Source organism: Lepus europaeus, chromosome 16 (assembly GCF_033115175.1).
Source record: "Lepus europaeus isolate LE1 chromosome 16, mLepTim1.pri, whole genome shotgun sequence".
In the NCBI taxonomy this organism is placed as follows: Eukaryota; Metazoa; Chordata; class Mammalia; order Lagomorpha; family Leporidae; genus Lepus; species Lepus europaeus.
The window spans coordinates 55403801-55692158 of NC_084842.1; the positions used below are offsets into that span (position 1 = coordinate 55403801).

The following is a 288358-nucleotide window of genomic DNA, read 5'->3' on the forward strand; positions in this document are numbered from 1 at the left end:
CCATTTGTTAACTGAATTGTTTGTTTTGTTTTTACTCAGCTCTTGTGCTCCTTATAGATTCTGGATATTAATCATTTATTAGATGCATAGTTTACAAACATTTCTCCCATTCTGTTGGTTGCCTCTTCACTTCATTAATGATTTCTTTTGTGTGCAGATGTTTCTAAGCATAATGTAATCCCACTTGTCTATTTTTTTCTTTAATTGGCTGTGTTTCTTTGTCTTATCCAAGAAATCTTTACCTAGATCAATGTCTTACAGTATTTCCTCTATGTTTTCCTTTAATATTTTGATGGTTCCAAGGCATTTATTTAAATCTTTGATCCATAGTGAGTTGATTTTGTATAGACTATAAAGTAGGGATCTTTTATCCAACTTCTGCATATGGAAATCTAATTTTTCCTACACCATTTGTTGAAGAGACTGTCCTTTCTCCTGGGATTGATTTTAGCTCTTTTTTTTTCAAAGATTAGTTGGTTGTAAATGCATGGATTGACTTATGGAGTTTCTGTTCTGTTCCACTGGTCTATATTTCTATTTTTGTGTTTTTGTGCCAGTTCTAGGCTCTTTTGATTCTAACTGCCCTGTAGTATTTCTTGAAATCTGGTATTGTGATTCTTCAAGATTTTTTGTGTCACTTAAGATTGTTTTAGCTATTCAGAATTGCTTGTCATTTCACATAAATTGTAACACCTTATTTTTCTACATCTGAGAAGAATGTTGCTGGTATTTGATTGGAATTACATTAAATTTATAAATTGCTTTCAGTAGTGTGGGCATTTGATGATATTAATTCTTTCAATCAACAAACATGGAAAATTTTTGCATTATTTATGCCTTCTTCAATGTCTTTTTTTAATGTTTTGTAATTATTATTGCAGATATCTTTCACCTCCTTGGTTAAATCTATTCCTAGGCATTTGAATTTTGTGAAGTATAATGAAAGGGACTGATCTTAAAAGTTCTTTCTCAGCCATGGCATTGTTTCTCTATACAAAGGCTATTGGTTTTTATCTGTTGATTTTGTATCCTGAAGCTTTACCACACTCATTCTTATGAGTTCTAGTAGTCTCTCAGTGGTGTCTTCTGGTTCTACTACATATAGAATCATGTCATTTGCAAAGAGGGATAATTTGACTTCTTCCTTTCCAAAATGTATCTCTTCAATTTGTTTTACTTGCCTAATGGCTCTGGATAAACCTTCCAGAACTATACTGAATAGCAATGGTGAAAGTGGGCTCCAGATCATAATGGAAATTCCTCCAAATTCTCCCATTCAATATGATGTTGATTGTGGCTGTGGGTTTGTCATATATTGCCTTGACTGTCTTGAGGAATATTCCTTATGTACCAAATTTGGCTAAGGCTTTTATCATGAAAGAATGTTGCATTTTATCAAATGATTTCTCTGCATCTACTGAGATAATCTTGTAGTTTTTATTCTTTAGTTTGTTAATGTTATATATCATGTTTATTGATTTGTGTATATTGAACCATCCCTGTGTCCCTGGGACAAATCCCACTTGATCCGGGTGAATAATCTTTCTGATATGTTGTTGGATTTGATTAGCTAAAATTTTTGTTGAGGATTTTTGCATCTATATTCATCAGGAATATTGTTCTATAATTCTCTTTCTTTGTTGCATCTTTTTCTAGTTTTGGAATTAATGTGACACTGGCATGATGGCAAGAGTTTGAGAGGATTCCCTCACAATTGTTTTGAATAGCTTGAGATGAATTATAATCAGTTATTCTTTAAAAGTCTGGTAGAATTCAGCATAAAGCCATCCAATCATGGGCTTTTCTTTGTTGGGAGGATCTTTATTAAGGATTCAGTCACCAGCTTGGTTATTGATCTGTTTAGGTTTTCCATGTCTTCATGAATCAATTGTATTAGATTATATTTATCCAGAAATCTATCTATTTCTTCTAGCTGTTTGTAATAATTCCTGATGATTCTTTTTTATTAATTAATGTAATCATAATCTCACCTCCTCTCTTCCAGGGTGATACAGCCTCCACCCACACAGGCACATGAACCGCACAAAGAATCTGTGTGACCCTCAGTAAGCACAGAACCCTCTATAATGACCCACCCCAAGTTGTCAGTGTGCTCTGAGCCTCTGACACCAGACATAGTGATTTCCCAGTGACCACCTCATAACTGCAATGACATCTCAGAGGGAAAAAGATGACTCTTTATATTTTCAGACTTATAAAAATCTAAATAACATCAATACCAATTCCCAGTTCCATATCCAAAGATTGTGCCAACCAAGGAGTCTGAGCTCAAAACAACATAATTTGAACTGTATTCTCAATGGTCCTCACATTCATATTAACAGAACACATAATTGGGACTTTAAAAACCATGTTATGTTTAATCTGGAGTTAACGGTAGTGCCAAAAGCAAAGCCAGATGCTGGTACATTAGTAAGATATCCCTGAAAAAGGAATATACTGATAATCTCTAAGCACATCCATATGTGCATTGTAAATCTTACACCTTTTCTAATATTCTGAACAGTCGGTGAAGTCAAATGGAAAGTTAGAGCTTGGACTTTATGTTTCTATGTGATATTGTGAATGCATTGCTCCAGGTTTCTGATTAGTAGCAAAAAAAGAAGAGCCTGGTCTCTTCACAAGGCTAGTGTGGCAGTCAGAAGGCTGCAGTCATTAGTAATGGATGGTCTTCCTGAGCAGAGGGGTGACACAACAGCAGACAGCCTCTGCAAAACTAGCACCGAGACATCACATCTGGGCTCTGTGGCAGAGGAATGTGGGAGGCTTATTTCTGAGCGCTCATGTGACAGCTATCTAGGGGACTTACAAATAGCTGGAAGACATGTTGATATGCTGATTTCTGTCACTCAAGCACATAGGGATGATGCTTTGGTAATTTGGATATTTAGAGTTACTTGTGATGATGTGTGGCAATCATAAACTGGTCAGGCCAGACAACATTTGGGTTACATAAGCCTCATTTGTTATGCAACACAAGCCATATGAACTTATTTTCTATTTTTATAATCCAGCACAGAGAGATGAAAACTCTGTTTTCACGATTTGTTTCTCCCTAAAGGGATCTTAGTTTTGGAAGAGGTTATAGAAACTGCCATTTAACAAAAAAATTTTCTTTTCCTAAAGAAGTTATTTGTACCCTAAATAAATTAGTTTAGCATGTGTATTGCCTATTCCTGTTTTATGAGCAATATCTCAGCTTGTGGATGTGCCAATCAATGCAGTGAAACATCAATTTAAAAAGAAAATAAAAGAAGAAATTGTTAGTCAATTCAGTGAGGAAATAAATTGATGTTTCTTCTTGAAATTTCCATAGAGAATAGTATAGTTGAATTATACCAGCCACGATATTGCTGATCTTACAAGCAAAGACACAGGATATCTTGATTCCATGAATATTATTATTCTACTGGGACACAAAGTTATTTATAACATAGCGTTGAATGTGGGGGATAAAGAGTAGGAATTGTAATGATAATTCTATTAATTGATAAGGCATCCACAAAAAAATGTTTGTAATAGACAGGAAGCTTAAATGAAATCATGGGGCATGCTGTCACTGAGACCCAGTCACCACGATGTCTTGGACATCATTATCACGCATTTGGTTCTCTTGGTATTATTTCAGTCAAAGTAAGTTATTTTTCCAATATGCATTTACAAAGTCAAGGTAGTTGTGAAATGCTGTGAATCAAGTTCAGACATATTCCATCTGTTATTTATTTTTTTTTAATTTTTACTTATATAAGGTGAACAAATTTCATGTATTTCATATATACAGACTTAAGAGAATAATGATACTCCCCATCTTACATTCCCTCCCACCCTTGCTCTCCTAATACACTTGCTGGTGGGATTGTAAACTAGCACATCCATCTCTTATTTCAACTCCTGCTGAGTCATGGCCTGAGTCAAGCTGGTCATTGAAAAAAGAGTTGAAGCAGCCTGGAATTTAAGGCACCTTATTCTTTACCCCAGAGAATATGTTCAACATAGAAAGAGCAAGAGATGCAGGTTTTTATTGGTATTAAGTACCTGAAAATATTCATTAACATCCATATTCACTGTTAGAAATAAAACAAGTGAGGAATAGCAGGGAAGGAAGGCAGGAAGGCAGGAAGGCAGGAAGGAAGGCAGGAAGGAAGGAAGGAGAGAATGATCAAGGAAGGAGGGAAAAAAGAATAATAGAAAATAAAAGGAGCAAAATAGAGAAGGGGAGGAGAGAGGGAAGACAAGATGTTGGTTAGGAAATCAAGCCCGAGCCCTGGCTATGTCTCCGTTCTAAATGTTTCATTTACATTATCTGTACCAAGAGAACCTGGGATGAGATGTTTCTTGGAGCCATATCAATTCAGATCACCCTAAAAGTCAGTCTGAAGGTGAGTTTGCAGCAGTTCTACTCCCTGATTTACCTCTGCCTACACAGTACTGCACTGCACAGTAATCATCACCATCTTAATAACAAAATCATCTCCCTCAGCTCCTCTTCACACCATCCCTTCTGTGATACCAGTTCCATTAGAAATACGTGACCATATAAACTCAGGTCTCTTCACGGATGTTCCAACTCCCTCTTTTCCCTACAAGAAACAGCCTAGCCTTGAGAACCCATTCCTTGGAATTTTCTATGAAATTGGTCACTCTCCTCTGTATCTTTCATGGCACAGATTTGGGAGCCATGGTCAGAATGTTTTGATTCCCAATTCCCAGTTCCATATCCAAACCACTACCTTACCTTCCTTAGCAAAATCCTGAATTCTATTCTATTTTATTTTATATTTAATTGACAAAAGAATTTGTTTAAATTAAAGGTTTATGATACAACAAATCAATACATGTATACAATAGGTATTGATCAAATAAGCATAATTAGCATATCTATCTCCTCAAACATTCATCAAGTCTGTCTGTTGGAAAAACTTCATCTCTTCTTTTCCAATTATTTTTAAATACATTATAAATTATTGTAGACTGTAGTCACCCTATAGTGCTATAGAACATCAGAAGTAATTCCTCCTAACTAACTGTATTTTGGTCCCCATCATCTAACCTCTGTCTCCTCATCCTACTCTGTCTGTCTCTACTAAGCACTGTTTTGTCTTCTTCTATGAATTGACTTTTTATCTTCTACAAATGAATCAGAACATGTGACATTTTAATTTTCCTGTGCCTGACTTATGTCACTTCACATGAGTCCTCTATTTCCATCCACATAGCTGCAAATGACAGGAATCATTCTTTTAATAACGGAATATTTTATTGTGTATATATGCCATACTTTCTTTATCCATTTATCTGTCAATATACACATAGGTTGTGGATATTTAGCCAAAACAAAGAAAGCAGTAGAGTGAGGAGACAACTTGCAGAATGGGGGAAACTGCTGCCTTTTAGTTTTACATCATTGTCCTTCTCACAGCCAGTGTCTGCAATCCTTCAGCCACTCTTCCTGATCATCTCCACCAAATGTCTTTAGGCCCTGCTCAGTGTGCTTAGGCTCAATCATCTCTGTAATTAAAAAAATTGTTTTTTGAATGTATAGCCTCATTGGCCCTTGTTATTCATCGTCTTTCCTCAGTCAACATTTTTCAGCAAATTGAGTATTCTAATGCTACTTGTTTTCACTCTTTAGACTCAACCACTTGCCAACTACAGGGGATTCCATATAGTCAGCATCCAAGATCCACCTTCTTCTCCCTATGACCCTGTGCTCTTTCAGGTCCCTGTTGTCTCATCCTTGAATTTCCTTATTATTAGCCTTCTAGTCTTTCCCTTACTAGTCCAGAATCTGAACTGCCAAAAAAGGCAGTATTTTGGCAAAGTAAGTATGTATTTTTTACTAAAGGCAATAAGCCCTAATTCAATAATGTCTCATTTTAAAGTAATTATGGCAGCATACAAGGCTTTTTTAATTTCATGTCCCCTGCCTATCTTCATAGTGTCTTTTGCCAATCTCACTTCTGAATTTATATCTAGTAATAATAACTGTTCAATATATTACCTACATATATTGCTGTCTCATGTTCTTATGTACATCCTGTTCCTTCTGTTGGACAATGCCTTAATTCTCATTCACTTGGATTCCATCCATCTTTCATATCCTAAATCATTAGTCCTATAGTGTCCAATGTCTATAATCTGAGAAAAATTCATATATGTTAGAGTCAAGAGACAGGAAAGGATACAATTAAAATCTGATTTTTGACAGCCCTTGTCTCTACTGTTGAGGAACAGTGTTTTTTTGTTTTTTTTTTTTCTTCTTACTATTTGTTGAACACATTACTTAATGTAGGGTTAATCTTATGTACAACATGAATTGAAGGTAGATCTTTGTAAAAATTAAGAAAGCAAATAAGAGTGGAATGAGGCGGAAGGGTGGGAGTGTGGACAGGAGGGAGATTAGGGTGGGAAGTATCACTCTGTTCCTAAATCTGTTTATATGAAACAGATGAAATTTGTTTACCCTACAAAATTAAAAATAAAATAAAGTTGAGCATGACAAAAAACAAAGCAAAAAAATAAAATCTGAGCTTGACATCTTTGTAGCTACATGATCTTAGTTAAGGCACTTAGCATTACTGTCATTTTCCCAACCTGCAAATGGGGAGAGCAGGTACAAGGATTAGCAGGTATGAATATCTGACCAAGAATAAATTGTCAGTAAACTGGTTTTTCAGATATGCACATAATTACCTAATTTCTATTAGGCAGGATATTATCATCTTTTTTTGTTATACCAACTATCTTTCTTACTGAATTATGAGATATTTGAAGAAAGAAACTGTACTATTTTAAATCTCTGTATAACAAGAATCTAATGGTATGCCTAGCATTTATTAGCTACCTACCAAATATTTGTTGAAGCAATGTATAAGATAATGAATACCATTATCATAATAGAAATATTGGTGTGTGGCTAGTTATGAAAATTCAGCAGGCTCCTCACTACAAAGAATCCTTCATTTAAGGCCATTGGCTGATTCCCAGTTGCCATAGAACATATTTCCAAGTTAACATTTTTGAGCATTACAAAATAACTGTGAAGGTCAGAGAGTAGAGTTTAATACAGACATATTTGTAAGTCTGTGACCAAATATACAAAGGTAAGGAAGTTTCCATTTTTGACCTCTTGATCGTCTCACCTCATAACACCTGTCTCCCATTTCTATTTTCAGTGGTTTATGATTAGACTCTGAAGAAAAGACTTTCTCTTCCTTACTGAACTGTGTACTGTTGTTTTCTGATAGTTGATTCTCCTGAGAGTCATTGATAACTTATGTTTGATATATCCCAGCTCTAAGTTCTAATTCATTATTATTCTTGGTAGTTGCTTGCACACATCTTCATGAAAGCAATACTTTAATATTATAGAGCTATTGGCTATTACATTAGGTGAACAAGAAATAAATAATAGGAACAAATATTTTGGGTTTTTTTTTTTGTTTTCTTTTTGTTTTTAAATTTTATCTAGAGTATAAAAACTTCATACATTTCATATATACAAGTTTAGGAACATAGTGATTCTTCTCACCCTATAATCACTCCTGTCTGCACTCCCACCCTTCTTCCACCCCCCCCATTCCCATTCTTGTTTTTTACAAAGATTTATTTCTAGTTAACTTTATACTCATAATATTAACACTACACTGAATAAAGAGTTCAACAAATAGTATGAAAAAAAGAGAAAACAACGCTGTTTCTCAACAGTCGAGACAAGAGCTATTCAAAATCATTGCATCTCAATGTGTCAATTTCAATCCTACAGATTACATATTAGGTACTCTATTAGTTACCAAAGAAATTATGATATATATGTATATATATAGCACACATATATATATAAAGCAAATATATGGTATATATAAATGGATCCAGTTTTCCCAGCACCATTTTATGCTCCAGAAACTTATTTTAGCTCCTCTGTCAAAGATAAGTTGGTTGGAAATGCATGCATTGCTTTCTGGAGTTTCTATTCTGTTCCAGTGGTCCACATGTCTATTTTTTTTTTTTTGCCATACAAGGGTGTTTTGATTGTAACTGCTCTGTTTCTACTCCTGCTAGTCTCTGGGTGCCTCAACATCCTTTTCTGATTCCACTAACCATGCTCACAACTCTTCTTGTTCCTTTGCTTAATTTTTTTAGAATAAGTTATTTGGAGATAATTCTGTTCTCTTCTAAACTCTGCTACAGTGAGGTCATGTTATGTGTATATATGTACATGTATAATTTATATTCATTAAACATTCAAATGTCTACTTTCATGAGTTAGGAAAGAGAGAGAAAAGATAGGGAGAGAGAGACAGAGAGAGAAAGAGAATTCAAACAATGTAAGCCAGTGATTTCTAACCAGAGACATCCCTGTTAGCAATGGCATACTAAATTCAACATTTCAACAACAAAAAAATTTGAAACTACTTTTAATTTAAACCCTACATGTTGTGCAAAACAGAAGGTTTTGGTTTTGCTCTATTTGTTCTGTTTGGTTAAAAGGATGACAACTCAACATGGTATCGCTAGTCAGCTTAGAGTAATCAGAAGTTTTTCTTGGTGATTTTCTACACCTGACTAATAAACATGTGACAATTATTTACATGTGATTAGTACAATGTGGTGAAAAACATCTGATCCTAGAGTCCATAGGAAAAAAAATCATGGAAAAGAAGTTCTTGGACTTGGAAGTGTGGAAAGTTAATCTTGTGACATCAGTAAAAGAGTTCTCAACTCTGGAGACTCGGCCACATGATCTCAAGGATACTTTGCAATACAGAACAGTTACCCACACACAAATATTCAGTCTTCAAAGGCCCCAAGAAATATACCACTACACCCTCCCATATTAAATACACATCACTGTTTGTTTCAGTCCCATGAATTAGAGAGACAAAAGGAATAGGACTAAAAGAGCATTCCTACCAATCCTAAATTTGAGGTGTAGGTTTACAGACCAGCTCTGCTGAGTGGCCCAGTGCATCTAATTCTTTCTTCTTTTCTCCCTACGTGAACAATCTGCCATCCAGACCTGAATGTCATTAAATTCTCTATGAAGGTGCTACACTGTGCACTTTAGCTACGAAATTAGCTTCACCCTCCTAATAATTCTAAACTTCCATTGTTAGCTTTTGATGAGTGACTTCTGCAGGTCAGTAGTGTTACAGGTGGCATTTTACTCACAGCTTCCTTGAGAACAATACTTGCTGTTGTTGATGTCAATAGAAGATACAGTTTCTAAAAACTACGTTTTTTTTTTTTATTTCTTTTTTTAAGATTCTCAAAACTACGTTATTATTTTGATCACTTTTTTCCAAGGTTATTTTCCATTCAGTTCTTATTTTAGGTGTTTTGGCACAGCCTGTGATTTCTAATTTGAGTATACTCTATATTCTGGTTTCTCTTCAGATCGTATAAATCTTTCGCCTTTTACTAATTTGAGTATACTCCTAATATCAGGCAGAACTTTAATAACAGTCTCTCATTAGACATTCTTAGGCGTTAAAAATTAACAGAAAAGTGATCTATGTTAAACATAAGAGTGGGAATAAGAGAGGGAAGATATATATAGGTTGGCTTTAATTTTATGTAACTAAGGTCTATTTATTGATCTAACTAGATAGATATATTTATAGAAAGTTGTATGAATATATTCAAAAAGTTTGTAGAAAAATAAAATGAAAATTTTCTTTGGGTGCACAGATTGTTGAAATCCACGCAAAAATATGTTCATATATAATTACAAAAGAAATCACAATTTAGTACAGCATATTTTACTTATTTGCTATGCCTTTTCATGAGGGAAAAATTCCCATCTTTTAATACATATATTACCAGTGCTACAAATATCTGAGAAAAATATTTGCTCAATTTTAAAACCTACTAGCTCACTCAAAAACACGAACTTACAAGAAAGCAGCAATTATAAAGCCTGGTCTTGGAGGGAGGAGACATAGGTTCTAGTGTTGGCCCATCCACCATCTGCCTAAGCAGTTTTCACCATGCTTTATCATGAGAGCCCTTCTTTGACCATCTTTTACCCCCAATTCACCAACTGTACCCACAGCCTGCTGCTCCCTTCACTGACTTTTATAATTTTAACAATTTGCAATTAGCTGCTTACTCCTATGCATCTATCTGTACTTCTGCCCCATGCCCTTACTTCACATAGTAGGTACTCAAAAAATATGTGTTGAATGAATGAGTCAGATTATGTAGCATGTAATAGGTAAGGGTTGAGGTCCAAGCTGAACTATTATTCAACTTAATTGGTTTGCATTTATGAAGGCAATGGCAAAAATCATTGCATCCCAAACCCATAGACTGTTTAGAAAGAAAGTGTTGGTTTCCTGATGCACATACTTGTCAAACGAAATATAGATATTGTATGCCTTTAGTATACTTCAGTACCACAGAATCTTAATTCTTACTCACAGAGCTGAACTCAGCAGCCTCCTTCAGCAAACTCCCAGATCTCATTGTTAAAGCCAAACACTCTCCATGGCTTTGAAAAGAGTACTAGATTTGGAATAATGGAACCTGGATTTGAAATCCCTCTATCACTTGTAAGTTGAGTGATTGTGGGAAAAGAGCTGAATTAATAGTTTAAATATAATTCCTCATCTGTGAAAACCCAGTGAATTCTGCCTATCTACCTCACACTATTTCTGTGAACCTTAAAGAAGATAACTCTACCAAAGCACACAGCATGTATGAAATGCAATTGCATTTGAATAGTTAGGCTCGCCTTTCAGAGAATTCATCTTGAGAAAATTTCAGCTTGCATTTTTTCAAAGGTTTATATGACACATACAAAGATATGGTTATTGTATTTAATTTTTTAAAAGATTGAAATTATTAATAATAGGAATTAAAATATTATGAAGATTTACAGCTACCTGAAGAGTTATAATAATTAATCAGTTAACATGATTTCATGTCAAGAAAGGATTATAACTTTGTCAAAAATTAAAATAGTATAGGAATTACATAATTTTAAAATAAGGCTGAAAAAGTGAAATTACACCAACAGCTCTTATTCAAAAATTGAATTCTAAGTATCAATGTAATCCCAGTGTAACAACAATCTAAGAATCCAGAGAATGAGCTAGAACTTACATCTTCAAGACACCAGAACTAACCATGACCATCATAGCAATTGCAATACCAGCAGCAAACATTCATTCATTTATTCGTTTATGGCCTACCATTCACCAGAACTGTATGGCCTTCTATTGTATCTCATTTAATTTCCTAAAGTTAGATTCTGCTAATAATCATATTTCATAGATGAAGAAACTAAGGCTCAGAGAAGTTGAGCAATTTGTCCAACTAACAATTATTAAATTCTGGAGCTGGAGTAGGGTACTAGGCAGTAATACTCTGCCAAAGTAGCACTAAAAGAACACTCAAATGAGTTAGCAATTAAATGCAGCACTTCTGTATGGAAGCCTGTGTATGCTGCTTCAATTTGCCTGCACATCTGAGAAGCCATTTATCGGAACTACCTGGTTGGTCAACATTCAGGCATTAATTATGAAGGTAACAAATGCCCAACCCAATAAAACTGCTGTTAGTTGGCGTTCCACTGCAGAGACACATATGGACAAACTGTATGTCGTGGGAAACTTTAACTTGGGTCAAACAGAACCTGGAATCAAAGGAGCAGCCAGACCTGATTTATGAGGAAGGGCCTTTGTCAGTCCCATCCAGCTCTACCCTCCCACCTTGCCCGACACACACAGGCAGTCAGCCAGGTGCTTTTAGTTGATTTCCATATCCCCACTGGGATATTAACTTATTAGGAAAGTCACATAATTAAATGATTCACAATTGTTTTCAAGCAGTTATTTTAAAATCATAATGACCTAATTATATGATTCGAAATTGCAGTCTCATTCTTTCTTTCATTAAAGTACTTCTACCTAGTAATTAGATTTGCTGTCAATACTTTTATTCAGGAAACTTATTTTTTATTCACTCAAGTTTTATGGACCTCTTTGTTGTTAAGACAGTCCAAAAAATAAAATATGAAGTAAGTAAATTTTCACATTTAGTCAATAATTCTATTTTTATATGTCAACCAGTCTAAGATGTCCAAGATAATGTGCTCACCTTAATATTTGAATACATATTTTTATTTGATGATAATTTAGAACTTTAAAGTATCTTAGGATGGTTGCTGTAAACATATAAACATATAAGATAAACTTTATTTTTCTTTTTATTTCATTATTAGAGAATTAAAGAGATGAAATGACATTACCAAAGTCACATAGCTATGTAAAGATTAGCAAAGCTAGAAGGTAAGCTTTATATTAATTAATCGAAAACATAGCTTCTGAAAATGTAAAACAAAGACTTCCAAATTGACATCATCAGAGAACCTGACAGAAGGGCACAATCTCGGGCCACATACAGAAATATTGAATCAAAATCCATATTGCAAGAGATCCTTAGAAACTCACATCACATTGCAATTTGAGAAGCACTGTTCTAGAGTACGCAGCAAAGTTTCTTTCATTTTTGCTGTTTCTAACATTTTTATGAAAGTTGTTAAAATATACAGAAAAGTTGAAAGAATTGTGCAATAAACAAAAATCCACCACCTGGATTTCATATTAACATTTTACTCTACTTACTTTTCCACATATCCATTGCTAGATTCTTATTTTTGATGCATTCCAAAGTGCAGGTTTAAGTACAGTTTACCCCAAACATCTCAGCATAAATATTTTTAAGTATACCTTTCTTCTCAAAATGTTATAACTTATTTATGTAAATGCTCAAAATATTTCCTTCTAACTTCTTTTAAACTACAACTCATTTCCCATATTCACTCTACCATGCACTAAAATACCAAAAAGTCCTTCACCTATGTAACTGTAATTTAGCACCCATTAATCAACCTTTCTCCATTCCTCATCTCTTTTTATTTTTAGCTTCTTCTTTGTAATTTATTATTTTTCTTTTTTATTTATTTATATAAAGGGACAGATTTCATGTATTTACTACACAGTTTTAATAGCATAAGGATGTTTCACACATTCCCTCCCTCCTCCGTCCTTTCTTATTTTTCTTATAAATTTCGCAAATACATATTTCAATTTACTTTATAATCACAAGCTTAACCTTCCACTAAATAAAGAATGCAACAAGTATTAAGCAAAAAGATCACTTTTCCTCCAGAGTACAGACTCATATACACTACATATTTTGTACTCTATGTACTAGTTGCCACAAATCACAGAAAACATATGATCTTTATCTTTTTAGGACCGGCTTATTTCACTAAGAATAACAGCCTCCAGTTAGTACATTTGTTGTAAAAGACAGAATTCAATTCCTTTTCATGGCTGAGTAATATTCCAATGTGTATATAAATCACAATTTCCTTATCTAGTCATCAGTTGATAGATATTTGGGTTGATTCCATATCTTAGTTATTGTTAGTTGAGCTGCTATAAACATGGAATACAAATAACTGTTTCATATATTGATTTAGTGGCATTTGAGTAAATTCCAAGGAGCAGAATGGCTGGGTCATATGCTAGATCTATTTTCACATTTCTGAGGAATCTCCATACTGTTTTCCATAATGATTGTACTAGCTTGCATTCCCACCAACAGTGTATTGGGGTACCATTTTCCATATCTGCTTGCTAACACTGATTATTTTTTATTTTTAGATGATACCCATTCTAACTGGGTGGGGTGAAACCTCATTGTGGTTTTTACTTGCATTTCCCTCATGGCTGGTGATCTTGAGAATCTTTTCATATGTCTACTAGATATTTGTATCTCATCCTTTGAAAATGCCTGTTCAAATCCTTAGCCTATGCCTTAATGGGATTGTTTGTTTTGTTGTCATTGGGTTTCTTGAGCTCCTTATATATTGTAAATATTAATTCCTTATCATATGTTTGGTTTGTAAATATTTTCTCCTGTTCTGTCAGCTGCCTCTTCACTTTGTTGAGTGTTTCCTTGGCTGTGCAGAAGCTTATAATGTCTATTTTTATTGCCTGTGTTTCTGGGGTCTTCTCCAGAAGTCTTTCCCTAGGTCAAGGTCTTGCACACACTGACAGTTCTCTTAATTATCCACCTACAAAGTAATGTAGCCATTATTAAGTGAATTAGTCTAAAACTTAAAAAGAAATATATTAAAACTGAGAAGTAAACATTTTTTAAAACTTATGTTGATTAATTTCAAATGCATCTTGGTATTTGCCACTATTGTTTAGAAATAACTCATGACTATGTTTGTTAATTACAAATAAAAATTTTCATCCATATTTTCATGTGTTTAATAAATAAAAGCATATATATATATAAGAAGTACATATCTCAGATCTTTAATGTACTGAACATCTCTTCATCCTTACAACTCTAGAGAGAACAGTACATCTGTATAACCAATCAAATTTCAATTTCTGCAATGCACTTCATTACCTATTAGAAGCATACCAGCGCCACCTGCTGAAACTGCCATGAAAAGCTTGCAAAGACTTTTTTTTTTAATGTGGTAGAATCAATCTTTATTTCTGAAGTGTGGCGTATGTATACACTGGAATCTTATTCAGCCTTATAAAAGAAGGAAATCCTACCATATGAGACAACATAGAGGAACCCAGAGGACATCATGCTAAGTGATGTAAGCCAAGCACAAAAGGATAAATACTGCATGAGTCTACCTATATGAAGTAGGTAAAATAATCAAATTATTTTTTAAAAATGTTTAGTTATTTATGTGAAAGGCAGAGTTACACAGAGAGAGAGAGAGAAAGAGGGAGAGAGAGAGAAAGAATCTTCCATCTGCAGGTTGACTTACCAAATGGCAGCAACGGCCTGAACTGGAGCTGGCCAAAGCCAGGAATCGGGAGGTTCTTCCAGGTCTCCTACAAGGGTGGCAGTGGCCTAAGGACTTGGGCCATTTTATGTTGTTTTCCCAGGATCATTAGCAGGGAGCTGGATGAGAAGTGAAGCAGCCAGGATGTGAAACAGTACCCATATAAGATGGCAGCATCACAGGCGGTAGCTTTACCCACCATGCCTAAATGCAAGCCCCAATAATCAAACTCCTAAGCAAAGCATAGAATAATGTTGATAAATGGATAATGGTAGGAAAAATAGGAATTTACTGATCAATGGATATAATCCAATTATGCAATAAGAATAAATTCTAGAAATCTGCTTACAACATGGTACCCATAGTGAACAATGCTGTTCATTTAAAAATTTAGGGTGTAGATCTTACCACAAACAATTAAACAAAACAAAGGGAGCTGAGGAAATCTTTGAAGGCAATGATATGATTACTCTTATGGTGATAGTTTATGTATATGAACAAATTCATCAGAGTGAATATTAAATTAATTAAATAGATGGTATTGCTACTTTTAAAATAACAATTATGCCCCAATAAAGCCATTTAAAAAACTGGAAAAATTTTTAAAACAGTCTTGAGAAAAGGACAGTAATCAGATAGGCCGAAGAACACTGCTCAACTTTCCCTATTTTTTGTTTGCATCACCAAGCAAGTGTCAAATGTCTTTTGACTTATTTTACACTCAAAATAAAATTAAAATTACTTTACACATAAAATAAAATTATGACCACAAAATCATAGCCTAAAATTCATGACACTTCCATGGCATACAACAAGGAATGTTCATTTCTCTTGCTTTGAGGGTTCAGTTGATCTGTGCTGACCTTGCTAGCATGACTCAACATTTTTCCACGCTGTTTTCCTGAGGTAGGCAGTTAAACCTAGGCATAACCTTCTCAGAAGAATGGTTGAAACCAGGGGACAAGCAGATAAATGTAAATTCTTTCTTGAGAAATAGGCATTTCATTGCTTCTACCTAATGTTGAGCAGAGAAAGTCACAAGGATGAGTCCCACCTTGGAGTGGAAAGGCATGACAAATTACATGCCAGTGGGTGTGGATATAAAAGGGATGGAAAATCTAAGACATTAATTCAATTACTACAGATTTTGTCATTAAATACTTACTGAAACTTGCTGTATCCAATTATCTTCCTTTTTGTCTCAAGGAATCTGCAGTCTAAAAGAAGTCTGAGTAAGTGTAAAGGCTTCTTAAGGAAAAATTTGCACTGAATATTAAAGAGCAGACACTATTTTTTAAAATTGATTTATTTATTTGTAAATTAGAGTTACACAGAGATAAGAGAAGGTGAGGCAGAGATAGAGAGGTCTTCCATCTGCTGGTTCACTCCCCAGTTGGCCACAACAAGCAGGAGCTGTGCTGATCCGGAGCCAGGAGCCAGGAGCCTCTTTCAAGTCTCCCACATGGGTTCAGGGGCCCAAGGACTTGGGCCATCTTCCACTACTTTCCCAGGCCATAGCAGAGAGCTGGATTGGAAGAAGAGCAGCTGGGACTCAAACAAACGGCCATATGGGATGCCAGCACTTCAGGCAACAGCTTTACCCGCTACACCACAGCGCCAGCCCCAAGAACAGACATTATTTAATGGGGTGGAAACTAGTGGGGGGAAGCATTTTTAGTAGAAAGAGCATTGTAAACAGAAGTGTGTGATCAATAAAACATAGGAAATACTCAGAAAGGTTTAGTCTGAATGGAATAAGGAGTACATGGAAAGGAATAATTTAAAATATTGTTGAGAGAAAATACAGACGCAATATCATTTCTAAGTCACCACTCTCACCCACTCCTTCAGTGTTGACGGCCTTCAGGATTTAGTCTTTCCTTCCTGTCCTCTCTATTCTGCTGATGTGATTTCAACATCCAAACTTAAGGAAATGGCTCATAAGGCTGACTCCCCAGTCATAACCATTCTCCTTACCTCTATCAGAAGTTTTCTTTCCAGCTGGTTTCTAAATATTTCTAATAATATAGCCTAGAAATAGATACAATGTCTGTACAAAAGTTTCCCCAACTTTACCACCTTTATATCCCCCTTTGCAGTATGTATCTCAGTAATCAGCACCACTGGGTCCCCTGAGTTAAACACGTAGCAGATTTCCTAACTTCATCCCTTTCCCTAAATGGGCTACATCAAGACATTCATCAAGCCACATTAACCCTGCTTCATAAGCATACCATAAATCTGCTCCCACCTTTCAATTTATATGTTGTTACCTTAGCTAAGACCATCAACATTTCCTGCCTGAGGCACTAAAATTTTAAATCTGCCTCCCACCTGCAATCCTTTTATTGTCAGAATAACCCATCAAAACTGAATCATTTGATCATATCATTACTCTCTTCGAAACAATTTAAATTTTTTTTCTTTTTGTCATAAATATCTTACTTGTTTCTAGTTACTTGCTCATTTCAAAGTTGCATCTTGGATGCTCACCATGTGTCAGGCCCTGTTACTGACAACAAGGGGACAACAGTGAACAACACAGACAAGGTGCTGATCTTATGGAGCTGAAACTGTAATGAAACAAAAATAATAAACTAGAGAAAGTACACATACTGATATATTTAAGAGCATGACCAGCACTATAAAGAATGTAATAAAGGGTAATGGGCAATAGGATAGAGAGTAAACAGTGTGAAGTGTCTAGTTGACAGCCTAATGAGGAAAACAGTACTGCTAACCGTTTATGATGACTGGGATTTATGCTCAGTAGTGAAGAGATGATCAAAAATAGAGTGCAATCCCAGGTTTGTTTAGAGGTAGAAATCACAGGTTAAATTACCAATTTATCACCATTGAGAGGTGAAGGACAAAGGAATCAAGAACAGTATCTTCCGTGAACAGAAAAACTGGGTGGATGGTGGTGGCCTTTAGCATAGCTGCAAAATATTCGGAAAGTAGCAGATTTCTAATTTCATCATGTTTTGCTTGAAATGCCAAAATAAACATGAAGTACCTTCTTTAAATGTAGAAAGTAAAATAGTTAATTGATAAATAACTCATATATAATTATGGAAACCTTTGAAAAATATGTTACTGTGCTTGCCTCTTGCATTTCCATACACAGGACTTCCTGCTAGTGAGTCAGGTGGAAAACACTATTTTGTCATGACATAACTGAAAGTCCATTTATATTTTTGACTAACAGAGCTTGAATCTTTAATTTAATCAGTAGTATTTTTTTAAAGATTTATTTGAAGGCAGAGCCACAGAGAGGCAAAGGCAGAGAGAGAGACAGAGAGACGGAGAGAGAGAGAGAGAGAGAGAGAGAGAGAGAGAGAAAGAGAGAGAGAGGTCTTCCATTCGCTGGTTCACTCCCCAATTGGCCTCAATGGCCAGAGGTGCGCCAATCCAAAGCCAGGAGCCAGGAGCCAGGAGCTTCTTCCAGGTCTCCCAAGTGAGTGCAGGGATCCAAGGACTTGGACCATTCTCCACTGCTTTCCCAGGCCATAGCAGAGAGCTGGATTGGAAGCAGAGCAGCTGGGACTCAAACTGGCATCCACTTGGGACAGAAGCACCACAGGCAGTGGATTTACCAGCTGCATCAAAGCGCTGGTCCCGAATCAGTAGTATTTAAAGCCATTATGAAAGTCCATTTATAATAAAGAATGATAAATGAGATTCTGCCTATTACTGAAATATTGAAATTAGATCATTTTTATGGATCCAAGCAATTACTTAGGAAATAGTTATTAAATACCTCATATGTCCCAGTTTCTATTGCTTTCTATAAAGTCTAGACTGTAAGTCTTGCTCCCCAAAGCCAGAAGGTGGGAAGAGGTAAGGCAGAGATAGGGAAAATATTAAATCTACTTTTTCTATCCCAGAAACTGCATGAAATACATTTCAGGCTGTACATTAAAGAATGTTCTTCATATGTGTATGGAAATGCAAAGAAAGAGCTAGAGCCTTGTCTTCACAGCACAGTAAGAGGGAAGAATGAAAAGGTAATTAGAAGAATGCCGACCTGCGCTTTGTACCACATCCAATATGGCATGAGAGTGATTGATGAATAAGAAAAAAGATAAGTGAGTCTGTTCATATCAGTTGCTTGGAGTGCTGAGTGAGAGACCTCAGAAAATCAAGCCAGTCCACAGATCAGGAGACTGCTAGTTCAGATCTGTCTCAACAGGGACTTCAAGATTGGGACCAAATGCCCAGAGCCACAATGTCCAGCAGAGGGTCCACTACATCAGTGGAGCTCAAACTATGACAGCTGTAACTCTCTTATTGACAGATTGGCTTTAAATTCGTTCTTCAAATCTTCAACTTTTATAATTTGTTTTTATAAAAGTTCATCTAGGTGGCTGGTACTGTGGTGTAGCGGGTAAAGCTGCCGCCTGCAGTGCCAGCATCCCACATGGGCACTGGTTCTAGTCGCAGCTGCTCCACTTCCTGTCCAACTCTGCTATGGCCTAGGAAAGCAGTAGAAGATGGCCCAAGTCCTTGGGCCCATGCACCTGTGTGGGAGACTGGGAAGATGCTCCTTGCCCCTGGCTTCAGATCAGTGCAGCTCCGGCCATTGTGGCAACTGAGGAGTGAACCAGTGGATGGAAGACCGACCTCTCTCTCTCTCTCTCTCTCTCTCTCTGCCTCTCCTTCTCTCTCTGTGTAACTCTTTCAAATAAATAAATAAATCTTTTAAAAAAGCTCATCTAGCCAGGAATATTCTTGCATTTACAATACTCCTTCTTCACCTTGACAAGAAAGCTATAACCCTTTCTCTTCCAAATGAATATGTAGTTCAAAATATTCATTTAAAAATCAATTTTAAAATCATTTATTAAAATTCTATAAACATTCAAAATCTTTCCTTTTTACACATATTTCAAAAAAAGAATGCATAGACTCCAGCATGCTGGCATAGCAGGTAAAGCTGCCATTTGCGACACTGACAACCCATATCAGAGTGCTGCTTTCAGTCAGAGCTACTCCACTTCCCATCCAGCTTCCTGTGCTAATGTGCCTGGACCACAGCATAAGAAGGGCCAAGCACAAGGGTCCCTGACACCCATGTGGGAGACCAGGATGGAGCTCCTGGCTTCAGCCAGGCCCACACCTGACAATTGTGGCTGTTTGGAGAGTGACCCAGCAGATGGAAGCACTCTCTCAATCTCTCGCTCTTGGTCCCTCTCCCCCTCCGTCTCCCTCCTTTCTTCTCTCTTCATCATTCTGCCTTTAAAATAAATAAATAATCTTTGAAAAAAGAAGAAAATAAAAAGGACATATAATGTTAAGTAGTGGAGTTGGAATCTTGATTTCAAATACTGTTTATGAGTGAGGCAGACTGGGCAATGGTAACTTTTGGTGACAACTGTGGCTCTTCCATTCTAGATTATTGTGAAATCAGGTATAAAGTGTTTGAAGTAAATTTCCATATAAACAATGCAAAAAGAGCATTGTGAATATATATATATATATATTGAATTCTAGAAATAAGCTTTTATCAGTAATTTGGTATATTGATTTTCAATACTCATGTCGAATTTGTCATTAGAGTAAAACAAAAAAAGTTATCTTCAAACAGATGTTATAGAAAACTCTTGCTGTTCTTCAAATGCAGCAAATAGACTACCATGGCTCTCTTTATACACTGAATAAAACCCACAGGTAACAATTCCATGTAGTGTCTTTAAGACTTGATATTTTGAATTCATTATTTTTAAAACCTGTCATATCAGGCCGGCGCTGTGGCTCAATAGGCTAATCCTCCACCTGCAGCGCTGGCACACCGGGTTCTAGTCCCGGTTGGGGCGCTGGATTCTGTCCCAGTCGCTCCTCTTCCTGTCCAGCTCTCTGCTATGGCCAGGGAGTGCAGTGGAGGATGGCCCAAGTACTTGGGCCCTGCACCCCATGGGAGACCAGGATAAGCACCTGGCTCCTGCCTTTGGATCAGCGAGGTGTACCGGCCGTGGCAGCCATTGGAGGGTGAACCAACGGCAAAGGAAGACCTTTCTCTCTGTCTCTCTCTCTCACTGTCCACTCTGCCTGTCAAAATACAAGAAAAAAAAAAACTGTCATATCAAATAAGTTATGAAGCAATTACTAATTTTATCTTTATTTCATAAATACATATCTGCTTCCCATTAAGGAAAAATTAATGTAACTTATACATACATATGTGTATTTAATAATGGCTGTCTTTATAGGTTTAGGAACTTCTTGAAATGTAATAATAGCCTCCCAAAAGCTGGAATGATCTGACTCCAAGATGTCAAGGAGTAAGGCCTAAGTATCAATGACTTTTGGCACAGGAAGAATTTAGCGGTTTGCTCCATTTGTAGAGAGACTCACCAGAAGATATGTACATGATCAGTAAGCTAAAGTGCCAGAAAAAAAGCTGAGCCATGAAATTCTCAGCTACTGCTTCAATTTGGCTGTTGTTAATTTTCTGTACTCTCCAATAAATCAATGACTTGTAGCAAGTGTATATAAGTGTAATCTCTCTTTATCAATCTGTTATTCGATAAAATGTTATAAGGTAGACAAAATAAAAGTAAAAAACACATAACCACAACACAAAGATAAGATTAGGACCCCATCCTTATTTAAACTTAATTACCCTTGTAAAGGCCCTATTTCGAAATTGCAGTTACACTGGGAATTAAAACTTCAGAATAAGAATTTTGGGAGGAGGAACAATTTAGTTCATAACACATGGGATTTTAGCAGTAAGTAAAATAATCATAAAAGACAACAACTGCAAATACTTTAAATCACTCACTATATCCCAGATATTTTGGAAGTTTAATATTTATCACCACAAGAAGTCTTTGAGACAGGCATGATAATCACCAGTATTGCACAGTAGGGATGATTTAAGCACAGACATATTAACTTGTCTAAGTAACTTTGCTACTAAGACGGGACATGTCTCCCGAGATCTGTTATTCAAACTCACACAAGGTCCATAGGCTATATTCAATAACCCTAGTAAAATCCTCACTCAGTTTAAGGATGGATTACTTATCTCAAGCTGTTTCTCAGCTTTGTGAAGAGAAAGACAGTCAATACAAGTTACTGCTTTATACTGAGGCTCATTGGCTTTTATGTAAAAGCACTTTAATTCATCTGTTTGAATTGTAAAAAGTAAGTATGTCTGGAGGAAACTGTCAGCTGCAGGGTGCTTTGCATGACTGGCATTGATTTGCTAGTGTGCATATAGCACAGACATATTGCCCTTTTGAACAACTTACTGTTATTATCACCAGCGTGGTTTGTATCAGCATTCTGTGTGCAAGACCAAGTAACTGGAATAATAGAGAAACTAGCCTTATTGGAGAACACCACTTTACTGAGCTGGCTTGGATCTTTGGTGCCTAAATAATGACTTGCTAATGAACTCATCTGAATAAACACTAAATATATTATGAACATTTTACTGAAGCATTTGAAATGTTTAAAAGTGGTCTACAAATGGAATAACATTGTATAAATGAAAATGAAAATGTTTTCCAAACCAGATGACAGCAGTCAATGAAAACTTTGCAAATCATTTTTCAGAACTTGGCCTATTCAGAAATTAAACAAATACAAAGTTGGAGCAGGATGGTCGCTTGACTGAGATGCTCTGGTAATCACCTCCCTACAATGACACTAATTTGAACAGCTGTGGTTAAACCAAGTCCCCTTTACAAGAGTTACTGAAGGCAGGTGGGGGTCAAAGTGCCTGGTTTTAGCACGATAAAAAGTTGCATTGAAGAAGGCAGAAAGGAAAGGGTTCCACCTGGGTCAGCATGAAGAAAGACACCTTCCACTTGTAAGAGGGAGAGGAAATTGTCTAGTTCTTACACTTGAATCTCAGTGTAAGAACTCTGGCCCACTGTTAAAAAAAAAAAAAAAAAGAATTCAGAATTGAACAGAGCCCCCATAGCCCCTGTTCCCAGATCCATTCCTAAAGACTGAGTATTTGGAGGGTCCATACCCAGGCAGCCTCCAACACCGCTGTCCTACCTCTGGTAGAAAGCAGAGCTAAATGCCTGTTGCTAAGTGGAGGGCAGAAGGAACTTAAGACCTTGCCTTGCAATTGACAACCAGGCCCACCATCATGAGAACCAGAACCTGAAAAAGCCCAAAGACCTCTACACCCAGCCAGTGTTCACGGACACTGCTATGGACTTGCCCTAGAATCAAGATAAGTCCTTCGTAGGGATTCAGACTCACTTCAGCATGTATCACTGTCACCTTCAAGTGGGCCCGCCATGCACCCCTGATAGCAGAGGGCCTGATGACTGTGGAACTCAAGAGTGATCCAGCTTAGCGTCAGTCTGGGTAGCCAAAGGGCTTTCTCTATCACCCTCCACCAACTTTGGGTGGATAGAAAGACATCACAGGACTGTTTGTTCTTTGGGGCTAAGTGCCAGATTGGTGGGCAGACCTTAATGACCCCCATGCATGGGCTCCTGGACTTATCCCTGTTTCAAGCAGAGACATATCCCTAGTGGGATGGGCTTGTTACAGCATGTATCACTGTTAATCCCACATAAATCTGGCATGCAGTTTAAGGTTATACAAGATCTGGTGACTGGGTGATACAGGTGTGACCCAAAAGTACCTGCCTGGGCATCTCAGGGGTTGCCTCTATCACTACACATCCAACCTTGGCCAAATAGCAAAAAAAAAAAAAATACAGGTCTACATCTGGACTGCATGCCATGCTGGAAAAATTAACATTGAGCATATCCTAACAGCCTCTGTCCCCAGGCCAGTACCTGCAGATGAAACCTCTAGACCTGCTTCCAAGCCATCTGAGATTCTGCCCCCTGATAATTGGTTTTACAACCCAGATAGCACAACCACTGATTGGTAGGAACAGCTTTAGATTATGAGACCACTTCAACAGCAGATAGACCAGAGTAGGCCTTGGTCTCAACTCCAGGAATTTGCAGGCTGGGAGTTGTGGTCTAATCTAGTATTGTGGCATTGGTGGCCACAAGGCTAAGTATATGAGTCTACTACAGACCCAGGAAGAGGCTCTTAGAGGGACATATTATCCCTTTTTAGAAGCTTCCACAGTCATTCTGAACAACACACCAACTATGTATTTGGAACAAATCTGAACATGGGGCATAGTTCAGGACCAAAACTGCAAACAAATGAACAGTGCACTTGCAGGACACCTCAATTAGAGCACCATCTAGTGCTGGAATAACAAAAGTGCCCACAGGTTCAGAGAAAATAAAAGACCACTTAGACTTTCTGGGAGAATAGCCCCATATAAAGCCATATTATTATAAATAATTCTTCAGTGTGTAGATGATGTCATGCTCTCACAAGCACCAAGAATGTCCAGGTAACCATGAACTCACCTAACAAGCAAAATAAGATACCAGAACCAACCAACTGGAAATTGCAATTTTCAAATGCTCACTTGAAAAGTTCAAAATAAGTTTATAATGAAACTCTGTGAACTTCAGGGGAACACTGGGAACTGATTTAAAATTCTTTCAAAGGGGCCGGCGCTGTGTCATAGTGGCTAAGGCCACTGCCTGCAGTGCCGGCATCCCATATGGCTGCCAGTTTGCGTCCCAGCTCAAACCGATCCAGCTCTCTGATGTGGCCTGGGAAAGCAGTACAAGATGGCCCAAATCCTTGGGCTCCTGCACCCGTGTGGGAGACCTGGAAGAAGCTCCTGGCTTCGAATTGGCACAGCTCCTGCCTCTGCCTCTCTGTAAACTCTGCCTTTCAAATAATTAAGTAAATAAATTTTTAAAAAATTCTAACAAGGAGAATTGATAGAGAAATGAAGTAATTAAAATAAATCAAACAGAAACACTTCTATTGACAAGTACACTAAGCAAGGTAAAGTAGCAGGATACAAAGTCAACGCTCAGAAATCAACAGCCTTCATATACACAGATAATGCCAGGGCCGAGGAAGAACTTCTAAGATCAATCCCACTCACAATAGCCACAAAAACAATAAAGTACCTTGGAATAAATTTAACCAAGGATGTCAAAGACCTCTATGATGACAATTACAAAACACTAAAGAAAGATATAGAAGATGACACAAAAAAATGGAAAAACCTGCCATGCTCATGGATTGGAAGAATCAATATCATCAAAATGTCCATTCTCCCAAAAGCAATTTACAAGTTCAATGCAATACCAATCAAAATACCAAAGTCATTTTTCAAAGACCTAGAAAAAATGATGCTAAAATTCATATGGAGAAAAAGGAGACCGAGAATAGCTAAAGCAATCCTTTACAATAAAAAGAAGGCCGGAGGCATCACAATTCCAGACTTCAAGACATACTGCAGGGCAGTTATAATCAAAACAGCCTGGTACTGGTACAAAAACAGATGGATAGACCAATGGAACAGAATAGAAACACCGGAGATCAATCCAAACATCTATAACCAACTCATATTCGACAAAGGACCTAAAACCAACCACTGGAACAAGGACAGCCTCTTCAACAAATGGTGCTAGGAAAACTGGATGTCCACATGTCGAAGTATGAAGCAAGACCCCTATCTTACATCTTATACAAAAATCCACTCAACATGGATCAAAGAACTAGAGATGCGCCGCGACACCATGAAACTAATTGAGAGCGTAGGGGAAACCCTTCAAGATATTGGAACAGGTGAAGAATTCCTGGAGAAGACCCCAGAGGCACAGGTAATCAGAGATAAAATAAACAAGTGGGATTACCTCAAATTGAAGAGTTTCTTGACAGCAAAGGAAACAGTCAGGAAAGTGAAGAGGCAACCAACAGAATGGGAGACGTTATTCTCAAATTACACAACAGATAAAGGATTAACAACTAGAATCTACAAAATGATCAAAAGCACCACAGAATCAAAACAAACAACCCAATAAAAAAAAAATGGGCCAAGGACCTTAACAGACATTTTTCAAAAGAGGAAATCCAAATGGCCAACAGACACATGAAAAAATGCTCAGTGTGCAGTGATGCTATAACTAGTACTGAAACAGTATTTTTACACTTTGTGTTTCTGCATGGGTGCAAACTGATGAGATCTTTACTAATTATATACTGAATTGATCTTCTGTATAGAAAGATAATTGGAAATGAAAAAAAAAACCTGGTGTTAATTGGAAATGGCATAGAAAATTAATTATTTTTTTAAAAAAATATTATGTAGGATCTCTGTCTTTAATGTGCTGTACACTCTTATTTAATGCTATAACTAATACTCCAACAGTATTTTTTTTTCACTTTGTGTTGCTATATGGGGGCAAACTGTTGAAATCGTTACCTAATATATACTAAACTAATCTTCTCTATATAAAGAGAATTGAAAATGAATCATGATGTGATTGGAAGGGGAGAGGGAGCAGGAAAGGGGAGGGTTGTGGGTGGGAGGGAAGTTTTGGGAGGGGGAAGCCTTTGTAACCCATAAGCTGTACTTTGTAAATTTATATTCATTAAATAAAATTTTAATAAAAAAAATGCTCAGGATCCCTAGCCATCAGGGAAATGCAGATCAAAACCACAATGAGGTTTCACCACATTGGCTTATATACAGAAATCAACCAACAACAGATGCTGGTGAGGATGTGGGGAAAAAGGGACACTAACCCACTGTTGGTGGGAATGCAAACTGGTAAAGCCACTATGGAAGACAGTTTGGAGAGTCCTCAGAAACCTGAATATAGCACTACTACAGGACCCAGCCATCCCACTCCTTGGAGTTTACCCAAATGAAATTAAAGGGGAGAAAAAAAGAGCCATTTGCACCTCGATATTTGTTGCAGCTCAATTCACAATAGCTAAGACATGGAATCAACCTAAATGTCCATCAACGGATGACTGGATAAAGAAACTATGGGATATGTACTCTATGGAACACTATACAGCAGTAAAAAACAATGAAATCCGGACATTTTCAACAAAATGGAGGAAGCTGGAAAACATCATGCTGAGCGAAATAAGCCAGTCCAAAAGGGACAAATATCATATGTTCTCCCTGATCGATGGCAACTAAACGAGCATCTAAAATGATACCCATTGAAGTGAAATGGACACTATGAGAGACAATGACATGATCAGCCCTTGTCTTGACTGTTGAGGAACAACTTACTATTTTATTTCTTTTATTATTTTTGTTGTTGTTGTTGTTGTTGCTAAGTGAAATGGACACTATGAGAGACAATGACAGGATCAGCCCTTGTCTAGACTGTTGAGGAATAACTTACTATTTTATTCCTTTTAGTATTTGTTGTTGTTGTTGTTGTTGTTGTTGTTGCTCTGTTTGTTCTACTTTATACCACTGGTTGAACTCTGTAATCAATGCACAATCATTCTTAAGCGTTTAAAATTAACAGAAAAGTGATCTCTGTTAAACATAGGAGTGGGAATAAGAGAGGGAGGAGATATATAGGTTGGCACATGCTCACTCGGACTTACCTCCAATGGTGGAACTAGAAATGTGCCAGGGGATTTCAAATCAATTTTACCAAGGAGGCAGGTACCAATGCCAGCGCACTTGGTAAAGTGATAAGTATAAATACACAACCGATCAAAAGAATAGGGTATGTGTTGAAGAGATTTCACAAACAAGACCAGTGTAAGCAAATAATGAAGGATAGAATTAAAAGGGAGAGAATGATCCTGCGGGGGAAGCAGGACACAGCAGACTCATAGAATGGCAAATGCACAAAACAGCACTCCTGCCTCAGAATCAACCCTTGGGACATTTGGATCTGGCTAAAAGGTCCATGAGAGTCTCACAGGCAAGGAAAGCCATGACACGATGGCAAAAAACAATCTAAATGAAAGACCCTGGTGAACAAGACCCCAGCAGAAGGAACAGGCCATCAAGGAGAGAGGGGCCTTTCTCTGAAGGGAGGAAGGAACCTCCACTGTGACATGGCCTTGACTAAACAAGTTCAGAGTCGGTGAAATCAAGGGACTCCCATAGCCTAGACAGCTCATAGCAAGAGTATCGGGTGATTGCTGACGGCACAAATAAGAGTGCCAATTGTTAAATCAACAACGGGAGTCACTGGGTACATGCTCCCCACGTAGGATCTCTGTCCTTAATGTGTTTTGCTATGAAACGTAAAAACACTACTAGTCGAACAATACCCTATACCTTGTGCGGTTGTGTGAATGCAGCCTGTTGAAATCCTTGCTTAGTATATACTAAGTTGATCTTCAGTATATGAAGGTAATTGAAAATGAAACTCGATAAAGGGCGGGATGGGAGAGGGAGAGGGGAGGGCCACGGGAGGGAGGGAGGTTGGTGGGGGAAGCCACAACAATACAAAAGTTGCACTTTGTAAATTCACATTTATGAAATAAAAAATAAAAAAAAATGCTATAGAAGAGGAAGAAAATCAGCTTAATGGTTAAGACACCTGCTCCCCATATCAGAGTGCCCAAGTGTGAGTCCCAGCTCTGCTACCAAGTTTGGCTCTCTGCTAACGCAGATGCTAGAAGGCAGCAGGTAATGGCTCAAGCAGCTGGGACCCTGCCACCTACATTGGAGACCTGGATGGAGATTCTGACTCCCAGCTTCAGACTGCCCCAGCAAGGGCTCGTACAGACATTTGGGGGTGAATCAATGGATTGGAAATTTTTCTAACTTTGTCTCTCAAATAAACAAAGTTTTAAACGTTATAGAATGCATCCATAGCAGAATAGATCAAACAAAAGAAAGAATCAGTGATTTCAATTATAGATTATTTCAAAATACATAGTTGGAAGGGGAGGAAAGGGAAAAAATTAAGAATGAAGAAATCTTATGGGAATATTGGAAGAGCATAAAAAGGAAAAATATCTGCACTCAAGAGGGACTAGAGAATGTTAAATGGCTAGAAAATCAAAGAGATAATAGCAGAAAACGTCCTAACCCTGAAGAAAGTACAATTATCCAAGCACAAGAAGGTCAACTATCATCAGTCAGGTTCAATCCAAATGAGTCTATCTCAAACTGTGCTATAATCAAGATCTCTATGACTAAAACTAAAGCAAAAGTTGGTAAAGCTGCAAGAAAAAAGAAACAATACATATGGTGTCCCAATTCTCTTAAATGCAGACTATTCAACAGAAACCTTACATTTGAGTGGGAATGAGATGAGACTTTGACAATATTGGAGGAAAAAATATGTCATCCAAGCCTAATCTACCCAACAAGACTGTTATTTGACGTGAAGGAGAGAGTCAGACATTCTCAGACAAGCTAAAGCTGAGAAAATAGCACCATCAGATTTGTCTAACTAGAGATGCTAAAGGCAGTTATTCCAGCTGAGAGAGATATTAAAGAGAAAAAAATCAGAATAACTGAAAGTAGAGAATTGGCTGCTATAAGCAACTGTACAGATACATTCAGGATGCTATAATATTGTAGACATGGTACATAAGTGATTAACACCTTTACTAGGGATAAAAATAATGATGACATTAAAATGTTGGGACAAACAATACACAAAGAGATGAAATGGGACATCAAAATTTCAAAATGTGGGGAGGAATGGAGGTCTTATTTAGTTTTTTTACTTCTTTCTTTTTTATTTTATTTTTTTCATAATCAATATCAAGTCATTAACATTTTAAAATAGCTCATTCTAATGAAAAGATGATTGTCATAAGCTTTATAGTAAAAACCACAAAGAAAAAAATCTATAATAGATGTACCAAAAATAACAGAAAGGGACCAAAACATACAGCTAAAAAAATTATTACTCACAGAGGGAGATAGTAACAAAGGAAGGAAAAAGAAATTACAATAAAAGTAGAAACAAAGAATCAAAATGGCAATAGTAAGACCTTACCTATCAACCATTACCTTAAATGCAAATGGATTAAAGTCTCCAAATTAAAGGCAGAGTGGCCATATGGATTAAAAATCAAGACCCAGCTATATGCAACTTACAAAAAACTCACTTTATCTCTACGGACATACATATTTAAAATCAAAGAATGGAATAAGACATCCATGAAAATATGATCCAAAAGAAAGGAGAATTAGCCGGCGCCGTGGCTCAACAGGCTAATCCTCCGCCTTGCGGCGCCGGCACACCGGGTTCTAGTCCCGGTCGGGGCACCAATCCTGTCCCGGTTGCCCCTCTTCCAGGCCAGCTCTCTGCTGTGGCCAGGGAGTGCAGTGGAGGATGGCCCAAGTGTTTGGGCTCTGCATCCCATGGGAGACCAGGAGAAGCACCTGGCTCCTGCCATCGGAACAGCGCGGTGCGCCGGCCGCAGCGCGCTACCGCAGCGGCCATTGGAGGGTGAACCAACGGCAAAAGGAAGACCTTTCTCTCTGTCTCTCTCACTGTCCACTCTGCCTGTCAAAAAAAAAAAGAAAAGAAAAGAAAAGAAAGGAGAATTAGCCCCATTTTTTTTTCAGATAAAATAGGTTTTTAAGACCAAAAGCAATAAAGATACAAGAAAGGTCACTACATAATGACAAAAGATTTAATCCAGCAAGAGAAAATAACAGTTGTGTATATATATATATATATATATATATATACCCAATATCAGAACACCCCAAAACATAAAGCAAATATTAACACACCTAAAGGGAGAGATAGACTTCTTTAGAGTAATAGTAGGTAAATTTAACACCTCACTTTCAGAAACCAAAAAATTATTCAGAAAGTTGAAAAAGAAATAGCAGACATGGGATGGCATTGCTGCCATTTGGGGAGTGAATCAGTAGATGGAAATTCAATTCTCTCTCTCTCTCTCTCTCTCTCTCTCTCTCTCTTTCTCATTTCTTTCTCTGTAACTCTTTCAAATTAATGCATCTCAAGGACTTAGAAAAACAAGAACAAACCCAAATTAGCAGAAGGCAAGGAATTAGAGCCAAAATAGATGAAATTGAAACCTAAAAAAAAAGAAAAAATTCAAAAAGTCAGCAAGATGAAAAGTGTTTTTTAAAGAAGATAAACAAATAGACAAATTTTTAGCTAGAGTAACAAAGAAATAAAGAAAAGCCACAAATAAATAAAATTAAAAAGGAATCATCTCAACCAATACCATAGAATACAGCATCAAATTAAACTACTATGAACCCTCTAAGTTAACAAATTAAAAAAACCTCATAGAAATGTATAAACTCCTATCTACATACAACTTACAAGATTAAATCAAAAATACAATAGAAAATCTGAACAGATAGATAAAAAGTAAGACTGAAACCGTAATTATCTCTCATCAAAGAAAAGTCCAGGACTTTTCTACTGAATTATCCAAAAATATTTTAAAAAGTAACTCCTTACTACTGAATTATGCAAAACATTTAAGGAAGAAGTAACTACAAAAATTCTAATCATTCCAAATTATTGAAAGGGATGGAACTTTGCCAACCTCTTTTCATGAGGCCAGCATCACCCTGATACCAAAACCAAAGACACAGCACAAAAAGAAAACTACAGATCAATCTCCTTGATGAATGTAGATGCAAAAATGCTCAACATAATATTATCAAACTGAATCCAACACTATATCAAAAAGATCATAAATCATGATGAATCATTATCAAGTAGGACTTATCCCAGAGATGCAAGGGTGGTTTAACATTCTCAAGTCAGTAAACATCATAAATCACATCAATAGAATGATGAGCAACAACCATATGATCATCTCAATGTACATAAGAAAGCATTTGCTAAGATTAAACATCCCTTGAAAATGAAAATCCTACAAAAACTAGGTATGGAGGGAACATTCCTCAAAATCATAAAGGTAATATATGAAAAACCAACAGCCAATATCATACTGAATAGGGTTTCCCTTCTAATCAAGATGAGGATGTCCATGTTCACCACTCTTAATTCAATACAGTTTTGGGAGTATTCATAAGAGCAATACTAGAGGAGAAGGAAAAAAGGGAAACAAAATAGGAAAGGAGAAAGTCAAAATATTCATCTTTGCAGATGACATGATGTTATACATGGATAACTCTAAACATTCTACCAAAAAGCTGTTAGAACTGACAACTCAATTCAGTAAAGAAGCAGGCTACAAAAATCAACACATATGGGGCTGATGCTGTGACATAGCAGGTAAAGCTGCCGCCTGCAATGCTGGCATCCCATTTGGGCGCCAGTTGGAGTCCCGGCTGCTCCACTTCCTATCCAGCTCTCTGCTGTGGCCTGGGAAAGCAGTAGAAGATGGCCCAAGTCCTTGGACCCCTGCACCCACGTGGGAGACCCAGAAGAAGCTCCTGGCTCCTGGCTTCGGATTGGTGCAGCTCCAGGCATTGTGGCCAAAATCTGCATATAAAAAAGAAGAATATTTATACAGCAATAATAAACTACCAGAAGAGAAATCAGGAAAAAAATCCCATTCACAATAGTAAAAAAAAAATCAAATATTTAAGAATAAATGTAGCCAAAGAACCAATAGATCTCTACAATGACAATTATAAAACATTAATGATGAAAGAAATCATTAAGGACACAAAAAATTGAAAGGTATTTTTTGCTCATGGACTGGAAGCAGTAATATAATTAAAATGTCTATACTACCTGAAGCAATTGACATATTCAATGCAATTCCTATCAAAATACCAGTCACTTGTATCATTTTCTTTGGGAATTAATTACCAATATTATATCCTGAAAGAAAACCAATTTGACATCTTTAGTTCTTTTTAACTATCTGTGCCATTTGGGCATGATTTCCATCCAAACTAAAACACAGAATAATTTGTTGTTGTTTAAAAACCTTATTTTCATTTCAAACTAATCAATCAGAACATCCTGTCATTTTAAACTGAACATAGTCTTTTTTCCCTTACTTATCAATATATTCAAGGGAAAATGTTTTGCAAAATGTGTTAAAATCAATAATACTTATATACTATAGTTATTCTCTTTAATTTTTAATTTTGTAAATTTTTATTTTATATTTTTGTTGTAATACACTTTTCACAATTTCCTTCATTAATAGTGTGATGTTTCCTTTCTAATAAATTTGAGTTAAAAAGTTAATCTTCAGAACAAATACTTAGTGAACAACAGCAGAACACGTGTGCAACAGAAACCATGCAGTAGTTCATGAATGAGGAATACAACCACTTTAGTACATGCTTTTAAAGTATATTTTTTACTCAATTGCAGAAAAAGTTATTTACAGCACTTGAAAATATAAACATATGCAATAAATCTGACAACAAGGTTTCTTTTCCAGAAAAGTTTAGATTTCCTTTAATAATCTTTCTTCTGATCACCTGCATAACTTATAACCTGCACATCAATTTTTATGTCGGCATAGTCATTTATCTATATTGCATAGTCACTCATCTGCTTCATATTTGCTTCTTCCTGTTAGATTGTGAGGTGCTGTAATCAAGGATTATGCAGTGCAGGTGCTTTGCACCTAGATTTAAGCTATTCATACAGAGTCATTCAATAAATATTTACCAGATAATTTAGCACTAGATTATGTTATTGACTGTTTCCCTTAATTAACACATGACTACACAAATTATAGACTGTAAAACAGTAAGATGAACATGTTAATGTGAATGTGTATAAAATCAGAAGAAATTAAAAATTGGGAAAGTGAAATAAGACTGAATATATATAATTGTAGTGCGTATTATTATATACTAATAAAATATACGATGTATCACAATATATATTTTAGATGGGTACATACACTTAATGAAAAGCACATTTCAAAATCAGGGCTAGAAACTGAGTTCTGAGATTCCTGACCATGAAAGTGAAAAAGAGAATATGTCTAGAACCATGGCACAAGCTTTTCATGTTTTGTAAAGAAACACTTGCAATTTCCTGGCAAAAACGAAGCTATTCCTAGAAAAAAGTTTCTAAACATTTTTTCATACTAATATCTAAATAAGGAATAGAAAGAACCTGGAGAACCCTCAGGTCTCTAGAATACAGTTTTCTTTCAGAGATCCTCAATTCAAGCTAAGGCCGTAAGTGTGGAATGCAACTAAGGGAACTTCTGATTTTAAGCGTTGTTGCTTGTGAAGTTGAATTGATTGAACAATCCATGTACCTATTCTACACAGCTATTAAGACCCATATCAAAATGATAAACTAAAACCCATACCAAAATGATAAACTTTATCTTATAGTAGCTACAATACAGTTTTCTGTTGCTAGATATTAATCTTCATTTTTTCTTCTAATTTATTGTTAAATGTATATCACAAGCATTTTCATGCTTTTTCTCTATCAGAATAAATGTATCCAAATCATAAGGATGCAATCACTTTAAAAGAAAAATATCTGGGACTTGAGATGGCTACAATTCTATGCCATTCCACATAACGATAATCTTTGAGAACATCCCTCTCTGTTTTGGCCCTCACAGTGGGACTGACGTGCTTCACTTAGCAGCCAAGAGTAGAGGTTTGCTCATGCAAATTAACTCAGATGTTTCCAGTCCATAGTTTGAAGGCTGAGAAAGTATCAGCAAAACTTACAATAATGTTATTCTTTTTTGAAATTTTATTTAAGGAATACAAACTTCATGCATTTCATAGCGGTTCTTCTTCCCACCCTACCTCCCTACTGCCTGCACCCCCACCCTGCTTCCTCCTCCCTCTCCCAGTCCCATTCTTATTTTTTATAAAGATGTATTTTCAGTTAACTTCATACTCATAAGATTAACCCTACAATGAATAGAGAGTTCAACAAATAGTATGATGCAAAAACAAAAACAAACCTTAAAAGAAATCTCAATATATTAACAGAGTGTTCAAAAACAGAATAGCTTTCCTAAAACTCATTATTTAATGCATTTGCTCGAAACCTCACATCTAGCAATACTTAAAAGAAGAAACAGACATGAGGATTAGTCTGGCTATTGCACAATCTGACCTCAAATTCAAGGGGAGAAAAGGGCCTCTCCTTTAAAAAAAAAAAGCACTTAATTCAAGGTCTATCCAGGCAGGATTCCACCTACGGAGTTGATTAAAGGAAACAGCTGGTGGGTAGTGGAGCTAAGATAGGTGAACTGTTGAATGTTCTGGCAGGAAAATGTCCTCCTTCGTGATGCGATCACAGGCAGGAACACAGGCAAATCTCCAACACTTGTATCATTTACCTGCCTGTGAACCATGCCAGATTTTGTTTACAAATACATTTAGAAAGGTTTTATTCCTGCTTAAATTAGCACACCCTTTTTCACATAAGAGACATAAGCACAAACACATCATTTCTAAACTATGGCACTAAATTCTCAAGAGAGGTTCATCTGTATGTTAGAGAGATATTTGCAGAATTCTACCCCCTGAGGCAAGAAATACTGATAGAGGCCTTATCTCAGTAAGCAGGAATGGCCTTATATACATAAACAAAGGATAATGTTTAAATAGGTGATGACATAAAACACAAGGGAGCCACATCATATCTTCTAGTGCCTAACCCTTTAACCCCTCTGGGCTTGTTGTATTTGAGATATAAAATGAGATATAAAATCTATAAGTTAACATATTAGAAAAGTTAACATATTAGAACCAACGTATGAGAGCATTCTGTCAACACAATCTTAGTCAAAATAAGAATAATAAACAGAATTGGATAAAATAGATAAGTCATCATCGTTATTGAGTTTAGCGTGAAATACAACTTTGTGGTTGACTTGACCTAGGCCTAGGTCAGGAGTTTTTAAAAACACCTTTGACCACAATCTACTTCTGAAAAAAAGCACTTAACGTGGCCCAGTGAGCGACATAAGCATGTGTATAGCAGTTTGTCAGGGTTGTCATGACAAAATAGCTCAGATGAGGTGTGTTGTACAACAGAGATTTATTCTCTATAGTTGTGGAGACTAGAAGTCAAGAACAGGTGTTCGCAGGTCTGGTTTCTCCTGAGGTCTCTCCCCTTGGCTTGGTCACTTCTTGCTGGATCTTCACATGGCCAGTTTTCTGTGTTCTCACATTCCCGGTGTCTCTTCCTCGATTTATAAGGACACCCATTCTACTGGATCAGGGCTTACACTTGTAAACTCATTTAACCTTCATTCCCCCTTTAAAGTTTCTGTCTCTTAATACAGTCACATTTGAAGGTACTTGGGATTAGAGCTAAAACATGTGAACGTGGGTGAAACAAATTCCGTCCATAAGTGTGTACTACATGGCTAAATAAATTAAATTAGTTACCCTTTCTGTTTGCTGCATTATCTGATATTTTCTTTTACATTCTACTTACATTATTTGCTTAAACAAACCTAGGCTGCAACCCACAAAGTAGATTTCATGACCCTCCAATTGATTGCTGTCATGAGCACCACTTGTCACACACTTCAACAAGGCTAATTTGACATGTCGGAGCATGGGGAAGAATCACACAGAATCGTGATAGCCTTTTCAATATAATTTATTGTTCAATAGCACTCTCTCTCTCTCTCTCTATATATATATATATATATATATTCAATGCACACATTTAAAGGTCAATACCACTCAATATGTCATTTGTTCACAGGTCATAACACATATTTAGGAGTAAGACAACTTCTAGAAATATCCAGCAATAGTAATAAGTATATCACATACTCGCTGTTGGACCATCCAGAGGCAAGAGCCCTGTTGAGACCACATCACTCCTAAGCTGCTTCCTCTGCCCTGCTCTGGTTCTCTCATTCCTCTCAGAAAAACAAATCCATGTGAATCCCTGTATGAGGCTTTGTAGTTTAGAAACCACGCATTGCACAGAAGTGAGACACTTTTTTCTATCTGTAGAAATACATACTTTTGGCAACATGACAATTTCAGAGTCTACTTTCCATAGAAAATGTCCCATCTGGGTGTTCTCTTGGCCCCTGGGTTGTAGCACAGTTTGGTGGTGGTATTGTACCTAAAGCGAGTCAGAAGTATCACACACTTGGAATGAGTCCTGTATTAGCAGGCTTATGCCTCCAGATTTCTTGACCATGCAATCGCATTTGGGGAGGAAAAAATGAGAAGAAGGTACAAGGAGGGAAGGGAGATAATTATGTTAACCAGAGAAATGAGTTAGCAGATACAGCAGCAGAAATGGCCCAATCTGTGGAAGTGGCTAAGGAACCTCACTATACGGAAACTGAGAATGAATGGGCCCAACAGTGAGGCTATACTAAAAACGCAAATGGATGGTGGATGCTAAATCATAGAATTATGCTACCAATGGCCACTCGACGGAAAATTATTAAGGAGATACACAATTCCACCCACTTGGGAAGAGATGCCTTAGCACAACTTGTCTCCCGAGCTTTTGGAGGAAAGGGATTAGATACGGTCATAAAGGAAGTGACTCGCTCTTGGCCACTATGTTTACAGAATAACCCTCACTACGTAAGGCCACCTCCCCTGTTGACTCCTGTGCAGAGGAGGGGAAAATAAACAGGTGTAGATTTGCAGGTTGATTTTATGAATATGCTCTCAACAAGGAATTATAGGTACCTTCTAGTCTTTATTGTTACTTTTACAGGATGGATAGAGGCCTTTTCGACCCAAACAGAGAAAGCACATGAGGTGCTTAAAGCCTTGTAGAAAGACATCTCGCCACGCTTTGGACTCCCATGGTCACTCCAGAGTGACAATGGACCTTCATTTATATCTAAAATAACCCAGCAGAACCCAGCAGCTTCTGAGAATAATGATGACCATGCAGGAGACACTGAGGATGGCAGTGACTGAAAGAGATCCAGCTCGTGAAGTGAACTCATTAGATGAGATAGGCAGAGACTTCCAGACCAAGAACAGGCAGGGTCCACGCCCCTAATAAGCAGGAAGTAGCTACAGAAGATGGTGACTCGATGCCCACCAACATCCCCTTAAGATTAAGGTCTGGAATCTCTGAGGGGGGAATGAAGTAGGCAGGCATGCAGGTTACAATTGATTGAATTTGTGAACTGGAAGACGCCCCTGTGTGACCTCATGCCCCTAACTGATGCCTTTGCCATGCCCCTGTGTAGCCTCATTCCCCTATCTGGCCATACCTGGGTGCCCACCAGCCAATCAGGTTAATTAACCACTCCCCTTTGGAAGTGGATTAAAAGCCGGGACATGGTGTGGCCCTGCTGGTTCTTTTTCCCTGGCCTCTTGCTAGGAAGGGGCTTGCTGTAGCCCTGCGCCTCCAGGGCGCATGGCCTTTGGGCCATGTTCTCTAGGCTTACTGGCCTAGATGCTCATCCACGTGGCTGGTTCCTGGTGCTCGGTATGAACTCCCATTCACTTCTCTCTCTTAAATAAAGCTCTCACTCTCCTATGCATCTTTCTCACTAAATAGAAGTTTAAAACGTACTGTGCTGCCTCCTTTATCTGTGCCAGTATTTAGAATTCTTCTCTAAATATTAGGCAAGATCCCTCTTGGGCTTATTGATATTGGGCATTTAGTAATAAGCCCGTGGTGAAATCGTAAGGCACCCCAAATTCCGGTAGCACACGTGGCACCCTGGATAGCATTTCTAGGGAACTTTAAGGGGCCAGTGTAAAATTTAGGGGGTCTTTCCGATTTCACAAGGAGGTAACATTTGGCCATCACTGTCTTACAAAACAATTGCACGTGCTATAAAGAACAGTTGCAGGTGCTAAATATGCTGCCAAACAGAATCCCTGGATTTCTGAAAGTCCTGGAGTGGTCACATGACTGGGGGAAGGGTGGGAGATGCGAGGTTAGGGGTGAAAATGGAGCCATCAGGCAGTATAGAATCACTTCAGTTTCTCCTGCCACTTTAGCAGTAGTTTCTAATGTTCTAAATACATCATTTCTTCCTTGGACCCCATAAATCGACTGCAATTTCTTTTTTTTTAAGATTTATTTATTTACAGAAAGAGGGAGAGAGAGAGAGAGAGAGAGAGAGAGAGAGAGAGAGAGAGAGGGAGAGAGAGAGAGAGAGAGATCTTCCATCCCTTTGTTCACTCCTCAAATGGCCACAATGGCTAGAGCCAGGCTGATCCAAATCCAGGAACCAGGAGCCTCCTCTGGGTCCTCCATGTGGGTGCAGCGGCCCAAGCACTTGGGCCATCTTCTACTGCTTTCCCAGGCCATAGCAGAGAGCTGGATCAGAAGTAAAACAGCTGGGAGACTAACCAGCACGCATATGGGATACCAGGGCTTCAGGCGGAGGCTTAACCTACTATGCCACAGCACTAGCTCTGGCCCCTACAATTTCCATAAATCACTGACAAGCCAGCATTTCCTTCCCTCAACATCTGCTCTGCAACTGTTCTCCATTCTCTTTCAGTCCAACTGTGTTTGAAATACACGTGTAGTCCTCTAATGCAGGCTTTCAGCTCTTTTTGAGAATAAGTCTTTAAAGAAAAAAAAAAAAAAACACTGGGAGATTCTAAAACTGACAGCAAGAAGCATACAATGTCGCACTCTAAATCGTCTCTATCTGGGTAAGAGTCACGGCACAGATTTCCCAGCTCTAGTTTGACCAGCATTCCATCCCACTAAGTCCTAATACAAAAAGTTAGTGTAAGTCATAAACTCTTTATATGCCCCAAAGGTAGTGGTAGTTGCTGCCTTTTTCCTTTAGATAAACATATAAACAGGTGTGTTTGTGTACTCTTTTGGTTTATATGCCAGCACACCCACATTCGTATGTATCTATACAGATATAGGTATACACACACATATATATACATATGAATACATACATAGAAACATACACTTGTGCTCATTTTGTAAAGTATTTTATATATATAAATATCAAAATTCCATGCCAGTGGAAGTCCACACTCTACTGAAATAGGAAGCTATTTCTTTCACTTTTCTAAGTAGGCATCATGTAACATAACTTCAATATCTCCTGAATTATTTGGAAAGGTTAAAAATAAATAAGAGCATGAGCCAGCCCCATGGCATAGCAGGTAAAGCCGCTTCCTTCAGGGCCAGAGTACCATATGGGCGCCAGTTTGAGTCCTGGCTGCTCTACTTCTGATCCAGCTCCCTGCTAATGTGCCTGGGAAAGCAATGGAAGATCGCCCAAGTCCCTGGGTCCTTGCACCCACATGGTAGACCTAGAAGAAGCTCCTGGCTTCGGATCTGCCCAGCTATGGCTGTTGTGGCCATTTGGGTAATGAACCAGTTAATGGAAGATCTCTCTCTCTCTCTCTCTCTCTCTCTCTCTCTCTCCCTCTTCTCTCTCTTCTCTCTCTTTCTAACTCTGCTTCTCTGTAACTCTGATTTTCAAATAGTTAAATAAATAACAAATCTAGTCCCTTTATTTCTCTTCTTGTTTCAGTAATTTAACTTCTGTGTTAACGATGAAGACCTACTTTTTTTTTTTTTTTAAAGGCAGAGCAACAGAGAAAGACAGAGAGAGAGAGAGAGAAATCAAGATCTTCAGTCTGCTGTTCCATTCCCCAAATACCTTCAATAGCTATGCTAGGCCTGGCTGAAGTCAATAGACCTGAACTCCATTTATGTCTTCCATGTGGGTAGAAAGGACCCAATCACTTGAGCCATCATCAGCTTCCTCTGAAGACGCACTTTAGCAGAAAGTTGGATTGCAGGTAGAGCCCAGATCTGAAACCCAGCAGTCTGATATGGTACGAGGATGTGCCAAACAGTAGCTTAACTCACTGCGCTATAACACACACACCCTACTCCACTTTATATTATTACATTCATTTCCCTAATGCTACAAAGACAACCTAAGTAAAGCACTCTAGCGAAATTTCTTTAGTTTCTGATGAATAAAATCAGTCATGTTATACTGTCTAGTTCATCCCTGAGGTTTCTAATGAAGCTACAGAGTTTATTGTGACATAACAGCTAAGTTCTATAATGTCTTCATTCATAACACAGGTGACTAAAACCTTTCATTGTCCCACATGAAAGTTTCAAGGCAATAACCTTGCATAATAAGAAAAGTAGCCATCATGCCATTTTCAGAAAAGTCAAACACATACAATGATGAAGCTGTTGAATGAAATATAAGTGAGTTATGGGTTGGCAAAGCAGGAAGCCATTAAAGGAAAAATGCCCTCCAAGTCATCCCTAGGGATCAGCAGATTTTATACTTGACAGCTTTTCTTTGCTTAACGGGGTTTCAATGGGAATTATAGTAGCACACTTTACATTAGATGATTCTTTATTTAGCATAATGAAATATGTCTCCCAGTTAGTGTAAGCTTTGCTGAAAGGTGTTGAATAAGGACCACAGAGGCTTTTATAGAATGGAGAACGAAATTCCCTTTAAAATTCAATAGCCAGGGTGACACTGTGGCTGTGGCATAGTGGGTAAAGCCACCACCTGCAGCGCTGGCCTCCCATATGGGCACCAGTTTGAGTTCCAGATGCTCCAGTTCTGATCCAGTTCTCAGCTACTGCCTGGGAAAGCAGTAAGAGATAGAACGAGAAGATGAGTTTGTGAGGGTCCATCATGAACCTCATCTGTCATAGAAGTTAAGTAACTTGCTAAACTACCTGCCAGTAAACACTAGAGTTGGGTGTCAGGCTTAAGTAGTCTGAAATATAGCCTGGACATGAGAAGAATTTTTCTGTTTATACATTATCTACTGAAAGGAGAAATCATGTTTTTGATAGCAGAAGCTTTTCTAAAGCAGAGTGGGTAAGCTAGTCCATGAGTGAATTCCAGCCGTCCTTGGGTTTTTTAAATAAAATTTTAATGAACATACCCATACTCATCCATTTCCATCTTTTCTGTGGCTGTGCCAACATTACAGTGGCATGATTGAGGAGTTGTCATGGAGACTGTGTGGCCAAAGAACGCTGAAATATTTAATGCTACCCTTTACATAAAATATTTGCTAAACTGTCATCTGAAGGAATCAGTTTTCCTCTCAGGTTTCTTCTTTTCTCTCTTAATTCTGTAATGAGAAGCTGTCACAGCAGCACGTAACCTCAGCAATTCCACCCATCCTAGAATTCAACACGTGATATTCTTTTTGCTGGTGTTTGCCATTTGAGTCAATCATTTTGTCTATTTCCTTTTACCTGAATTTTCAAATCTATACTTTGTTGGTATTTATTTTATTTTCATATATATATATATGTATATATATATATTGAAAAGCAATATTATTATCTCCATTTTGACTCTCACTCTCATTTCCTATTAAAGTATCTTCCATATCTTCCTTATTGACAGATGTCAATGTATTACCTTCCTTTCCTCTTGTGTTGATCCCAGATCTGACTGCTCTCAAATCCATTCCTTCCACTTCCTCTGCTTTGCGCACTGTCCCAGGGGACCTGATGCCTGCAGGTTCTTGCCAGCAGGCATCCAAATGGGTTCCACAAGGGGAGGCCTCTGGAAGATGTAGAGATGAGAGAAGCCAGAGTATTTCTTTCTGTCCCCACCTTTCCTCCACGGTGTCCTCATTGGTAAGGCTGGCGACCTGGCCTTGGCCCTCAGATTCTCTTTTTTGGCCCTCGGATTCTAATAGCATCCTTTCCTCTCTCTGGAGGTGATCCAGGTCTCTGCTAACACTCATTCCTGGACTGCCTCACCACTAAATTTGACTCTGTAGTGCTGGCATGTCATTTGAAACCATTTACCTGCCTTTAATTCCATTGGGTTCTTGAAGTTTTTTCTTTACTTCAGTTTGACAGGCTGATAGAATTCTACTTTGTATTTAATAATAGACCATACTCCATACTCTTCACATTTTCTTCACTGTCAAACATGACTTTATCCAAAACAGGTCAACCTTGGTTAATCATCCAAATCTTTAACATGTGACTTATGTTCCAAAAATATACTACTAGAAGAGCTGTGGTGTAAATTCATTCTCAAGACACACACACACACACACAAGCTAAGACATTGCATTTACTTTGGACACACACCACACACAAGCTAAGACATTACATTTACTTTGGACACACACACACACAAGCTAAGACATTACATTTACTTTGGAGACACACACACACATACACACAAGCTAAGACATTGCATTTACTTTGGACTACATACATATATAACTACTTGCCAAAATTCATAGCAAAAAAAATGAACCCATGTGCAAATTGAACAGAAATATTTAAACATTTTAGTCTTTAGATGCAAACAAGAGTTACTAGAATAAAATATTGTGAGAATTAAAAGCCTCATTTGCCATTGCCTCATGTTTAAGCTTATGATTAGTAAGAACTCAGTATGAAGACAATATGAATATTTCCCTTAAGATTCCTGATATTCCTGTGGGCAGAAACCAAAGATGGCTGGCAACACGAAGTGAAGTGAAAATGAAATGACGGTCAATGGACACTTCTAGGTTCATGGGCCAGCACATGTTGTTCTGTGTAAAAAATGCTGTAGTATTTATTTCACATTTTATACTACCACAGTTTATACAACACTGTATGAAATGTGACGTTTTTCATTAAAATTAGGAGATAAAGACATTACAGGACATAGAAATCCTCTTAAGAAATGTGTATATGAATATATGTTGCTTCATTTTTTATAAATACCATCAGTGTCAGAGAGAAAATGCTTTTTAATTTCTCATCTCACCAAAAGTTGAATGATATTAAGACTGTTTTTGGTTGGCTGAAGTTTCACTGAATCTCTCCTTCTTTCTTTCCTCTACTCTCATTTTTCCAAACTTTCTTTATCCTCTTTCCAATCACATTTTTTTAATATCTGAAAGCAGCCTGTGTTTTGGAGCCAAGAACATGCAGATTCAAATCCCAGAATCCCTGCTTCTGATGTGGTACAGTCACTTCACTGAGGGTCCGTTCCCTCACATGCAAAATGTATGTAACACTATGTCTTGCACAGACTTTGTTCAGAGAAAATGGCGATAAGATGGTAACTTCCTTCAGTTATGAGCACTCGGTGTACCTGATCCTTCACTTAACTCTGCTCCCCTTCTTCCCTGAAAAGCAGTACTTTACCTGAATCAACAACTGCCCACACACCATTACCTGGGTTAATTTGTCCTCTTTTAAGTTCAAATTGCCTCTTACTAAATACACTCAAGTGAAGAATTAGAGGCAAATATAAAATAATATGTAAAACTGCATAGCTGTTTGATTCATTTATTATATAATAACCATGTTACCTACCTCCAGTAAACCTCAAATTAAACATCTCAAAAAGGCTGAAGAATACATCCACATTTATTTCTTTCCTCCAACCCATGGTAAGCACTCTGACCCCCGCCACCATCCACACAATTTAGGAGGAAGCTATGGTCAGGCATGGGGAGAAAAAGAACCAGGAATGGATAAGGAAAGTTCTTAGCATGGCTCAGAAGAGTCATGGTTTTGCTCCCAAAGATCTGTAATAGCCAGAATGCCATTTAGCTGGAGCAAGTAATCAAACAATCTTAGCTGACTCCCTGGTAATCCAATTAGAACAAGATGCCCATTGTCAATTACAGAAAATTTCCTGGAGATACTGAAGCCTGAACATAAAAGATAGATTATACATTTTTCAACTACGAGAAGGGAGGTATTCCTCAGTAGATGAAAACCAACATTCAAAAATACATTTTCATCTTATTCAGTTTTTTCACTTGGGATAGAACGATCTACACGAGGCTCATTACTCACTTACGTCCCTGAACTTGAACAACGCCCAGGAAGCATACATTCATTTCTGTCTGCTGCAGCTGCCAAAGCTGTCAGTCTCCAAGTCAGCTCAGGAGAGAGTGGCTTAGGCCCTTTTCTGCTGATAGAATTGCCTAACTCCTCTTATTTTATTGTACAGGCATAATTTAAAATTCTTTCTCTACCACTTAGATGTAGTTGGGTGTTTTCTAATAAAAATTTTTAACTTTTGTGTTAGCAGAAAAGGAGTTCATGACTATATCCTGTGCTTTCACTTCCTGGTAACAGGCATTGTTATTTTCATAATATAAACTCTTCTTCTTGGCATATTCAGGGGTGTTGTTTGGATACAAAAGTTGGGAGTGTGTGGGGGATACAAATGTTAAGATGCAGCTTGGGACCCCTACATCTCATGTCAAAGTGTCTGTGTTTGAGTCCTGGCTCCACTCCCAGTTCTACTAGTGCAGACTCTAGGAGGCAGAAAGTAATGGCCCAAGTAATTGGATCCCCATCACCCACATGGGAGACCTAGATTGTATACCTGGCTCATGGATAGCCTAGCCCAGGCTGTTGGGAACATATTGGAGAGTGAATCAATAAATGGGAGCGCTCTCACTCTCTATCACTCTCTCTCTCTCTTTCAAATACATTAATAAATACTATTTTTTTAAAAATGTTCCTAGTGGTAGGGAACAAATTTATGCTTCAGAAAATTGAAAACAAGTTATCTTAACCCCAACAAGGTCTCAGTTTCTGCTGGTTTCACAAGGTGAGCAATTTAAATGGGCCATTATCCTTTGGGGGTGAGGATTTGAATGGAAGTACTTGCCAGGAGGGACTCTTAAGCTCTTGGCCCATGGGGGCCAAGGCCAGAACAGCCAGAAGAAATACAGGAATTTGTGATGCTTCCTTCCTGGAATATGTAGTCCAAAAAGGAAACTTTGCTTTGCTCCAGAGCACCAGTTCTGTCCAGAATAGGAAGTATTGGATTAGCAGGTTTAAGATCCAATAGTAGGCCGGCACCGTGGCTCAACAGGCTAATCCTCCACCTAGTGGCGCAGGCACACCGGGTTCTAGTCCCGGTCGGGGCACCGGATTCTGTCCCGGTTGCCCCTCTTCCAGTCCAGCTCTCTGCTATGGCCCAGAAGTGCAGTGGAGGATGGCCCAAGTGCTTGGGCCTTGCACACCATGGGAGACCAGGAGAAGCACCTGGCTCCTGCCTTCGGATCAGCGCGGTGTGCCAGCCACAGCGCACCAGCTGCAGCACGCCAGCCGCGGCGGCCATTGGAGGGTGAACGAACGGCAAAGGAAGACCTTTCTCTCTCTCTCTCTCTCTCTCACTGTGCACTCTTCCTGTCAAAAAAAAAAAAAAAAAATCCAATAGTATCAGGGACAGCACCATGGCGTAGCGCATAAGGCCACTGCCTGCAGTGCCGGCATCCCATATGGGCACCAGTTCTCTTCCTGGCTGCTCCATTTCTGATCCAACTCTCTGCTATGGCCTGGGAAAGCAGTGGAAGATGGCCCAAGTCTCCACTGGGAGACCCTGAAGAAGCTCCTGGCTCCTGGCTTCAGATCAGCGCAGCTCCGGCCGTCACGGCCAATTGGGGAGTGAACCAGTGGATGAAAGACCTCTCTCTCTCTCTGCCCTTTTCAAATTATTTCAAATAAATAAATAAATTTTTTTAAAAAAATCCAATAGTACCAAAGGTACAAATAGCAGTGGTAGACAGAGGAATGTTAGGGCTTGTCCAGCTGGAAAGACAAATCACAAGAATCTTCCTTTTGAATTATCTGTGAGATCTTAATCATGCCAGAATGAGGAACCTCAAGAATGTGATACTAGTGCCCTGTCAATCACACAGGTAAGGGAATCAAGTTGATTCTAGCTTATTGCAAAAATAAAAATGTCATTAATAATACCCCCAGTTTTGTGGGATATTGTTAACTCATTGATGTTAGTCAAACTCAAACACCATTAATTAGTTTTGTCCAGCTTTGTACTCTTTTGATCTTCATACTCTTTTGATCTATAATTTCTCTTGTGCTGTCAAACTGTGTAGTGGTATGGGAAGTACAGTACATTTTAATTACCACCCCTCCAAAATTACCCTATTTTCTTCCATGTAATATGTATCTCAGCTCTATTTTCTTCATATATCTTTGTAAAATTGCTTCAGATTTGTGACCAAACTGCCACATAATATCAGAGAAAAGCCATGTGCTGTCATCATATTCATACAGTCTGCAATTATGCTTCAGTGTAACTTATTTTCTTGCTATCCAACCAATGGGCAATCATGTTATCCAACTTGACAGAACCATTAGAGGTTAAAAAAAACAAGAGTATACATAAACCATTTTACATATTTGAATATACTTGTATATGTGTGTATACACTCTCCTGTCAAGTTTTTTTGAATTTTTTTAAGTTTTTTTGATTTTTTAAATTTCTTAAATTATTGTCAGATACAGGAAACCCAATAGGCCAGAGGGAGAGAGCAACAAGGGGAGATGGGTGGAGAGAGAGAGATCAAAAGAGAGAAAGAGAGAGAAGACTGGTAAATAAACACATTAAAAGATGCTCAATGCCATTAGTATTAAGGAAATTTAAATTAAAAGCACAAAGAGACATTAATAGATAATTATTGAAATGTCTAAAAATTAGGAAGATGGATCATGCCAGGTTTTGGAATAGTTGTGCAGTTAAAGGAACTCTCACACACTGCTGGAGGGAGTTAACATTGTTATATCATCACTTTGGAAAACAGATTAAAAAGTTAAACAAACATGATACTGCAATTGCACTCCTGGTATTCAAACAGGAGAAATGAAGCTATGTCCACAAAGCTTTTTATTACTCCCAGATGTTAAAAATTTGTCCAGCCATATTAGTCACCAAAATAGTCTGTTTTTAATAAGTGAAATGTCCATTTTCATATAGTAGCTGAAACTCCAATAACAGTCAAATGTAAACCTTTTCTCCTCAAGTTCTGCCCTGCTTAAAGTTGGCAGCCTGAGGAGGAAAAGGGCTGCATGCCTGGCTCCTTAGTTTCTCTCCTGACCAGAAATCCTTCACCCACACATCATTAGCTGAGGCTCTGTCTCTGCCAGGGGCTGACCCTGGAGAAAGAACAGATCAGGGTCTAAGGTGATAGAGTTGGAAGAATCTGGCTTCGCTGGCTAGGACGCACGTTCAAGTCTGACTTTGTCCCTTTCAAGAGGTTCTTTGTAGATTTTCTGGAGGCATTGCTCCCAAGCTGTTTCTAGCCGCTAAAATGTCTCACTGCAGAGTCCTGAGGGGTGTTGCACTCTCTGACAGGAGGGCCACCCAGCCCCGCACCAGGACTCTTGGGCCTGATAGTAAATGGCTGTAGACAAGATCTTTCTTCCATGTGGTTCACATCTGTCCACAGGAAGGGCAACTACACAGTTTCGCAGTAATAACTCTGAGAGTCCGGTCATTGCCCAAATAGCTACCTCTTCTCAGAACGATAGCCAATATCTCAAAGGATCAGATCAGAATAAATTTTCTGTAACCATTGAACTCCAATAGCACAATTCAAGGTTTCAAAAGCCTTGAGGTGAGTTGAAACCAGGACCTTTCATGCCTTTTTTAGATTTCTTGACTCTGAGTATGAAGAAATACTCCTGGTTTCCAAACACCCACAACTGCAGCAACTACAATCCTGTTAAAAACTTAAAGTGCATTGGCTGGTGCTGTGGCTCAACAGGCTAATCCTCCGCCTAGCGGCACCAGTACACCGGATTCTAGTCCTGGTCTGGGTGCCAGATTCTGTCCCGGTTGCCCCTCTTCCAGGCCAGCTCTCTGCTGTGGCCCAGAAGTGCAGTGGAGGATGGCCCAAGTGCTTGGGCCCTGCACCCCATGGGAGACCAGGAGAAGCACCTGGCTCCTGCCTTCGGATCAGCGCGGTGCGCTGGTTGCAGCACGCCAGCTGCGGTGGCCATTGGAGGGTGAACCAATGGCAAAGGAAGACCTTTCTCTCTGTCTCTCTCTCTCTCTCTCACTGTCCACTCTGCCTGTCCAAAAAAAAAAAAAAAAACTTAAAGTGCATGGAGGTCTACGCATAACAAAGCCAATTTGAGGACATGTCTTTAAAATCCTACTTCTTTGTACCCATGCCTTAATTTGGAAATTGGTATCTTAGAGAAATGTTCTTCATCCATAAATGGAAATGCATTCCTGGAGGAAGCCAGCTAGAGATACAGCTCTCAGCACAGTTACCTCTGTGCATCTGGAGCTAACTGCACTAAAGCAGTGAGGGGAACTCTTCTTGAAAGAAAAATAAAGGATAAAAGAAAGGAAGGGAGGAAGGAAGGAAGGGAGGGAAGGAGGGAGGGAGGGAGGGAGGGAGGGAGAGAGGGAGAGAGGGAGGGAGGGAGGGAGGAGAAAGAAAGAAAAGAGGGAGGCAGGAGAGAGAGAGCAAGGGAAGTATCATTATATTCTTAGAATTATATCTATGAACAACACTGAATCTGTTCAATTTTTGTAAAGCACATTAAAGTGATAATTGAAATGTGCTTCAGTATTTATCATGCATTTGCTGTGACCCTGAGAATCTAATATATTAATAAATACCTTAAAATATACAAGTAGGAAAAGTGCAAAAAACACAAATGAATACAAAAGATCCAATATTGCTGTATTAATACCAACAAAGTGAATTTTAGAGCAAAGAACACTGCCATGGGTAAAATATACTATTCTTGATAATGATAAAGTGAACAATTCATCAATTCTGTATATTTAGGTGACTAAAAAGAGTGTTCTGGATGACATGAAGAAAAAGGTAATAAAACAGAAAATATATAAAAGAAAAATCTATAATTGTAGGTGGACATGAATGCTAAAAATATGAAAAATTCAGGAGTGAAAGAGAACATTAACAAAAAATTTCTTCTAAAATGACATTTACAGAACCCAGTAACAGCAGAATCCACATAAAAATTGGAAACATTATTTTCAAATAAATTTGGAAAATTCACCAAAATAAAACATATTCTGGACCATAAAATAAGAATCAATAAATTTACAAATAATTCAAGTAATATAAAATGTCTTCTAGTGAAAGTAAGATATTAGAAGTCAAAAAACATAAAGATCCTTACATAATAACCAAAAATATTCTGAAGCTAAGTAACACTCTTCTAAGTGATTCATGGGAACAAGTGTTTCAGCTAAGCTTGGACACCTGCATCCCACACTGGAGTCCTGGATTTGACACCTGCTCTACCTCCTGATCCAGCTTCCTGACAATTCAGATGATGATGAATGAGGATGCTGGGTACCTGTCATCTACATATGAGACCTGGATTGCATCCCAGTTCCTGGCTCTGGCCCCGTGCCAGCCATGACCTATGACCTTTGTGGCTTTGTGGGCATTTAAGAGTGAACCAGCAGATATGGGCTTTCTCTCTCTCTCTCTCTCTCTCTCTCTCTCTCTCTCTCTTTCTCTCTCTCCTCACTTCTTCTCCCCTCCTCCAGTCTGTCTGCCAGCCAAATAAAAAATAAATAGAACTTTTTAAAAATACATAATCCATGAATCAAAGAATATATGAAAAGAAAAATTAGGAAGTACTTTGAAGTAGATGAAAATGAACATGCAGCATATGAAAATTTGTGGAATGCAGTTGAAGCAATATTTAGAGAGAGACTTTTAGCACTAAATATCCGTACCATATAAAAAATGTGTCTCATATCAGTGACCTCTGCTTCTTCATTAAGAAACTGAGGAGTTTGGGGGAAGGGGATTAAAATTTTTTAAAAAGTAACCTGGGAAAGAAGAACTTATGAAATGCAAAGTAGAAAAATCATAATAATATATATCAGAGTAGAAAATAATTTACCCTGTAACCACCAAATACTTAACAGCTTATTCACAAACATACTTAGTGTGAAAAAAAATTAGTTTTATTTAATGCCATGTTTTCCCACTTTTGTATTTTTTCTTGATGTTTCCTTGTTTAAAATGACCTCTAAGCACGTGCTGAAGCTCTGCTAATATTCCTAAACAGAACACTTAAAAGACCCTACAGAGAAAACGTGTGTGGCAGACAGGCGTTTTTCAGACATGAGTTATGGTACCTTTGTCTGTGCATTCACTGTTAATAAATCAATGATACATGTTAAATAAGGTGTGTTTGAGCAGAAACACACATAAAACCAGGTTGTGTATTGATTCATTGATGACAATGCTGTGACCAGAGATTCATGGAACCCTAACCTTCTATTTCATTGGTATGCAATGGTTCAGTAATTGCTAATTCAGTGTTCACAGAGCCTTTACAAAACATGATCTCTATGAATAGCAAAAACCAAATATAAATGATTAAATAAGTAAATAATAGCATATGAGAAAGGAAAGCATAAAGCTATTCTTAGCCACACAAACATTAATTCTTCTTAGAAACTCCCACAAGATATACAAAAAGCTACAGATTGGATTAGGGTTCATATGATCTCCCTGATTTGTGTTAACTAATATACGGAGTACAAAAAATGTAATGTATATGAGTGAAACTGACATTTTGAGATCTGATTTTTGTTTATAGTTTTGTCTATACTCTTGAGGAACAGTGGTTTTTCTACTTACTACTTGTTGAATTCTTTATTTAGTGAAGGGTTAAGCTTGTGATTACAAAGTAAATTAAAAGTATGTCATTGTAAAAAAAAAAAGAAAAATAAGAAGATGGGAGAGGGAGGCAGCAAGCGAGGGAGGGATGGTTGGGCAGGAAGTATCTTTAAGCACTTAAAAACTATTTTATGAAATATATATTTGTTCCCTTCATATAAATGAAATAATTCTTAATTTTTAAAATTTAAAATAGAAAACAAAAGAAATATAGTGGACAAGAAGATAAAAAAAAGTTTCCAAAATAGGTATATGTACAAAAATTAATTGCATTTCCATATGAGAGCTGCATAAGTTCAGAAGTTGATGTTTTCAAAAAACAACATTAATAATTCCAAAATGTTAATCATGCTTATGGAGAATCTAACAAAAGAGATAAAAGATCTAACTATAAAGTAGAACTGAAAGAAATTAAAGACCTAAATAAATAGACATACTTTGTCTATGAAATTCAAGAGTCACTATTATAAAGATGTTAAATATCCTCAGGCTTCTTTAAAGATTCTACAGTATCCAAAGCAAAATTCCATCAGGGTATTTTAAGGAATTGATTAGCTGACTCAAATTCACAAAGAAATTCCTAAGAATCCAAAATAATTTTTGAAAATCTGAATATCCATGCTAAGTCCTTTTATTCTCTGCATCTCCTTTTTCTTATCTACTGAATGGTACTCTGTAAGGGCTGTTAGATGAGGATACTGTGAGAGATGTTATGCAAAATCAATTTTTCACAAAAAGCACTGCTCATATGTGATTAATGTTGCAACATTATTAGTCTACAATCTACAAAGGGGCTGCTGGTCTCTGTATTGTAGAACATCTTCTTTCTTTTAGCGCCAAAACAGCCTTATCTTTTAGTTCCATTTTTTCCAAACTTCCTGAAGCATTCATATGCTCAACTTTTGTAGATAGTACTATAATTCAGTTTCCAAAAAATTGTTTAATGATTTTTTTACCAATATAAATAGAATAGATTTCATGCAGTCACTGGTAAAATTCTAATATTATAACACTATTTCCCTCCTGCCCTCCCCTTTCCATCCTTCCTTCTTACCTTCCTTCCTTCCTTTCTTTGTTTCTCTGTCTTTCTTTTTTAATTTTTGCGATAACCTATTTTAATTTACTTTATAGTCATAGGCTTAATGCTCCACAAAACAAGGAGTTCAACACTGTTCAGCAGGAATATAAGTGAAAGTTATAAACAATAATCAAATCTCAAGATGTCAATTTAATGCGTATACAATGTTTTTGATACTATATATATTTAGAACATCCTTTAAATGTAAATGAAGACCTTCCTGAGACCCAGGTGCTCATGCCATTTCCATTTTTAAGAAAACCATGAAATATTTTTTGAAGGAAAAAATTAAAAGGTGACTTTTACCTGTGCTTTGCTATGAGTAGCAAAGCATATTGTAACATTGAAACTTTAGAGTCATTTTAAGTACAGCTGGCAGAATGGACAAAAATAAGAAAAGAAATTGCTATCCTGTGAGGGAAAAGGAGCTTGAGCAAATGTCTACTGCTCTGCCACAGAGCCTCACTGATTAGGAAGAATTAACATTCACAGAGATCCCTTGAAATGGATTGAAGACTGGCTGATGCATAATCAACAAAGAGTAATGATGAATGACATTGTGCTACCTCGGGCTGATGTGATTAATAGAATCTATAGAAACCCAGGCCGCCTTTTATTTGGCTTAATATTTTCCTGTATGGATTCAAAAAGGTGATATTTTTCAAGCGCATCAATATAAATGAAAAAGTCATAGTGGAAGTGACAGATGTTTGAAACTCAGGGGAAGTCAACCAGAAGATAATGTGGCTTCTTTATGCTCTTATGGAGCTGTTTACAAAGGACTTCCACATTCTGTCAGTTAAGCATCCTCTCGATGTGATAAGGCAGATAGTGCAGGATTTAACATCCATTGTACAGCATAATTCAGAAAGTTTGGATCATCTGCCCAGGGTCATTTAGCTAGCAAATTTCACAGCTGGATCTATAGTGAACACCTGCTGTTTCTCGTGTGCTTAGCATCTCTTATGTATTCTGAAAATAATACACTAATGTTGTTGAGAAAGTCACCATTCTCTCTCTCCTTCACCATGTAGTTTTAATGCAGCCAATGGCAGTCAGTCATAGGTTCCAGCATGTGTTTGGGAACTCTTGCTAGCTTTGTTACAGAAAGGACCATTTCTTCTACTGGGGCTGCATAGAAGTTGGTTAGATGGACATAGAGACCCACTCAAAGGTCACCACTTCAACAATCAATCCAAATTAAAGAGTGATGTCAAGAAAATGGGAAAAAATGGTGATGGGGGAGAGAGACTGAGATTGATCAATGTAGGAACATTATTTGAGCCACAGAATGTAGCATCTAGCCATACACAAAACCAGATTTCCCTTCCTTTGAATGTTGTAGCAAATGTGGGTTAAAGCCATTGTTGCTATGCCAGCATCCCCTATCAGACTGCCCATTCATGCCCCAGATGCACTGCTTCCAATCCAGCTTCCTGCTAATGTGCTTAAGAAAGCACCAGTTGATGGCCCAAGTGCTTAGGTCCCTGTCACTCATCTGGGAGACCCCAGTGTAGTTATTAACCCTTGGTTCTGGCTTGATCTAACACCAGCTGTCACCAGCATTTGAGAAGTGAACCAGAAGATAGAAATCTCCCTCATTCTGTCACTCTTCCTTTCAATTATTAATAAGTAAATACATCTTTAAAAAATTTAGTTCTTCAGGCTAGTTTGCAGTATACCTCATGTACCAGAATTCTTTCATTGGTAATAATAAAGAACCATAAAGTTACAACAGCTTACATTCACTAACCATTTTTATGTCAGACACTTTTCCAAGTGTTTCACATATAATAGCTCTCTTAATCCTTACAATACCCATATGAACTTGATTCCTTTAATGTCCACATTTTACTGATGAATACCCTGAGGCACAAAGAAAACTCATGAGAAGATAGAATTTGATCCTCCAGAGTCTGGCCACAGACCCAGCACCTTTTATTGTGGGCTATACTCATTATTTTTATAAACCCCAATCATTTTAGGAGATATATGAGTTCAATGATTGCATGAGTGTTATCTGTAGCCAAAAATGATTAGGATATTTGTAAGAAGAAAGAGTGGCCTTGAGCCATTATCAAGCTGTGGGTCCAGTTCTGCTGGGTTAAAATTCTAGCTCGGGTGAAAATTATCTATTCTCTTTGCTTTCCTTTTACTGTATACTCTAACTCATTCATGAGAAGAGAGACACAGAGACTTTGATCAAGGTGGCAATCCATTTGGAACAGGCATTCACATGGCAAGGATTATCTGCAGTGTTTCACCTCTGGATTCCTTACCCCTGCCAGACAGATTACACTCTTACTTAGGGGTATTATAGCCTCAACTAACACTTTTAAATAAAAATTTACATGGAACTGAATGTGTTGCCATACATTATTTTTTATTTGGTACCCTCAGTAGGTCTGTGAAGTAGGCCAGTCAATAAAATCTCCATCTGTGAAGATGTAAAATGAGATAGAATATTGATAGATAGAATATTGTGTTGTCCAAGGTCATATGATAGTTAGTAAGAAGGTGAACAGAGACTGAAATCCAAGCCCTTGGATATTTTTCTTTAAAATTTTGAAATTAATAATAATGGCACATATATATGGGCAGCAATGTGACATTTCAATACATGTATACAATATTTACTGATCTAATCAGCTGACCACCATTTCTCTTCTTTGGTATTACTTTGTGATTGGATCCTTGGAGCTCCTTTTCTCTACTTACTCATAAAATATATAATAGATAACCTCCAACTCTTGTCACTCCACTATTCTGTGTAACATTGGAAACTCTGCTTTAGCTTCTTTATTCAACTTTCTTTCGACCACACCATTCTACTTTTTATTACTCTCCTAGGTGAATTCTGTATGCTTCTTCAATACAATCATAAAATGGACCCATTTATATCTTCTTAGATATCTTAAACCCCAAGCTCACGATCCCCATCTCTAAACAATTCCCTGGTATCCTTGTGTTATATGCAGTATTTGCCTCTCGGATAGTTCCCCATCCAGTTTAATGAACTTCTTCACTAGAACTGACCTCCATCTCTATTTTTAAAGTACTACCTTGTGGACAGATTTGAGCATCTCTAAGTCATGATCCATTTTTGGGATCTTATACTTAATTTGACTACTGCCAGTCTTCCTCTTGACACTCAATGCTACTCAGACTTCCTTCTACCTTCCTTGAAACCCTCCATCATTCACTCCTACCCTTCTCAAACTTCACACCTTAGCCCTGCAGGAAATTAATTTCATCACAGATGCTCAGAACTCCTAACCCACCTTTTTATTCAGCTGATGATCTTTTTATTCTATCATGAACAAGTAGAACATACACACATAGAAGTCTGAGGCTTCAGTTAATGTTCAATGCAGAAAATAAAGACAGAAAGATGCATGCAACCAAATCTCACCATGCTCTAACCTGATCCAAAATTCAAAATCAATTTTTATTTTTTTACTCCCCAAGGGAATATACATACCAGGTATTCCCAAGGATGGAATTCTAGAGTTGTGTAACTGAATTCTTCTAAGTTTTTCACCACCATCAAATCCTTCAACTGTGTATTAGTAGGTGAGATTTTTGTCTGTTCTAGAGTCTGATTTAGGAGAATAGATCCTACACCTTTATGCACCCTTGTGCAGGAATCATGACCATCCAAAGCCCTGAGAACCCAAATTGTAGGAAGGAATGGTGAAATGAGCAAGAAAATACATCTCTCTCTGCAGACATAGAATTGAGGGGCACCTTTTGCACCACAGTGCTGAAGTTATCAACTATTCCATGACTAAAGTCCGTAATCCTAAAATAGGCTGATTTTAGAAATAATAGCAAGGAGCAGTGAGAAATATTTGGTGTATTTTTGGAAATGAATGATTCAGAAACAGTGGGGCAATTTATTGTATTTTGACACAGCTGCTAAATCTGCTTCCTCAGAGGAGAGACTTTAGGACCATTGTATTTTTAGGGTCAATCTTCTTTCATAATCAGTAGTAAATAGCATGTTGCTTGCATATCAGAGCCTACCAAAGGTTCTTATACGCAGATGAGAGTGAAGTAGACTTGAAAAAAAAAAAAAAAAAAAAACTTTGAGAAGTCATGTGGCAAACTGATAAAGATGAAAAAAAGCGATGCTTACTTATATGCTGAGTACTCCTCTAAGTACTTTATGTGGATTCTCACATTTAATTTAATGATCGAGTATTTTAGCAAGTAACTACAAATTAAAAAAGAGAAAACTATAAACTCATCACTTTTATTTAGGAGTAACAACAAACCATTTCTAATATGTCAGCCTTATTATCTCACAAATATTTACATGATGAGTTGGTAAATATTTCAGTAATACCCTACATCAATGAAAGTAATATGAATAACATTGTATATAGTGAACCAACCCCGAATCTCAGTAAATTGTATTTAAATATTTAGAAACATTAAGCAATGCAAACAGGGACATTTATAGATGATGCTCAAAATCCAAAAGAATAAAAGCCATTTTTCTCTTTTATTCTGGCACAAAATATTTAAATACAATACTTCTTTCTTTTCTAGTTAATTATTCTCAGTGACATTTCGAGATCAGAATCAGCATATAATTATTCTTTCTCTAAAACCCCTGAAATTAAAGTTGAGCTCACAAAAGAATATTTAAGTCTAAGAACTTTTGAATAATTACCTCTAAGTGAATCACCTAGAACTAATTTTATTTTATTAAGACTTTTATACTTTAAGAAAATCTTTTATTCCTCAAGGTGAACAAGAGGTCTCTGATAGTGAAAAATGAATTATAGGATGGTACGGGAAAAACCTGTTGCTGTAACAAGGAAAGTAACGTTTTCTAGAACGGTCAAAACTAAAGGAAACTAAGGTTCAGATCCCTTCCAGATCCTTAAAAGCAAAGATGTTTGCCCCCACAGAGATTTCCCATAAGTCTGCTTAGAAAGTTAATTACAGGGGTGGGAACTGTAGCACAGCAGGTTAAGCTACCACTTGCAATGCCAGTGTCCCTTATGGGCACCAGTTTTATTCCTGGCTGTTCCACTTGTGATCCAGTTTGGAACCTAATGCACCTGGGAAAGCAGTGGAAGATAGCCCAAGTCTTTGGGCCCATGCACCCCTGTGGGAGACCCAGATGAAGCACCTGGCCCCGGTTGTTGTAGCCATTTGAGCAGTGAACCAGCTGATGGAAAGCTCTCTGTCTCTGTCTCTCACTCTCTCTCTCTAACTCTGCCTTTCAAATAAATAAATAAATCTTAAAGAAATAAATTAGAAGGAAAGAAAGAGAGAAAGAGAGAAAGAGAGGAAGAGAGGAAGGAAGGAAGGAAGGAAGGAAGGAAGGAAGGAAGGAAGGAAGGAAGGAAGGAAGGAAGGAAATTCCATTGCAGTCCATCCCCAATTCTATAACTGATGAATTTTTCTTCTGATTCTTTTTCAAATCTCAGTTTAAAAGGCACTTCCTCAGACAAACATTCCAGACCTCAAGCTGACTTACCACTCCCTGATAGATGCTCTGATACAACCATTGATTATCACCATATATAATTATATCTTAGTCATACACATTTTTGGTTGTCTCTTTTATAAAATTGTAAAATTTACTCCACAAATATAAGAGCTAAGATTCTCTTGTTTCCCATTACGTTTCCAGTGATCATTCATAATGTCTGAAATAAACATAATGTCTGATGAAAAAAAATGAGAAGGATAACAGGGATCTTTCAAGAAAAAGTCAAAAAACTTATTATTAATAAAACAACCAAAATATCTTATTTCCCATAGTATTCTATAAAAAATATCAAATGGAAATATATTAAAAGGATACCAATTCCAGATATGTATTGTTGTGTTATAAATTATGCCAAAATATAAGGGAAAGAACAATTTGTTGTGTTCTTTCTCATGTTTCTGTGGATCAGCAATCTGAACTGAGCAAAAAGGGAATGGCTGGTCTCTGCTCTCTGTGTTGCCTAAGAGCATTATCTGGATTGATTAGAGGTTCTGAGGACTAGAATATTTGGAGGTTAGCAAAAATCCTGTGTGTGTATGCATGTGTGTGCATCTTTTTCACCCTCTCCAGGTCACTAAGTTGGGCATCCTAAGAATATTGTTACTGTAGTAGGATTTCTATATGAGTTTCAGGACTTCAAGTGAAAATGTTTTAAGAGACAGGGAGAGGACATTGCCAGTCTCTTCAGACCTGGACCTTTGGTCAAAGTGGTACTAAATAGGATGCATTCTTTATTTTTTTAAATTTATTTTAAAGGTTACATATTTATTTGAAAGGCAGAGGTGACAGAGAGAGAAAGAGAAATATTGATCTTCCATCAACATCTGGGGCTGGGCCATGCTGAAGTCAGGAACCTAGAACTCCATCCAAGTCTCCCACATGGGTGCAGAGAGCAAAGCACTTGGACCAGCTTCCACTGCTTTCCAAGGCACATTAACAGGAAACCGGATCAGAAGAAGAGCAGCCAAGACCCAAACTGGCATCTATATGAGATGCCAGCATTGCAAGAGGCAGTTTAACTTGTTGCATCACCGTGCCAGCCCCAAGGTGCATATTTTAAATGCCTATCTTATATCCTGAAAGAAGTACTGTCATACATGCTCTGGCCATCATCAACACACTGTAGCATCTAACTCAGACCTTTGGTGTTAGACAGAGACTGTGGAGGGCATGAAATCTCTGCAGACACCTAAAACAAACATGATTAGGATGATGAAACAGAGGAAGAGTGGGAGAGGGCTTTCCAGCAGAGGTCACTACACACTAAGTCAAGAGATACCTAATCCTTAAGAGTATGTCTTTAAGACTCTTGGAAGTATGTCTAATATTGCATGCCAATCTCTGTAAAAAGCAACATTCATTACTATGAAAATTCATTCAGTGCTGGTCATTCAACCAGCATTGGATGACAGCTCTGTGCAAGTGCGCTCTGTGTGTGATGGTAAGATGAGTCAGGAGAGCAACCATAATCTCCACTCTCAGTTTACTCAGTATAAACTGAGCTATGGTTTCCATCAGAAGCAGGCCCTGAGGCAAGGACTGAAGCACAACTAGTTTACTTAGGAGGCAATCCAAGGAAGCACCCAACATGTGTAGTTAGCAAACCAGTGACGTGAAGGGAGCCGAAAAAAAAGCAGTATTAATCCAGTTACCTCTGAATTACTCCCCTGAGGAAGTAGACAGGCAAACTGTAACTGCAGAGTTATCCCCACCGAGAAGCAAGGAAACTAGAATATCGGTTCCTGAGTCAGTAAATTTCTAGCACTTTCAGCTTGCCTTCCTCCAGAACCAAGAGTATTCAGAAAGCTTACGCAGTGCCCTCAAACCAAATTACAAAGGTGTTCACAGTTAGCAGCGTTCTCTGTGTGTGGAGGTGGAAGTAAGACTTAGAGGCTAAGGAAAGGACCCTGGCAGTGTCTGTGATCATGGTAGATGGATTAAAAGTGAAATTTCTGGCAAAAAAAAAATGAAATCCATATGACTTAGAAGCTGGCAAATGTTCAAAGAGAGCAAGGACAAATCAAAATGTAAAATGAGACTGAATTCTCCCTGTTGAAAAAAAGAAAAAAAAATTCTCCTCCCATCCCCTTTCTCTTTAGAACACGTGTGACTCTCAGTGCTTTTGCCTCTTTGAAGCAAATATAAAGTGCTTTGAAAACTAGATAGGTCTTTTGTCAGTGTGAAGATTTGGGAAACTCTTCCTTGGAGGACCTGTGAGGTATCTTCAAAATCTAAGTGTCAGGGAGATAGCACTCCAGTCCCTGTGTGAGGGTGAGAGCCTGACTTCTCTGGGGTCCTTGCTCTGTCATAAAGAAAGGACAAGGTTGTTTTTCCTCCAGGTAAAAGCCATGCTCTAAGGGAGATGGTCACCACCATATGAACAGGCAAAGTTAGTAGGAACTATTTGTGGTATGAGCCTCTTACTATGGCATTGCCAAGTTTGCTTACTTGAGCACTAGTTACCCTGTATCTTGAAAACATGTACACAATGGGTTGTTTCGGGTGGTTCTAAGAAGGGTGAGATCTTTTTCTGTCTTAGAGTCAACTTACTGTCTTTCCTGTGATACTCATCACATTCTAGTTTACTGCTTATTCTAAATTAACAAAACTGTTTCTTTTTTCTGCTGCCCTTATGGGGAGGATTTATGGATTGGGAGTCTATTTTTTCTTTTTATCATACAATGAGTCTTCAGAAAGCTCATGGAAAACAAATTAAAAGATTACGTGCATTTTCCATGGACTTTGGGAAGTAGCTGCCTATTTCCACAATATATAACATATTCGAAAAGCATCTGTAGATGTCAAGCCATTTATTTCTCTTCACTCTTCCATTTCCCCAAATATAATCTTATCCTTGTGATGACGAAGTTGAAAATTACACATACTTCTCTTTTGCTGGGCATGCGTCATCACGGGCCACGGTGCAGTACAAACCTACCAATGAGACATGGGGAAGCTCCAGAGGTGGGAAAACTGCTGGTGGTTTCTGATAAGAATGAATACAAACAAGCTGGTCTTGTGCAGTAGCAGCCCCTCACCATCAAAGGCCTAAACAGACTGTTCGTAGGAAAATCAGAAAAGGCTGCAACTGTTTATTCACACTCAGGAAACTATGAAGGACATCTTACAGCCTAAAAAAATATTTTTTTGCCAAGAAACAATCCAAATCCCAAAAGACAGAAAAATAAATGGAAAAACAATAAGGATTTAAATAGTGTGAGAGAAACTCTTTCAGTGATAAAGTATCTTTCAATATTTCATAGTTTATTAAGGCATATTATTAAGGGGAAATGGGTTTGTGTTCTTTCCAGGTAGAAAAATATTCTGACACAATCAACAATGGAAGAATAGTGATTCCTTCCTCAGCAATAGCTTTTTGTTAAGGATTAAGCATTTCTGACTTCAAAATAATAGGCGAAACAAGTCTATGTATATGATTCTTAAACCACGCTAATAAAAGGATAATATCCAATTATAATCTCTGTCATTTGTTTTCTGCCTTTAAGAAAAACCCTTCATAGACTCCTGGTTTCAATTATTTCATCTCTTACATTAAAGAACATTTTCCTCTAGTGTTTTGCAAGAGCATCATAATTAATTCAACTTCTATTCATTTGTTGGAAAATATTTATTGAATTCTTAGAAAGCACAATGCCTATAGCTTAATTCTGAGGATTCTAAAGCTCTGGTATTGAAAAGATAGGAACCTATAGTCAATTGCTTCAATAATTAATGAGGTAATTAAAAGTAAATAAGGCATCACAGTACAGTGAAATAAGAACTTTAATATGAGGTAGTTACTGATCCAACTAAATAAACATTAATAAAGCAACTTCTATGTGCCAAGCAATGCATTAGACACTGATGGGTATATTCCATAAACTAGCAGAATTTCTGCTATATAATCTGACACCAACATAAGGCATTATTCATTTATGATTCAAAAATATGTTCAAGTTGTAGACAGATCCCCAGCAATAGCTCACAGGTAGCCACAATAACACCAATTGCTCTTCACACACTGTGCAACTAACGAAATTTTACCTTTATGTAATGTGTATATCATGAATTTCTCTTCAATTATTATTAATGCTTTCTAGGCTGTTATAGGACTTTGATTCAGTTTGGCTTAGTAACATGGCCTTAATTTGAAAAAGCTCTTGGTGTTTATAGCTATGACATTTTACTGACTTTGCAGGCTATATATAATTGGCTTGTTTTTAGAAAAGAACATGCGCATTCCTATACTTTAGAGTGGTAAATGGAAGATATAATTTGGTCCCCTATAACAGGCTTCATGAGGTAGACATAAACTTCTCTTTAAGAGTTTCTCCCAGGATATCTTCAGATCATTTCTTTAGTTTGTCATACTCTTCTAAACCTTTTTAGAAACTTTGTAGTTTAACTCTTACTTCTGCCCACAGAATAACAGAATATAGTAATTCATCCTAAAATAAAGTGTCTGTTCTTTTTACTAATCTCCAGAACATATCATCATGGATCCTTAAATGCCCAATATATGTAGTAATTAATTATAAATAATTATTTGAAATTAACTACTAATTTGATAATTGCAAGGTGAAAATATTCACCCTTGGTATTTTGGTAATAAATTCAAACAATATCAGTCAATTATTAATGGATTCTATAGCCATTGTTATATCTCCTAACATTTATGGTCAAGATATAGATTATGAGAAAAATCAATTAAATACCATAAATATATGTGATTACATATTCTGCTTCAATAAGAGTCCATTATTGATCTATTAGTATGACAGAAAGGCACAAATGAATAGATGATCGAAATCACAGACTATTGGTTTCCATATGCAGAACAGGTAAAAGTAACTCTGGCTAAGATTCAGACAGTCCACACACCAGTGGTCAAGTGAGCCACATGGCCCATAGGTGACTCCTAATTCCTCAAAAATTCACTGCACTCTGGGATTACAAAAAAATTAATATCAGACCCTTGTATCTGGCAAAAGTCAGTGAATTTTAACCATCAGAGAAACAATCATTAAAGAAAAAAAAAGTTTTGACTGAAGGAGATATGATCTAAAATTGAATCAGATACAGGTAATATCTTCTTGAATTAATAGCAACATGCTAAAAACATTGGGCTCAAAAACTGACATGAGATGGGCCGGTGCCGTGGCTTAACAAGCTAATCCTCCACCTGCGGCGCCAGCACACCGGGTTCTAGTCCTGGTCAGGGCACCGGATTCTGTCCCGGTTGCCCCTCTTCTGGGCCAGCTCTCTGCTGTGGCCCGGGAGTGCAGTGGAGGATGGCCCAAGTGCTTGGGCCCTGCACCCCATAGGAGACCAGGAGAAGCACCTGGCTCCTGCCATTGGATCAGCGCGGTGCGCTGGCCGCAGCGCACCAGCCGCAGCGGCCATTGGAGGGTGAACCAACGGCAAAAGGAAGACCTTTCTCTCTGACTCTCTCTCTCACTGTCCACTCTGCCTGTCAAGAAAAAAAAAAAAAAACCTGACATGAGGTGAATCTATGGACAAATAATTCCATTTAGTATTCTTTAATTCAATCTTGATATAATTAATTTCTCTGATGTTAAGTAAGGCATAAAAATGAATTTTACACTAAAACATTTGCTATTGGGTAGGTGCTTGTCTTAGCAGTCAAGTTACCTGCATTCCACATAACCTTAACTCCTTATTCCAGCTCCTCACCAGTACAGATGCTGGGAAGCAATAGCTAATGGCTGACGTAAGTAGCTCTCTGCCACCCAAAGTGGGAGACTTGAGTTCATGGGCCCTGACTCCAATCTGGGCCCAGGCATGGTTTTTGTGGGTATTTGAGGCATGAATAAATGATTGGGCTCTATCTATCTATCTATCATCTATTCATCTATCATCTATCTTCTATCATCTATCTCCCTCAGTTTGCAAGAAAATCAGCATTTACTACTTTCTGTACTATTGATTAGGCCCAAACCATCCATCCTGAGAACTATGCAAGAGTTTATACAATAGAATCTGCCCTTGAAGAATATGCCGAATGTTTGCTTAATGAAAGATAAACTACATTATTCTTGGACACAATACGCCTTGTACTTATGAAAATATCCAAAAGAGAAGTAATGTGAAGTATGAAGCTTAATGTATGAACTTGCCATTTCTTTTATTTCTGAAATTTCATTCTCTGATTAAGAGAGGGAAGATTAAAAAAATGTGGTAAAAATCAGGAGCTAACTGAAGGCAGATTCCAAAAGGAAGAAGACGCTAAATGTGAAGTCCAAGGATGGAGGAAGACTTGGGGGTTGGAAGGTTGATGATAGTCTGTTACCCAGTTACTTACAGAATGTGGCAGATTTCAGAGACAGATTCTGGTGAAACAATAGTCCAACACTCTTACCCTTTTCTGAGGCCCAGACACCCATGTTCTGACCATGATGTATCTGCAAAGCCTAAGACACAATCAAGACAACATTGTGTTATGGATAGAAGCCCTTGGATTATAGATGAGGGATAGTAACTATGATGGGATCTACTTGATAATAATTCTCTGTGATGCAGTCTATTTTTGGCAGTCTTCATAAAAAGGAACGCTCAGAATTTCCTCTGGAAAACAACTTTACACCTCTTTTGCTGCCACGCCATAGCATTTTGGGGGATTTGGCTTCAGCAGAAAGTTTTCCTTGGCTGCAGGCGTCAGTGGAGGGAGGGACACATGACTTACTCAGTGAATCACAAGGTAGCATGGGTAGGAATCCGAGAAATAAGGACCCCACCACTTCCTATTGGCTTCAAGTTTGACTGAATTAGCCTGTTCCTACTATAACTGATTTACCCCTCATGGAGTCGAAGAAAGATGACAACATGCTCAGAGCAGAGCTGAGCCATAAAATAGAGAAAACATATCATGGATCGAGATTTTAGTTTGATGTCATGGGTTGATCACGCCGCAGCTGAAACTGGACTATCAAATATATGAACCAAGAAATTCTCATTTAATTAAGCCAATTTGAATAATGCTAACTGATGCATGGGCTGCACTCAAAATATGGAGGCTGTCTAGCACAGCAGAAGGCAGTTAGAGTCCGGCATATGACTGATTACATAGGCTAACCTCTTTGTTGTTACTTTTCTTACTGTAATATACAAATAATAAGATCTAAATAAATCGGGACCGGCAGTAGCATAGAGGGTAAAACCACTGCCTAGAGTGCCGGCATCCCATATGGGTTCTGATTGAAGTCCCGGCTGCTCCTCTTCTGATCTTGCTCTCTACTATGGCCTGGGAAAGTAGTAGAAGATGGCCCAAGTTCTTAGGCCCCTGCACCTACATAGGAGACCCAGAAGAATCTCCTGGCTCCTGGCTCCAGGCTTTGAGTCAGCCCAGCTCCGGCCATTGCAGCCTTCTATGGAATGAACAGCAGATAGAAGACCTCTCTCTCTCTCTCTCTCTCTGCCTCTGCCTCTGCCTCTCTATAACACTGCCTTTCAAGTAAATAAATAGGTACTTAAAAAAGCAATTAAAAATAATAAAATAAAAATAAATAGTTACAGATAAGACAAGGCATTTCTTTTAGATATAATGATGGCAACCAATAAATGTAAAATATAAAACAGATTTGGAAAATTACATTTTGGCATAGTAATTTAGTCAAGACATATCAGGCGATACTAAATTTGAGCAGATAATTTGATGAGAAATGGAAAGTTACATAGTCTCAAAGTAACTCCATACCAAATATTTATTAATCACAAAAGGACATATGAGTAATTTTTCTGTGGATAGGCATAGCAGATGCCACCTTCATCAGATGATCAAAGTCAATGTCACCAGTACTGTGATAAGTTTTTTTATTATTTATTATTTATTTGATAGAGAGAGTTACAGACAGTGAGAGGGAGAAACAGAGAGAAAGGTCTTCCATCCATTAGTTCACCCCTCAAAATGGCCGCTACGGCTGGCGCACTGCGCTGATCCGAAGCCAGGAGCCAGGTGCTTCCTCCTGGTCTCCCATGTGAGTACAGGGGCCCAAGGACTTAGGCCATCTTCTACTGCTTTGCTAGGCCACAGCAGAGAGCTGGATTGGAAGAAGAGCAGCCGGGACTAGAACCTGGTGCCCATAAGGGATGCCAGTGCTGCAGGCGGATGATTAACCTACTGCGCCAAAGCACCGGCCCCAGTGATAAATTTAAATTGTGTATCACCTACTAGGATACAATGAAAAGAATACAACATCACTTTTCTGATGTTCTTGCCAAAATGCATAACTGAATATATTAAAAATAAAACTTTAGACACATTAAACTTAACAGATTTTTTTGAAAATCAAAAATATATTATTTTTAAGGAATGAAAAAAATGTTCAAGAGATTTTAATTGGATAAGGAACAATCTGTGAATCCAACAACATTTAGAACCAGAGTATATTCAGTGCCACTTTATGGTTGCCACTTTGCAGTTGGATTTCCTTTATAGACAAAAAAAGATCTAAAAAAACAAGACAGCGAGGTTGGTTTGCCTCACTGCAACATGGTTTGAAAAGCTGTCTACTGAGTCAGTTGCAGTGATTGGCTGAGACTCAGCTACTTATTCTAAGAGTAGGCTGTGGTCTGTTAACATCTCAAATTGCGTTACATTTCACTCTGTGCGCAGAAACCTTTAAGTTACACTTTACATATGCACAAAAGCAACTTTAGACCAATTTAATGAAATCTCACAAATCTAATCATGGAAAAATCAGGTAAATCTCAACCGAGGGAAAATCTGCCAGGTAATTGGTTATAATCTTCAAAAATATTAAAATCAGCAAAGGAAAGAAAATGCTGAAGAACTCTCTCTGTGCAACAAAGAGATTGCAACAGCAATTCTGGTTTGAATTCTTGGGATATCTTGAAAAATTTAAGAGAGGGATTTATAGGTTTGATAATGACAACACATCAATGTTAACTTTGATGATTGTAGTGAAAAACAAAATTAAAATTTGGTGTGGGCATTTGGCCTAGCAGTTAAAAGGGCAATTGAGATGTCCATGACATATGTCAGACTGCCTGTGATTGAGTTCTGGCTCTGCTGAGGATTCCAGATTCCTGCTAATGGACATACTGGTAGGTAACAGATAATGGTTCATGTTCTTAGGTTCTTGATACCCAAGTAGAAGACCCAGATAGAGTTTCTGGCTCCCGTCTTCAGCCTGGTCCACACTCAACAACAGTAGTCGTGCTACCTCTGTCTATCAGTCTGTCTGCCACTGATAAACAAAAGTTTCAAGGAAATTTTTTCAATTTTTGAAAAAAATTGTAAATCTATACATAGGTTTTCCACAGTATACATTTTCCATAAACATTTTGAAAACCCCTTATCTTCTTCTTTTGTATGGGAAGGTCCTTGTTTATAAGTTCTATACATCAAAGTATTTGGGCAGATGACATATAATCTTGTCAATTGATCCAAAAATAATTATGAGAAAATTCTAATCTTTTTCTTGTTCTTGTAACTTTTTCTCATCTAAGTTTGGAATTAGTTCAGAATTAAAATAACCTTATTATAAAATATCACAAAAGCTAGAAACAATGAAAACTTTCACCAAAACATGAACAGCCAAATTGTAGTGTAATCACAGAACATAATGCAACTTGGAAACTAAATGGAACAAACTAGTGATGCGTACAATCACATTGATGAATCTCAAAGGCCTTATGTTTAATGAAATAACACAGACACAAAAATAATTACTGTGTGATTTTGTGCATAAGAAATTCTAGAACAAACACAGTGTATCCATAATAAGAGAAATTAGATCTATACGTACCTGGCTTGGCAGGATAAGAGTCAAAGCAGACTGGCTGCAAAATGGTACAGCGGAAATTTTTGGGATGATGGAGATGTGCTGTATGCACTGGGTTGACTGCTAGGCAGGTGCATACTCCTGTCAATCTACCCTTTTAAAACATGTGACTTGGGGCCAGCACTGTGGTGTATAGCCTGTAAAGCCGCCTCCTGCAGTGCCAGTATCCCATATAGGCACTGGCTCATGTCCCAGCTGCTCCACTTCCAATCCAGCTCTCTGCTATAGCCTGGGAAAGCAGTAGAAGATGGCCCAAGCCCTTGGGTTTCCCAAAGGAAACTCCTGGCTCCTGGCTTCAGATCGGCGAAGCTCCAACCATTGCGGTCAATTGGAGAGTGACCCAGCAGATGGAAGACCTCTCTCTCTCTGCCTCTCCTTCTCTCTCTGTATAACTCTGACTTTCAAGTAAAATAAATAAATCTTTAAAAAAAGTGAATTTAGTTTATGTAAATTATAGCTGCTAAACTGATTTTAAAATAAAATATCGCTGGTAATAGAAAAAAGTGGGAATGAAGGAAATTCAGAGCAAGCAAAATATCACAAAAAACAATTTTTTTTAAAAAGATTGTAACTGTGGAACTGTTCTCTCTGGAAGTATTTCTAATAAGGAGTCATGAAATGGTAAAATATCAGTTTACTGAAACTTAATCAGCTCACAACTATAATAGGCTTATAAGCATTTAATTTATTTATCTCTTATTTTTAATTTTATGCATTTAATAAAATCTTATTATAAAAATATCTTAACCAAACCACTTTATTATGTAAATTTGCTGATTTAATGTGTTCTTTATCCTCATAGCTTAAACTTATTTTAATTATATTTTGTTAAAATAGTGTTATTTGTTTTCAAACCAAACAATTCAATTAGCATAACTATGCTAGCAAATATCCTCATTAGCTTGGCCAATCAGAAGAACACCATGACTTCATTACCCACATATCCACTAGAATATTTTAAATGTTTAATACCAAAAGTATTGTGATGGATAGTTTACCTACACACACTGTATCCTGTTCTTCTAAAACTGAGAGCATTTTGCATTACTCAAGGGTAGTGTGTTTTAAGAGCAATATACCTAACATTCTTGGGAACAATGGTTCATCTTTACAAAAGAAATATATGGTTCCTAAAACAGGAAAATGATTTATGCGTCCTGAGCTGTGCAGGAACAGTACAGCAAGGGTTCATTACACCTGGGCCTCATCCTGGAATATCATCTTTGCTCTTTGCAGAGCACTCATTCCAAAGAACACCGATGAGCTGCTGGAACTGATACATAATCCATTTCTTTTAAAACAATTCTTTTTCAGACTCATTATGCTGGAATAAAAGAGAAAAGTCCTCTAAGATTTAAATATCAAAGATTATGCACCATAATTTTCTTCCTCTGTTCATGGGTGGATTATTCAGTGCCCTTAAGTGCCATCTCTAAATTATTTAAGGAAACTAAGCAATCTAAATTCTTCTGCTGCCTGAATTATTTAGATCATAAATGTTTCCTATTGAATGCTTTTGTGGTCACATTTTGTATCTTGGCCTAAGTGAATAAAATTAATGCAATAATACAAAACAATAGCTAGAAATAATACATGAAGTGACTGCCATTGTTTTATACTTATGAAATTCATGGAGTAGATATTGGCAGTAATATGCATTTTTTTTAGTAAAGCGTTGCACCAATAAAAAAAAAAATCATTCTTCTGTGTGTGTGTATGTGTGTGTTTCTTGTATCTTGCTTAAAAGCCAATTTCAATAAATGTTCCTCTGCCAATTTTTAAAGTTACTTCTAAATCTACTGTTGCTAGCTCAGGTTTCCATACCTATTACAATATTTTCTGTTGGCAATAATATACTTACTGCTGTGGCTGATTACCGTGCTGAAGAAAAGGTGACAATGTGTCATTTGATGGGAAATCCAGAGGGCTCTCTCTGGGGCATAGCTGTGATTACATTGCTAAAAGATAGTATTGTGCTTCATTTCCCCCCTGGTTAGGAGCAGACTACTTTGAAGTCTTCCTAGAACCCCTTTTTGTGATTACATATATTTTCTTGTTTATTGGTGCTTTAATTCCATGACACATGATTTGAATGTCAGATTTTATTTCTCTTGGCATGTTCATGTCAGTTAGAGAAGTGGGAGATAGGAGGAGGGGGGCAGTTAAAAGTTCCAAAATCACAGGGCTAGAAGAAAAATAAGATTGTTGACTAAATAATTCAAAAAGAGAAAAATCAACAATGAGAATATTTTGTTCAAGAGACATTATATTGAATATATGGGATTACTCAGAATTGAATACTATTTTAATGTAATGAGATCCTTTTCAGAGCTTTATGGTTCCAAATAATCGAAGCTAACTCAAGAGGCAGAGTCCCTAACTTACGATGGTTTCACTTTTTGACTTTATGGTGGAGAGAAAGTGAACACATTCCCTACAAATTGTACTTTGAATTCTGAAATTGGGTCTTTTCCCTGCACTAGTAATATGCAGTGCCATCCTCACTCAGGATGCTGGGGAGCTGCTATAGCTACAGCTCCCAATCAGTGAGGTATTCCCATGGAAAGCAAAGGACACGCAACAGTGTGCTGTGTTGCTCAACGAGGCACTGTGGGAAGTTAGGTGGAGCAAATGCATTTTTGAGGTGTGTTACAATAGTTCTCACAAATCCCCTGGGGAATATGTTCAAAGACTCCCAGTGAATGCTGGAAATTGCAAATAATACCAAATTCTAGCCATGAGGGTACTTAAAAGCTTCATAGAAGATGTATATTAGTACTTTCAAAGATTTTATTTATTTATTTATAAGAGTGGCAGAGAGAGAAAGAGATGAATCTTCCATCCACTTGCTCACTCCCCATATGGCTCTCTCTCTCTCTCTCTGATTTTCAAGTAAATTAATAAATAAATATTTCTTAAAAGCTACTATCTTTCTCTTTTATCTGCCACTTTGGAGGTGACTGCAACCAGTTGTGTTCTCTAGAAGTTTCAGAAGCAAACTATTTTCCCTTTGTAATTCCTTCAAAACTCTCATTGATCCTGCTGATCGGGACTTTAGAGTCTACAATGTGACTAATCTTCTCATACTTTCCTGGAAACTACTTATTCGCTTTCATTAAAACCAATTTTGTCTTCTGGATTTGCCTTAGATATTGAATTCGTATTAGGTTCACATCAGAGCACCAGGAGAAATAGAAACAGTATAAATAAATCAAATCAAATGAATAAAGCATTAGGTGGGCTGTGCAATGGAACAGAAGTGTCTGTGTGTTTGCAGGAAACTCAATATGAGATGAATGGCTTTGGTGAGCACGTGCACAGCTAGTAGAGGTACCAAATGAGCAGACCAAAGGCAATAAGTCTTTCATACACACTCCAGTGACTCATCAGCTCAAATTTGTATGGTCTTTGCAACTCAGCTGCTGAACTCTCATTTCACTTTGAAACCAAAGGCTTTGACTGTAATTTTACCTGTTAAAATGATCCTATCTTGGAATGGGAATTTGGCCTGTCAGTTAAGATGCAGGTTAAGATCCCATCTTATATTTAAATATTTGAGTTCAATACCTGGCCCTGGCTACAGAATCCAACTTCCTGCCAATGCGGAGCCCTGAGAGATGGCGGTGGTGGTTCAAGTAATTGAGTTCCTGCCAATGGGAGACCTGGGTTGAGTTCCTGGCACCTGCTTTTTGTCTCCAGCCCAGCATTTGGAAAGGGAACCAGTGGATAGGAGATCTCTCCAACTGTCTCTCTGCCTCTCAAATAAATTAAAAACTAAAAAAGAAAATGTTGATGAATAATTTGTTATTGATTTGGATAGAGTTCATGAAAGTAATGCGATACACTTTATAGTTAACTGTAAGATGTTAGGGAGGGTAGATTCATAATTATCAAAGACTCAGTATGTGAAAGTCAGCAGAATTTTACACCCAGCAGTTGATAGTTACAGTTCTGTAATTTCAAGAGAATTTTTTTTCAGAATGGCAGTAATTTATATAACGAAAATGTGGTATATATACATAATTTGTTTTCTTTTCACAAAGCAATGTCTATATTAAAATAATGCAGACTTTCAGGATGTGACATGTTAAGCAGTGAAAAGTGGTAGCACATATTTCACCAGTAGCCACCAGAACTCTTTGAGGCCATGAAAAATGTCACTACATTTCACCCAGATCTGCTAGGTTAGCAAGAGTTTGAAAAAATGTCAGTAAGGCTGAAAAACAAAGACGGACAGTGCTATTTCAGTAACATTCAATTTTCAAAGTGTTGATTAACCTCACTGTTCACTGCTTTGAAAAATGAAGTTATGAACCTAGTTATATGTTTTTATTTTAATTACTTTTTTCCAGTAACTCCAGTAGATTATACTATAAATTCTAAGGTATTCTTACTTATCAAAGTTCAGATTTTAACTTTTTAGAAATCTTATTTATTTCTTAAATGAGTAGGGGAATATTTAAGACATTTTAAAAGTATTTTCAAACATCATCCAACTCTATTACTTGGATTTCCTTATGAAAAAAGTTTGGGAAGGTAGAAAAATTGAAGGAAAAGTCTAACAAAACAATGAGGTTGATCTCAGGAGGTTGTTATCTGTTCAGAAATAATTGAATAAAAGTGAAAATCCTTTAAAGAAGAGTTAGAATATCTTATCCCTCAGGCTTTATACAATCTCTGAACATAAGAAACAATAAGATATATTTTTTTAAAAGTCTACATTAGATCTCTGAGAAAAAGACCTTACAAAAAACTTGACATCTGTTTTGATGGTAAAATAATCTAAATCCCAAAAATTATCTATATTGCAGCACTACCACCACCACAAAACAAAAAATATGGGGATAACGCAGCTTTTGTTAAAACTCCGTATGCAAGAGAGAATTGGGTGAATTATTTGGAGAAGTTGATACAGATGCAGTCAGGGTGGAAGCAGTTGTTAATAATAATTGTTCAGGTTAATTTTACCCTTTGTTTATTAATTGGATTATTATAATCATATCCTTTTTAACCCATAAAAATTGCCTAATTCAGGAGCTGGCATTGTGGTACAGTGGGGTGAGCCACTGCTTGTGCTGCCAATATCCCATATCAGAATCCTTGTTCAAGTCACACTTGCTTTGTTTCTAATATGGCTTCTAGCTAAAGCACCAAGAAAGGCAGTGAAAGCTGGCCAAATTCTTGGGCTCATGCCACCCATGTGGGAGACCTAAACAAAGATTCTGGCTCCTAGTGTGGGCCTGTTCCAGATCTGGCTGTTGCAGGCATGTGGAGAGTGATTCAGTGGATGGAAGATTCTCTCTCTCCCTCTCTCTCTGTCTCCCTATCGATCTGCCTTTCAAATAAATACGTAAATCATTTAAAATAATTATGTAATTCAACTTTAAATCCTTTTTTAGTTGTCTAGCTTCACCAAATCAGATATTAACACTAATACCATCTACAACTAATACCTAAATCTCCTGTTGTTAGGTAGGAAGTGAGATATGAGCTTGTGTGTGTGTGACAAAGGCCTAAGAAGACATCTATGTCCAGCATATGCATTTCAAAGTCATCCTGATAACATTTCAGGGGCAGCTTAGTATTTGCATCCTGCCCTGCCCCTTCTACCCATAACCTGCCAGGTGGGAGTCCCCGCCCCTTCTGCCTGATAATCTTCCAGGTGCAGCCCTGCTCCTGATCCTGATCCTCCAGGGGGTCCTGCCCATCCTTCCTCTAACGGGGCAATGCCAGCCAGACTTCTGTCTGATAACTTCAGGGGAAAAACTCAGGAATTTTTCGTATTTACATCCAAAAAGTCCCTTGTTCCAGGAGGAGCAGAGGTGGGGAGGCAAGACCCATCCCCTTAAAAACCCCTGGCCTCAACTGGACTGCACGCTCAGCCCTCTGCCTCTATGATGAGCCGCCCACCTGGCCTGGCCAGGTATACTCTCTCCACTCAACCATGTAACCCCGCTCTTCCCCAGTCCGAGCAACTGGGCACTCTCTCTCAGGTTCTGTCTGGAGAGATGTCCATCCGTTCTTATGGATGTCCCTGTTCTAATAAACCTTGCTATTTGCTTTCCACTTACTCTCTGTCTCACACCTGAATTCTTTCTTGCACGAAGCCAAGGACCCTGCCATTCTCCGGTAACACTGTCACTTTATTAAGCATAACTAGATATTAGAAGAAATTAAAGTTCTTTATTTTTAAGACTTTTCTATTTAGTTCAAATAGTGATTAGTATATTTTATGTTATTTGCATTATCTCTCTGGATTATAGGTTAGAAGATTCCTGGTTTTAGACAACTATCAAAGGTACTAGTGAGAAAAGTGTTAGCAAACTTAGGCAATAATAAACTCCAAAAATAATTCAGATATTGTATGATTCCATTTTACTGTCAATATATATTTATAGCATGCAGATTTTGAGCCTTCCAGGAAGTTCTAGCTCTACTGAGCAGCACTGACATTCCCAGTATCAGAGGAGTGCAGGAACTGGGGTTTAATTTTTACTCCAGGCCGTTGCCACTCATGAAGAAGGGAATTCCTAACGCTGGTATATATAAACTAAACGTTTTCCAGAAGGTCAGGGAGTGAGCACACACATAGACACACACATGAGCACAGGGAGGAAATGGGCAAGAAGGGGAAAAGGGGTGAAGGAGGGAAGGTAGAGGGATGGACAGCACCTCAGTGCCTCCTCCACTCCTGGTCTCCGATGAAAGAAAAAAAGCTCTTTCATTGTCAGCCTCTTTTATGAGGTTAGATGGGGAGTGGCTATTCCCAAGGCACCTCCCCCACCAGCTCCTAGGTGAAGTAGTTTGATGGACAAATAGGAAGATAGAATTTCATGGAATGGGGGCGTTTGGGTGTGACTTCCAGCTCCATAGTCCCAACCTAGCTTCCCGCCTTACTGCATCTATTCTGGAGATAAAAATGAACACATAGAATCTTGTTCAGTAGCTGGATTCTAAAGCAGCCTCCAGTATCTGAAATTGCATGTCACAATCGCACTTATGTTGCTATTTAAAAAATACTACACAGAAGTTTTTTGTTTGTTTTTAATTTGAGAGGCTGAGAGACAGACAAGTAGACAGAAAGCTCTCACACACTGGGATAGTTAAGGGACCTCTCCTGGGTGAGGTAACATTTGGGCCAAACTTATTGATTTGAAGATTAAACAAATGTTCTGAAAATTAATTATATTTTTCTTTCCTCATAGTAAGGCATGCTATAATGTTTTCTAGCCAGAAAACAAAACAAAAAAAATGACAGAAAATATATTGATAATTTTGTCTCTAGGTAAAATCTAACCATATAGAGGAAACAAAAACTTAAAGCAAATATGTGAACTTCACAGCAATAACATGACATCTGGTCTTCCAGGAAAAACACCTTAAATTTTATACTGTGCTCCTTCTAGAATCTTTTGCCTTCATAAAATCTTTAGTCATCAGATGCACACTAATATGCAAAACATAAATCAAAACAACCAGCAATTCATAAGCAAAAAAATTTAAAATTATCTTCCAGTAGTCTTAACATCTTTCATTCATTTTGATAAATCATTGTACCATACCATAATTTATTATTATTATGCAAGCATTTTGCTTCCTAACTGATTAGCATGCCTCTATTTTGGATATGTAGATATCATTTATACTGATAATCTTCTAACAAGGTGGCTAGCTGACAAAAATATAGAGAATAAAGGTTAATGACTTAAAGGCACAGTGTGCTAAATGAGGCTTGTGCCATGCAGCCAATCCATATGCATTTTCTTCTGGATATCAATAAATATTAACACTAGACTCCAATTCTAACACCTATAAGCAATGCTTTGCAAGCATCATATATATTCTCCTGTGAAAGTTATATTCCTGTGCAAAGTCACCTTGCTACCAAATTGTGCATTTTGAACGTTCCAGTGTGTTCTCTGCTAGGTTTAATGAGAGAATTCAGAAAGTACAGAATAGGGCCAAGCCAGCCCAAACATTCTCATCAGAAGGAGTGTTCTTACTTTTCCTAGAGGAATTGCATTGTGAGACATGGATACTTTGCTACAGTCAATAAAATTTTTCTCCTGAGCGAGTAGAATTACAATAGCTTCTCAAAGAATTCCCAAGGAGGCCAGTGGTCCTCTGAAGAGCAGTGCTTCGTGATAGAAATCCATTACAATCATTTTTGCAGTAAAGCAAAAGTCTGCTGCAACAGTCTGTTCAGTGAGACCGTCTTGCTAAATGAGGAAGCTATGGGACTGTTTCACCTTTGCAAAGAGCAGCATATTTTCCAAAGTAATTTATTGCCCAGTCAAACATGGCCTGTGTGAGAAATGCTAGTACCTAAGCAACTGGCTGCTGACGAGCCTGAAGGCTGGTGAAGGTGATGACGAATAACCTTGAGCATATTAGGAACAATGCCCCCGGTGACTGTCACAGCCACAGAAGTTAGCTAATGCTTCTCAGCCAATGTTCACTTCATATGCGTTCAAGGTTGGCAGATGTGCTCTATTCCCTCTGTCATTCTTCCTGATGCCTCCTGCCTCCTGAATGCTTGCAACCCGGAGAACCACCCCTTTCCTACCTGTACACTTCTGCTACCAGCAAATAAACAGACATCCTAAGAGTGGTGCTCTTTCTTCCCCAATCCACTAACATACAACTGCATGTATAAGAACACTTATCTAAATAATGTATTCATTATAATCAAATATGATAGCTTTTAATGCCTAAATATTACGTAGATGAATTCAGTATAAAAGTAAAGGGAAAGGAAGCTATTTATTCTATGAAAACCAAGTTGAATACCTTGAAAATCATTTTATAAGTCAAGTACCATGAAAAACTTACTATCAAATTAATTGTGAACGAAGCAACTACTACTACTTGTTAGGAGAAATGACCACAAAATCTAAAACTATGTCACATTCAGATCACTTGTTGAAAGGGTCTTCAAGTTTTCACTTCACTTTGAAGAAGCTAGATTGGCTTCTCTACTATGTGTCTTTTGTACAAAACACTAGACAATACTCTAATCAATAATCCAATCATTTATCTCTTTTGAGAGACCTGAGAATGACAAAAATATTAGAAAATAGATATGAATTTATTTATATGTTTTAGGTGGGTGTCATTTTTAAATTCATCACCTTTAATTGTTAGTCAAGTTCTACAAAAAGCTGGAAGGACTTTCATTGAGATGTAAAAAATATTAGAATGTCAAGTCTTCAAAAAAAAAAAAAAGAATGTCAAGTCTTCAAATCTATAAATAATGTATATTTGTCAAGTATTTGGACCTTCTACAATTCTTTGCATTGTAGTTTTTATTTTATTTATTTATTTATTTATTTTTGACAGGCAGAGTTAGACAGTGAGAGAGACAGAGAGAAAGGTCTTCCTTTTTCCGTTGGTTCACCCCCCAAATGGCCGCCATGGCCAGCGCACTGCGCTGATCCAAAGCCAGGAGCCAAGTACTTCTCCTGGTCTCCCATGCGAGTGCAGGGCCCAAGCACTTGGGCCATCTTCCACTGCCTTCCCGGGCCATAGCAGAGAGCTGGACTGGAAGAGAAGCAACCGGGACAGAATCTGGCGCCCCAACCAGGACTAGAACCTGGGGTGCCGGCGCCACAGGTGGAGGATTAGCCTAGTGAACCGTGGTGCCAGCCTGCATTGTAGTTTTCAATATTGAAATATTACCAAATCTTGTAAAAGTGTATTACGCTTTCACATTTTCTGATATTATTGCACTTATATTACTTTATTTTCTAATTGTCACTTGCATATTACATTTATAATTCTAGTAGAATGACTTTGAATCTAACAATTTTGCTAGCTTTGTTTCCTAATTCAGTAGTTTATAGATTCCTTTAGATTTTCTACATCCTAACAACATTATTTACAAATAATGAGCTTAATTTTTTCTAATTTATTAATGGAAATTAGTAGAAATTAATAGAAATAATGAAATTGAGGGGCCAGTGCCGTGGCTCACTTGGTTAATCCTCCACCTGCAGTGCCAGCATCCCATATGGGCACCGGATTCTAGTCCCAGTTACTCCCCTTCCAGTCCAGCTCTCTGCTGTGGCCCAGGAGGGCAGTGCAGGATGGCCCAGGTGCTTGGGCTCCTGCACCCGCTTGGGAGACCAAGAGGCTCCTGGCTTCGGATCAGTGCAGCACTGGCCATGGCAGCCATTTGGGGGGTGAACCAACGGAAGGAAGACCTTTCTCTCTGTCTTTCTGTCTCACTGTCTATCTGTCAAATAAATAAATAAAAAGAAACAATGAAATTGAACATTCATTTATTGTTCTTGATAGTGTTGGAAAGTATTCAATATTTTTTCATTAACTATAATGTTTTATATTCAAAGAATGCCTTTCTATTTCTTTTTTAACCTTTTTTTTTTTTTTTTTTTTTGGATAGGCAGAGTGGATAGTGAGAGAGAGAGAGACAGAGAGAAAGGTCTTCCTTTGCCATTGGTTCACCCTCAAATGGCCGCTGCGGCTGGCGCATCTCGTTGATCCGAAGCCAGGAGCCAGGTGCTTCTCTTGGTCTCCCATGCGGGTGCAGGGCCCAAGGACTTGGGCCATCCTCCACTGCCTTCCTGGGCCATAGCAGAGAGCTGGCCTGGAAGAGGGGCAACCGGGATAGAATCTGGTGCCCCAACCGGGACAAGAACCCGGTGTGCCGGTGCCGCAAGGCGGAGGATTAGCCTGTTAAGCCACGGCGCCGGCGCCTTTCTATTTCTAATCTGAATGTTCAGTTCTGTTCTAGCAGTTCAATACTAAAAGATAGGAAACCACGGTTTGATTTTCAGCATTCTAAGGGAAAGTTTGCTTTGTTTAATTCCTCTTAGAGCTAAAATGTAGACTTTATTATTTGGTCTTACTCTAACGAAGTAAGAGATTCCTTTGAGATTCCAAGGAAATCCATTGTGTTTACCACTGGAAACTGCAAACTCTGCCTTTGCACCACGGGCATCTGCTGAAATCTCTGCTTAACTCTTTGGCCTCTTGGGCACACATTTCCTGAGCATATATAGCTTGGGAGTCAATCGCACAACTTTTCTGTGACCTCAGGCTTCTGTATATGCTATTCTTTCAGGGGTGGGGAATGTCCAGCTCACCACAAGTATAGGGTCTGTGAAATCATCTGGTTGGGCCTGACCAAGGCAATTTCAGGTGGTATTCAAATTCAAGAAATCTACAGGGGGCTAACTTTTAAGTTGATAATTTTATATGGTCCATGAATGATGTTATAAATATGCAAATGGTCCTTGGTAGAAAGAAGTTTCCCCAGCCCTGCTACTTGAAGCAATACCCCTTGCTCTTTGACTAACTGGTTTTCAAATACCCTTCATGTCTCAGGTTAAATATCAATTGCTCATCAAAGTCTTTTCTAACCATTTTCTAACTCATGTCAGTTGGTCTTCCTGATCCTCATTCCCATGGCTTACTGTGCTGCTCTTGTGCTATAGATAGGGCATATCTGCTGATATTAATTTGTTGAATGCATTGCTAGTGTTACCCACCATGTGTTCAAACTACAGAGTCCTTGTGTCCTGTTCAGGAGTATAATGAAGAGTCACTTTTTTGAAAGCACTTATAGTGACAAGGGCAAAAAGCAAATATTTAATAAATAACTCCAGGCTAGTCTTCTGGCAACATTTGTGTCATCCCCTCTCCAGGAAAAAAAAATTGATTTGATAGCATTAATGATTTATCATTAAGATCAATTTCAAGACTGTTCTGCAGCTTTAAATTAAGTCCTATGGCTTGTAAGTATAATTATGATCATTGTTTTCCCCCATAGAGTTCTCTCCATCCCTACAGCTGAACCATACATAAACATGGGTTATGCATCCAAAGACCAGCATTAATTCACTCTTGATCATGAGGTGGCACTATAAAAGGTATATTTTGTCTTTTCTTTAGAAAATCAAACACACTTAGGAAATCAGATTTTGTATATCTTTGGGTGGTATTTGGATACTCACTTCAAATTGCAAATCAGGGTCTAGCACAGGGCTTGGCACATAATAATTGTTAAGTCAACATTTATTTATTTAATACATCAGTGAAAATGGTCACAGCAAAAATTCAAAATAAAAATCATAATAATAAACAAAGTTTATTGTTTAATACATAAACATGATTTTAAAAAACATATAAACCAAGTTATTGCCTGTGGTTAATACAAACAGAGTTTTCTTGGTAAAAACTAACCAGCACAGTTCTTACAACGCTGAAGGCCGTTCTCGTTGCAAGCTGTACACTTCAGGGCTTTGAAAGAGTCCGTAAAGCAGTTTCGAAACACTGACATCTTGCTCCCATGGCACACGGAGCAGGGAAGGAAACCAAAGCCTCCGCAAGTGGGACACTCGTGTGGATGCTGCACTCTCTGTGTGGGGTGGCAGGGGAACAAGAGAGAGAGAAAAGGTGTCAGCACAAACAGCTCCATCAGTCTTGCCGTCTTTCTGTACAGTGAGTGATCATAAGGAAATACTGACATGATATGGCTACTCACTTGAAATCTCCTGCCATCGATATGCATCAGATCCAGGGGGAAAAAGAGGTAAGGTTCTCTCTCACTGCACTACTTATGGCCATCTGCAGCACCAGCTTGGTATGTAAAGCCTGGTAAATCTTAGCAAATATCTTGAAGAAAATCTTTGACATGAAAACATGTATTTTTAAAGCAAATAATTCAGGGGTTAGCTATTTACATTAAAGGGAAGCAATTTAACTTTTCCTTTAGTATCTTTTAGCAGTGTTATGTCTTGAGCCAGCAAAGCCAGAAAACTAAAAGCTGAAGTGTGGAGGAGCCACTATGAATTGAAGATCCATTGTTATATGGTGAATTTAAATAATACTTTATGTTTTCTAAGATTTTTTAAAGGCATTATCATATAGAATCTTCCACCATTTCACAGTCCCACACATACAGGCATCTTTTTCAATGAAGACATAATTCAAGTAACATTATTCTCATTTTACATTTAGGAAAACGGGCATAGAAATCTTGAGACATTTACAGAAATCCATAATCTTCCCACAGAAGCTATCATCCTTTCTGTCTTGAATAAATATAAAGTAACTCTAATAGTAGATTGAAAATAACTAGGCAGTTTCCTAAGAATCAGGTTTAGAAAATCAGTTATCCACATTTCTATTTGCTTTTTTGAGCACGTAACCTTTGCTGGAGCCCAGTAGTGCCATCTATCAGGCTAAGGGAGACCTGGAGCCATTTACAGAATGAACAAAAAGAGAAAAGGAGTGACTACACCAAGGCAGCTTAAATGGCAGCACTCTTTGGAAAGAATAATTCTAAAATAAGGTCAGGAAAAGTGCTCTATATACACATAAATTTAAATACACACATACACAGTCAAACAGTGAAATATACTCTCAAAGACACTTAATATACTTCTACATCCACTTATAAAGCTTTGCTCTGGAGATGCAAAGGTTTCCAAAAATGTATAAATGAAAAGAACTGGATTAACAGGATTTAACCCACCATTTCTCTAACACATGAGAACTTTTCTCCTGGAAATAAATATAATTCTCTAGTAACTAGAAACCTATGGAATATACTTTGGGAAACAAACATTAAGGACATGATTGCCTTAAAATGTATATATTTCCAAACCACTTTTCAGATAGGAAAAAATTAAGTGGAAACATACCCTGGATGAAAAATGTATAGTTCAACAGTACAATATAAAAATAATTCAGTAATGTTCTGATAAATTTTAGAAAACAAGATTATGATAATGTAAATATTTCCTTGACATTCACCATAGCTATGTCAGGAGGTTGTATTAACACATTTAATGACTTAGATAACAAGTACACCAACTAGTCAGAATAGATGTTGGGCTGGCCTAGAAGCTAGAGCAAAGACCTGCAGAGCCCCTGAATCCAGGACTTCACTTGTTAGTGGTGAATTGTGAGTAGGTCTGGGTACTTAGTATATTAGGTTTGTCAACTTTTTTTGCAAATAAAAATAACGGTTGATCATCTAAATTTGAATTTCAGATAGATTGCAGATATTTTCTGTGTAAATGTGTGCCAAATACTGCATGAGGCACACTTAAACTGTAAAGTTATTTGTAATTTATTTGAGATATAAATGCAAGTAGGCATCCTATATTTCATCTGGCAAACCTAGAGAGTAGAAACTGTCAGAAGAGAGGAGAGGTGTATGGTCATCTTGCGATGACAGCTATTTCCCAATCAGTATAATTTTTTCTATATCTTAAAAGCCAGAAAAACATGTACCAATATTTTCAATAATCAGTACAACTGTACCAGTGCACACTGGCTGAAAATCAATTCCTGGTTCTTAGGTTCCTTCTGTGTCTATTTCACACTAGACAGTAGGCTGTTCACACACAGAATTTAAAATGGTACTCAAACAATTGAAGAACATATTTTTCATGAAGTGCCTACAATATGACTTGTAAGATTGTTTTCCAAAGGCCAAAATACCAAACAGTAAATCCACTAATAGCCAGAGTTTACTGTTACTTCATAGTTTATTTGAAAGTCAGAAATTTATTTTCTCAAATAAAAATAATATACAAAGAACTGAGTTCTCACAATCCATGCAATGGGATGGTGAGATCTATCTTTTGTCAAAGGCTTGTTGAGAGAATGCCCAACAACAGTTAATTAGTTCTTATAAAATGAATAGGACATTACCTGGCACACAGCAGGAAGTCAATAATGTCAGTCTTTATTTCGTTAATAAATTTCTAGCTGAAGGTGTTTTTCTTAGCTGCTACCTTAAGGGAAATTGCTTGTGGTCACATGATACAATCATTTTCTAATGTTTTCAGAGTAATGTTATTTAAATACATATTCTATATTTAGTCTTCTGGTTCACATTCTTACCACTGTGAGAAAGGGAAAGTAAATACGTTTCAACTCATGTGCTAAGTTTGACATCCTGGGCCACAATGTTGGAAGAATCCTGAGGTCAGCTTCATTTTGCAGAAAAACTAGCTATTTCAATCACAGATGCTGGAAAGGAGAAGGATGACTTCTGTAGCATATTCTGTCCATTCCTTATTCACACATGGTTTACAATGAGGAAACAAAGCCTCTTAATGCTTTCTCTGCCACAATAGTAGTTTTCAACTTTCATTTGCATTCAATTTTTTTTCCTAAATGATACATTTATGGGATTCCCAAACATAGAATAATTAAAAGGATAAATTAAATAATAATTTAATTTATTTTATTAATTTAAACTATTTATTTAAATAATTAAAAGGATAAAAGCTAAAGTGAAAATCACTTCAGATGGGATGGTTCTGGAGGACATCCTGTGCCACACCAATCTCCAGGAATCCCATACCACAATTCATGACATTTGTTCTTCTAATAAAAATACATAATCCGATCATTCCTATCCACCTCCTTCAAAGATCACTTGTTACACTGTCACTATGGTTCTGGCTTATCATGTTCCTTGTAAAGAGAACAAGCTGCTGTTTAAGAAATGATCCTGAGTCCTAAGAAGTCCAGCACTTTAGTAAATGGTTTTGCCATTAGGGTATGGTGGAAAAACAGCTACAAAATTACCCAAAGAACTCACATTTCAGACGGAAGGAAGGAGGACTAAATGAAGTTGACAGTAATTCATTTCTTTCAGCAGCAAAAGACTTCTGCTTTCAGTCAAATGTCTGACTACATAAACTTTGGCTTTCAAGCAAGTAAGGGATTTGGGTAGCTTTTCAGGGACCTGGTTGCTACCAAAATAAGAACATATGCAGAACTTGTTCAAGAAAACACATAGTAGTAAATCTACAGACTGTTCATATCTGAATGGTGGCTTCCGTTGACACAAGTCCCTGAATTAGGGTGGAATTAAACAAAAAGGAAGTGAGAAATCATCCACCCTTTAAACTCTTTCTGATCATATATTCTTGGTGAGGTACTTTTTAAAAAATAGGAGGTGATACCTTTTCATTTATTCATTCTACAAATATTCATGAATGTCAATTAGCTTAGCACCATGCAAGGCACTAAAGATACAACAGGAAATTGCACTCATTCTTGTTCTTCTGATAGTAGCTGTCAGCCCCATCCTTATGTTTATGAATATGACCATTCCACACTGCAATCATCTAAATTAAAGTATACAAACAAGGACTCCTGAAGTTTCAAAATAAAGATCAACAGAACAAAGATACAAAATATTCTGAGGGCGGACTTGATAAGTGATTGTCAAATAGAATTTCTTTGTAACACAAATTACATTTAATTTGTAACACAAACTCAAATTTCAGGGATTTATAACGTTTATCCCAGATTATCTAATATAGAAACATGAGGCTAAGAGAAAGTGACTTTGTGTGTTTTACAAGATCAAGAAATGAAGCCTTTATTATTTTTAGGATCAGATAATCTAATCCTATTCTGGTACAGCTTCAAAGTCTCTTGAATAACCTACTAACAGAAGTAATCTACTGGAGTATCTGGGAATATAAACCTTATCCACACTGTCTATGATACAGATGTATCCACATTAACGAACGATCAAAGGGCATACACTTGGCATATGATCCATCTCTGAATGATTCACCTCTTCCTGTGTATTTTGTTTTAAACTAGATTCAACAGTTTAATTCAGAAAATGCTTGTCAAATGCCTGCTAACCACCTCTCTGCCTGATCAAGCTGCTATGAAAATAAACAGAATCTTTTCTGATCTTCAGAACATTTCCAGCATCATCCTCAATTTGCAGAGCTGGAAAAGAAACCACCAAACAAAATGCAGACACTGAAAAAATATGCAGTTAATAATCTTAAATTTATATGCCTGAATGCAGGAGCCTGGTGCATGACATACATGGGGTGGACTAACATAAATACTTAAATAAATGTGTATTTCTCAGAGAGGCAGATGACACCACTCGACTTGCAAGTGAGTAGGTGGTGATCAACTGTAGCAGCTTCTGAACATGTGTGTCCACTCCCACTGGAAGGCCCCATTGCCCACCACTGAGAGGTTCAGGACAGACTTGGACAGCTCTAATTCCTTGAACAGACAGCCGGTGTCATTGCCAGAACCCTCAGTGTGTTGCTGGGAATCATTCCTCTGTTCTTTAGTAATAACAAATAAGTGTTCATCAGGAGAGAATCAGACTAAATATTTCTAATGTACTTTCAAGAAAAGAGAGAGCAAATGGATACTTTATTGGCAATCTCTATAGAAATGATAACAAAACTATTTGCTCATTTTTTTTAAATGCCAGGAAAATATTATTAAACTCTCCTCTGCGATCCAAAATCTTTAATCTCCAGGGTATGGTAGGACCAGAGGAATGTTAATACCACTCAACATTTCCCTGGCTCTCTCCATGTGGACACCGACAGGGTCAACTACCTGTCTTGGCTGTCACCTTTGGGGCATCATTAGATGCCTCTTTGCTTCTATTCTCTAACTTGTTGATTAAGATAAATAAACATATAAATGTATAAATAAAGACATTTTACTAAAAAGTGTTTTTATTCATTTATTTCACTACACAAAGTAGTGATTTTTTTCTTCCTTTTCATCGCTTAACTGCTTAACTCCTCCAAAATACCTTGTTTCAAAGATGATTCATTTATCTATAAACTTAATATTCAAGGGCCTATTATATGCCAATCCATATTATATGAGCTAAAGAGATAAAGAATAAAATAGAGGAGAACCTGTCTTCACACAGAGCTTATATCTTAGGAGGATAACTTCTAACTATAATTTTTGGAACAGAAATACCATTGGTATGGCTGGCCCTTGCCACCATAATAACTAAACCCTTCATTTACTTATACAGCCTTTGGTCAGTTTCTCATGTTTGAAACCACTGAAAATATTTATCAACAAGTCAGACCCATTCATCTTCCCAAAATAATTTTTATTTGGGCAGGACATACACTATGATTTTTGAGCCAGAAAATTTGAAATTATTTGTTGAATCCATGTTTGTCAGCCTAAACACAGATATTAAGCCTCTTTCCTCATCATCACTTTGGACAACTGCTAAAAACTGGGAACTGAATTACAAAGACCAGGGCAAGTCACAGACCACCACATAGCATTCAAGGGACCACAAACTAAGCTTAATAGGATCTATCTTGTTTCTCTCAAAAGTTTTACCTGTTGCCCATCTTCTAGGATGCCCCTCTAGTAATAAAATCTTACCTAGTCCCTGAACCTAATACTCTGAATACTTTCAGTAAACTTCTCATCCAGGCCTTGAATCCTGTAGCAATACAGCTGTATTTCCCAGATACCTACATGCCATTTAATGTAACAGTCATGGCCTCATAGGTGCGTGGATAACACTGTGGCCTTTTAAGTCAAGCTGATTAGAATCATGAATTAAATACTAAATTTATGAGATCTTATTTGAGAAATATTTATTTAGTATTTGAAAGGCAGAGGCAGAGAGAGAGAGAGATGCTGGTTCAGTCCCCAAATGGCTGCAACATCCAGAGCAGGGCCGATCTGAAGCCAGGAGCCAGGAGCTTCTTCTGGGTCTCCCAAGCAGGTGCAGGGGCCCAAACACTTGAGCCATGTTCTGCTTTCCCAGGTCATAGCATATATCTGGATCGGAAGTAGAGCAGCCAGGACTTGAACCGGCACCCATATTCCCATATGCCAGCGCTGCATTGTCTTGTCTTCTATGCCACAGTGCCGGACCCCTATAAGGTCTTGAATAAACAAGCTAATCTCTTGGTGCCTCCATTCCATTGTTGGTAAAATGTGGTTGGATAACAATAGAACCTTTACCCACTTTGTTTTGTTCTTTCAGTGCTTCTCCAGAGCCAGTATGTTTACCTGGGTTAGTTACTCTGAAGCTTAACCCTTCCCAGGCAGAGGTCTGGGCTGTCTTGGATGGCTGCTGAGTCTCTGCCAGTTTATTATATGGGCAAAGCAGTACAATAGAGTTATAGCACCTTAGAGCTTCTGTAACAGTAGAAACCAATACCATACAGTGCTTTTGAACATTAGAAGTAGCTTTTATGGCATCTATACGATTGAAACAAACCTAATGAAGAGAAAAATGTCTTTCTGAGGTTTATTGAGCTGAAGAAGAAAAAGAGGTTATGTTAAGCATGGTGGTGTTAATGAAATTGCAGAATTAAAGAGTTATAAACTCAAAAGAATAAACGCCTAAAATGGCTAACTCAATCACCAATCCATCAAACGAAAAGTAAGGACAGACATTCACACTATAAGATTCTAAAAGAGGCTTTTAAACGTTAGAAATAAATGCAGCACAATATTGATGCAACAAGGAAAAACTAGATCAATGAAACTAACTGGAAAGCTTAAAGAAAGACCCAAGTATACATGAGCTTTTATTATAATATAAAATTGCCACAATAAAAATAGTAGATTAGTTATTAGATGTGCTGAAGAACTAGCTCCCTCTATTTCAGAAAGCAGAAGAACACCTACAGATTAAAGACTGGGATGTAAAAAATTACAAAGCTAAGGGCCGGCACCGTGGCTCACTCTGCCTGCGGTACTGGCATCCCATATGGGCGCTGGGTTCTAGTCCCGGCTGTTCCTCTTCCAGTCCAGCTCTCTGCTGTGACCCGGGAGGGCAGTGGAGGATGGCCCAAGTGCTTGGGCGCCTGCACCCGCATGGGAGACCAGGAGGAAGCACGTGGCTCCTGGCTTTGGATCGGCACAGCGCCAGCTGTGGCGGCCATTTGGGGAGTGAACCAATGGAAGGAAGACCTTTCTCTCTGTCTCTCTCTCACTGTCTATAACTCTACCTAATAAAAAAAAAATTACAAAGCTAAAAGAAAACATAGGATAATATCTTTAAGATCTGAAGATAGGAGGGTAGTCCATAAGTAAAAGTTCAAAAGCACAACAAAATGAAAAAAAAAAATCATGGTTTTGATTACATAATAATAGTTGGTTTCTGTTAGATGAAGTCCACTATGAAAGAAATTAAAAGTGGAAAAGTAAGTATAGAAAATAATTAAACACACTAGAAATTAACTTGAAAAATAGAATGATTGAATGGACAATTCCTAATTTCTAATGTTCAAGTTTGAGAATAACCAATTTACAGAAGACAAACAAATCTATAGCTCCTAACTAGTATAATATCAGATGGCCAAACTCAGTGGTAACCAGAAAAAAATCCAAATTAAAATAATAAAGTGGTATATTTTAATTCCTACTACCCTGGGGAAAAATTAGAAAAAATTAGAAAACAGGACAAAGTAAACTACTGTCAGGAATATGGAAGCATAAGAAACATGTTGCTTTAAGACAGTTGACTTAGAAAACTAGATATATGTATAAGCTATGATCCTGCAATTTCTAGTTTCAGAGAACTCCATTAGAGACAGCACTGATGGTTGTTCCTTGTAGCACTGAGAGAGTTATCATACACAACAGTGCCCATCAGTGGAAAAAGAGGTAGACAAGGAAGAGAGGATGAGCACTCTATAGCTGCCCTGCCCTAAACAGGAACCACCAGCCACATGTGACTATTTAAATTTAAATAAAGCTTAAAATTGGGTCCTCAACCACACTTAAAGGCATATTTAACATTCTCAATAATCATAATCAGCCAATGGCTACTATGTTGCAGAGTATATATAACACATTTCCATTATCAAAGTCTAATGGACAGTGTTGCCATAAGATGTATGCAGCAGTTAGTAGAATGGATTAAATGTTCGAAAAGCAAAACAGATGGTTCATAAAAACATATGTCAAGTGAAAACATTTCAAAACAAAATTATATTACATAACACAATTTATAAAATATTAATATGTTGGCAGAAAATAACACTAACAAGCAAGATAAATTGTTTAAATACAAGAATGTCATTCACCTAAATTAATGGTTCGTGGGGTTGTGGTAACCTATGGAAACAAAAGGAGGAGGATTCCAAGATGGCAGAATAGGGAGGGAGCTTAGTGCTCTAGGTTGTGGAAGATAGTTTAAAGAAATTGGACAGAGTGCGATCACAGGGAAGAGTTAGGGATAAAACTGCAGTGGCAATTCCACAGAAGGAAGAGGGGCACTGTGGCCTATGTGAAGAATGTTGGCTCACAGCATGAGCACAAACAACACAGGACCCTAGCAGCTAAGAACCTCAGCACCAGCTTGGGAGAGTGAGGTAAAACCAGACTGCAGTTGCCCAAGCCACTGGCAATAGAGCTGTGGGGAAAGCCTGGCATAAGTCTGGCCTGGATCCCTGTGAGGCAGGGTACCTGCCAATCAAGAGGAAAAAAGGGGCATGTTTCTCTCTCCCTGTCCTCCCAGATAAAGCACCTTGCAACTGGCTGAGAGAGGGTGGGCGCCATTTTGGAGATGTGCAACAGCTGTGCCACCTTGTCTATGCGTGTCCAGCAACCAGCTGGGAGGAGACACCTGAATCTGGCTTTGAGGACTGACAGGAGGCTGGGCACCCACATAGGACTGTGAGGTGCCCCCAGCCTTCCAACACATCATAGGCTCCAGGCCTCAGGATGTCTGGGCGAGCACCCAGAGGCAGTTGGATATGGGAGCGTCTTTGCATCTCTGGGATGGGATTGGACTTGTGGGGAAGAGTAGATCCTCTGCAACCCATGACTGTGGCAGTGTTCTATGCTGGGACTGTGGACATATTGTGGCTATGAGGGGGAGGGTGTGAAGTGTGTGGCTGGGTCTGTGAGATGTCACTGTGGGTGGCTCTGCACACTTGGGGCTCCCTTAGTGCAGAAGGATCTGTGCCCACACTGAGGACTAAATGAGTCTTTTGTGTGGTTCTTGTGGCAGCACAGATGAGTATTGCACCAATTGTGTGCTAGCATCGGAGCACTGATTGCCTTGGAAGAGAGGAAGTGAGGGTGTGACTAAGCCAACAGAGATGATCAAACCCTCCCCACTGATAAAAAGAAGAAAAGGAGATCTATCACATGCAACTTGGGTGTCACACTAGATACTTGCCCCAAACTGCAGCACTAATCTTAGCTCCCTGTCCACACCCAGCACACGCCTCAGGGCATTCACTGAAAGAGCAGACACTCTATCAAACCACAGAGCCATAGTACAAAGATAAAAACCATCAAAGGAAAAACAACAACAACAAAAAAAAACCAAGAATTTCCACAAATGCCTAAAATAAAACCAGAAATTCTAGAACAAGAGTAAGGAAGACAACATGATACCCCCAAAGGAACACAACAAAACTTGAATATTAGAATGTGAAGATGAAGAGATTGATGAAATGCTGGAAAAAGAATTCAAAAGATTACTCATAGGATTACTCAGAAGTAATCAGAAACAAATCTACAAATTAAAGAAATCCACACATTACATGAATGAAAATTCCCATGAAATTGAGATTTTAAAGAGAAATCACAATGAAAGATTAGAAATGAAGAATTCAATTGATCAAATAAAAAAAGGTGGTAGAAAGCCTTAACAACAGATTGGTGAGACAGAAGAAAGAATATCTGAGCTAGAGGACAAATCTCTGGAAATTTTACAGTCAGACCAAAAACAAGAAGAAGGAGGAGGAGAAATTAGAAAACTTAATAATAATATTGGAGTTCTACGGGAAACTATCAAACAACCCAACATATGGGTCTTAGGAGTTCCTGAAGGCATGGGAAGAGAGAATAGATTAGAAGACATTTTTAGTGAAGTAATTACAGTAAACTTCCCTAATTGGGAGAAAGAAAGGGACACTCAAGTACAAGAAGCACATAGAACTCCTAATAGATGTGACCAGAAAAGATCGTCAACATGACAGGTTGTCATCAAACTCTCCACAGTAAAACACAAGGAAAAGATTCTAAAATGTGCACAAAAGAAATATTTGATTACTTTCAGAGGATCTCCAGTTAGACTCACAGGTGATTTCTTATCAAAACCCTACAGACTAGGAGAGAATTGAGAGACATAGTCCAAGTCTGAAGAGAAAAAAAATCTGTCAACCCAGAACATTGTACTGAATGAAAATAAAACAAATGCCTTCCATAACAAACAGCAATTGAAAGACTTTGTCATCACTCATCCAGCCTTACAAAAGATGCTTGAGGATGTGCTACACACAGACACACAGAAACATAGTCATCACTATGAAAGAAGGTGGAGACAGAAAATCTCCCAGTAAAAGCACAAAAGAAATCCAAAGTAAACAATAGGAAAAATTATGGAAAAATGGCAGGGCCAAGTCATTATTTATCAATAGTCACCTTGAATTTAAATTACCTCAACTCTCCAGTTAAAAGATACAGGCTGACTGAATGGACTAAAAAACAAGACCCATGTAGTTGCTGCTGACTACAAGAAACACATCTCACCAACAAAGATACCTATAGACTGAAAGTGAAAGAATAGAAAAAGATATTCCATGCTAACAGAAACCAAAGAAGGACAGAAGTAACCATTTTAATATCAGACAAAACAGACTTTAACACAAAAACTGATAAAAGAGACAAAGAAAGGCACTATGTAATGATTAAGGATTCAATTTAATAGGAAGATGTAATTATAATAAACACATACACACTGAAATACAAACCACTTGCTATTTAAAAGAAATGTTAATGGATCTAAAGAAGTCCACTTTCGCAATGGACAGATCATCAGACAATCAGCAAATAAACAAATGGATCTAACTGATATTTACAAAACTTTACATCCCACAGTTGCAGAATACACATCCTATTCACCAATGCATGTAACTCTAGACCACATGCTTGGCCATAATGTAAGTTTCAGTAATGCAAGTCTCAGGAAATTTAAAAAAAAAAAATGAAATCATATCAAGCATATTCTTTGATCACAAAAAAAAAAAGCTGGAAATCAGCAACTCAGGAATCTCTAGAACATATGTAAATGCATAGAGACTGTTCTTATATAAGCATTGTGTCATATAAGAAATCAAAATAGAAATAAAAAATTTCTGGAGACAAATGAAGATGACAATATAACAATCAAAACTTATGTAATACAGCAAGACTAGTATTAAGTGGGAAGTTTATAGCAATTGGTGCTTACAAAAGAAATTGGAACAGTTACAAATAAATGAGCTGCTTATGCATCTAAGGACCTAGAAAAACAACAACAAACCAAAACCCAAATTAGTAGGAGGAAAGAAATAATTAAATTTACAGAAGAAATAAACAAAATTGAAGCAAAAAATACAAAACATCAGTGAAACGAAGAGATGGCTTTTTGAAAAAATTTTTTTAAATGATATACTATTGTATTAACTAACTGAAAAAAGAAGATTCAAATCAATAGAATCAGAGATGAAAAAGGAAATATAACAACAGACGCCACAGAAATAAAAAGAATCATCAGAGATTACTACAAAGAGCTGTATGCCAACAAACTAGGAAATATAGAAGAAATGGATAGATTCCTGGTTGTACGTATAATCTACCAAAACTGAGCCATGAAGAAATAGAAAACCTAAACAGACCAATAACCAAGAGAAAGATTGAATCAGTAATAAGGACTCTCCCAACAAAGAAAAGTCCAGGATCAGATGGTTTCACTGCTGAATTCTACCAGACATTTAAAGAACTAATTCCAGTTCTTCTCAAGCTAAACAAACCATTTGAAAGGGAGGGGATCCTCCCATACTCCTTCTATGAAGCCAGCATCACCATAATTCCTAAACCAGAAAACGATACAACACAGAAAGATAAGTGTAGAACAATTTCCTTGATGAACATAGATAAAATACCCCTCAACAAAATACTAAACAATCAAATCTAACAATATATCAGAAATATCATTCACATAGATGAAGTGGGATTCATCCCTGGTATGTAGGGATGGTTCAACATTCACAAATCAATAAATGTGATACATCACATTAATAAATTGAAGAACAAAAACAATTACTCAATAAAACAGAGATTAGCTCAATAGAATGATTAGCTCAATAGTACAGAGAAAGCATTTGATAAAATACAACATCCTTTATGATGAAAACCTTAAGCAAATTGGATTTAGAAGGAACATTTCTCAACACAATCAAGGAAATTTATGACAAACACATGACTAGCATCTTATTGAATGAGGAAAGGTTGAAAGCATTCCCACTAAGATCCAGAAGCAGACAAAAATGCCCACTCTCAATATTATTATTCAGTACAATCCTGGAATTTTTAGCCAGAAATATTGGGCAAGAAAAAGAAATCAAAGGGATACAAATTTAGAAGGAGGAAGTCAACCTCTCCCTATCTGCAGATGACATGATTCTATATATAGGCATCCAAAAGATTCCACTAAGGACTATTGGAATTCATGAAAGAGACTGGTAAGGTTAACATGCTAAAATCAACAGCCTTTGTATACACAGATAACACCATGGTCAAGAAAGAACTTCTAAATCAATCGCATTCACAATAGCTACAAAAAGAATTAAATGTTTTAGAATAAATTTAACCAGGACATCAAAATCTCTGATAAAAATTACAAGATATTAAAGAAAGAAATAGAAGAAGACATTAAAAAGTAGAAAAATCTTCCATGTTTATGGATTGGAAGAAAGAATATCATCAAAATGTCCATACTAACGAAAGCAATCTACAGATTTAATGTGATTCCAATCAAACTAGCAAGGACATTCTTCTAAGATCTAAAAAAATCAATCCTGAAATGCACATAAAAACACAGGAGACCCTAAATAGCTAATTCATTCATTTTTTTTTTTTTTGTATTTTTTTGACAGGCAGAGTGGACAGTGAGAGAGAGAGAGAGAGGATAGAGAGAAAGGTCTTCCTTTTAGCCGTTGGTTCACCCTCCAATGGCCGCCGCGGTAGGCGTGCTGCTGCCAGCGCATCGCGCTGATCCGATGGCAGGAGCCAGGTGCTTATCCTGGTCTCCCATGGGGTGCAGGGCCCAAGCACTTGGGCCATCCTCCACTGCACTCCCTGGCCACAGCAGAGAGCTGGCCTGGAAGAGGGGCAACAGGGACAGGATCGGTGCCCCGACCGGGACTAGAACCCGGTGTGCCGGCGCCGCTAGGCGGAGGATTAGCCTAGTGAGCCGCGGCGCCGGCCAATTCATTCATTTTTTAAAAGATTTATTTTATTTATTTGAAAGTCAGAGTTACACAGAGAGAGGAGAGGCAGAGAGAGAGAGAAGTCTTCCATCCGATGGTTCACTCCCCAATTGTCTGCAACGGCCAGAGCTGAACTGATCCAAAGCCAGGAGCCAGAAGCTTCTTCCGGGTCTCCCATGCGGGTGGAGGGGCCCAAGGACTTTGGGCCATCTTCTACTACTTTCCCAGGCCATAGCAAAAAGCTGGATCGGTAGTGGAGCAGCAGTATTGAACCGGTGCTGGTGCCCATGTGGGATGCCAGCACTTCAGGCCAGGGCATTAACCTGCTGCACCACAGCGTCGGCCCCACTAACTTATTCTCATACAATTAAAAAAAAAAAAAGCCAGAGGTATCATAATACCAGATTTCAAGACATACTACAGGGCAGTTATAATCAAAATAGCCTGGTACTCACAAAAAAACACCTGATGTCTAGAACAAGGACACAGAATAGAAACTTAAGAAATCATTCCACACATCTACCAACTTATCTTTGACAAAGGAGCTAACATTAATCCCTGGAGCAAGAACATTCTCTTCAACAAATGGTGCTGGGAAAATTGGATCTCCACATGCAGGAGTATGAAGCAAGACCCCTACATTTTTTCTTTTTTTTGGACAGGCAGAGTTAGACAGTGAGAGAGACAGCAAGAAAGGTCTTCCTTCCGTTGGTTCAACCCCAAGTGGCCACTAAGGCTGGCGTGTTGTGGCCAGCGTGCTGCGCCAATACGAAGCCAGGAGCCAGGTGCTTCCTTCAAGGACCTGGGCCATCCTTCCGGGCCACAGCAGAGAGCTGGACTGGAAGAGGAGCAACAGGGACAGAATCTGGCACCCCAAGCAGGACTAGAACCCCGGGGTGCCAGCGCCACAGGCAGAGGATTATCCTAGTGAGCCGCGGCACTGGCCAAGACCCCTACCTTTCACCTTACACAAAAATCCACTCAAAATAGATCAAGTACTTAAATCAAATTGCCTATAGAAACATGAAAAATTCTCAGTATTACTAACCATCAAGGAAATGCTAATCAAAACTCCAGAGGTTTCACCTCATCAAAGTTAGAATGGCTCTCATACAGAAATCAACAAATAATAAATGCTGCAATGATGTGGGGAGAAAGATACACCAATCCGCTGTTGGTGGGAATGTAAACTGGTATAACCACTGTGGAAGACACTATGAAGATTTTACATCAGAAATCTAAATATAGACCTACCATATGACCACTCCGGGGAATTTACCCAATGGAAATGAAATCAGCGTATGAAAATGTTATCTGTACCCCCATGTATATTGCAGCTCAATTCACAATATCTAAGATACGGAATCGACCCAGGTGTCTATCAACTGGAGATTAGATACAGAAATTATGATATATGTACATAATGGAATACTACACAGCAGTGAAAATAATCCTGTATTTTGCAACAAAATGGATACAACTGGAAACCATTATAATTAGTTAAATTAGACAGCTCCAAAAAGACAAATACCTTACTAGTGGTAACTAATAGAGCACCTAAAATATAGTATATAGAAGTAAAATTGACACTTTGAGATGCCATGATTTTTAGCAGCCCTTGTCTCAACTGTTGAATAACACTTTTTTTCACACTATTTGTAGAACTCTTTACTTAGTGTAGGGTTAATTTTATGAGTATAAAGTTAATCAAAAATAGATCTTTATAATAATTATGAATAGGAATAGAAGAGGAAGGAGAAAGAATGGTGGGAGTGTGGGCATCAAGGAGTATAGGGTGGGAAGAATCACTGTATTCCAAAATTTGTATATATGAAATGCATGAAATTTGTATAGCTTAAATAAAAAGTTTCTAGGTTAAAAAAAAAAAGAAACAAATAGAAGACAATAAATCTATCCATACCAAGTTTTTTAGGTGAGAGGAGTTTCATCCTATCAAGAACACATTCTCATTTCATAGATGTAGAAATCAAGAACCTGAGAAGTGAAAGAATAGATTCAAAATCACTGAATCATAAGTGGAGCTGAGGATAGAGCTAAAGTCCTTGGGTCTACACATCATACTTCAGAAATGATCAGTCATGGAAACCAAGAGAATGCAAACAACTCTTTCACAACAGTTGTCTCTCTCAGTATTTCCAATGGCTTTAGAATTGAGCAATCCAGTCATGGTAAGGTCATTTGCTAAAGCTCAGGAAACCCCCATCATAATCACTTTCTCTATGGGCATGGGCCTCATTGGATCACAGTGCCTAAACATAGCACTATTATTTGTATTAAGACAGAAACTAACACAAAACTTTTTGAGCTGCTCTGTGCCAGCAGTACTTTAAGAGGTTACTATTTTCTTCCTTAGCAAGATGCTAAGTAGTAGATATTCAAAAATACTGTTGAATGAATGCATTGTGTTTTCCATCTAAGCAAGATCACAACATTAATAATAAAATAAAATTTTACAATGGAGGACCATGTAGATCATTTCAGACATGAGTCAAATGCCCAAAGGAAGATAACACAAGGAATATTTTGATAAGTGCCCAAGAAAAAGAAGGCTACAGGAATTCAAATGTGAAGCAATCAGAAGTGATTTTTGAAAGAAGTGATAACAGTAGATGGGCATAGAAGCTGGTGTAGGGAAAAGAGGAATTTGAACGATGGCATTTGAAGCAGACAGAATAGCTTGCAAGAAAAAAGTAGTAAGAAAGCACAAGAAACCACATGGCTCTTTTGAGTGAAGTGAAAGGCATCATAGAGTCAGAAATAGGTTAGCAAAGAAGATAACTAGAGCAAGAGGAACTGGCTGGCACAAAGACACCAGGTGAACATATGGCTGAGTTTATCTGATAAAGTCCTGTTCCAATTTTGTTGTCCTTGAATAATTACTAATGCAGACTTTTCACTCTCAACATGTACCAGTCTGGGAAATAAGGTATTCGATCTCCGTACTTGTAGGGAGAAGCAAGATGAGACAGAAATGTAACAGAGGGGTGTTAGACTTCCTCATTACATATAATCTGATACATTATTTATTTTCAAGTGCATTTCTCTGATTCTGAAGTTACAAATATAGGAACAAAGATTAAAATGTGCTTTATTAGAGAAAGGGCCTTTTCTGTTAACTTTAGAAAAGATGAGCTGGTCCATGGAAAAATGAAGTGGTTTTAATGAAACCTTCTTAATTGGTTTCAAAACAGTTGTCAGACTTGTAACATCACAGCAACACCTCTATTACAGAGAATTAGGCCCAAATAAAGATGGCCAGAATTTTTACTTCACAGTAGGAGGTTGTTACAAGTCAATATGAGAACCATTCCAGCTGGAGCAAATCTTATAGCAGGCTATAGCCAATAAAAACCATCACATGTATACTTTTAAGAACATAGGATGGGCAGGTTCAATTAGAAAACCTTGAATACAATGTAAATGTGTTTAACATTTTCCTGAATAAAAATAACTAATAAGCACAATTACCTCAATTTTGGTTAAGAGGTCTTGCAGTTCTCCTGATTCATTCATTGACAAAATTTTCTCAGCACCCTAGGAACAAGAAAACTATATTGTTAGTATTTGAGAAAACAAAATTTTCTCCACTAAAGTTTAACTGACAAAGCACTGAACGTGATTTTTCCCTTTAGATCTAAATAAACTTACAATCAGTAGGCCAAGAAAGAGAAGTGTCTCTTTAGTGCCACATATCCTCCCATCCAATAAGACTCACCGCAGGCAAGGCCAAGGCTATCAGCAGGAGATGAGTTTTGTGAAGCCTACAGCTGTTACATTAAGCCCCGATTTGGAAGAATCCATCTCACCCTTCAGAGTTGTCCAAGGAGCCAAGTAAGAGCTCTACTGTCTGGAAAAGGAGGCTTTGAGGCAATTTACCAGTCTGCATTGTCTCTGCCCAACTCCAAGTAGTCCTGGACATGGCCCTCAATAGAGTTATGCATGGAAATATAGCAACAGCTAATAATAATAATAACAACAGTAATCATCATAACAACCAATACTAAGATCATGTTGTGTGTTAGCCACTAAACAGCATCCCATTTGATGAAGTAGATGTTATTATTAGCACAAATTGAGCTTCACTGAGATTGAATAAAAGTCCTATGACTATCCAGAGAGGAAAAAAAAAAAGAGAACATGAACACAAACATGGGATGGACTCCAGAGCTGGTGTTTTAACTTCCAAAACTTCACCATGAAAGCGAGATATGGGGCGATAAGTGCACTTTCCAGTAAACTCATCATGCTGCTTCAAACTATCCCTTCTTCCTCTGCTTTACCACCTCTTCTTACTTGTCCTGTTCTGCTTCCCAACATGTAAGCATAGACAGGGAAAAAGTAAAGATTGAAGTAATTATTTCTAATAACAGGCAGAGAATGGCATCTGCCTTGTTCATATTATGTTCCCAGTGCTTAGTCCAGGGCATAGCTCAGACTATGGATTGAATCCATTTTAATGTACAAGATAGGGAGAAATATCATCACACAATAAATATTATTTTAATTCCTTTTGTGCTAAGCAGGGTGGAAAACACAAACACTCATTTAAAAAAAAGTCTTAGTTCTTAGAAGAGTTACAACATATTTTTGTGTGAGCATACACAGAAAAAAAACGAATCCACAATGCAGCATGAAATACAAATACTAGATTAGAGATTTGGGGTGAGGGAAGACAGGATAGAAAAATTACAGCAGTAGAGAAGAAAGTTTTGTTTATGGAAATTGATACAGGCAGGCAGATAGGATAAAATTGATTAGATTTGTAAGCTAGAGACCACACTCTCTGTGTGATCTCACGTCTCTACCTGATCTCACCTGGGTGCCCACCTGCCAAACAGACTATGTAACCATTCCCCTTTGGGAGTAGAGAAAAGGCTTTTGGAAAATGCGTGGATTGGCTTCTTTTTTGCTATTTCTTACTTTGATAATGTGCTGTTAGTGCTAATGGAATTCAAGCAGAGAGCCTTGGGTGATCACGGATGTCATACATAAGAGTGTTGTTAAATTAACAACAGGAGTCACTGTGTACTAACTTCCTATGCAGGGCCCCTGTCCTCCAAGATTTACAGCAATAGAATTAATGGTAAAACTTGTTCCCAAAGATTTATTTTGTTCTAATGTGTTATATTATTATGTTTCATAAGTTCTAGTTGTGTCTAAATGTCAGACTCCATTGCCTGTATTCTTAGGTGCTTATTTAAAGTTAACTAAGTGTCTCAAACATGGACTCTCGGATCTATGTCTCCCTGCGATATTCCTATCTTGTATGGTTTAAGGTCAAATACAGAGTACGTAATGGTTCAAAGCCTCAGGGCTATTATGAGACAGTTACTTCAATAATCTGGGAAAGTGAAGATACAGAATTTTGCCAGCAAAAGCTTAGGTTCTACACAAGAGATAGATTACCTGAGGTATGTTCTAACTCCAGGAAACCATGCCCTTTCATCAGTCAAGAGAAAGGAAGCTATTCTATGTATAAGGTAACCAAAAAAACTAAAAAGCAGATAAAGACATTTCTGGGAATGGCAGGATTCTATGAAATATGGATTCCAGGATTTTGGGCCCAAGCTTTTGTATGAAGCTTTAAAAGGCACCCCCCCCCCCACACACACACACACACACTGTACTGGACAGGGTAGCTACAAAAGTTGTTCCAAAGAATTAAGAAACTTTTAACAGAAGCTCCAACATTGGGAATCCCAGATGGCAGGACCCTATGGGATATGGATTCCAGGATTTGGATTCCAACCCTTTATATGAAGTTTTAAAAGGACCTGATACAAACACACTGTGCTGGACAGGGGAGCTACAAAAGGTGTTTCAAAGAACTGAAGAGCTTTTAACAGAAGTCCCAACATTAGGAATTCCTGAGCAAGCCATTCATAGAAAGATCCTCTTCAGACCAGTTGCAGCTCAAATGGAAGTGACCTTCCCAGGTGCTACTGAGCATGACTACCTCAGTAAAATTAGGATTCAACTTCCACATCTTAAGTTTTCACAGGTAAATGCAAAAGACATGCCTGCTTACTTCTGTGAGTCAATTGAAGATCTTAGGTACCTCTTCAAAAAAAGAAGTTAAGTGTTTACTTTCATCACATCAAGACTGCTGGACCCAAGGCAGACATGCTGTACCTGCCTCCTCTTTTGATTTTCTCTGCGAGCTGTTGCTGGCAATAAACTCCTTAATGGGTTCTTCTATTATAATTCTCTATGCTCAAGCTAAATGGTCTTATACTCTATATAAGGGTAGCCTATCACCACCATCAGGGGGTCTGTAAGATAAGTTCTTTCCATCTTAAGGTTCATACAAGTTGCAATTGGTTTTGTTCTGTTTTTGCCTATGCTAATTAACAAACTTGTATGTTTCAGAACTCAATGACTTCTAAGAATAACTTACCATGCAGGGGACACAGCCATTGGTGGTGACTGAAAATTCTCTAGCTTATAAAACATATTTGTTAGATGAGATAGGCAGAGACGTCCAGACTGGACAGGCAGGGCCTGCGCTATGCCCCTAAGAAACAGGAAGCAGCTATAGAAGATATGATGATTCTATGTTCTTAAGCATCCCTTAAGATTAAGGTGGAGTTCCTGAGAAAGGAATGATGTAGGCAGGCAGATAGGATAAAATTGATTAGATTTGTAAGCTGGAGACCACACCCCTCTGTGTGATCTCATGCCCCTGACTGATCTCACCTGGATGCCCAGGGAGTAGATAAAAGGCCTGGAACATGGTGGGCCCTTCCCTTGTACAGCCTCCGCCCTGCCTGCACACTTACTCCTCATGGCTCGCTCCTGGTCTGCCCTTTGCCTGTTATGGATCCAACTTAGCTTCCGGACTTCTTTCTCCCATAATTCAAGCACTCACTTTCTTGTGCATTCCTCTCACTGAAGAAAACCCTTAAAAACTTACCATGTTGTCTGTCTATTTGAGCCAATATTCAAAATTCTTCTCTGAATAGATGGCAAGAACCCACAGGATTATTAATACCTGAAATTATTAATAAGGCTAGACAATATCAGAAACAGAGAAGACTTTCTCGGGTTGGCGACATTGGATGGGGACCTTGAGACCAGATGAATTTTCCAAGAAAAGGTAGGTATTTTGTAGAAAAGTGTAGGGGCTACTAGACCTTGGTTTCATTTTGCTTCAATATATCTTCTGTAACTCATATCATCTTAATTGCCATCAGAAATGTCAACCCGGTAAATTAAAACTCACTATGCATGAAAGCCCAGGGCTACAAAGAATATACCTCTCTCTAGGAGACAGGTTATATTACTTGATTTTTTTAAGTAGTTTTGCTGCTCTTCACACACCTAAAGTAAGAACAAAGATAATGAAAATACCATGGCAAAACATTATAACATAAAACTTGGCAACAAATGGTAATATTTTAGTTTTGCTACATCCTATTTCTTTTAAAAGTTAGCTGAGCTAACTTGGGAAAAGTCTCTGGGGAATTTGGCACATGGATAGAAAATATAAGCCTCACTTTTCCCAAATGAAATAAAATGTGCCAGAGTGACTCCAAACAAAATGAACATACCAGAAAAGCTATCACATGTCTGCTTCCCAGCTCTTTTCTTATCACAGCATTATGCTTGAATCAGTTCAGAATCCAGTGCATATGCCAAGAAAAGGACCTACCTCATTATCTTTAAATATGTAAAATGTTCTCAGCCTCAGGCAAATCATTCCAGCAGCACTACTACTACGGAAGTAGATTCTGTGATACAGGAGCAATGCAGGCTTTGATCACAGCAAGCAAAGGACCTAAAGGCATGATGCACACTGATTTTCTTGTCAATGGTGCTAGGGGTGTATCGGGTGCTTAAGGTTGGAAAAAGTTTGCTCAGAAACAGAGAACAGGCAGCTGAACAGTTCTTTCCCTCTCTGCTGTGGGTCACGGCCTCCACATTTCTACCTGGCTGGGCCTTGGATTGTTTACTTGAAGAAGCCTGCTGGTCCCTGTGCCTCCTGTGGAGCAGTAAAAGTAGTCAAAGCTTCCTGTTCCCCAGGAAGTCCCATGTCTCTGTCCTCTACCTGTCACTGCGCAATCTAAGTGTAGGATCCTGCAGGATACAAGGAAATCAAATGATCCTAATAACTGCAGCTGCAACGAAATAGGGATTTTTCAGCCCAACTGGCAAATCTTGGAAAGATTACAGCTCCCTCTGTCCTGAGGCTTGCAGCTCTCAGTCTGCCCCATCCTTCACTGTATTTGCATATCCCCAAGTCTCTTTCACTTTTTTCATCAAAGGCATTCCAAAAATTCACTTGGCTATGAAGAAACCCTACCACACAAGGAGAGTATTTCCTTAATCATTGACATTATTAGGGGACAATCTTTTTTTTTTTTCTTGTTGGCATTTGGCTAAGAACATTACCATGAGGTTTTGTTTTGTTTTGTTTACTTTTTATGTACAAATCCACAATTCTGTTCCATGCCAGTGGAGCAGCTTATCAAGATTTCTAGATTACCTTGGAAATATTCATGATATATATGTATATATTATAACTGAGTCAGAATACATTTTTTCTAAAAAATTAATGTAATCCTGAAAATAATGATAATAATGTGTTTTAGAAACATGGGATCTTTTAATCTCTGATCCAAAGTAAGCATCATTTTTTATTTTAAAATAAAAGCATGAAAGTGAGAAGGGAATAAGAATTTGCCCAACCTTTCAGTAAATCAATATAAGATTCAACCAGATCTTAAATTCAGGTGGAGTTGATTTCAAAACCCACATTCTTTTCACTGTGCCACACATGCTTTATGCCCACTTATATAAAATCACCTCATTAATGAGACAAATAGTCCAGATAACTCTCAGTATATGGTATATGATGGACTATGATCAGGACTGACTGTTGAGCAAGTACCCAAGAAATTCAAGTGAATGGAGTTTTTCATGGCACCAACTCCACAACCAGACTGAATGTGTCAGTGAAACATTAAAAGTTTCAGTTATTTTTTTTAATAATGGCACCATGTCTTATTCAGTTGTTTAGGATATGTGTGTATGCCTATATACATGTAGGCATGTATGTATATGTATGTATATATACACATATATCTACATATCTTGTTTTATTATGTTTTTACTTTTATTTATTCATATACCAACTCATCTTGCTAAGAAAGTAATTTATAGTTAAGGATCCAAGCCATGGTATAATAAAATAAAAATTGAATAGGAATTAAGAACATAAATAATGCTCATGATGATAGATATGATTGGGCTTGAAATTTCACTCTGAGCCAACTTCTCAGATGAAACACAGCTTTTCTCGGCAGTAGTCTAAACAATAATTACATAAGATTTTAGATACACTGGCTAATTTAACAAATAATATCCATGCTTCTTCATCAGCCATGAAAGTTTTGTCTCCAAGTAAATGCTATTAGAGAAATGGCTCTTGAGGGGGTGGCATTGTGGTATAGCAGAAAAAGCTACCAGCTCTGATGCGGTATTCCATATGGGTACGAGTTCAAGTCCTGGCTGCTCCACCTCCAATTCAGCTCCCTACTAATGTGGCTGGAAAGGGAGCAGATGATGGCCCAAATATGTGGGCCCCTGCATCCATGTGGGAGATGCAGAAGAAGCTTCTGGCTCCTGGCTCCTGTCTTTAGTCTGGCCCAGCCATGGCTGTTGTGGCCATCTGAAGAGTGAACCAGCTGATGGAAGATTTCTCTCTGTGTGTATCTCCTTCTTTCTCTGCAACTCTGCCTTTCAGTAAGTAAATAAATCTTAAAAACAAAAGAAATGGCTCTTGAATCTAACCAATGCAAGTTTCCCCTCTCATTTAACTACCTCTCTGCCATTTATTTCTCTATTTTTATATTGTACATTCCACCCTTCTTTGGTTTCATGTCTTCTAGCAACGAAGGTAAAACCCAAGCTCCTTAGCTTCACCTACAAATACAAATTCTTTCACTGTTGGTTGCATCAGTCTTTCCAGCCCTGTCTTTTGAAACCATAAGTTCCTGATACCCTAAATTTCTCTGTCCTCTTCCTGGACATCCCATGTCCATTCACAAGATTTTATGCTTTTGCACATGCCCTATGCTTTGCCTGAAATCCCTTGTATTCCTCTCCCCCACCATCTCTTGGGGAATTCTGATCTATCCTTCCAAACCCACCTGACATATGTTCTTGTCAGGACTGCTCCCTTGATTTTCCCAGCAAAAATCAATCATTCCTTTCACTGTTGTCTCAGACTACATTTCACCCCACTGCACAGCAAGCCCCATAGCAATTACACGGACTATGATCTCAAGTACACAGGTGTGTGTGGTACACCTTAAACAATCCACACGTATTCAAGTATTCGCTGTTTTAATATTTCATCATTTCTAGAGTAAATACAGCACTGACGTTTGATGGCTGTTTCTTATGACTGCTAATATATAAAAAGAAGACTAAATCATGGTGCATCTATTTAAATGATGACAGAATGCCAGATAACCTAGAGGAGGACAGGGATGAAAATGTGCAAATACTTTCCTTGAACTAACGCTTCTCCTAGCTGAGACTTGATGGGGATTAGGCAGTAAACCCCTGAAGGGTGCATTTTCTGGTAACACTTCTAGTGTCCTAGGAGCTAGGAATCTCTAGTACTGGTTAATAAAGCATACTTGTGTTATGTAATCAAGAGAACAGATGGCAGGGTTGGCATTGAAGGAGCTCAACCAGAACCTAGCATGATGCCTGCCAAAGATGTGCCCAGTACATGTTTGTTGTCGTGATTCCCATATCCACTGGACATAGCGACCATATCACCCCTGCCTAGAGACAGGCCACTCAAGTCCTGTTGAGAAAATCAGAGTTCACTTCAGGAGTCAGCTCTGGATTTTCTTCACTGCAAAGGAAAATTCCACTGAGTCCCTGGAGCTCTAAGCCAAACAGACATGGAAAGCATTCAAAGCAGGTGTAGCAGTATCCCACCAGGCTCTTCAAAAACAGTAAAGTTTCCCATGGATAATCTGATTCAAAAGAACATGGTTTTCCTTCTTCCTGGAAGGAAGAATTAACTACAAAATTAACTATACTAGTTGATTTATTTTATGTAATTATATGTTACTGACTTTTGAATGTCAGAAAATTGCATGCAAAAGACAGTGATTTTAGCTTTATGGAATTAGCACTGAGCCACTTTTTGTACAGTGTAGTTCTAAACAACAGTTTTCATAGAGGTCAATCCTAACACTCAAAAAAATGTAAATCTATGTCATTAAAAAAAGTGATCATGGGGATGTGCACTTACTTGTCTAAAACAAAAGACTATCTCTATAATTCCTTTTAAATATATATAAAATTATATCAAAATATCAGAAAACTAAATTTTAGAAAATGTAAGATTGGAGGTGAAGTTAGAAGGAGCCAAAACACTGTTTAATATATTTAAGATTATTTTCTGCCATGTCCCCAAATTCTCTTTGTATAAACTGATTTTTTTTCTTTTTTTTAACTTTTATTTAGTAAATATAAATTTCCAAAGTACAGTTTATGGACTACAATGGCTTCCCCCCTCCCAAATACTTCCCTCCCGCTCGCACCCCTCCCATCTCCCGCTCCCTCTCCCATTCCATTCACATCAAGATTCATTTTCAATTATCTTTATATACAGAAGATCAATTTAGTATATATTAAGTAAAGATTTCATCAGTTTGCACCCACACAGAACATAAAGTGTAAAATACTGTTTGAGTACTAGTTACAGCATTACTTCACACTGGACAACACATTAGGACAGAGATCCCACATGAGGAGTAAGTACACAGTGACTCCTGTTGTTGACTTAACAATTTGACACTCTTGTTTATGGTGTCAGTAATCTCCCTAGGCTCTAGTTTTTTAAGAACACAGAGGTTAAGTTCACCAAGGTTCTTTAAATGATAAGACACAGGCTCGGGGCCAGCACTGTGTCATAGCGAAGAGCTGCTGACTGTGGTGCCAGCTTCCTATATAGTCGCTGGTTTGATTTCTGGCTGCTCCAATTCCAAACCAGCTCTCTGCTAATGTGCCTGGGAGAGTAGTGGAAGATGGCCCAAGTGTTGGTCCTCTGCACACATGTGGGAGACCTGAAGGAGGCTCTGGGCTCCTGCTTTGGCTTGGCCCAGCTGTGGTCATTGCAGCCATTTGAGGAGTGAACCAACCAATGGAAGTCTCTCTTTCTATCTCTCTCTCCCTCTCTTCCCTCTTGCCCTTTTCTATACATCTGCCTTTCAAATAAATAAATAAATCTTCAAAAAATATTTTTTTTTAAAAAAAAAAGAAGACACAGGCTTAACCCTAGCTTCTCTATTTACAGGTTAAATTAACTTGGACATGTAACTGAAATTTTCTAAGACTCATTTGTAAAACAGATGCATATAACGCCTAAAGGGTTATTATAAGGATTATATGAGATGATATATAAGAACTGATAAAATTGCATGACTGACAATAGGATTTCAATGAATAAGTTATTTATTGTTAGCAGTAAATCCCTTAAGAGCATTTATAACTAAGAATCAATTTTGAGCCCACAAAAAATCATGGTCTACAAGCATTTCCTGTCTAGAATCAAATGAAAGATTAATGGAAACCAACAAGAGCCTTACATTGCTTTAGGATGATGTTACCATAAATTGAAACTGTAATAGATAAAAACAGAAATGTAGTGGTTAGGTTCAATTCCTCATGAAGAGGAAGTAGTTGCTAATTACTCATATAAGACATTTCAAAGAAAAATTCAATTTTTCTGACCTATCAAAATGAAAAGGTGGCATTACATTTAAAGATTTTTTTTCAGCTAATGTATAGAAATGGCTAAAGTGTTCATTATTAAGGGAGATTTTTCTAGATTTAAACTATGGCTCTCTAAGCAGCCAAAAAGACTGGGGACATTCAATGAACAATGTTGCTTAAAAAATTGAGTTCATTATTTTTCTTGGACAATGTGGATATTTAATCAGTCAGCAGGGAAAAATATTTGAGGACAATTCACATTGTGCGAATAATTGGTGAAAATTTTTACTTAATCAAAATATTGATTAAAATTGCATTCATAGAAGGGTGTTCCAACTTGAATGGGCTATCATCGCAGATAGAACCCAAGGATGCTTAATATGGATAGGCTATTAAAGATCCATCATGTGGCATATGCATCCAATAAAAATTTCCTTATTATTCTATTACTACCTTAGTTAAATGACCAAAAGAATGAAGTCATCACCCCCAGCTGCCAATAAGAAAAACTTTACTACAGTAACAACCTAGTTGGTTTTCAGGATATTAGCAGGAATCACAAAGTAAGCCCAACAAATTTTATTAAAAATTGTTGAATGAAGGGCCCACTACAGAAGTGTGGACAAGGTCAATTAAACTAACAGACCTGGTGAAGTACCCAGGGTCTGTCATAATGGTTAGCTGTCACCACTCTTAGATTAAAGGTTCATGGGACCTTTAATCTACCTGGCTCCTGCCATCGGAACAGCGCGGTGCGCCGGCCGCAGCGCGCTACCGCGGCGGCCATTGGAAGGTGAACCAACGGCAAAAGGAAGACCTTTCTCTCTGTCTCTCTCTCACTGTCCACTCTGCCTGTCAAAAATAAAAAAAAAAAAAAAAAAAAAAAAAAAAGGTTCATGGGAAAGGACTGGCACTACAAAACCAAAGAGATGTATCCATGGGAAAGGGGTAGGAGGAATTCAGCAACAGCCATAGTATACCCCTGTATGAAGGGAAGAGAGGATCTAAACACCCAGCCTCTCTATTCTTCACTCAGATTTCCTGCTTCAGCCTCCCTCTTAACTAGAAGTCAGAGGGCGAAGACACCTGTGTAATACGGTCTTTGCCTTCCTGAGACTCAGAGAAAGCCGGAAAAGAGGGTAAAGGGAAAAAATGATGTTACCATCAGCAATGACTCCTGTGGTTTCAGTTTACAGGGCTAATCCCTTTTTGAGTCTATTTATTATGTGCTGTCAAAATGAGAGAATGAGAGTGGTGAGAACCTTCCTGTGATCATGGGGTAAAGGAAAGCAAATCATACAGGTAGCAGGATATGTTAGGAAGGCTGTAACACTGAGTTAAACCTATGTACTCTGCTACAAATTAAATCCTCTCTCTTCCATTTATTGGTTGTGTGAGCTTGGGCAAGTTGCTTAGCCCTTTAAACTCTTAATTTTCAAAGAGAAAAATATTTCTAGCATGAAGGGTTAGGAGGAAGAATGAGATAATGCATGTTGAGTGCTTATCACAGTACCAGAAACACACAGAGTCTTAGTAACAAGAAAAATACTGGATTATACTTGTTGTTTCAGAAGATAAACATAAGTAATGAATTTTCCATTGAGCTGAATTCCAAAGAAACTTTCTGAAAAATTTATTGTGATCTTCCTTTTTAAAATCAAATGCAGTGATCTTTTGTTTTTAGAACTGTGCTCCCTCTATTAATAATGAGCACAGGATAGTAATTATCAGCACTCCCCCAACACACACACACACACAGTCACTATTCATCCTTTTAGTTAGCGAATCTCTTGCCATTTATAACCTCACAGTGTGGTTGGGTGTAACCACATGACTAAGTATTTGCCAGTGAGATGTGAGCAGAAATAATGCATTCAGCTTCCATGCCATTCCTAAAGTAAGCTACTCATCCTTGACATCTTTATACCTATTAATAATGTGGAAAAAGTGTGATGTTGCTGAGCCATATTCACTGTGAATTGAGGGTTCACCCTAAACAAAGGTAAAGCAAGATAAAAAAAATCACTTATGGAACAGAGAAATCTATACTGGACCACTACCAATTCAAGGTTACTCGCAAAACAAATAATTATACACATTTATACTTGTTTGAACCAATAGCCTATGATTAATATTGATAATAAACACATGCAGAAATAAACAGATACTCATACAAATCTTTGATTAATTGATATATCTGGAGAAAGAGAGAGATTGTTATAGACTGAACGTTCAGATAAAGCTTTGGGAGGTAATTGGGTTGTGAAGGCAGAGCCTCATGAATGGAGTTAATACTCTTATCAAAGAAATTCCACAGAACTCCCTTGCTCCTTCATCACATAAGGGTATCAAAAGATGACTATTTGTGAACTGGGCAGTGAGCCCTCACCAAATTTGATCTTGGACTTCCCAGCCTCCAGTCTCAGAACTATGAGAAATCTGTTCTTGGCTAGTTTATGATAAGACATAACCACCTATCTGTACATGTATGCATCCAAATTAATTTACACACAGGTAGGAATACATTCATAGAGATAGAGATAGGATAGGAATGGCATGAAAGTTGGAGCCATCATGAATTCTTGGGTATTAAGTGTTTGTTTGTTTTTTTTTAAATCTACAAGGTTTGGTAAAATAGGGTAGCAATAATGACATTGTCTGAAAAAAATTTTTGTTGGCAATAACATATTCTTCATTTCTCCAGGAATTCTACATGCCAGAAGTAGGACTAAACTTAAGTTTCTAAATCTGGATTGAGATTAAAGCCTGATCCTCTTTTGCAATCTCCTTTAGTCGTGTCCTTTGTAGTCTCCATAGAAAGCAAGTTTTGGATTTTCTGAACGTTACAAAGCTTCTGTGATTTCTCTCTCCAGGTCCTCCAATGTTTCAATGATAAGACAGTATCAGGAGGATTTCTTAAGTAGTGTGCGAGGGGCATTGGAATAATGACACAGCTTCCCATAGTTAGATAAGATGTCCTACAAGCATCATTTATTTAATCTTCAATATATCCTTTTAAGTTGTGTTTTAAAATCATCAGTCTTAAAAATAAAGAAACTGAGACACTTTTACAAAAGATTATAAAAGTACAAATGTTACAATAGTACTTGTTCAAGATCACACAGTTTACTATTGTGGAGTCAGAACTCAAACAGGTCTGCCTGCCTATAACATCTATGCTTTTCTTTATTTAAATTTATGGTTTTCATTAATATATTTGGAATAATGTCTTCCTCTCAGGAATAGTATGAGAATAAGCATGATATTAATATATGTCAAACCACAGCCTAATATAAAAGAACATAGTAAGTGCTTGATGAATAGTATCTATTACTATTACTTACTATTAGTTATTATGGTCACTCACCATGATAGTACTATAAATACTATCAAATGTACAGAAAAGTAGATAACAAGAATATAGATTTTAGATCTTGGCATTTCTTGTGCTTCATAGATTCTTTCAATGTTTTGTTTAGGCCACCAGTGAAGGCCAACAGGCTGTAGAGAAGTTCTGAACTGTTGCTCTCCTATTGCCCATGAACCATAGAAACAAATGGATGGAAATAGAGATTGGTTGCTAAAGCATGTAGGCAATTCTGTATCAGGGCTACCCATAGAGTAAATATACATGCTTCTTAGGTAGAAGATGGGCCAGCAGAAAGGTATTTTTATCTTACTAGTGATTTAATAAGAGAAAGCATAGCAACAGTTAGAAGATGCTATACCATATACAAAACAAAGATTTAAAAAATGAAAGAAATGAAAACATGTTTGAAGCAGCAAAAAGATAAAAAAGGCAGATTCTAAGAATAAAATGAAATTTTATATAAGTAATGAAAACTAGATTAAACGAAGCAAATAAAAGGCAGGGAAACACATTAATGAAATAAGGTATAATAACCAAAGCTATAACAGACTAAGAAAAATAAGAAAAAAAAGAGCTTCAGAAACATTTTAAAACTAAAATAAAGTGACCATAATATTTGACAATATAAAGTTAATCAGTTAATATATTACAAAGCATAAAAGTCAAAGTCAAAGACTTTTATTTGGATGTATAAATGAGGCATTCTCTAAGACCTGAAACATACATGCTCATATGGAAATGATTTGGACTGCTGAAGCTAAGGCACATAGTTGCAAATTATAAATAGCAACACAGTGCTTCTACTTACACAAATCAACATTCTAACAGTTGGCCATGACTTCTTACTTTTAATCACCGCACATCCAACCCATCAATAACTTTTGTTGATTCACCTGCATCTTGTATTTAGAATGTATTCATTTCTTCATCACCTCAACTGCAAACACCCTGAATTCCTCAGGAGTTCAGACAGGGCTATAAACAATAATCAAATCTCAAAATGCTGATTCTACTTACAACTTATTGAATTTTGAATTCTTATTTAGTGGAGGGTTAAACTTGTGATCATAAAGTAAATTGAAAGTATGTCATTGTCAAAATTAAAAGAAAAATAAGAAAAGATGGAGGATGGAGAGTGGGAATAAGGGAGGGAGGGATGGTCGGGTGGAAAGTTTCAATACGCTCTTAAAAATGTATCTATGAGGCCTGTGCCGCGGCTCAGTAGGCTAATCCTCTGCCTGCGGCGCCGGCACCCCGGATTCTAGTCGCGGTCGGGGCACTGGATTCTGTCCCAGTTGCCCCTCTTCCAGGCCAGCTCTCTGCTGTGGCCCCTGAGTGCACTGGAGGATGGCCCAAGTGCTTGGGCCCTGCACCCGCATGGGAGACCAGGAGAAGCACGTGGCTCCTGCCTTTGGATCAGCGCGGTGCGCCAGCCGCGGTGGCCATTGGAGGGTGAACCAATGGCAAAGGAAGACCTTTCTCTCTGTCTCTCTCTCTCGCACTGTCCACTCTGCCTGTCAAAAAAAAAAAAAAAAAAGTATCTATGAGGGCCAGGGCCATGGCTCACTTGGTTAATCCTCTGCCTGTGGCACCGGCATCCCATATGGGTGCCGGTTTCTAGTTCCAGTTGCTCCTCTTCCAGGCCAGCTCTCTGCTGTGGCCCGGGAGTGCAGTGTAGGATGGCCCAAGTGCCTGGGCCCTGCACCCGCATGGGAGACCGGGAGGAGGCACCTGGCTCCTGGTTTCGGATCAGTGCAGCACTGGCCGTAGCGGCCATTTGGGGGAGTGAACCAATGAAGGAAGACCTTTCTCTCTGTCTCTCTCTCTCTCTCTCTCTCTCTCTCACTATCTAACTATATCCATCAAAATAATTTTTAAAAGTATATATGAAATACATAAAATTGTTACCTTTTTATAAATTTTTAAAAAGTTTTTAAAAAGACTACCCTTTCCCTGGTTTTATTCTTGTTTGCTTTCAGTCTCTGCCTCCAGCAGAGGCCAGATGATCTTTTGATAAACTCATAACTGATATTTCACTTGCTATTTTCCTGATAGAAAACACTGAATGCCTTTGCTTTTCACTTACATCAGAGGCCAAATATGTCTACGGAATCCCATGTGGCATGGCCCTAAGTTTCTACCCCCACCTCACAGCATCCTCTCTGTCACATCCTCATGAACTTCTCACTAGGCTTGCTTTCCGTGTCTTTTCGTTTTATGCCCAGCTCTTTGCTGCCTGAGAGCAGCAGCACATGCTTGCGTGTACACAATTTCTAGTCAGAAAGCTTGGATCCCCGGTTCTCTTTGGATGCTCTCATTGTGATGCTTCACATCTTGCCTCCAAGTCTCAGTTCCTCACAAAACCTTGCCTTACCACCAAATTAATTACTATATCTTCCTAATTGTTCTCAATCTTAGATGGGTTTATATAACTTCATTGCCGTCTTCGATCTGGAACTGAGCACCTATTTACTTGTTTCTCCGCTGCCCTCCCTCACCACTAGAATGTAAGCTTCATGACAGCATAAACAACATCTATTTAATTTTTTTTTTTGACAGGCAGAGTGGATAGTGAGAGAGAGAGACAGAGAGAAAGGTCTTCCTTTTGCCGTTGGTTCACCCTCCAATGGCCGCTGCAGCTGGCACATCTCGCTGATCCGAAGCCAGGAGCCAGGTGCTTCTCCTGGTCTCCCATGCGGGTGCAGGGCCCAAGCACTTGGGCCATCCTCCACTGCCTTCCTGGGACATAGCAGAGAGCTGGCCTGGAAGAGGGGCAACCGGGATAGAATCTGGCTCCCCAACCGGGACTAGAACCTGGTGTGCCAGCGCCGCAAAGCGGAGGATTAGCCTGTTAAGCCACGGTGCCGGCACATCTATTTAATTTAACACTGAATATAACTCCACCTAGCACAGGATTGGACTCATCAGTTTCTCTAAATATTTGATGAGTGAAATAACAGGCTATAGGTTTGGCTTCCCCAATAGACAAGTATCTTTAGGAGTCAGCCCTAAGGAATAGATACTGGAAGCTGGGTCTCCCTGTCCTTCACCCACATCCAGCCCCTCACTCAGGTAATCTGCCTACCTTATAACCCAATAAAATGAAAACAGTCTGTCTGCTGTCCCCTTAATAGCTATAGTCTGTAATCTTGTCACAGTCTCCATGCTGCAGTAGCACTTTGTTCTTGAACAACATAAGGCTGAACAATACGGCATTGCTATCATTGTCAAAGATGATCAAACATCAGCAATTTGTTATAATTCAACCTATAAATGCACATCAGTTGAGAAAAAATAAAGCTAAAAATGTGCTATAAATAATAATAATAAAACATAACCAGTCTCTCAAAGGCTACTTCAACATACAGTGATAGTTTGACATTAAAATGGAAAACACCTTAGAAATTAAACTCTGGTTCAATACAAGTCTTTCTATATCAGGACTTTTACTACTTCCTTTGTCTACGATTCCAAAATTAAGTATCACCCCTTTCCTACTGGGTCAGGAAGCAGGCAAAAGCATGTAATTTGTATATCCAGTTCAGAATTCAGGCATAAACCAACTGAAATACAAGGAAAATATCACACTCACATCTAACCACAGCAAGAAAATTGAAAAGTTATATGTATATACATACACACACACACACACATATCTATATCTATATCTATATCTATATCTATATCTATATCTATATCTATCTATATATATACTGCTGAGAATGTATTTTTAGATATTATTTTATTTAAAAGTCAGAGTTATAGAAACAGTGAGTGAGGGAGGGAGAGACAGAGATAGAGATAATCTTCCATCTGCTGGTTCACTTCCTAAACGGCCACAATGGCCAGTGCTGGGCCAGGAGCCAGGAGCTTCATCCAAGTCTCCCACATGGGTGAAGGGGCCCAAGCACTTGGCCCACCTTACACTGCTTTTTCATTAGCAGGGTACTGGATTAGAAGTGGAGCAACCGGGTCTTGAACTGGCATCCATATGTGATGTAGGCATTGCAGGTGGCAACTTAACCTGCTATGCTTACAACCCAGCCCCACAGACTTACATTTTTAAGAGTACAAATAAAAACATTATTCCTCCAGGAAAATACCACATAAATTCAGATACTGTTCCTCACAATGGAGAAATATATAGCTGTTACTGATTCCTGAATCCAGCATTTTAAATTGGATATTTTCCAATAATTAAAAACTCAAGAGAGCAAACATGACCCTTTGCAAAGTCTAGTATCAAGCTGTCTGTCAAGTTACCACCTACTGAGGTTTAACAGGTTTTAGGGACTGCTCAAGGTGATTTAGCAAATAATAATACAACCATATTTAAGATAAGCAAAAAAAAAAATGTAGAGACAACTGAAAACAAATTTTGCTGTAAACATAGCCAACTAATTTTAACCAGGGATGGAAAATGTGGCTGTAGTTTAAAAATATTCAATAATTTCTTAGAAAGAGGAAGAAGTTTAATTGAATGAACAGGAAAGTCCCTTAGCTATACATATAGTACATATAGTACAAGTTTATGATGAACTGGTAACATAGTCCTCACTACTCCTCCCCATACGACTTAGTAATAATAAAAATAAAGTAGGTTTATATAAGAGCACTTTAAATGCTGATCACAAAATGGACTTAAAGAACAAGTTTATTTTGTGCAAAAAATTTTCAAATGCATAGTTTTTTATGACATGGATTTTCCATGAATTTTTGAACCTCTCTTATTTATCACAAAGGATAGCAAGTGTCACATTAAATAGACTAAGTCAGGAAAGTGAAGAGGCAACCGACAGAATGGGAAAAAATATTTGGAAACTATGCAATAGATAAAGGGTTAATAACCAGAATCTACAAAGAGATCAAGAAACTGTACAACATCAAAACAAACAACCCACTTAAGAGATGGGCCAAGGACCTCAATAGACGTTTTTCAAAAGAGGAAATCCAAATGGCCAACAGACACGTGAAAAAATGTTCTGGGTCACTAGCCATCAGGGAAATGCAAATCAAAACCACAATGAGATTTCACCTCACCCCAGTTAGAATGGCTCACATACAGAAATCAACTAACAACAGATGATGGCGAGGATATAGAGAAAAAGGGACACTAATCCTCTATTGGTGGGAATGCAAACTGGTAAAGCCACTATGGAAGACAGTTTGGAGAGTCCTCAGAAACCTGAATATAGCCCTACCAAATGACCCAACCATTCCACAGTTGGAATTTACCCAGGGGAAATTAATTGGCAAGTAAAAGATCTGTGTGCACCTCAATGTTTATTGCAGCTCATTTCACAATAGCTAACTCATGGAATCAACCTAAATGCCCATCAACAGAAGACTGGATAAAGAAATTATGGGGCCGGCACCGTGGCTTAACAGGCTAATCCTCCGCCTTGCGGCGCTGGCACACCGGGTTCTAGTCCCGGTTGGGGAGCCAGATTCTATCCTGGTTGCTCCTCTTCCAGGCCAGCTCTCTGCTATGGCCCGGGAAGGCAGTGGAAGATGGCCCAAGTGCTTGGGCCCTGCACCCGCATGGGAGACCAGGAGAAGCACCTGGCTCCTGGCTTCAGATCAGCAAGATGCGCCGGCTGCAGCGGCCATTGGAGGGTGAATCAACGGCAAAAGGAAGACCTTTCTCTCTGTTTCTCTCTCACTATCCACTCAGCGTGTCAAAAAAAAAAAAAAAGAAAGAAAGAAAGAAAGAAATTATGGGATATGTACTCTATAGAATACTATATAGCAATAAAAAAATGAAATCCAGTCATTTGCAACAAAATGGAGAAATCTGGAACACATCATGCTGAGTGAAATAAGCCAGTCCCAAAGGGACGAATATCGTATGTTCTCCCTGATCTGTGACAACCAACTGTGCGCCTAAAAGGAAACCTGTTGAAGTGAAATGGACGCTATGAGAAACAATGCCTTGATCAGCCCTTGTCGAGGAATAACTTACTACTTTATTCCCTTTAGTATTTTTTTTGTTTTACTTAATACCATTGGTTGAACTCTTTAATTAACACACAATTATTCTTAGGTGTTTACATTTAACTGAAAAGTGATCCCTGTTAAATATAAGAGTGGGAAAAAAAGAGGGAGGAGATGTACAGTTTGGCACATGCTCACTCGGACTTACCCCTATTGGTAGAGCGAGAAACATGCCAGGGGATTCCAAATCAATCCCATCAACATGGCATGTACCAATGCCATCTAACTAATCAAAGTGATCAGTTTCAGTTCATAATTGATCATAATGATAGGATTAAGAGTCAAAGGGGGACCGGCGCCACGGCTTAATAGGCTAATCCTCCACCTTGCGGTGCCGGCACACCAAGTTCTAGTCCCAGTCAGGGCCCCGGATTCTGTCCCGGTTGCCCCTCTTCCAGGCCAGCTCTCTGCTTGGCCCAGGAGTGCAGTGGAGGATGGCCCAGGTGCTTGGGCCCTGCACCCCATGGGAGACCAGGAGAAGCACCTGGCTCCTGGCTTCGGGTCATCGCGGTGCGCTGGCCGCAGCAGCCATTGGAGGGTGAACCAACGGCAAAGGAAGACCTTTCTCTCTCTCTCTCTCACTGTCCACTCTGCCTGTCAAAAAAAAAAAAAAAAAGAGTCAAAGGGATCACCTAAACAAGACTAGTGTCTGCTAATAATAACTGATAGAATTAAAAAGGAGAGAATGATCCAACATGGGAAGCGGGATAGACAGCAGACTCATAGAATGGCAGATGCCCTAAACAGCACACTGGCCTCAGAATCAGCCCTTAAGGCATTCAGATCTGGCTGAAGAGCCCATGAGAGTATTTTAGGCATGGAAAGCCAAAACACTCTGGGAAAAAAGAAAGAAAGAAAGAAAGAAAACTAAATGAAAGATCTCTGTGAGTGAGATCCCAGTGGAAAGAATGGGCCATCAAAGACGGAGGTACCTTTCTCTGAAGGGAGGAGAGAACTTTCACCTTGACTATGATATCGTTTAAAAAAGATCAGAGTTGGCGAACTCAAAATGCTTTCCTAGCCTTGGCAACTCATGACAAGAGCCTAGGGTGATTACTGATGCCATAAACAAGAGTGTCAATTTGCTAAGTCAACAACAGGAGTCACTGTGCACTTACTCCTCATGTAGGATCTCTGTCCTTAATGTGTTGTACAATGTGAATTAATGCTATAACTAGTACTCAAACAGTACTTTACACTTTGTGTTTCTGTGTGGGTGCAAACTGTTGAAATCTTTACTTAATATATTCTAAATTGATCTTCTGTATATAAAGATAATTGAAAATGAATTTTGATGCGAATGGAATGGGAGAGGGAGCGGGAGATGGGAGGGTGGGAGGGAAGTTATGGGGGGGGGAGCCATTGTAATCCATAAGCTGTACTTTGGAAATTTATATTTATTAAATAAATTTTGGAAAAAAAAAAAACTAAACTCCAGCAACCGTCTGAAAAGGAACCTTCTTAATAATTTAATGGGCTTATTGTCTGCTTACTGATGTGCATGTAAACAATTCAGACAATGACATGCTTTAGGGTGCTTTGGTTTGTCTACTTTTTAGGAGTTCTTAGTAAATTAAAGCTGTTTTCTTTATTCCTTAAGACAGTACATGATAAACTTTAAATTATTTTTTAAAAACCCTAAATAGTTGCCCCAGACAAAATATCTTTAATGGAAAACCTACTTGAGGGTAATACCCTTATTTGGGGAAAGAGTGAGCCCAAGGTTGGGAGAGAGTTAGGAACCCAAAGACCTCAAAGGAGAATGGCCTCAAGGCTCTATAGAAGACCAAAATATTCCTTGCTTTTTCTTCCAAAGAAAGGGGGTAGGCAGAAGAGGCTGGTGGTCACAGAGGGTGAGCGAGTGATGACACAACCTGAGGAGCTGGGTATCCCAGGGTACTCTGAAGCACATCGTGTCTTCTCAGAAGTTGTTCCCGTTAACGCAGTGCAAGTCTGTCCTCACACATGCCTTCAGGTCTCAAGTAAAGTAAATTCCAATCACAGGTGCTTTGTAGGTTTCATGTACAGAGAAAAACTGCACAAACAAGAAACAGACCCAGGAAGAAGTGACTCTATGAATGCAAGTCTTGTGACCCTCATCATCTCTTCCTCTCAAGAATTTATGAAAATCTTGGCAAGGATTTTGGACATGAAGCAAGAATGCAGTTTGAAGTCTGAGTTTAATGTTGTCCATATCCTCAAGAGTCACATGCCCCAGAGATCACCTATGTTGTTCTTCTATTAAGTCAGTTATTCCTAATTTCTGGTTACTTAAAATGATTTTTTTGAGAGTCAAGAATGTAGATACCACAAATCAGGTCAATAACATGAGCTGTATTTCATAGTTGAGAAAGCCAAATCTACTAGTAATTATTATCATTTCTTTTAAACCAGTTATAAAAATTTATCTATGACAGAAAATTTCAACAAATAATTATAGTCAAAAAGAAAGATGAAAGGGTGAAAAACACTTCTTTTGTTTAACTTTCCATTTTCAGAGGTGATTGTTCCTTAAAACAAGACCCTCTGCTTTATTGGGAAGTCAAACACATCAAATGTGTGGACAGATGATTCCCTCTTGGGAAATGCTACAAATGTGAAATTCAAGCTCGTCTGCCCTAAGGCAAATCCTGCTGTTTTCCACTTGTCTTATCAGGAGCCATGAACAACAGTCTTTTCTCCCTTTATTTGATCATTACAGTTTTTCAATTTATCACTCACTTGTTTTTTGTAACATTGTCTTTAGAAATTATGATCTCCGTATTTTTCATTTTTGCAGATTGTTGAGATTCTGAATGCTGTACTTAATTACATGTAAATAGAGCATACTGTTATATGCAGGGATGCCAAAAAGCATGGAAAATGGAATTTAAAAAACAAATTTTTTTAGTGAAGAACAATTTTGAAATCCATGCATAGTTTTTGCATATCACTTATTTTCCATGAATTTTTGAGCTGCCCTCATAAAATAAAGATGTGAAACTCCCTATTTATGGGATAGGAGCTTCAGGTTTATTTTTATACTATGAAAACAACCAGCCAGTAGATGAGCTGTATGAATGGCAATGAAGGGGATGAATTTGCTAACTTTAGATGGAGTACAGCCATGTACTAGGAAGGCTATTCAAGCTTGGCAACTGAGAGTAGAGACTTAAGCTCAGAGAACTCTGTTCTAAATTTGCTCAGCCACTTCCTGGCTGTGGAAGTAGGAGGAGATTCCTCAGCCTGTCATAACCTCCATCCCTTTATTGGAAAACAGAATCAGAAATTACTGACCTTCTAAAGCTAAGAGGACTTAGTTGAGACTTGACTTCTGGAGAACTTTAAGAGGCCACAATCTGATATAATTTTAGTGGTCAAATTCCAATATCAATTCTAGGAATTAGTTAACCCTGGGATGGGCAGTTTCTCTAGTGTTGAAAGGCTCCCATGTGAAAGCATCAGAACACACAGAAAATTTTAAAAGACATGATTAATAAATATCCAGCTATACATTTTTATTTTTCTCTCTGACACAGATTTTAGTTGGACTTTGAACATTAGCCAGTACACTACCTATGTAAATAGACACATAATATTCCTGCTCATTAAAATCATAATTTGCCAATCTATTCTGTGATCAATAATAACCTCAAACGAATATTTGAAGTTTCTCACTGATGGTAAAATTAAAATGGAAAATAAAGCATATAGATAATCCAAATTTGAATTTTAAATGAGCGATTTGAAGACACTGGCTACCCAAAACATATCATACCTATTGGTAATAATCTCCTATTAACATAGAATATCGATGTAGTATACAAATATACCAACTATAATATATGTAAGTGATGTACAAAGACATGAATTCATTTGTTCAACAAGTTATCAAAATGGCTACAACAAACATGCCACAAAACCAAATTAAGTTAGTGGAGATTAAGGGGAAAGGAACAAAAGTAAACAATACTCAAAGTACTATATAAATTACTTGGTGACAAAGGGGATTATAACCAAGGGTGCCTTTTCCATTATGAGGAATGAGACACAAAAGAATGTGCAGACATATTTTAAGCTATTCCTATTTGATTAATATTTTTGTTTTATTGACATAAAATATTAATCTAATGATGTACAATATTTATCTGAGCTTGCATGCTTATCCTGTAATTTTTCCTATATTTTATAGTTGCAATTTTGAAGTTACATGAGAGTGTCACCTTCAAAACATGATAATTAGAGATGAAACTCTATAATAAATCTCAACTTGCAAGATTTCTGCTATTGTATAAATTCATCATGAAACAAAATTTGGTCACAGGCAAATCTATTGTTTTACTTGAATTACATAATACATCTTCAAAGTGATTTTTAGTCAAGATTTCTTCATTGTGTAAATGAAAACTTCCACATCTCAAAAAATACAATTTGGTAACTGGGATGATGTATTCCCTATGTAACTTTAGGTCAAAGTTAAAGATGACTTATTAAGGTCATAAAATAGCACTGGATGCAGTAAATTTTGTCATTGCTCTGTTCCCCGTCATTTTGTAACCAAATCTATTGCTACCCTGCCATGATGTGTATTTTTAATCAGACAGTATTAGCCACAGCAGAACAAACCACAAGTCACAAGGGCAAATGACTGCAGCTCTATTTATGTTTGAGATAGATTCCTATGGAACTACATAGAAAGAAGGATTTGTCAAATTAAATTTTGACTTCACACACATAATTTTGCTTCTAATAAAATCGTGTTGATGACTAAATTTCATCTTTAAACCATACTGAAAAATATTTTTTCTGCATGCTTCTACAGTAACAAATCTGAAAAAAAAATCACTCTATTGATTAAACGATACCTATGATGCCATACAGTAACGGAATCTGAAAGCATGAGGATGTTTCTATTTGAGTTGTTCTCCGTGAAGACGCATAGTAGTGGGTAGAAAGCCAGAGAAAGTACACTACTGTTTTGCTTTTTAAAAATTTCTAGACCTCAAACTCAGTGAGACCTTCTCCTGAGTTATGCGGGCTTGCAATTCTTCAGAGATGGTGCTCTGATGATGTGTTATGGACAAGGTAATCCACACTAATGTGACATATTGTTCATTCCTTAGAAAAGAAGAAGCATTAAAAATTTTAAATGTCAATGTCTAATTTACAAATTCATTTTATTGACATAAAGAATGGCACACATATACTCCATATTCAAGAAGGCAGCAAATATGTTGGCATTTTAATAAGCTTGCAACACATGAGGCTTTCTGCAACACCAACCAATTCAACCCTGTGCAAAGGTATAAGCTCCCTGCTGTGAGGATGTGGGAAACTAGTGACTCCTAGTGGTTGGTGTGCAAGTGTGCAAGTATCTATTTCCAGCAAAGTCCGAAAGAATGGGAAGAATAACATAATACACTCTTTTTTCCTTTCCAAATAAGAGTAATTTCGCATAGAAATGTTTATAAATTGACCATTTCCACACATCAAATGAAAACACATGCATAAACAAACAGGTTTAAAACTATAATAAGCAAGTACATTGTAAATTGTCCAAAGCAAAAATTCTAAAATAGATTGATGAATATTGCTAAAATATAACCATGGCATCATACTCGCCTTTCTGGGATTTTGTTCTTGGAACACAGCTAAACAGGAAAAAAAATCTATACACAAAATTATTCATAAAACAAACCCATCTCTGGAAACATTAATTTCCAACAAGATGAAAATGATTTAACAAATTCAAATGAGTCACCATGATGATACATAATAAAAAACTCTCCAGTTTAATCATAACTACTAATGAGAAATGTTTTGATAAGATATTAGGTTGAACAAATCAGAATAAAATCTGTCCATTATTGTGAATGCCACACATTCAATGAGATAATTCACTTGCACAACTCCCTTTCCTATTACAGAGGCTGAAGCAGAACAAGCCATGGTGTGGTCCTTTATTCCAATTCGAAGAGTTGGTGTTCTTATAAAAGGAGGAAGAGGTACCAGGTCCAGAGGAGAATGCAGAAGGAAGGTGGCCATTTTCAAGTCAAGGAGAGAGGCCTCGGGGGAAACCCAAACTTCTGACACCTGCATCTGCATCTTCCAGCCTCCAGAACTGCGGTTTAAGCCGCCCAGTCTATAGAGGCTGGTTATAGCAGCCCTATATGCCGAACACACAACACATACAAAAAGTAGAGATGAGTTCAGCTAAATCAAAGAGCCAAGATGGTAAGGCAGAGAACAGCGACAGTTCAAGTCCTCATTACACGACAACGTTCATGTCCTCTCCTCCCCATCTGGACTGCATGAAGATGTTCATGCTCTTGACTTCAAGTATCTCACTTGGAAATTCCTGCAAAAAACGCAGTCTAACAATACAAAAATTGCATTCAAAAAGTTTATTGCAACGTTTTCTAAAACAATGACCTTAAACTCTCAATATAGAGTGGTGAAAAAACATGGTACATATCCCTCCTCCCAAATTATAGAATCATTATAAATATTTTACTCTTTGGGTGACTCTAAAATCCTCTTAGGACAATTTATAGCGTTGGTGGGAAAAACAAGTAACGTTTTCTGATGTTTTTCCACTGCAGTCTGATTTAGGAAACCCATAAGCAAAGCCGCCAGCTTCATGTAAAAGAGCAGAGCCTATGATTGTTGATTGTTCCCCATTTGCAAATGTGAAAGCTGACATAAAGGGTGCTTAACTAACATTCTAATGATCACAGTCAGAAAATTAGATTTACAGAGAGGTGGAAGTTGAAACAATGAAAGTCTACTACCTACAAGAAGCCTTTCCTGATAACTCCATCAATCATTGATTTCATTTCTCCTAGAATAATACCACATAATATCTGAAAAAAAAAAAACTATATTGCACACTGACAAACCACATATAAATGTGTCTCATTTCCCTGGTTTAGTGCGTACTTCTGGTGGTAAAGAGCACAGCTTATATGGCCCAGGCAGCACAGCCCAAAACAGGCTTTCCTTCATCAATAACTTCAAAGATATTAAAATATCCAATGGCAAGAAGTTCAGCAAAATGTTCCAAGATTTCTTCTACACAAGAAAAATGCGTTTATAACTAAACATTTAATTCTACATTGAATCCCAATCTAATAATTTCTTATGGCATGAATTGAGTGTATTGTGAAATATGTTTTTTGAATCTACAAAGAGTGACCTTGAAAAATTATTTATTGTAAATAATCACCCTTGATACAGTGATCTGTATTACCCAAAGAGAAAGAGTGGCTGAACATGGTAGTCTTCAGGCCAGATCACATTTTTATTTTTATTGCACCTTTTGCCTTAGAATTGACTGTGATTTGGGGTCATTCTGCCTCAGTGCTCTCAGCCAGCGACAGAAGGGAATTTATTTATTTCTCATTTTGACTTGTAAAACTCTCAAAATGTAGGTCTTGCCCTACTTTCCCCAGAGACAACACACACACACAGTAGACAGGGAGAAGGCAGGATTCTCAACAATCATCTCTCAGACCTCCAGGTCACCTCCTTATATCCTCTCTCTCTTTCTTTATGAACAGCTTTATAGAAGTATAATTCACATATCGTGCAATTCACCCATCTAAAGTATGCAATTCAGCAGTTCTCAGTGCAATCACAGAGTTGTGCAACCATCACCACAGTTGATTTCAGAACATTATCACATATTTTTAAAAACCCCTAAAAATTAGTCACCATTCCCCTTTTACTCTCCTTCACTCATATTTTCTTCCCCTCTCTCCCATTGACTACTTGTCTAATTTATCTCTCTATGTGTTTGCCTATTCTGAACAATGTTTGTACAGCCTTGCTTGAATCACTAAAGGAAAAAAAAAAAAAAGATAAAGCTCAAGTATAGGCAATCACCAGCTCCAGAATGCCGTGCCCTCAGGAAGTGTATGACACTGGAGAGCCCCAGTGAAGAGATCAGGGAGGGACTCCCCTGTCCCCTGTCCCCTGTCCCCTCTGAGCCTTTGACTCAGCAGCTACAAGGAAAGGCAGATAGCAAGTATTGGTTACAATCAGTTGAGCTATAGACCAGGAAAACCTTTTACAATTATGTCTTTAGGCACTACTATCTTGTAGAGATCCAAATTGGTCTGAAATTTCTCCAGGAAAACCCATTGAGTCCCTAGAGTTCTTCTATCTTCCATTTCATCACCTGTCCTAGATCCTTCCCAGAACTGAAATGGATCACACCACATTAGAGAGAATCAAAAATCTTTACAAGTCACTTACAGCGAAGATTTGTTTTGTATTTGTGTTTTGTAAGGCACAGCTCACACGCTGCTTTCCTGTTAGAACTCACCTTTATTGCTCTAGCTAAAGTATGTTTTTTCTTCACTCCTCCTTCTAAATAATTTTTTAAAAGAAAAATATTTATTTATCTATTTGAAAGGCCTAGTTACAGAGAATGGTAGACACACACACACACACACACACAGAGAGAGAGAGAGAGAGAGAGAGAGAGAGAGGTCTTCCATCTGCCGGTTCACTCCCCAAATGGCCACAACAGCTGGAGCTGGGCCAATCTGAATCCAAGAGCCAGGAGCTTCTTCTGGGTCTCCCACGTGGGTGCAGAGGCCCAAAGACTTGGGGCATCTTCTACTGCTCTCCCAAACCATAGCAGAGAGTTGGATTGGAAGTGGAGCAGCTGGGACTCAAACCAGTGTCCATATGGGATGCTGGCACCCCAGGAAGCAGCTTTACCTGCTAAGCCACAGCACAGGCTGCTAAATAATTATTTTACCATTAATTTAGCCCACAGTACAACTAGCACAGCACAGAGTGAGGTAATGGGTGCCTACACTTAAAGTCCCTCAGAGCATCAGTGCATACACACACACACACACACATACTTTAAGATTTGAGCCTATATGGAAGGGACTGTGTGTTTAAAATATTTGACTCTCCAAAATGTTGCAGTATTTTTATAAGCAGAGAGTCCTCAATGTCTACCCAATAACCCATCAGTTAGTTCCTTCTCGGCTTTTCAAGGTAACTCATTTTACAACAGCCCCTAAGCTGTGCACAGTCATATTGAGACTTGCCCTGCCTGATAGCAGATCACCACTCCCCACACTAGATTAGGGTATGGTCCAATTTCCAGAGAGACCCAAAAAAATGAAATAAAATTATGAAAGGAACTTTAGACATCTATCTGTTTTAGTGCTTCCCAAATCGTTCAGCTGAATCTTTCTGTTTATTTCAAGGGAAATCATGTGGGACACAATAAAATAAGTAGAGTAGAAAGCATAACATGCATTCAGAGGAGAGGCTCAAATTCCACTCATCACCCACCAGGTGGCCTCAAAGAAAGGTCAAAGGGCAGCACTGAGATTAATCTGAAAACTGCGTTTTCTAACCCAAACTCCTCCATGCTTCAGACAGGCAACAAGAGTCAGAGAGAGGTGCTGCAAGTTGAAACAAATGGAAGAGAACTTAACATTTCAGGGCTCGCTGCTGGGCAGGTGGTTTGCTCCATTTTATTCATTATACTCATTCTTTGAATCTAACCCAGATAAACACCATCAGGACCAAACATATGGTCAGGTCTTCAGCTTAATTTTTGTTTTTGGAGAGAGAGGCTCCTTGGGCTGAGCTCAAGCAAACTGGGAATCTGAGGAGTGATTAAAAACATAACAAAACCACAACACAATGTATCATAATACTACCTTGGCATAAGGAAGCCTACAACTTGGCTCAGAGGCTATCTACTCTGTCAAATCCCTGTGTGAGATGTCTGCTCAGTTGTAATCATATGGAACATTACTGTAACAAACTAGATGTTATGGAAAATAGGTCCTAGGGAACAGAAGCCCTAGGAGAAAATATATGCACTTTTCTTTGCTTCTTTTCCATTTAAAAGGTAAATTAATGGTATAAATGTTTGATTCAGAACCAGATTCCAAACTATAAAATATTAACTATTATATTTGTGTCAAGTTTTTGAAGAATCAATTTAAAATGGTTTCTCCTAATTTATGTTTTTCCTTAAAAGTAAATTCAGATTTGAATTTTTCTTATAATCTATATATTCAAGATATTTAACTGTAATTGAGTTCTAAAGAAAGGCATATCACAAATGATTTCTCTTCGTAAATTTTCTTACATTCTGAGAGCCCTCTGGTGGTTGAAAAGACACAAAATCTCTAGGCTCCTAAGAACAGAAAGGGTTCATTACCAACCAAAACTCTTCTTTACCAAGATACTTACTTCATACTGACTTGACAATTGATATTTAGTAAAATTTTGTAACTTTCACATTGCTTATTTGGATTTATTATTTATTTTGTTTACTTTCAATGATTTAAAAAAGTTATCTTTCATATTTTTTTCAGTCCTAATAAGGAAACACTGGCTATTTAGACATACATCTTCTCTTTAGCCAGATTGAGAAGGGCTACCCTCACATTTAATTGAAATATAGGTAAACAGGCTCCTGGAGACCTTTGTTGGCACTGTGCCCTATGTCCTCATTTAACTTTCAGCCAAGTTGCAAAATGATTGTGAAAATCATTATAAAATATACTATCCAGACACTTGACAAGTATCATGCCATACAGAGATTTGTGGCAAGCAAAACTAAAAATAGCAAAATGACAATAGATTTAAATCTGTGAAATAATAAAGACAGAAAATACACTAATGAAAGACTGTGGGTGAGGCTTTTCCCTGGACATATAATTTAGTAATATTTAATTTCTGCATGCCTCAAAAGTCCTCTCTCTTCAATTGGTTCTAAGTTTTTGGAGTGAAAATTGATCTGTGTGTTGATAGGTTTTAAAGTACCTACTGCTATATAATTATCTGTATAACTGAATTAGCTGCAGTGTCCTGCAGGCATTTGGTGTAGTGGTTAAGATATCCTTGGGATGCCCACATCCCAAATCCAAGTGCCTGGGGTCAAGTCCCAGCACCACTCACCGTGCCGGATTTCTGTTCCTACTGCCTGGGAGGAAGTAGATGATGGCCCAAGTAGTGGGGTCCCTGCTCCCCATGTTGAGCCCTGAATTGGCTTCCTAACTCTTGGCTTCTGTCCCAGCTGTTGCAAGCATTTGGGGAGTAAACTTGAGATAATCTCTCTCTGTCTCTCTCTCTCTCTCTCTCTCTCTTTCTCTCTCCCTCTACTCTCTGCCTTTCAAATAATCTTTTAAATTTGAAAAAGAACTATAGCTTCAAAATATGAGAGAAAAATTATAATTATAGTATTCTGTGCTGTATCTATGTGAAGATTTGAGGACGAGACTTGAGTGACAAACAAATCTGGAGACGGATGCCGGTGAAGATGTGTTCAATGAAATCAAGAATATAACGGGATGCTACTCAGTATGCTGTAGGATTACTGAAGAAATAAAATGATAGTGCCTGACAGTGGAAATTTGAGGGGCATTTGGTGCTTTTATTTAGTTCCACACTGCTGTGGTTTGAAAGTCAAGGTGTGTGGCCAGTGCTGTGGCTCAGTAGGTTAATCCTCTGCTTGTGGTGCCAGCATACCATATGGGAGCCGATTCTATTCCCGGCTGTTCTTCTTCCCATCCAACTCTCTGCTATAGCCTGGGAAAGCAGTGGAAGATGGCCCAAGTTCTTGGACCCCTGCACCCGTGTGGGGACCCAGAAGAAGCTCCTGGCTCCTGACTCCTGGCACCTGGCTTCAGATCGGCCTAGCTCCAGCCATTGCAGCCATTTGGGGAGTGGACCAGCAGATGGAAGACCTTTCTCTCTGTCTCTCCCTTTCACTCTCTATAAATCTAACTGTCAAATAAATAAATAAATGACAAATAAAATAAAAAATAATAAAAAATTCAATGTCTTTAGTTAATCGAAAATTCTACAATAAGCGATACACCACTGCCACTGGCCATTGCTGGCACACACCTCTGCATCTGTGCAGCTCACTGCCAGCTGGGAAACATCTTGTCAAGATAAGGTAGGAAGAAAGTGCCTCAGCCCCTGCCACCAGCAGCTTTAACGGAGGGAGCATTCCACAGTCCCCAGGGACTTCAAGTAGAGCCTGAGGAGTTGACAGGGGTCTGAACTGCCACTTCTCTCTGACAACAGAAGCACATTGTCACTCCCGGCCCCTCACCAAAGCACTAGTCTCAATTCGCTGCGGTTGAGTCACTACAGGACTCTGCACTGACTTGAGGAACAACGAGCAGTCCTGATGCTGCCAGAGGCCTCTGGAGCCACGGCAGTGTATGGGACACAGAGTAGACCACGTAAATCCTGTGACTGAGAGCTCTGGGCATAAGCCAGGTTCCCATGTACACACCTGACCTGAATGGGGAGACTTGGCACCCACTGCACACTGAGGATGGATCTCACAGTAGGAGAGGGGACACAGTGCAGAGTGAGCTAGTGCGCTGGATAATGCATATTCCTGGGTGGGCTGTGCTGACATCATGGGCTCACTATGGGCTGAGGCAGCTGGTTCACCGTGGCACAAAGAAAGGTGGGGACTGTGGGCACACCAGTCAGTTCCAACATCCTTTCCCCATACTCACTGTAACCAGAGGTGCTCCATCACACCCATCTTAGGAATATCTCTGCACTCTTGCCCCACCCACAAATGGTGGCCTGAGCTCCCTGGCCCCACCCTGCAGACAGCCCTGGAACTCAAGTGCAATTCTTAAGCACACCACCAAGCCCTAGAGGCACATCTCCAGGAATAAAGCCTTCAATTAAAAAAAAAAAATCCTCCAAAAGAGATAGACACAAGAGGTTCACCAGGTGTGCAGAAATCAATAGAGAAACACAAGAAGCAAGAACAAGGAAGGCAATATGACTCCCTGAAAGGAACACCGTAACACATTAATGTTGTACTATGAACAAAGGAAGAATGACAAAATGCCTGAAACAGATTTCAAAAGAATGATTTAAGGTTACTCAAAAATACAGAGAAACAGTTAAGTGAAATTAGGAAATCAGCATAAGACATGCATGAGAAACTCAACAAAGAGATAGAGATATTGAAAAAGAACCAAACAGAAATATCAGAAATGGAGTATTCAATAAGTCAAATAAAAAAATACAGTGCAAAGTGTAAACAATAAACTTGGTAAATCAGAAGAAAAAATATAATTTAGAAGAGAATTATTTTGAAATATCTCAATCAGACAAAAAAAGAAAAATTAAAAATACTGAAAATAGTGTTCAGGATTTATGGGATACCATCAAACAAACAAATATACAAGTCTTAGAAGTTCTTAAAGGAAGAGAAGAAAATGGCTTGGGAAAACTATTCAATGAAATAATAGGAGAAAATTTCTCTAATTTGGGGAAAGATAAATTCAGTACAGGAAGGACATAGAACTCCAAATAGGCATCATCAGAACAGATACCCACCACACACATTACAGTCAAACTTTCAAAGGTGAAGCATAAAGAGAATATCCTAAAATTTGCAAAAGAAACATAGCAAGTCATTTTTAAAGGAATTCCAATCAGATAGACAACAGATTTTTCTCAAGGAAAAAAAAAATCTATAATCTAGGAGAGAATAGAGAGATATAGTCCAGATTCTCAAAGGAAAAAAAAAAAAAAAAAACACTGACTCAAACTAGTACACCCAGCAAAGCTCTCATTCATCAATGAAGGTGAAACAAAGACAAGCAAAAAATTGAAAAAAATTTACCAATATGTGGGCAGCCTTATAAACAATACTTAAGTATGTGAAACCCACAAAAACAAACCAACAAAAGACAATCAGGACTATGAAAGAATGCAAAGGCAGAAAACCGCCGAGTAAAAGAGTGAAGGAGATTCAAAACATACAATACAAATATTTAGGGAAACAGCAAGTACAAATAATTGCATAACAATAATTTTGAATGTAATTAGATCAAATTCCCCAATAAAAATTACAGACTGACTGAATATATTAAAAATAAGACCCATCTACATGCTTCCCACAAGAAACACATTTCACCAGTAAAGATACACACAGATTGAAAGTGAAAGGACGTAGGGGCCGGTGCTGTAGCGCAGTGGGTTAAAGCCCTGGCCTGAAGCGCCGGCATCCCATACGGGTGCAGGTTCTAGTCCTGGCTGCTCCTCTTCTGATCCAGCTCTCTGCTATGGCCTGGGATATCAGTAGAAGATGGCCCAAGTCCTTGGGCCCCTGCACCCAAGTGGGAGACCTGGAGGAAGTGGGAGACCTGGAGGAAGCTCCTGGCTCCTGGCTTTGGATTGGCGCAGCTCCAGCCATATGGGGAGTGAACCAGTGGATGGAAGACCTCTTTCTGTCTCTACCTCTCTCTGTAACTCTGTCTTATAAAATAAATCTTTAAAAAAAAGAGAAAGTAATAGGACAGAAAAAGATATTTCATGCCAGCTAATATCAAAAATGGGCAGAAGTAGCTTATACTCATTTAAGACAAAAGAGACTTTAAGACAAAAACTGTTAAAAGAGAGAAATAAGGTCATTATGCAATGATTAAAGGGTCAGTTCAATAAGAGGATGTGATGTTAGCAAATGCATATGTTCCAAACAATACAGTATTAAGTTTTATGAAAGAAATGTTAATGAATCTAAGGGAAGACATAAACTCCAACACAGTAATAATTTGGGACTTTTACCTTGCACGTTCATCATTGAACAGATCAACCAGACAAAAAACATCAATAAAGAAATGACAGAGGCCGGCGCCGTGGCTCACTTGGCTAATCCTCTGCCTGCAGCACCGGCACCCCAGGTTCTAGTCCCGGCTGGGGCACCGGATTCTGTCCCGGTTGCTCCTCTTCCAGTCAGCTCTCTGCTGTGGCCCGGGAAGGCAGTGGAGGACGGCCCAGGTCCTTGGGCCCTGCACCAGCATGGGAGACCAGGAGGAAGCACCTGGCTCCTGGCTTCAGATCAGCACAGCGTGCTGGCTGCAGTGCGCCGGAAGACCTTTCTCTCTGTCTCTCTCTCTCTCTCTCTCACTGTCTAACTCTGCCTGTCAAAAAAAAAAAAAAAAAAGAAAAGAAAAGAAAAGACAGAGCTAATCTACACTATAGACCAAATGGACCTATTAGATACCTACAGAACATTCTATACCACCAAATACACATTGTTTTCATCAGTGGATGGAACATTCTCTAGGATAGACCACATAGTAGGCCATAAAGAAGTTTAAAAAGTAAAATCATATCGTGCATCATTTCTGACTACAATGGAGTGAGGCTGCAAATTAATACTGGCACAAAATAGACATGTAAGCCAATAGAAATAGATTAGAGACTCGAATGGCAGATGTCCTAAACAACACTCTGGCCTCAGAATCAGCCCTTAAGGCTTTCGGATCTGGCTGAAGAGCCCATGAGAGCATTGTAGGCATGGAAAGCCAAGATACCATGGAAAAGAAAAAAAGAAGAAGACCTAAATGAAAGATCTCTGTGAGTGAGATCCCAGTGGAAAGAACGGGGCCATCAAAGAAGGAGGTACCTTTCTCTGAAGGGAGGAGAGAACTTCCACTTTGACTGTGACCCTATCGGAATAAGATCAAAGTCAGCTAACCCTAAAGACTTCCATAGCCCTGGCAACTCATGACTAGAGCCTAGGGAGATTACTGACGCCATGAACAAGAGTGTCAAATTGTTAAGTCAGCAACAGGAGTCACTGTGTACTTACATCCCATGTGGGAACTGTCCTTAATGTGTTGTCTAATGTGCAGTGATGCTATAACTAGAACTGAAACAGTATTTTTACACTTTGTGTTTCTGCGTGGGTACAAACTGATGAGATCTTTACTAATTATATACTGAATCGATCTCCTGTATATAAAGATAATTGGAAATGAAAAAAAAAAAAAAAACCTGGTGTTAAATTGGAAATGGCATAGAAAATTAATTAATTTTTAAAAAAATAATATGTAGGATCTCTGCCTTTAATGTGCTGTACACTCTTATTTAATGCTATAACTAGTACTCCAACAGTATTTTTTTTTTTCACTTTGTGTTGCTATATGGGGGCAAACTGTTGAAATCGTTACCTAATTTATACTAAACTGGTCTTTTGTATATAAAGAGAATTGAAAATGAATCATGATGTGATTGGAAGGGGAGAGGGAGCGGGAAAGGGGAGGGTTGTGGGTGGGAGGGAAGTTTTGGGAGGGGGAAGCCATTGTAACCCATGAGCTGTACTTTGGAAATTTATATTCATTAAATAAAAGTTAAAAAAAAAAAGAAGAAATGAATCCATGCTTCCAAAACAAACTAATCTTTGATAAACCAGCTAAAATCACTGCCCAGAAAAAGGACAGTCTCGTCAACAAATGCTGCTAGGAAAACTGGATTTCCACATGCATAAGTCAATTGGTTTGCCACTGTGGCTTGGTAGGCTAAGCCTCCACCTGTGGCACCAGCATCCCATATTGGTGCCAGTTCATGTCTCAGCTGCTCCTCTTCTAATGTAGCTCTCTGCTATGGCCTGGGAAAGTAGTAGAAGATGGCCCAAGTGCTTGGGTTCCTGCACCCACGTAGGAGACCTGGAAGAAGCTCCTGGCTCCTGGCTTACAATCAGCCCAGCTCCAGCCATTATAGCCATTTGGGGAGTGAACCAGGAAGACCTTCCTCTCTGTCTCTCCCTCTGTCTGTAACTCTACCTCTCCAAAGAATAATAAAATTCTTAGGAAAAAAAAAAAGAATCCTACTTCATGTGCTATACAAAATTCAATTCACAATGGGTCAACGATTTAAACCTATACCCTGATATCAAATTACTAGAGGAAAACATAGGGAAACACTGAAAGAGAGAATGACCTAGGAAAACAATTATTGGATTAGGCCCCAGAAGCACAGGCAATAAAAGAAAAAAAAAAAATAGAGAAATGGGAGTGTGTCAAGCTTACAAGCTTCTACACAAAAAGAAAACGACCAACGAAGTGGAGAGGCAACCAACAGAATAGGAGAAAATATTTGTAAACTATGCATCTAATAAAGGATTAATTAACAGGATATATAAGGAAATCAAGAAAATCAACAACAATAATACGAACAATCTAGTTAGAAGAGGTATCTTAATTAATGCTCAGTAACCAATGATATTTGGAGGACAATCTAGTAAAATGGGTCTAAAATCAAGGCGATAAAGAATTAAACTTGAAAAATAGTTTGTGTGAACATTACATGAGAACTTCACCTGGTCTTCAATTCATTATGATAAAGATGTTTACAGTAAATATAAGTTCATTATTAGAGGAATGGAGGTGCTCTTCAGACAGATTGGCTCTGGAGTCTGCATGGCCTAAGGAAAATGATTAGGATATGGAGGTCCAGAAAACCACAGCATAAGATTTAAGAAAATCATGAAGAAGCAGGCCAACATTTTGTATATGCAGTTTTAGTTGTAAGAATGAGGGAACAGCTTTTCACTTGTATTTCTCCAAGCAGAACAAACAAGGTTATTGCGTAGAGAAAGTTAGAGATTTTTTTTCTCAACATAAGACAGGCCTCTCCAATATTAAAAGGGGTATGGCAATAAATTGGTTTAAACAGTAGTGAAATAGGTGCCACTAGATATGTTCAAAGATTGTTCATCCTTGGCCAGGAATGTGATAGAAAGGATTCATGTTTCTAGAGGAATGTTATAAAAGACTACATCTAAGGTTGAAAGGCAAAATTGGGATCACTGGGAAAGAAAAGCATCAAGATTTTAAATTATAAGGAAAATTGGCCAATGTGTAGTTTTTTATAACTAAGTCTGCTATTTCATGTTAGAAGAAAATATGTATTTTGTCAATTATTTTAAAATTTCATTTGTTATAAGCTCTCATTAATACATGCTAGCATTATTAACTAAAATATTAATAATGTGTCTGGCATTTAAATGAACAAGTAAAACCCTATTAAAATAATTTGGTTTAATATTCATGGCAAATTAGCAAGATTGGAGATAAAGTATCTCTAATATCCCATATATCAGCTCACATAAAACTGAATGAAATTTTACCTACATTACTGCTTGATACTAAGATTACTACCATCACCCAGAAGCTAAGATGCTGCACATCATTCTGCCCCAGGAATCAGATCACATGGACATTAGGGGCTAAATGTGGGCTCAAAATCCCACTCTATCCATTTATCCTCTCTTGACTCATTAATGCAGCCCCTCCTAATTCTCTTTATACTCTCCATCTCTTTCTATCCAAAAACCCTTACAAGCAAGCTAGATTAAGCTGTATCTTTATACCAACAAAAGTTTACTGAGTAGATGCTGTGAGATTTTATACTTCATATTTAATTTGCAAAGTATCCAATGTCATATGAATTGTATTATTTTCCTCTAGAGAAATTAAACTTCTTCAGTGACTATAACCAGTAAGAGAAAGAAAACCCTTGAACCGAGACCTGTCTGCCTCCACTTCACTTACAGTCACACACTTAGCTGGTCTATTATTAGATAAGATCAATACTCTAGAGGTAGATTTGAATGTTCAGAGTACCCTCCTCCCACCCAGATCTCTGATCAAGGAAATAATCAAAAAAGAACAAAGATAATGTTCAAAGAAGAAAAGAAGAAAGGAAAAAAATCTAAAGTTTATAAAATCCATAATTAAATGCAGAAAATTCAAAATGAGCTATGATAGTACTTATGATGAAGTAGGTCACAATACTGGATGAAATCTTCAAAGACAACTAAGTGGGAGTAACTACATTAGAAATCATCTCCAAAGTAAGCTTTTTAATGGGAGATAGTTATCTAGGGATAAACTTTCAGAACATTCTGATATTTAATGAAATATACATGTACATGATGAAATGGCCTATTTCGTTTATCAGATTTTCAAACCATATGACCCCAAAACTTCAAAATCACTTCTTGGCATGTAAGTAATACATATTTTTAAGATATTTAAGACAATAGTTTCAAAATCTAAAAAAAATTAACTTTTATTATTTATGTAAACTCTTGCCTTTTGATCTCCTTGACTCTCATATCTAGCTCCTCAACTCATGGAATCTATCAGCCTCTGCTTGGGTTCCATTTTGGAGTAGGCAGCTTGGAAAAGTTTTCATGACAATAGGCATGGATACCCACAGGGCACACCTTATCTTTCCCTTGCCTCGCAGAGGTTATAATTTACTGTTGTCTGTTACCATGGAAACTCTTATTTAAAAATGATTGCTAATCAAAGTGAGATACAATTGGTCTAATTTTCAAGCAGGAGGCCAAGATGGCTAGAGATCATAGAACAGTGTACAAGAGAGGAAAGAGCTTCACAGATAACTCATAGAGCTGAGCAGAAGGCTAAGCTTGGGCCGGCGCCGCGGCTCACTAGGCTAATCCTCCGCCTTGCGGCGCCGGCACACTGGGTTCTAGTCCCAGTCAGGGCACCGGATTCTGTCCTGGTTGCCCCTCTTCCAGGCCAGCTCTCTGCTGTGGCCAGGGAATGCAGTGGAGGATGGCCCAAGTCCTTGGGCCCTGCACCCCATGGGAGACCAGGAGAAGCACCTGGCTCCTGCCATCGGATCAGCGCGGTGCGCCGGCCGCAGCGCACCTACCGCAGCGGCCATTGGAGGGTGAACCAACGGAAAAAGGAAGAGCTTTCTCTCTGTCTCTCTCACTGTCCACTCTGCCTGTCAAAAAAAATAAAAAATAAAAAAAAAAAGAAGGCTAAGCTTGGACACTCAGCAGAACACTGATGAGTACATTCATGTGAGAAAGCTACTCCAGAACAAGAAAATAACTACCCGAACGGATTAAAGAGGACAGCCTGAAATTGTACCTGTCTGCACCAACAAGACTTGAAACCTTTATAATTATTGGGGTACTGGATAAAGTACTCCCAAGTTCTTGATACTGAACTGAAAAGCAACTAGCATTAAACTAAACATTGCTCTGGCACTGTTTAAAATATCTTAAAACCCAACAGATCAAACTGTTTCAAGATAATTTTATCTAATCAAAATCAAAAGAATACTTACAGAACTACAAAATAACCCAACAAGTAACATTTTTCCCAAAAAGGTAAAATTTTAAAAAGTAGCAACCAATAAAAATTACCAAGTAAATAATAAAAATAGAAAAATATGACTCATAATTATGAAGAAAAACCAATGAATTAAAACTAACCTACAATTGACACAGACATTAGAACTGTCAGTTAAGGACATAAAAACAGTTGTTATGCCAGCATCATTCTGATATTCAGAATGCAAGAATATCTGATAAAAGACTAACAACCAAAATACACAAAGAACTTTTAAAATTTAACAATAATACAAACAACTCCCCTCTAAAATTTAGACCAAAGTCCTTAAAAGACATCTCATCAAATAGGATACACACATGGCAAATAAGCACATGAAAAGATGTTCCACATCGTATGCTATTAGGGAAATGTAAATTAAAACAACAAAGAGAAACCACCACACATCTATGAGAATGATGAAAATCCAGCACATTGACAACATCATACATCACTAGGGATGTGGAACAACAGGAAATCTCATTCATTGCAGGAAATATGGGAGAAAGTTTGTCAGTTGCCTGTAACATTAAATACAGGCTTCCAAAATTGATTAAAAACTGTAGACCGACTGATCCAAGAACTTCAATGAACACTAAGCACAAGAAACAAAAAGAACTAAACCAAGATTTAAGATAATCCAATCCAGGCTGGCGCCACAGCTCAATGGGCTAATCCTCCGCCTGCGGCGCTGGCACCCCTGGTTCTAGTCCCGGTCAGGGTGCTGGATTCTGTCCGGTTGCTCCTCTTTCTGTCCAGCTCTCTGCTGTGGCCTGGGTGTGCGGTGGAGGATGGCCCAAGTGCTTGAGCCCTGCACCTGCATGGGAGACCAGGAGGAAGCACCTGGCTCCTGGCTTCGGATCAGCACAGCGCGCCAGCGGTAGCGGCCATTTGGGGGGTGAACCAACAGAAAAAAGGAAGACCTTTCTCTCTGTTTCTCTCTCTCACTGTCCACTCTGCCTGTCAAAAAAAAAAAAAGATAATCCAATCCAGTGATAAAGAGAAAATTATTAAAAGCAAGTCAACGTGACATATATAAGAGACATTGTATACAGTGGACAAAGATAAAGATGAGGGTAGGGGCTTGCGCTGTGCTGTAGCAGGTGAGGCCAGCATCTGCAGTGCCAGTGTTCCATGTGGGCACTAATTCCGTCCTGGCTGCTCCACTTGAGATCCCACTCTCTGCTGTGGCCTGGGAGGGCAGTGAGGAAATCCCAGGTTCTTCAGCCTCTGCACCTGCATGGGAGTTCCAGAGGAGGCTCCTGGCTCCTGGCTGCAGATTGGCCCAACTCTAGCCTATTATGGCCATTTGGGGAGTGAAACAGCAGATGTAAGACCTCTTTCTCTTTTCTGCCTCTCTGAAACTCTGCCTTTCAAATAAATAATTAAATCTTTAATAAACATGACAGCAGATTTTTCATCAGAAATAATGCAAGAGAGAAGACAGAAGAGTAGCTCTAAATTATTGAAAGAAAAAAACTTTCAACGTAAAATTCTACAGCCATCAAAAATATATTTTAAAAAATGAAGTAAAACCATTTTCAGAAATAGAAGATGAGTGAATTCATGTACAGCAAACTTATACTGCAATAATAAAGTATAAGAAGACTTTCAGATGAAAGAAAAATAATATAGACATAGAGATACAAATCAAGGAATAAAGACCTCCAGAAATTAAAATTCCAGAAGATATAATACTTCCAAACTCATTGTATGAAGTCAAAATCAGCCTTCTACCAAAATCAGACCAAAAAATTACAAGAACAGAAAACTGTAGTAGCAGAAAGATCAACAGTTGGGACTTGGGATAGAGATAGTGGCTAATTGCCAAATGACTGAGGATCTTTTAGAGGTTATGGAAATTCCAAATGTGTTGAATGTGCTGATGTTCTCAAGACTGTCAAAACTCATTGAATTGTATCATTCAAATGAGTACAATTATACCTTGATTGAAGAAAATAAAAAATAAAAAGAGCATATCCCACGGTTACCGTAGTTGGGCTCAGACAATCAGCAATCCAATTTCCTTCCTGAATGTTTTCCTGCACTGTAAATGCTAGACAATGAAAAAGTCCATTTTCCACACTTCCCCATGGTTAATGTTTGACTTATTTAGTAATAGCTCATCATAGACACTCACTTGAGATTTTACTTAGGAACAGAATTATGGTGAAAGAAGGGCCAAGGTCAGAGGATGCTGCCTGATGGTATAAACACAGACAGCAGTGAGTCTGGAGTTGCCTGCTTCGTGGTTATGGCAGAAGATCCCCTGTGGGCCCATTTCTGCTGGGAAGTTTTGTGACCAGAACTTAGAGATGTGCATAATGTCTGTATTTCTATAAGTTAACTGAGCTCAATAATAACAGAACAAAACAGTACTTTAAATAGATATTGAATTATCAACCAGTTTTACCCCCATACAAGCTAGTCAGCTAGTTTGAGTCCACCCAGATCTATGGTCCTTCTATTTTTCTCTCTTTGTGAGAGACTCCATTTAGATTCCTTCCATGTTTTATAGCTCAAGTCCAATGTGGTTTGTGGATTCCCACTGTAGAGTTTTATGGTTGGTGTAGATAAATTATATTTCTAACCTATTTCCTATTATAATTTCTAAAATCATTCATGTCCAAATTATTGAAACACAATATTTCTGAATAAAAATTTTGAAGTGAAAAGAACAGTTGCCTTCATTAAGTCCCAAGCTGAATTTTATCTTTTTCCCCCCTAATGGAACATCTCAGAGTAACACAGAATTGCCTTCTCAAGTAATTTCTTTCCATTGACTGTTTCATTGCTTCCATCTTCAGTCTTTCACATGGTTGGAGAAGGATATTATGAAGAAACAGAGCATAGTCTCCTTCTCAATTCTTCTGTCTTGCTGGTTGAACTCTATTTCACTTAAATGAAGACAACTGAATTCTTCCAGCTGGTGCCTGCCCTATCTCCTTGTCTTCTCCAGTCTGCCTCCATATGCCTCTCTTTCTGTCTCCATCCACTGCATTTTCTAGCAGTCTGTTTCTCTATTCCTCTGTCTCTCTCCTTAAAGAAAGCTGTATTTCACAGATGATTTGTGCATCTTGATTTGTTTCTCACCCATCTAAATTTAAACTAAATCTATCACTTTCATGCAACTGTTTTAAAATACCACAGATGTTAAGGAATTATCCACATCAGCTTCTTTCCTGCCTTAAAAATTATGTTTCACCATGTGCCAAAACCCAGCAGAGGGCATCCTTCCATTTCAGATGCATGAATAGTTCATGAAAAAGGCTCTACAATTCCCACAATGTATTCCATTTATAATTGTGGATTGGAATTTAAATGAAGGAGCTATTGTAGTGGGAGAGGAATTTGTTATATAAGTTGTTCTGGAGTGTTTGCCATTTTCAATTACAGACTCAGAAGTAACTCTCATTCTATAAGAAAAAAAGAGAAGGGACAATTCTTTTTTCTGGATTCTCTCCAAGTTTAGAGCATTACCTTCAAATTACAGAAGCAGCAAGGCAGCACCTGCGCCATGCTTCCTTTACTAAGCCACCATTTCTAAGCTACCAAGAAAGTGATCACAGAGAAAAAGCAATTGAGAAAGAAGCATGCCTTCTACTTCATTTATCTGTTGTCCTCTCTTTCTATCCCTCCAACTGAAAAACAAATAATAGGACAGGTATCATAGCCTGTTGTATTGTCTCAGAAGTAGGAAGAAGATAAGCAGTTTGGCTTATGGATGGGGAAATGCATGGTTAAAAGAAATGTGTCATGTGGTGCCAACTGTATACCTCTGTGAGCAAGCAGTGGCTCAATAATTTTAATTGTCAGTTTCACAGAAGTTGGTAGTTCACAATTGGAAATATCTCACATTGTTAGAATTTTCTCCAAATTAAAAACTAAATGTGCATGGTCATTCAAGTCATGTTCTCCTTGATGTAGTTGACTTTCACAGATCCCTTCTTTAGGAAGAGAGGGACACAGAAGATGAAGCAATATAGCATAATTGATATATCCAGTCAATGCATATTCATTTGAGCACATTCTTTGTCCCAAGCCCTGTTCTTAATGCAAAGACTGCATCAGCAAACAGCAAAAGATCTCTCCCTTCAAGATGAGATGCCAGAAAGCAAGGGTCAGGGGTGTCAGAACAGACATAACTTTGACTCCTGCCTCTGTAACAGCCAGTTTTGTCACTTGGAGCAAAGAAATGAAAGTTTCTGTTTTGAAATGCAGAGATAATAATTGCTACTATTTATTTAAAAATGACTTGTTCCAGGTACAGGAACATGTATTATTGTATAAAATCCATACAGTTAGCCTATAAGCTAAGTTCCAGTCTCATTCTTATTTTACAAATAAGGAAACCAAGTCATAGAGGCACATGACAATTACCAGAGTAGGGGGTTGAAACAAGGCCACCTGACTCCAGTGCTTGCCTCAACTGGTATGCCCTACAAGAGTTGATGTCTATGGGTATTCTGAGTGTAGGATGAGACATCAGGTGTAAAGCTAAGAGTGCACTACAGTAGTACTACAATTATTATTGTTATCTCTATTAATACTGTCATTGTGGTCCTTTTCTGCGAACCAAGAATATTTAAGTAGATCTTTTGAGAGAGAGACAGAAAAACAAAGAAACAAAAATAACAAGCCCATCTACTGATTCACTTGCTAATGCCAGCAATGGTCTGGGCTGGGCATGGCCAACGAAGAGGGGTGGGGCTCGGAACTCAATCCAAGTCCCCCATGTCAGTGGCAGGAACCCAATTACTCAAGCCATCACCAATCCCTCCCAGAATTTGCACCATCAAGAAGCTTCAATTAGGAGGTGGAACTTGTGGTGGAACCCAGGCACCCTGATATGAGACGCAGATGCCAAAAGCCTGCCCCAAGAGTATATGTTGAACTATACTGTAAAAAAGAGGATCAATATTTCCAAATTTCTTTACTTCGGGATGTAGTCTTATGCCCAACTCTGGCAAAATGTAAGATTGCATAACAACATAGATACTGAATTTACAGCTTCTCCACATTTATCTTTCCATGAGATGACAGGCTGCCTCTAACAGCTATGGCTGGAGATATGATATTAGAACACAGATCCCCTGAAAGAAAACATGAGAATCTCATGCTATGGATTTTTCTAACATCCCCTGAAAGCTGACGGTTAAGGCCAAGGTTAGACAAAACAACTCCAAGTATCTATCTGCTGTTTGACAGCCTCTTTGTTCTGTGGCAAGTGATCAAGCGGGCAGCTCCAGAGATCAACAGGTTGAGGGTACCCCTTGGCTCCTATCTCTCACCCTTTCCAAGTGCACTCTCCAGAGCCCTTTCCTTGGGCTTTTTTCCCAAGCATGTTCATAGATCAATGGGGGTTAATTACACCAAAAGTATCAGTCAAAGAGACATGAAACAGGCATGCTTTGTTGTTGTTCTGGGGTTTCTCTCTGCTTACTCTGGCCTGAATTTATGTCTCATACTGCTGCATTATCAAAATCAAGAAAACTTTTCAACAACAGATAGATAAAATGCTGGCTCCAGGTCCCATGTCTTATTGATTTCATTTCAAGACTGTCATCTTAGGTTCATTAGGTAGGAAACAAACTGTTCGATAATGGGCTATAAAAGAATTCACAAATGTATGTCTTGTAAATATTCCATTTTTCTTCCTTGTACTAAAAAGAGCAGTTTTTATTCTGTGTGTCAAGCTTCACTAGGCAAAACTCAAGTCAACTGAACATGTTTAAAAGGGATTCGTATTTGAAAAGGAGTTTCATGCCGATACGCTCCACTGCACTTCAGCAAGGATGAGCCCTATGGAAGGGCATTGTTTGGGATAAGAATCAATGCTTCATTCTCTTTAATTTGACCTCCCAAAATGGTGTCTCAGTAGTTATGGTGCAAGTTACCACATCATAATGGCTTATAGATTTATGCCAGCAATGGTTAGGTTTCATAAAAGAGGAGAGTGTACACAACAGAGTACTCACCCCAAGATAATGGCCATCAATGAACACAACAGGGAGAGAAGGAGCTTCGGAGACTCGACGGCATCGCTCATCTAACTCTTTTCCATATTCACCATTCAGAGCAATGTTTTTCTCTTCAAATTTTACTCGATGGTTTTGGAAGATCTTTCTAACGAGTTCACATCTTTCGAAGGTTGTCCTTACCACACGCAGGCAAGTGGTATAAATCACTACACGGTCAAACTCTAGGTCAGCCGAAGGTTGCTGAAAAGAAAACATTGTAGTGTAAATACATGTGCTTTTACCTTTTTACTCATTATTTTAAGGCAACTAATGAGTTTTAGAAATGTCATACATTAAATACATGCAATGAAAGTTGAATGAGCACTTCATTTATCAATTCTAATATGTGTCTTTTTAAAGTTAAAACATCTGCAATTGGGATAAAGCTAACAGTCAGTGTAATTGAAATGGCATTTTTTTTTCCCTTCACAGTAGCATATCAAATAATGTTATATCTTTAAATCAATGATGTCTCAAATGGGACGCCATGTGGTAAAATAATGAATGTTTGAAATATTTTCTTTGATTTTGTGGACATTGTTTAGTTACTGTATCTGCCTCTTGAACACAAAGTAAAATATGCTATACAAAAGTAAAGGTGAGTATTTAACCAGTTGAAAATTCTTCTACTTATAAATTTAGCAAATAATATGTCTTTAGAGTCACAATTTCCCAGGAATAGCAAACTCTACAGCATGGGATTTTTCTGAACTCTAGATAGCACAACGTATATTGTTGACTGACAGAGATCCAGCATACCCTGAGCAGGTTCTGCCACAAGGAATAAAAGGTGGAATGTCCTAGAATGGCAGTTCATGGAAGCCAACATCCAAGTGAGCATGAAAAGGAAACAAGAAGTCAGACACTGGGGAAGTGTCAAAACCAAGGTGACAGTGGTGAGAATCTTTTCCTGTTTTCTGCTAAATCAAAAATCAGTCGCTGGTTTCCTGGAAAGTCCTGGCCAACACTACAGGTGTGCATGAAAGACCACACCAGACAGGTCCTGACATCAACAGGAAAGCTCCTCTTCTTCCTTATCCCAGTCTTACCTGAAGGAGATCGAACAGGACACAACTATACCATAAGACAAAGGTCTTCAAAGGGTTATCGAAGTTAAAAACACAACCACACAATTTTTAAATTCCCTGTGACATCAAAACCTTGATTGGAAACCATTCCAGGCAAGTAAATGTTAAAAACAGTGAGTAGGGCACTAAGCTTCATTGCTTTATGTTGAAATCAGCCCACTGTGTTGCAAGCCAAATAGATAGAGAGAAATACATACACCATGAACATGTCAAGAGCATGGCCTCCTCTCCAAAGAGAGGGTGATTGTTCCTTGATAAAATAGGAAACAGATGGAAGAATCATTCTTCCTTCAACACAGTGTAAAGGTTGATTTTTGAAAACAAGAGGCCTGGAATGACCAAGAGGTACAAAAAATGTTAAGGCAGGTCAGGAGTAAAGGAGATATTGGGGAAGGCAACAAAAGTAGCATCTCTGAGAGGAAAGCCTTACAGAGCTTTAGGCAATGGTTGGCTTGCAGGCATATGACTCCACTGTTGTCAGATGTGATTATTTTATGTAGCAGACTAAGATCTATATTTTTATAGGTGAGTTTCTGATGTCTATATGGTAACACCTCATTATAAATGTTTTAAAAGAGTGGACCAATGTGTCCTGAAAGCTAAATATGACATAAACTTGCGAATTTACCACCATTAAAATAGAAAGAAGCTGGGCTTGGATATCAGATATATCCGGCCTCTGCCAGGGCCACATGTGGTGTCCTTGGAAAGTTAATAAGCTACTAAACTTCAGTTTCCTCATCTGTAAAATGTGATAATAATAGCTACCTTATGGTGTACTGAGGATATTAAGCAAGAGTGAATGTGAAAACAGTTAGTGTGGGACTGACAACATAGTACTCTTCTAACTTACACAGAGAAAAATATTATCATGGAATTTTTTAAGATAAAACCAAACAAATATAAGTCAGAAAAATTGGGGTAATTAATGACAGAAGAGAGAATTGTTACTTGCTTTAGACTCACAAGAATTCATCTTTAGGGGGAATAGCTAAATTTGCAGGAGTCTGGCTCTTCTTCATGTTCACAGCAAGGCAGAGCAACTCACTGCAGATGTGACAGCTTTTGGAAGAGCGCCAGAGTTCTCCTTTCTCTAATCATATTATCTGTGTAATTATGTGTAGTTCCTTGGGCTGCAAAAGCTGTTTTAACCATAGTTAGTTCTACCAGAATGTTCTACTTCTTTCAACAGCTACATTTACTTTTGAAATATTTGATAAAAAATACTTCTTCCCCATTGCATAGAAACAGGAAAGCTTTATTGGACTAGTCTGTTGCCACATTAGCCACCTCACTTGGGATTCTCTCTGATCACAGAACAACCCTATCACCACTTCCCTAAGTCTATAAGCCATATGCATTTAAAGCATAGTAATAAGATACACTCCTATCAGGTGACCCAGCTGGATGCCACCTCGGGTATCATAGCAAAGACATCCCTTTATCTGTTCTTGAAGAGGAGCTTTACCTGGAATGAGCTGATCTCTGAGAATGCTGGGTATTAAAATATATTCGAGAGCCTTTGAAAATTCCCAAATTCCATGGCAAGGGTTTACCAATTAAATGAGAATCAACAGAGGTAGGACCTCAGAATTAGGATTTTTTTTTTTTTAAAGCTCCTATGATGATTCTATTGTGCAGCCAAGTTGTGCTACTGGTTAGAAATACAAAATCCTAGGCCTCATCAGATTCACTGATGCAGAATTCACATTTTAACAAGTTTATAAAATTCCCTCAGGAATTTGGATACACACTACATATTTTTAATTGTATATATTTAAGGTATACAATGTAATGTTTTCATTTATATATACTTAGTAAAATGATTACTACAGTGAAGCAAATTAACATATTCATTTCACACAGCTAACATTTTTGTAATAAAAGCATCTAAAACCCACTTGTTAGCAAATTTCTAGTACACAACACAATATTATTAATTTAAATCTCATGCTGTGCACTAGATATCTGAATATATTCATGCTATATAGCTGTAACTTTGCACCCTTTGACCAAGATCTCCCTATCCCCCTCAACAACCACTCTTGCCACTGGAAACAACCATTCTACTTTATTTCTGTATATTCAAGTTTTTTTTTATATTCCACATATGAGATCATACCATATTTTTATTTGCATGTCCAATTATTTTAGTTAGCATGATGCCCTCTAGCTTCATTCATGTTATAACAAGCAGTGTTTTTAGGCTACTTTCCTTTTTAGGGATGAGTAATATTCTATTTTATATACCATAATTTCTTTCCCATTTATGCGTCAATGGACACTTAAGTTGCATCCTTATCTTGGCTATGTGAATAATACTTAATAAATATACAGATACAGATTTGTTTAAAAAATGGTTATTTCATTTCCTTTGGGTATTTCCCAGAAGAGTGATTATTAAATCATGGCTGTTCAATTTTTCAAAACTTTAGAGACATACATACTGTTTTCCATAAAGGCTGCACCAATCTACAATCCTAGAAACTGTGCATAATCATTCCCTTTTCTTCACATCCTTGCTGATTTGCTATCTTTCACCTTTTAAAAAAATATTTATTTATTTGAAAGTAAGGATTACAGAAAAAGAAGGAGACACAAGAAGAGATATCTTCCATCTGCTGGTTCACTCCCCAAATGGCCACAATGGCTAGGACTGAGCCAGGCTGAAGCCAGGCACAAGGTGCAGTGGCCTAAGCACTTGGGCAGTATTATGCTGCTTTCCCAGGTACATCGGCAGGGACCTGGATGAGAAATGGAGCAACCAGGGCTGAAGCCGGTGCTCACATGGGATGCCAACGCTGCAGATGATGGCTTAACCTTAGCACTTTACCATAGCACTGCCCCAATTGTTCATCTTTTTGATAGTAGAGATTCTAGCATGTATATGATCTCACTATGGTTTTGATATTCATTTCCCTGATAATTAGTGATTTTAGTGTTATTTTGTATGCCTGTGAGCTATTCATATGTCTTCTTTGGAGAAATGTCCATTCAGGTTCTTTGACCATTTTTCAATTGGGTTATTTAAATTTCTTTGCCATTGATTTATGAGAGCTCTTTATGTACTTAGGATATTAACCCTTCGTCCAATATATGAGTCATAAATATTTTCTCCCAATACATTGACTGCTTCTACATTTTGTTGATTGTTTCTTTTTCTGTGCAAAAGCTTTTTAGTTTGGTATAACCCAATTTTTTGAATTTTCCTTTTGTTGGCTGACCTTTCAGTGAGTTATCCAAAAATTCCTTGTTAAACAAGGTCAATATCAAGGACATTCCCCTATATTTTTTTCTAGAAGTTTTACAATTTCTTGGGCTGGTGCCTCAGCTCACTAAGCTAATCCTCCGCCTGCGGTGCCGGTACCCCAGGTTCTAGTCCTGGTCGGGGTGTCGGATTCTGTCCTAGTTGCTACTCTTCCAGTCCAGCTCTCTGCTATGGCCCGGGAAGGCAGTGGAGGATGGCCCAAGTGCTTGGGCCCTGCACCCACATGGGAGACCAGGAGGAAGCACCTGGTTCCTGGCTTCTGATCGGCACAGTGCGCTAGCTGTAATGGCCATTTGGAGGGTGAACCAACGGAAGGAACACCTTTCTCTCTGCCTCTCTCTCTCACTGTCTAACTCTGCCTAGCAATTAAAAAATAAAAAAAAAAAAGAAGAAGAAGAAGTTTTACAATTCCTGGTGTTCAATTTAGGCTTTATCCCATTTTGATTTTTTTTTTTTTTTTTTGCCAGGCAGTTGGACAGTGAGAGAGAGAGACAGAGAGAGAGTTATAGACAATGAGAGAGAGACAGAGTTAAAGGTCTTCCTTCCATTGGTTCACTCCCCTAATGGCCGCTATGGCCAGCACTGCGCCAATCTGAAGCCAGGAGCCGGGTACTTCCTCCCGGTCTCCCATGCGGGTGCAGGGACCCAAGCACTTGGGCCATCCTCCACTGCACTCCCGGGCCACAGCAGAGAGCTGGACTGGAAGAGGAGCAAATGAGATTAGTACCCGGCGCCCCAACTGGGACTAGAACCCTGGGTGCTGGTACCACAGGCAGAGGATTAGCCTAGTGAGCCACAGTGCCAGCCCCCATTTTGATTTGGTTATTGCATATCAATAAGATAAGGGTCCAATCATTTTATGAAGACTACTATTCCCTTTTGTGTCTTCTCAGTGTCCTTGTCAAAAATAAAGCAGCCACATATGGTTGTATAAAGGATTTCTTTGTCTTTATTCTCTATTCTATTCTATTGGCCTGTGTGTCTGTTCTTATACCAGTACCACACTGTTTTGATCAGTACTGTTTTCTGATACAATTTGAAATAATAATGAAGTGCAATGTTTCCAAATAGGTTTTGTTTTTCAAAGGTTGTTTTGGCTGCTCACAGTCTGTTGTGGTGCCACTTGAATTTTTTAGAATGTTTTTCTATTTCTGTGAAAATTGTCATTGGAATTTTGATAGAGATATCTATATATAGCTTTGGGTAATATGAACATTTTAATAATAATGATTCTTCCTTTGCACAAACATAGCATATCTTCCTATTTATTTATATCTTTAATTTATTTCATCAATGTTTTATAGCTTTTCATCTAAAGATTTTCCATATCTTTATTTAAATTACTCCTAAGAATTCTGAGGGTTTTTTGATGCTATAATAAATGAAATTGCTTCCTTGATTTCTGTTACTGATCAACCATTATTAACATAATGAAATACAATCAATTTTTGTTATTGATTTTATATACTGTCATTGTAATGAATACATTTATTAGTTGTTCTGTTTTTAGTGATGTGTTTAGAGTTTTGTACATATAGGATTATGTCATCTACAAACAGAGATAATTTTATTTCTTCCCTTACAAGTATGATACCTTTTATTTTCCATTCTCATATCTTTTCCTGGCTAAGATTTCCAATACTGTGTTATATTAAAAGTTGTAACAGTGGACAACTTATACCAGTTACGATATTAGCTGTGGGCTTTTCATGAATGGCCTTTATTATTCTTAAGAAATTTCCTTTGGTATTGTATCTTGTAAAAATTTTTATATGAAAGGATGTTGTACTGTATGCACACTATATTTTGAGAAACTCCATTGTAATCGCATAGACAGCTTGAAAGATAAACAGGGTTTATATTTTTTTCAAAGTAAGTGCTAGTCATTCATTCAGTCATTAGAATGTTTGCCAAACACAACACAAGGCAATAGGACTATAATGGTGTATAAACAATACAATTCTCTATCAACATGCAGCTCATAGCTTGAAGTAATAAAAAATAAAAAATTTGAATAAGGATAGCATTACTAACTGTTAGGTACTATGAAGAAATGTGCAAGTAGTTAGGAGAACATGTTTAAGAGGAATCTTCTCTTGTCTTAGAAGTCAAGAAAGAATTTTCTGAAATTAGAGTTCAATTTAAAAGGATAAGCAGGAATTAATAAAAAATTAACTAGGTAGAGAAAGATGTTAGAAGTATTACATGTAAGTGCCAAGACCTTGAGATGGGAGGAAGAGGGCATGTTTGAAAGTCTTTGAAGGTCATTTCCTCAAATACAAAGAGGGAAAAATAGAATAGTACTAAATTATTCTGGACAGGTATGCAGGGTTGATACATGTTGTATTTTATAGCCACTTCAAAGATCTAGGGCCTTTAACCTAAGAGCAATGGGAAATCTCTCAAGGCTTTTAGGGAGGATGAGAGGAGTTTTACTGAATCAGTTTTGCACTTTAAAAAAATGAGTGGCGAAAGGCCAGTTCACATACTTGTCCAAGATGTACACTGTACAAGCCTAGGGAGTGCCATTAGTAGTACAGTCTAAATAAATGGTTCCCCCAGGGTTATGTAGTTCATATTTTGAGCAATAATACGCCGAATCATTGCCAGCTTTCTTGGTCTGAGGCCTGAGATTTCACTGAGGGCAAATTTGAATGGGAAATATGGTTATATATTAGAATAAGCAATTAAGTAAAATGTTCTTTAAAAACAGATGCGATTGCACAATTTTTTGCTATGGTTTGGAAGTAGGTCTTCCTAGAGGTACTGATAGGTAGGATTATTTTCCCAAGGGGTTTTCCAGTTTTATACTATGAATGCTAAATTGTATTGCCCTTGGCAAAAAAAAAAAAAAAAAAAAAAAAATTCTACATTTGCTTCATTTATTTCTTTCAACAGATTTGTTAAAGCATCCAGCCAGAAATCTAAAAATAGCCTCTCAGGCTCACTGTCCCTCTTCTCCCTTACTGTGGGTTACCATGGGGATAACGTCATGAAGGATGGAAGCTTCGCAGACAGCCCAGAGAAGCCACTGGGATCTGTTGCTCGCTGGTCCTATGTGCTGGCCTTGATAGTAATAAGGGCCATTTTTCTTCCCTGAACACTAAAAGGTGCATCTTAGGGATGCCTGGAAGGCTCATAACAGCCTGCAGCAAACGCAAATGCTCTGGAAAGGGATGGGAATGGCTGTAAAGGAGACCAGCAGGTCAACAAAGAGCCGACCAGTGTCCCGGCTGACACTGCAGTGAAACAGTAAGCACTTGAGTCACTTGCTCATCTTGGGACAATTCTGGAGCCTGTGCAGCCACTGGAACTGTTCCTGGAATTAGGCCAAAAACCGGTCCCCTCACAGGGTCAGCACGGCGTGGGGTTAGTCTCTGGAGCAGAAGCAAAGCCAGTGAGTTATTCAGCTTCCATTCAAGCCCTTGATTATTCAGCCTGGCACTGGTTTGACAGAGGCTCCTCAAATGGTGCCCTGGCCCAGGGGTATTCCTAAACCATCAGGGACCAAATAACTCCAGGAATCCCTGTTGTAAGCAAAGATTTTAGTGAAACAAATAAAACACTTTCAACTGTCCATGGTAGACATACTGCTGCATAATAAGTTTACATTCATTTAATTGTCACATAGCTTCCATGATATTCCTGCTGTATGCATAGACAGGGAAACCAGGCTCCAAGAGGATCAGGGCCATCAACAAGATGACAGAGCTGAAATTCAACAAAGCTAGAAAACGAGAGCCCAGGAGCACACCCTTCCGGCCTACCCTCACCTTAGCCAAGCTGAGACTCTGACGCACAATGTTGTCTTGCCACGCCATCCCCAGTATCAAGTTGTTGGTAAATCACAAAGAGCCATAGACCACTCACTGCTGCTGAGATAGGGGCTGTGATTTCAGAAGTTTGCCTCTACCAAACTACACTCCCACACTTAGCAATAAGCTACTTCACACAAGGGCCACTTTAAACTTTGTTATTATTATTTTTTTAAGTCTAAAAAAGATTCTTTTGGGGTGGGCAAGATATAGAGATTCTTTTACTTGTCCCAGAAGGCAGAGACAAAGCAATTGGCTCCGAGTCAGGAGACAAACTGGGTCAAGGCCCGGATTACTGGATGATCAGGCAACAGGCCGACCTGGCTCGAGGAACAGTGATTTTTGAATTGCAGGCACAAGCCAGCAGAATCAGGGCTGTGGGCCTTTGCAAAGCACAGGCTTCTGCCTTGGTCTCAGATCACCTCTTGAATTCTCATTCTTGCACTTAACATGATTTGAAAACTCACTTTATCCATACCAGCTTTCTTCTTTAGCTTATTTTCCTACATCTACTTCCATTCTAATCACACACGACACCTCTTTTTGGTCCTGAAGGTGAATGGTGATTCTCAGTGAAGCAGTTTCCTTCCCACACTTTGACCACAAAACACTGTTTCAACCTGAAAGTGAAGTGTGGAACTCTGAGGGGAATTTATGCATTCCCTCTGTAAAACCAAATGATCAGAATAATTATGTTTATTGAATGATTACTGCACATTTATATGCAGCTCTATGGACTAAAAACAACTTTCACTGTAACCACCAATAAGGATTACTATCTAGATTTTAAAGATGAGGAAATTATGGCTTGAATATAAACTTAAGGTACTCAAATAACTCTGGGAACCTGAGTAACAGTAGAACCTGAATGTGGTCCTGCCTAACTCTATGCTCTTTCCCCAGGAAGATACAAACAACCAAGGACCACATTGTTCTAGAACTGAGTGGTGTGTCCCACCATGAGAGGAGCTGTCACATGGACAATTCTAGAAACTCCATTGCTCACCCCTCTGCTGCTTTCTTATCTCTGATTAAATGTCACCCACTTCCCTCCGCAGACCTTCCTGCATTACCCCCTGTAAAACAGTGTCCCAACCCTCTCACCTGAGTCTTTCGTGTTCAGTATCTGGTACAGCTGGACATTAAATTATGCTTACTGATTCACTGTCTAACCCTATCAATAAAATATAGCCCCTCTAGAGCAGAGGCTTAGTTTACTTCACTCAGTCTAAGAACCCAGAATACAACTTAGCACGTAATAGGTACTCAATTAAAATTATTAAAATTGTCTGGCCCTTTCCCCCGATACACTTGATTAGAACCTGTTTGAACTGCCCTCTTAGTGACTGAATAGTCTTGGACCAGTTACTTAACCTCTGTAAGTTTCAATTCTTATCTGTAAAATAGGAACACTAATGCCTACGTCATGGGAATTCACAAAAATTAAATGATTTAATGAATGGAAACACTTTAACATGTACTGATGAACAAGTAACACTCAGGGAATGGTATTTTTTATTTTGAACATACTCATCATTATCAATTGTTATTGATACATGGTACCAACACCACGATTATTACTAAGAAAATGTCCAGATCCATACCTGTCATCACTCTTAAACTTGAATGAAAAAGTTTAACCTCACAAATATCATAAAGGAAATCTCTTTTGAAATGAGTTGCCATTTATCTTTGTTTGGTATTCACACCAATTCCGAGAGTGAAAACAATAGTTGCTCCCTTTGTGGTATAAAAACAAAATGCATGATCATCATCTTCGCCTGCAAGGATTTCTGTAGAGAGAGCTTTAATCTCAGTTATTTATTTAGGGGTTACCTATTTGTCCAAATTCGTTATGAATTGGCCTAGACATAAACTGAAACATCAATGAATCTAATGAATCCTCCACACCAAAAACAAGTTTGTTTGTTTTTTCTTAATAAAAATAACTTGAGACAATGATGCTTTTATGTACACCTGAGTTAGCAGAAGTTAATTTGTCTCCTCTCACCACGCAAACCATAGAAGGGGGTTTTAGTTCTGCCAGTTCTGCATTATGTAATTACAGGAAGACTTTACATGAAAAAAATCTAGATATTCATCTTCTTTTCAACAGTAAGAAATCTAGAAAAACTAATTTTTTTTCATGCCTCAACAGAATCAACAATTAGAGCATGGCAGCCCTGAGTGGCACAAAGCTCTTGATGCCACATTTCATTCACCAACAACATCTGCATCACTTATTAGATTCATGTTTGTGATGTGGCATGTAGACTGGTGTGTCCATGTCAACACATTATAGGGGGAAAAACTGAGACCCACAGAGTTTAATTATTTGAATTAAACTTTTCTCTAGGAAACAACATAGTCAATGGAAAGAAAAATCCATCTTGAGCCATTGCTTTAACACTTAGTTACTATGATGGTTAATTTTATTTGTCAACTTGACTGGGCCAAGGGATGCCCAGATAATCTGATTGAACATTATTTCTGGGTGTCTCTGGGAAGATGTTTCTAGAAGACAATAGCATTTGAATTGAAATTAACATTTGAGAGCAGACAGCCCACCCTGGTGCAAGGAGGACCACCCAGTCTGGTGGTGATGGGGACAGAAGAGGGTGGTGTTGAATAGAATAAAGGGCAGAAGAAATTTGGATTGACCCTCTCTCTGCATGACTCCTTGAGTAAAGACATTGCTCTTCTGACTTCAGTGCTTCTGGTTCTCAGGCTCTTAGGCCTGGACTCGAATCTATAGCATCAGCTTTCCAGCCTTACCTTCTTCCACTACACCACTGCTTTGCTGCTTTCAAAGCACAGATCATGGTGGGACTTCTCAGTCTCCATCAACCCAGGGGCCAATATCATACAACAGATCTCTTCCTAGATATAGATCTTTCTCAGTCGAGAGATGCAGATATAGATATAGTATTGTTGCCGTTTCTCTGAGAAACTCACAGACCCAGAAACTGCATGTATGCATGGAAATCAGGTTGCTTTTATGGGAACATATTTTCTCCCCTTTAGGGAGGGAATGGTTATACTACATCATGTCAATTGGAAAATGGAAAGGCTTTACATCTTCTTGGCTTATTCACACATGACAGCTATGATTATTGACCAAAGTCACAGGGCTGGGAGAAGCGGGACAAGGCTCAGATTTGGATATCACTTCTGGAAACTGCCTTCCCACCAAACAACAGTGACTCTCTGCCAATAGGAATGCTTTGGTCTTCATAGAAATTGCTACAGGCATTATTTATTGACATGTTAGATTTCATTCATCTCTGCAAATAAAACTAATATTGAGTTGAATGCTACAAATAGCACACTCTGGAGCATCCATTCCCAAAGTGATGGGTTTACAATATTGAAAAGCCAGGCAGCAAATGAAATCAGGAACATCTTGCAAATGGAGATATTTAAAAAATATATATGTTTTTTCATCTCATCCCGTGAAATATTCAGAAGAAAGGAGCTAAAACACTGAAAGTAGCATCAGAATAATAAGTAGTTAGATATCACTGCATTAGCCATTTTTGTAATACCCTTCATCTTTCTGCTTCACAAAAACCCTGGTGCTCCTTCTTAAAGGGAAAGGTGCCCTTTCTCTTCCCCTCTCCCAAATGTATACATATCATGAATAAATATCAAACAATAAAAGACTACAACTGTCCTTGATTTTCTACATCAAGAAAAACGCCTGAATAATCAGCTAACTGAAGCCAGTCCCTTTGGGTAGATTTGGATGTGATAAAAATCTACTTTATGGGCTGAAGTATCCATTTCTCATTTCAGCTTGGTGCTTTCATAAACTTCAGTGTGATGAAGAGAAGTGATCTCAGTCCCTGTGGGATTCCCAGAATAGACTTGATACCACAGGAACAAAACCATGAAAAGTCAGAAGTTGAGAAAATTGGACCTAGCCTCAGGCAAATGCCTTATGCCTGTCTCTTTCTCAAACTGCAGGTAACTCTTATCTCCCTCTGACTGTACTGTTGATCATGGTTCCCTGAAAGCCTAAACATGCCCTTCCCCAGATTCTAAACAGAGCAGTCAGGAGAAGTAACTTCGGGAGAGCATTTATGGGATGCTTGGACGTTGGGGTAGGAAGCTAATATGTTTTTGGTGAGTGGTGAGCACTTTAATTCTATAAAAGAGGTATTGTGACTTTATTAACTTTACAAATGAAAAAACTGACACAAAAATATGTGACAATACTGAAGACTGACAACTCGCAAATGATGGGATGATAGAGCTAGTACTCACATTTAATCTTAGTATATCACAGAACTCCAATCTTTATATGACTTTATTAGCTTTTTCCTGGCTCTACCTCACTTGGGAAAGTACAAGAAGTTACACAGACTAATCCAGGATTTCTGAATCCTAAAGTTTTATAAATATAAGGAAATTCTAAATAAATTTCTAAATAAAAGCAAATTTACAAAAAATTTGGCAGCTTAAAACAATAAAAATTTATTCTAGTAATTCTGGAGGTCAGAAGTCCCAGAAGAGGTTCAGTGGGCAGAAATCGAAGTGTCCGCAGGGCCAGACTGCCGTTCAAGGCTCAGGAAAGACTCCATTCCCTGCCTTCTCAGCTTCTGGAGGTTACCTACATTCCTTGGATGATGGTCTCTTCTGCTTTCAGAGCTCACAGTTCTAATCCCTGCCTGTCTCCCTTTCACAATGAACCTTGTGACTACATTGGACTCATCCAATAATCCAGAATAATTTTCCTATCTCAAGATGCTGAATTTAATTACATCTACAAAGTCCTTTTTACTGAAGTAAACAACTCAAGGGCTCCCAGGCTTAGGAGATTTTGTTTGTCTGCTTTCATCTGTTTCATTAAATTTTATTTTTTATTTTATTTGTTTGAAAGGCACAGAAACAGAGACAGAGACAAACACACAGAGATCTCCCATTTGCTGGTTCACTCTGCAAATGCCTATAATAGCCAGGGTTGGATCAAGCCAAAGCCAGCTGCCAGGAACTCAATCCAGGTCTCTCATTTGGGTGGCAGGCACCTAACTGCATGAGCCATTACCTGCTGCCTTCCAGGGTGCACAATAACAGGAAGCTGAAATCTGACTATAACGAGGACTCGGACCTGGATTCTGATACAGGACGCCGGCATCCCAAGCAGCATGTTAACTAATTTGCCAAAGCTTGCCCCAAGATTGACAGCTTGGGACAGTGGGGCAGATTGCAGGGAGTAGGGGGCTGGCTAGTATTCAGCAGCCCACTAAAGAGATAGATAGATTTAAAGGACTGGATTACAGGCATAGGAAAAAAAGGACATCAAGTCAGAGTCTTAAGATGGAAAGGACACTTGGGTATCATCCATTACACCTTGAACAAACACATGGCAACTTGCTTATCAGAATAGATCTTCAGTGTGCTTACCATGTTGTTCTAGAAAGACAACCTGAGAGCAGTTCTAGTAAGGTAAGCATGAAGCACATTGCTCTTCCAATGTCCTTCCTGTCATTTCTTGTGCGGAGGACTTTTCTCTAAGTTGCTACTCATGAAATGGATTTTAAGAGGAAGAAGTGCATTAGAGGGAGAGGGTTTGCCTGTTCTCAATCATTTTTGGTATGTTTCATTTCCCTTTTCCTCTCTTTTTTGTCTCTGATATTACAGTGTACTTTGCCTCCAATGCTCCAATAAACCTTAGAAATTGATGAGAAAACCTTTTACTAAGCATGACCAAATGAGGGAGGTATTTACATTAAATGTAAAGGAAAACAAGAATGAAATGGTTGCAATTTCTGCATAAAGTCAGAAGTTGAATTTGTCTATGTTTTACACAAAGGAATCTAAGTAATTTTTTAGCTCAGCTTTAAGAAAAAACAAATAACTGTAGGATTTTTAAAGGAGGAAAATGTTGCCTTCCCATCTCTTCTGAAATTTCCCCAAATTAGGGTTTTTTTTTTTTTTAAAAAAAAAAAAAGATTTATTTATTTGAACAGCAGAAGGACAGCGAGAGAGAATTTCATCCACAGGTTCACTCCCCAAATAGCTGAAATGGCTAGGGCTCAGCCAGGCAAAAGTCAGAACCTTAGAATTCCATCCATGTCTTCCACATGAGCAGCAGGGATCCAAGTAGTTAGCCCATCTTGTGTTGCTTTCCCAGGCACGTTAGCAGGAATTTGGGCCAGAAGCAGAGCAGTTGGGACTCAGACTAGCATTCCAAGCTGTGACTTTACTCAATGAGCCACAACACTGGTCCCTAGCTAGATTGCTTTAATGAAAACACCAGAATTATAAGGTACATGAAGCTTTTCCATGCAGATGTGCAGAATAATGGTCAAAACAGTAAAAGTTGTATTTTTAATAAAATTGTAACACTTACTATTTAACACTTACTATTGATCACATATTCAAATAGAAAAGGAAGGTAAATGTTTTCAAACAAGATTGATCACAGTATCATCGCCAAACAGAAGAAAACAAAATTATTGGACTACTTGATTTGTTGTCAGAACTTCTTATTGGAGCTGATTATTAGATTCTGGACAGTCGGGGATTAAGAAAGGAATCTAACTAACTATTGAATGAAATAGTAAGACTCATTACGTGGCAGGTGGATTAACAATTCTATTAATAATTTAATCAACAATGGAAAAATAAGAGATAGCCATTGAATGAATCATATATCACAGACATTAAAAAATTGAATGTATTTATTGTTGTTATCCTCACAATAACATACAAGAGGCCTTCATAAAGTTCATGAAAATATGTTATGAAAAATCTATGCAGTTAAATAAATTAACTTAATAATAATTTAATTCCAATTTTCCACTAACATTTTAAAATCTGTTCATACTAGCCAAAGATATTATAATTATGCCTTCTCTACTGATACAGAAAATGAATCAGAGGGAGCTATCCATCCCCTCAGGAAGCCTCTCCCACCCCTCCCTTCAGTGGAGTATATACTGCCCATCTTCCACTCTGCATCACTATGAACCTTCTGTGACAAAACACCTGTGTTATTTATTTTCCCATCTTCTAGACTTGATACAATATCTATAATATGATCATACACATTGTTTTCTCCTGAGTGTGTCCCCTACAGAATTAATAGGCAGAAACCTAATCCGCAATGCAACTGCAGTAAAAGGTGATTAGATGATGAGGAGTAAGTAGCATGGGTTGGATCTGTGCCCTTATGAAAAAAGACAGAGGGAGTTGGTGTGTCTCTTCCACTGTGTGAGAATACAGCACAAAGGCATCATCTATGAGAAACAAGCCTTCTCTAGACACCAAATTTGCTGTCACCTTAAACCTGGACTTTCTAAACACAGAACTGTGAAAAATAAATTACTGTTGTTTATAAATGATTCAGTTGAAGGCATTTTGATATAGAAGCCTGAATGCACTAAGACAGACACTAGGCCAGTGTTTACTGAAGGAAGAACAAACCAAAATTTGAATCTGAGTTTGCCTGATCCCAAAGGTTATACATGTTCCACCACAGTATAAAACACAATATGGTGGCCGGCACTGTGGCTTAACAGGCTAATCCTCCACCTTGCGGCGCCGGCACACCAGGTTCTAGTCCCAGTTGGGGAGCCGGATTCTATCCCGGTTGCCCCGCTTCCAGCTCTCTGCTATGGCCCGGGAAGGCAGTGGAGGATGGCCCAAGTCCTTGGGCCCTGTACCCACATGGGAGACCAGGAGAAGCACCTGGTTCCTGGCTTCAGATCAGCGAGATGCGCCGGCCGCAGCAGCCATTGGAGGGTGAACCAATGGCAAAAAGGAAGACCTTTCTTTCTGTCTCTCTCTCACACTATCCACTCTGCCTGTCAAAAAAAAAAAAAAAAAAAAAAAAAAAAAACACAATATGGCATGGTGTCATGAAAATTCAAGAAAAAAGGAAAAATTCTCAACATGTTATTTTTATCCAATAATACCTCACAAGTGTAACATGAGGTAATGATCACTTATGGAAACATTTGCTGTAGGCATTTCTCTCTTCTTCGCTCGTTAATAAAATGTCCGTAGAACTTTGCTCTTAGAAAAATACCTGAGAAGCACATGCAGCTGGTGCTGTGCCCTGGCTATTCAGCAGGTGTACAGTGCTCTGAACATGATGATTTTGTGGGACCTGCTCCTCGTGGAGCTGAAATCACATTACCAGATAGAACGCTGCAGGCTGAGTATTGCTTGGTAGCCAACTGCTCACCCCAGATAACACGGTGCATTCAAATAGACTTCAAAAGGAATTCTACCTCGGCTTCAGTTTACCACTTTTAATAATATCGAGAGAATAAAAAGGCCAAAAGACATGTTGACAATTAAAATGAAATAATCTGTATTGTTATTCAAGTCAATGAGTTTAGAAATACTAGAGAGTAAGACTGCAGTGGTGCTCACAAATGTGTATTTGTGAGCAGGATAAGCAGGGATAGAAACAGGCTAGCCACCTCTCCAGCAGAATGGGGAGCCTTTATTCTTCAATAAAGTGTGGTTAATGCTCATGCAGATGTTTACCATGCCTCAGGAAATCCTAGCTTGGTGTCCTTTCTCATCATCACCCATCTGGTGGCACCTGCTGTAATGGTACATAAAAAGTCTCTGAGAAAATAAATACTCTCTGTAGAGATCAATTTACAATCCAGACCTGTTTGCCACAGTCACCTCTCAAGCCAGACCTAGGAGGGAGAATGCATCTTTTTCTCTGGTTCCAAAGCTATGAGAGTATAAGCATACAAAATGCCAGACACGGCGTTCTTACCACCCACAAAAGTGAAGAAGGAAGAAAGAAGCAAAAACAATAGTGAAAAGGGATCTTGACATTACTCCTACACTCATTCAACTTCTTCCTTTCCATGACCATGACTTATTTACAAGAGTTGATAAACAAATTCCTTTTCATGCTTTGTTTGTTTTCCCTATTTATGTTAAGAACAACTGTTTTAGATTTTTGGCCCGATATAACAAAATACCATAGACTGGTTAGCTCGTGACAACAGAAATTTATTTCTTATAGTCTTGGAGGCTGGGGAGTCCAAGATCAAACCACCGATAGATTCTGTGTCTGGTGAGGGCCACACCTCACAGCTGGCACCTTCTGCTATGTCTTCACAGGTGGAAGTTGCCACTGGCCTCTTTTGAAAATACACTAATCTCATTCATGAGGGCAGAGTGGAGGTGACATACTCACCTCCCAAAGATCCCTAACTCCTAATGCAGTTACATGGGAATTAGTTTTCAACAAATGAATTTTGAAGGGATACACATATTCAGACCATGGTGTTAACCAAAACTGATACGATACTCAGCACTCCAGAAAATTCTGTGAACTTTACTGCTTAAGTTCTTGTTTTCAAAAATAAAAACCCTTCCAGAAACAGCCTGGAGGGAAAGAGGTAGCTGTTTTCGCTTGTCTGGACCCGTGCCTATCTCTGTACTCACATATCACTTGGGCTTGACTAGAATTAGTAGGGATACCACAGATGACTGGCTGCTCTCCTCCCTCTTGACTTCTGCCACTCATGATATTAAGAATTCTAACTTGGAGGGAGGCAACCTAAGCTGTGAATTCCATTTCTGGTTCTCTGTAGTAAGATGGCTTTATTTATAACCAACTAATTCCCAAATGCATAAAATAAGTAAAACCTACCTCTACAACCATGTTACCCTGCCCCTAAATAAATGGATGACATGAATATATTTTTTTGTAAAGTTATATATGGGATTTTCTTAATGATTACCATTCCCAAGGCTTGATCTTTGAGCTTTCAATATTTATTCTATGAATTTACAACCCAGAAATACATATCTACTTGATTGCCTAAACTAATCTTCTTGCTCCTGGCTTCCCGGTTATTTTTTTTTCTTTTCTTCTTATGTGTGCCATTATCTAAAAGACATGTTCAAATATATTTTTAAAAATTTGCTCATTTATTTGAAAGGCAGAGTTACAGAGAGAGAGGGAGAGACACAGAGAGATCTTTCAACCTCTGGTTGACTTCCCAAATGGCTTCAATAGCTGGGGATGTGCCAGGCCAAAGCCAGAAGCCAGGAGCTTCATCCAGGTCTACCACGTAGGTGGCAGGGGCCCAAGCACCTGGGCCATCTTCTGCAGCCTTCCCAGGTGCATTAGCAGGAAGCTGAATTGGAAGTGGAGATCCGAGACTTGAACCAGTGTCTATAGGGGATGCTGGTGTCACAGGAGGTGGCTTAACTCACTATGGCATAACATCAACTCCTTTTGTTTACTCTTGACAAAACATTTTTTCCAATTCCATGTCCTCCCTGATCTCTCTTTCTCTCTCTCTCTCTATCTCTCTCTCCCACTCTCCCTCCCTCCCTCTCTGACTTTGACTTGTCCTTCCTCTTCTATGGTGTCACCCTCAATCCTGTCTTCTATGATGATCAGACTGAATCACAGTTCAGTTGCTATTGCGGTAGTGTCCTTATTGAGGGCATCCAGTGGGGCTGGAGCTCTGTGGGCCCTTCAGACATAGGTAGAATGTTCTTCACAAGCAGATTGCCAGCTGTGGCTGGAAAGCTTGTTTCCAGACCTGACTGCATCTCCCCACTATAACTTACTGTGCTGCATGTGCGACCTTACAGTTTTAAATCACATGTTCAAGTTAGATACAATCTTCCACTCAGAGCTAGCAGAGGAAGGGGCTGAACCCCTAAGGAAAATCGGGCTGTCTCCAAGAGGCCTGCTATCTCCATAAATCCCACTATTAAAATATGTGAAACCACCAGCGCCACGGCTCACTTGGCTAATCCTCCACCTGCGATGCCTGCACCCTGGGTTCTAGTCCCAGTTGGGGTGCCAGATTCTGTCCCGGTTGCTCCTCTTCCAGTCCAGCTCTCTGCTGTGGCCCAGGAAGGCAGTGAAGGATGGACCAAGTGCTTAGGCCCTGCACCCGCACGGGAGACCAGGAGGAAGCACCTGGTTCCTGGCTTCGGATCAGCACAGCGCACTGGCCGCAGCGCACCAGCCGTAGCAGCCATCTGGGGGGTGAACCAATGGAAGGAAGACCTTTCTCTCTGTCTCTCTCTCTGTGCCTAACTCTGCCTGTCAAAAAAAATGTGAAACCCCGTACCCAATGGGCAGCCCCACTAGAATGACCCAATGAACAGATAATGCCTTAAACATCCTAGACACTTCTTAAAAGCCAATGTCCCATTTGGACACTCCTCCTGGTCTCCTCTCAGATTAGGCACTTTACTGTTGCTTGCCAACCAAATAAAATTTGCTTCTTTGCACATTGTTTCCAAGCCTTCATTTCTCTACCAAGCTGAGGAAAGGACTCCATGAAACTCACTCCCACTCCACCACCACCCTCCCCTCTGTGACCAGCAACACTTATAAAGTTACATTTTCTCTCTTTTCTGCGTGGCTCTTTTTCTTTTTTTAAAAAGAGTTTTATTTATTTACTTATTTAAAAGGCAGAATGACAAAGAGACAGGGGAAAAAGACAAAGAGTGAATCTTCTATGCATCGGTTCACTCTCCAAATGGCCTCAATGGCCAAGGCTCGTCCAGGGCTGCTACAGGCTGAAGTTAGACCTTCCTGGTATCCCATGTGGGTGGCAAAACCCCAAGTATTAAGGCCATCATGCAATGCCTTCCAAGGTACATTAGCAGAGAGTTTATCAGAAGCAGAGGAGTCAGGACATAAACAGGCACTCTGATATGAGATCTCAGTGCCATAAGTCCTAGAGTGCTTAACCTGCTATGCCACAACACCAGCCCTGAAGTGCTCTCTTTCTATAAACTTATACAACTCTCAATTCTCACCACCTTTTGTTAGCTTACTGTATCCTAACTGACCTAATTGTAGCTTCTCCACACTATCCTAATTCCCCTGTCTACCAATTTCAGAGTAACCCTCAAACCTTCCTCCAAGAAATCTCTTGATAAAATATGTGATATTTAAATATACATACACACACACACACACACACGAAGGCTCCTCAAAAAGCTCAAAGAACAATATAATTAAAATATAAGATTATATAGGTACAAACTTTTAAAATTCACACACAATAAATTTATAAGATGCATTTTCTATGTATCAAGTGGTTCTGATTTCCTGCATTATCAAATCCAAATTTCTTGGCTTGGCTTATAAACTTCTTTTTAACCTGTCCCAAATTTTCACATTTTCTTTCACTTTTTTTCTCTCCTAAATATATTCCCATTAGAAAGATACAGGTTTCATTAGGATATAGAACATATTTATCTTCTTTACCATTCCTAAAATAGGGTTTCACAACCTTATCACTATGAATAGTATGAACCAGGTAATTATTTGAGGGCAGGGAGTAGGAGCCTGCTGCTGTGTATTAGAGGGTATTTTATAGCACCCATGATATCTCTATCCACTGGATACCAGCGGCAATCCCCTATGTAAGCCCTCAAACTTCAGGCCAGCAATGTGGCTTAGCATCCTATATGGGTGCTGGTTTGATTCCCAGCTGCTCCACTTCTGATCCAGCTCCCTGCTAATGTGCTTGAGAAAGCAGCAGGAGATGATCAAAGTGCTTGGGTCACTGCACCCACATAGGAGACCGAGATGAAACTCCTGGCTCCTGGCTTCAGCCTGGCCCAGGGCATTGGCCATTTGGGCAGTGAACCAGCAGATGGATGATCTCTCTCTTTCTTTAACTCCTTCTCTGTCACTCTGCTTTTCAAATAAATGAATATTTAAAAAGAAAAAAGAAGAAAACCCTCAGACATTGACAAAAAGTTTTCTAGGAGGCAAATTTACCCCAGTTGAGGACGACTGACATCAAGCAATGTCACATGTAGTATGTGCTGAAAAAAAATATTTCCCTAGGGAGTAAATGAATGTACCTCAACTTCATGTGAAGCCCATGATCTTGTCCTACATAAATGTTTTTTTTTTTTTTTTGGCTGTTTGTTTTCATTCCCAATTTTTATAGCTTTGGCCTGTTTATTCACCATGCCTGAGATGCTCTCCAACTGGTACCTTACCTAAGAACCACACAGGGTGCTTAATAAAACCAGGTGCCAAGAACCTGCCATGCAGATTTCTGACTCAGATGCTGTAGATCTGAGCCCAGGGATCTTTTTGTTTAGCAACTATTTATGGTGATTTGTATGATTCTGTAAGTGCAGGACTGAACACTGAGCTGGAAATCTGAACACCAGAGTTCCTTTCTGTGTTCACCATGCTAACTAGCTGATCACAGGGAATTTAGCTTCTTTAGGTTTCACTTTCAGTGTATTTCCTTATTATTTATACACCCAACTCTTCTCTTCAGGATAACAAGAACAGCTCTTTATTGAGCCAAGGCTAGGTTTGTCAGGCACTGTGCTGAGAGATTTTCTGTTATTGTAGCTCTGCAGTGTGTTTTTATTTTTTAGAAAGGTGTGGAAGCTGAGACTCCAAGATAAACAATATCTTACCCTAGATCACATATCTATGTTGTGAACAAAATAGTTCTCTATGTTTTAAAACAATGACACAATACTTTCCACTAACTTGTCAAATCTCAGTCCTTCCTTCAAAGGTTTTGTGGCTTCCTTTTGCTCTCAAACATCCTCCTATTATTATATTTTGTGAATACCCTGAAGGTGAGGTTCAGATCTTCAGAGTCTTTATGAACTATTATTATAGTAGTCGTAATAGTAGCAGTAGCAGTAGCAGTAGCAGTATTCTAAAATAAAACAGAGCATGGCAGGGTGAGGGAGAGGAATTAAGTCTCAAATTCCTGTAAGAGGCAAGGTACATTTTGATGGGCATGGATCTCCTGCACGAGATCCTAGGATGCAGTTTCCAGCCCTACCTAAACTGATTCTGGTGCAGTGAATCTACTGCTGCGAATAGGAGCCCCATGTGACCTTCAGCTCTCTGCCACCTGCAAAGCACTGAAACCTGAACTCTTCGATGCTCTTGCTATAGAACTGAATCTTTAAACAGCAGGCTCTATTTGTGCCACATCGAGAGTAAGCAAGTCTGGTACAGGAAGTTTGCCTATTTGTGTGTCAAGGGATGACTGTCACCTTCATTTAATATTTTCTCATTATTCAGAAAAAGTCCCTATTTAAAATCTCCAACCAACCTGAAGGGGAGTCAGGTTTGGGCATTTGTATTGTCTTTTTGCCTTTCTTGATCCTGTGAAGGAAATACATTGAAATCTTATTTTAAAAATCCAGTTCATCTTTAAAACAGAAATTCATTTTAATAACTTCACTTCCCCATATTTTCTAGCTGCAAATGCCTCACCTTGCATTCAGTTTACCACAGTTCTAGTATTAAAATTCATCACATCATTTCTTTTCTTCTTATTACATGTAGAAATTATTTCATTGGCGTTACCATGCCTACTACCAGAATAGTATCCTATTACAATGCTCTAGTCCCACACAACTGATTTTAGTCTAAATCCTTCTCTTCAAGGCAGCAGAAGAACAAGCTGTGAAATGAAACCCCCCTGAAAAGATTTCGAAATTATATTCTCAAGTTGTTTAGTTATGAGTACATATCAAGTTAATAAGGAAAACCCTCTTACTAATTTCCTAATTTGACCCATTTATATTATTTTTAAAATGAGAGAGGTATATATTCCACATACCTCGAGTATGTTTGTTGTGTTTTCACAACAGGATAGTTGTCCTCAAGGGTTTACAGGCTGTCACCAATGACACCAATAACGATTGGTCAATGACAATTTACAGGCTGTCACCAATGATGATTGGTCAATTTTAGGCCCTTGGGTCTGTTTTTATTAAAGGAAACCTGATTTAAGCAAGTCCAGCTAAAGCAGACACCATGGTGTAATGGGGATACTGTTGGCCCAGGAATCGGAAGTCCCAGGTCTTATTTCTTGTTTGGTCACAACTTTGGGCCTCTACATAATCCCCCTGGTACTCATGTGCCTCTTTACTAAATGAGAGGAGTGGATCTTTCAGGAGCTAAGCAGGGAAAGCAAAGGTAGGAAGAAAAATGAGAACAGAATTCAACAGAGTAGTGGAGACTATGAGAAACTGGATTTGAGGCCTTTTAAAAGGATTGGAATTAAAAATAATCTTAGAACACAATGATAACCAAAGTCAAATTCAGCCTTCAGGCTACTTAGTATTCCCAAATTAATACCTTACCAAGTACCTTTCAGTTTTAAACATTTATTTTTCTCAAATAGCAAAATAGTACTAATTAAAACCACCAAATGTAACAATAAATAAGAATAATGGTTAATTTATTTAATTCTTACTGTATGCTGGGATCTGATCTAGAGGTTTGCTTACAGGAATTCATTTTAATCTTTACAACAACTCACTGAGCTGGTTTGCTGTAGTAATTCCTCTTTCTCAGAGGAAAAAAATTGAGCATAGACAGTTTAATAATTGTCCAGACATTTAAATTTCTGTGCATATAAGAGCTATAATTAGGGGCTTGTACCATAGCGTGGTGGGTAAAGCCACTGCCTGTAGTGCTGGCATCCCACATGGGTGCCAGTTTGAATCCAAGTGGCTCCTATTTCAATCCAGCTCCCTGCTAATGGCCTAGGAAAGCAGCTTGGGGCCCTGTACCCATGTGGGAGACTCAGATGAAGCTATTGGCTCCTGCCTTCATTCTGGCCCAGACCCGGCGATGGTGGCCATTTGGGGAGTAAACCAGAAGATGGAAGACTTCTCTGTCTCTACCTCTGCCTCTTCCTCGCTGCAACCCTACCTCTCAAATAAATAAACAAATCTTTGTAAAAAATTATAATTAAAATACACAATTCCATAATGGATTATATATTCATAATATAAACATTAATAAAAAATTTAATGAGACATAAAAGTAATACTGAAAAGTTAATAAATATTTTATATAACAACATTATCTCATGTTCTACATTGACAGAGTTATAAATAATAAAAGTTACTTTGATGTCTTCATATAACTGAGAGAATGTTGTATGCTTAGAGGATTGCAATAATAGTGAGGTTTATACATTTTATAGTTAATTGTCCAAAAGTTGATAGTTTTTTAAATTTAAAAGTAGAAGAGTGTCATTAATATCATTTGAATGCTAATATAGTATAGAATCAGAATAATAAAACCAGAAGAGGTTACTAGAAGTCAATTAGTACGATTCCTTGATCCATTTATTGGAATACAGCATAGTTGCAATCTAATCATAGAAACTGACAATTGTTTTTATCCAAAATATCAAAAGAACCCATGATCATTAACATTTAATCGTCTGGATTTCCAGTTTCAGCTCCAACATGAAAGAGTTTGGGAGTGTTGCTCCCATCCTTACTAGAAAAAGCAGGACGAAACAGAAACATAAAGCTTTTCTGGAGACCATGAAAACACTGAGGCTGCAGAGTAAACTGCCACCCTAAAATCCACAGACATGTTTTCGGAGAGATGCCGCTGAGAACCGCCTATGTGTAGCAGAAGTCACTGAAGCCAGAAACAGGCAGTAACACTTAAACAGCAATTTTGAAAAATTACTGGAAGTCAAACCTCAGCATCGGATGGAGAAACGTCAAGCAATAAGTGTCTTAGAAGGTTCTCCACATTTTCATAAGTTCTAGCTGCAGGAATCTCAGCAGATTCTCACAGTGCAATCCAGGAAGACTCCTCCTGTGGCTCTAGCAGGGGAAGGGGTTGAGTAACTACTGTGCAATGCACTGGAAGCCTGCTCTCAGTCCATGGGAAAAACTGTCAGAGCTCTAGTCCCATGAAAGAAAGTACACTGCACCTACTGCAGATGTTCTAATATTTCTGCTTATCTGAGGGGGTAGAATAGTCAAGAGGACTTCAAGAGCTAGATTGGGAACACCACACGCAGAGAATGTTTTATTTTAGAATCCACAAAAGTATGAAGATCCCCAATGGATTCTGTACTAAATGACATTCTAGAACACTCTGGAATAATTAAATAGATATTACATAAATCATGACCTTGATTAATAATAATGTATAAATATTGGCTCATTAACTAACTGTGACAAATGCACCACACTAATTTTACTATCTTAGTAAAAGGGAATATTGACTGCTTGAAAGGGGACTCCTTGTATCATCATTACACTTTTTCTGTAACTCTGAAACTATTCTAAAATAAAACATTTATTTTTTAAAAGCAAATGGCCAATAACATGAAAAAGTCCAATACTATTTGAAAAATTCAAAAATTAATATAAAAATCTCAGTAGAGTTATGTAACTCAGATAATTTTAATTAAATTTAGAGAATTAGATGTTGTTTTCTCATGAAGGACAAATTTTTCAACTTGCTACATGGGCCCTAATATTAGCAAATTAAGGTCTGATGTAACATTTATTCAACAGATATTTAAAGTTAAATGAATATCTTATTTTTGACTTTACTGTCATTTGAGAAAGAAGCAAAGTCACTTCAAAGAAGGATAATTCTCACCTGTTCCTCTACCTTGGCTAAATTAAGATTGGTCATGTCTGCAAACTCCAAGAAGAGCAGGTAAATATCTGGTAGGGTATTTCCCACATTGAATTTCATAAAATGTCATATGCTAATGAGTATTTCACAGAGGGAGAAAGTAGGATGGGGACTCTTTTATAAAATATCTCATTTGCATTCCCCCTTGAAGGACTTTAGTGTAGCAGATTGTGACATCCTAGAGTAAAGAGAAGTGATCATACTTTTTATGACTACTCTCAATATTTCACAAGGCACATACTAGCGTCTAAAGGAACAGCAGGAACACAGCGCATTCAGATCATTCAGAAGAAGAAGTTCAATGTAAATAATTTAAAATGTACATCTTCACTGTGCTAGATACTTCTTCCTCTATCACACAGTCTATTGATCCTTTGTGACATTGCCCAGCCCACATTTTGGACTACTTCACCATGAACCTCCATGCTTACAACATTTCTCTCTACATATTTAGATCTCACTTTCATTTCTGAGTCTTACTTAAAACTTTGTGCCTATCTGACCACCCAACATTCTTTCTATCCTCTCTCCTCTCCAAATCTCACCTATCTTTCTAACTGTGGCATGAACCATATCTATTACACCAAGCCCTCCTTGGTATCTCCTGACCATAATTCTTCTCTCATCTACTTGTAGTTCTGTTTATGATACTTACTTGATAAACTCCTTTGCTCAATATTTCTCAAAATGTACTCCATGATCACTCAGCTTTTATTTGGTTTTGTTTTTCCTGGCCTTCTTTTAGTAGTAGAACTCAAGGTACTTCAGTGGGAAACCTAATAATTTTTCAATTGTTTGCATCTCTCAGTGAATGCCTGTGAGGATCTTTTCCTCTTTGTCTATAATTCTTTGAAAGCAGAAAACCTGTCTTCCACTTATTGGTAATCTAACCAATGCGATGTTTAACATATGGTACTTGATTAAATTTGTTGCTATGAAATTATCCTGAGCAATCAGGATTTCAGGCATTCTGAAAATAATCTGGTTATTCAAGAAAATTATTTAAGAATCATTCTCTCTTCACCAGAATCCAGGACTTATTGAGGGCTTCACTGAAGACTCCATCCAAAGATCCCACTCCCAGACTAAAAACCCGGGGAAAAAAAGTTCTCTGAGCCCACTAATGTGGCCTTATTCTCACCAATCACCTGTGATTAAGTTGCTGCTTGTGGGCAAATTTGTATGAGGCATAATTTCAGCTGATATATATATATATATATATATATATATATATATATATGGCCCTTATTATTAAAAAGTCTATTCACACAGCAGATTTAAACAAACATGGGGAACAGAGAAGTGAAAATATATTGTAAAAAGTAAAATAGAAGTCAATTAAAACAAAAATAACTCTATTGCAAGACAGAGCAAGGACAAGAAAGGAAAAGCATTTAGTATCCTGTTAGCTAAAATGTACAAAGAGTTTGTTCCTTTATATGCAATCCAAAATCCTTTCTATAGATAATTGGCATCCTCATGAAATTATATTAACTCTATGAAAAGAAGTGCTAGACCATGTGTTCAGAAATTAAAGAAACTGAGTCTTGTGTGTGGTGGGGAGGGTATAGAGGCTTTAAACTGAATTTTCATTTTTTCATTGTAAAATTTTTCAGTGAATCTCTTCTGCAGTTTTTTTCTTATTTGTGTCTGTAACTCAAACAGCACTTTGTATACGCTAAACTGTCTCCTATATCACTACCTTCAACAGCCTGGCACATAGGGGTGGGGACTACCTCCTCCATGCCTGCTTACACTGAGAACTGAACGTTGGGTGTGTCTGGGCTTCCTCTGTGCCTAGTAATTTCTCAATAGGCCATCTTACCCTAATGCTCTTTTCCTATGTTTTAATAACACATTGACAAATCCACAGTTTCTCTCTTGCAGTGCAATCCAATGGTAGAGTGCAGCTTTCTTTACTCTCTCCTTTGCATCTCTGTAGAATCATAGATGACTCACCACTTTCTACATTGCCCCTTACTTACCTCCTTAAAATAGGAAAGAGCAATACCAGATCCCCTTATGCCCTCTCTATCTCAGTGGACAGGATGTTGATCAGTAAGCCCATTCTCCCAATAAAATATTGGTGAGTGGTCAGTCCAACCACTGTGAACTCAGAACCATTTAACTCATTTTATACTTAGCCTTGATCTTGTTTGTAATTCCAAGGGAAAAAATAAGTGTATTTTCATTCAATAAACAAGCTATAAACACTATGAGGACAGAGATGTTTCATATTTTTTGAGGACTTGCTTGGCACCAGGTTCTATATAGGTTGCCATTCTGCCATTCTATCATGGATCTGTAATATAATGCAACACAGTGCTTGCCATCATGAGGGTTCTCACCTACTGAAAATGTCAATAAACTTTCCATATATGCTTTTTAGGCCAGTGAGTTATTTTTGGACCATGTTTAAGTCTGCATTATGAATTCTGACTTGTCCTTAACCACCTTTAGTGATACAGAATCAGGAAGGATGTTGATCACCAGGCCCTAGGATTTGCTAATGAGTTTCCAAAAAGGAATGGAGAGTAAGAATAGTTAGAATAGAATCCTGTGTAGATGTCTCAAACACAAAGGTACCCCTACCTTCCAGAAGATTTGCTGACTCAGAATATGTATGCAGTAAAATTTATCTGACAGACTGATAATGTAACTTAACAAGAAAGTATAACCCAATACGGTAGCCTACTTATAAGGGTTTCCTCATCATTGTTCCACCATTTGACATTTGACAGGACATTGAGATAGGAATTTTTCTGTCTTAGTTTTAACTGTAACTTAAAGGTGAAAATAAATGAATAGGTGCTGAAGGACCTCATGTCCTAAAATGATGTTCTCTAGTGTGATGCGTGAACCAGCAACAAGCGCATCTTGTGAGGGCTTGTTAGAAATGATCGTTTTCAAGATTAAATTGTGCATCCTACAGATTCCTTCATAATAGAATTAGTTTCCTACCTTGAAGAGAATAGAGAAATGAAACAGTAAGTAGAAAAAACCTCCCTTTCAGACCAAAGGGAAAGAAAGTTTTAAAGTGAGAATATAATTTTCCTCATGGGCATTGTCTACCTTAGAAAAACTACTACAGAACATGCCTGTGACTATAGACTTGTAGTTCAGGCCACCGAAGATTAGAGATGGGAAACGGGCACTCCCTTGACTTGCATCCTCTGGTCTGCTTTAACACAAACCAGGAGGAAAAGAAAGCTCGGCATCAGAAGCAATGGGTGGCAGGCCTATTAATGGCTGATCTGTACAGTGATCTGCCCTCAAGGAGACCCAACAGGCCAGTCCACTGCAGTGGCTTTCAATGTGGTAAGCCTGGGCTTCAGCAGAAGTCAGCTTGTGAAGAGCCCTGGCAGCTCTGCCAAGAGTTGGATCACTGGAAATGGACCTGCCCTGGAGTCGAAGGATGCCCAGGTCAGAGCCACAGATCTTATTGGCTCTAAGCTGAAAAGCCCTTCACTCAGCCCAACTTCCAAAGTGACCACTGCAGCTGAGGGGATGGTCAAGTAGGGTCAGCAACATTGCAGGCAGAACTGTAAATTTCTTGCTAGAGATGCCCCCTGCCTTTACCTGGCCAGCTCTCCTCCCAGGCCAGCCAAGTAATGAAAGTCAACAGAGTGCCTTCCCCTAGGAGGTTCACACCTCCCTTAGGATATACCCCATGTGAAGAGATAGATAGGTCTGGGCCTCTGAATTTACAAGGCCTAAAGCCCACCAGATTATTATCAAGCCCCTTCTATCAGGTTCTATTTGCCTCTCAATCAGAAAACTTAATTGTAGCTTAGACAGCACCTTTCTTAGCTCCTCTAATAATGACTCTGTCCTTTGTTCTAGGCCCTGTCTAGTGCACTTGGGCCTCATTCCTTTGTAATCATAACCTCTACTCTACCACCAATGGCTCTACTCCCAACATGTGTGTACTGATGGTCCTCTTCCCCACTTAATGCTGTATAATTGTTCAAACCTGGTAAATGCCACTCTTAGGATCATTGGTTACTATCCTCACTCTGTCTTTTATGACCTTGTCTAAATATGATCAGAGTCGGTGAACTTGGAAGGCTTCCATAGCCTTGGCAACTCATGACGACAGCCTAGGATGGTTACTGGCGCCATAAACTAGAGTGTCAATTTGTTGGGTCAACAACAGGAGCCACTGTGCACTTGCTCCTCATGTGGGATCTCTGTCCTTAATGTGCTGTCCATTGTGATTTAATGCTATAACTAGTACTCAAACAGTATGTTTCACTTTGTGTTTCTATGTGGGTGCAAACTGTTGAAATCTTTATACTAAATTGATCTTCTGTATATAAAGAGAATTGAAAATGAATCTTGATGCAAATGGAAGGGGAGAGGGAGCGGGAGGGGGGAGGGTTGCGGGTGGGAGGGAAGTTATTGGGGGGGGGAAGCCATTGTAATCCATAAGCTGTACACTGGAAATTTATTTTCATTAAATAAAAGTTAAAAAAAAAAAGAATAGATAAGAAGAAAAAAAAAAAAAGAAATGATCATTTTCATACCACAGCACACACCGACTGAATCAGATCTTGCATGTTAACAGCATCCCTGAGAGGTTTGCATGCATAGCATATGCAAAAGGGGGAAAGTTAGCTTCATCACTAACCTCTATGGCCTGAAATGCATAATCAGTTAAAGCCAGAAAGGAAAAGAGGGAATTTTTCTGCAATGTGTTGTTGGAGAGAAATGTTTTCCAGTTCTTCACCTAGTTAGAGACAAGACAACAGGTGTAGGAGAAACACTAAGAGAGAGTTTGACCTGAATTATTCCTTTTATAATTTATGAAAAAGTCCACAGAAAAGAGGCTGGCAAAGAGAACATGGCTGCAAAATAAAGAAATGGCATTGGAGAGCAAACTGCATGTCAGCCAATTCTGGGGGGATAACGTATTTTCTCTCTGGGCACCAAATGTGACCCATGAGGCAAGGAGACGCCACGTGATGTTGTGAATCCTGTTCAAGGTGCCACTTTAAGAAAACACACTCAAGGCAAGGGACATAAACAGCCTGATGCCAGAGACCAAAAACAGAGTCTGCAGAGGCTTGGCAGGATGACTAGCATTCCACACACCGAGAAGACAGCAGCTGATGGTGGCAGAAGGATACGGAGCTTCCAGACAGGAGGAACAAGCCCACGTCACCCACTGCATGTTAGAGTGACTATTAGAGTGAATATAGATAGTGATGGTGTGTTGAATTCTTAAAAATTGTTAAAATAGATTTTGTGTTCTTATCACACAGAAAATGATTCAAATAAAAAATTGTTGATTGGGCCGGCGCCATGGCTTAACAGGCTAATCCTCCACCTTGCGGCGCCGGTACAATGGGTTCTAGTCCCGGTTGGGGCGCCGGATTCTATCCCGATCGCTCCTCTTCCAGGCCAGCTCTCTGCTATGGCCCGGGAAGGCAGTGGAGGATGGCCCAAGTCCTTGGGCCCTGCACCCGCATGGGAGACCAGGAGAAGCACCTGGCTCCTGACTTCGGATCAGTGTGATGCTCCAACCGCAGCGCACCAGCCACAGCGGCCATTGGAGGGTGAACCAACGGCAAAGGAAGACCTTTCTCTCTGTCTCTCTCTCTCACTATCCACTCTGCCTGTCAAAAAAAAATTGTTGATTGGACATATTTAGCTTTTTTTAATGTATACATATTTCTAAACAACATGTTTACTCCATATATATACATATACAATTTTAACTTGTCAATTAAAAATATCTTTTTTTTTAAAAAAAGAGGACAGCAGACAAAAAGACCCCAATAAAGTTTCAAAGACAAACTCACAAATGTGTCCTAAGAGAAGAAGAACTGGTCTTGGGAAGGTGAAAGTCCCAGAAAACACCATCACAAGACTATCTTTGACTAGCCATGAGAGACTTGTGCTCTTGAATAACAAAAATCCCAAAGCAGACAGAGGAAATCTAGTGGGGGCAGAAGAACAAGAGGGGGAAATAGAAAGGAAAACCCTCACACTCCATTCCCCACTGCAGGCCTTCCAAACTGGAGAGACCCCCAGTGGGGGATAGAAGAAATTAACTGAAGTTCAAGTTTTTATTATATTGGATAATACATTTTATTGTTTGGCTTGGACGTGAACAAAAGCCTTTTTATTTTCTAAAAGGTAATAAGCAGTATAACCTGCCTGAAAATGTTTCTAAGTTTCAGAAGAAACAATCCATATATTTGAAAAATAGCAGAGAAAAGGAGTATGGATTTTCTGACTCACATTATAACAAGTGCAGCTCATTCAATTCATTTGTTACATAGACAAGGAGGGTGCTGAGGAAAAGAAATCAGACATCATCTCATTTTCACCTTTCCCGAGCTGCTGTCTGCAATGCTTAACTTTGCCTAGAAGCTAAAAAGAAAGAAACAGAATGAGGCTTTCCTGATGCTTCCCCTGCCTCTCGAGTATCCCAGGCCATTATGGACACAATAATGGATTCAAAGATTTGTATTTTAAAGTTCCCCGGAACATTGCCTGCACATTGGTGAGAGTGTTAATTGCAGTCTCCAAGAGCATATTGAAGTATCTTTGGAAAAAAAATCCATATTTGTACTCTATTGGATTCGAAAACATCCTCAAGGATAAGTGATGGTGCTGAAAAATTAAGTCATGAATTTTCCTAGCCTAGAAAACCAACCTTCCACCAGCTATGTCAAGTACTCATTGCATTTAAAAATAATAATTATGAGTACTGGGATTCAAGTTTCATTTCTAAAAAAATTTTAAAAGTTTGTCTTTCAGAAATATTGGTAAACATGCAATGTTATCCTTGGCTATATGCTCTCAAATGAAACACTTGTCACTGTTTCGTTGACTGTTTACCTGAAGCTTTACACCTGTCGAACATTACATCTTCCACTCATGAGCAACTTTGCTGTCCTAACCAACCTCTAATTATTGCTGTGATAAAAGAAAAGAAATGGAAGAATGGAAGGGAGGAATTAACATTCTTGGGTGCTTTTCCATGTGCCATGGGCTGTGTTAGGCCTTTCCCCATATATTTTCTGATTACTGTGTCCAATGTAGAAGGAGGGGTCTGAGGTCCAGAGAAGTAATAAATCACTTATCTGGCCAATACATGGAGGAACTGGAATTTTAACTTAGACTTCACTGACTCCATTATATTTCAATTTGAGAAAACTGACTATGAAACACATGGATGTCGGCTGGCGCCGCGGCTCAATAGGCTAATCCTCCGCCTTGCGGCGCCGGCACACCGGGTTCTAGTCCCGGTCGGGGCACCGATCCTGTCCCGGTTGCCCCTCTTCCAGGCCAGCTCTCTGCTGTGGCCAGGAAGTGCAGTGGAGGATGGCCCAAGTGCTTGGGCCCTGCACCCCATGGGAGACTAGGAGAAGCACCTGGCTCCTGCCATCGGATCAGCGCGGTGCGCCAGCCGCAGCGCGCCAGCCGCGGCGGCCATTGGAGGGTGAACCAACGGCAAAAAGGAAGACCTTTCTCTCTGTCTCTCTCTCTACTGTCCACTCTGCCTGTCAAAAATTAAAAAAAAGAAAAAGAAAAAGAAAAGAAACACATGGATGTCTATTTTAGCCACTAGGCTCCGTATTTAATCAGTGAGAATCAATATTAGCACTATGATCTGCATATAATCACAGGCTACACAATTCTAAAGATAGGAAAGAGCAGAGGAAAGATGGGAAACACAAAGAATTTGAATATAATGTAATGAGACTACCTCAAAATCAACATGCCTGAATTAAACTTCTGGCTATGTAAAGATGGGTCCACTGCTTGATTTGGAGTAGAAGATAGGAGCTAATCTGTTACAAGGAAGAATCTAAAGAAAGAAGGGGAAAGAACTTGACTCGGGGAAATGGTCCAGAGAAGTTCCCTGTGATGTAAAGCTGATGATGGACTTTAGTGCAGTGGTATCTAATCTAAGTCTTGACTTGGTGCTTCCACAGTGCTGCATTAGCATGGAAACACCTTCCCTAGTTCTCCGACACATAACTGCATATGATGCTAATGGCATCTGTAAGGGTGACGGCCGACATGAGGAAAAGCAAACAGATGAACAGAAGTTACTCTAGAATAGACAAAGAGAGCAACTGGAAGCCAAAAATCAGAGCACAGAGGTTCTGGCTGCAGAGATTTATTGGGTTCATATCTCAGTCCCACCATCTACAAACACTAATGCCATAGAAGAGTACTTGACCTCTTTATACTTTAGTTCCTGGCCTCTAAAATGAAAATAGTAATAGAACTGGCTTGAGATATTCATTGTGAGATTTATAGGATAATAGATGTAGATAGTGTACAAAAATGCATGGAACCCTTTTGTTGTTAGTGGTGTTTTTTCATGATTATTATATTGAGAATTATTTTTGAGAACTACTGGGTCTCCCACAGTTCACTGGATATAGATTTGAGTCATACTATTTGAATATTACATGAAAAAATAGCCTACATGATACTCTAAAAATAGTATTTTTCTGCCTTCCACCTTGTGACATCTACCTAATACCTCCCCCCAGCAAACCAAAATACCTCCAAATCCTCATGAAACTAATTTAAAAGTTGAGAAGGAACTCACCCTTCTAAGAACTCACAAATGCTGGTGAAAACTATTTTCTCTGAAACTTCTCTGAATATGCCCCATTTCTCCTCTCTTCTTTCCTCTCTGTCTCTCCTATCTGCTATCACGGTTTCTATGGAGAAACCTCCAGGAGATTACTGTTACCAAAGGCCCTGATGCTGAAACTCACTGATGCCAAAGGAAACCGCCCTTCTCTTTCGTGATCTCTGTCTTCCCTGTCCCCTACACATGGTAGTAGGCTACTGTGAAAATCTATGAAGGTGTTGGCTGCTGGGGTGGATTCTTGTCAGGCCTTACCATCCAACAAATAAACAGTGGCTCTTGCTCACAGATGGGTGGCAAGGCGAATACCTATGCATGATAAATGTAATTGCTTGCATAAAGGTTGCATTGAGCCCCTGCACACCAGGACCTCAGTCTAGAGAGACAGAAGACCATCACTGCTCATATGTTCACATCTCTCCTGAGAAAATGAAGACAGAAGGATCTGCTCTTGCTCAACACCCCCAGGCTTAGTGTCTTCTGGGGCCATCTGTTGAGTGTGCATCCTTTCCATGTGTTATAGTAAACTCTAACTTCTTATAAACTCAATGTCATATTGCATTTATGCCAAACTTGGAGGCTTCTATAGGTTGCTTCTCCTTACCCACGCATGCACTCCACAAGTAGGAGCTGCCTGTATCCCACTGGTGTCCAGAGTTACAGGATGTGCTGTGATCCTATTGCAACTGCACTTGAAGCTCTCTTTCTTCACACCTGGAAGTTCTTGGGGAGCAAGCTCCAGCCAAATGAGAGTTGGAGGTAAAATGTCAAATATCCTGGGTCCTTTGTCCCTCAAAAATGTATGCTAAACTGTAGGACAGCACCTTGCCCAACAGCCCCCTCTGCTGGTTTCCTTCCCCTCTGCCTAACCCTTATTTCCTACTGTGGCTTCCTTGGATCAGTTCCCAAACACTCAAGTCTGTCCCAGGAACCCAACCTAATTTATCCTTAGTGAGGAAAATTTCCATCCCCACCTCCCAACTCTACGTTTCTAATGTATTTTCTATTTCTTCAATTTAAAAGTAAGGTTATCTTAGAACTCCAAAGCTTTCCAAAGATCTTAGTAGAATTGCTCTTTCTTTGTTTGCTAGCATCCTTTCTTCTTTGAGTCCTGACATTTAAACCATCTTTGCTATTGCCATGTTTCACATTTATTTATCTGTCTTCCCCAGGTAACAGATGAAGAACTTGGAAGAAGCAATTTGATGCATTCAGTGTTTTTATATTCATTTTTCAAGGATGTATTTACTTATTTGAAAGTCAGTTACAGGGAAAGAGAGTGAGACAGAGAAAGATGAGAGATCATCTGCTGACTCATTCCTTAAATGGCTACAATGGTCAGTGCTGGGCCAGGCTGAAGCCATGAGCTTCTTTCAGGTCTCCCACATGGATTACAGGGGCCCTAGCACTTGGTGATCTTCTGTTTATTTTCCCAGGCCATCAGTGAGGATTTGGATAGGAAGTGGAGTAGCTGAGATCTGAATTGGTGCCCATTATCAGATGCTGGCATCACAGGCGATAGCTTTACCTGCACTATCAACACCAGCCCCTGTTGATTCACTTCTTTTCTTAATTTGAGAAGTAGAACAACAAAGTTAGAGGGCAGGAAAAAGGGAGAGAGATAATGAGAGACACAGAGAAATAGGAGACATCTTCCATATTCTAGTTTACTCTCCAAATACCTACAACAGCCAGGGCTCAGTCAGGCCAAAACCAGGAGCCAGGAACTCAACCCATGTCTCCAATGTGGATGGCAGGGATTTAAGCACTTCAGCCATCATCTGCTGCCTCCTAAGCATATTAGCAGGAAGCTGAAATGGAGGCAAAGACAGGACTCAAACCCAGGCATAACCCATAGATAATTAAGGGATCCCAAGTAGCAGTTTATCCCTCTGTGCCACAAAGCCCGTCTCTAGAACTGAATTTTAAATATCTTCCTACCTCCATGTACAAATTAATACTCTCAAGAGCTAACCTCAGAGGTATTGTAGAAGCCCAGGTCTAGGAAGAGATTTAGAGTTCTTTGTCCTCAAATTTGGCCCCCGATCTTGGTGCCATCATCTCCAGCACCTGGCTTTGTCTTGGTTATCTTAGTCATGGTACTCAGATCACAGCAAAAAAAAATCACATCCCCAAAACATACCACAGTGTGTTTACTACAAAACCTAGGCAACTCCACAGAGTGCTGATATGAAACTACTGACTAGATACCCCTCCCCTGCAAATTAAAGTTGGTATTTCCTGGAACTAATGAATAATCTTTAAGAAGTCCCATTCCATCCCAGGGTATGGTCAACAGTAGAACACAAATAAAGAAAAAAAAAAAGATCGTAGAATACTAATAGTAATTTGAAGAATGGTTTTTCTTTTCTGTCTCCCATGAATTACAAGCATTCCAGTCCACTGCACTTTTACATTGGCAGCCATGATGGCTGAGAAGCAAAACTTAGCAGGTTTGAATAATAATAATAAGCATGAGTTGAATTCATGAAAACACTTCTCTCAAAGAGATTTGAAATGCTCAAAGAGTTTATACCTTGGTGGTATTTACTGAAGTCATTAATGAATCAGAGGAACTCAAACTCTTCCTACCCACTGAAATTCTTGCTCATTTACTTCCAGGAAGTGTCGAACTTAGCTTTTGGGTTTGACCTTCAGGGGAGGTGAAAATGGTTGGTGGGATTCAGTGAATCAGCTATTTCTCAGTCCCTGCTCCTCTACACCCGGGCCCTATCCCTGTCAGCACTTTCTCTCCACTGTGCTTTTCATCTCTACCCCTGCATAGGTAGTGGAAGGACACAAATCTAAGTCATTCCACATCATTTATAACTGCAAAGGATAAAATATACTACAAATGTTTTACCTACACAGAGTCAGCATATTTTTAAAGAGAGTTTTCACTGGGAATGTCTTTCTGAGAAGTTTATGAAGGGAACTGAGTAAATAAATCACAATGATAACTAAACTGATGGAAAAATAACAGGCTTTTAAATTAGGAAAATTCCATTACTTGGTCTATTGCAATTTATTCTTTTTATTGTTTCATGTTAATGTAATTCTAATGCAAAGAGAACAGATTCAACATAGTTTGTAGATACAAATCTAAGGATGTAACCTCTGATTCAAGGTGTTTTGTTTTGTTTTTGACAGGCAGAGTGGACAGTGAGAGAGAGAGACAGAGAGAAAGGTCTTCCTTTGCCGTTGGTTCACCCTCCAATGGCCACCCTGGCCGGGGAGCTGCGGCCGGCGCACCACGCTGATCCAAAGGCAGGAGCCAGGTGCTTCTCCTGGTCTCCCATGAGGTGCAGGGCCCAAGCACTTGGGCCATCCTCCACTGCACTCCCGGGCCACAGCAGAGAGCTGGCCCAGAAGAGGGGCAACAGGAACAGAATCCAGCGCCCTGACCGGGACTAGAACCCGGTGTGCCGGCGCCACAAGGCGGAGGATTAGCCTGTTGAGCCGCAGCACCGGCTAGACTCAAGGTTTTCATGCACTTTGTAAAGAACCTGGATTTCTTATTTACATCAAGAATTGGATTATTCTAAGATTTTTAGAGCTCTAAGTAAAACAAAGCAGAAGCTTCTTCCATTTTGGGATTTGTGAGTTTCACATTCTGGGACCACTAGCAATGTTTCTACTAATCCCCGGCCAAATGCCTCTGGTATGTTCTCTTCAGCTGATTTTGTCCCTCCTTCTAAAACATGTCATCTTTGTCCTGGTTAAGGCAGAATTCAACTAAATATTGGTTCTGTACCTACTTGAAACATATGAACTTAAAGTTTTCTTTAAATATACTCTAACATCTTCTGATGTTTTTTAAATATCTCACAATCTCTCCCACCCCAAATACGGATACTCAGAGATAGTGTATACATTGCAATATAACAAAGACATGAGCTTTAAACAAATTGCAGAAAACTGCTAAGGGTGTCTGTTAACTAATTCCTGTTAATTATTTAGACAGCAATGGTAGATCCTGGATACTTCAGTAAAGCTGCCAATGCCTTGGGAATCACATCAGTTTTTCAATTTCCCTGATTCCCATAGCTAAAATAGCATCTTGCCTTTACTCCTTCTAATCACCCATCCCTCATTCTCAATCTACTTCCTTTTTGAAAATTTCCTTCACATAATTTTTTTACTACCTGACGGTTTATTATGTATCTAGGTAGTTACACATCTGCTTGCTTACCACTGCCTATCCAAATAGAATGCAAGCTCTAGCAAGACAGGAACTTTGAAATTTTCCAACTGTGTACATAGCACCTACAAACATACCATAGATATAACATGTGTACTCTCCATGTTTGTTAAGTAAAGAAAAGAAATAAAGAAGAAACAGAGAGCAAGAAATAGTGGTTAGGAAAATTGATATTAGAGTTATGTTTTGTCTTACAACAGCTTCATTGATTCTTGAGTGTATAAATTTGCCAGATTATGTCAATTCTCTGATCCTCTGTTTTCTTTTCTAGAATCAGAATTAATGTTACCTCTCTTCCAGAATGGTTCTGAATATGAAAAATGATAATATTGGTTAAATTATCAATCATCATTCCTGGTATGTTAGGCATACTTCCATAATCATACAAACATACACACATGCTTATTATACAATTCTTACTTCATTTCACATAAATACTTTTATAAATATGATAACTATGTAAAGACACCCAGTGGCTAACAAGTGCCTATTGCATTTGAAACTGAATTATAGCGCTTGGTCCCTTTGTCTGGGGTCACCACCATTTAGAGTCTCTCTTAGGGGACTGTCAGGAATCAGATCCTTTCTGCTCACTGCAGTAGCCTGCTCTCTATTGCTTCTGCCACTTTAATTCAGAAAGGGAATTTCTTGTCAATCTCAGCATCACTGTCTGTGCAACCTGTGGCCTGTAATTCTTCACTGATAACAGCAATGATGTTTTTGAGTTGCTCACCTTTTAATAGAAACTAGAGGGAACTCAAGGTTATCTCTTTAATCTCTTCATGCTCACTCACATTCACGTTCGCTGGCATGAGAGAAAAAGGTGTGAAGGGGCCACATTGGAAGCTGTGTATTACTTTCAGTGTGGCAAAAAAAAATAATGTATGTATGGCAAATGAACAACTGTCTAAAGAAAAGGAAAAACACACACATGGAAGCATTTTTAGATCATTGAGGACTTGTTTGTGAGAATAGTGTGTGTGCATGCGTCCTTGCCTCGTGGCAGATGGAAGCATAGAAATATGGGGCGAGGCTAGGAAGGGAAGGCAACAAATTGGTAATTTGCATGTTTAAGCCAAAGCACATTTTAAAGCCAAATTACAAGTATGCTATTTGTATAACTGTGAAGTAAAAGAAAAATTTCTGTCCACAAAAGCAAAAGTCAAGGTAAATATTTGGCTAAATAGTTTAATTGTTTATTGGCAAATTTACCTATTCTAGTAGGAGAGAGATTTTTGTTTGCATGCTTATTGGGATATTAGGAAATTTTCTTACTGACTTTAGAATGGATTACTGAGACTGTACACTGAGCATAAATTACCTAATAATGGTGGACCAACAGCCTCCCACTCCATCAGGTCTACTAGGAAATGAGATCAGTTTTCTTCCGACCACCTGCCCACTCTACTGCCAATCCCTACTTCACATCAGCGAAGATAGAGGCACAGATGGCCATTGGGGTAGGCAGCTGTTAGCCCAGAAGGGGGGAGCTAGACTTTGTCTATTCCTTTTGCTCCTAATGGAGAGGTGAGGAAGGTCAAGTCAAGCGAGCAGAGGTTCAAGAGAATCCTTCACCAGGATTGAGAGGTACTTGAGAGAAAGCAGACTAGCAGCTGATTTGGGACTGGGTATCCACTTAGGCAACTGATGAGCTGATCTGACTTCAATGACCCTTTCAGACAAGTTGAAAACTAACGTGGGTGAAGGATGGGTGGAGTAAAGCAGCCTGATTTCCTCCTTTTTAGCTCTGGGGGAACCATGGGGGCATCTCACAAATGAAGTGAACATCACACAGATATCTTGGTAATACCACTTCTCAGAGTACTGGTCTTCACATGAGAGAATTCCGGCAGTCAGGGATCATGATGAGACTTCCCTAGCACAGATATTAAGCATGATAATAAAACAGCAAGGTAGAATGGATTCCTCACAGTCAGAAGCCATTTATTGGGATCTCAAGAACTCACTTTTGCCAGTAGTACTGTCCCTCACAACTGAGCACAAGGGGCTGCTGCTCTTACTCTTCTCTCTGGAGGAGCCACTTCTTTCTTACCCTCCAACAGCCATGCCTGTCATTGTCCCTACAAAGACAAGTGGACATGTCCATTGAAGCATGCTTGTTTTTCTAGATAATTATTTTTCCTCAGTACCCCAGGATTCTCTGTCCACATGGCCCCAATCTGCTTCCACAGTCTACACGGGCTTCTTCCCTGGATGCATTCTCCTGAAGAGCACAACTTTCAGGACCAAAGAGTGGCCAAAAAGTAGCTGTTGGCAGCAAGTGGCAGTAAGTAAAAAAAGGTTTGAACCTATTGGCTGGGATGACTATACACTGGTGTAGGATGCCACTAGAGTGAGACAGATCCAGGACTGGACATATAGAAGTACACCTTGAGTCCTCAGTGAGGAAGAAGGCAGGGCAGACAGTTCATCTCATACCACTGTGTTAACATACAAAGTTCCCAGGAGTTCAAGAATTCTAAATTCCAACCTGACCTTGCAGGTCATAACAAACATGTATCCAACCAGACTAGGGTGGAGGATATCTCTTATTTAATACTTTCTTAGCTTGGTATGTAACTTCTTCATATTTCAACATATGGAAGCTAAGCCTCTTTTTTACTCAGGGCCTAGGTATTAGGGCCAAGCAATGGAAAGGTATCTGCACAGTTGTCAATCCATGTCAGCTGAGAGAGGAAGAAGCCCAATTACATTTATCTTTCCACAATACAGGCTTGGGACCTAGAAAAGAGATAGGGATCCAGGAAAGGAAAGAAGCATTGATGGTGTGTTCTAGCAGAAGTCATACTGCCTGCCTCCCACCAAGTCCTAAGTTAAGTCAACTCACATTTGAATGGTCTAAGAAAATAAATGTTTCAGAGGATAAAAAGCTTGGAATCATCATGAGATTCACATGAGATGCTAATGAAATAAAAAAGAGATTGGATGAAACATGTTTAAAGACAGATTTTTAAAACTCAAATTCATAGGAACTGAAAATAAAATGGTGGTTTCCAATGGCTGATGGTGGGGATGCTATGACATTGGAGAGACACTTGTCAAAGGACTCAAAATTTCAGTTAGGAGGAATAAACTCCAGAGATCTATAGCATTTGTGGTAACCATTAATAACAATATATTATAAACTTGAAAAATAAGAGTAGATTTTAAATCTTTGTATTTCAAAACAATAAGTATGTGAGGTGATACAGATGTTAATTGGTTTGATTTGGTCATTCCAAAATGTGTACATATATTAAAACATTATGTTGTATACCACTGAAAGATAAAATTTTACTTCTCAATTAATTAAAATGTTAAGAGTGTGATTTGAAAAAAATTGTTTGCACCTCACCAAATTTACACTGTGCAATAAACTGTTTAGAGATGAGCTGAGTACATGCTGTGTGCAATGGTAGTATTCCCATCCATACAGGCTGTCCTCTGTCCCTTACCCCTGACAAACCTAACCAGAAAATATACATTTTCCTCCATAGCCAGATGTGAAATCTTCAGTAACTAGAAACATGCTACAATTATAAAGCCCTACATTTGGAAGATCTTAAGAGGAGAAAAAAAGTAAAATCTAGAAATGGGCGAAAAGTGGGGATGTGGGAATTGATAATGCCTGCATGAAAAGGTCACTGATTTTTGTTTTCTGGAATTGAGATTAAAAAGGAAATTATTGCAGACCTGAATGATACAGAAACCAATAGGATAAGTAGACTACTTACTAAATATCCAAGGAAAAAAACTTGAAGAAATAACTATTAAGGGCACTAGAATAAGGATTTTATTGTTATTATTTGACAGAGTTAGGCAATGAGAGAGAGAGACAGAGAGAAACACCTTCCTTCCATTGGTTCACCCCCCAAATGGCCGCTATAGCTGGGACTATGCCAATCTGAAGCCAGGAGCCAGGTGCTTCCTCCTGGTCTCCCATGCGGGTGCAGGGGCCCAAGCACTTGGGCCATCCTCAACTGCCTTCCCAGGCCACAGCATAGAGCTGCACTGGAAGAGGAGCAACTGGGACTAGAACCCGGCACCCATATGGGATGCCGGTGCCGCAGGCAGAGGATTAACCAAGTAAGCCACGGCGCCAGCCTCCAGAATAAGGATTCAGCCAGGGCTCATGTCATGTCTGTGAGAAATGAGAGGAGAAGAAACATATTGGACTTCTGTAAAATTATTTTCAAGAAATTGTATAAAAAGAAATAAAAGGAATGAAGGAATGGAGGGAAGGAAAGCTTATACCCTGCAGGGTTTATCCCTGAGATGGGAGAAGGGACCCCTGGCATGTACTGCACAGGGCTAGGATCTATGGAAGGACCTCTGCACCTGCTCAAAGTTGCTCTGCACACCACACATCAACACATTCTGCAAGCTTGCCCTTCCTCTTGGCATATTTACCACATATTATGGTATTACCTGATCTTTCTGTGTGATACCTGTCCCAACATATATATCATAATTTTCATATTTGGCTTTGAACACCGCTTTTCCTGATGTGTGCATTAGCTATAGTGGCAGGCGTAGCAAATTATAGCTCATGTTGGTTCATCATAATCTGTGAGATAAAAGCCTTCTTGACTGAATGAGCAGGCATATCATTAGAAATGTTAAAATGTTCTCTTTAGTAGAGGTAATTGCTCACTGATGCAGACTCATGGGCTGTTCTTAGAGCTGCTCCTCCTCTCCCCTTTCACCTAGACAAACGCTGACTCCAAATGAGGCAGCCAGTTCTAGAAGCCATTGGTCAGTATGTCCCTTGCCCTTTAATAAACCTTGTCTGCCAGAGATGCTGAAGAAGCACAAAGCAGGAAAGAGCTCTGCAAACGACAGTCAGCAATGTCAAATCCCCTGCCTGCTCCTGAGACAGCAGCATAACTTACTGCTCCCCTCCTGGAGATCTGGGGCCCGTCGCCATAAGCCAAAAAGGCCCCGATGCTTTACACAGTGCAAACCCTCCACAGGCATGCAGAAAACACACACAACAAATCTACATATTCCGTTTTTCCCAGTAAACCACATAGGAAAATGCACTGGACACGAAGAGACAATAGAAATTGATAGATTTTCAAATAAATACTACAAATGGAGAAGACCATGACAGAAATCTACCTCTCTAGAAATTAAGATTTTAATCTCTAGATGTCAAATAAAGAATGAATATAGGAATTGATTTTTTTTTTTTGAGAGGCAGAGTGGACAGTGAGAGAGAGACAGAGAGAAAGGTCTTCCTTTGCCGTTGGTTCACCCTCCAATGGCCGCTGCGGCCGGCACACCACGCTGATCAAAAGGCAGGAGCCAGGTGCTTCTCCTGGTCTCCCATAGGGAGCAGGGCCCAAGCACTTGGGCCACCCTCCACTGCACTCCCGGGCCACAGCAGAGAGCTGGCCTGGAAGCAGGGCAACCGGGACAGAATCCAGTGCCCCAACTGGGACTAGAACCCAGAGTGCTGGCGCTGCAAGGCGGAGGATTAGCCTATTGAGTGGCAGCGCCAGCCAGGAATTGATATTTTTCCCCAATATGTAACATGTTGTTGGAAATGGCATTGTTCCTACTGACCCACGGGAAGACATTGTATTCTAATGCATCCAGCAAGAACAACTAAGAAAGTTTGCCTCGGTGTGTTTCTCTATCATCCAAACATATTCCTTCCATGTTCTGTTGAGCTCTCAACTATGAAGTTACTGAACTGAAAGACTTTAGACTATCAATTTGAAATCACAACACCCTAGATTTATCCTGGAACAAATGAAATGTTATGGTACACTACTATAAAGTGAAAAACAAAGCAAGTGTCACACTTTAAAAATACCACATCCAAGAAGGTAGATGGCCCATGGCCCCACAGTCAAATGCCAATAGGTGATAAGCAATCAACTAACGCAGGAGAAAAGTAAGCCAGGCATAAGAAAATTATATATATATATATATGTGTGTGTGTGTGTGTGTGTGTGTGTGTGAGAGTAATCACCATGGACCCTTAGACTTGGAGTCAGGGAAACCACAAAAGAGTAGGACAGTGGTGGAACCCCGTTTGATGGGCCAGCCCATACACAGATCCAGCTGGTATCATACGAGGAAAGACAGGCCCAACTTCTTATGCTAGCTAATTTTTTCAAGAGATGCCACTAACCCAGATTCTATGTAAGATCTCTTGATTTTAAAATATTCGCAATATACTCTGGTTTCTCTTCAGATCATATAAATCTTTCACCTTAAAATACAAATTGGCTAAATTTAACCCAAACTATAATTAAATTGTTATGCCAGCTACTATTAAAATGAAAGCTAGCCTAAATTTGTATTTATGAAATGCATGAAGTTTATATACTTCAAATAAAAAGTTTCTGGGGGAAAAAGACAATGTAAAAAAAATAATAAAATGACAGCTAGAAGAACTCTCAGTTTGGGCCTGAGATGAATTCACACTAAGAATTAGCATGTATGAAGAGCCCATGAGAGTATTGTAGGCATGGAAAGCCAAGATACCATGGAAAAGAAAAAAAGAAGAAGACCTAAATGAAAGATCTCTGCGAGTGAGATCCCAGTAGAAAGAATGGGGTCATCAAGGAAGGAGGTACCTTTCTCTGAAGGGAGGAGAGAACTTCCACTTTGACTATGACCCTATCAGAATAAGATCAAAGTCAGCAAACTCTAAAGGCTTCCATAGCCCTGGCAACTCATGACTAGAGCCTAGGGAGATTACTGACGCCATGAACAGGAGTGTCAAATTGTTAAGTCAGCAACAGAAGTCACTGTGTACTTACATCCCATGTGGGATCTGTCCTTAACGTGTTGTCTAATGTGCAGTGATGCTATAACTAGTACTGAAACAGTATTTTTACACTTTGTGTTTCTGCGTGGGTACAAACTGATGAGATCTTTACTAATTATATACTGAATCGATCTTCTGCATATAAAGATAATTGGAAATGAAAAAAAAAACCTGGTGTTAAATTGGAAATGGCATAGAAAATTAATTAATTTAAAAAAATTATGTAGGATCTCTGTCTTTAATGTGCTGTACACTGTTATTTAATGCTATAACTAGTACTCCAACAGTATTTTTTTTTTCACTTTGTGTTGCTATATGGGGGCAAACTGTTGAAATTGTTACCTAATATATACTAAACTGATCTTCTGTATATAAAGAGAATTGAAAATGAATCATGATGTGATTGGAAGGGGAGAGGGAGCGGGAAAGGGGAGGGTTGTGGGTGGGAGTGAAGTTTTGGGAGGGGGAAGCCATTGTAACCCATAAGCTGTACTTTGGAAATTTATATTCATTAAATAAAAGTTTAATAAAAAAAAGAATTAGCATGTATGAAAGAACACAGGGATTCTTATAGAGCTTTATTCTTGTGAGTAGGTCCAGCCACTTATTTGAAAAGAACTCATGTATTAAAAAGGAGATGGTCAAAGCACAAGAAAGTGTTACAAAGATAATGGGAGGCAGCAGAGATGGGAGCAAATATTTCTGGTGTTGTCACCACTCCTTCAAAGCAAAGCACAAGGAACCTCAGCATGGAATACATGGCCACCTGCAAGGACAGCACATTAAGCAGAAGTAGTGGGTGTTCTGCAGGATTTGCATAAGCCACAGTGGGAGGCAGAATACGGAGGTGGAACAGGGAGGGGAAAATGAAGGAATGCCATGAAACCAAGTGCTATGGTTTTAACATTTATCCCCTCCAAAACTCATGTGTTGAAAACTTCGTCACCAATGCAGCAGTGTTGAGATGCAGCATCTAATGAGACCTCATGAATGGCTTTGGGCAGAGGTTCTCTCCCTTCTGCTCTTCTGCCATATGAAAAATAACGTTCCTGTCTTCTGAAGGGTGCATCGTCCAAGGTGCTGTCTTAGAAACAGAGACCAGGCCCTCACCAGGCACCAAAACTACCTGTGCCTTGTTCACGGGCATCCCAGCCTCTGGACCTGTGAGGATAGATTCCTACTGTTAATTATCCTGTCTCAGATATTCTGCTATGGCAGCTCAAATTGGACTAAGATCTCAAAGGAGCTGTCTAGTCCCCACAGGCAGTGCTTCTCAAACTTTTATTTGCAGAGGAATTACTCAGGGACCTTGTAAAATGCAGATTCTAATTCAGTAGGTCCAAGTGGAGCCAATACTTTCTATTGCTAACGAGCTCTCTGGTGATGCTCATCCTGTGACTTGCTGAGAAGCAAGGCCCTGCCTCAGTCTAGGAATTCTGCTCCAGGGGAAAATCAAAACTTTGCTAGAACTAGAACTGTTGCATACTTATTAGGAATAAAACTCAAGAAATACATGAGTGTGATCCTTCCTGAAGTGTAGCAAGGACAGCATCCACCAGGGTAAGCTCTGAGAAGTATTAATAGTGAGTACCTCAGATACAGTAGGTGCTGCTGTTGAGGAACCTTAAAATGCCTGTCCACCAGTAAGGCTCTGTGTTAGACCTCATGATACTGAGAAATGAAAGAGTGGGGTGAATGTTGCAAGGGCTTCCCTCCTGTCACATTAAGTGTCTAAGTTTTATCTTGTTTCCCAATCAGTGAACTATGGTTTATTCCTAATAATTCCAGTTGGTCCTATTCCACTCAAAAACGCTAAAGTTCCTTCTTTTTGCACTGAAATTTATTCACTCGAAGAAACCTTCGTCTAATGGTGCCTCCATCCTGACTGGCCACCTGTTTCAGAGACTACTTAATTAAAACCAGGACCAGTGGCTCCATTTGTCACTCTCCCTGTGTAAGGGAGAGTAATCATGAAGTCATGAGCTGCTGCCAGTTTAGCCCTCGCGGCTGAGTCTCAGCTGAGCTGCAGATATACAACGTTTACATTCGCAGTTTTTCCAAGCCTTCATCTGGGATTAATTACCCTGCAGGAGCAGTCTGCCTAGCACGACAAAGCAATTTTCATTCATCAGCTGTGAGTGTGAGATTAATGAAAGCCACAATTTCATTGGAATGAAACACTAGCTCTCATTTATGCTTGCAATACTGGAAAAAATGGGACACTTTTTTTGCTTCCATATATTTCTGCTTTCAGCAATAAATTCAGATTAGATTTCCATTTCTGCCAAGGACTGAACATTTGGAGATACATGACTCTAAGTGTATTGGGAAAACATCAGTAGCCTCTGAAGATGATGAATAAAAGCAAATTACAGATGCCATCCTTCCAATCAGCCTTCCTTCAGGGGGACTGTTCTTGGTTGTTTCCTCTCAGATTGCCTCTTTACACCCAGAGCAACCACATGCTATTAGAATGAAATATTGACGGAAGAGAGGACATAAATTTCTATTATCAAATATTTTATCAATGCATACATTAATTACTTTAAAATCACCATTTAAATTTTAACTCTCCTGGAGAGGGTAGCCTGGATAAAGAAGACAGCAGAAGGCCTGGGATCTCAGAGGTACTGGTCAGCTGTAGAGTAGTGGTGGCTTCTGAATCTAGATCATTCTAAATAAGCATAAGATCAACAATGAGCAGAGGAAAAAACCACATATGTCAATGTCTCCTGCTTTAGTTGGAGGAGAAAATAGGACAAGCTTCAAATTAGATAAGTAGGGAAATGAATGACAAATGACAACACAGCTCCCTGTACCACCATCATTAGATTTGTACACTGCAAAGACCCACAAGTAATGCTACTCCCCAGTGATGAGCAAGCCTTTCATACAGAATCTGGGTTTCTAATGCCATTCCACACTTGGAGAAAGGTACAGTTGCTGGGATGCACAGGAAAGAAGCAAAGTAGTCTCAAAAGTATAGACGTGATTTTCAAGACTGATGGGAAGGGAGTGTTTGTCCTAGCAATTAAGATACCCACATCACACAATAGAACACATGCATTCAACTTTCAGCTCAGGTTCCTGATTCCAACATACTGATGATGTAGACCCTAGGAGGCAATGCTTTAAGTAATTGTGTCCCCACTCCCATGTGGGAGACATGCATTGTATCCCAATTTTGGCCAAGTCCCAGCCATTGCAGGCACTTGGGGAGTGAATCAGCTTGCTTGCTCGCTCGCTCTCGCTCTTTTTCTCTCTCTCTCCCTCTCTGTCTCTCTCTCTCAGTGACCCTCTCTCTTAAATGAATAAATAATTTTTCAAAACTGATGTTGGCATGTCAGAAAGTTACCAGAGCCAGTCTCACGATTCTTGAGTTCCAGATCCTATCTTCGGGTTTGTTACTTTCTGTGTTGCAAAAGTACATGCAGGCGTAATTTTTTTTCTCCTGAAATGATGTGATTTCTCTTGGATCTTGGCCCATATGGAAAGTTTTGATCTTTTATACATATACCTGACTAGTAGTTTGCATAGGAGTAGAATTAACCATACAATGTCACTTTTCCAAGAGATGTCCAGTTAAATGCCATTGCAACTTTAATGTAATAAAGTTAATTTATAAATTAAACTTTATAAATTAATTTTATAAAGTTAATGTAATAAACTTAATTTCCAAGTTTGTTGTACATGTGAAAGATGAAAATATAAAAGTAAAATCTTAAAAAAATAAAAATATGGAAGCAGGCATTTGCCCACCACCTGGGATGCCAGCAGGTTAAGCCACTACTTGAGATGCCAGCATCTCACACCAGTGACTGGGTTGGAATCCTGCTTCCAGCTTCCAGATAATGCAAGAACTGGGAGGCAACAGGTGATGACTCAAGTAATCAAGTTCCTGCCATCTGCATGAGAGATCTGGATTGAGTTCCTGGTTCCTTGCTTCAGCCTGATCCAGCCTTGGATTTTGTGGGAATCTTAGAGTAAAAAAAATAATAATAATAGGTTATGGGGGAGTTATTCCTTTCTCTCTCATTCTCTCTCTCTCTCCCCTTCTCAAATAAATAAAGCATTTTTGTGTTTTTACAAAAAATCAAAGTATGATCTTTAAGCCAAGGACTAGAAATGGAATGGAAACAAAATAGTAGGCAAGGATGAAGCCACATTGCTCCCACAGCAATGGACTGAGGCCAGACTCACTGTTTAAAATGCAAGTAGGCTAGAACTCCTCAAATTATTACAGAAACAAAGAAAATAAACTCAGTGGCTACTGAAAAAAAAATACAGCTTACATGAGATGTGTTAAGATACAGAATCTTTTAAACAGGACCTGAGCCAAGCTTTTCAGATGTTTGCAATTGGATCTAAAACATAGTCAGTATTACCACAGACGAAAACTCTTAAGTCACCATTTAACATTTGGCTCCAGACAGAGTGGAGACCCTGAAAACTACCAAACAGGAGGTAAAGAGAGAGAGGGTGGCAGGTGTTTCAACTAGCAATTGAAATACCATGTTCCACATCACAGTGGTTGTTAAATTCCCAGCTCCAGCTCCTTGTTCCAGCTTCCTGCTAATGCAGACCTGGGGAGGCAATGGTGACGGCTCAAATGGTTGAGATCTGTCACCCATGTGAGAGACTTGGGTTGAGTTTCCAGCTCCAGGCTTTAGCCCCAGCTCAGTGTCAACCACTGCAAGCATTTGGAGTAGTGAATGCATGGATGAGGGCTCTCTCTTCCGCTCTACCTCTCAAATACATTTTTAAAAGAGAAAGAGAGAAATCTTCCATTCCAGACAACCCTGCACATTCTAAGTATAAATATGTGAGGAAAATAAATTCTAATAGAAAAGTACAAGTGAAACAAAAAAGCTAGCACAATCTAAAGAAGACTGAATCAGACACCTTCCCATACCACTGCACATCCTCATAGCCTCAAATCATTTTTTATTTTATTTATTTATAAGTCAGAATTACAGAGAAAGAGGAAGAGACAGAGAGGGAAAGTCAGGAACTTCTTCCAAGTCTCCCACATGGATGCAGGGACCCAAGCACTTGGGCCATCTTCCTCTGCTTTCCCAGGATCATTAGCAAGGAGCTGGATCAGAAGTGGAGCAGCCTGGATTCAAACTGGCACCCATATTGGATGCCAGTGCTGCAGACGGTGACTTAACCTGCTGTGCCACAGTGCTGGCCCCCTCGAATCATTTTTTAATGTAAGTTTATATCACATGTAATAGCCATGCTCTATGCCAGATAATGTAACCTCCTTATGTGTGTTAACTAATTTCTTCACAATCAGAGCCAGCGCCATGGCCTACAATGCAGAAATCTATATTGGAGAGCTGGTTCAAGTTCCAGCTGTTCTGCTTCTGATCCAGCTCCCTGCTAATGTGCCTGGGAAGGCAGCAAAAATTGGTCCAGATTCTTAGGCCTTTGTCACCCATGTGGGAAACCCAGATGGAGTGCCTGGCTTCTGTTTTATACCTGAACCAGCCCCAGCCATTGTAGCCACAGGGCAGAAGATATCTCTTTTCGTCTCCTTCTCCCTCTCCCTTTCTGTCATTCTGCTTTTCACATAAATAAATAAATCTCTGAAAAATAAATTAAATATTCACAATAACCACATGAATTAGGTATCTTTACTATCTCCAACTTATGGATGAGGCAACTACAATTTGACCAATATTTCACAGTCAATAGATGACATATGACATAGAAATTTGAACTTGGGAGTTTTTTCAGTCACTGCTGTAAGTCACTATATGCACTGCTTAATTCAGATGGTACCTACTGCTCAGAAACCTCCAGACCTTTAAAAAAAAAGATTTATTTATCTACTTAAAAAACATAGTTACACAGAGAGAGGAGAGACAGACAGATCTTCTATCCATTGGTTCATTCCCCAAATGGCCACAATGACCAAGGCTGGGCCAGGCCAAGATCTTCTTCAGGGTCTCCCGCATGGGTGCAGGGGCCCAAGGACTCGGTCATCCCCTGCTGCTTTCCCAATTGCATTAGCAGGAGACTGGAAATGAAGCAGCTGGGACTTGAACTGGTACCTATATGGGATGCCAGCACCCAAATAGGATGCCGGCCAAGGCTTAACCTGCTAAGCCACAGTGCCAGCCCCACATTCAGTCCTCCTATCCTCAGATCTCAGAATCCTCTGATAACACAGTAAACACAACAAACACAGTTTCTGCTCATTATTTCCTTGTTCTCCCATACTATCTTATAATTTTTTATATATTGGTCTGTTTCCCCCTCTTTTATTATTATTGATCATCATTTTATGTGTTCATGTCTTTCTATCGAATGTTAGCAGGAGTCCTTTGTTAATATCAATTTTACTTGATTTTCTTACCCATCTGTTATTATTGGTTTGTTGATTACATGTATCATAAGTATATTTGAATACCTAGCAGTCTTTCAAAATATATCTGTGCTTCAATTGCTTTGAAATGGCCTTAAATTAAACTGGATTTCTTTTGACAGTATACTTAGCCATCCATTGTGGTATCAAATTTATAGATTCATTTGTCCTACAGGTATATATAGAACATTCATTAGGTAGTCAAGCACTAAGCTAGGCACTCAGGATATAGAAAGAAAAAATAAATAAAACACCTCTACCATACATGAGAAGGCTGGGTATTAAACAGATTTCTGTGTTAGAGTCACAGACTATTGTAACAAGGGCTTCACGAGAGCTCCAATATGGGTATTACAGGAGCTATGGAGACATTTAACACTAAACATGATAAGCCATGGACTCTTGCAGCTGAGTCATTTCTGAGATTACTGTAAAAGATTGAATTAACTTTAAAAGAGTAAATTTCAAGAAAAGATATCCATATGTAAAAAGATTTTAAAAAACAAAACAAAACAAGCTATATACAATGGCATTGTAAGGTTGGGACGGTTGTGTGGGTACATGTGGGCTGTAAGGGGGACTATTCTAGAGATGAGACTGAAGGGATCAGAATGGAAAAACCAGAGGAACTTTATATGCTGTGTGTGTGTGTGTATGCTGTCTCTTTTGTTCTACATCACACCTTCCAGGCCTTATGTTGTATTCCAGCCCCATTTTCAATGAAGTTTCATGTGAGCTTCAAATCACCTGGAACTGACAGAAATTCCCTGGGAGCTTGTGCCCAGTGTCATTTGCTTTCTGCCCTAGGCTTTCTCAAACTCCTTGGTGTGGGCATTGGTGGAAGCCCGCTCAGCCTAGAGGTATATGTAGCACAGAAAAGCAGCGGATTTAGATCTCTTGGGGTGACTTTCAAGAAAATTGAAGAAAAAGTCCATAAATGCTGTCCCCTGGTATTTCTGGTGGCACATGTTTTATAGGCATTCTGTATAATTCCAGAAGGCCCCAGTGGGATCCAGGATCAGACCTCAGCTGTCTGTAACAGTCGTCAGTGCACCTTTGTATTGGATTTTCCTCTTCTCTCCACCACATTCCTCTATCACGCCCTCCTACCCCAGGGAACCTCCCGGATCCAATACACGAGTCCTTATTTCACACTCTGCTTTTGAGAAGAACTCAGGCTAACACTCCAGAGTGTGAAGTTTGGATTTATATGTAAATGCTACAGAGAAATCTTGGTTTGTTTTCAGCAGAGAAATAATATCAGATTTTCAATTGTATGAGAAATAGGTCAGTCAAAGGCAAGGCTGTAGGTTGGAGAAGGAAATCAGAAGTTTTCCCTTATCTACTGCAACAGAATCATAGTTACTAACCAAACCAAAGGGGTAAATGGATTTCTTAATGAGAAGATACCAATGATGATCCTAAAACTTGGCTATTCAGATGGCACTTTCTGATTGCATTTTAGGAAGAGGCACCAGCTCTGGCCCTAGGATAAAAGATAAGGTAGAGTTTGTTCCAGTTTTGTTTTATTTGCTGGGTTTTTAATATCATTTGTTTTGTCTCCTCTTCCTGTTTTGACATTCTCTTCAGAAATTTGTTGGTAGTCTCCATTCCAGAGGAATTATAATAAAATACTATCCTGTGAAAGTAAACTACTCTTAGGGGAATATTCCCTAATTTGTAGCACTTACTCATTTCAGTAGAGTGCCATTGCCACATGGCCAATTTCCAACTGCCAAGGGTTTAATAAAGGAATATGTAACGGTGTCTCTCCAGCACACCACTGCCTCCTCCCAAGTAAATGTCCCTGGGTACTCAGAACTGCTGGTAATCAATATTCTCCTCTCCTTTCTATCAAAATGCACCTGCCTTTCACCACTTCTCAAAGCAATGTGCTAATGAGGGATCCTGGTGTCCTGAATGGTGATCCCTTCTCCACTTGCCATCCCTCCTCCCCTGTCTCCATATAATGTAATTTTATGTTCACAGTGGGTCTTAGTTTGGCGGGTTCTGTTCCCCACCTCTTCCCTTCACCAAGCTGATGCACCACCCCCAGCTGTTGTGTTAGCTGCTAAACATCCTCCAGTGGCCCTTACCCCCACACAGGTACTGGCTTCCTCCAGTAAATGAGAGTCACTTCATCCTGGAGATTAGCGTGGAGGAGGGGCAGTGAGTAACTGACAACCACCAGCACCTCACATTGGTCCTCTAAGACTAATATCAACATCATAATAAAACTGGATCTGCCACTTGAGAGAGCTTTAGAGTAGCATTTTAAGGTAAAGCTGATACCTCTGCATGGAGATGATAACCTGTGGGAAGGGAGCATCATTCTTCAGGATGCTGCTTATACCTAAGCCCCCAACATGGAGCTATGTTGCCAATAGCTAGAATTCATATGTACAGGAACGAATGGGAAAATGTATGAATGGCCCATCCATCATCACTTGCAGTCTTCCACTTGGGCAATTGGGTTTTACATCCCTGCAATCTTAATCATTATTAGTCTAAGTCCTTGATACCAGAAAAGAGCTCTTCCCAGGAACTCAATAAGAGTCCCCATAAACTTACTTACTGCCATTGTTGACACCTGGTCATTTTGGACTCATCATGATAATAATCTAGTTACTGGAGTTACCATACTGGCAGGGGCAATTGATTCTGGTTGTCTGAAAGAGGTAGAACTGCCCCTCCAAAATAGTGCAGAGAGAAATATATTTGGAGCTCAGGTGTTTCCCTAGGTCCTCAGAGGAGTGTAACTGTAAATGGACACATATAGTAACCATGTCTGATAAGGACATGGTGAGCAGAGCTCAAATTCTGCAGAATCTGAGGAGATTGTTTTCCCAATCATATGTATAAACCATGTAGATGAGCAGAAGTGCTAGTTAAAAGGAGGGAGGTCTAAAATGGGTAATAAAAAAAGGAAGAAAATAAGCAAGTTACCATGTTAAAGGCAGCTTCAGTGTGGGGACTGTACTTTATTCTGATAACTCTTTTACCAACTGACAAGGCTGAGCTGGATGGAATGGACTTAATGAGAGGAAGCCAGTAAATCTGAACAGCATGAGCAGGGAACTTCAGTGGATGCTTGCAGATGCCCTTCACTACACCAGTGGACCCTGTCCCCAGCTACAGTGGACATCGGCTGCTAAAATCTCAAGGCCAGTGGCCAATGACAGCCTGGCATAGCCCCTTGCCTCAGGGGAGACCAAATTTGGGTGCAGTTTGTATTCCTGCACATCCTAAGTGCGGGACTGACAGTGGCTTCTGCAATATCACCACCTCATTTAGCAGTCCTCGCTGTCCTGACCCACTGCCTTCATCCCTTTTTTTTTCCTGAGTGCTCCCTTAATAAATCACTTTTCACAAGAATCCAGTCTGTTTTTTATTCTAAGGAACTCAATTTAAGGTAAAAGAGTTCTCTGTAATGGAGAAGTAGGGAAAACAGTATGAAGAATTTTAGGTGGCAGATCAAAACAAAGGCCAAAATATTGGGGAAAAACATCTTTTCAATGTCTTTTAACTTTGGCATGTTGTCAGCATATTCCATATAAAATGAATTAATATCCACCTTGAAAATTTACTGTGAGTATTAAAGAAACAAAACCACAAAGGATGTACGAATTTCCATCACAAGTAGATATTCCATAAAGGATTGCTTTTTTACTAACCCTAAGCAATTGGGAATTTTAAGCAATTGGGAAGTAAAAACAAGTTTGCTTATGCCTAGCGGGACCAGGAAAGCCAGGCGGCATTGCTCAAGGGCTTGCTGAGAGGGAGTGTGCCCTGCTCTGCACGTGGAGCGCTATTCCATCATCCTACTCCTCAAATGTGAAATGAGTGAGTTCCAGCCGGCTGACTGCAGAGCCCCTATGGTGACTGGCTCCTGAGGCAAAGGAAGAGTAAGGATGAGCTATGGGAATGATCGCTGTGACTCTACAGTCATTTCATTTTGTATTTTATTTTCTTTTTGATTTATTATAGGCAAGCAGGGGGAGGATAAAGCCATGTGTGCTGTTTTGAGGAAGTTCCTTTCTGTTTTATATTACTCAGCTTGGGCAGAATGTGTTGTGTGCCTTTTTAAAACTGCACCATTAACCCCCTACAATACCTAGAAGAGATGGCTAATATAGTATAAGATAAATAGAACCAAAGCTATCAATAGAATAGATAACCATTAACTAACACCTTTACTGCTGTTTGTTCATTTAAAAAATTGTTGAATTTGTAGTGTTAGAATAATTAAGGCCATCAGAATAAAAGCTCTGTGCCTGGGGAAAAATGGTGGAAACCAGATATCAAAATAAATACTGAAAAAATTTTAAGAAGAAATTAAAAGATAGCCAAAAGAGAGAGAGAGAGAGAGAGAGAGAGAGGCAAAGAAATACACACAGGTTGTAAAACAAGATCACTATTAAAATTATTTTGTAACTCAAATAACATTATCCACTTTGAACCAAATTAAGTCATTACTAAGTCATTGATTAATAATGTGGCAGGCACTGGAACTTGCCTATCCAACAACTATTTCCAACTGCACCCTTCCATGCTATCTTCTACCAAAGAGGTAATACCACATACACACGTTTCTGGTTTCTTATTTTAATAAGCAGTGGCCATATAAAGTATAGGAGAATGCTTCTGGGAAGATTCTGGAACTATCACTACTTTTTGATCGAAGAGACATATCCATAGGCATGTTTTCTGGAACCATTCCTCCTTTCCTGTGTTTGACTATGGTTTGTCATAAAGCTATAGCAGCCATTTTGAATTCAAGAGGGGACATCACCAACAATCTAATCACCGGACATCACCCGGTTGGGGCACTGGTTCTGTCCTGGTTGCCCCTCTTCCAGTCTCTGCTGTGACCTGGGAAGGCAGTGGAGGATGGCCTGAGCGCTTGGGCCCCTACCCCTCTATGGGAGACCAGGAGAAAGCACCTGGCTCCTGGTTTCGGATTGGCACAGTGCCGGCCATAGCAGCCATTTGGAGGGTAAACCAATGGAAGGAAGACCTTTCTCTCTGTCTCTCTCTCTCACTGTCTAACTCTACCTGTCCAAAAAAAAAAAAAAAAGAATCAGATTGTCAGCTGGCATTTGGCTTATCTGGACTACACTATGTGGGGCTTGGTTTAAAACTCTTTGGTTCATAATCTATTCTTTGGGTCTCTCGTGCTTCTAGAACTCAGGGGCCTTATGAAGCATATCCTTCTCATAGTGATAAAAGGAGTATATGAGGGTTGGCTCAGCCATGCATGCAAATTTCAAGCCATAGCTTGTGAAATGCCTGTTACCATTCCATTGACCAGAGGAAGGCGTGATGCTGAGACTATAGACAATGGATGTAGACATACACTCTTCCCTCAGGTGGCCATGGCAGAGCATGCCAAAGCATTATAGTACTACTGGGCAATAGGAAAAAAAAATGGAGTCTATAATATAATCTGCCACAGAGGCTTAGTCTTCCAATAGACAAAATAAGCTTAATATCAAGTATTATAGGAAGAACAACAGCTATCCCAAAATGTTCATGTCATTCTCCCCATATGAATGTGTTACTTTACACAGTAGAAAGGAATTCACAGCCATGATTGCTTTCCTATCTCAAGATAGGAAGACTATTTGGGTCCAATATAATGATAAAAAATGTAATGAAAAAAGAAAAAATAACTAGAGAGAGAATTAAAGAAGAAATAATGGAAGCAGAGGTGAGAGTGATACAGGGCCATGAGCCAAGGAATGTGGACAGTCTAGAAACTAGAAATTGCAAGGAGTAAATTCCCCCCTAAAGATTCCAGAGGGAAATCAGCCATACCAGAAAATTGATTTTAGCCCATTACACTCATCTCAGGCTTCTGATTTCCAGAACCATAAAAAATTTGTTTTGCTTTAAGCCACTAAGTTGGTGGTAATTTTTCTCAACAGCAACAGAAAATGAATATACCGGGTGAGTAGTAATCATTGTCTACACCCTCCTAAAGAGATTGTGGGCTTTATTTTTCACGGGAACAGCCTGAATAATCTGAATGCCAAAGACTGTGTTCTTTATTCAGGGTAAATTAATGAGACCTGTACCACAAGAAAGGGAGGTGTTTACTTGGGACAGTTTGGAAAGAATTCAGCAGGACCTTATACTGTAGGAAGGCAGAACTCTGCCAGATGATACACAACCATTACTCTGATGGCACTCGCTCCATGCTGCACCTGAGGAAACCCAGGAAGCCCCTTCTTCCAATCTCAGCACCCACCAAGTTCCCCTAAGGTAATAGCCTATCCAGCTCTTTTCTCATCCAGACTAAGATGACACTCATGGTCTGCACCAGTTTGGTACTCTTTAATCCCTATTCTTATTTCCATTCCATTAATTACATACAAGTTATAGAAAAAAAGCAACCTAATTATTTTCATGTCCTAACTTGTTTTTTTGTGAATCAATAAAACAACAAATACTCTTAATATTTACTTTATTAAGTGTCAGGGAGTATTGTAAAATGAAAATATAATCTATTTCTTCCCTCTTGATGAAATGTTCTAAAGCATAATTTGTCAGCAATTAGGTGATATAATGAATTATTTAAAAATCAGAGATTTAAATTATAGTTAAGTATTTGAACACATAAATAAAATTCTCTTAATTGAAAATTTCTGGATGACATTTTATTTGGTTTATAATTTTATATATCCTTTACAGACAATACTGATTGAGGAATTGATGTATTTATATAATGTGTCAGTTTATAGACTATTAAATGCTTACATTACAGGATTTCAGAAAAAATATTAGAAACTCTACCAGCATAAGCAAGTCTCCAAACAAAGACAGGTCTTATTCTGTTGTTATATTGCTTTTTTAAGGTTTAGAAACAGATGTCCACTATTCAAGCTCACAGAATCTTTCTTTTCCTTAACCAAGTATTCCACCATAGTGTTCCATTGAATATCTCATTTCAGCTATTGTATTTTTGATCTCCAGAATTCTTATTTGAATTTTTTTTAATTCTATTTCTTTGTCAAACTTCTCATGCTGTCCAAGAATTGACTTCCAAATTTCATTTAATTTTCTATCCATATGTTCTTGTAATTCCTTAACTTTCTTTAAGAGAATTATTCTAAATTCTTTGTCAGTCATATCATAGATCTTCTTTTCTTCTGAGTCCATCATTATTTTTCTATTATTTTCCTTTGCTGATGCTGTATTTCTCTGATTATTCATAATCCTTGTGTCCTTAAGTTGATGCCTGCCCATTTGATGACATGGTGACCTCTTCCGATATTTGCAGGTGTTCTTTGGTGGTGACAGACCTCTACTATTTAGTCTAGTCTGAGACTCTGGACAGGCTGGCTGCTTACAACCCCACATTTGAAATTATCCAATCAGAGGAGAAAAATAAAAAAGAAGGAAAAAGATTGTAGAAAACTTATGGGATTTATGGGATAGCATCAAAACAGAAATTTACAAGTCATTATTAGCACTAAGAGGAAGTACAAAAATAAAAAAAGGTAGAAATTTTATTTAAAGAAATAATAACAGAAAACTTTCCAGGAGAAAGACACAATTATATAGCTAGAGGAAAGCCAAAAGACACTAATCACATTTTAAACATATAAAACTGTCTTAAATTATTTTATAATAAAATTGTCAAATATCAAAAAACTAAGAAAGGATGCTGAAAGTGGAATGTGAAAATAAGCAGAGAACATATGAATGAGTTTCAATACAGCCAGCAACAGACGTCTCAGCAGTAACCTTTACAAGTCAAGAGGGAACAAGATGGTACTTTCAAAGTGCTGAAGAAAAAATAAAACTCCCATCAAGAATACCATACCCACACCAGCAAAGCTGTCCTTCCGCAATGAAAGGAATAGAAAACTTTCTCCAACAAACAAAGCTGAGAAATACATTACCACCAGACCTGTGTTACGGGAATCAATAAAGGCAGGTTTTCAAAACAGAAAAAGATGCTAATGAGTAACATAAAAACCTGAAAGCATAAACTTCACTGGTAAACATAAGCACACAAACTGAATTTTCTAATATTGTAATGGCGTTGTGTAAAACACATTATTTGCAGTATGGAGGTCAAAATCAAAACTATTAAAAATAAGATAATGTGTTAAGGGATATGTAATTTTAAAAGTTATGAAATTGTTACATCAAAAATTCAAAATGTGGGAGAAACAGTGGAGTACAGTGTAAAGTGTGTGTGTGAGATCAAAGGTAGGCTATTATCAGCATAAAATATCCTGTTATGACTGTGTTTTCTGTCTCAGTAACATCAAAGCAAAAGCTATTGCAGATACATTAATAATAAAACACAAGTCATTAAGATATACCAGAAGAGAAAAATCATTTAACCACAAGACAACAAGAAAACAATGAACAAAATGGCAGTAGCAAGTCCTTACTTATAGGTAATTATCATGAATACAACTAGATTAATTTCTATAGTCAAAAGGCCTGGAGCAGCTGAATGGGTAGAAAAAAGTAAGACAGAACTATTTACTGTGTGCCATAGATTCACTTCACAGATAAGGATATACACATACTGAAAGATAAGGCATGAAAAAAGATATTCTATATAAATGCAAAGCAAAAGAGAGAAGGAATAAGCAACTTAGATAAAACAATTTTAAGTCAAAAACTCTAGAAAGAGATCAAAGGGTCATTGTATAAGGATAAAAAGGATCAATTTGGCAAAAGGATGTAGCAATTGTAAATATATATGGATGTAACATCAGAGCACCTAAGTATATAAAGCAACTATTAATAATCTGAAGGGAGTAATAGAATACAATACATAATAGTAGAGAATTTCAAGACCCCACTTTCAGCAATGGACATATCACCTAGATAGAAAAGCAACAGGGAAACATCAAATTTATAAACATTCCGTCCAACAGACACAGAATACACATTTTTCCCAATTACATTCACATGGAACATTCCTCAGATGAAGAAATATCTACATTCCCATGTTCATTACAGCAGTACTCACATTAATCAAAACATGGAATCAACATGAGTGTCCATCAAGGAATGTATGTATAAAGAATATGCGGTATATAGATACAATGAATAATACAACCACAAAAATGTATGAAATCCTATCATTTGTGACAACATGGATACATATGGGAAACGATTATATTAGGTGAAATAAGCAAGGCAAAGAAAGACAAACACCAGGTAATCTGATTCACATGCAGAGTATAGAAAACTTAATCTCATAGAAAGAAAGGATAGAATGGTGATTACAGAGGTTTAAGTTTGGGAAGGTGGAGAGAATGGGAAAACATTAGTTAAAGGATATTTAATTAGAGTTAGATAGGAGGAATTATTTCAACATGCAAAATAGGAAAATATGAAGAGATAGGAGGTTGATAAGTGATTGTCTGGGGCCACGGGCCCTGTAGGTAGAAGGTAGGTGGTGAAAGGGGAAACAGGGAATGACTACAAATGATTATGGAGTTTCTTTTTTGGATGATCAAATGTTCTTACATTAATTTTGGAGATTTTTTCACAGCTCTGCAAAATGTTAAGTATCATTGGATTGTGAACTTTCAATGAGTGAATTGTATGTAAATAAAAACTGCTTTTTAAATAAATAAGTAAGGTTTAGAAATATCAGGTAACTTCTCCCAAATTATGTGGTAAGCATGACTGAGAGTTTAGTGAACAGTTTCATGTCATTTTGTGGAATCCTTGGATTTTCTCAGCATGTTCTTCTGATGTCAAGATTTCAGATAGATTAATCTCAGGTAATTAAAACTAGAGTTACACAAATTAAAATGGCATGATTATACAAGAGTTATGATGCATAAAGAAGAATGACAGCTGGTCCATCTTATTTATATTACTCGCATATTCATTGAATTAAGCATAGGAAGTTTTAATAGGATTCCTAGTCAGTCCTGACAAGGACCCTGAATCCTTTGTCCTGAGAAATCTCCATCAAAGATCAGATAAGACCTTGGCAGAGAAACTGCAGAGAAGAGGAAAATGAGGAATTACAGATACTAGTTGCTTTGTGGATAGGAGCTCAATCTTTGAAGACAAACGAATGGATAGTTTCACAACTTACCAATTGGCTACCACTGGGTAAGTTACTCAATATCTGGAAACTTGTACCAGTTTTCTTTTGATGCTTAGTAAACACCACAAACTGAATAGAATACAACATTAAGCATTTATTGCACACACATGAATCTAAGGGTCAGTTGGCATTCAACGAATCTGGGCTGAGCTAGGCGGGGCTTGATTTAAACTCATAGCTTCATCTATATATGTTCTTTGTGTCTCTCGTTCTTCTAGGACCCATGGGCCTGATGCAGCATCCTTCTCATGGTGATAGAGGAGTGTATGAGGGCAAGTGCAGTTATGCACACACATTTCAGCCTCTGTATTGCCATATCTATTGTCACTTCATTGGCCACAGGGGAAGCCATGAGATAAGACTTAATTCAGGACTCTATAAGTACACACTTCCTTAAGGTGGCCATGGCAAAAGCATGTCAATGTATTGTACTACCACAAGGGAGCACAAAAAGTCATACAGGTAATAATTTATCTATCATACAACCCTAGTCTTATGGACAAAATCAACTTAATATCAAGTATGGTAGGCAGAATAATAGTTATTTCAAAATGTTCAGATCCTAACACCCCAACTTGTGAATGTGTCACTTTATATAGTGTAAGGGACTTTGCAGACATGGGTGCATTCCTTTCTCAAGATAGGAAGATTATGCTTGCTTATTTGGGTAAATTCAATGTAACGACAAAGATCTTTAAAGAGGAAATAGGGAGAGAGTTAGAGAAGGAGTAATAATGGAAGCAGAGGTGAGAGTGATGCAGGGTCATGAGCCAAGGTATGTGGACAACCCCAGAAGTTAAAAATTGCAAGGAGTAAGCTCTCCCCCTAAAAGCCCCCAGAGGGAAACCAGTGCTGCTAAAAACCTTGGTTTTAACCCTATTATATTCATTTCAGGCTTCTGACCTGTATAACTATCAAGAAATCTCCATATATAGTGTTGATATATAGTGTTGCTTTAAACCACTAAAGTTAGTGGCAATTTGTGTTCGCAGCAACAGAAAATGAATATACCAAGTAAGTAGTAATCATTGTTCACTCCTTCCTAAATACAGGGTCGACTTTATTTTTCACAAGAACAGCATGGATAATCTGAATGTCAAAGACTGTGATCTTTACTCAGTGGACAAATAATGAATCCTGGGCAACTAGAAAGGGGAGTGTCTACTTGGGACAGGTTGGAAGAAATTTAGCAAGATCGTAGGACAGGGGAAGGCAGCACTTTGGCCAGATGCTCCACAAGCATTATTCTGACAGCTGTCAAAGTAAGACACCCATGAGATAGTCATGAGAGTATATAAACATGTTTTCCCACCAAAGGTAAAATCTAAGAACAGTTGCTCTGAGTTGTGATGGTCCCATTCTGAGGCACTCATGAGCAGGAGGGCTGACTAGCACTCTCCATGCTGCCCCTGGCTGCCTCTGATGTAATCTTTGAAGCCTCTCCCCAACGACCTCTAGATGCACCAACTTCTCATGAGGTAATAATCCATCCACCTTTTTTTCCTTAATTAATGTGGCATTCATATAGTCATATTGTCTCTATCTCTATTCTCTTTCCACTGAACTTAATCCCTAAGAGGTTTAACTTCTTTAAAAAACTCTCTTGCAAGCCAAAACCTTGTCTTTTACTGCAGTACTCTCTCTGTGAACAGGTCAAGTTTGTATCGAATTCTCATACAGAAAAGATCCTCAATTCATGCCATTAATTACATTAAAGATACAAAAAATAGCAACTTAATTTTTATGTCCAAACTTTGCTGTTTATGACAACAAAAATAAGGCATACTTCTATTATTTACTTTATTAACAGTTTGGGAGAGTTACAAAGAACAAAATGTACATCTCCTTTTTCCATATTGACCAAGTGTTCTAAGGCATAGTTTGCTAGCAAAATGGTGAATCAAATCAAACAAAAAAAAATGTTAAAGCCGAGTTGAGTATATTTGAACACATGAATGAAAACTTCTTAATTGAAAAATTTTGAGTGATACTTTTGGTTTATAATTTTGTATTTCCTTTATAGGCAACAGTGATTGAGAAATTGATATACTTATATAGCGTGTCAGTTTATAGACTATCGAATGTTTATATTACTGGATTTCAGAGAAAATAACAAAAACTATACAAGCATAAGCAAGCCACTACAGGAACTTTGGTCTGGTGCTGCTGTTATGTTGCTTTTTTAAAGTTTGGAAACAAAAGTCCAATCTTCAAGTTCACAAATTCTTTCTTCTGCTGTACCAAGTCTTCCATTAAAGCATTCTATTGATCTTTTAATTTCGGTTATTGCACTCTTGAGATCTAGGATTCTTATTTGAACTTTTTTAATTTCTATTTGTTCGTCGAATTTCTCATGTTGTCCATAAATTGTTTTCCAGATTTCATTTAACTTTTTATCTGTGTTTTCTTGTAATTCCTTGAACTTCTTTAAGAGAATTAATCTAAATTCCTTTTCATTCATTTCATATATTTTCTTTTCTTCTGAGTCCATAACTGTAGCTTTATTAGTTTCTTTTGATGATGTCATATTTCTCTGATTTTTCAGAATCCTTTGGTCCTTATGTTGATACCTGTACATTTGACGAGATGGGGACTTCTTCTGATACTTGCAGGTGTTCTTTGGTGTTGATAGACCTTTACTATTTAGTCTAGCCTGTGATTCTGGATAGGCCGGCTGTTTACAACCCCGAACATTATCCAATCAGAGGAAATAAAGGAAAAAAGAAAGAAAAGAATGAAGAAACCTCATCAGATTTAAGGGACAGCATCAAAACAGCTACTATATAAATCATTGTTAGCACTTAAGAGTGAGTAGAGAAAGAAAAAGATGGAGAAAGCTTATTTAAAGCAATAATGGCAGAAAAATTCTGAAACATGGAGAAAGACACAAATGTTCTGTATAGAAAAGTCAAAGGCCATAAATCATACTTGAAATACAAAAAAAATCTACCCTATGTCACATTACAACAAAATTGTTAATGATCTAATACTAAGGGAGAATCCTGAAAGCAGAAAGAAAATAAGCAAATAACATATAAGGGAATTTCAATACATTTAGAAACAGACTTCTAAGCAGGAACTTATAGACCATAAGGGAGTGTGAAGATATATTCAATGTGCTGAAGAAGATATAAAACTCTCATCAAAATTACTGTACAACAGAAAAGCTATCCTTCAGCAATGAAGGAAAGATAAAACTTTCTCAGATAAACAAAGCTGATGAAATTATTTACCACCAAAGCTGTCTCACAGTAAATATTTAAAATAGGTCTTCAAAAAAGAATAGACTATTACTAAGTAATATGAAAATATGGAAGTATAAAGTTCAGTGGATTAAAATGGTGATTTGTTCCCATTGAGGTGGCATGTACCAATGCCATCTCACTAGTCCAAGTGATCATCTTCAGTTCACAATTGATCACACTGATAGGTCTAAGAGTCAAAGGGATCACACAAACAAGACTAGTGTTTGCTAATACTAACTTATAGAACCAAAAAGGGAGAGAACGATCCAACATTGGAAGTGGGAGACAGAGCAGACTCATAGAATGGCAGATGTCCTAAATAACACTCTGGCCTCAGAATCAGCCCTTAAGGCATTAGAATCTGGCTCAAGAGCCCATGAGAGTATTTTAGGCATGGAAAGCCAAGACACTCTGGAAAAAAAAAAAAGACCTAAATGAAAAAATGAAAGATCTCTGCGAGTGAGATCCCAGTGGAAAGAATGGGGCCATCAAAGAAGGAGGTACCTTTCTCTGAAGGGAGGAGAGAACTTCCACTTTGACTATGACCCTGTTGGAATAAGATCAAAGTCAGTGAACTCAAAAGGCTTCCATAGCCTTGGCAACTCATGACTAGTGCCTAGGGAGATTAATGACGCCATAAACAAGAGTGTCAAATTGTTAAATCAACAACAAGAGTCACTGTGTACTTACTTCTCATGTGGGATCTGTCCTTAATGTGTTGTCCAATGTGAAGTAATGCTATAACTAGTACTGAAACAGTATTTTTACACCTTGTGTTTCTGTGTGGTTGCAAACTGATGAAATCTTTACTTAGTATATACTGAATCAATCTTCTGTATATAAAGATAATTGAAAATGAAAAAAAAAAACTTGGTGTTAAATTGGAAATTGCATAGAAAATTAATCCTTAAAAAAATATCATGTAGGATCTCTGTCCTTAATGTGCTGTACATTGTGATTTAATGCTATAACTAGTACCCCAACAGTATTTTTCACTTGGTGTTGCTATGTGAGGGCAAACTGTTGAAATCTTTACTTAATATATACTAAACTGATCTTCTGTATATAAAGAGAATTGAAAATGAATCTTGATGTGAATGGAAGGGGAGAGGGAGTGGGAAAGGGGAGGGTTGCGGGTGGGAGGGAAGTTATGGGGGAGGGAGCCATTGTAATCCATAAGGTGTACTTTGGAAATTTATATTCATTAAATAAAAGTTTTAAAAAAATGGTGATTTGTGAGTCACTTATGTATCTAATATGAAGGTCAAAATCCGAAGCTATTATAAATAACTGCAATAATTCCTTAAGCGATATATCACATTAAAAGTTTAAATTGTCACATCAACAATTTCAAATGTGGAGGAAGCAGTGGAGTGAAAGAATAAAGTACTGTGTATGTGTGTGTGTGTGTTCATAACTACTATCAGCTTAAAATAATTAGTTTTAACCATAAGATGCTTTTTGAAAGTCTCATAGTAATATCAAGAAAAAACCTATTATGGATCAACCTATTCTAAATCAAAAAGCAAAACATGAAATAAACTGTGATAGAAAATCACTTTCAGTAAGATAGGAAGAAAGAAAATATCAAAACAACTAGAATACAGTGAAAAACATGGTATTAGTTAGTCCTTGCCTATAAATAATTATCTTGACTGTAAATGGATTAAAGTATCCAATCAAAAAACAAGGAGTGGCTGAATGGGTGGAAAAAAGCAAGACAGACCATTTTCTGTGTGTGATAGACTCACTTGACAAGTAAAGATACATAGATTTAAAATTCAGGAATGGAAAAGGTAGTCCAGGCAAATAGAAACCAAAAGGGAGCAGGAACAATCATACTTAGATAAATAACTTTAAGTAAAACATTAAAAAGAAGCTATATATATATATATATATATATATATATATATAATGAAAGGGTTAATACAGTAAAAAGAATGCAGCAATTGTAAATATATAGAGACCGAATACCAGAGTACCTATGTATACAAATCAAGTATTAAGAAATCTGCAAGGAGAGATAAACTAAAATAGAATACTAACAGGGATTTCAATACCTCCCACTGAACATTCTTCAGACAAAGAAAGGTCTATACTCCCATGTTTATTAGGCACTATTCACAGTAGCCATGAACGTGGAATCAGCATAATCACCCCATCATGGATGTATGCATAAAGAATATGTGTTATCTATATAGATAATGGAATACTATTCAGGCATTAAAAAGTAGGAAATCCTGTCATTTATGACAACATGGATAATTATGGAGAATATTATATTAAGTTAAGTGAACCAAGCACAGAAAGACAAATACCATGTGATCTGACTCACATGCAAAATATGAAAAACTTGATTTCACAGAAGGAGAGAGTAGAATGCTGGTTTCCAGAGACTTAAGTTGTTTGAAAAGATCAAAAGATAAATGCGTGCAATTAGGATTTTTTTTAGTGTGCAAACTAGGAAAATATGTGGATACAGAAGGTTAATAAGTGATTGCCTAGGGCCAAGAGGCTTGTGGGGAGAAGATAGGTGACAAGACAGGAGAGAAACAGGAAATGGTTATAAATGGTTATGGCATTTCTTTTTTGGATGATAAAATGCTCTTTTGCACAATTCTGCAAACATATTAACTATCATTGGTTTGTACATTGTCAATGAGTGAATTGTATGTTATGAATTGCATCTCAATAAAACTGTTCATTTTTACATTAACTACTTGAAGTTTGGAAACATAAGGTACTAATTACCTAATTATACATTAGCTATGGGCTGTCTATAACAGTTTATCAGGCAATTTCATAAAATCTTGAATTTCCATGAATTTTCTCAGCATGTTGTTCTGAAGACAAAGTTCAGACAGATTAAGCTCAGGCAATCAAAACCAAGTTTACACAAATTAAAACGTTGTGATAATACATGTATAGAGGACAGTGAAAGGCAGCCCATCTTACTTGTATTACTTATATATTTGTTGAATTAGAGAGAAAAAAGTTTTAATAAGATTCATTGAACTTGGATAAGTCAGTTCATGATTGAGTTACTATAATTCACTTCTGGGGACTTGAAGGATGCAGAGAAATGTAATTAATTACACAGATTATTTTCAGTTTTTGGTTCTTGAGACAGAACTAATTAGAAAGAAAGCAAGTGAGAACTGAAGAAAATGATACAATAACAATGATCTAATAAGAGAAAGACAAAAGAGAGAAAAGCACTGGAGAAGTGAAGAATGAGTAGTAAAGCCTATTGGACAATAGAGAGAGAGAGAGAGATCTGGAAATAGGAAGTAAAGTCAAGTTTGTATCTCAATTATTCGAGGAATTGCTTTACATGATCATTCCCACACATAACTGAAATCTCTATGAGTGCAGGAGGTGGGTTTTATTCCTCATACTGTCTAATATAGTATCCACTCCATAGTACATATGCTATAAATGGCTGATGAATGATTGAAGTAGTATTGAAGATGAACCACAAGAGAAAGAATGAAATGGAATGAACTCAGAACACTTCACCATGCAAACTCTAGTCCTATGCAATATGGGAAATCTTCAGATCCAAAAGAGAAAGAAATGGAATAAACTAAATACTACCTAAGGAATTTCACTTAATTCATTAATTTTGATAAAGAACATATTTTAAGGACCTACTCAGTATTGGTGTCTAATGCTGTGACCAAGAGTAGCTAAGGAATGGTGTGTAGAAGAAGGTCATAGGACTCTAAAATTCTTTCATTATACATAAATAATATAGCTGTAGACCCAACACAACTTTGTGACTTTTCTTTCCTGACTTTTGGAGGACAAGCATCTAATTTTTAAGAGTAGTTTTTTGCATCATTTACAATTGTATCAAAAATCCTAGAACTACTTGCCTGCTTCCTAGTAAGTAAAAAGGAAATGTGTCTATCAATAGATGCTTCTTTTGCTATAAAACTACATAAAAACTTCTTTGGATAAATTATATTTAAAAATTCTATAATTTAATGTTTCTTACACAAAGAAGGAGCTCAAATTATAATTTATTAATAATGACATTGCAACAATGCACAAAAATAATGTGAACAGTGCCTGCCTGACATTCAGTAAGTACTCAATCAGTGTTAACTATTTCTGTTCTCATTGTATTTCCAGAGTGGTCCAAATAGACCATCAGGACCAAAGAGTCACTGAGAACATTGTCTTGTTTTCTTGGAATATTATTCTGTTACCAGTACTAGATTCAATGAACTAGAGATGGATAAGAAATACTGTCAGAAACTTCTGATGATAACATCTATACTGAGTTAGTGAGCAATACTGAGCAGAAGTCTTACTTGTGGTAACCAAACTTTCCTCTTTCAGTATTAGCCCTTTGAATCTCTTGAAAGTTAATCAGGGTCTGGTGCTGTGCACAGTGGGTTAATGCCCTGGCCTGAAGTGCCAGCAGCCTATAAGGGTGCCAGTTTGAGACCTGGCTGCTCCACTTCAAATCCAGCTCTCTGCTATGTCCTGGAAAGATGGCCCAAGTCCTTGGGCCCCTGCACCCGCATGGGAGACCCAGAAGAGGTTCCTGGCTCCTGGCTTCAGATCAGCACAGCTCCGGCTGTTGCAGCCAATTGGGGAGTGGACCACCGGATGGAGGACCTCTCTCTCTCTTCCTCTCCTCTCTCTGTCTCTCTGTGTAGCTCTGACTTTCAAATAAATAAACATTTTTTAAAAAAAAAAGAAAGTTAATCAAATGATGTTATGGAAATAATGGGTTTTGATAAATTTGCAAAGCACTGCTTAAAACTGAATGAAAGCAGGCCGGCGCTGCGGCTCAATTGGCTAATCCTCCGCCTTGCGGCGCCGGCACACTGGGTTCTAGTCCCGGTCGGGGCACCGGATTCTGTCCCGGTTGCCCCTCTTCCAGGCCAGCTCGCTGCTGTGGCCCGGGACTGCAGTGGAGGATGGCCCAAGTCCTTGAGCCCTGAACTCCATGGGAGACCAGGAGAAACACCTGGCTCCTGCCTTCGGATCAGCCGCGGCGGCCATTGGAGGGTGAACCAACAGCAAAGGAAGACCTTTCTCTCTGTCTCTCTCTCTCACTGTCTACTCTGCCTATCAAAAAAGAAAAAGGAAAAAAAAAAGGTTTAAAAAAAAAAAAACTGAATGAAAGCTACTTAACTGCTGAAAAATCTTCTCTAGATGAAGACAAATGTTAAATGGCATTTTATAACTTGCTAATTAAATACTGAAGCTTCAAAAATAAGATTATATCACAGCATGATATAAGTAGTATTATAAATATTCATATTTGTCACTTTAACATTCTATAAGGTAAATCTGGGATTTTTGTCTGGGATTTTTGTCTTTGATGTTATGCCTTTGAAAATTAAAAAGTCAAGTAGCAAAATGGAGAGTTCTTGTATTATTACTAGTCACTTGATTTCTCTGACAGTTATAAAAACAGATATTATAACAATAATTTTCACAAAACTTTGGGTACAATTAAGTAATGTATGTGAAAGTCCTAAGCAAAATGCAACTTTTCTGCAAGCAAATTATTTTTATTTTATTTATGTTGAAATGTTAGTATGTTTACAAATAGCACACTAACCAGAGATATTCATATACATACATACACAGGGATTATATGTTTGAGTTCTGAAAAGCTGCCAAATTATGATATATGCTATATTTATTTTCCTTCTTTGTATCTATTTTTCTCTAATGTCACGTTTTTGACTTTGGAGGAGAGGGAATTAAAATTATAGACGATTATAACATTGTACTCACACAGTTTGAGGATGAATTCAGGAAAATATTTCTATCTGAAACTTAATCCCATAAAAATAAATTAACAAAAATGAATGACCTTTATTATCTGCAACACTGATCCACCCTGAGACTTTAGAAATATATTGCTGCTAAGGTATATCCCAAATCCTACCATGTAAACTGAGTAATGATAGCTACAAGTTAATAAGAAACAAGAAAATAAACATATTATTTTCTAAAAATTTCTAGTAATTAGGAATCAAATTATTTATCTAAATACAAATAATAAATAAAATTCCTGGTCCTGTTCCCAAATAAACTAATTAATAAATGAGGCCATCAATTTAGGAAACATGTCAGATAATCTCTACTCATCATTAACTCGGAAAAATCCTTTTGATCTAACTTGATCAAAAGAAGAAATCACCGGCGCCGCGGTTCACTAGGCTAATCCTCCGCCTTGCGGCGCTGGCACACCGGGTTCTAGTCCCGGTCGGGGCACCAATCCTGTCCCGGTTGCCCCTCTTCCAGGCCAATTCTCTGCTGTGGCCCAGGACTGCAGTGGAGGATGGCCCAAGTCCTTGGGCCCTGCACCCCATGGGAGACCAGGAGAAGCACCTGGCTCCTGCCATCGGATCCGCGCGGTGCGCCGGCCGCAGCGCACCTACCGCGGCGGCCACTGGAGGGTGAACCACCGGCAAAGGAAGACCTTTCTCTCTGTCTCTCTCTCACTGTCCACTCTGCCTGTCAAAAATAAAAAATAAAAAAATAAAAAAAAAACAAATCATCTGTCAGTGCACATCTTTCTCATTTTCCTCATTACTGCTTGAGGACATAAGAAATTAAGGAATGTTTTCATTTATCCTATAGAGCTGGATGATTTTCACATATAAATCGAAAATCAATGATTTTCAAACCTTGGTGCTTCTAGGAATAACCGAAAAAGCTTGTAGTAAATACATATGTCTAGGCTATGACTAGATTCTAGGTTTTCATAATTCCAAACTGGCCTCTCTTGAGCAGTGTATTCTTGTTATCTTTGGGAGAGATAGGAAATTCAACCTAAATGTGAAAAGTCATAATCTATACCAGTTGGAGATCCTTGAGTGATTCATCAATGAGTCGCCCCTTTGGTCACTAAATCAGCCAGATGAGCTTTCTTTGTTTGCTTCCTGGTCACATTACCACTCTTAAGGACCTTGATTAATATCACATATACTCAATTATCCAGTATTCTCCAGGATAAACTGTTAAATGATATAGAAATCAGTTCTAATGTTCCTTTCTTTGAAAACTTTCCAAATAAATACTGCTAAGAAGTAAAAATGTTTTAAAGCAAATCATCTCAACGACTATTCTCCTTGCAATGGCAACGCATCTGTGACTGTTTTGTGAGACAGGAATGGCAGAGTAGAAAATTAATAAAGAGGAAGCAAAATAATTTAGGAGCCTTTCAAATTGTTTATATTTCATGTTGTTTATATTTAAAATTTTCTCTCAAGATCCAAAGTGAGTGCTTCAGGATTTTATAACTTAAAACAGGAAGAGAAATCTTACTGTTTCTTCATTAACTGTTCCTTGTTCAGTTAGATTGCCCAAGCATTGGAACCTTAATCAAATATCTGAGATACTGAAAGCTCACTTTTTCCTCCTTGAGAAAAACTGCTAAGTTACAATTATTTCCAGGTAAGTTTGCTGCTTACTTTTCAAGCAATACGGAAAATATTTGAAGATCCAGGGAAAAAGTTATGTCTGGTCATGGGTTTAGGAGAAATTGAATGGCAAATTCTTAGTTTGGCCCTTCTCTGCGACTGCATTGTGGGATACCTGTGGGAACCTACTCAGTTATCCTGAGACATATGCCTAAGACATGTGTCACCCCATGTGATACTTCCCTGAGTAAGGGGCAAGCACCTAAATCAGGTCTCTGTGAGATGTTGCACAGACTGTAGTACACAACCCAGGGGTGCTGTTCACACAACGATGTCAATATGTGACCGGCAGGCCTGCTCCAAGAGCAGGAGCCCCTGTAACTAAAGGTTTCCCCAGGAGAGATCAGAGAGCATTCACTTGATGTTCACGATGATGATGAAACTTAAGATGATAGCCGGAAGTTGAAATTCCCTACCATATGCAAATTACATTACTTAAATTAACAAGAAGGAAGAATGAGATGGGAAATAAATAATTAAATATCAAAAACTTTGAGGGACCTCTGCTAGTAACATCATTTTCCTTTTAAAGCTGAGAATAAATTGAATGAGTTTAAATTACTAGAAAAAGACAGTTTTGCTAGACTTTTTCTACAAAAAGGTGGTGGAATTATGTATAGAAAACGTGTTAGTAAAGACTATAACCTAATCTGGTGTAAAAGGCTGGCTTTGAAATTTTTTTTTAATTTTGTGTCTCTGAGCTTATAGCACTGTCAGGGTAAAGACATAAGAAGGGGAATAGTTTTTCTCTTGTTGATTTCAAAGATTTAAGATATTTGCTCATGCATGATACTTTTTTGGAATATTTAAGTAAACAAGTGCAAATCAGAGTACCAAAATTAGTATATCGGTTTTGCAAACAACTCTCCAAATTACAAAGCAATTCAAATAATGACAAGCAAAGTTAACCACAATAAATGCCAGCATTTTAGAACTTAATTGTTACAATAAATCTTGGGCTACACCTTAGCAGTAATTTCTGCACTGGTAAAACTCCAAGACCACTAAGATTTTCTTAACCTAATAGTCACAGCTCTAGACATCTATGCACGCCTGTTTCCAATTTAAATACTATAGAGTCATCAGTTTCTGACTTTGGGTTTTTATCTCTACTCCTAATCTGTAAATTACTTCATAGGTAAATTCTGTATGTGAACATAATCTTAACTAATTTGCTTTCCTTTAACAAAAACTAAAATTACTTTTCAATCTCATGATGTGATCTTTTTCAACTATTTTCTCCTGAATTAAAAAAAATTAAGTAATTTTATTGAAGTTCTTTCTGTCCATCATTCTCATTTTCTCATATTATGAAAAATATTGAAAAATTTATCAAATGTGCCATTGTAGTTAAATATTGAGAATAATACGAAATGAAATTATATAGGAAACTATTCGTTTGCTACCTTAAAGGTAATGATTATGAATTACATTCCTGAGATAATATCAGATGTAAAAAAAATCATTTTACCACTGATGCCAGGCAGTTTCAAAAACTTCTCTTGACATTAGATCTTCTGTCTAAGGCATCTGAATATGAATAATGCATATATACCTATATTATGTAATTCGGCACACTTTGCAGGATAATTTTTTACTCTAAAATCTGGATCTTGGTCTATATATTCATAGAGTAATAATTTTTCAAGTGCTGCCCTAGAGCAATTATGGGCAAATTAATGGAGAAATGGGCCTCAGATGAAACGTTTTCAGGATTGGGAGGAGATCAAAGTCAGCCTTTATAGTTTGATAACATTCCAAACGATTCCAGCTTCACTGAGCGTAAAGCACTCAACCTTTGCTGTTTGAAATAGCGTACACAAGTGATGAGGAACGTGAAACTGGTGTTTGAGGATAATAAAGAGGGAACAAATTAACTTCCGTTTTGCTCAGATGCTTTGATCACAACAGTCTATCTTCCTTCTGAGCTAGGAAATAGATTCAGAGCTGTCATTATCACATGGGAAGGAAAGTCTACGTACATGGTAGTAATCCAGCTTTGAGAAGTTACACTGATTTGTCAAGAATAATGACCCTGTATTTCGTCAACAGCTGTGGAGACAATATCTTAGATGGTGGAGTGCATTGTGAGGTATACAGGAGACATGATTAAAAGAGGCTTGCTTTAAATTGAGAATTGAGATGTGCTCAGAAATGGAGTTAGGAACAAAGCTTAGGAGGAAGAGGGTTTAATGACTTACCTGTAGTACTTTGGTCAAATTGTTAAACAGGGCTTGCCCAGCACTCACTTTGTATTTGACGCCTCTCACTGTGCCATTTTTACTTAAAATGTTGACTCTTCTTGTACCAAAGCCCTTCTCACTGGCAGCCCTTGCTAACACCAGCAAGTTATCCTGGTCATTCTCATGTTCATCACCTTCAGATTCTATGTGGCCATTTTGATGTCCATCAGAATCGCTTAGTCCATCTATCCCACAGATACTGGCACATTCCGAATCCAGGGAGCCTGAGGGTTGTCCATCTTCATACACTTCCTTCAGAACGCGCCCACTGTGAGATGATGCGATCCGAAATCGGACTCTCCGCGGTCTCTCATTTTCCGGCTTCATCTCCCTTTTTAGCATGGTCTCCTCCACCCATATGAGCAGTTTACAGCATTCTGGATCGGTTGTCACTGCACTGGTCCACTTGCCATATAGCAATATCAGAGCTTACTACTTCTTACTTCTGCTGACAGCAGCACTCCTATGAAACTAATGTTGAAAGGAAAGAAGATTCCCAAGAACTTACAGTGCATCTCTGCAATTAATAATGAATGTGTGTGTGTGTGCTATGGTTACCTTTAAACTAAAACCTGCAAAACGATCCAGGCCTTTAAATATTAAATGGCCATGGTGGACGCTTTAACAGGACTAGTGCAAGAAAGTGGCATGCAATGAAACAGAAAGTAAGTATGGGATAAGGAAACAAAAATCAAACTTTGAAGCCAATGATGAGTACTGCAAAGGATCTTTGCAGCAGCAAAGTCTCTACAATACATTGTCCAGGGATGAAGTCAGAGATACAATGTGGACTCCAACTATACATTGGGTCATAGACTTCCCCCAACAGTTTTTAATTCTTTCATTTTTATAGGGAGATTTCTCATGAGATCAGTGAACATACTAAATGTTTGCACAAAGCTAACAATATTAGTTCCTACTAAATCTTCAGTTATATTTGATCTACACAGTATAAAATGAATATTCAACCTCTGTCTTCATGTTAAGTCATTTTACTAAAAATTTGCTTTTTAAGAGACTTCAAAAAGAGAACTTTTGCTTCACTGTAGTTTCGTTTCAGCTCACAGAAATGATTGTTCTCTTTGATATAGGGAAAGCCTTGGAAGGGAAACATGGAACAGTGAGGGAAGAATGGAAAAATCCTCCCAGTGAGCCAGATCAGCCAAAGCAATCCAGGAGATAGTGTTGGCAAATATTACATCCAAATCGCCCATGCATAGAGAAGGATCCTCAGGCTGGCCTTGTATTTCCTATCACTTTGGTGAGGATCCTCTTTAATTAAAAGATTATACAGAAACCTATACTACAGTGAGTGCCCCAAGATGTCTGCATTTCTAGAGGAAGGATAAGCAGCTGACCTACACACTGCTATATAAATTTGTATTTATAATTTTGATCTGATTATGAAATTAATTTATATTTAGTTCAAAAAATTTCTAAAAATACTCAGTAGCACAAAATGGAAAATGGTAGTGATGGATCATCACACCAAAGATGTTAATAATGTTGTATATTTTCTTCCATGATATATGGCAGATGTGCTCCCATGTTCACAATAACGCATAGTCCCATCTCTTCCTTTTAGGAGTCAAGAAACAGGTGCCTAGCTTTTGCCCATGGGATGTGAACAAAAGTGGTGCATCATTTATGGACCAAGGCAGTTTAGACAGACAGTGAACTGTCCATACTCTCTCTCTCTTCTTCCATCTGCTAGTTGAATGACCCCAGAGCAATCCCGAAGCCATATACAGAGTTTGGAAGAGTCTCAGAGAAATTCATAACCACCACCACTCAGAATTGTACTATGTCATGAGCAAGAACCGATCCTTTATTGTGTTAAGCAATGGAGGTTAGAATTTAGAGTTGTTTGTTAGAGCAGTAATGATTAACTGAACCTGACTAATATGCTCTCACACAGAAAAGCACATTACATTTATTTAGTATCTTACTTTTTCATTCAACATTATATAGCAAGTCACTTCCTATATCATTACTGCTGAAAATTATGAACAATGTGTATTAGAAGTCCTACTAGCCATGCCATATTTTATTTTATTTTTTCTGGATTGCTAGAAGTTCTGCTAGAAGTTTAAGTTAGTTACAATATTTAGTAAAATAATACTATACTAAATGTTCTTGCTCAAAAAAGTGTACATGCATCTGGTTCTTTATTTAAAAAATATACAATTATTTGAAAAGCAGAGTTACAAAGTGTGATGGAAGGAGAAGGGGAGAGGGAGAGAGAGAAAAAGAGAGAGAGAGAGAATGAATGAATGTTCCAACTGCTGATTCACTACTCAAATGGCCATAACGGCTGAGGCTGGACCAGACTGAAGCCAGGAGGCTGGACCACCTCCATCCAGGTCTCCTACATGGATTGCAGGGGTCAAAGGATTTGGCCATCTTCTAATGTTTTCTCATATGCATTGATTAGCAGGAAGCTGGAATGAAAGTGGAGCAGCCAGAACTCCAACTGGTGCTCATATGGCATGCCAGCCTTGCAGACTGTGGCTTAACCCACTGAACCACAACGCTGGCCCCTTGATTGGTTCTTTAGCATAAATTCTCTTGCTAAAATTCATGATGTGTTTTTATTAGGATTGTATTATATCTGTAAATTGACTTTGGTAATATGGACATTTATGATGATATAATTTTTCCAATTCACACATATGGAAGGTTTTTCCATATCTTTGTGTGTGGTCTTTTGATTCTTTCATTAATGTTTTACAATTTTTATTGTAGAGATCTTCCACATCTTGGATAAATTGATCCCAAAGTATTAAACCTTTTTTTAGCTATAGTGAATGGGACTGAAGTTAAAAATCATTTTTCATCCAGAGAATTGTTGGTATATAAGAATGCTGTTGATTTTTGTGCATTAATTTTGTATCCTGCAAACTTGCTGAGTTTCCTTATAATTTCCAATAGTCTCTTTTTAAAGATTTATTTATTTATTTATTTATTTATTTATTTTAAAGGCAAAGCTACAGAGAAGCAGAGGCAGCGGCAGAGAGAGAGAGAGAGAGAGAGGTCTTCCATCTGCTGGTTCACTCCCCAGATGGCTGCAGTTGCCAGAGTTGAGCTGATCTGAAGCCAGAAGCCTGGAGCTTCTTCCAGGTCTCTCATGTGGGTGCAAGGACCCAAGCACTTGGGCCATCATCAGAGCTTTCCCAGGCCATAGCAGAGAGCTGAATCACAAGTAGAAAAACCAAGTATTGAACTGGTACCCATATGGCATGCCTGCACTGCAGGCAGTGGCTTTATCCACTACACCATGGTGCGGGCCCTCCAATAGTCTCTTAGTGGAGTCATTTGGTTCCCCTCTGTAAAGCACCATGTCATCTGCAAACAGGGATAATTTGACCTCCTCCTTTCCAATAGGTCTCTCTTTGAATTATTTTTCTTCCCTAATAGCTCTGGCTAAAACCTCCAGAACTATAATGAATAGTAGTGGTAACAAAAGTCTGCATCTGGCTCTTGATGGAAATTTCTCCAGCTTTTACCCATTCAATATGATGGCGACTGTGGGTTTGTCATATATTGCCTTGATTGCATTGAGTTATGTTCCTTCTATACCCAATTTTAAGGTTTTTTTTTAATCATGTAAGGATGTTGTATTTCATCAAATGTTTTCTTTTTTACTTTTGAGATAACCATATGATTTTTATCCTTCATTTTGTTGATACGATGTATATTTATTAATTTGCATATATCAAACCATCCTTGTGTCCCTGGACAAATCCCTCTTGGTCCGTGTGGATGATCTTTTTGATGTGTTGTTGTATTCCATTTGCTAGCATTTTGTTGAGGATTTTTGCATCTATTTTTATCAGGGATAATGGTCTATAGTTCTCTGTTTTGTTATGTCTTTCTTTGATTCTGGAATTATGGTACTGCTTGCCTCACAGAATTATTTTGGAAGGGTTCCATCCCTTTCAATTATTTTGAATAACTTAAGTAGAATTTGGATTAGCTCTTACTGAAAAAGGTTGGTAGAATTCAGCAGTCAAGCAATTTGGTCCTGGGCTTTTCTTTATTGGGAGACTCTTTATTACTGATTTGATCTCATTCTTGGTTATTGGATCATTCAAGTGTTCTATGTCTTCATACTTCAATTTTGATAAGTTACACATGGCCAGAAATCTATTAATTTCTTCTATATTTTCCAATTTGTTGGCATACAGCTGTTTTTAATCATTCCTAATGATTTATATATCTGTGGTATCAGTTGTAACATCCGCTTTTTATCTCTGATTTTGTCAATTTGGGTTTTCTACCTTTCTTTTTTTGGTTAGTTGGGCCAATGATTTATCAATCTGTTTATTTTTTCAATAAAGAAAGCTTTCTACTTCATAGATATTTTGTATAGCTTTTCAATTTCTATTTTGCTCATTTTTTATAATTTTTATTGCTTCTATCACCCTACTAATTTTGGGTTTAGTTTATTCTTCTTTTTCTAAGTCTTTAGATGAGATACATTTTTATATCATTTATATGCTACCTTTCAAATTTTGGGGGGTTGGCACTTACTACTATAAGCTTACCACCTAAACTAGTCCACAAATTTTGATATGTTGTGTTTTCATTTTCATTCATTTCAAGGAGTTTTTTACTTACCTTTTGAATACTTCACAGACAGGAAAAACACAAAAGATAATAAATAGCCAAAGCAATCTTAATAAAAACAAAGACAAATACATCACAATATCAGATTTCAAAACATACTACAGGGCTATTATAATCAATACAGCCTAGCACTGGCATAAAAATAGACATGGAATCCAAATAGAGCAGAATAGAATTTCCAGAAATTAAACCACACATCTACAACAAGTCTTTGGCAAATGAGCTAAAATTTCTCCCTGAAAAAAGGTCAACATTCTTCAACAAATGATGTTGGGAAAACTGGCTTTTCACATGGAAAAGTTTGAAATTAGACCCCTTCTTTAAATGCTATACAAATATCAACTCATAGTAGATCAAGGATCTAAACCTAAAATCATCATATTATTAGAGGAAAATACCAGAAATACTGCAAGAAATTGGCCTAGACAGACTTCTTGGATAAGATCCCAGAAGCATAGGCATTAAAGCAAAAAATGGACCATTGGAATTACATCAGGTTAAGAAGCTTCTATACAGCAAAGGAAACAATCAACAAAGTGAAGAGGTAACCTACAGAATGGGAGAAAATATGTCCAAACTTGAATCCAATAAAGGATTAACATTCACAATAAATAAGAAGCTCAAGAAATTCAACAACAATAAAACAAAAAACTCAGTTAAGAAATTGTAAAAGCATATGAACATTTTTCAAAGGAAGAAATATAAATGTACAACATACATGAAAAATGCTTAAGATCACAAGCATCAGGGAAATGCAAATAAATCTACAATGAAGTTTTGCTTCACCCCAGTTAGAATGGCTATCATCCGAAACCCAAAATAATAACAAATGCTTGTAAGGATGTGGACAAAAACATACCCTGATACACTGTTGGTGGGAATGCAAACCAGTACAGCATTAATGAAAACAATATGGAGATTCCTCAGAAAACTAAAAATAGATCTACCATATAACCCAGCTATCCCCCTCTTGGAAATATATTCAAAGGGATTGATAGCAGCATATGAAAGTTACCTGCACTCTCATGTTTACAGCATCTCAATTTACTATAGCTAAGATATGGAACTAATCATCAATTGATGACTGGGTAAAGAAAATGTAATATATATATGTGTGTGTGTGTGTGTGTGTGTGTTTGTGAGAGAGAGAGAGAGAGAGAGAGAGAGAGATGGGATAATACCCAACCATAAAAATTAATGAAATCCTGACATTAACAACAAAATGGATACAATTGTAGATCATTATGCTAAGTGAAATAAGCCAGACCTAAGAAGAAAAATGTCACGTTTCTTTTAATTGTGATAGTTACTATATAAAGAGAAAATAAAAATACTGTGGATAATCAGATCATTTGGTATGCAATTATAAATATTGCCTTGCTGAATTTTATCATTTAATGACAAAAAAGAAATAGGGGTAAATAGGATTCAGGGTACTAGTAATGCTTTCTTCTTAATTTGGTTGTTGTTTATAAGGGTGATCAGCTGACAGAAAACCTCACTGATCTCTACACTTATACATTTCTTGGAATGCATGCTGTATACTGTATTGTAACAAAATGTTTTTTTTAAAAAATACTGTATTTTCTGTACAAAAAATTGGCGATATAAGGATTTTTAAAAATGTAAATCTTCTGATACAAATTACCATTTGTTTTTCAGACAAGTTGTGTAACCCAAATTTTTATTAGTATGTGTGAGTGCCTATTTTACTGTACTCGTTCCAGTGCCACAGTGAATATTATCAATTTTTAAAACTTTTTCACATTGCCAAAGTTAGTTTTCCCAACTGTGAATATGACTTTCAATCTGAATATTTTCTTCATATATAACACACATTGAAGAAAACAATGGAGAAAGAAGAGGACCTCTCCCTCAAAGTTAATCAAAATGGGAAATCAAATAATAGAGAATGCTATGTAATGTCCAGAGAAGCAGAGGCAGAAGTAGAGAAGCAAAGCAGAGAGAGGAGGGGAAAAGAGGGAAGAGGACAGGATGATAGTTGAGAAGGGAAAGAAAGGGATTAGATGGGAGAGACAGATTGCTTTATCACCAAGGGATATATATCCAAATATATCCAATCTAAGTGACAATATAAAGTGGCTTTAATCAGGGAAGTAAAGAGTCAAGTACATATTGAGAGTTTAATTAAGGCCATCCTATTTGGAACAGATTAAAAGTAATGCAATTTTATATCCAAATTTCCAGGTCTTTCTGAATACATAGCCTCAAGGGAGAATGGCATGGATTTTAGGTTAATCAAAATGACTTCCATTCTACATAGCTCATCAAAAAGAGTACAAGACCAACAAGACATTTCCTTCCTAACTTTATCTTTAATTTATATAACCCCTCAAAACATGAAACAGAAAGCCAATAAGTCATGTTAGTGACACAGAAATATTTCAAATATTCATAGCTTCAACACCAGTGGACACCTATTTTATTTAAGATACTAAATTAAAGATTCCAGAAAACTTCTAGAGTGTAGAGTAGTACTAATAAAATTAGGACTACATTTTAAAATACTATATATCATGAATTCAAAGATTAAATAATTTAAAAATATACTTTCTGCAATTTCCAGTAGAAACAGTAATCTAACAGCTTCAACTTTGGCCTTACTATCCTTATTGATGTCATTTTTATCTAGCAACTGATTACTCCCTTATTTGTAGAGAAGAGAAATATAATTACTCTTTTATTCATCCTGTCTCCAAAGTGTTATCCCAATGCTTTTCTCTGTGTGATCATGACTGCATGGTGAAAAAGAATTTTAACCTTCCTGGCTTTGGAGCATAATTTTTCAAAACCCATGAATCATAATAAATGCATGTAACATGACACCATTTACTCTACTTTATAGATTTCACATCCAGTGTTTTATTTTTGCTCTTGAAAAACAGTGAAAATTAATCATTTAAAGTGATGCGGAAACTTTTCCAGTCAACAAAGTAATTGTTTTTTCCCCAGCACCACTTGTCACTGGAGAGGCAATAAACTTTGACTCAGTACCCAAGTGCTACTCAGGTTTTCTATCTGGATGGAATCTATCAATTTTTATTTCTAATGACGCTGGTGATTGGAGTGTGGAATAAGATTTGCTCACCATCAGAATTGGGAAAATCATTTATCCTTGAAACTTTTTGGCTTATAGAATATTGAAATTTTCTCTTTTTTTACTTTTAAAATTTATATAAAGTGAACAAATTTTATGTAATGCATATACATACCATTTTAAGAGCATAATAATACTTCCCACCCTTTCTTAAACAACATGAATTCATACATTGAAATTGACAAGCTCAATTGTTGATTTGAAGTGCAGAGACTTTCTAAACAGAAGAGAAGTGCATTCAAGAATGTATTCTTTTGAAACAAACCTTTGTCATATAACTTTTTTTAAAGAGTGATTTCTTCACCTCTACATCCAAGGTAAAGATTGGAGACTGCTCATGGACATAATTCTGGGTATGAATCTTTGATTTGCATCCTCAAAATAACTTTGACCAAATTCCAAATTGCCTATCCCTCACAGGGCGTCACTTTCCTCATCTGTCCTATAATAGTTCCTACCACATTGTGTTTGGAAGGACTACATAGAATGATGAATATAAGATGCTTAATATGAGTTTAGAGCTATACTTCTTATTAATTACTAAAACTACCTAAATATGGAATGGCGTTATGTGAACATGACTAGCTCTGACAGTAAATAAGGCAATCCTATCTGATTTCTGATCTTACTCTAGAACTTTAAGGTTGACCCAATCTGTCGTCTCTCTGAACTCAGAAAATGACACTCATTGGCAGCAGCCTCACCCATGCTACACACCTCTGCACCCTCTGCACTGAGTGTTTACTCTATGAAGAGCTGTACTGGGGTGGGGAATAATATGTTGTCACTGTAGATCCTGAGTGGGCACAGACTGTCTCAGGCTCCACAGATGGCTCATCTATGGGCTCAAATAGCATTTCCGTTAGATAATTATGTAAATTCTCAAAAAATGCACAAAACCACAGGTGAGGAAGGATCTATAAAGAGTCCCCTGAAAGACAGCTTCACAAAATAAACTTGTACAATTCAATTTTTACCTTTAATCCCACATTGTATTTTGTAGAATGTTTTGCATATGAGCAGTGCTGAGAGAAATGTTTGGTGAATTAAAATGAGCCAAGTTTGATAACAACATCAGAATCAAACTGACTTCACATCTAGGAGGAAGAGAAATAATTACATTAGTTTCTCCCTTTCCTGTACCAAGTCCATATAGAACTTGAATAATAATGTTTCTTTACTTGGATTGCAAAAACTCTGAGTCATATAATTCTCTTGGCCTCAATAAAGGCACTACCTACACTACATCAGAAACTGCTGAATGCTAGAAAGCAAATGGTGCACTCTGCTCATAAATCCAACTCCCAGAGGAAATAAAAAAGCAAAAAGTCAAGTTTACCTTGAGTGAATCAAATATCCAATACTCTTAGCACCAAGTAACTATAAGCCTACGCATAGTTCTCAAGCATCAAATAAGAATTTTGCTATTTTCCCCTTGAATAGATAGTTTCTGAGGCATTTAGTGGCTAAGATTTTTCAAACTGGAGGAGAAAGTGATTATTTTTATGCACTTCAATCAGATTATCACCATATAATTATGTATAAATGTATTATTATAAAAGATTTTTAGGTAACTATATTATTAGTGTAGGATATTAGTATATGGATCCAATATATCATAGTTACAAATAAAGATATTATCAATGGATAAAGTTATAGATGTGTTTATCCTCCACATGGGAAGTTTATCTCTTTAAAGTCTGTACTTTACCTAAAGCAAATCCAGTTGCCGTGGGGTGGCAAAAAGGAAAAACTGAATTAACAAAGCCTTAAAAAATCAGGATTACATTTAGGATTTAGCCCAGTGGTTAAAACACCTGTTCCTTGCACTAGAGTACCTGAATTCAATTCCTAGCTCTGGCTTCTGACTCCAGCTTCCTGTCAGTGCAGATCCTGAGAAGCCATAGTGGCAGCTCAAATAATTCAAACTGTACAACACATGTGGGAGACCTGGATTATATTTCGAGCTCTGGTCCAGTATGGACTGTTGCTGGCATTTGGGGTGAGCCTGCAGATAAGAGATTTCTTCTCCCTCTTTTCTTCTTTCTCCTCCTCCACCATATCCTCTCTCTTTGTTTCTCAAATTAAAAAAAATTAATGAATAAAGCACCCAAACACGGAGTCAGATCCAGAGAAATTCAAAATTATCCTACTGTATATCATGAAGCCCTGGGTTTATCTTTGAGATTTTTGTAGAATCAGTATACAAACAAAAGAACAGGGAAGGAGAATCATAGTTTTAGAAATCCTAGGAATGTGAAAGCAGCATTGCAACTGAGCAGCAGATTTCAGAGAATATCAGTGCCAAAAGTGAAACCTGGGAATTTGTCTTTCTATGGCATGAATGTGCTTGTAAAAAGTATAAGAGACTCAAGAATGTTCCAATCTATTGAAATAACATGGCAATACCCTCAGAAACTACTCTGCTAACAAATTTCATTTACTCATTACTTTTAAATTGATGAAAAACAATTTGCAAAGCTCAGTAAAGAATACATATTAGATAAATCTTTACCCTAAGAGAGGCTGCTCATCTTACGAGTATTGTTAAGGTTAATTTTTTTTAAATATTGAAAGTTTCATATACATTATCTTTTTCCAATAGATGCCACAAATTTAAAATTAGTGGATACTGTGCCTTTAAAGTATTATAAATTCTATTTCATAATGGTGTTGTTTATCTTTTCTTCCAAGAGCATGATGCTAGAATGGCGCCCCAGGACATTCTAATTCTATTATCCTATCATTGTTGCCAAGGTAACAAGGGACTGATGATTCTGCTGTCTGAGATGGAGTTTGTGTAATGCTGAGTAGAGGAGAGAAAACAGGCACCTAGCAAGCCAGAGAAAACCTGTGTTCATTTGGAAATCTACAGATGCTGTTCCTTTTCTGCTGTGACTGTAGTTTCAAGTCCACAAATAAACTAAGAAGGTTTTTTTTTTTTAATTGAGCATAGAAAAGGCCAATGAGAGGAAAATTTCCCCGACCAGAAGGAGCGATGGAATATGGATCCTAAGCTCTACAGCTGGATTCAGAACACTAGACCCAGGAGATCACGTAGCTCAACCAACTCGCCCCGAGTCTCCATCACGCACTGAAAAGGGCACTTCTGCAGAACACTAACATAATATTGGTGCCCTGCAGTATTTCTTGTAAAATGAGTACATGCCATTTCCAAAGCTTTGGCACATGTAAACGTGGAGCTCCAAAACAATCTGGATGACTTGGTTTTGATGTCTATTTACAAACAGAACTGCTCCTGGGATGAATATAACAGAGACTAACATTCACTGGAAAATATTCACAAAGAATGAAGACAGCTATTATTCTCAAAAAGTTTGTAATCTTAAATTTGCTATGAATGAAGTAAAAGATCATTCCTGTTGGACTAAACTTGGCCTGATAGGATCCAGATCAATACATCTCAGTGCTGCCTCTTGATTTTTCACAAATGTTATGCACAGATATCACTCTTGGTTCCTATATAAAAAAGTATTTTATTAATTTTTAAATTTATTTTTATTTGAAAGGCAAAGACACATACACACACACACAGACACACACACAGACACACACACACACGGCGGGGGGGGGGGGGGTGTGGAATCTTCCATCTGTTAGTTCACTGCCCCAGCCAGGATTGTGAAGGGAGGGCAGAAACAGCATTATTTGTTATAAAAGGGTACTTCAAGTTCATGAAAATTAGAATCAAAAGATAAATTTATTCTGAAGCCCATCATATATTTTCATAATATATGTTTTCTATTCACATCTTGAAGACCCTTTGTATTTTTGTAAGGGAAGCCATGGGAGACTTTAGATGGAGGATGCAGCAGACTAATGAAGATGATTTCTTAAGCATCTGTCTTCCTCTCAGAATGTTGAAATGGGTTAAGGCCCTTAGATTGCAGGAGTGACAGCAGGAAGCTGGGAGTCTCTTATAAGATACCACGTACCCTGGAATAAGTTTGCTGCTTTGCAGACCAGAGATAATATGGGACAAGAAGTTGGAGACCAGTGTCCTCACTTCTGCAGGGAAACTTCTACATGTCTGACTCTCTAGAGATAAGCAATTCTTGAAACATTAAAAGGCAATACCATCTGCAAGGGCACTGAATGGATAGACCTGGTAGGCAAGGACAAGGGGCAGTGGCAGCAGCTACAACCACAGCTAGGTAGCTTCAGTTACAGTGGGTATTGATAAGTATGAGACAAAGAGGGAAAGCATGCCACGTGGGGTGGAGCTCACAGATCGATGTGTGATTATTCATGAGACTCACAGCATTCCCCTTCCCTGAAATAATTATGAAGGCTTTGGAGTTGGGGGACCTGAGGGCCTGCCATCCACCAGCTGAAGCTTAAGAGTCATTATAAAATTTTTTAGATAGAGAGACATGTTGTGCTTTAGAGATCATTTGTTTCCCCAGGCTATGAAAGCCTGCAACATATATGCCCCAGTGCATAATGTAAAAGACAACTTAGTTTGCCATCCATGTAGTTAAAGGGGAAGTCTGAGAATCTGAGCATTGTTTAGCATTAATCACCAACTTTTGTCAATTCTAAGGCACACATTTTTTTTCCATATTTTAATAGCAGTGAAATTGGTGTGCATCTGACCCTCAGGTTAGCTAGCGACAGTCATGACAGTTATCATTGCCTGCAATAATGCATCAAAACTTGCAGATCGGGTGTCATTGTCTTGCAATAAATTTCCAAAGATAATACAAAGCACAGAAAAGAGGCAGCATCAACATCCTTGATTGCAGGAAGGACCAACTGCATCATATGAAAACACACATCAGTAACTGAGCAGCAAAACAATTGAGGAAACACAGGCTCTGGGTAAGAACACATTTAGGAATACTGACATCTTATTTTACATCCATTTGCCTTTATAGTTATGCTTAAGAATGAGGGGAGAAATATATGCATAAATCTATCTATAAAAGCTTTTTTCCATATATTTTAATTTTAGTTTTGAGTGACAATAAAATGTTGTTTTGTGGGTAAATTAACAAGTCTGTTTTCTTCTTTCTTAGTGGTTTATAAAATAAGGATGCATCTTCTAGCCCACAGTATCTTAGATGGAATGGACTATGGGCATAGGCCACAATAGTCACATACACACTGCCTGTATTTAATACCCTGCAGCTCTCAGAGGGACAGTTAGGAAGATCTTCATTACTATAAAGGGTACATTCCTACCAGCCGTATGTTGAGAACACACTGGGATCCAGAGGACGGGCCATTTGTGTCTTTGCTATCTCCACAGGGCCACCTTTCCTTATAATAAAGTCAGCCTGGGAGAGGCATCCAGGATGTTCTTCCCCTCACACCCATCTCCACACTACCCTTTTACTGTTTTTCTACTTCTCTACCAGCCTCCTGGAGGCCTCAGTTCCATTTGGCTGTCGCTTTGTGGGGTCAAGACGCTGAATCAAGCTCCTCTCACTCCTCTAAATGACATAGCTCAGATCTTGGAGATATTTCAAAATGGAACATATTTGCCACCATCAGGATGTCTACTTGCCAATACTGATCATATCTCACAGCATAAATGCAATGTTTTATTATCAGATGTTTTATTACCCCCACCAGAAGGGGGGAAATTATCCTATGAAAAAAGGAATGAGTGGATAGAACAGAGAACATTGCTGTCACTTTATTAAACTCATAACATGGCTGAGAATAGGAGGTTATGAAACACCCATCTTACAGATAGTTAAGCTACGACTAACTGGTTGAGTTATGCACTAACTCTTAAATGTACAAATAAAATGAGATGCTATAGGAGCACATTAGCTATGACTTACATAGGAGGGAAATAACATTATATTTTACTTAATAATGAGCAGAGTCGGTAATAATAGCAATCCCTCACACACACCTACAGATGTCTAGTTACAAAGATTCCATGAAGGTTTACTTAAAGGGGATCTTAATTAATCTAAAACAAAACAACTATCATTATTTATATTCACTCTACTCAATTCTGAAAAGAATTAAAAGGTTACAGAAATACACATGCCAGGGGCCGGCACCATGGCTCATGTGATTAATCCTCTGCCTGTGGGGCCAGCATCCCATATGGGCACCGGTTCTAGTCCCAGTTGCCCCACTTCCAGTCCAGCTCTCTGCTGTGGCCCGGGAGGGCAGTGGAAGATGGCCCAAGTGCTTGGGCACCTGCACCCACATGGGAGACCAGGAGGAAGCACCTGGCTCCTGGCTTCGGATCAGCATGGCGCCAGCCGCGGCGGTCATTTGGGAGGTGAACCAACGGAAGGAAGACCTTTCTCTCTGTCTCTCTCTCTCACTGTCTGTAACTCTACCTAGCAAATAAATAAATAAATAAAATTAAAAAAAAGAAATACATATACAAGATAATTTATACGACAACATGGACTAAATTATATGTTATAAAACAACTAGGGATAAGGGGGCTTAGGAAAAATAAAGACAGTAGCTAAATATGAATATATTCATCTCCCAAACTGAAGCAAGTAAGGCACAATGAGGTAAATTTGTTCCTGCCTATTGTTCATTCCACATTATATGTCCTATATAAATGAAGCAATTGAATTGAAGTTGAACACCAGTAACCTTTCAGAAAGTAAGAAAATCAATCCTAACTTCTTTCATATTCCCCCTACAAATGTAATTGCTTAATTTCTCAACCCACTCATTTACCCAGCAGACACTTGTTAGATACATTTCATGTATTCTGCATTGCCCTTGGCCTTGCCTGTTTAAATATGAACAAGGCCAACCCTTGCACATACAGAAAGTGGCCTGCTATGTTTCTTCCCCTTCAGGTCATCTCCAGCTCAAACACCAGTGCAGAACCATTTGAGCATGAACGTTCTAATCTCTGAAAGTTCCCTGAAATCATCTCTGTTTAAAGGGTGACACAGTAAAAATAGTATTACTTCACAAAAAGTAATTATCTTTATTCCAAGTAAGTACACAGGAAAAGAGTCAGACATTTCCTAATTTCTTCTGTGCCTTAGCTCCCTTATTAAGGAGTATATTTGTCTTTCATGAATAACTCTTATTATCCTGATGCAAAGTATAATATATAAGCAAATGACATTCTGTCATGAAAAAATATTTTTGTGAGATGTTGTTTCACCTTTTCCAGTTCTCTATTCCCCATGGAAGTCTAACTAAATTTCAGACAAAGGCAGAGAGAAATGTATTAGAAAAGAATCGTAATCATAATAAGTACTTGGGCTTCCGAAATCCCTTTAAGTCATTTTGTATATTGAAAATTTTGACTTTCAAAGCTAAAGACTTTCAAAGAAGAATTTTTAATCTAAATCTATGGATTGATTTAATTTTGTAGATATATATATATATATATATATATATACACCAGATATCTTGCTCAACCTGTTGATAATGAATTCTCCAAAGACAATTTTTTTAAACTTTTATTTAATGAATATAAATTTCCAATGTACAGCTTATGGATTACAATGGCTTCTCCCTCCCATAACTTCCCTCCCACCCACAACCCTCCCCTCTCCCACTCCCTCTCACCTTCCATTCACATCAAGATTCATTTTCAATTCTCTTTATATACAGAAGATCAATTTAGTGTATATTAAGTGAAGATTTCAACAGTTTGCACCCACATAGAAACATAAAGTGAAACATACTGTTTGAGTACTAGTTATAGCATTAAATCACAATGTACAGTACATTAAGGACAGAGATCCCACATGAGGAGCAAGTGCACAGTGACTCCTGTTGTTGACCCAACAAATTGATACTCTAGTTTATGGCGCCAGTAACCACCCTAGGCTGTCGTCATTTTATATAGTAAGAGAATATATAGAAAAAACTAATTGGATACAGGAATGATGGAGGACATGTAGAAAATGGAGAGTCCCCAAAAATTACTGCCAAGTGTGTACACTGAGGGTGATAGGCTAGATCACAGGACCCAGCAGTCTCACTCTAGGTATATAACCAGAGAAGCTGTCCCACAGCACCTTGAGGGGACCGGTGTAAGGAAAGTTATCTCAATATTGTGTGGAACTGTCAGAAGCGGGAAAGAACAGTCCTACCAAATCCATGTTGAAATTGCAATCAATAAACTAAATTCACACACAACCCAGATTTATCTGTAATGCATAGTATTAGTATTGGAGCAAATATTACAGAAAGAGAACAGATTCACATGGCATATCAAACTGCCTATGTTTCAGACCTGGTTCTGCTCTCTATTCCAACTTGTTGCTAATGTGTACCATGGGAGGAAGCAGGTGATGACTCAAGTACTTGCATGATGGGAGGTCTCTCTCTCTCTCTCTCTCTCTCTCTCATTACCTCTCAAATAAATAGAAATTTCAACATTAATAAATTAAAATTTTCTCTTTTAATTCTACCAATCGATGAATTTTAATTAACTGTACAGGATTACTTAGATTTTTAAAAATAATTTTATGTACTTAAGATAAACAAATTCCGTGCATTTAATATACAAAGATTTAGGAACATAGCACTTAGATTTTTTTGTTTTGTTTTGTTTTGTTGTTGTTGTTGTTTTGACAGGCAGAGTTAGAAAGTGAGAGAGACAGAGAGAAAGGTCTTCCTTCCATTGGTTCACCCCCCAAAATGGCTGCCATGGCTTCCTCCTGATCTCCCATGCGGGTGCAGGGCCCAAGCACTTGAGCCATCCTCCACTGCCTTCCTGGGCCACAGCAGACAGCTGTACTGGAAGAGGAGCAACCAGGACAGAACTGGTGCCCCAACCGGGACTAGAACCCGGTGTGCCGGCGCCGCAGGCAGAGGATTAGCCAAGTGAGCCGCAGTGCTGTCCAGCACTTAGATTTTTAAGTGACTTGTTTCAGCCAGATCTGTACCAAACTCCAATGCTCTTCCCATGACAGCAAAACACTTTTACTTGTATATTTATTTTAAATATTTATATGATTTTATTTGAAAGGACAAATGTAACAGAGAGAGAGAGAGAGATTCTCCATATACTAGTTCACTCTCTAAATGGCTGCAACAGCTAGGGCTGGGCTAGCACCAAGCCAGGAGTCCAGAATTCCATCCGAGTCTCTCACATGTGTAGCAGGGGCACAAGCACTTGGGCCATCTTACACTACTTTTCCAGGCCCATTAACAGGAAGCTGGATTGGAAACAGAGCAATGAGGACTTTAACCAGTACTCATATGGGATGCCAGTGTTGCAAGGTAGTAACTTAACTTCTTGGACCACAATATTGACCTCAAAATACTTTTAAAGAATTAACAGTAAAACTAGTCTTTAAACAGTACTTTATACTTTGTGTGTCTGTGTGGGTGCAAACTGTTGGAATCTTAGTATAGAATTGATCTTCTGTATATAATTAAAAATGAATCTTAATGAAGAATGGGACGGGAGAGGGAGTAGGAGATGGTTTGGGGGTGGGAGGGCGGGTATGGGGGGAAGAACCACTATAATCCAAAAGTTGTACTTACGGAATTTGGATTTATTAAATAAAAGCTTTCTATAAAAAGCATCCTATCCTAATAAAATAGTGTTGAATATTTTTTTAAAAAAAGATTACTCAAACTCTTTTTTCATTCCTTTTTGTGTTCCACAATACACTATACCATTTTTGCCTTGAAAAATTAATAGCTATGATAAATGCCTCTATAAATCTGCAAGTAGGAGGACATCCTTAGACATATCCTTTGTTGTATGAAACAAAATAATTGAGGAAAAATAATTCCTGGCAGTGAGAACTGAGTCCCAGATAGGAAATCAGGATACTATGTGCCTGATATTTCCTTTGGTGAATTTTAATGATGAGTCTTTTTTCTGGGTAGTATTTGACCCTCTTAAAAGTCAAGGAAACCAAGACTTTACATGTTTAAAATAATGTCATTCCAATAGGAATGCCAACTTCCAATTCATTCATGGCCCCCTGCTCTCTGCCTGCTATGGAGAATTTTAAAACTCTAAGAGAGTTTTTGAGAAGCTGGAAGTGAACACAAGCAACACGACAGGCATGTTCAATGAGAGTGACATTGAAGCATAAGAAAAATGAGCTGCTGATGCCCAAACGACACAGCACAGTTAGTCTGGACAGAAGAAGATGGATCTGAGATGAGGTCAGCCACTCAGACGATGGATGGTATTCCTGCAGCTGCTGCGACATTGTCCCTGACTACACTGGCAACAGCTTGTAGTCTCGCTTAGAAATCAGATCTCCCTCACCCAAAATAAATTAATTAACACCCACCCCTTTGAATTAAATAGCCCTGTCTGCCTGCCCAGCTTCTGTCAGTATTCTTTCTTTCTTAACGCTTGTGCCTTCTCTGAGTGTTCCAATGGACCTCAGAGTGCCAAACAGGCAGCTCCTGTTCTTTAATTCAGTTCTATCTCGTCGAGAGATTGCAATCAAGCTTTAATAACATTCTGCAGCCTGTGGAGACATTATCTGTCCCTAAAGCTCAGCTAACATTTTGTTACAGGCATCTGTTTAAAATAGACCAGAGCCTGCCCACCCTCAGCCTGCACAGTTCACACTCCCCACCCAAAGAGCATCATTTAGAGGTCAGAGAAATGGACCATCACCTTTAGGTTTATTCTCTCATCAGAATTCTTACTCCTATCAGGAATTTGCAGATTATCAAGGGAGTTTCTGTAATTCACAAGATGGTCAAGGGCAGTTAAGATGAAAATAATAAAAGGTATTTTTCTATTATGCTATCCAGGTGGCACTTAACTCACTGTAAACTTGTGAAGGGAAGATTTTGCTTTCATTTGCTGCTTTAATTTCCAAACAGCTCTCACATGCTGTGATGGGTGGTAAAGTTGAGACCAAAAGAATCCAGTTTTCAAAATGATCACCCAAAGAGTTTCTTTGTGAGAGAACAATTTAATTTTGAATCAAGTGGTAATGTTGACAGATCTGATATTCCATCAATTGACTGAATAAAACATAGCTAGCTCTATAATACTCAGATATCACAGCAAACTCAAGGTCTAAAAATTAAAACGGGAGCATGCATTTGGCCTAGTAGTTAAGACGCTGCTTGAAATGTCCACCTCCCACATCAGAGGACCTGAGTTTGATTTCCAGTTTTGGTCCCTGACTCCTGCTAATACAGACCCTCGCTTCTTGCTGACACAGTCTCAAGAAGGCAGTGGCGATGGCTCAAGTAATTGAGTCTCTGCCACCCACGTGAGAAATCTGGTCTGAGTTCCTGACTTCAGCACTAGCACAGCCCTGGCCACTGCAGAAATCTCAGGAAGTGAACCAGCAGATGGGAGCTCTCTCTCGCTCTCCATCCTCAAACAATAAATGTTAAACTAAAACAATCAATTTGTGTGAGCCACAATTTTGATATCTAAAAGATCCATTTGTGTTTCAGGAAAATGTGTAAAAATCTCAATCCCTCTTTTGTCCTCACCGCTTCAGGAAACTGTAAGCAAGACGCAAGCCTCTATTCTCCAATCACCAAAGTGCTGGGTCTTAGTCCACCCGTACAAGGATGGACTGGGTCCGAGGAAAGGTAAGTGCGCCGCTCGCCCGTTCCCCAGCCTCCCGATCCCGGAGACAATCAGACGCAGCGGGGAGCCAAGTCTAGCAAGGACTCGTTTACTTCCTGCGTAACAGAACCTTTTATAGCACAAAACTGCAGAGTCATTGGGGCAGGGCTAAGGACCAACCAATCACTTAAACAGTCATTTTCCGGGGGGATTTCTATAGGACTAGCCATATGTCTATACACTTGTTAATAGTTTTGTTACCTCCCCTGATGTTGCACAGCCAATCAGTTTTAGTGGTAAACAACTTTGGATTCCGCCCACCTTACTTCCTTTGGGCACCATCATGTAACTAATTTCCCCACACCAAAGGAGTCCTTCTTATACAAGTCTAGAGAGACACACCTCACGGTGATACTCCAAGTGAGGTTTCCAGCACTTGGATGTGGGGGTTCCAGTAACAGATTTTATGGTTTTGAATATTTCTAAGTCAACATGTGGTACTCAGATAATCACCATCACATGGCTTGAGAGCTTGTTAAATTGTAGAAGCAGACTCTCAGACCCCACCCAGATGTATTGAATCAAGGTCACGTTTTAACAAGATGCCACCTGAGTCTCAGAAGTGCTGACCTGTAGCAAGTGCAGCAGTGGGACACTTTGTTATGCATATCCAATCTGGAGTAAATTCACATTTGCCACATTTGAGTGTTTATTGAACCTCTGTTCCAAGAAATATACATTATTATTTTTTAGCTAGTGTGTATTTGCAAAGGTAACCAATGTGGATTCACATGATTGCTTTATGAGAAGAAGGAAAATGGGCTCCTTTACCTTCAGTCACTACTCTAGAGAATTAAATAAGGCAACCATCAGACTTTCTAGGTGATTAACAGTTCTTGTTTGTCATAGATTAAGGAATTTTCCAGGACCAAGGCTTGTCACTGCTAAAATGGGACAGTCTTGGACAGACAGGGATGACTGAGTCTGTAATAGCTCTCCAGATATTTAGTTTCTTACAAATATTAAGGAATTTTAAAAATTTATATGCACATAATCATTTTAAAAATCACACAGATTATAACCATTCCTTCTCACATTGCCTAAGATCAGAACAGGCCTTTCTTTGAAATCAATATCCCCAGGGAGCACAGCCTTCAGTGGCTTGGAGCAGCTTGGAAGAGGGAAGGCAGACCCAAGTATTGAAGCAGACTTGGGAGAGTCCAGACTGAGTGCACACATGCACATACACATACAGACACACACATCACGCACCTGATGAGAAAAGAAACATGAAAGAAAACATCTCTGGCTTCCTCACTGGATTGGATGGCAACTGTAGCAATCAGGTAAATTTGCCTAATGTATGACATCTCCTCAGAGGGCTCAGATACCACCTGCTATATAGCATTAGGTCACAGAACCTCAAGGAACCTTTCACCCAAATCCAATCAATCAGTTCACCTCTCTAGGGAATTTCTAACTGTGATGCAGTGATTGTCATCAGTCCTTGTGGGCATTCAAACCTAAAACACTCTCGGAGTGATAATTTTCCACCATGTACACAGAACTGAGACCCTGTTTGTAAAGATGGGCAAAGAAAATCTAGATTACCAGAGTAAAACAGAGGCAGAATTTGGTGGGGCAGCTTCAGGATAAAGAGGTAGCCCTCGGTTCCTGGTCTCGTTCCTATGACTGATTCCAGACCCACGGTAGTAGAACTCAGTTTCTCACTTATCAGGTTTCTTCCAGACCCGGGATTATGAAACCCCCACTGGGGAATGAGGCTGGCTTTCAGCAAGCTCCTATTTCACACCCAGACCATGGCAATGTCCTTGCAAGTGCTCCTATCCAGACTCCCTCTCCGGTGACTGATTTTTGTTCATCTATGTTTTCCATTTCTGACTTTGCAATGCCTTTATGATGTTCACAAGCTTGGATATTAGGGTCTCACCCTCTGCTCCAGATATCCCAGCTCTGGGTCAATGTTTTGCAGGATTATGGGATTCCATGGACTCTATACTTTCTCTGTATCTGTATTCTAGCCCGAAAGTTGCCTGAACAAAGAACCAATTCATCTCCTTTATACAGTGTCCAACAGTCAATGAGGCAAAAATGGAAGGACCACGAACACAGGAGCCAACTCTCGTGTTAAAATACAGCCTTTGAGTAAAGGTGTGGGTAACTTTCCCAGGTTTCCCCCTGAATATCCCTTTCTTTGCCTGTAAAATATTAGATCTAATTATATGAAACTATTATTCATTAGGTCAAAAAGACAAAGCAAGTAACTTCACACAAACTCACCTACTACATCACACCTTTCTCACAGGTGATTAAGGAGTAAGTTAAATCTTTTAACTACCTGGCAAAAGGACACTCAGTAAGTAATGATTATCAGTCTCAATGTACTATTGCCCTTGATCCCCTGCATCATGTCCTTGTACCCAAAGGTCCTTTATGGCGTGAAGGAAGAAGAGAAGTTAATAAGGCAGAAGAGGTCTGACCTCCCCAAGTTGCTAGGCTCCTCAGCCACCTAACACCTGAGTGAAGTTCTTGATAGAACATGATCCTACTGCGCTGAGCAGGACACGGGTGGAAAGAAGACAGCAGTTTCAGGCACTCCATGGACTGAATGGGGCTAGCCATAAGCAACAAGCTCTTTGAGGGCTCCTGAGGGAGACAAAGGGCACACCCAGAAAAGAGAGGCACAGTGTTCCTCTGTAGCCACCTCTAGATGGAAAGTGTTTCTCAAAATAGAGGCACAACTTAGTCCTGCCATTGACAAAGTAGCTTCATTTCACACCTTCACTCTGGAGCAGGCTGCCAGATGGCCAGCAACGATTCTACTCCTCACACAATTGCCTGCATCTGAAGTCAGTTCTGACCTAGGAGGCCAGCCAGGTCTGAGAAAGCTAGTCCTTAATGCCACAGTCAGCCCAATCCTTAAAAATCATAAAACTACAAATGCCCAGTGCCCACTCTTCGCAGAGTGATTCAAACATTTCCTATTCCCAGACCTCTTGCCTCAGATAAATGTGTTACTTGTTCTCCAATTTCTTCTGGTCTCTGTTCAAAAGCTATATTGTCTGTAGGGTGATCATACATCTTAGGTTTCTTGGAACAATCTCATTTGATGCCTGTTGTCCTAGAAAAAAGTGACTATCTAGTGCTTGCTTCCATACTTAAGGAACCGCCATTAGATAATAAATTACAAGGTACCGCCATTAGATAATAAATTATATAGTCACCAACATACCCAGGCCGCCTTCCCTAACAACTTAGATAAAATCTCATTTCACTGCCATTGTTTCCATTAACCTACCTTATTATCCTTCATATTTCACATTTATTTGTCTCTTATGATCTGCCTTCTCCCACTAGAATGGAAGTTGTACTAGAGCAAAGACGTAAACAATTTTGATAAATGCATTGGAATAGCATTTGGAATAGCACTTGGGACATGTACCAAAAACGTTTTGTTGCATAAATTAAAAAATTAAGGAATAAGACAAATTTCTCTTCTAAATATTAATATTTGTTTTAGCAATATACTGAAATAATGCTAAATATAGCCAACTAAGCCTATGTTTAGTTTTTTCTTAAAATGTTTCAACATTATAACAAAGCAAGATGTTTTTACCAATTTGTTATCTTGAAATATTTTTGCCATCTTGTTCTGTATCTAGCACCCTCTACAAAGTCAGCAGAGTGCTTGTCTCATTGATAGCATTTATCAGATGCATCTGCAAGTTGCTTGCCATAGCTATGTCTCTTCACTGTGTCTGATCCAGCAGCTCTCCCAGGTGGGCAGTGGGTCATACAGCCCTGTCCTTTGACCCAATCAGATTACATCGAATTAGAGTACAGGAATTCTATAAGCTGTAAGAGAGAACAAGGTACAGAAAGCAACTGCTCTGGTTCTTTGGGATGTTGAATTTTTGGCCCCATGTAAGGCCTGACATTATGTCCCATCCTGTAAAATTCCAGTTAATACCCCTGCTTATTTAAAGTTGAGTAGCTTTCCACTTACAACCAACAACCCCTGAGTCACAGAGGACAATTCATTGAAGAAATTGCTCTTTCCCCCTATTAGTATTCTCTGGGGCCCAAAAATCCCAAAACCAAAATTGTAATATGTCTGCATCCTGTATGCACCCTGTATGCAATCCTGTATGGGATTTTGGAAAATGAAAGAAAATATATATTGATGGTCCAGTGACATGTTAAGATTTTGCAGCTATTTCTATGTGCTCACCAGTCACCACCAGTGGTGTACAATTCTGTGAGCTGATTGTAAAACATTTAGCACTTCATTCTTCCTCATTATCCTCTTTGCAATCACCTCCACTGCTGCCAATAGTACTCCTTTTCTAAGCGGCTCTCCAATCTCTCCTCCTCCTCTCTTCATGGGCACCAAACCCACATTCTTTATGCTCCCTTCTAAACATGCAGGTATGACCTTTTCTCCTCAATCTCAGAGTCTCCATTTAATCCCAACTCCTCCATGAAAAAAAGAAACCTGCCCTCAGAATGGCTTGTTCTGGCTTTATTCCAAACTTCCCCACTAACTGGCTTTGAGGCCTACGTTTCTGAATGTAGAAACACAAGCCAAAGAATCTGAATGAGTGAACCAAGAGCAGCCAACCCAACTAAAACAGCCAGGTGGATTAATGATTATTGCTTATCCAATAAATTCACTCTGTTAATAAAATTCTATATGTACTTTCCCAATCAAAGTGTTTCCATATGGCTATTTTTTCTTTCCTTTCTACCTTTTCATTTACCTCTTTCCCTGTTCCCATTTCCACTGTTTGTGAAATATCTTGTTTCAGCTTTCTCCACTTTCGATTTTTATGCCCTGGCACCTGGTGTGCACATGAATAAGTTCCAATTTTAGAAGGTGGCACAGCTGGGCTTTTATGGAAATGGAAAAGGATGAAACCGCTTTTTGACAATCTGGAGAGCTCATCTGGCTATTTTGATGGTTGTTTTATGTTTCATTTTTTAGAGGACTAAATAACATGCTCACATCTTCCAAGCACCAGTGACCCTGAGAGCAATCCCTTGTTGTAAAAACAGGCAGAGATAAATAACCTGGCTTGTCCACTTCAATATTTTATGAATGGGCTTAGCCTCAGAGAACCGTTTCAGACTCTACGTCTAGGTCATAACTCAGTCAATGACTCACTGCGTGCGGTTATTTAAAAGTCTGAGTTTCTTACGCTGTATCAATGTTCCCTACCTGTATCATAGCTAAAATCCCCTTTTATATCAAATGCCCCTTTTGCTATCATGAAACAAAAGGCATGGATAGTGTATTCCATCTACATAGAGACAATACCTCCATTCCACAATTTATTCTCCACAACCGTAATGTCAAAAGTTCTAAAAATTGAGAACTATTATCTAAGTGTTTTGCCAAACCTCAAGTGACTGCATCTCCTGACTGAACGGACAAAAGCAACTTATTCTACTTTTACCAACTACTTGTGAGTCAATGTGTTGATTATTACAGGGTGCTCCTGTGTTTCACTGATAGGTTCCATGGGGGCAGGTTTGCACACTTTTTTCTCTCTGCTCAAATCTGAAAGAACCTGAAGACACTTCTGAATAACAGATTCTAGAAAGAAATTTTGGAACTACCTGAAAACACAAATATAATATAGCACCCTCATTCTAGCCTGAAGAAGAAATAAAGCGATACTAATTTATAAGAAACCACATGTTATGGGCTAAATATATCCCAGGAAATGACTTCATTTGTAGATTTGGCCTTGGGGGATCTTTGCGATGGGCACTGATCCAATATTAGTGGTGTTCTCTAAAAAGAGGTAATGACCCAGACACACCAGACATATGCACACAGAGAGATGACCATGCAACCAGGCAAAAAGGTGGCCATCAACAAGTTGAAGAAAGAAGTCTTAGAAGAAACCAGCCTTGCAGGCACCTTGACTTTGGCCTTCAAGACTCCAGAATTGCAAGAAAATAAATTCTTGTTTAAGCCATCAAGACTTCAGCATTTTGTGATGGGAGCCCAAGCAAACTAATACACCACATACATTACATTATATTAGCACTTGAACCTGACTTACAGTAGATGTACTGAAGTGGCCCAATGCTTGCACTCATACTTACAACTCCAAACTGTCACAGATGCAAACATGTGTCGTGTCAACTACTCAGTTGCATTACCAACCTTGCAGTCAGTGAGAGGATGTTCCGAACTGATGAATACCTTTTGGTAAATTTTGAAAGAAAACCAAATATTGTACTTTTCCCTCAATTTACATGTCATTGCATTTCCTAGAAAATAATGTGTGTAGTAAAACTGTACAAAAATATTTTGTGGTTTTATATCAGATGGGATTCATTTCTAGCCCAAGATAATATGAAAGTTGCCAAGGATATAAGATATCTATTTTCTCTACAGGCCCTTCCATGCATGACAAGACATCCCAAATCCCTGTTTCCAATTTGATTAAATGACAGTGGAAATACACCCCACCAGTAACCACTTACCCAATCATTTAACCACCAAAAATTATGCCCACAATTTCCAGAATGCCCCCCAGGGGGCAGTGCCTCCCTTACTGAGAACCACTGAGCTCATTTATGTCTCAGACCACATCAACCTCAACAGGATTGGAAGATAAATTCTAACCAACCCAAGCTGTTCTGATAGGTTTTGTTTTGTTTTGTTTTGTTTGCCAGGCAGAGTTAGACAGTGAGAGAGAGAAAGACAGAGAGAAAGGTCTTCCTTTTTCTGTTGATTCACCCTCTAAGTGGCCGCTACAGCCAGTGCGTTGCGGCCGGTGCGCTGCGCTGATCAGAAGCCAGGAGCCAGCTGCCTCCTCCTGGTCTCCCATGTGGGTACAGGGCCCAAGTACTTGGGCCATCACCCACTGCACTCCCAGGCCACAGCAGAGAACTGGACTGGAAGAGGAGCAACCGGGACAGAACCCAGCGCCCCGACCAGGACTAGAACCCGGGGTGGCGGCGCTGCAGGCAAAGGATTAGCCTAGTGAGCCATGGTGCTGGCCTGATAGGGTTCTTAATTATATCCTTTCCCAATAAGTCCCATGAAAATGGAAATTCTAATCTCATGGCTGTTACAAACGTTCCCTCTGGGAGCATGCATGCCACTCCCACTCCACACCCAATACACTGGCTCAGTTCATTTTTCAACAGATCATCACACCCAATATATGGGGCATATGACAATGTAAACAGTATGGTTCAGGACTGCTTAAGCCCCTGCCTTCAAGGAACTTTGGACAAACATTTGAGAAACAAAGGAATATTTGACAAACAGTATGACAGAAATGAACAGAGTAGAGATGAATATGGAAATAGGCAGATGTGATGCCTAACACAGATGTAGATTGTCACAGAAAACTTTTACCAAAAATTAATAATAATTTATGCTGTTATAATTCTCAATAAATGTTGAAGAACATTCTTTTTCCAGTAAAAACTAATATAGATTAAAAATCACTTGCATATTTAAAGAAAAACATTTACTCCTTTACTTAATTTTATCATCACTGGAAAGCAAACTTGATAGCAGTACATGCATTCATTTAAAAACATGGCTTTTAAAACATCTGCAAACTTATGTTTATTGACCTCCAATACATACAAATAAAATATAATTCCAGTTTATTATTTTCATTATTCTCCCTTTCCTTTAGATTACAAAATATACCCAAGTATTTTGTTATCAATTTCTTAATACTCCACATATGCCACTTAGCTTTCCTTACTTTCTTTACAAAAATAATCTATCAAATTTGAGAGGCAGGGAAATAGACAGACAGGTGGACAGGCAGAGGCAAAGAAACAGCTCACAACGGGTAGTTCACTCCAAATGAACACTGTGGCCAGGATAGGGCCAGGTCAAAGCCAGGAACCAAGTCAATCCAGGTCTCTGATGGTGACTTACTGTTCACTAAGTGTCTTAAATAGAAATGTCCCTGAAACTGTTTAATTGTTATTTTACAAATAATACCATATCTGGAACATGCAGTGGAGAAGTTACTTCTCATACTAGGAAGGTATGAAAATATTTTATTTTCACAACTTGTTTTACATGATTTAAGTTATTTGCTTCTTTGAATATTATTATTCTTTGAATGCTGAGATAGTCTTGTCTTTTATTTGTGCACTACACAGGTTGTGACTTTTCAGAAGTCAAATTTTAGAATATTATGGGGCAGGCATTTGGCTTAGAAGTTAAGCTACCAGGCCGGCGCCGTGGCTCAATGGGCTAATTCTCCGCCTAGCAGCGCCGGCACACCGGGTTCTAGTCCTGGTCGGGGTGCCGGATTCTGTCCCAGTTGCCCCTCTTCCAGGCCAGCTCTCTGCTATGACCTGGGAGTGCAGAGGAGGATGGCCCAAGTACTTGGGCCCTGCACCCTGTGGGAGACCAGGAGAAGCACCTGGCTCCTGCCTTCAGATCAGCGTGGTGCGCCGGCCGCAGCGCACCGGCCGCAGCGGCCATTGGAGGGTGAACCAGTGGCAAAAAGGAAGACCTTTCTCTCTGTCTCTCTCTCTCACTGTCCACTCTGCCTGTCAAAAAAAAAAAAAAAAAGTTAAGCTACCAGTTGTTGGTTAAACCTGCATCCACATAGAAGTGACTGGGATTCAAATCCTGGCTCTATCACGGATTCCAGCTTCTTCCTAGTGCACACCATGGGAGGCAGCAGGTGATGGATCAAGTAATTGGGACCCTGTCACCAGACTAAATTTCTAGATTTCTGCTTTGGCCTGGCCCAGCCATGGCTGTTGAGGACTCTTTTGGAAATGAGCCAAAAGTTAGAATGCTCTTGTTCTATCTCTCTCTCTCTCCCTCTCTCTCTCTCTTTGTCTTTCTCCATATCTTTCTGCCTCTTAAACAAATTTTAAGACATTTTAAAGCTTTTATAATACTAAATAGTGAAATCTAAATGAAGACAAGAACTTACATGGTATAATTTTAAGTGAAAAACTCATTCCAGTTCTACAGGTATATTCTCTACAGAGAATCTCTATTTGGGGTGCTTCACAAATAAATAACAATGATAAAAGTGACATGTAATATTTTCTGTGTACCAAAAGATGCTCCATGTTACTTTTTTAGGCCTTAAAATAAGTCTATATAATATTGTTCCTATTTACATAGGAGAAAACAGAGATTACGAGGCATTAAGCTATTTAAAATCATTAAGGCAGAATTGGGATTCAAACACAAACCTGACTGAACCCTGCATTCTACCTTATAGACATCAGGGTGTCAGCACCGAATGATCCCCTCCTTCCTCGATGCCTCTTGCTCTCATACTCCTGGTGAGATAAGGTCCCTATTTCTATCTGTAGAAAATGCAACAAGCTTCTTATCCTGGTTGCTTCTTTATTCATGAATTGGGCTCACCAACATCCTCTGTGCAAAATAAAATTTTCTCTCAGATATCTCTTAGAAGAACCTTTTAGAGCATCACATGGAAAATTAAATTCCCCAGAGTGAAGATTGAAAGCACAAATTCACTGGATAGTGTTATCACTATCGAAGCTGGATATCAAAATGCCATGATCCTTATGAAATGAGAAATTAAATCCTACACAACAATGACCAATATGTCACAACTAGTATCATGTACCATCATCTTCTAACCACTATAACATTTCTTCCATTTCTTGGACACTGGTACACCTTTAAAGATCCTGAAATAGCTGTTTGAGCCCATCATGTTTGGGTCCAATGTTGATGACTGAGCCGTGGGAAATGATCACAGAATGTCAGAACTAAAAGAAAATCAAGAAAGGAAATTCAGTTGCATTAATTTTCACAGGAGAAAATCAAGGCGGTCACATTGGTAGTTAGGGACACCACCCAAACCAAGACTGGCTTGCAGTGGAGACATTGTTCCATGACCATGGTTTCAGGCTACAAAGTTTCAATAATGCCTGTGAGATCATGTTTACACCCTTAGATTAGGTTTTAAGCTTGCATTGTTTACTGTCCAGTTCTGTATATTGTGGAATATATAGGTCCCTTGAGACTGTAAGCAGTGCTGTGGATCCTATTTCTTGTTAGTTTCTCCTGATAAATGCTGGACACCTGCTTTTCCATTATTTCCCTTTCTATTCCACACCTGTTGGGTTCCACAGCACCTGGCTTTAAAATTTACTTAGGCATTTGTCTTCTTCTCTTCTCAAATGGCAATGCAAAGCTTTTGTGTTCTTTTATTTGGATTGATGAGAATAATGGAAAGCCTTATAGAAGCCTTATAGAAGTCAAGACCGAAGAAGAGTATCATCATTCAGGTTAATTAAACAAGTGGTTAATTAGGAGAGGAGAGAAGACACGAAAAAGAAGAACTAGGAGGAGGTACCTTCAGGGAAGAAGAAAATAGACAAAACCCAGTAATCAGTCTCCAGGAGAGTGTGACAAATTCACTTAACATTCAGATGAGCACCTGTATGTATTGATGGATGGAGCAGGTGAAGCACAACAGAACAAGAATCCAGGCATGGTTCATTTTCAGTACACGGCTAAGGTGAGGTGGGTGAGGGGACCGGGTCAGGATTTCAAGCCATCATTCTTTCAGAACAGAACCCATCATGTGCCCAGGTAAATGGAAGTTGCTGTTCAGCCTGAATAGTAATGAGGGAAAGGTAGGTTCTAAGTCCCATGATAGGAGTATGTAAGGATTCTGGATTAAATTCTCATACCAGCAGGGACCAAAGCAATGAACTTGAAATAGGGAAAACCCCAGTTGCATAGCAAAAGCAGCCAGCCAATTAGTGATCAGAGCAAAGCTTGCATTGCTTTTGTGGCTTTTAGCAGCAAAACTGTCTTGTCCTCTACTGTCTAATGGACTAGACTCTCCTAGTTTACTCTCTACTATGTAATGGCAGCACATGAAATGAGTGGAACACCAGCAGCCACAGCTGAATGACAGAGGCTGAGGCTGACCCGTGTCATTTGCAGCACGCAGACCAAGTCAGAGGAGGTAAATACACAGAGGAGAAAAGGAAACCTGAGAGCTGAACAAATATCACAGTATTAAAATGGAAACTGACCTGCTGCCCACACGACAACCAGACTTTGAACTGGGGCAAAGCCTGATTTGAGAAGCCTCTATACCCTCCTCCATGAAACATGCACCAAAGTCTACCTTCTGGGAATTTGACCAGCCCAGGTCCCAAGTAATCAAGGTTATAAATTGTAACCCCCTTAGGATCCAAGAGTCAAACATCCTGAGAATAGTCTCATGCTGTTCAGTTCCGGATTACTACCTCCATCTTCATAAATCTCTGACCCTAGTCTGAAACAGTTTCTACAACACATGATGATTTTTGAGATCAGCTGGCATCTAACCACATATGCTGCAGATCACGAACAAGGCCAACTTTTGGTTAATGAGAACCACTTTGTGTGTGGATCATCTTCACTGATTTTCATTGTGTCACACACACAGCCTATAACTTTCTTGAGAGAAAAACATTAAAGTAGAATGAAAGTCGAAGGCGTGTTTTTAAAGCTCCTCCGTTAAGTAGCTATGCATGGGAACAAAAGGCTGTGAAACAGATAAAAAGAATATCATCGAGAAATTTTACTTACTTTAAAAAATTTCATCTTATAAATGCTGAAATTCTTGTGTCTTGCCTGAAAAGACTGCATGCATAGCTCTTAAGAGAACAGAAGCACTTTAAGATGCTGGTTCTATAAAATGAAGATAAAGAATTTAAGCCAAAAATGATCAACATATAATTTGGAGTTGGGGGTTTGTTTGTTTCAATATTTCCTGCATGTTTTTGTATAGGCTCCTCCTAGGAATGTTAAGAGTAAGGTTCTAGTCAGGTACTTCAAAGCAAGCAAATCTAATAGAGGGGTTAGTTACACAGGTGTCAGATGAGCTAAAGGAGAAGTCAAGGTGTGAGGTCATTCAGAAATGAGCAACTGAATATTGCATTTCTCTGTTTTTGCATAGCAAATTTTATCAAGGTTTAGTGGCTCAAAACAACAGCCTTTCTTTATCTTCCATAGTCCCAAGAGTCTTGTGAGGTGAGTTAGGCTGCTCTCACTTGCATGCCCTCACACAGATAGAGTGAGAAGGTAGTGGAGGTTGTAGTCATCTTGAAAGGTCACTTGCTCACATGGCTGGTTGTCAATGCTGGCTGTTGGTTGGGACCGTCACTGAGACTACTGGCCAGAATACACACAGAGGGATTAACTGTGGAGCCTGGACTTCATTACAGCATAACAGTCTCAGACTTGTCACGTGGAGCTCAGACTGCAGAGGCAAGTAATCCAAGGGGACAAATTAGAAAACCCATCACCATTTACAACCTAGCCTCAAATCACATGGCGTGACTTCTGTCATATTCTGCTGGTTGATTAGTAAGTTTGGCCCAGACTCAAGAGAACGTAAGCCACATTTTTGGTGGTAGGAATGTCAGAGAATTGTGGACATTTTAACAACCAGTAGAGGAAGCAGCTACCACCCCTCCATATCTGGTAGAACAAAAAGAGTTGATGTTACAAGATGGAAGGACTGTGGAGTTGGGCTCATACAAGCCTGTCCTGGAGGCATAAGTGAAAACACGCTAGAATCACCAAGGAGGCACTGCTTGACATGTTCAGAAGCAGGTGGAAATGAATTCAGTTCTTGCCATTCCAATCCCCATGAATCCACAGCTGCAATGCTAATTACTCTGTCTATCTTGCTGTCAGCATCTTATATAAATCTCCCAGATTTGACAAAATACTGACTGATACTGTAGTGAACTGACTAGGACATCAACTACTGAATTTGGTTAAAATGGTTCCTCAAAGAACAACTTTATCAAAACAGGTTGAATGCTTTTCAGAAACTGTGTCTTAAAGATTTTGACATACAGTTTCTGATAAATCAGCATCATTAAAGAAAAAGCAATTTTGCCAAATTAAACTAACCAAAAGTATATAACATCCAAATGCTTTATGTGGTCATGACTTAGACAAAACCAACTAAAGAGAATATTTTAGCCAATTGTGGAAGTTAGAATATAATCTAGGTATTAGATTAGATAAAAATTTACTGAACTTAAAAGGTGAGGATAATTGGCTAAGAAAAGCTGCTTACAAAACAGGATGTACCATATTAATATGCACTGATGTATTAATGGTGATGATCTTGAGGGAGTAGGAATGTGACACTTTGTTCTTCATAATTTTGCTTGTTTTGTGTTCTAATTTTCTATAATGCATGCATGTTTCTCTAACTATAAAAAGATTGTTTAATTTTTAACTTATTTAAAACTTACAACATATAGGTGAACTCACGGTGGTCTAGAACCTGTCCTTCAAATTCACAACTTCAGAAATGCAATATCAGAATGAAGAATAAATATGTTTTCATGAACCTTGAGCACAAGTAGAAGCCAGAGACAGAGATCTGACCTCCAGTGGGAATCAAAATACTTCCTCTTGGATTCACGTAGATATTAATGATTCTGAAGGAAGTGCTGTCAAAAAGTAAATTTAAGTTTTCTCTAAACTAATTTCTTCCTTTTCTGTCATCTCAGGAAAATATCCAAGTGATTCTATCATGAATTATGCATGATGCTTCTCAGACATCTATTCTTGATATCTGCTTTCTCTTTATACATTATATATTCCTGAAAAGCAGACACCATCTACAGTGGTGACTCCCAAATGCATATCTTAGTTTCTGATAGGTCCTGCGAGCAAGAATCTGACTGCCTGTTAAAAATTTCCATTTGTAGGGGCCGGCACTGTGGCACGGTAGGTTAAAGCCCTGGCCTGAAGCGCTGGCATCCCATATGGGCACCGGTTCTAGTCCTGGCTGCTCCTCTTCTGATCCAGCTCTCTGCTATGGCCTGGGAAAGTAATAGAAGATGGCCCAGGGCCTTGGGACCCTGCACCTGCATGGGAGACTGGGAAAAAGCTCCTGGCTCCTGGCTCCTAGCTTCAGATCGGTACTGCTCTGGCCATTTGTGGCCTTCTTGGGAGAGAACCAGCAGATGGAAGACCTCTCTCTCTGACCCTACCTCTCTCTGTAACTCTTTCTTTCAAATAAATAAAATAAATCTTTTAAAAATTTCCATTTGTATTCTCATGGGAGCCTCAAATTCAACATATCCAACATTATATTTAATAATATTTCTTCTTGCAAAAGTTTCTTAATTTTACATTTCTAATTCTTAGTAATAACACCACTAGCAGTCAAAGCAAGAAACATAATTAGTGACCACCTCAAATTTTCATAATCCTCCCACCATATGCACGTATGAGCCATTTGCACATGCTCTGATAATTTATCTAGGGAAAAAAAAAACCTCTGGGTAGCTCTTAGCTAACTGAGTTTCCAAGGTTTCAGGATAAAAGATGAATGTTTAAACTATCAATTATATTTCTGTATACAAGCAACCATTGACAATTGCAATTAAAATAAAATTTATTGTAGCATGAAATTATGAACTATCTGTTAAAATATATGCAGGCCCTAACATTGAATAAATATAAAACATTCCATAACTAACAGTGATGGTATGCCAATTCATGTGGTTCAGAACTCTCAATATGGTTAAGATGACATTCTTCCAAAATCATTGCATTGATTCACTGACAGGAGATTCTAACATTCATTTGAAAATGCAAAGGATTTAGAATGTTCTAAATAACTTAAAAAATGGAGAATAAATTTATTCTACCTATTTCAATATTTTTCACAAAACTATAGCAACCCAAACAGAAATATTGACTCCAAGATAGATAAATTGGCCAGTGGAATGGAATAGAGAACCCAAAGCAAACCAATACATACTCAATTGATTTATCACAGAGTTCCAAACACAATTAATTGGAAAAAGAAAATTCTTTTCAGCAGACATTGCTGAATCATTTGATAGTCATATACAAAAGATACCATGAACTTCAATCTATACATCCAGACCTTTAGACCATATACAAATATTAACTTAAGAATGGATAATTGATATAAATGTTAAATCTAAAACTAATTCTAAAATTTTTCTAAAATAAAACAGAAAAAATCTCTTGAGTTAGACAAATATATCTTGTATAAGTTATCAAAAGTGTAATCTATGACATAATAATCAATAAATAGGACTCATGGGGCTGGAGCGGTGGCGTAGCAGGTACAGCTGCCACCTGCAGTGCCAGCATCTCATACGGGCACCAGTTCAAGCCCCAGCGGCTCCACTTCAGATCCCTGCTGTAGCCTGAGAAGGCAGGAGATGACCCTGCACCCATGTGGGAGACTCGGAAGAAGCTCCTGGCATCAGATCAAAGCAGCTCCTGCCATTGTGGCCATCTAGGGGAGTGAACCAGCAGATGGAAGACCTCTCTCTCTCTGCCTCTGCCTCTCTGTAATTCTACCTTTCAAATAAATAAATAAATATTTTTTAAAAAATTTTAAAAAAATAAATAGGACTCATGAATATGAAGAAATTGTACTTTCCAAGACACCTTTTAAAAAATGAAAAGATTAAACCATGGTTGGGAGTTTCATATCTGACAAAATACATTTATTCAGATCACATAAGGAACTATCAGAACATAATTGAAGAAAACAATCAAGCAAAAAGGAAAAAAAAAAAGACAGAAAGCAGTTTAGCCTAATGCTTATGATGCCCAAATCCCACATCAGAGAACCTGGGTTCAATTCCTGGTTCCAGCTCTTGACCCAAACTTCCTGCTAATGTAGACACTAGGAAGCAATGCTGATGACTCAAGTAATTGTGTCCCTGTCACCTAAGTGAGAGAGCATTCCCAGCTCCCAAATCCAGGCACAGTCCACCCTCAGGTAATAATTTTTCAAATGATATTTTGAACACTTACAAAAAATAATCTCCATGGTGGCCTATTATAATATTTTTTTTTCCTTAGACACAGGTTCTACTGACTGCACTTCAATAGTAAGTTTTGCTAGCATGAGAAAGCTCCAAAGATGGGAATAACATAATCATAATTTTCTCAAATGACAATAAAATTTTAAATACTTTATCATTTCTGAAGCTGTTCCTTTCTTATAAAGCATGAACATTTGTAAAAAAATTAAAGTTAATTTAAAAATACATATATGAGGCTGGCACCGTAGCTCAACAGGCTAATCCTCCGCCTAGCGGCACCAGGTTCTAGTCCCGGTTGGGGCAACAGATTCTGTCCCGGTTGCCCCTCTTCCAGTCCAGCTCTCTGCTGTGGCCCAGGAGTGCAGTGGAGGATGGCCCAAGTGCTTGGGCCCTGCACCCCATAGGAGACCAGGAGAAGCACCTGGCTCCTGCCATCGGATCAGCGCGGTGCGCCGGCAACAGCGCGCCTGCCGCGGCAGCCATTGGAGGGTGAACCAACGGCAAAGGAAGACCTTTCTCTCTGTCTCTCTCTCACTGTCCACTCTGCCTGTCAAAAAAAAAAAAAAAAAAAAAGAAGGAAAAGAAAAAAAAAAACATGGCTCCCTCTCACCCCTATCCCCCAGTACCTGTTAAAAAAAAATTAAAAAAAGAAAAAACATATATGCGTATACTCATATATGTGTATTTTTAGTTATGTACCTATTTGTACATCTATTTTGCATAAGGATACTTCAAAAAGTTTGTGGGAATGGAATTAAATGATAAGTTTGGTTTGTTTACAAAAAAATTGAAAACTGTGCATAGCTTTTTATAATATGTGCATTTCATGAACTTTTTGAAGATCTTTTGAATAAGTACCCAAAATTCAGTTGTATGCAACCTCTAGAAAAAAAAAAGGCTTTCTTTCCACTATAATTATTAGAGATTATAAATGAATAAGGAAGCTTTCCTTTATACTGGAGATCAAAACCACAAATTTACTACAAAATATTATAGGCATGGCTTTGTGTATACAACTTGGTTGCAGAAAGTGAGGAGACTGAATATTTGTCTTTTGGAGAAAGAATTAGTGGTGTGGATTCTTCATAACTTTTCTAGGACAGACTCTATGTACCAACTGATATATTTATCAGGCTACTTTCACTATCAACTTGACAACAGGCCCAACATCACAGGAAAGCCTAAGTGTCAAGAGTCCAGGAAATTTTCACTCTAAGTGCTACTCTGAAGTTGATTATATTCATATTATGATGCCACCAGGGCAATTTGAGATCTGAAGTAAAATAGTATGTCCATCTATACTTAATGAAATGACACCTCTGCTTCTGATTCACCTTTCCTAATAATCTCACATTCTTTTGGTGAAGCTTTCTTTTTTTTTTTTTTTTTTTGACAGGCAGAGTAGACAGTGAGAGAAAGGTCTTCCTTTTCCATTGGTTGGTTCTTCTAAACATTCCTATTCCAGTCAAAATTTTCATATCAGTACCAGGAGGCTAAATGTATATTTTTAAATTATTCTTAAAATTGATTTATAGCATGATAGAATTTTCTTACAGCTGGTTCAGTCATACTGAAATTTTTGGCCCAAGCTCCCACCACCTGGAAAGATCGTACTGGACTGATTGTTCCCTATGTGCAAAATATACATTATGGCATTATAGTCATTCTTCTACATTCTGACAGCATAAATTCTGTATTCTTTATGTGCTTTAAAAATCTTATATTTATTATTTATTTATTAGTTAATGTTGCCATAACAAAGTATCACAAACTGAATGGCACCAACAACAGAAATGCATTGTCTCCGATTTCTGGAGGCTGGAAGTCTGAGAGCAAAGGGGAGCAGATTTGGTTCCTTCTCTAGCCCGGAGTTGAGAACCTTTTCCATGCCTCTCCTCTAGCTGCTGAGGATTGCTACTAATCCCTGGTGTTCACTGTCTGCAGATACATGACCACAGTCTCATTCTAAGCAACTGGGAGTTGAGACTTCAATATACGAATTTTGGAGAAATGGAGTCCAACCCATATTACACACACTCTAGATAGAAGTATTTAGCACACTATCAGTGCACTTACATTTGCTTTCTTCATATCTTTCCTCATAAAAATGAGAGCCTAAGTTTCATAATACTGTAACAAAATGAAATAAAATTTAGGTGCCAAAGTTGAGTTACCTCAGTAGGGCTAATGTTTCAGCTAATTCTTTTTTTTTTCTTTAGTAAATATAAATTTCCAAAGTACAGATTATGGATTACATTGGCTTCCCCCACCCCATAATTTCCCTCCCACTCGCACCCCTCCCATCTCCTGCTCTCTCTCCCATTCCATTCACATCAAGATTCATTTTTCAATTCTCTTTATATACAGAAGATCGATTCAGTATAAATTAAGTAAAGATTTCATCAGTTTGCACCCACACAGAAACACAAAGTGTAAAATACTGTTTCAGTACTAGTTATAGCATTACTTCACATTGGACAACACATTAAGGACAGATCCCACATGAGAAGTAAGTACACAGTGACTCCTGTTGTTGATTTAACAATTTTACACTCATATTTATGGCGTCGGTAATCTCCCTAGGCTCTAGTCGTGAGTGGCCAAGGCTATGGAAGCCTCCTGAGTTCGCCGACTTTTATTTTATTCCAACAGGTTCATAGTCAAAGTGGAAATTCTCAACTCCCTTAAGAGAAAAGTACCTCCTGCTTTGATGGCCCATTCTTTCTACTGGGATCTCACTCGCAGAGATCTTTCAGTTAGGTCCTCTTTTTTTTTTTTTTCTTTTTTTTTTCCAGAGTGTCTTGGCTTTCCATGCCTAAAATACTCTCATGGGCTCTTGAGCCAGATCCGAATGCCTTAAGAGCTGATTCTGAGGCCAGAGTGCTATTTAGGGCATCTGCCATTCTATGAGTCTGCTGTGTATCCCGCTTCTCATGATGGATTGTTCTCTCCCTTTTTGATTCTATCAGTTAATTAGCAGACACTATTGTTTGTGTGATCCCTTTGACTCTTAGAACTATCAGTATGATCAATTGAAATTGATCACTTGGACTAGTGAGATGTCATTGGTACATACAACCTTGATGGGATTGTATTGGAATACCCAGGCACATTTCTAACTCCACCATTTGGGGCAAGTCTGAATGAGCATGTCCCAAATTGTACCTCTCCTCCCTCTCTTATTCCCACTCTTATATCTAACAGGGATCACTTTTCAGTTAAATTTTAAACACCTAAGAATAATTGTGTTTTAATTACAGGGTTCAACCACTAGTACTAGAACAAAAAAAAAAATACGAAAATGGATAAAGTGTTACATTGTACATCAACAGTCAGGACAAGGGTTGATCAAGTCCCTGTTTCTCATAGTGTCCATTTCACTTCAACAGGTTTCCCCTTTAGTTCTCAGCTAGTTGTCACCGATCAGGGAGAACATATGATATTTGTCCCTTTGGGACTGGCTTAATTCACTCAGCATGATGTTTTCCAGATTGCTCCATCTTGTTGCAAATGACCGGATTTCATTGTTTTTGACTGCTGTATAGTATTCTATAGAGTACATGTCCCATAATTTCTTTATCCAGTCTACTATTGATGGGCATTTGGGTTGGTTCCAGGTCTTAGCTATTGTGAATTGAGCTGCAATAAACATTAAGGTGCAGATTGCTTTTTTGCTTGCCAATTTAATTTCCTTTGGGTAAATTCCAAGGAGTGGGATGGCTGGGTTGAATGGTAGGGTTATATTCAGGTTTCTGAGAAATCTCAAAACTGACTTCCATAGTGGCATAACCAGTTTGCATTCTCACCAACAGTGGGTTACTGATCCCTTTTTCCCCACATCCTCTCCAGCATCTATTGTTGGTTGATTTCTGAATGTGAGCCATTCTAACTGGGGTGAGGTGAAACCTCATTGTGGTTTTGATTTGCATTTCCCTGATTGCTAGTGATCTTGAACATTTCTTCATGTGTCTGTTGGCCATTTGGATTCCTCTTTTGAAAAATGTCTATTGAGGTCCTTGGCCCATCTCTTAAGTGGGTTGTTTGTTTTGATGTTGTGGATTTTCTTGATTTCTTTGTAGATTCTGGTTATCAACCCTTTATCTGTTGCACAGTTTGCAAATATTTTTTCCCATTCTGTCGGTTGCCTCTTCACTTTCCTGAGGTGAGATTTCATTGTGGTTTTGATTTGCATTTTCCTGGTGGCTAGTGATTTTGAGCATATTTTCACATGTCTGTTGGTCATTTGTATTTCACCCTTTGAAAACACCTGCTCATATACTTAGCCTATTTATTAACTGAATTTCTTGTTCTGCTGTTGAGTTTATTGAGCTCCTTAAATGTCCTGGATTTTAATCTCTTATTAGATAAGTAATTTGCAAATATTTTCTCCCATTCTGTCAGTTGCCTCTTTACTTTGTTGAGTGTTTTCCTTTGCAGTTCAGAAGCTTCTTAGCTTGGTGTAATCCCATTTGTCAAGTTTTGTATTTATTGCCTGTGATTCTGGCATCTGATCCAAGAAGACTTTGCCTAGGCAAAATGTTTCTCCCTATGTTTTCCTCTACTAACTCAATGGTTTCAGATCTTAGCTTTAGATCCCATTTAGAGATCCCAGTTTCCCACTGTCATTTATTGAATAGACTGTCCTTTATCCAGGGAGTGATTGTAGCTCATTTGTCAGATTAGTTGGTTGTAGATGCATGGATTAATTTCTGGTGTCTCTAGTTCAACTGGTTAATAAGTCTATTGTTGTGCAAGTACTAGGATATTTCGATTATAAGTACTCTATAATATGTCTTGAAATCTGGGATTGTGATACTTCCACTTTTATTTTTGTATAGGGTTGCATTATCTATATGAGTTCTCTTGTGATTCCATAGGAATTATAGGGTTATAGTCCAGATTTTAGAATAACATCATTTGCATTTTGATTGGGATGGCACTGAATGTGTAAATTGCTTTGGGTAGTATGGGAAAGTTGATCATATGAATTCTTCCAGTACATGAACATGAAAGATTTTTTTGTTTTGTGCCTTCTTCTAATTCTTTCCTTAATGTTTTGTAATTTCCATTGTAGAAATCTTTCTCCACCTTGATTAAATTTATCCAAAGGTATTTAATTTTCTTGTAGCTATTGTGAAAGGGACTGATCTTACAAGTTCTTTCACAGCCATGGCATTATTTGTGTACACAAAAGCTCTTGATTTTTGTGTGTGGATTTTATATCCTCAAATTTGGCCAAACTCTATTTTTTAAACCAGCTCCTTTTCTTGATCTTTTATATAATTTTTTGTTTCAATTTTGCTTATTTCCTCTTTAATATTTATTATTTATTATTTTTTCCTCTTACTAATTTGGGGTTTGGTTTGTTCTTGTTTTCCTAGACCTTTGAGATGCACTGTTAATTTATTTGATGCCCTTCCAATTTCTTAATGTAGGCATTAAACATTCCTCTAAAGATTGAATTTTTGCTGTATCCATTAAATCTTGATATGTCATGTTGTCATATTCATTCATTTGTAGACATTTTTAAATTTCTTTTTTGATTTGTTCTATGACCTACTTTTTGTTCAGGATCATGTTCTTCAATCTCCATGTATTTGTATGTTGATTGCAGCTTCATTCCACTGTTGTCAGAAAAAATACATGGTATGATTTCAATTCCTTTGAATTTTTGTTGAGACTTGCTTTATGGCTTAGCATATAGTCTGTCATAGGGAGAGTTCCATGAACTGCTGAAAACAGTGTGTATTCTGCAGCTATGGGATGTAACGCTCTGTAGTTATCAATGAGGTCCATTTGGTAAATTGTGTGGATTAGATCTGCTGTTTCTTTGTTGATTTTTAAAATTTTATTTAAGTTACATGAGTTTCATGTATTTCATATATACAGCTTTAGGAATAGAGTAACATTTCCCACTCTGCATTCCCTCTCATCCATGCTCCAACCCTTCTTCCTTTGTTGATTTTTTTTTTGTCCAGTTGATCTGTCCATCAATAAAAGTGGTGTGTTGAACTTCTCCATTGTTATTGTATTGGTGCCTATGTCTCCCTTTAGATCCATTAACTTTTGTTTTAAATAGCCAGGTACCCTGACATTGGTGTGTATACATTTATTATAATCACATTTTCCTATTGTATTGATCCCTAATCATTACATAATTCTTTTCCTGTTTTAGTATTTTTTATTAAAGTCTATTTTATCTGATATTAGAATGGCTACTCCTGCTAATTTTGCTTTTGGTTTGCATGGAATACTTTTTTCCATCCTTTCACTTTCAGTCTGTGTGTATCTTTGCTGGTGAGGTTTGTTTCTTTTAGACAGCAAATAGATGGGCCTTGTTTTTTCATCCATTCAGCCAGTCTGTATCTAGAGAATCTAGGCCATGTACATTCAAGGTAACTATTGATAAGTAACCACTTGGTCCTGCCACTATTCCATAAGTATTTCTATTGTCTATTTTGGATTTACTTTGTACTTTTACTAGAAGATTTTTCTACCTTCAAATTCTTTCGTAATGCTGACTATCTCTGTTTCTATGTGTACACATCCCTAAGTATTATATGTACGGCTAGACAAGTAGTAAAAATTTCTTTCAAATTCTATTTATTTTGGAAGGTCTTTATTTCACCTTCATTTATAAGTGAGATCTTGGCTGGGTACAGCATTCTGGATTGACAGGTTTTTTCTTTTTTCTTTTAGGCTGTGGACTATGTCTCTCCATTCCTTTCTAGACTGTGGGGTTTCTGATAAGAAATCAGAAGAAATCAGTTATCAATCCAATTGGACATCCTTTGAAGTAATTTGGCATTTCTGGCATGCACATTTTAGGAACATTTCTTTATCTCTCACCTTTATCAATTTGACTATAGTGTGTTGTGTTGAAGACTGCTTCCTGAATCATGTTCATTAGGATTTTTATGTATTTAAGGTACTTATATGTCCCTATCTTTCTCCAAATTAGGGAATTTTTCTACTATCACATCACTGAATATGTTTTCTAATCTATTATCTGTTTCCATACCTTCAGAAACTCCTAAGACACATGTTCAGTTGTTTGATAGTATCCTATAAATCTCAAACACTATTTTCAGTTTTTTTCTAATTCTCTTCTTCATTTTTTTTATTGACTAAGTATCTCCAAAGATTTGTCCTCCAGCTCAGATATTCTTTCTTTTGCCTCACCAAGTCTGTTATTAAGGCTTTCCATTATGTTTTTTGACATATTGAATTCATTTCTAATATTTCAGTTTGATTTCTCTTCAATATTTCTATCTCTCAGCAGAATTTCTCACCCATGCCATTTATGTATTTATTTAACTCATATATTTGCTTCTCTGTGTTTTTGAGTAATCCTATGATAATTCTTTTGAATTCCTTTTTAGGCGTTTCATAAGTCTTTTCATCTCTACATTAGAATACTGAATTGCTATTATATTGCTTTTGGGGGGTCATATTGACTACCTTGTTCATTTGTCTTGTATTTCCACATTTGTTTTTAGGCATTTGTGGAAACACTTGGTTTTCTCCTCTGAAGGCTTTTATCTTTGAAATGTGCCTCTGTGGCTTAGTGGAGTGCCTGCTCCTTCAGCAGTTATCCAGAGGCATATGCTGGGTGGGGCCAGGGATCTCTGGCCAGTTGCCAAGGGTGGAGCAAAAGTCTAGAGTGACACCCAAGTTGGGTGTGGTAGCTCATCTATATCATCAGTAGGGGGGAAGGTAGGATCACTTTGGCTGTCATGATCATATCCAGAGCCTTTTTTTGCCAAGGTGAACCAACTGCCCACGGTGAACCCACAGCAACCACATACCCCACCCATGGAGGTGCATGAACCACACAAAGTATCTGCATGCTTCTAGTGTGAGCATGGAACATTTTGTGATGACCCATCCCAGGCACTCAGGGGACACTGAGCCTCTGAAGCCAGAAATAGTGCCCAAAGATCCCTCCACACTACATATACTATTGCACAGTCACAGAATTACCACAATCACAGCACACTAGGCTCCCACTGTCACAGGGAGCAGGAGGTACACTCTCAGCCCTGTGAGACTTCCCCTATCATGGAGAGAGCTGTGTCATTCCCAGTGCCAACTGCTTGCCAGATAAAAGTTGGTTTGTGCTCCATCTTGGCAAATTGATTCTGGGTTCCTTGATAGAGTAAGGGGTATAAAGCATTTCATAGGCCTAAATGGGTACCCTCCCCTGCCAATCCTTCGTGTCAGACTCCAAGTCAGTAAGGACCACAGATTTATCCCTCTAATAAAATGTACCAGGAACACAGGTCCACAGCAGCCTATGCACACCTTATTAAGATGGCGTTTCCTTCCTGCTAGTCATTGAGTGCTTTTATTGGGGGAGGAGAAGAAAGCAATATGTTCCCCCTTCACAGGGTTAGGTGGGCACCCTGGCCCCAGCTAGTGCTTCAGGACTGCCTCAAAGTCAGTATTGTCCTCAAGGTTGTCCCTCGGACAACATCACCAGTGATACAGGCTGCCACAGATTCCTCTCACCTTGCTCCAAGAAAAGGGCTTCCCTCCAGCCACTGGCTGCAAGAGTCAATGGCAGTGTCCTTGCAGCTATGTGAGTGTGCTGTCCCACTGCTCCAAGGCATCTCTCTTCTTTCTATAGAATTTCCACTGCAAAATTCTCTCTAATTGTCCCTTGAAATGCAATTCCTTCCAGTTTTGTTGTTGTTGTTGTTGTTATCTTTCCATGGTCAAAATCAGCAAGCTTTTTCTCTGTTCAGCCATCTTGATTCTCCTTGGAAGTCTCTTTTTTAACCCAGTGCAATTTTACCCAATTATTATTTTAATTATCTTTTCCTCTTTATGTTTTTTCTCTCTATTTGAATCTTTTCTATATACATTTTGGAACTCCTGATGTTGTCTTCCAAATCCCATGTCTATCCCCTTATGATTTCATTTTCTTTTATTTCTCCAGTGTTTTGAAATATGTGTGCCACTTGGCCCTCTGGGCTAATAACTTTTATTTCTATAGTAACTAATTTGGGCCTCATTCTACTTATCAATTTTTTGAATTTTTTTTTTACATTTCAGAAATCTTTGTAAAGCACCTGTTCCTTAAAGGAGGTGTAGTTGGTGGTTGAGTTAGGGTTGAGGGTGAATGTCAGAGCAACAGAGTTGTGGATTCAGGCCACCATCTCATCAGAATTCTAATAACTTTGGAGTAGATGAAGGAGATAAAAGCAAAAACAAAATGCATGATGGATTTAAGCAGCCAATATTATTTGTTTTATATCTTATCATAGTCCACAAAAGATTTAATATGACTTACAGCAGAAACACATGCAATAAAACAACAGAAATGTAAACAGAGATTTAAATCAGAACCAAGCAAAACATAATTTAGAAGAGGAGATTCAGACAAGGAAGAAAATGAAATATGTAATCTTTATCTTGAGCTGGATTAAAGAGCTGAGTAGCCAGGTGGCTGCGTGGAGTGCTGACTTCTAGAGGATAATAAAGCATCACTGGCATTGACTCACTCATTAAAGTGCATCAAATCTAGTCAAAATCCAAATCTCCCCTTCATGCATTGTGCTATCTTCTTGAGTATTTTCTCTCCCTACCAAAATATAATTTCAGTGAGTTGAATGCCAAAAAAGCCAGCTAACATCTATTTGTGGGGAATCAGTAATTCAGTTTACAGTACTGAAAACATTATGCTATGCCTTATAAGAAGTTGTCTCGGAATTCTATATTTCCACACTGCTTGTAAATCAGAAAATTATAAAATAAAATAAGGAGATAAGAATTCGAGAAAAATAAGAAGTAGTCTGACAGATATTTCAGGTAGTATTAATAAAATGATATTTATTTATCCCACCACCACTATACAAAAGTTTTAAAGATCTTTTTAAATTTTCAGGTTGAATGTATGTGGAACTATCTAACTTGCCTACCAAGTTCATGTAGCATATTCAGTAATAAGCCTATTAAAGCAGTTTTTCTAACCAAATTTCATCTTTTCTAGAAGCCAGAATCTTAGCTACAATAATTAGGTATGATCCACCTAATTCAAGTGGCTAACTATGAAAACACCTAAAATGATTTTTAAATTCATATTGCTTAAAGCAAAAGAAAAGTGTGATTAAGTGCTATTAATTTCATAGTGTGAAGTGAAAAATCTAACCCAATATCATTAACTGAAACATTAACATACATGACTTTATAAAAGTCTTCTGAGATTAACTCCTGCATGAACTAAAACTGTCTTCTTGATACAGAATTAATATTCCTATTCAATCTGGCCAAGAAAATAGGCTATTTTTATTCAGTATGGATTTATCTTTTTCTAAATTCTGGTAGTGACTTCGTATCTGAACCAATAAAACTTTTAACATATTATTTTGGAACTCTGTACAATTCTTTGTTTTTTTTTTTAAGATTTATTTTATTTATTTGAATGACTGTTACAGAGAGATATATAGACAAAAAGAGAGAGAGAGGTCTTCCATCCACTGGTTCACTCCCCAGATGGCCACAACAGCCAGAGCTGAGCCAATCTGAAGCCAGGAGCCAAGAGTGTCTTCCAAGTCTCCCACATGGGTGCAGGGGCCCAAGCACTTGGGCCATCCTCCACTGCTTTACCAGGAACATTAGCAGGGAGCTGGATCAGAAGTAGAGCAGCCAGGACTCGAACTGGAGCCCATGTGGGATGCCAGCACTGCTGGCCGGGGCTTTAAACCCACTGAGCCACAACACTGGACCTCTGTACAGTTTTCAGAATGTCAGTCATGCAGTAAGTAGTAATTAATTAATTCATATGTCAGTAGTTACCACAAAGTGGTAATTAATTAATTTGCATTTGAAAACTTCACTTATACAACCAAAACAAGCTTCATTTAAATAAATCCTTAATAATTGCTTTTGGCAGAAGATGATTTTCAGCAATATTATCTGTTTTAAGGGTCATTTCTTTCTTCAAACTCAGCTCTAAGCTGTTTGTCTCCTTTTACTGCCGTGATTATTACTCTGCACATCTGTTCTCTGCCCTGGTGTGAAGTCACTACATCTACAGTAAGAAAAGACACATTCCTGATGGAGTCCAAACCAGAAACAGCTAACCCCAAGCAGCACAAAAGACTGACCACCACCTGTGGAAGGCACCTAAATATTTCTGTTTCCTGTCATATCTCAGAGCTGTTAATGTTAAAAAATTTAATGCCCCAAATATGTGAGCTGCATTCAGAACTGCAGATCATAAATATTTTATATATATAGAACAATATATAAAGGCCACTCTCACAGGCACCCTCATTTGATGGGAAGTAATATATATGTATATGTATATAATATATACATATTATACATATATAGTATATATGTATACATATGTGTATATATATAATTCTTTTCAGTTTACAAATGAAAAACTTGGAGTCTTATATCTATATATCATGGCAAAAATCACAGTCCATAAGGCGGAATGGTCTAGGATTAAACTCCAAAGTGCTCATTCATCTTGCCACTCCTCTTAGCTTCCTCCAATATCATAAACCTCCTATTGGAGTTTTGAGATACAAAGCACTTGCATAATCCTGGTATTTTACTACTGTAAGTCTAATAGATGGCATTTCTAGAACTCCTTTTTCCCTCGCTCAGAGAATTGGATCTGACCACTTGGCTGATAAATGGCAGAACCTAGCTTTTTTGACTCTTAAGCATCTGTTCAAGGGCTAAAATTCCCTTTGGTGCGTCACTCTATGGCCAGTGTACACTACATGGCAATTTGGAAGCTCCTTGTTAGTAAATACTAAATTTAGAATAAAAGATTAAAAGTACTATTTATTGAGACTGGCATTGTGGCATAGAAGGTAAAGCTGCTGCCTCCCACACCAGCATCCCATACAGGCATCAGTTCTAAGTCCCGACTGCTCCACTACCAATCCAGCTCCCTGCTAATGGCCTAGGAAAAGCAGTGGAAGATGACCAAAGTGCTTGGGCCCCCTCACCCATGTGGGAGACAGATGAAACTCCTGGCTCCTGACTTCAGCCTGGGCCAGCCCTGGCTGTTACAACCATTTGGGAGTGAACCAGTAAATGAATGACATTTATTTAGAATGAGAATAAATCATTACAAACTATATATTTTAGAGAACTAACTAAAAAACATAACATTACAAAATCCAGAAAAATAATGAGCTTTCATTCTACTAGACATTTCTCTAATAATGCCACTTTTGCCCTATATATTTTGGCTGTGTGCTCATCATATAATAGTTTTGAAACATTTTCCAAATACAGAGATTAGCAGAACAATTCAGCGTTTCCTTTGGCATAGTTGATTTTTTCACTTTATTGAAGACAATGTTACCTGCCATTTACTTTAAAATTGTCAGATTTCATTAAGGCAAGACATGTCAGCTTCCCTAAGGTGATGCCTGACACCTTAGAACAAATAAAATATGCAATAGCATCAGTAGGTCATACTGCTATAGGTGTGTGTCCTATAAACAGGAATTTTTTTGTAAATTCCACTTCATTTAATAACCATAAACAATGAAATATTACTGACTTGACATTTCTGATAATTGGGAAAGTTTCCATAGAGTAGTTTCTAGCTCCATACATTTCAAGCTTTGTTTCATTTCTCTTACTGATATTCTTCTGTTGTCAGGTTTTTCTCTTTTATTTTTTAGTTTTAATTTTCTTTCTTTTTTTTTTTTGGACAGGCAGAGTTAGACAGTGAGAGAGACAGAGAGAAAGGTCTTCCTTCCATTGGTTCACCCCCCAAATGGCCGCTACAGCTGGCGCGCTGTGCAGATCCGAAGCCAGGAGCCAGGTGCTTCCTCCTGGTCTCCCACGCAGGTGCAGGGCCAAAGGACTTGGGCCATCCTCCACTGCCTTCCTGGGCCACAGCAGACAGCTGGACTGGAAGAGGAGCAACTGGGACAGAACCGGCACCCCGACTGGGACTAGAACCCGGGGTTCCAGCGCCACAGACAGAGGAGTAGCCTAGTGAGCCATGGCGCCAACTTAATTTTACTTTTCAATTAGTTTTTGAGAGATTCAATGTGGTTTGCAGATATAATTCTTTTTTTAAAAAGATTTATTTATTTATTCACTTGAAAGTCACGGTTACACAGAGAGAGGAGAGGAAGAGAGGTCTTCCATCCGATGGTTCACTCCCCAATTGGCCGCGATGGCTAGAGCTGCGCTGATCCGAAGCCAGGAGCCAAGAGCTTCTTCTGGGTTTCCCATGTGGGTGCAGGGGCCCAAGCACTTGGGCCATCTTCCACTGCTTTCCCGGGCCACAGCAGAGAGCTGGATCAGAAAAGGAGCAGCAAGGTCTCGAACTGGTGCCCATGTGGGATGCCAGAGCTTCAGGCCAGGGCATTAACCCACTGTGCCACAGCGCCGGCCCCCAGATATAATTCTAAGAGCATAATGATATTTTCCTTCCCTCCTCTCATCCTCCTTCCTTCTCTCTTTTTTTAGTTTTTGAGATAACATACTTTAACCTTCATTACAGTAAAAAGACTTAATACTTCATCAAATAAGAAGTTTAACAAGTAAAAAGCAAAAAGACTCTAGTTTAATGGGAATATAGACAATGGCTATAAACAATAATAGAATGGAAAACTGACCATTTCACCCATATACAGTAAATTTTAAAATAATCACAGATCATTCTTATAAACATTGGTTTGACAAATGTGTAAAACAATGTTCCACAAAACTGTTTTTGCAGCAATACTGATACACATTTCTTTTTGTTTTTAAATTTTAGCTCTGACATGTAAAAGAGAACATGTGGTATTTGTCTCTCTGGGTCCTCCAGCCAGGTTTATATCATGATACTGCACCTTAGGTCATGATGACAGATGAATCCCATAGACCTTGAAGTTTTCCTGAAAGCTGTTTGTACAATAACTGGAAATAACTTAGGCATACCCTGAAGTGTCTTCAAGCTAGACAAACTTGTTTATAAATCCTTTAGCCGGATTCCCAAATGCATTAAGTCCCTCCAATGGCACACCCCATTGAGGATGAATAACCTCCATCTGTGTTAAATTCCGCAAATCCCATGGCCACTAGAACTCATTGCCAGGGTCCTTCCTTCCAGGGTCTCTTTGGATGGGAGTGGTGCCACTGAGTGGCCCAGAAACTTCAGTTTTGTCACACATACAGAAAATCCCCCTTGATGGAACCTAAAGCAATGTTAGGAAGCCAGTTTGATCAGATGCCTCACTGTTTGCTTCTGAGGAAGAAATATTTTAAGGTCTTGAAAGCAATCTAAAATCATGTTAACACCTTTGCCCCAGTTTTAGTTGACTTATTTTCTTTGAAAAGTCTTACTTTGAAAAACTTGAAGCATATCTAGGTGAAGAAAAAGTAAAGTTTTTATAACTAGGAGAGAAAGTTCTTCTTATTGGTTGTTCATCACATGATCTTCTGACACAGAGATATATTTAACATCTGAACCAACTTTGAGGTTTGTCCATGTTGTATTGCCTTTCCAGATTCGTTCTAAAGCTGAAAATATCAAGTTAAAAAACTTCCTTAGCAACTGGCCACAGGTTGTAACTATCCTGACTCATTTTCATGCCACCACGGATCTTTTGGCAGTCATTGAGAAAGAAGAGACCACACATTCTCCCTGTTGAGCTTGCAGAGCACCAGTATCTTAAAACCTCTCTCTCAGCCCTCAAATCAGTGTGCGTGCTGTTGCGCAGGGCCCCTGACCTACTGCCACAGGAAGGAAAGGGAGGAAAGAGAAGCTGCTACTTGTCACTTCCTCACTGTTTGCAGTTAATACTAACAAGGCCCAGACTTCGAACACTGCAACCTAGACAGTGCCTGTTTCTGGGATCCCCATGGCTCCCATTCTAAGTCACTCCATGGCTGCCTGCTCAATTCCTCTTTCCGCTCCAGTAGATATTTGATTTAAGTGAATACAATTCAGTGCCTGCTGTTGTCTGGATGTGGTTTGAGTACCCCCCCCACCCCAGAAGCTCTTGTTCCAGAGGCTTGGTCCTCACGGTGACAGTACCGAAAGATGGTGGGATCTTTAAGGGACGGGGCCTAGTGGGAGGTGCCTAGGTCATGACAGCTCTCCTGAAGGGATCAATTCTCTCTCACAATATAGGTTGAGTCTAGCAGAAGTGTATCAGTTCCTTGGAGACAGGGTTGTTATCAATGGGTAAGCCTGGCCCCTCGCTGGGTCTTTTGCCTCCTCTTTCACCAAGCAAGCTCATCGACTTTTGCATCTCACGACTCTTCCGTGTATCCCCACCATGTGATGCCACCCTCCCTCTTATGATGCACCCAGGGGGCCTTCGACAGACACTGGCACAATGCTGTCGGAAATTTCTGGCCACAAGAATTCTGAGCAAAGCAAACTTCTTTTCTTTATACATTACCCAGTGGCAAGAATTGAGTTACAGCAATACAAAATGGATTAAGACAGTGCCCCACTAAGGCAGTGTTCATCAACCCTACCTGCACAGGAAAATCATTCAGGCAGGTTTTTAAAAATACAATACCTGGGCTCCAATCCAGAGTCACAAACAGGTGCTCTCAATAGTTCCCCCAGATGAACTTATTTCTGTGAGGAAACGAAGCATTAAAGAAAAATCTGGAGCTTCTATTCATGAGACTTCAGGCAAAAAATACAGGGGAGGAATTTTAGAGGCCTGATAGCAAAGGGCTCATCAGCCTTAAAACCCGGCACTAGCCAATTTATTTCTCTCATTCATAGAAACAGCCTGCCCTGAAAACTCTTCACCTATGCCATCTGGGTTAGAATTAAACAGGTTGACATGCCAATGCCTTATACCGATTTAGACCCATGACATCTATAACAAGTCACTTTCAAGTTTCAACTATGGGTTTCATCAACTGCATTTTGTGCACGTCACAAATAGTGACAGTAGATGTCATTATAGGACAGAAATTTTTATTTCCCTTTCAATGTTGTTCATTAGCAAACACCATGTGAGCACCCATGGTAGATAGCATGTACTAGAAACCATGAAGAGATTAAGAAATAATTACTATGATAATCCTTCTTTACCTATAAATCCTATGATTCTGTGGTTAAATCCCTTTTCTGAATGGTGAGCAATTTAGAGACATCTTTGATGACATGGTATTTTGGAAACAGCAAAGATCAAATTATTCCAATTGTTCCTTTCTGATCTGCATGAAATTCCTCTCTTCCAGATGAGTCAGTATGTTTCATGGACTTAACCTGGAAAAGGTGACAAACTATACTGTAGCACTGACTGGTCCCTTGGCAAATACTGGTCATTAAATCATCTGGAACAAATTCTTCAAAGTTTAGATTCTGAGCAGGGAAGCTCTCTGTAGGGAAAGAAGAGATCAGAAGATCCCAGGGTGGGCAGGATAGGGAAGTTTAACAAAAATTAGATATCACAACCTCTACATACCTCCCAGTCTTGCCATGGACAGGCCCTACTTCTGTGCCTCCCGGACAACCTTGTATAGGACTGAATCTTTGGGCTTTAGGACCATCTCTTTACCTTGACCACTCTTCACCAGTTTTCACTTGGTTTCTAGCAACCTAGATCCCAGCTTCTGTACCTGCTTCTACTTGTTCCCAGTTTCTGGCTAATCCTACCTTTCACCATCTGCTACTCCTGCCTGACACCCTACAGAGGGTAGAATGATGCCCTTTAAAAAAATCTAAAGGAGAACCATAGGCCATTGGGAATCAGAGGAAAAGAACTATGTGTGGGGGCCGGCACTGTGGTGTAGCACCAGTTCAGGTCCCGGCTACTCCACTTCGGATCCAGCTCTCTGCTGTAGCCTGGAAAAGCAGTGGAAGATGGCCCAAGCCCTTGGGCCCCTGCACTCTCATGGGAAGGCCCAGAGGAAGCTCCCAGCTTCTGGCTCCTGGCTCCTGGCTTTGGATCAGCGCAGCTCTGGCCATTGCAGCCAACTAGGGAGTGAACCAGTGGATGGAAGACTCTCTCCCCCCTCCTGTCTCTGCCTTTCCTTCTCTCTTTGTGTAACTCTGACTTTAAAATGGATAAATAAATCTTTAAAAAAAAAACTATGTGTGGTCTCTTTGTGTCTAGTAGCTTTGTCAGCAACACTCGTAAGTGCTCCCATTGCTAAGAACATGTTTCTTTATCTCCTCAATGGAATAGTTTTCCACTGTGTTCTACCTAGAAAGCGTGTTCAGAGCACATGTAAAAAACTCACATATCCTCCAGGGTAGAGAGTGAAGACCTTGATGTGCGCTTCTTGTTACTTAGTGGGTGAGGCCTGAGTTCAAAATATTTCTATTGTTAAGTAGAAATTCTGAGGTTAAGAATTATGAAGTACACATATATAAAGTATTTTATGCCAGTACTTTTATATTCTACTTCATTCAACAAACACTTGCAGAGTTCAGTGTGTGACTAGGCAGGTTAAGCTACACTGGCAACACCAGAATCCCATATTTGAACACTGCTTTGTGTCCCAGCTTCTAGATTTCCGATCCAGATCCCTGCTAATATGTCTTGGAAAGCAGCAAAAGAGCCCATGTGGTTGGGCCCCTTCCAACCATGTGGGAGACCTGCAAGTGGTTCCTGGCTCCTGGCTTCCACCTGGGCCAGCCCTGGCTGTTGCAGCCATTTGGGGAGTGACCCAGTGAATGGATGATCTCCCTCTCTCTCTTGCTTTCTCTCTGTTTCTCTCAATCTCTCTGTGTCTCTCTTTTCTTCCTTCTCTCTCTCTCTCTCTCTCTCTCTCTTTCTCTCTCTCTCTCTCTCTCTCTCTCTCTCTCTCTCTCTCTCTGTGTGTGTGTGTGTGTGTGTGTGACTCTGCTTTTCAAATAAATAATAAAGAAATCCTCTAGCCAGCACCATGGCTCACTAGGCTAATCCTCCACCTGTGGCACCAGCACTCAGGTTCTAGTCCCAGTTGGGGCACCGGTTCTGTCCCTGTTGCTCCTCTTCCAGTCCAGCTCTCTGCTGTGACCCAGGAAGGCAGTGGAGGATGGCCCAAGCGCTTGGGCCATGCACCCACATGGGAGACCAGGAGGAAGCAACTGGCTCCTGGCTTTGGATCAGCACAGCGCGGCGGCTGTAGTGGTCATTTGGGGGTGAACCAACAGAAGGAAGACCTTTCTCTCTCTCTGTCTCTCTCTCTCATGGTCTAACTCTGCCTGTCAAAAAAGAAAGAAAGAAAGAGAGAGAGAGAGAGAGAGAGAGAGAGAGAGAGAGAGAGAGAAAGAAAGAAAGAAAGAAAGAAAGAAAGAAAGAAAGAAAGAAAGAAAGAAAGAAATCCTCTAACTGTCTTTGTATCTTAAGTATATCTTAGTCCTTTTAGGCTTCTATAGTGAAATACTGCAGGGTGACTAATAACCAACATAAATTGATTTTTCATTGTTTTGAAGGCTGGGAGATTCAAAAATCAAGGAGCTAGCAGCGTCATTGTTTAGTGAGAGCCCATTCTCTGGCTCATAGATGAAATATTTTTTTGTGTGTTGGGGGAGGGGGACAGCTTGCTATTTGCTGTCTATTATAGGACCACTAATCCTACCATAAGGGCTCCACTGTCATGACCTAATTACCTTTCAAAGGTCTCACTCTCTAATACTGAGACCTAGGAGGTTAAGATTCCAACACTGAATTTTGAAAACACACATATCCATCCCGCAGGTGATATCATTTTAATGACATTTGAAAAACCTAGTTATATTCTGAAATATTCTCTACCCCAAATCAAAAACATTAAATCATGCTTCCTTCTTACTTGCTACATGTAACCTGCATAAAATAAAGTTTCTTTCAAAGAATTGCAAAGGAGGCCTATATTGATGAGAGAAGCTGAATTCAGAAGTTACTAATCAATGGTAACTGACATTGACAGAAGTTCTAAAATGAAGAATTGAACATATGTACTGGATATTATGAAGGAATAAATATTTCCCAAATGAATCAGACCCAAATTATAGGCTTTAATTTTCAAATTCAATTAGGAATAAAATGAATTGATGGCACTCTAATTGAAATTTAAGGTTGCTCTAGCTTTAAAATATGATGCCATAAATTTCTTAAATTTGCAGCAATGCCTTATTAAAATACAATAGTAATTAAATAAGAAATAGAAAGCACTCACAGGGAAAATAAGTAGTATGAACTTTCTTTTTCAATGGTTATTTGAATTAGCATGAAAGATATTAAAAGAATACAAATTTATATACAAGCAGCAAAGATAATTGACATATATTGAAAATTATTCCTAGTTGGGGCAGGCGCTATGGCGCAGCAGGTTAATCCCCTAGCCTGAAGCGCCGGCATCCCATATGGGCGCCAGTTCTAGTCCTGGCTGCTCCTCTTCCAATCCAGTCTCTGCTATGGCCTGGGATAGCAGTAGAAGATGGCCCAGGTCCTTGGGCCCCTGAACCCGCATGGGAGACCCAGAAGAAACTCCTGGCTCCTGGCTTCGGATCAGCACAGCTCCAGCCGATGTGGCCATCTGGGGATTGAACCAGTGGATGGAAGACCTACCTCTCTCTTAACTCTTTCAAATAAATAAAATAAATCTTTAAAAAATTATTCCTAGCATATTATCTTCATGAGTCTAGGAGAATAAACTCGTCACAGATATTTTAATGGATACTCTACTTTTGTAGACTTTTCCTAAATTCATTTAGAGTTAGACCATTAATTAAGATTAAAGTTAGCTGGTGCCGTGGCTCAATAGGCTAATCCTCCCCCTGTGGTGCCTGTGAAAATTAGTCCGGTTGGGGCGCCGGATTCTGTCCCAGTTGCCCCTCTTCCAGTCCAACTCTCTGCTATGGCCCGGGAAGGCAGTGGGATGGCCCAAGTGCTTGGGCCCTGCACCCACATGGGAGACCAGGAGAAGCACCTGGCTCCTAGCTTCAAATCAGCATGGTGCAGTGGCCATTGGAGGGTGAACCAACGGCAAAGGAAGACCTTTCTCTCTGTCTCTCTCTCTCACTGTCCACTCTGCCTGTCAAAAAAAAGATTAAAGTTAGTCTCTCATTTAAATATAGGGAGATTCAGTGAAATGGTAAGCAAAGAAAGTGTGTCCACTGTGCGTTGTATGACAGGATTGGGAAAGAGAGAACAGAGGATTATGATGAGGTAGGTGCCTTGGAATTAGAGTAAATTCAAGGAAACAAAGGACGATGACATTGAAAAGAGCATGTACACTAAGGGGCTGGCAGAAACTTGGTCCTCTCCTTCCTTTGCAGTCCAATGCATGGACTTTAAGTCAGATGAATAGACCTAGAGCCAGACACACTCAGGTTCTAATCCAAGCTCTTCCTTTCATTGCCTTTTGCAACTTGGGAATGACATGCCTAAAATAAGGGCTGACTTAATATGTGCTACTTTTAAAATTATGTAGCTGGTTAAATTGGGAAGTTCTCAGATGTCCAAATATCAAGTTCCCCTCCTCATTCAGCTCACCTCCTTTGTGTACAATGTTCCATAGCCAAATAACTGCCTTTATCAAAGGGATCAGCTAAAACCTTCCCGAGGCACCACCTCCAACATTGGGCATACCATGAGGTAGGTCAACTGTATGGCCTGGAAAGGCCATCCAAAGTAGGGATTCTTAAGGTATCTGCATTATTTGTTTAATTAAGATACTATATGTTAAAATCTTTTCAAAGTCTCCAAAGAATCTCACAGGATATAAATAGAGAGCTGCTTCGATTAGCCCACATATTCCATAGACAGACATTCCCACAGTCTGAACATATAGTTTATAGCAGAGGAGAGATTTATCACTTTGCCAGAGCTAGCATATGGTTATGACACATTTACAAGAATGATTGAAATGATTTGGAAAGAGGTTTCTAAGTTGTGTCCCACCACCAAAGATTATGAGGCAGCCAAAAAGAAGACTGATATAGATGCAATATGGCTAATGCAGTCACAGTTGAAAAATTACCTTGGATTTGTATACATGTGTCTTAAATAGCAAAAAAGCTACATAGTCTGACATTCCCTGAAACTGTTTAATTAATAGTTTGAATATGAGTTCAGCTAATGCATGCCCCTAAAGCCAAAATGTGTGTGTGTGTGTGTGTGGTGTGTTTCTGGTGAGAAGTGAAAGGTAAAGGCTATTAGAGAGAATCAGCACATCAGCACTCTTTGTACAAAAATAGTCCTATTTGTTCTGAATATGGCATTCTGGCAATGGATGTGACCTACAAGGAGAGTAACAACATAGCAGTGACAAGAAAAAAAAAAGCAGAAGGTGGTGGCACTGAGACTTGTTTCTGGTGAAAAACCCATTGAATAACTGAAGCATTGTATGAGGCATTGTGGAGTGCTAATGAGGTAGTAAAACATCCTCCAGGCTAAGGCTGAAATCCTAGATCCAACACTTCACAACTGATTGATATTTGTACAAATTATCAAACACATCTGAGTTGCAATTTCCATATATGCAAAGTAAAGATGTCAATTGCATAGAAAAATATTGCTGGAAAAATATAGATATGGCAAAGCAAATGCTAGATATGGGCCTGACATTTTCTAGGTTCTTCATAAAATCTATTTGATTATTATGATTACTTCTATAATTCTCAGTCTCCTCTGATCAACTGTAAGCTCAATGAATGGAATAAACATGTGTATCAGATTTGCTACTTTATTATTGTCATGTAACACAGGGCATAGCACATAGTGAAAATATCACAACTATTTTGATACATAAGGCATGAATAAATGGGTGGATGAGTGAAATGGACAGAGGTGCAAGGCTATGGAAGCATCCTCAGGTGAATGAGAACAAGATCGTTGGAAAGAGACCTGAGTCTGAGTAGCAGCTGTGCCTCTCAATAGAGAAGGGCTTCTGTGAAAATCACAACACCTACCATAATGGATTACTGTGATTCAATGAAGTCTTGTTTGCGAAGTGTCCTGTGCATGACCACAGAACACGTGTCAGCATTGGTTTTTTCTATTGTTAATAACCTAGCTATAAGTAGTTTTGTTAATAGCCTGATTTAGTTGGTCCTTTTTCTTTCCATGGGTTTTCCTCTTTGCTAACCACGATTTCAGTGCAATTGTGCACTCACCCAATTAGAACAAGAATTTGGTGAGCCAATTTCCTTTCATGTGCATTCTGCAGACCTATAAATCTGTGCCTATTTTCCTGATTTAAATGCTTTGGCTTTCGACTCAGGCTAATTTTAATGGCTGTGTTAAAATCACAGCTAATACTTCTTAGTGAAGATGCTTAATGCCTTAGTAGACTGGATATAAAGGTTCACACTAGAATTGTCAAAGAGTGCTATTTTAATCCAAAATAAAATGACTCATACTATTGCACACACACCAACAATTGCCATGTATGCTTATTTCATTTGATTTCATTTTTTGTTCTCAGTAATGGCTTGTCTCCATTAATTACACAGTAAACACATTTTCCCCAAAACTAGTAACCAGTGGCAGCATTTCTGTTGTTTTCATCACAAAATGTCAAATTCACAATTGATTCTGTAATTGAAAGAAATAGTTGCATAGTCCTCCAAGATCTGTAATGAAATGCATTTGCTGCATTTTTTATTATACCCTGACTTGACTTTTCCATTATCTTTCTTTATAAATGACAAAAGAAGCATTTTTGTCTACATATTGCTTGCTGAAGCCAGGGGAAGCAACCGCTCACAGTGCAGCACTGTATTTCTTAAATGCAGTCTACAGATTTTAGGAGCCATGATGAAATGTTAAGTCTGATTTAATCAATTCTCAGTCTATCTTTCTTCAAGAGAAAATACTGTAACAGGATATTAAGAAAACAGTGTAGGGACTCTTTTGTCAATGAACTCCTGAAAAATAAGTACATAAATAGGATCTTTACAAAAGAAAAATACAAGTGGCCAGAAAACACAAGAAACAATACTAACTTTGACTACCAACTAAATAATATGACCACCATCTATCTAGTATTTCTATTATTAAAATAATTAATTTAGAAGCCATGAGACAAGTAGCACCAATTTCCTCTGTTCCTGCCTAAGCAAACCCAAGCCCAACTCAGTGTAAATGATCTTAGTCAATCAGAAACCAGCAATTAACCTCTTACTGGGGACGCTCCACTGTGCCTGGCTAGCTATGCAATCCAAGGGGGCCAGCACTGTGGCATAGCTGGTTAAGCCACCATCTGTAGCACTCTGCTAATGCACCTGAGAACACAGAGGAAAATGGTCCAAGTGATCGGGCCCCTGCACCCACATGGGAGACTCAGACAAAGCTCCTGGCTCCTGGCTTCAGATTAGCCCAGCCCTGGCTATTGTAGCCATTAAGGAAGTGAACCAGCGGATGGAAGATCCCTCTATCTCTCTGTCTCTTCCTCTCTCTCTCTGTCACTCTGCCTTTCAAATAAATATATAAATCTTTAAAAAATTCAAGATCTAGGCCGGCGCTGCGGCTCAATAGGCTAATCCTCTGCCTTGCGGCGCCGGCACACCGGGTTCTAGTCCCGGTTGAGGCACCGGATTCTGTCCCAGTTGCCCCTCTTCCAGGCCAGCTCTCTGCTGTGGCCCAGGAGTGCAGTGGAGGATGGCCCAAGTGCTTGGGCCCTGCACCCCATGGGAGACCAGGAGAAGCACCTGGCTCCTGCCATCGGATCAGCGCAGTGCACCGGCCGCAGCGCGCCAGCCGTGGCGGCCATTGGAGGGTGAACCAACGGCAAAAGGAAGACCTTTCTCTCTGTCTCTCTCTCTCACTGTCCACTCTGCCTGTCAAAAAAAATAAAAAATAAAAATAAATAAGAAATAATAAAAAATTAAAAAATTCAAGATCTAAATTATGTAATATTATTTATAATGGGAAAAAAGTGAATGCCCAAATGCCTTAAAATATAGAAATGGTTAAATAAATTGATTCATTTTAAATTTTATATTCTGTACAATGGAATATCATGTGGTCATTTAATGTTTCCAAATATTTTCCAGTGAAATATTAAAATATTTATAGGATAGCATAATGCAAAAAAGGAAACAAAACTTTACCAAGAATAAATTTACAATTATGTGCATACATATTTGTATGTTTATACACATAAAATAATTGAAAAAGAATCCACCAAAAAATTAAATGGTGGAAATTTTGTGGAAGAATAATATAGATGCGTGCCTATTTTTCTTTACTTACTTATTTATTTATTTAAATTTTATTTCTTATCATTTTGTTTGAAACACCAACAGTAAGAGTCGTAGAAAGGTAAATAGAGAGATAAGAGAGATCTTCCATCCCCTGCTTCACTCCCCACTTGCCCACAAGGACCAGAGCTGAGGCCCCAAAATCTACTCGAGTCTTCCACCTGGGTAGCAGGGACCTAAGTCCTTTAAGGCATCTGAGCCATCACTTGCTGCCTTCCATGTGCGATCCCGCACATTAGCAGGATGTTGGAACCAGAGGCAGAGAAGCCAGGACTCAAACCAGCAACTCTGATTCGGGATGCAGGCATTTTAAGTGGTGATTTAACCACTGTGCCAAACACCTTCCCCTTCACTAGTATTCTTGATTGTATAAAGACTTTAATTCTCTACTTGCAAGTTATAAAGAGAATTTGTATAAACTTCTGAGCTAAATTCCCTTCACTGGACACATCCTCAGACCACTACCCTTATAAGCTGGAGTGCCTGTCTCTTCCTTCTTCTCTGAAGGGTGAAGAACCAGGTCATTACTTATGAGCAGGGTTAACCAATCAATGTTGTTAGAGTCAGTTTTTAGTTTCCTCTGCTGACCATGTCACCTTGAGAATGATTTAGGGATAACAGCAGGGGGAGAAAGAGAGAAGAGAGCACTCCCCACCCTGTGGCCAGAGAGGAAGCAAAAAGCAGTATTGTGGCCAACCTAACAATTCACTGATAATAAAAAATAGTCAATATGTTAGAATGGATTGAATTTCACTTTAAAAAATATTTGTGTATAGGTTTAATAAAGCATAAATCTGAGGGACACACAGCAGTGAGGGATAATGTCATCCATTAAATATTTACTTCGTGATTCAGATTTTGGGACACATCATGGAATTTTAAAGTCCTCTCATAATAAAGTTAGTCATTTGAATGTGACAGTACTTCATCTCTTATCATAAGAAGGGTTATCATATTGGAAACGAAAAAAAAAAACCTGGTGTTAAATTGGAAATGGCATAGAAAATTAATTAATTTTTTAAAAAAAATATTATGTAGGATCTCTGTCTTTAATGTGCTGTACACTCTTATTTAATGCTATAACTAGTACTCCAACAGTATTTTTTTTCACTTTGTGTTGCTATATGGGGGCAAACTGTTGAAATCGTTACCTAATATATACTAAACTGATCTTCTGTATATAAAGAGAATTGAAAATGAATCATGATGTGACTGGAAGGGGAGAGGGAGCGGGAAAGGGGAGGGTTGTAGGTGGGAGGGAAGTTTTGGGAGGGGGAAGCCATTGTAATCCATAAGCTGTACTTTGGAAATTTATATTCATTAAATAAAAGTTTAATTAAAAAAAAAGAAGGGTTATCATTTCCTTGCTAGAATACTTAAGTTATACGCTTTTCTCCTGACTTCTTCAAAAAAGTATATTGGTTTCAACTTGGCCACCTATAATTTTCAATATTACTAACAGCATCCTGTAAATTCTTTTCCAAATTTTATATGAAAGAGGCAAAATGCAAATTTTGAAAAGCATATAAACCTGCACAATATAACAATTATCAGGAAGGAAACTTGTTAGCAATATATGCAGGAAATCTATTTCACAATCAACCTGAGTCTTATCAAGGTTCTGTTTGCTATACAAACACTGATGAAGTAAAAATCTAAGAGGTGACTGGGATTATTTACTAAGTAATCAAACAATGTTCTGTGGTTGAGTATGTGGCATTAGCTGGAGTCAATAGGAAAGGAACTCCAAGAACCCAATACACATGCCTACTTTATCTACAGAAGATGAAAAGAGAAAACACCACTTCCAGTTATTTAATGTACCAATCAATCCAATACAAAATAAATAGTTAGGTAATTGGTTTCTGTTTATCTTTAGAAATTTTTTAAGAGCAGAGAGGCAAGGACATGAAAATCTGTTTACTTGGTTTTGCCCATAGAGATGGAAAGAAGATGTTCAGGATTCATAGGAAGATGCCCTTTGTGGATGAACTGAGCACAAAGAGAAGTGGAACTGAATGTCTCCTCACCCAAAGCCATAGAAGAAGCTTTTCAATAGAAGACAAAAAGGAAGGAACAACTGTCCAGTTGGCTCAGTGGTTGGTGGCAAATTAATTCTTGATAAATTCACCCTGCATCTTACCACCAGATCTATAAACAAAAAAACATGTTTTATAAAAACATCATTTGTGTTTCTTGCAAAAATAATGATATAGTAAAGAGAACAAAAATTAACTGTAATTTCCAATTCAAAGAAAAGCTATCACTAATTGATCCCCATTTTCCCATGCACAAACTATTATGTTGACATTATGCCATTTGAATGCTAGCTAGCCCTCCAGATTGATGCTGGAAATAATTAAAATTTAATGTATTCATTCTTAATTAAGAGCATGACTTAGGAATGAGATAGAACTGTTATTTAAAATCCAGTCATTTGAGTCAAAATATTTAAATTTTCCATAATTTACTATTCTCAAGCATAAAATTCTGGTATGTACAGTAAAAACATTGTCACATGCCATAAACACTTCCCAAGTATCACTGAAATACTCTTAGAATTTCCAAGCCCCAAATCAGTTATCATAATGTCTAATTATCTAAAATAATGTGTTTTTTTTTTTTGACAGGCAGAATGGAAAGTGAGAGAGAGAGAGATAGAGAGAAAGGTCTTCCTTTTTTCCGTTGGTTCACCCCCCAATGGCCTCTGTGGCCGGCGTGAAGCCAGAAGCCAGGTGCTTCTCCTGGTCTCCCATGCAGGTGCAGGGCCCAATGACTTGGGCCATCCTCCACTGCATTCCCAGGCCACAGCAGAGAGCTGGACTGGAAGAAGAGCAACCGGGACAGAATCCAGCACCCCGACCAGGACTAGAATCCGGTATGCTGGCACCGCAGGTGGAGGATTAGCCTATTGAGCGGCGCCGGCCTAAAATAATGTTTTAATACAGATATCAAACAAGCATATCCATATTTGCAGATGTCTTATTTAATATAACCTATAGAGATGTAAGGTTAAGATGCTGTCTAGAGTACCTAGGTCTGAATTTCTACTCCTAGCTACATGTCCCTAGTCAAGTCACTTAGGTTCATTTGATCACTATTTACTTATCTATAAAATAGTAAATAAAGTCTTGAACAATGTCTGCCACTAGGTAATTTTAACTGTCAGCATCATGCAAAGAGCTGTAGGATTCATATCCTGAAAAGCATCAGTATAAAGACTATGTCTTAGTACCCCACAAGACTGAGATCTGGATCTATGAATGACTTTCCACATTTCCAACTCTACCACTTGCACCCTGTGCATGATACTTCCTCTCTCTGTCACATACACATGACTGCAGCAATTCCAGGTATACTGAATATACGTGATTATAGTCAGTGCAGGAGAGAGGCATTTCTTCTCATGAATATCTTTTCATTATCAAAAGAAAGCATTCCCAGAATCCCTCACCAGATTCCTCCTCAGATACCATTGGTCAGGATTGGATCACATATCTTTGCCAAAACTAGTCACTTGCAAGGGAAAAGAGATCACCAGGAGTGACCCAGATTGATAGTGGTTCATCCCTAGACATACGGAAGGGTGGAAAACATGAGCGAGTTTTTAGGGAGGGGTTTACCAAGAAAAAGAAATGGAGGGGGGAATGCCAGGAGATTAGCTGCCACAGGCAACCCACAAAACCTGGCTTCAAATTATTCTTTCTCAATGACAGCTACTATATATTAAGCACATACTGCGTCCCAGACACTTGTGTGGATTACAATGCTCGTAACAACCCACTCTAGTCTGGCTCTTGTTCCCAGACAAAAGTGCTCTTAGAAGTCCTCTTGTTTTCAGTCACAAGCACAAATCTAAAGGCTACTTCTCTGTCAGCATTTTTTACACTCAGCGGCAACAAATACAGTTAACTCCTCCCTAGACACATCAACAATTTTGTCTGCTTTTCCATCTGAAACCTACTTCTTTTCCAACTCTTCAGCTTAATATTTTTTCAATAGGGCATCTAAGCATTTGAAGCCTTAGCAAGAGTCCTAGATCCTCACCTATTATCTATTTTTTTTTTATTCTGAAGCCATCTCTCCTAGTCTCATGGCTCCAAATGTCTTCAAAGCTAAAGATTCCCCAATTTATATCTCCAGCCCAGACCTCTGCCCTAACCTTCTGCTTGCATACTACAGCTGACATTGCACTCACAGATACCTATTTGTTATCTCTATTTGGATCCAAAACGCAACTTAAACTTAACATATCTAAAATAGAATTCTTCATTTCTTTGCCCTAACAGTTTCTTCCCAACATCCCCTCCATTTGATTCTCATCAAATCAAAAACTTAGGATTTATTTGGGAATTTCCCCTTTCTCATATCCCTCATGCTCAAACCACTAGCAAATCTTATCCTTTCTACCTCCAAAATATATCCCAAATCCATTTATAATCTCCACATCCAACCACCATCATCATCTCTTACCGTGGCCTCCGGACAGTTCTTCCTGTTTCCATTCTTAACATGTATCTGTTTTCTACACAGCAAAATAAGTTCTTAAGATGCAAACCAAACCACGGAATTACACCTCTTAAATGTCTCCAGTGATTTCCACTGTACTTAGAGAATATCCAAATCCTTGCTATAACTAAAACACATCGCATGGTCTGGCCTTTGCCTTTCTCTAGGGCCAGCCTTTTCTCAGTTCCTCACACACACCAAGCTCCTTCCAACTTCATTTAGCCTTTGCATTTGCTGTTCCCTGTGTGCGGGACATGTTTGCCCTGACCCCTCACGAGGTGAGTGCTGTTTCATCATCAGGTAAATCCGAATGCCACATCTCTGATCCCCTGTCTCCTGGAGGGTTACCCCTCTCAGCCAAAGCATTCTGTTACATTATCTAATTGAAATCCTGTGTAACACCCAAGACTGTCAGAACTGACTGATGTAATTATTTATTGCCTGCCTTTCTCCAGCTAGAAGACAAAGTCCATGAGATTAAGAATTCTGTCCATCTTAATCAAAGATTGAGAATAGTACCTCTCGTAGTAGCTACTCAGTTAATAGTTGAAAAGTGAATAAATGAATGCACAGAAATTAAACATTTTTGTTCCCAATGTACAGTCACTCAACATGAGAATCCGTGATAATTAAAAAATTGTCCTGTTGCAAGAAAATGGACATTTCATCACTACAAGTGTCAAACTCTAAACCAGTGTTCTTTCCACACCACCACTGAGAATGTAAACACCATATTCAGAATCAACATCAACATTCCTAACAACTTTGTACTCTAGTGTGTCCAAAGTTTGAAGTGAAATTGGTAGCAACAGTTAATTACATGAACAGATAATGCATGAACAAGTTGAGACCTGAAACACCTAAGTTAACAAACCTACTGAAACAAGAATCTCAAGTTTCATGACTTCAATCAAATGTTATCATTGAATAAATAGAGATGAAATGGAATGGCACTCTGTGTTGAGGATCAGAAAAGCAATGGGAAACTTTACAATAGCACTATAAAATTGCTATCAGAGTTTATGACTTTTGAAACCAGAAGGCTCAGCTTGAACTCAAATTATAGAAATGTTTTTCCTTTTATAGATCATATTTTCATTTTATAAAGTATATTCCTTATCTTTTCATATCTATATAACTTCCTTTTATTCTTTCCAAAATTGGATGGCTAGTTTGAAAAGTCCAGTCCTTCAAATCGCACATGAACTGAGCATGTTTGCGTCTTCTGAGGGCTGTGACTGCTGTGGGACCAGGAAGCCTCTTGTAACTGACGATACTTTAAAGTCTTACAAGAAATGTCAGTGGAACTCAGTGCAAACCTCAGATGCTGGAATCTTGTTAACAGCTTATCCAGTGTTGCCTCTAAGATCAGAAAGAACCTTTGGGAAAACAAAAAGTCACCGGCAATCCTGACATGTCAGAAGGAAGCTAATAATGCTGTAATGTGTTTCTGGTCAACAATCCTCTGGGTTCTCTTAAAGCATTCAAAAAACATTACTGTCAGCCACTTGGCTGGCATTGGAGAGCCACATGATAGTACTGACTCTGCTATTGATTCAAACATGAGTTTCATGGATAAGCAAAATGCTTATGACAATGAATTCTTGATTCAAAATGAAAGGATGATCAGTATGCTGCACTATTTTACTCATTGCCACCAGTATTTTCATAAGTGCTGATTTTTTTTTTTTTTTGACAGGCAGAGTGGACAGTGAGAGAGAGAGACAGAGAGAGAAAGGTCTTCCTTTGCCGTTGGTTCACCCTCCAATGGCCGCCACGGCTGGCGCGCTGCGGCCAGCACACCGCGCTGATCCAATGGCAGGAGCCAGGTGCTTCTCCTGGTCTCCCATGGGGTGCAGGGCCCAAGCACTTGGGCCATCCTCCACTGCACTCCTGGGCCACAGCAGAGAGCTGGCCTGGAAGAGGGGCGACTGGGACAGAATCCAGCGCCCCGACCAGGACTAGAACCCATTGTGCCAGCGCCACAAGGCAGAGGATTAGCCTAGTGAGCCGCGGCGCCGGCTGTAAGTGCTGAATTTTTATAAACATCAAATCTTATAAACATCCTACCTATTATTTCCTATATCATCAGGCTTTACCACCCAAACAAACAAACAAAATGCTTTCTCTGGGAACTCAAATCTTCATGACTTTATTGCCGGAGTGCCAGGCTGAAGGGTTGTTGCAATACTCATGAGCTGCCACAGGAGGGGACAAGCCTGCCCTGTTACCTGGACTCGGACTGTTCTGACCAGATCATTTCCTTTCAATGCTAATAAACAAATCTAGAAGTGTAACTGCAAAGTCCAAGGGCTGGTTGTGTGCACACAACTACTTCTGTAGGTATTGACAACTTCCAGCTAATAAGACATGAGGAACTTCGTGAGGTCACCTACCCAATAGGCTTCAAGCACTTCTCTCATTTTGCCTGTTCTTTTTCTGATCTAGAATATGGGATTACTTCCAATTAGCTGAAAAAACAGGAAGGACTTCACCTCTGGGCAACCATGGCTACATTTTCATATTAATGGAGTCAGAAATACTTAAAAGTTAGGAGATTAGGTTCCAAAATTTGGTGACTCAAGTACTTCTGTATACTAACCATTTGAGCCAGAGATGCTTTTTCAAATTCACTTTGAAGCATTTTTCTTTTTCTTCTTCCTCTCCTTTTTTTTGTAAACATTAAACGGAATGTGTCAAGCTCGTCTAGATAAATTGCACCATACAGCTCCCATTTCTCCACTCTCTGTGGGTTCCTGCCTCCCTCTTTATTCACCTTGACAAGAAAACTTACATCCTTGCTACAAGAGACAGTTGAGGTGGAAAAGCTAATTTATTTATGTGTCATCACCTGGAAAATGAAAAAAAAATGATCAAGGAAGACTGTGAGATAAAAAGGCAGTGCTATAAATTTGCCTGTCCAGATAAAACTTTGAATTGTGTTTTTGTTTGCTTATTTTTGCTTCTCCTCAGAAAATGGCCAGAGGTTATATTTTGCCATAACAGGCTTTGGATGTCAGGAAGGCACTCTTAAGCCACAAATACAACCTAATGCTTTTATACATGAGTGCATACACATGCACACTATATATGTGTACACATACACACACATACACAAAGAGCTCCTTCATGGATATTATTGGAAAGAAAACTGGAATCAAGATAGGTAAGATCCTGGTTTACACTAGGATCAAATGTCAGGAATTGTATGCTTGGTAAAACATAACCAGGATTTAGAAATAATGCTAGAATTATTAAAAAAATAAAAAAAAGTCCAGGGTCAAAGGACCAATGGCATTTCCTTCTATCCCAATCACCAACCTATCCAGGGACTTTGGACCAGCCACTAGAGGGCTATAACAATAATTCACAGCAGGTGTGGCAAGCAGAATCTGTGAGCCCAGGCAGGAAACACATTAGCCTCATGTCCCAAAAGGGGTGCTTGACAAGGAGGGAATCCAGTCCAAGAGTTAGGCATTGCTGATAGCTCTTTCCACTCAAAGATCAGTCCATCTTCTCTGAGCCCAGACCACCTCCCTGTTAGTCTATGAGCTTTCCTTAAGTTTTTCATTAGTTAATTAACTAATCAAGATGATAGAATACCAGTCATCATTTTGGCACAAAGTCAAATACAGGGAACCACATAGTGCTTCACTGTGAGAGGTAACCTTCATTCAAAGTGGTCCTAAAACTTTAAGATAACCTCCAACAGCTCTTGTATTTTCACAATGCTTGGAGAGGACAGTTTACTTGACTCTTTTTTTTTTTTTTTTTTGGACAGGCAGAGTGGACAGTGAGAGAGAGAGAGAGAGAGACAGAGAGAAAGGTCTTCCTTCCGTTGGTTCACCCTCCAGTGGTCACCGTACGACGCTGATTCGAAGCCAGGAGCCAGGTGCTTCTCCTGGTCTCCCATGCAGGTGCAGGGCCCAAGAACTTGGGCCATCCTCCACTGCACTCCCGGGCTGGCATGGAAGGGGGGCAACCAGGACAGAATCCGGCGCCCCAACCGGGACTAGAACCCGGTGTGCCAGCGCTGCAGGCGGAGGATTAGCCTATTGAGCCGCAGCACCGGCCTACTTGACTCTTGATTCTGCTTCTGTTAACAGCTTAGGTGCTGGGGTAAGGTGAGTTAGTAGGGTCCTAGAGTGAGTTGCAGTACATTCTAAGTCTGTCATTCAAACAAGTGACTTAACCTATATAAACTTTTTTTTTAAATCCCTCAACTATAGTAACCAAATGTACTTTACAAGTTTGTAGGGAGAATTAAATAAGTCATCTGAGAAAACTGTAACACAATATATCCTCAATAAATGTTAATATTCATCATCATCATCACTAATATTCTCTCCATTAAATGAAAATACTTGTCTTCTTCATGGTAAAAACCAAAAGTGGCATGCATACTAGAGGAGTTTGATGAATCTGTTATTATTTTCTCATCTTGATCTCCAACCTCTTTCTTTCTTTACTGGTTCCTTTTCTAGCAGCCTCTAATCATAGTTTACTATCTGTCCTCCTTTATTAAGGCTCCTGTGACTTCCTATCTCTCTAGTTAAGTGCAATTTCCCCACTTCATTGAAAAATTCCAAAAAGCTATCTGCATGTGTGGTCTTCCAACTTCCCATTCTCATTCCAACCAACCTCATATGACTTCAGCCAATGCTGTTCCACTAAAGTTTCTCTAGCCTTCAACTAAGTTTTAGTTACCTCTGTTTTTGCCAAATTTCATGAATGCTCATCAATTTTTCAGTAGCTACAATTGTTAGCCACATTCAATTTAGTTTACCACCCTTCTTGGAACATGCTAGATGTTTCCCTCTTTCAATGACATATTCTCCTGGTTGTTGTAAATATTAAATCCCTCTTCTATTCTCATATGTGTTCTCTTCATCAATGATCAAACCTAAACCCCACAGCTCTTCCTATGTATTTGTAGCCAAGAACTCTTGCTGCATTCAACTATCTCATGGATACCTTCCCCTGAAGTCTTCAAGGCATCCAGATTTACCATGCCAAAGATGAACTCCAGACACTCACATATATACCTCAAATATTCTTGTCATTGCATTTCCATAAATCACCTCCTCACCTACTTGTTCAAATAATTATCACACAAGACACCCTCCATCACCTACCCCCTACATATACTCTATTGGTCATTACTGTGAAATGCAAAGGTTCTAACTTGGAGACAATTTTGCTGTCAAAGGGCTATTTGGAAATATCTCCAGATATGTTGTGTTTTCACAATTTGATGTGGGAGGTGGGAGGGGAAGGAGTGCTACCACCAGAGGAAGAGGCCAAGGGTGCTGCTTAACAGAATACAATGAACAGAACAACCCCCACGACAAAGAATTATCTGGCCCAAAATGTCAGTGGAGCCAAGCTTAAAATTTTCTTCTCAAAAATATGCCATGAATGTGTCCAGCTCTCTCTCTCCCTGGCCTATACTCTAGTCAAACTAATGACCCTCTCTGCCTTTATTCATTCCATGACCTTCTTGGTGCTTGTTCACCTCCTTCATACCTGCTCCACCCGCCATCCTTTTCTCCACACAGAAGTCAGAGTGATCTTTATGAAATGTAAATTTATCATGTTAGATACCTACCATCTCTGTAACACCCTCCAGTGGTCTTGCCACTTTGCCTAGAAGAATAATCCTACTTTCTACTCAATCCTGTGCCCTTGGCCTCCTCTCCAATCGAATTTCTCCCTTCATTCAGTCTTCCTGGAGCAAACTCTCCTTTGTTATTTGTTATCGCCCTTGTCACACCCTGTTTGTCCAAGCCCTGCTCAACTTCCATGTGATAGACACATAGATAGATAGATAGATAGATAGATAGATAGATAGATAGAACTTTGCCTTTATCCTCTCATCTGAGCTCCATGAGATCCCTCTGATAGCGCTTTCTTCTTCTTTATGACTCTTGGAATATTTATATTTTTTGAATATTTATTGCTTAGTTCCCAGCTCAAATAGACTCTAAATTCTTCCAACCCAAGGACCATGGGAATGAGAATTATAAAAACTCCGGGAAGGCCAGCGCCGCGGCTCACTAGGCTAATCCTCCACCTTGCGGCACCGGCACACCGGGTTCTAGTCCCGGTTGAGGCACCGGATTCTGTTCCAGTTGCCCCTCTTCCAGGCCAGCTCTCTGCTGTGGCCCAGGAGTGCAGTGGAGGATGGCCCAAGTGCTTGGGCCCTGCACCCCATGGGAGACCAGGAGAAGCACCTGGCTCCTGCCATTGGATCAGCACGGTGCGCTGGCCGCAGCGCGCCAGCCGTGGCGGCCATTGGAGGGTGAACCAACGGCAAAAGGAAGACCTTTCTCTCTGTCTCTCTCTCTCTCACTGTCCACACTGCCTGTCAAAAAAAAAAAAAAAAAAAAAAAAAAAAAAACTCCAGGAAAATGGAACATGGAGTCTGAGCTATTCAAAGCAGAGGATAAGGGATTAAAACAATCTTCACATACTTCCTTCACAGTTTTGTTCAAGTTTCATGCTGTATTCAGTGAGTTCATAAATAAGCTTTCCTGGACTTAAGCATGGAAGAGGAACACGTGGTCCAGTGCCTTCTGTCAGTCATTGGAAGTTAATAAGGCGGCTCTCTGACCTCATCCACATCTCTCAGCTCCGCTCTCGGTTCCTTCAGTTTTACCTCCCATCACAGTGATGGGCATCTCTACAGTGGTAGTACTGTAGCCTGTATGAGTTCTCTTGCTTTCCCTTTGTAATAATTTATTAAGAAATATTAAATTTCACACTTTTCAGAGAGTACATTATATGTAAACCATTGTAGAGACAGTGAGAGGAATTCTTATCTCCTTGAGGAGTTAGAATTTTTGAAACATGAAAGCAAAGAGAAGCAATCTTTAGGGATTTTCCATTTTAATGTCCAAAAATAGATTCTTGAAGTCATCAGAAGCAATAGTTTTGAAAGTCAAAGTCACTGATTTGCAAGAATTTTATTTTATTGAGACCCAAAAAGGAGTCTTTAAGTTTAAAAAGGGAAGGCACACAGGGAAATGGTGTTCTGTTTATGCTGTAACAATACATGGCAAAGAGCAAGGCTTCAAATCATCCAAGCCCTGGGGACACTGAGAGTTACTCTCAACTGAGAAAGAACAGCAAGATCAAACACAACAGGGCATGACCCTACCAATAGCCTATTTGTCCTGAGACCTGTCCTGACTGTGGGAACCATGGAGAGAGAAGCAGTCATTAGTGAGAGAAAACTGAACCCAGCTGATCTCCAGCACCAGGAAGCTGCTTGGGAAAGAGAGAAGCCTATAGATCTTCATTTTCCAAAACGGTATCCACCAGGCACAGGTAGTTATTTAATGTTTAATTTATCAAAATTGAGTTCATTTGTGTTGCCTTACTAATAACATTTCAAGTGCTCAGTAGCCATATGTGGCAAGAGGCTACTATATTGGTCACTGCAGAAACATTTCTATGATGTCCAATGTTCCATAGGATAGCACTGATATATATATATATATATATATATATATATATATATATATGAGTGTGAATATATATATGAGTGTGAATATATATATAGTCATTAAGCCAGGCTATAACGATCACAATGAAGATTATGGGTCTTGGTGGCAGTTCAATGATAGCAGTGAAGAAGATGGGTCCTGGTAGCAGTGTTTCTCATGTGAAGAACCTGACATCCCATAAAAAAAATCAGAAAAACTTCAGAGTAACAGGGTCTATGTTTCTTAGCTTTAGATATTGCAGTACCACAGAGATCACAATTGACATCTGTTAGATATAAGGTAGTCACTTTTCTGTAAAATATTCATTCTACATCACACATAGTTGGAGAGGCTAAATAAAATGAAACTTAAAGTTATCTGAAAAGTGTAAGATATTTTTAATTGAATGCAAAGGTTAAGGACTCAGATTAAGAGAAAGCCAGAATTGAGGCTCCAAGATGGGAATAGAGAAGATTAAAGTGTCTTGTTTTCTGTTCAATTCCCACTGCCTTGGCTTAATTCACAGCCTCACTATCTCTGGCTCTTTTTATTGGAATGCTTCTCCATGTATGATCGTGAGATGACAAGTGTCAAAGTCACATGGGTGCTGTCTTAAAATGCAGATTACTTAGCATACCAGATATAGTGAAGCTGAACATGTAAGTAATCTTTAGGACCCAGCACTTTTAATTGCCCAGGCAATTCTTTATGCACACTAATATTTGAGAATTACAGTTTCGTTAGAAATGGGAGCCTACTTTTATGATGAACAATTTCTGTAGTTTTGTGGGGTGAAAAAAAGTTTAATTTTCTTTAAGGTGGTATGAAGTTAGTGTGGGTTATAGCTAAACATGGATTCTTCCATTTGACAAAATCATGGAACAATAAATTTACCTGTGAAAGACAAAAAAAATATAAATATATAATATATATTATATTTATATATATTTTATATATATATTTATATATATTATATATATTTTTATATATAATATATA

At 38.5% G+C, this 288358-nt stretch overlaps 1 protein-coding gene across 1 annotated transcript; it reads right to left on the bottom strand.

Moving 5' to 3' along the window:
* Positions 1-79600: 79600 nt before the first annotated feature.
* GRXCR1 (glutaredoxin and cysteine rich domain containing 1) lies at positions 79601-216483 on the bottom strand. The gene is made up of 4 exons (XM_062213254.1): positions 216100-216483; positions 141482-141724; positions 96918-96983; positions 79601-79780 (listed from the first exon to the last, which is right to left on the bottom strand). The coding sequence occupies exons 1-4, from the start codon at positions 216481-216483 to the stop codon at positions 79601-79603; spliced, it is 873 nt and encodes a 290-aa protein (XP_062069238.1).
* Between the last annotated feature and the right edge of the window lie 71875 nt (positions 216484-288358).

What these genes read in the sequence shown, in the direction of transcription:
- GRXCR1 (XM_062213254.1), bottom strand. Translation starts at nt 216,483, where the DNA reads ATGCTAAAAAGGGAGATGAAGCCGGAAAATGAGAGACCGCGGAGAGTC. An exon ending in TTGATGGCCATTATCTTGGG is followed by an intron (nt 96,984 to 141,481) that starts GTGAGTACTCTG and finishes TCTTGTTCCTAG; the next exon opens with GGTGCTGAGAAAATTTTGTC. An exon ending in ACCTCTTAACCAAAATTGAG is followed by an intron (nt 79,781 to 96,917) that starts GTAATTGTGCTT and finishes CACCCCACACAG; the next exon opens with AGAGTGCAGCATCCACACGA.